Below are 233,661 nucleotides of genomic sequence, written 5' to 3'. Positions count from 1 at the left end.
GAGAAATACTAGGTCCTAAGTCCTATAAATCATAAAAATTTCAATCAGAACAGCCCTGTTGCAGGATAATGAGGTGCTGCATGCTTATGTACCAAACTGCTAGCATTATGTGAATTTCATATTCCTCTGCCACTGCTTCTAGAATTTTAGAAGGCTGGCTCTGATTGCTAGTGGTGGTACCTATCACAGATACGTAAAATAGACTGTGTCATGTAGGCTGCTGTCAGCATGGGGCACAGCAGTACAGATACCAGATTCCCAGACTCCGGAGCTGTCCCCATCACGCTATTGCAAACGCAAGGTGGGTAATTGGCACTCTGGACAGGGTGGATAGGAAGGCTCCCTTCCCCAAAAATCCTTATGTAGGGGTGCCAGCATGGCTAAGTTGGGTCAACTTCCCACTCTTGATTTTTGGGGTTCAGGTCATGATCTGAAGGCCCAAGTTGGGTTCTGTGCTTGAAACAGTCTGCTTGAGGTTCTCCCTCTCCCTCTGCCCCTCTCCCTGCTCAGGTGCTCTCAATAAAATAAAATATTAAAAAAATTGTAAGACATTAAAAATAAAACATTAAAAAAATTGTAAGACTTCCTTGAGTATTTGTTTGTATATAGCAATCACTAAATAGGATAAAAAGTCACCAGTAAGAAACCATTCCCTAGGAAAGCAGACATACTTAGGATCTTTTTCTCCCCCTTTTCTGTTCTCTTGGATACACTTCAGGGTTTTTTGGTGTTGTTAATCTGTTATGCCAGAGTGTTAAATCCGTACTACTTGTGGTCTGATAGAGGTGAAGGCCTGCACAAAGTGCTTGATATATATTCAATACACACCTCACAAACTTGAGGAAATAAGGTAATAGAGTTTGTGTTCCTTTTAGTCTGTTCAATGTAGCACTTGTTTCTAGATAATCGATAAACTTCTCAAGCGTGTGTGAGGAGCAGCGTGCTCTGACAAGCTGGCTCTCCTACACTGGGACACCAGTTTGCTATTTTTTCTAACATGTGAACCGTATCATTTTCTTTTCATGCTTATAAAGGAATCTACGTACATTAGAAAATATTTTTTTAAAAAAAAGGACAAAAAAACATGGTTGCTTCCATCACCCCAATTCCACAATTACTAATTTTCTGACATGTTTTATTTCACCCTTTTTTCTAGATACTCTTATGGTCTCAAGATAACAATGTATACGTTACTTTACATTCTGCTCTTTTTACTTGGAATGTAACCTTTTACAAGGCCATTAAAATATCCTGTAAATGTAAATTTTTCAGTGTCCCTAGTATTCCTTCAGGTAGCTACAGGCACTATATTTAATATTCTTCTCATACTGCACATGTGAGTTTGGCTTTCATTTTGGGATATATTACAAATAACTCAATACCCCATAATGGTTCATCATTAGGAATAGTTTGCCAAGGGATTTATTTATGCTTTTTGAATTCCAAAAAAAATTGATACTGTTATCCCAAATTATATAGAGTTTGGTCATTTTAACATCATGTAGAAGGTCACAAGTTCATGTCTTTTAAAGGTAAATACAAGGGCACCTAGGTACCTCAGTTGGTTAAACATCTGCCTTCAACTTAGGTCATGATTCCAGGGTCCTGGGATCAAGTCCTGCATTGAGCTCCTGCTCAGCAGGGAGTCTGCTTCTCACTCTCCCTATGCCGCTCTTCTTGCTTGTGCTCTGTCTCAAATAAATAAAATGAAGGAAGGAAGGAAGGAAGGAAGGAAGGAAGGAAGGAAGGAAGGAAGGAAGGAGAAAAAGAAAGAAAGAAAGAAAGAAGAAAGAAAGAAAGAAAGAAAGAAAGAGAAGAAAGAAAGAAAGAAAGAAAGAAAGAAAGAAAGAAAGAAAGAAAGAAAGAAAGAAAGAAAGAAAGAAGAAAGAAAGAAAGAGAAGAAAGAAAGAAAAAAGGAAGGAAGGAAGGAAAGAAGGAAGGAAGGAAGAAAGAAAGAAAGAAGAAAGAAAGAAAGAAAGAAAGAAAGAAAGAAAGAAAGAAAGAAAGAAAGAAAGAAAGAAAGAAAAAGAAAGAAAGAAAGAAAAAGAAAGAGAAAGAGAAAAAGAAAAAGAGAAAAAGAAAGGTAAGTACATTCTGGAGCATTTCGGTGTCTTAGTTAAGAAGCCAACTCTTGATTTTGGTTCAAGTCAAGATCTCAAGGTTGTGGAATCGAACCCCAAGCTGGGTTCTGCACGGGGTATGGAGTCTCTAAAGATTCTCTCTTTCTCTCCCTCTGCCCCTCCTCCCCCAAAAAGGTAAGTATATTTCATCTTTTAAAAAATATTTATTTTCCCCTTTGTAAAAATAAGAGACAAATGATTATAATAAGTAATAACAAAGCAACAACGGCCACAATCTGGAATGCTTACATGTATTAGGTATTATGATAAATAATTTACAAATATCAATTCATTTAAAGACTTAGGTATCGGGGATCCCTGGGTGGCGCAGCGGTTTGGCGCCTGCCTTTGGCCCAGGGCGCGATCCTGGAAGACCCGGGATCAAATCCCACGTCGGGCTCCCGGTGCATGGAGCCTGCTTCTCCCTCTGCCTGTGTCTCTGCCTCTCTCTCTCTCTCTGAGACTATCATAAATAAATAAAAATTTAAAAAAAAAGACTTAGGTATCAATTCATTTAAAGACTTAGAAACATAAGTACTGGTGTCCCTGGTTTTACTGAACAAAATTTAGAATTATCCTTAAGTCTATTCATTAAATGGCAGAGCTTGGAATGAATACTAATTTTGTCTGCCTACAAAGGCCACCCTTCTAATTATTTACATATAGCATCACCATTGCCTGATCTTTTTTTTTTTTTTAAGATTTTATTCATTTATTCATGAGAGACACACACACAGAGAGAGGCAGAGACACAGGCAGAGGGAGAAGCAGGCTTCATGCAGGGAGCCCGATGTGGGACTGATCCCGGGTCTCCCGGGCTGAAGGTGGCGCTAAACCGCTGTGCCACCCGGGCTGCCTGCATTGCCTGATCTTTATAGAGTTTATATATTAATGTCTGCTAAATATTTTCCTACATGTGGGTTCTAGATATCAAATTTTGACTGAGTTTTTTTTTTTCAAGATTGTATTTATTTGTTCATGAGAGAGAGGGGCATAGACATAGGCAGAGGTACAAGCAGGTTCCTTGAGGGGAGCCCCATGTGGGACTTGATCCTAAGACCCCAAGACCCCGGGACCCAAGGATGATGCCCTGAGCCAAAGGCAAACAAACACTCAACCACTGATCCACCTAGGTGTTCCTTGACTGAGTTCTTAAATGGAAGAGAGTTCAAAATGGTTCGAAGCAGTGGTTGAAGTGGGAAAAGATGTGAAGGAGGCCCAGGATAGGTCAGCTGAAAATCCAGATGCCTTCCCTTATGAATAATCCAAGTTACTGTAAACCAATGGCAGGGTCAACTTCAGGATCCTAGCGTATAATCTTTTTCCTTTGTGGATAGTGAAGGAGCATGAGATCTCTACTTTTTTTTTTTTTTTTTTTAAGATTTATTTATTTATTTATTTATTCAGAGAAAGAGAGCAAGAGGGAGAGACACAGGCAGAGGGAGAAGCAGGCTCCATGCAGGGAGCCTGACGTGGGACTCGATCCTGGGTCTACAGTATCACGCCCTGGGCTGAAGGCAGTGCTAAACCGCTGGGCCACCAGGGCTGCCCAAGATTTCTACTTTTTATAGGTCCCTTTGTTGTGGGTTCCCTTTTAGTCACATTTCTGCTCTCAGAATAATGTTACATGATCAAGAAGGTTGAGTTTGACAGAACTAAAGACTAAGGATTGGAATATCTAGGACCTTCATTCTCACTGTTGTGGAGTATCCCCTTTGCTGTTCTCGCTCATACCATTGCCCTCCTATAAATTCCCTTGCCAGACAGAGTACAGTGGATGCCCCAAAACATAAACCAGTTATCATTTATCCAGTTAAATTCTTTCAAAAGCCACCCATTGCAATTTGGATGCAATCCCAAATATTCAACATGCTCCACAAGGCCTTATGGGGTCCAGCTCCCCTCTGGAGGTCCAGATCTCAACCGTCCTCTGTCCCCGCCATCCACTAAACTCTCACCACCCACTCTTCCTTTTCCTCATATTAACTAAACCCCCTTCCAGCCTCAGGGGTTTCTGTACTGGATGTCTTCTCACCTGGCTCTCCTTCATTCAGATTAAAAAATAATAACAATAAAAATAAAAAGCTTCATTGAGATGATTCACACATCATACAATTCAACCATTTATTTTTTTTTCTTTTTTTTAAATTTTTATTTATTTATGATAGTCACACAGAGAGAGAGAGAGGGGGGCAGAGACACAGGCAGAAGGAGAAACAGGCTCCATGCACCAGGAGCCTGACATGGGATTCAATCCAGGGTCTCCCGGATCGCGCCCTGGGCCAAAGGCAGGCGCCAAACCACTGCGCCACCCAGGGATCCCAATTCAACCATTTAATGTGTGCAATTCAGTGCTTTTTTTTTTTTTAAAGTATGTTCAGAGTTGGGCTACCATCAAACCTGATTTTTAAGATGTTTTGTTTTGTTTTGTTTTTAAGACTTTATGTATTCATGAAAAACAGACAGAGAGAGAGAGGCAGAGACACAAGCAGAAGGAGAAGCAGGTTCCCCACAGGGAGCCCGATGCAGGACTCGGTCCCAGGACCTCAGGATCATGACCTGAGCCAAAAGCAGACGCTCAACCGCTGAGCCATCCAGGTGCCCCAAGGTGTTTGTGTTTATTCCGATTTTAAATCAAACGTCGTGTCCTCAGATAGGAATCCCCCACTGCCTGAGCAAATCAGCTCTCCCTGTCTCAGAGGTTTGTAGTCCTGTTACCCTCGTTGTTAGACTTAAACTTCTGAGAAATTGTTTATATGTGTACTGCCTGTTACTCCCAGCGCTTAGAAGGTATGCCCGACAGGAGCAAACACTACGTGGTGAATGAACAGTGATAATGTTTTCCTTATCGTGCCTCGCATCAGATGGAGCAGAGGTCCTCTTTGCAACAAGGTCGAAAACCTGGCATTACGAAATCCCTGCAGCTCCCGTACAACTGGACTCACAGCGGCTGCTTAGTCGAGTTACATAACCGGCAAGTGCCAGGGCTGGAACTCAGACCCACAGCTGTCTGGCCTTACGTGAGGGGACTTCTGATCAGGCCAAGGCAACTGGAACCCATAGTATAACTAAGGGATCATATGACAGGTTTCCGTTTCCAAAAACATGGATACGAGATCATCTGAGAACCCTCTGGCCACAAAACCCATAGAATGCTGAGCAAAATGTCACAAACACATCCGAGACGTAGCTGAGCCTGCAAAATACCGAAGGAAACCCTGGCAGGGCCAAAAATGAAGAGTCGGGAAACCAGAACTATGTGAAAACTTAAAGGTTCCGGGTGACACGGGGACTTCTGTCAGTCTCCATCACAAAGAGCCTTGGTATTTTGCGGCTTGCGAGGCAGAAGACAAGGGTCTCATGTGAGGTGGGGATTTGAGACTCAGATCTCCGGGGACATAGGAAGGGCTATCCTCTCGGGGACAGACTAGGCCAGAAAAATTCAGCTTCTGGCAAAGGAGGACTGAGGAAATGTTTCTGTCTTGGCCCGGGTTCTAGGCTGGGGGTGAAAAAAAACCTTCCCACTGATCGTTTTTATTTTTTTGCTTGTCTGTTCTTTTCCATGTGTTTTTGTTTTTGTTCATGAGAGACAGAGAGAGAGAGAGAGAGAGAGGCAGAGACACAGGCAGAGGGAGAAGCAGGCTCCCTGAGGGGAGCCCGGTGCAGGACTCAAACCCAGGACCCGGGATCACAATCCGAGCTGAAGGCAGACGCTCAACCACTGAGCCACCCAGGCGTCCCTTATCCCATGTTATAAGACTCATTTTATGGCCCAGACTACGATGCATCTTGGCAAATGTCTCCTGGGTACTTGTAAGGAATGAGGATCCTACAATTGCTGGGTAATGTTCTATAAATATAAGTAAAATCCAGTTAGTTGATAATTCAAGAAGTCCTCTTAGACTTTGCTGAGTTTTTTCACCTATTTGTTCTAGCAGTTATTGAAAGAGGGATGGTGAAATCTCTGGCAGTATGGTTTTATCAGCTGTCAGTTTGTCTGAAGTTCTGCCATTAGTCTCATAATCATTTTTGATTGTTATGTCACTTTGATTAACTGACCCTTTTGTCATTACGAGTATTTCTCTTCCATTCCAGTAACACCGCTTGTCGTGTTATTAAGTAACTGCTCAACCATGCCAGCTTTCTTAGGACTAGTGTTTGCATGCTTTATCTTTTTCCTTCCTTCTTTTTTTTTTTTTTTAAGACTTTATTTATTTATTCATGAGAGACAGAGAGAGGCAGAGGGAGAAGCAGGCTCCCTGCGGGGAGCCTGCTGTGGGACTCAATCCGGGTCTCCAGGATCACACCCTGGGCCGAAGGCAGTGCTAAACCGCAGAGCCACAGGGGCTGCCCCCTTCCTTCCTTCTTTTAACCCATCTGTGTTTTTATACTTACTATGCATCTCTTAAAGGAGTGGATCATTCTGTGGTCACTCGGCTCTTACTTTTTATCTTGCCTGGCAATTTCTGTCTTCTAATTGGAGCATTTGGTCTACTTTCATTTAATGTAATCATTGATATGATTGGATTTGAGTCTATATCTTGCTTTTTATTTTCTATTTGTTCCATCTGTTCTTTGATCTTTTCTCTTTTCGGACTTCTGAACTAATTTTTTTTAGTATTTTGTCACTTCATATTTTCTTTTGGCTTATCAGCTAATACTTATTTTACTTACTTGTAGTGGTTGCTCCAAAGCTTACAACATATACCTTTCTCTTTATTGTCTACTTTCAAATATTAGCATTTTTTTTTCACTTATAATGTAGGAAGCTTACAATATGCTTCCATTCTCTCCCATCCTATCATTTGTACTATGGTCACATATCTTCGATGTGTTTCCAACCCCACAAGACACGTATCATTTTTGTTCTAAACAGTCAAGTAAAAACTTGAGAAAGAGATCTATTTATCTGCATATTTAATATTTCCAGCACTATTTCAATTTTTTAAAGATTTTATTTATTTATTCATGAGAGACAGAGAGAGAGAGAGAGAGAGGCAGAGACACAGGCAGAGGGAGAAGCAGGCTCCATGCAGGGAGCTCAATGTGGGACTCGATCCTGGGTCTCCAGGATCCAGCCCTAGGCTGAAGGCGGCGCTAAACAGCTGAGCCACCCGGGGCTACCCTATTTCAATTTTTTTTTAATGATTTCACCCTTCCATCATTTTCCCTCAACCTGAAGAATGTCCTGGAACAAAGTCTTTAGGTACCAAACTCCTGACAATAAATTCCTTCTGCTTTCTTTGTCTAAATATGTCCTTATTTTGCATTGAAGACTTGTTTTTGCCAGATACAGAAGTCTGTGTTGACTTCCTTTTTTCTTTCAACATTGTAAAGATTCTGTTGTCCTCTTCCTTTCATTGTGTCTGATGAGAAATTAGAAATAATCCTCTTAGTGGTTCTCTTGTATATAGTGTATTTTTATCATCAGACTATTTTTTTTTTTTTACATTTTTTCTTTAGTACTAGTGTTGAGAAATTTTATTATGGTTTTCCCCAATTTTAACTACTGTCAAATATCACAGCCAGGGTAATGACATTGATACAGTCAAGACACAGGACATTTCTACCACCACAAGGAGTCCTCATTTTGCTCTTTACAGCCACTCCCCTTCCCTCCCATTCCCACCCCTCCTTAGCCTCTGACAACCACTCATCTACTCTCCATGTCTGTAGTTTTGTCACTTCAAGAACATTATACCAATGGAATCAAACAGTATATAACTTTGGGGGAACTGGTTCTTTTTGCTCAGTGTATTTCTCTGGAGATTCATTCAGGTTGCTGATTCTATCAAGAATTTTTTCCTATCTATTCCATGACATGGACATACCATAGTTTATTTCAGCCTTCACCCACTGATAGATATCTGGGCTGTTTCCTATTTATTATGATTATGAGTAAAACTATTATAAATATTTATGTACAGGCTTTGTGTGAACATAAGCTTTCATTCTCTGGGATAAATGCCTAGAAGTGAGATTGCTGACTAACAGAGCATTGTATAGAATGTTCTTTTTTTTTTTTTTAAGGAACCACCAAACTATTCACAGTGGCTGTACCATTTTACATTCATGCCAGCAATGAGTCATCTCATTCCTCCACATCCTTGTAGTATTTGGTGTGGCCACTATTTTTTATTCTAGCCATATATCCATCTGTCAGAGTGGCTAGGATAAAAAATAATATATTTTTTATTCTATAAAAATAATATATTTTTTATTCTATAAAAATAATATATTTTTTATTCTATATATCCTATATATTCTAAATAAAAAATTATTCCTCATGGCTAATAATGTTGAACATCTTTTCAGGTGCTTATTTATCATCTGTATATCCTCTATGGTAAATGTCTTTTCATATCTTATGCCCCTATTTTAAATGGATTATTTTATTTTGATTTTACTCTTGGATTTTGGGAATTTTTTATATATTCTAGATACTTCTTTGGCAGATATGTGATTTGCAAGTATTTTCTCCCAAGCTTGTCTTTTTATCTTCTTCTAAGGTCTTTTATGGCAAAAAGAGTTTGATTTTGATGATACCCAGCTGATCAGTCTTTGCTTTATAAAAAATTATGCTTGTTGGTGTCAAATCTAAAAATTCTTTGCCTATCCATAGAACCCAAAGACTTTCTCATATATTTTTCTCTGGAAGTTTTATGGTTTTGCATTTTACATTTTATAATTATCTGTGATGATTTTGAGTTAATTCTTATATAGGTGTGAAGATTAGGTTAAAGTTTATGTGATGATCTGCAAGTAAATCAACTACCTAGTAGAACAAAACTCAGCATTCTATTAAGGATGCTAGCCAAATTGAGACACTCAATAAAGAGAAATACTGAATAGTTCTATAATCATTATAGAAATTTAATAAGAAAAAATCACCCCCCAAGTAACCACAGGTGGTGTTATAGACAAGTTTTAAATCTTCAAGAAACAGGGGCAGCCCGGTTGGCTCAGCAGTTTTGTGCCTGCATTCAGCCCGGGGTGGTCCTGGACACCCGGGATCGGGTCCCATGTCAGGCTCCCTGCGTGGAGCCTGCTTCTCCCTCTGCCTGTGTCTCTGCCTCTCTCTCTCTCTCTCTCTCTCTCAATAACAAATAAATAAAATATTAAAAAAATAAATCTTCAAGAAACAGAGAATCCCAATATTATACATACTTTAACACAGAAAAATAACCTTGATATGAGGCCAGTATGAGAACGATCAGTAATTATTCTGCCTTATGTATGAATATAGATTCAATTATTATGTCCAATCCAACAAAGTATCAAATAATTCATGATCAATTTGGATGTATTCTAGGAATACAAAGATAGTTTAATATTAGAAAATATTTTTATAAAATTAATAGAACTGTATTAGTTTCCTATCACATCTATAACAATTCACCATAAGCTCAGTGACTTATATGATACAAATTTGTTATCATACTCTTGACGTCACTGGGCCCCACTGGGCTAAAATCAAGGTGTCAGCAAGGCTATATTCCCTCCTTCTGGAGACAGAAGAGGAGAACCTTTTTTTTTTTGCCATTTGCAGCTTCTAGACGTCACCGATATTCTTTGGGTTGTGCCTTCCATTTCCATCTTTGAAGCTAGAAAAGATAGGTTTTTCTCACATCACATAATTCTGACCTCTTCTTCCACTTTAAAAGGCACACCAGGTGTTGATTTTAAGGTCAGTTGATTAGCAACTCTAATTCTATCTACAACTTTAATTCCCTTTTGCCATGTAAAGCAACAGACATATTCACAGGTTCCAGGAATTAGTACATGGACATTTTTGAGGGTGGCTATTATGCTCCCCACCACAAATGTGTAAGGAAATAAAAATTGTATTATCACAATAAACTCAGAAAAGATGTTTTCCAGAAATCTGAGCTTTATTCTTCATGACCATCTAGGAACAGAAAGAAACTTCTTTACTTTTTTTAAGATTTTATTTATTTAGGGATGCCTGGGTGGCTCAGCGGTTGAACGTCTGTCTTTGGCTCAGGCCATGATCCCAGGGTCCTAGGATCAAGTCCCACATTGGGATCCCTGCAGGGAGCCTGCTTCCTGCTTCATGCCCTGAGCCAAAGGCTGACGCTCAACCGCTGAGCCACCCTGGCGTCCTGAAAGAAAATTCTTTAACCTGATTATCTACCAGAAACCTCTAGCAAAAAACACAGTGAATTATAAAAGCATTTCTTCAAAATCAGAAAGAAGACAAGAATGTCTGCTGTACTGCTTCTGGTTATTGTTGGAGTGGAGGTCTTGGCAGGCATAGGCAAATTGGGAAAAGATCAAGGAAAATATAAGGTATAAATAATTTAAGGGACTCTACAGGTAAATTATTAGAATGAATAAGAGAGACTGATATCCATAAATTGCATTTCTACGCACTAGTAATCAATCACTAGGAAAGGAAATATTGAAAGATATCTGAAAATAAATCTAAAACATATTTGTAAAATCTTTATGGATGAAATTATGAACTATGAGTAAAAATATGTTGAATAAGGACCATATGGAAAGCACAGGAAGATCTAATTAAATGTATAGGCTGACTTGATATGATAACTATGTAAAATTTCCACCAGTAGTTCTATAAATTTGAGCAATTACAGTCAAGATCCTTCTGTGGTGTGTGTGTGTGTGTGTGTGTGTGTGTGTGTGTGTGTAACAGACAAGCTGATTCTATAAAGCTTATTGTAAAATGTATATGGAAGTACTAGGGGTGCCTGGGTGGCTCAGTCGTTTAAATGTCTGCCGTGGGCTCAGGTTATGATCGCAGAGTCCTGGGATTGAGCCCCACATCCAGCTCCCTACTCCGCAGGAAGTCTGCTTCTCCCTCTGCCTGCTACTCCTCCTGCTTATGCTCTCTTTCTCTGTGTCAAATAAATAAATAAAATCTTTAAAAAAAAAAAAGAATAAGAAGTACAGAGGGTTACAAATAGTAAGAACTTCTGATTAAAAAGTTTGAATGCATTTGATATGGGGGCTTGCCGCATCTGATGTAAACCTGTATTATAAAGCCTTAGTAATTAATACAAAATGAAATCGTGCAAATATAAAGCGGACCGTGGAATAAATAGCAAGCCTGGAGAAAGATCTCTGCTCTTCTTACCTTCTTCATTCATTTAAATTCAGGTTATAAGTATGTATTGAGCAGGTAATTAGTGCCAGGTCCTGATACAGATACCCGAGGATACAATGGTGAACAGAACAAACAGTCCTTATCCTCATGGGATACATAGTCTTGTGGAGACAAATCATTAAGAAGTAGTAACTACCATGACGAGGTTACAGAACAGGAAAGTACAGGTACATTGGGAAGATGTAAAAGGACACCTGTAATGGATCGTGATGGAGGAAGTCCTCCCTGTGTTAGGAAAGAGAAGTAGAAGTCAAAGAGGGGAGGGGGGTGTGTTTCTTCCATAAAGAACAAAATGTACAGGGGAAACCAAGGCTTATTCATGGAATTCACAGAAATCTAGTTGGGTTGGAGTAGAAAGATACCAGGGACACTGACCTCTTAAAATTAATTGCTTTGCTTTCAAAGAGACCTCTTCCCCAGTTACATGTCCTATACTTTACCAAAAAAAGAAAAAAAAAGTGCGCCTCTCACCTATTCTGAATCTTAAAATCCTACCTTACTCCAGGTGTGTAAGTAAGAATACCTTGGACCTGGAACCTGGACAAAGGAACGATTTGAAATACTGATAGGGTTATTAAGAAGGTGAATGGGAAACTAATTGATTAAAAAATACTTGATGATGTTATTTAATTTATTTATGTCTTTAATGGTAATGGTTTTAATTATTTACTTTCAAAGAAATTGAAGGAGGATCAAGCAACTTGTTAGTTGGTGGATCATTACAAATAATCTTTTTTTAATAAAGATTTTATTTATTTATTTGAGGGAAAGAGCAGAGTGAGAGCCCTTGAGGAGCGTTGATGGGCCTGCTGAAAAACTCCGAAGGCTAAAAGAGCTTTCTGATACAACTCAGGTATTGTCTCAGAAAAATCAAGGGACACCTGGGTGGCTCAGCGGTTGAGCATCTGCCTTTGGCTCAGGTCATGATCCTGGAGTCCTGGGATGGAGTCCCACATCGGGTTCCCTGCAGGGACCCTGCTTCTCCCTCTGTGTATGTCTCTGCCTCTCTCTGTGTCTCTCATGAATAAATAAATAAACTCTTAAAAAAAAAAAAGCCAATCTGCAGTAAAATGCAATTCTTGTTCACTGATCCCTGCGCCCTCCCTAGTGCCCTGGCCTCATCTTGCCATGCTGCATTGTCTGCCCGTCCAAATTCTACCACATAGGGAGGCCTATCATTCCTTCTTCCACCTTGCCATGATATTTCATGATATACTCTCAACCTGAGGGTTTTGTAGTGGAAAAAAAAAACATAGAAATCCCAAGAGAGGAGCGATGTCACCTTCCCCAGTGACAACTTGACTCTGTTTAAATTGTACGGAAACAGAAACCCAACCTGCTGGGGAGGCGCCTATAAACCTGCCCAAATGACCTCTTTCCCCATCATCTTTGGCAAATGGAGAACAGTTATGGGAACATTTAGACATAATCCATAAATGGCTCCAAAGGAACCACATCATTGGTCCTATGGTATGTTCTATGGATCTCTGGTCCTCTGAGAAAGGAGAATTTTCTGAGAATGATTGTGTTCTTAGCTTGAGCTCACTCAGAACAGCCACAAATGCACCTTGGCTGTGTCTTCACTCATCTACTGATTCAGTAGGTCATTTGAATAATGGGGCCAAAAAGTGAGGTATGATTTTTTTTTTTTAATAATTCTCAAAGTACTGCCAAGAAAGAAGTTACTTCTTTGGCTCCAAGCTGTGTCTCAAAAGAAGTAATCCCCCCTTTTGCAAAGGAGGGAGCGGGGACCCTGTGAGGTGAAGTCACTGCTGGGTTCTGCTCTAGGGTCAGAGCCAGCCTAGGCTTCCAAGTCCCCTACACCCCAGGTCAGCTCTGAGTCCCCCACAGCGCCCCAAGCTGCTTCAATCTCTCCCTCCAAGCCTCAGCCTCTGCATCTCTAAAAGGAAATCGTAATCCTGGCTTTGTCTACCACAGAGGCCCCTTGGAGAGAGCCAATGAGAGGAGATGGCTCGAGACAGGCCACGCCAAGGGTGGGAGTGGTAATCTGACCTGGGATGGAGACCCCCTTTGCTCTGGTGGCCCCCAAGGCTGCCCTTGAGCCACATGAAAGGCCCGCATTTCCTCAGCCATTGTCTGCATTTATGGATGAATTCCTGTGGCGGTCACCCAGCCCGGGCCTCTTGTTGACAGCAATGACAGCAATGACGCATGGCTCCCCGGGGTGGGGTCAGCATAAGAGGAGAGATTGAGCGTTCTGGGCTGGGAGGAAAAGATTTGTTTGTTTCCAGAGAGCTTGATGGCCAGGCTTGGGGCCAGGGCTTCTACGCACATCTGAGGGAGGGGGAGACCCGCTCATTGCAAGAGGCTGCGGAGAACGACAGCATGGGACAGAGTCCGGGGGCGCCAGCAAGAGCGCTCAGGCCTCCCCAGTCCCACCCCCCATGCTGGCCTCGGCTCACCGTTTCCTAAGTGGGCCTGTGATGCAGAGAAAAGAGAGCGGGCTCAGGATACTTAGATTCGAGTCCCTGTGATCATTCAGTGACATTGTCCTTCTCAGTAAAACGGGGATATTTCTTTATCTGCATACCGTCCCTGAGCTTGAGCGAGTCAGTTCAGACCAAACCCGGTGTGGGTGTGTGTGGGTGTGTGTGTGTGCGTGTGCGTGTGCATGTGACAGAGAGCCAGTGACAGGGACTGAGAGAATGAGAAAGAAAACCTTTCAAAGTATAACATCCTACATAGGGTCTTACCTTGAAAGCCGACATCGTTGTCTGAGCTTTGGAAGACCAGGGGACTGAGATGGCTATAATGGGATATCTTCCTCCCAAGGACCTCAGATCTCAGCAGAGATCTTGCCCAGGTTGTCCTTCTCATACCCTGGGACCCCCTTTTTATGAAGGTATTGAGAGAGGCAGAGGTAAGAGCAGGGGGACTGGGAAAGACTAGAAGCTCAGCCTTCTCACCGCCTCCAGACAGCAGCCAAGGAGACACACAATGAAGGGACACTTGGATGGAGCCCAGGTGTGGCCACGCAACAGCTCTCGGTGCAGGTGGACTGGGTGGTGGGTGGGGCACTGGAGCTCGCCCCACGTACCAGGTGCTGGGTACTCAACACCCCATCAACAATTTCTGAGGAATATAAATTGTCTTCCTCAGAACAAGCATGTTTTTCAGTCTTATCAAATGGGATGTGACATGAACCAGAACTCCACACTGTAGCGGAAAAAAAAAAAAAATCAAGCTTATTTTCTAAAGCTTGAATCAAACCAATTATTTTTTCCCCCTTAAGTTCAAAGGAAAGCTCGGTGATGGCTTCTTGCTAATCCCCAACATCCACTAATAAATCCATTCCAAGAGGAATCAACTTTGTTATTTTTTTCTGTAACTAATAATAGGAGGGAAGAAAAATCCAAAGGTCAATATATCATTTGAACTGAGTGGATTTAGTCAAAGGCTGGGGTCATGTCATGTAAGAAAAAAATAATACTCCCAATTAGGATTGCACCAGAGGTTCTGAAAAAAGGAAAAGCCACCAGAAAGCCTCCAGCCTACTCTGGAACATCTCACACCATTCACTCCTCTGCAGGGAAGAAAAAAGTAAATGGCAGCTCTCAGGGTCCTCAGCTTTGGGCCCAGATAGGCCGGTGCATTCGAGCAGCAGCACACAGGCCAAGCGGAACGAGGGAACACCAGACAGCACCCATATTCACCCCTTCAGGGACCTCTGAGTGGACCAGAGGGGGCTGGGGAGTCCTGTTTGTCTTGGGTCATTTGTGGCAACACCTCAACTGCTTTTGTCACTGACGTCATCCTTCGGCCATCAGCTGGGAGACAGCAAAGGCTAGAAGTGAGGAAGATTCTGGTATTTGTTGCCAGGTGGGGACACCTTTGATGCTCAGCATCAGGGCCACTCCTCTGATTTCAGCCTCAGCAGCAATGGAGCACATTCTTGGGGGGCCCAGACTCACCTTTTGCAGGCAGCACATTACCTTAAGAGGGCACAGGGCACCTTTCTGCTTTCTGCCCATGATCTTCTGGGATGCCTGGCAGGGAGCCCTCCTGACCTGATCTGTGGGCAGGGGGAGTTGATGCTGTTCGCCCCCAACCAAGGCGGGTGGTGGATGGTGGGAGCTGTTTGGTACATGTCCTGCCTTCCATCCCTCAGGGGACAATGTTGGGGGCCCCTCTGTGCAAAGAGCTTCTGGAAGGAACTAGCAGAATTGAACCCCTGCTGCTCACAGCAAAACCCTGATAACACCCCCCCCCCCCTTATATTGGCCTTTCTTGTTTCCCTGGGTCGCTCATCCTCTTCCCTCACTCCTGCTTCCTCGGGTCACCTCCCAGATATAACCTACTGTGTCCAAATCTGCGTCACAGGCTAGGAAAGCAAACTACGATAGCAGTTAAGACTTCATCTTCTGGAACTATGAAAAACCCATGTTTCTTGTGAGGTGAGAGCCCTAGCCTTTCTGGGAAACCCCAAGATGTGCATACGTATCCAGCCCATCCATCCTACAGTCACCTGTCACCCCTCCCTTTGGCCCCCACCCAGCCTCTTCCCTCCCCAGGGCCTCTACGCCCTACCCTGCCTCTACGCTCTTTGCCCAAGAGTGGACACCACCATCCCCTGGTTCCTCAAAGCACAGTTCACACCAAGGCGCTGTGCTCTACAAAACATGTTGAGATCTTGAGGCTTTGAGGAGGGAATTCAATAGCAGAAAACAAATATTTGAAACTGGTGTCCAGAGCCTCACCATTCAGGAGGCTCTTCCGCACTTACTGACCACCTTTCTCAGCAAGGCGCTGTGGTGGGCTGGCTTCGCTCCCTCAGAGGGGAGCCCTGCAGCACCCCCCATTTCTCCCCAGGAGCCCAGAGGGAGGAGGAGCGCTCCTCCTCCCAGTGGAGACCCAGGGTTGTGGATGGGAGCAGTGGGCTCCTTCAGGGGTGCATCCCCTCTTTACCCCTCACAGCCTGGGTCTGACGATCCCATGAGTCCCAATTCCCCCAAACATGGCTCTTCCCCCTTAGATAAGACCAGGGAATGCCGCGCCATGCTGAGTTCAGTTCTTTCTAGAGCCTCTCCTCCAGCACAAGGGAGAGACCAGAAGTTGATGTGTGTGTTGGGCAAGGGGCTGCTGGACAGGAAACCCTCTGATCTTGTAATCTGTTGTGAGAAAATATTTAAAACCCAAAGATACAGCACCTTCACTTCTTCCACATTTAGGGGAAAAACAGTCAGTCTACCAGGGCAAGATCTTGTCGAGAGACACCAATTCTGCGAACACCTCTCAAAGGTGAGCCTCTGTGTCTACGTTTCTTCACTGGTTCATCCTAAGAACAGTTGGTGGGGGCTCAGTTTCCATCTGTAAGATGAAGAACCAAAGTGCTCCCTCCTAGAGCAAAGGGTGGGTCTGGCCCAAGGACTAATGCTACCCTCCTCACCTCAGCTCACAGAAACTGTTGCTTGCCCCCAAAATGGTAGAGGCCACACTTCCATACACACCTTCCTCCTCTGGCAGCACAAAGAAACCACCGGGAGATTTGAGTATGTCATCTGTCCTCAGTCTATGTCTCACAAAAGTGGAGAAGCTGCCTGTTGCCAACTGCTCCCAAGGTTTGGCCTGGATGCCCCAGCGTTCACTCTGGGGCCCTCAGAGGCCCCAGATCCTGGGCTGGATCTCAGAGACCCCAGATCCTGGGCTGGATCTTGCGACCCATGCTAGGCCACCCCAGACAGGGTTTTTAGGAATCAGGGTATGCTGAGTTAGGTCGGCCCAGTCTTCCTTCATGACCTCGGAATACCAGGCCCGCACTTGAGATGGGCCATATTCCTCCTAGAGGGGCGTCACGCTGGGGGCTTGTTCTGGTTCTGTAGCCTGACCTACTTTTTCTCATTTGCTTCTCCAGTTTCTACTTGCATGATATTAAAGGACACCATGGATGTGAATACACACTAAAACTCTCAATTCTTTTAAGGGGTAACAATAACTGTGATTCGAATAGATAGTATTTTCTTATCTTTCACTAGTGTGGGTCTGAGATCACAAAGAGCTGAAAAGTTCTGTTGAGTGCTCAGTCTGTGCTTTATCTTGCTTCCATGTGGGAGAAGTGCAAGAGTGAACCCACCTCTTGGTCAAAGGGGGCTCAGAGAATAAACGGTCTGCATGGCCTCTGCACTCAGAGAAAATCTGGAATTGCATTCAAAGCCGATCATGCAGGTGGATATGTGTTTAGCAGACAAAGGGGTGGGAAGGGGCCTTATGGAGAGGGCATGATATGTACAGAGACCAGGAGGGCCAAAGGCACTTGACCTGGTCAGGAAACAACATGCACATAGTAGGAGTCCAAATGGAGAGCCAAGGATGGCTAGGGAGGTGGGTGTGCATGGACAGCCCCGGGTGCTCTTGCAGAGGACAGTGGCAAGTCTTTCTCAGAAAGCACCACCACCATGGTGCCATGCTGGGGCCAGAGAGGTGGAAATGCCAGGGAAGGGGCTGCAGACTCTCCAATAGCACAGAGGTGGGCAGAAATGTAGGGTCAACGAGAAGTAGGGAGTCTGGAGTCAACTGGAAAGCTCATGTCTTCCTTAAAACTCAGAGTGGCCAGACAGAGCTCCCTGTAACAAGTGACTCCTTCTATCACTGACCCTGACATCTGGCCCATCAATGGCACAGCTGCTTTAGTGATCCTTGGGCACCTTCATAAGCTGTCACAAATGGTTATAGCCTGTCCCCAGTTGGAGATGACAGGCGAGTCTCTCGGGGCTGGTGGAGCGGTGTGAATGTTTGTGTTTCACTGGGATGTGATCAATACAAACTGGATCAATGAGACCTGAGAAAGTCAATGACTGGGTTGGGGGGTAGGCGGGGGGAGACATGTGTCCCCATGGCCTCTTAGGCCATTTGGCTTGATGTCCCTGGCAGCTGCTGAATTCCAAAGACAACTCCAGAAGTTGTGATTTGGAATCAAGTTTCTTAATACTTAAAGGCAGCAGGGCTGGATGCTTGGCCCAGAGAAGAGAGAACCCAAGGTTGGAGTGGGGGTTGTTGGGATAGCGGAGAAAGACTTGCATCCCTTGACTTGCAATGCTCCAATATCTGCAGCATTGTTGTATAGAAGGAGCGAGCCACCTTTCTTCGTGTGGCTCCAAGGGCTAGACCCAGGGCCAGCAGCTTGACCAAAGGATTCCCTAACAACTCCCACCTTTTCTGAAGGTGGAACTGGTTGCCTTTGCAAGAAGGAAGCACTCTGTCCTAGGAGGCATACAAGCATATGTTAAATGGCCACTGCTAAGGGATGATATAGTGGAGAAGAAATGCTACTTTTGGATGAACTCTGGCACCGCCTCCGTCCTAGAAATCTTGTGATTTATCTTGTGATGTTCAACTGACCTGCTTTATTTGGAGATCTTGGTGTTGTTTTAGAAAATTTGCAGCAACTTCAGAATACTCTTTCTACTCTCAAAATGGGACTTGGGGCCATCAGCTCATGAAATACAATGAGTGGAAGGAGACCTGCAGAACCACAGCCCTTCAAAGAAGAAGGTAGCAGGGAGTCGTTGACAACATTTGTGGTCCCCGAAGGGCCAAAGTGCAAGCTGGGCTTCTGAGAAGCAGGAAAGAGAAAGGGCAGATAGGGCACAGAGTCTGGAACTAATGTCAAATGGCTGAGTCACCAAGCTAATTTCAATGTCAGAAGGTTAACAACAACAACAACAACAAAATTAAAAATAAAAAGAAAAGCAGACAATGGATAAAGAATGAAAGCTTTGCAAAGACCCCAACAGGAGAAGTGGGGAAAATGTAATGACACATTGATATGTGGCTCCTCTGTGGCAGCAAACCCATCCTGCCCCTGGCCTGCCCTGCCCATTTGAGTCTTGCCTGGTCACTGGCAGCCCCCCCACCCCAGGACACAATTAGATGGGCAGACGGCTGACCATTTGCTCAAAATTGTCTACTTTGCTCCTGGTTATGATATCCCTAAGTTTACCACTCGTCTGTCCTTTCAGTAAGGACACAGATGTCAGACAGGAGTGAACACTGACAATCATTTTACCCATTATACAGATGGAAAAGCTGAGACCTGAAGAGTAGACCCTGTGCCAAGTGCACAGGAGGATTGAATCCATTCATCTTCCTTCCTGAATTCACAGAGAAAGAAGTTCTGCTAAAGGTCGAGCTTGGGGGCACCTGGGGGCTCAGTGGTTGAGCGTCTGCCTTCCGCTTAGGATGTGATCTCAGGGTCCTGGGATCAAGTCCCGCATTGGGCTCCTCGCAGGGAGCCTGCTTCTCCCTCTGCCTGTGTCTCTGCCTCTCTCTCTCTGTGTCTCTCATGAATAAATAAACAAAATCTTTAAAAAATAAAAAAAAGAAATAAAGGTCAAGCTTGTGTTTCTGCTTTAAGGGACAATCTCTCTGGGACTCCCTACAAGAGTCTCTCCAATGCAGTAACAGGCTTTTGAGGAACAGAGGTCCCTCCTTTTCCACAAACTGACACTTTTTTGTTGACAGAGTTTGAGGTTTAGAGATACGCTAGGAGCAGCCAAAATCTGTGCTCTGCCCTGTTCACAGAACCATCCAAAGAGCGAACCACCCTTGGGTGCCCGAGGGGCCTGCCGTCTTCGAAGCTGATCCAGTTTGTCCCTCTTTGAAGGGCAGAGAAGGGACCCCAACATGGTTTGCCAGCAGGGCAAGGTGGACAGTTTTCCGGGCCAGGGCAGTCATGTCTCTAAAGAACTAGCGAGAGCACATCCACTTACTCTCCAAGTGACTCTTTGCGTTTTCTCAGAATCAGAAAATGTCCCCAGACCGTGCTTTCCCGCCGGTCCTCCTCCTCCTGCCTGGGAGGGCCTCAGCCGTTCTTCCTCACAGACCCTCATCCCTCCTGGTGACTCCAGAACCTCCGGACACTCTGCACACACCAGCCAGACTCTTTAAATACATCCTCCCTCGTGTCCTCCTCCACGCAGCCTTCCCGATGGCTTCCTCAGGACGCACCATCCTCCTCACAGTGGCAACAGGTGCCTTAAAATCAGGCCATTTCCTGCCCACTGGCCCCTTCTCCCACCGTCTCCTTCCCTCCTGCCCTTCCTGCTGTTCGGCCTGTTCCACCTGCACGAGCTTTCTCTGCCTCAGTTTCTTCCCTCTGCTCTCTGGAGGGCTGAGGCCATCTCATCCTCCAGTCTCTCAAGTTGCGAGGCCCCAGAGAGGCTTCCGTGAGTGCTGCCCAGCCCAGAGCACCCCCTCCCAGGCTTTCTGAGTTACCCCACACCCTGGTGTGGCTCTTCAAGCACTTCTCAATATCTCTTGCTGTCTTATTCAGGTGCTTGTTTATTTGTTTCAGACTTTACCCTCTCTTTGAGTTTAAGCAGGGGCCTCACTGTCTTGTTTACTACTATGGTCCTGTGTAGAGCACCGTCCTTGACACACAGCAGTTCCTCAGGAAGGGAGGAGGGAGGAAGGGGGGAAGGGAGGTGGGGAGAAGAAAAATAGAAAGGATGGCAGGAAGGAGGAACTCCCCTGTATCTACATACTCTAATCTGGAGGGTGACACAGAGGAAACCATCTACAATACAAAAAAGCAACCTACGGGATGGGAGAAGGTATTTACAAATGACATCTCTGGTAAGGGGTAGTATCTAACATATATAAGGAATGGATACAACTCAACACCAAAAACGTAAATAATCCAATATAAAAAGGGCAGAAGACATGAACAGATATTTTCCCAAAGAAGACATCCAGATGGCCAACAGACACATAAAAAGATGCTCAACATCACTTATCATCAGGGAAATGCAAATCAAAACCACAATGAGATATCACTTCACACCTGTCAGAATGGCTAAAACCGACAACACAAGTAATACCAAGTATTGGCAAGGATGCGGAGAAAGGGGAACCCTGGTGCACTGCTGGTAGGAATGCAAACTGGTGCAGCTGTTACGGAAGAAAGTATGAAGGTTCCTCTGTAAATTAAAAAATAGGGGATCCCTGGGTGGCGCAGTGGTTTGGCGCCTGCATTTGGCCCAGGGCGCGATCCTGGGGACCCGGGGTCGAATCCCATGTCGGGCTCCCAGTGCATGGAGCCTGCTTCTCCCTCTGCCTATGTCTCTGCCTCTCTCTCTCACTGTGTGCCTATCATAAATAAAAAATAAAAATAAATAAATAAGTAAATAAAATAAAAAATAGAATTACCGTATGATCCAGCAATCCCACTACTGAGTACTTACACAATGATTATGAAACACTAATTTGGAAGATACAGGCACCCGTACGTATGTTTATAGCAGCATTATGTACAATAGCCAAGATATGAAAGCAGCCCAAGTGTCCAGCAACTGACGAATGGATAAAGAAAGGTGCTACATATATACAATGGAATATAACTTAGCCATCAAAAAGAATGAAATCTTGCCATTTGCAACATGAATGGAGCTAGAGAGTGTTCTGCTAAGTGAAATTAGTCAGTCCAGAGAAAGACAAACACCCGATGATTTCACTCATAAGTGGAATTCAAGAAACAAACAAAGAAAAAGGACACCAGAAAAAAAACCAAAGAAACCCAGACTCTTAACTACAGAGAACAAACTGATGGTTACCAGGGGGGAGTTGGGGGGGGGGGCAGGTGAAACAGGTGATGGGGGTTGAGTCCATTTATCATGATGAACACTCAGCAACGTATGGAAGTGTTAAATCACTATATTCTATACCTGCAACTAATACAACACTGTATATTAACTAATTGGAATTTTTTTTAAAAAAAAGAGTTTACTGTGGGCTCGAAGGCATTCCATGCAGCAATATTTAGGGGGAAGTGGAGAGTCCCCACGCCTCATGCTCCAAGTAGCCCACTAGGTTGCCCAGGGGTAGGACAGGCAGGAGCCGGGGGAGGCCAGCGTAGCTGACCAGAGACAGATGGAAGAGGCAAGAAGTCCCTGCCCTCACGGGTTAGCAGGGAGACTCCTGATGACAGCATCTGCTATTTTATGAACACAGGACTAACGTCGCCCCCCGCTAACGACCTAGAATCGAGGGAAGTGTGGTGGGGTGCAAACGCTTAGGCCAGAGAGGGGAGCCGCTTCTCTTCTTCAGCCGCTGAGCTCCCTGGAGATAAGCCTCGGGTCTCCGGCAGGTGGACAAATGCAGCGGCCGCTGGAGAGCTGGCCTCGGGGGCGCCGCGCACGCAGCCGTGCCGTGCTCAGTGACAGCATGGGAGGGGAGCGGGAGCTTGTGCGGGCTGCTGGGCGGACCTGACCTCTGCTGGTCCGGGGGCAGGACTCTTGTGGGTGGACACAAGCTTCCCAAAAGCAGCCGGCCAGCCACCCACAGAGAAATGTCCTCTAATCAAGGGTGATGACACTGGCCAGCCTGCCTCGAGGGATGGGGGCGGCACAAGCACCCACCCCGGGGGGCTGGGAGGTAGGGGATGGTGAGGACGGTGCTCGGGGGTCCCTGCCAAACCTCAGATTCTAGGACGCTCAGACTGGGTCCATTTGCTGCTAATGCCCCAGCGGACTCTCAAAATCATCAGGAGGGTGTTCAGCTTGTCAGGAAAAAGTCAATTCCCTGGGGCTCTTACTTATAACTTTGTTTGCAGATAGCGAGCCTTTTCCGTCCAGCTCCTCATCCCGATCCTTTCTGCCGGTAACAATCACATTATTTAATTTAGACGAGTGAAGTTACCTTAGATCAATTATACTTATTTTTCCCGTGTAATTTCTAAAGCTTAATCTCTCCATTCAGGCCCAGCCTGGGGGACAGGTTGTCTAGCAGAGTCCTAAACAATTTCAGCCCTTAATTCAATTGTACTTTTACCGCAGCCCCAGCAGCGAGCATAATTCTTTTATCCCTAAAATGTCTCATTAGCAATAATCTAATAGCACATATTAAAATATAGGTCACCGAGGTGGGCTGCCAAGTGGAAGACTTGTCATAACTTTGAAGGCTGGACAGCTGACTTGTCCCCACAACACCATACCACCCCCATCCCAGGCTTCATGTTCAAACAATTCAATGAAAACAGTTTACTTTCTGCAGTTCAAAGTTAAGCACTAACCTTGGCTCGGAAATAGAGTCGCTATCTGTTGCTGCGGGGCTGGGTGGAGGGAGATGTTTCTTGCCAACCTGACATAGTGGAAAAGATCCCTGGCCTCCAGCATTTGGGGTGCAGGCCTTTGTCCCAGCTGAACTTGCAGAATGACCCCGGCTCTCACCCCTCTGGCCTCAGTTTTCACACCTGTAAAAGGGGAAGATAGTGGAGTCAGATTCGATGCTTTCTAAATTCTGACACCCAAGGTCCAGCTTGTCCTAGGATGCCCTTGGTGTTTTCTCCTTGAAATCAACTCACTTTTCTTAATTAAATACATTTATTTTTAAAAGGAAGCTCAAGTATCAACATGGAAACATCTCAAGAACATTTGCCAAGCAGAATGATGCCATTTGTATAAACTTGAAACATGCACAAAATGATACTTTCTATTGTTTAGATGGGCAAAAGGAGCCTATGCTATTAGAGGTCAAGGGAGTGGTTACCTTTGGGGGGAGGATGGAGGATATAAACTACGGAGAGGGGGACAAGGGGGACTTCTGGGGTGCTGGTCTGAGTGTCGACTTTATGGATGTAAGAAGTGCACTTGTGATTAGTGCACTTTCCTGTGTGTATTAAGCTTCACAGGCACATACACAAAGACTTGACCCTTGACCATCACTATGGAAGTTCCATCATTGATGGAAGCGTTACCAATAACACACAACAGTTGGTTAACACATATTTGGTATGCTATGTGAATTATGTACTGTATGCTTTCAATAAAGTAAGCTAGAGAAAAGAAAGTGTTATTAAGAAAATCCTAAGGGGCGCCTAGGTGGCTCAGTCGGTTAAGCATCTGTCTGCAGCTCAGGTCATGATCCCAGGGTCCTGGGATCCAGCCCTGCGTTGGGCTTCCTGCTCTGTGGGGAGCCTGCTTCTCCCTCTCCCTGCTGCTCATGCTCTCTCTCTCAAATAAACAAATAAAATATTTTTAGAAAGAAAGAAAGAAGAAGAAGAAAGAAAGAAAAAAGAAAGAAAGAAGAAAGAAAGAAGAAAGAAAGAAAGAAAGAAAGAAAGAAAGAAAGAAAGAAAGAAAGAAAGGGAACCCAAACCCTAAGGAAGAAAAATATATTCACAAAACTGTATTGTAAAAAATCAGCATGTAAGTGGACCTGAAATAAAAACCTGCATTGTTTGAGTGTCAGCTGTCAATATGTAATAATTTTAGGGATACACATTTATAATTTTAGGGATATATATTTATATATTTCCTTATGTATAGGAGATACATATATATTTTTGTATATATATGTATATATATTTCTCCCATATATATTTTTGTATCTGTCTGTCTGTCTGTCTACCTAGTGAAAGCATAGATTCACACTTGAGAACAATCAATGCTACGTAAGGACAGCGGTTGGCCAGGCAGAAGGGAGGAGAGAGCTACACCTGGGAAGGAGTACACACAGACTTCAATCACATCGCTAATGTTTTTGTTTCTGAAGCTAGCTAGCTGTTTGTTCTACAATGTCTGTCTTCCTACAAAAGCCTGAGATATTTCGTTTTTTCAAAAATCTTAAAGTTAAAAGTCATAAATAATGAGAGAAACTTTCTATCACCATCATATGTGGAAAACCAAAATCATTGTCATAACTAGATGGTAAATGTAAAAATAAACTGAGAAGAAAGGCCATCCTTCGATTGCACTGGACACTGTTTGGGCTGGAAGATGGTCCCCAAGCCCAGCTTCCCTCTGGTGAGATGGGGATCAGCCGTGAGACCAGGTTGGAACTTGCTTTTCAGCAGTCAAGGTTAAAGGGACTGGGAAATGTGGCCAGCCTCTCCCCCAATCTGATTCTAGGTCCCCCTAGAGCAGGACTGGTGTGGCCCTGGACCATGGACCCTCTCAGTGACTGGCTGGGCCACTCTGCTTCAGGAGAGTGTGGTGAGGCCCCTCTAAGCTCTGGCTGCCCCAGCCTCAGGGTGATCTGGAGCGTCAGAGGAGGTCCTGTTAGGAGTGGGGTAGAGGACAGGGAGAAAAAAAAGGAGTATTACTAACAAAATGAATAGCAATGATTGGTGAAATTTGGAAAACCTTGGGGAGAAGCATCGTGCCCTTGCACGGCCCCTTCCCCAGCCCCAGGACTGCCAGGAAAACTGTCAGGCAGACAGTCCCCACGCTGGGATTTGTTGCCACAACCCAGGTAGCACTCAGTCAGGCCTCTGGGGGCAGCCTTGGCCTCCCAACGCACCCCCTGAAAGCCTCCTGTGCTCCCGGGCCCTGGGCTCTGAAGCCCTGCAGCAGGTGTCCTGGGCTCCGAGGCCCTGCTCTTGGGCCACACGCAATAGAAGTACGGTCTCCCCTTCTCTCTGACGGCCTGTCCTCTGAGGCCAGCAGGTCGGCCCCGCATGAGTCACTCCCCACGCACGCACAGCGGGTGCTGGGGCAGGGCTGGGGCAGCACCAGGGCGATCGGAGCTCCAGCCCACACCTCTCCGTGGGCAGCACGCGACTGTCCCTTGGAACAAGCAGGAGTGACCCGATGCTGACCTCTCTTGGGCTCCATCAGCACCCAGATCCGGCCTGTCTGAACGTTCCTGGCCTGGCTCCGCATCTCAGCTTCCCCATCCCATGTCTCCTGCCCTCAGGTGTGCCCAGTCTGATAAACGCCCCACAGAGAGGCTGTGGGCTGTTTGGCTGTGGGAAGAGGAGCCCTGGACCATGTGTCAGGAGCCAGGGTCCAGGTTCTTGTTCTGTCACTAACCTGTGTGACTTGGGAGGCAGGGGCAGGGTGCAGGAGGCATCGAGGGGAGGGTTCTTGGAGCTGCAGGAGAAGGGGAAGTGAGCAGGACACAGCACTAAGTGGAGGAGGCTTGGACAGATGGGAAGGACAGCGATGGGGGGCGGAGAAGGAAAACAGGAGAGAGGGTGGTGTTGGGGCAGGTCCCAGAGGCAGTGGGTGCGGTGGGTGTCGGGGAGCGGGGTGGGAGGAAAGACTGGAGAAGACAGTGGCTACCAGCAGACCAGGCTGGGGTTCAGGCTGCATCAGCCACAGCCTCCAGGTCCCCAGCCACAGAGGGAACAGGGCCCTGCTGAGATGGGGAGCTAGCGTGGTGGTGGGGGGACAGTCAGGAGGTGGGGAGGATGAGGAAGGTGGGGACCGGAGATGGAGATGCTGAGCCACCAGAAAGAACAGTGAGTAAGAGTGTGTGCCCTGGAGCCAGCCCAGACCTGGGTTCAAACTCCCCTTTTCTGTCCCATCCTATCCATGCAACCATGAACAACCATGAACCATGAACCATGACATTTAACAATTGCCGGCATCAAGTCTTTAAACTGTAGAATGGGGGCGGGGGAGGGGGAGGCGGGCGTGGTAGGAGAACCTGGGTGGCTCAGTGGTTGAGCATCTGCCTTTGGCTGCCTTTGGCTCAGGTCCTGATCCTGGGTCCTGGGATCAGGTCCTACATCGGGGCCCCCACAACAAGCCTAATTCTCCCTCTGCCTGTGTCTCTGCCTCTCTCTGTGTGCCTCTCATGAATAAATAAATAAAATCTTAAAATAATAATAATGGTGAGTGTTATATGAAATAATACTTGGTACTTACAACCAATAAATGCTCAATGAAGGAAGGACTGCCAAAAATGTTGCAAGGACCCATGGGTATTTAGTACGTGCCAGACACTGCAGAGGCACTTCATCGTCATGAGGCTTTCGCGCCTTGCAACTACTCTGTGAGATAAATACTACGATAAGCCCCACTGTATATAGAAGAGAAAACGGGCACACGTCAGCCCAAGGTGACACAGCCAGTAGGCGACAGGGCCAGGATCTGAAGCCCCCACTCAGTTAGTGTGGAAGTTAGTGTCACTGTGCTGGCTTATCATATCAGGGAAGCCAGGGCTCAGCAGTCTCCTAAAAACTAGAAGGTGGGGCACCTGGGTGGCTCAGTCGGTCAGGCTCAGGTCATGATCTCAGCGTCCTGGGATCAAGCCCCACATCGGGCTGAACAGGGAGTCTGCTTGTTCTTCTGTCCCTCTCCCACTTGTGCTCTCTCTCTCTTTCTCAAATAAGTAAATAAAAATGTTGGGAAAAAAAAGAAACTAGAAGGAGACCGTGATGGTGTTTGCCATGAAGAGGGGGGAGAGAAAAATCACTACCCTGAGCCCCACTCCCTAGTTTCCCTGCCCTTGCCCCAAGACCACCTGCCCTTGCCATAAGACCACCTGTCCCTGCCCTAAGACCACCTTCTCTTGCCCCAAGACCACCCACTCTTGTCCTAAGACCATCTGCCCTTGCCCTAAGACCACCTACCCTGGGGTTAAGACCACCTGCCCTGGCATTAAGACCACCTTCTCTTGCCCTAAGACCACCCGCCCTGGTGTTAAGACCACCTTCTCTTGCCCCAAGACCACTTGCTCTTGCCTTAAGACTTACCTGCCCCTGCCATAAGACCACCGGCCCTTGCCCTAAGACCACTCAGCTTTCACCTTGGGGGTAGAGGGTATAGAAGGAGGAGGAAGCTATGCCTCGGGCAGGGGGTGCTCTTTGTGAGGTCTACAGAGTGTGGACTACTGCTTGCCCTGCCATCACTGACCACCTTCACATTCCCACCTCTGTCCCCTCGCCCATCCCACCCACCTGCTCTGGGGACTTTATGGCCTATCCTGGTACTTCCAGGTCTGTCGCCCTGAAGATGAGCATGAAGCAGCTTTTCTCCCATCCATGCCCTAGAGGGCACCCGTTCACGCCTCCCGGGAACGGACAGCTCAGCTAGGAAGTGGCTGTGTGCTTTTTGCTAAGTGCAGCCAGAGCAAAAGGAAGAAGTACCAGTTTGAGAGAAAGAAGGCACTTCGGTCAGCAAAGCAGGTGTAAATTGCTCTGGCCACGCTCAGCCTGGCACTGCGGTCATGAAACGCGACTCTGACACTGGAATTCTTTTATTTTTTTTTAAGATTTTATTTATTTATTCATGAGAGACAGAGAGGCAGAGACACAGGCAGAGGGAGAAGCAGGCTCCCTGCAGGGAGTCTGATGAGGAACTCAATCCCAGGACCCCGGGATCACACCCTGAGCTGAAGGCAGACGCTCAACCACTGAGCCACTCAGGTTCCCTGAATTCTATTTTTTTTTTTTAACAGGAATTAAACATGTTATAAACATGCAGATTCCAGGACCCCACTGCAGATCCACTGAATCCAAATTTCTGGGATAGGAGCAGTTTGCTAGACTAGTGTGATCTGCAATCTGGAAAAGTGGCAAAGAAGACAAAACCCCTAGGAAGCAGCAGTGACCTCTGGGGACATGGCTGCAGCTGGCATCACAGAGTCCTGATAAATGAGTATCTTCCACTAGTGTAATCAAAGTCCTCATCATCAGTTAGTTTATCAAACAGGCATGTTACCCCATTTTGCAGGTGAGAAAACCAAGGCTTAGGAACCAAAGTCACTCTGCATGCAAGTGGTGAAGCCAGGCTTTGAACCCACCCAACTTTTTTTTCTTTTTTAAAGATTTATTTATTTATTTATGATAGACAGAGAGAGAGAGAGGCAAAGACACAGGAGGAGGGAAAAGCAGGCTCCACGCTGGGAGCCCGACGTGGGACTCGATCCCCGGGACTCCAGGATCGCGCCCTGGGCCAAAGGCAGGTGCCAAACCACTGAGCCACCCAGGGATCCCCCCCACCCAACTTTTTAAAAAAATTTCCCATTCTGGAACACATGGGTGGCTCAGCAGTTGAGCATCTGCTTTGGCTCAGGATGTGATCCCGGAGTCCTGGGATCAAGTCCCATGTCAGGCTCCCTGCATGGAGCCTGCTTCTCCCTCTGCCTGTGTCTCTGCCTCTCTCTTTCTGTGTCTCTCATGAATGAATGAATGAATGGATGGATGAACAAATATAAATAAAAATAAAAAATTTCCCATTCCCCACTCATAATTATTATACCAACCTATATCTGCTATGCCATCCCAGTCCCAAAATGCAGAGTCCAATAACCCTATCTTAAAAATCTGGAGAACAGGGGATCCCTGGGCGGCTCAGCGGTTTAGCGCCTGCCTTTGGCCCAGGGCGCGATCCTGGAGTCCCGGGATCGAGTCCCACATCGGGCTATCAAAGGGTCAGAGGATGAGAGGGAAGGAGGTGGGAGGTTGCTGTAAGAATGGATCCATATGCATTACTGGAAAAGAGGGCATGGAGACCGGCAAGCAGTAATGTTAAGAGATTGTGGGATGGGTTTCATGTGGGAATCTGCAAATCCCCCCAAAATCTGTTTATAATGCTGTGTATAGGGTCGCCTGGGTGGCTCAGCAGTTGAGCGTCTGATTTGGCTCAGGATGTGATCCCGGGATCTGGGATGGAGTCCTGCATCAGGCTTCTCACAGGGAGCCTGCTTCTCCCTCTGCTTGTCTCTACCTCTCTCATGAATATATAAATAAAATAGTTTAAAAAATAAAAAATAAAATGCTGTGTACATTAAAGATGGGAAATACAGGGAGATATGTGCTGTGTTCCTGGACAGAAAGGGACAGAAAGACTGAATACAGTAGAAATGTCAGATGTCCCCAAACTGATCTATACATTTGGTGTAATCACAGTTGAAATTCCAATGGGATTTTTCAAGGAACCCAGTAAGCTGATTCTGAAATTTGTAAGGAAGAGCAACGCCAAGATGCTCCTTTTTTTTTTTTTTTAAAGATTTTATTTATTTCTTTATTTGAGAGAGAGAGAGAGAGAGAGCACAGGTAGGGGAGAAGGAGAAGCAGACTCTCTCACTGAGCAGGGAGCCTGATGCAGGGCTCAATCCCAGGACCCTGGCACCATGACCCAAGCCGAAGGCAGGCACTTCACCCACTAAGCCACCCAAGCATCCCGTCAAGACATTCCTGAAGAAAAAGAGCTGGAGAAACTTGCCCTATCAGATAGAAAAACACATTATAAAGGAACGCTGTTTGTTTTCCCAGCTTTATTGAGGTATAATAGACAAATAAAATTGTATACATTTAAAGTATACAATGTGTTTATTTGATATACATATACATCATGATGTGGTTACCATAATTAGATTAATTAACATTTCCATCACCTCACATAGTCACCTTTTTGTGTATGTATAGGGAGAGCAAGTTAGATCTACTCTCTTAGCAAATTTCAAATACATAATATGCTGTTGCTACTATAGTCACCATGCTGCACTTGAGATCCCCAGAACTTATTCATCCTATAACTGAAAGTCAGTACCTAGAAAGTAATGTTAGTTAAGCCATTGAAAGGCAGTATGAAGGGAAAAATTGTCAAATTTTAAATTGTAATTAAGGAAAATATCAGGTAGGGAAGGATTTCTTCAACGAAACACAAATACATAAACCAAAAGAAAAGTTAAAGTAAGGGGATATTAAATCACATTAAAATTAATAACCTTTATTCATCAACATCACCATATAGAGAAAAAAGACATAATACAACCAAGAAAAGATGTTTGCAATGTACCTAACAAATATTCATGCTCAGAATATTAAGAACTTCTGTGCATCAAGAAGAAAAGACAGACAAATCAATAGAAAATTATACAAACAAAAAATTGCACAAGCGACGTGCTACCATTTTAATAGGAGAAAAAGAAACACAACTGGCCAATACGCATGTAAAAAGATGTTCCACATCATTAGACATGCACGTTAAAGTCACATTTAAAAGAGTAGTAAAAATTTAAATAACACCAAGGGTTGGGGAAGATGTGAAGAAAATGGAAGTGAAGAAATAACTCTGCTAGGGAGTTTTCATTGGTACAACCATCTTAGAAAGTAGTTTGACATTCCTTGAAAAAGCTGAACAAACTAGCAATTTGCAAAGGATAGAAACTCTAGAAACTCTTCTATACGTGCATAGGAGTTGTCTGTACAAAAGTTTATAGGCAGAGTTGTTCAAATGTAAAATAACTGGAAATAATCCAAATGTCATTACACATACATTATTACACATACAATAGAAGGAACATAGGCAGCCATGAAAATGAGCAAACTCAGAGCGCCTGGGTGGTTTGAGCATCTGCCTTTGGCTCAGGTCATGATTCCCGGGGCCCCGGGACGGAGTCCTGCATCTGCCTATGTCTCTGCTTCTCTCTGTGTCTCTCATGAATAAATAAATTAATTAAATCTTTAAAAAAAAATGAAAGAAAGAAAATGAGTGAACTCCACCATCATGGGTGTGTCTCAAAAATATTACAGTCAAAGAAGTTATAAAAATATCTGTAGTGTGATTCCTTTTATATAAAGTTCAAAGAAGGACAAAATTTAATCATGTATTGTTAGGGAAATATTTGCAGGTGGTAAAGGAAGACAAAGAAATGACTAGCTGCTGAACACAGTGCGGTGGTGAGCAGTGGTGGGGAGCAGTGAAGGGGTACGCTGGGGGAGGGGTACACAGGGCTGGGAGGGTCCTGGGACTGGAAATGCTCGGTTTCTTTTTTTTAAGTATGTATGTATGTATGTATGTATTTATGGAGAGGCAGAGACATAGGCAGAGAGAGAAGCAGGCTCCCTGCAGAGAGCCTGATGCGGGACTGGATCCCGGGATCCTGGGATCACACCTTGAGCCAAAGGCTGACCCTGAACCACTGAGCCACCCAGGCGTCCCGAAATGCTCTATTTCTTATCCCATGGATAGGGGTTCTTATATGTTCATGTCATTAATATTATTTACACTGTAAAACTGTTCATACTTGCTTTATATACTTCTCCTGAAGTGTGATACAGTTCAACTAAATTAGAAGTGCTGTCGTGTATGTGCATATTTCTGGGAGATTCCACGTTTCATCAGATTATCTAAGGAGAGACTAGTCTTCTAACAGAGGGCAGCTGGGCATGAAGGTTTCTGGGGCTCCCTCCTGCTCTGATATTCCCCGGAAGGGCAGAGTCCATGTGCCAACCTGACAATGGCTCATCCTGGTCAGCCAATCGCAAGTCCCCTCTGGCCTGGAGATAAACGCAGACTAAGTGTGACCATAACTCACCTGTCACCGTAACTCATGTGACCACTGTAAGGCCAAAGGATGTGTTAGGGGGCTCCTGCAGAGGAGAAAGGGCCATTCTTTCCTCCCCAGAGGCTGAATCCCTTTGCCTTGGACCTCTCCTTCCCTGTCTCCCTCCCCAGCTCCTCTCCTGACCTGCCCTCTGTCTTCTCCCTGCAGTCCCCATGTTGTCATTGGACTTGCCCATGATCCCAACACCTGAAACCAGCAGAGCAAGAGTCAGGACCTGGGTGCTGACTCCCCAGCCCAGTGAGCAGTCTTTCTGCTACACCACCTGATGATCCTGTTCTCTTTTGGCCCAGCCCCTCTGTCCTTGTCTGATTCCCATGCGTCCCCACCCCCGGGGGCCATGGGGTTTGGCTTGGGTTTGTACTGGCAAGTCCACAAAAGGATGCGTTTACTCATTTGTCCATATCACCCATGGAAGTACTTTGGTTTTATTCTGAATGAGACAGGAACATGAGAGAGATAGAGAGGGACAGGATCTGAAGGCAGCTGCGTAGAGCTTAACCTTCAGAGGCAACGGGAGTATAGGGGAGGCCACTCAGAGGCTGTGGAGTAATCCGGGCTCCGATGGGGGCAGACCATTCCCCGTGGAGGCTGAGCAGAGGTAAGGCAGCTTGGACCCACAGAGCTTGTAGTCTCATTGGATGTGGAAGTATGAAAAAGAGGAGTCAAGGCCAACTCCAAGGTTTTTTGGGTTGAGAAGCTAGAAGAAAGAAGATGCCATCACCTGGAATGAGGGAGAAGCTTGTTTGTGGGGATCAGGAAGGGGAGCATAAGAATTCTCTCATGGACACAGTAGTTCCAGATGCCTTTTATCACCCGTGTAGAGACATGCAACCTGTAGTTAGAACCAGGCAGAGGATGTAAACACATACGTCAATGACAGATGGATGTGCTTTAATGTCAGTGCCTGGATGTGGCCCATTGGTGTAGGAGCTCAGCAGAGAAGAATCTAAGGCCTGAGCCCCTCTGGGTAATTTGGAAGCTCAAGGACCAAGGTGGCTCCTGTGGGACAGGTTCTGGAGGAGACAGATTTCAGCCTATGGGAGTCTTTTATTGATATTATTTTTAAATGCAGTCAGTATAAGTTGTATCAGGGACCGAAGGCCCGAAGGCAGTTCAGCTGCAAGGATGTAGGTCTAACGCTGTGGTTCAAAAAAGAAAAAAAAAGAGAGAGAGAGAGAGAGAGAGAGGAAAGAAGGAAGGAAGGGAAGGAGGGAGGGAGGGAAGAAGGGAGAAAAGGAAGGAGGGAAGGAAGGCAATCTATAGGCAAACCTCTCCTCTTCTCTGGCCTTAGTCCCTCCATCACTGCAGTGAAGGTACGTATCCTCAAGACACCCCCAGGACCCAGCCCCTTGGATTCCAAATGTCCTCCAGCCTATCCTTTGTGTGTCAGGGTCTTGGCGTCTGCCGGGAGATGTCCCCAGAGCTGGACTGACAGCACTAGCCATCACCTTGTGCCCATGGCCTGTGTCACCAAGTGCCATGGTAAGTGGAAGTGACGCCTCCCCAGAGATCAGGTTAGCTCTGATAATGCTCCAGCCGTCTGCCCACCCGCTTGCCCTCAGGCCACCTGGAAGGGCAGTATGCAGGGTACAGAGAGAAGCCACATGGCCCCATGGCTCTTGGAGTGATGGGCAGGGAGTCTGGGCCAGAAATGGAGAGAAATGCCTTCCCCTTCAGCCCAGCCTCAGCCTGGAGTTCCCACTGCTGTTCCCCAGAAGTCTCAGAAACACCAGGCGAACTCTCAGGGCCTGCTGATTGGCCCTCTGAGGGCATGCATGAATGGGGGGATGCCTCCCTCCGTCCCTGTAGCAGACACTCCTGTGCCCCTCCCACCCTGTTCCTGCCAATGCACCCCACCACCAGCTCCCTACTGCCAGTACCTAGGACTCTGCTAGAAGAAGCCTTTTCCTGGCGACTAGAGCATGCTCAGCCCACACACCAGGCAGGCTGGAAATGCTGGCAAGTTAACACCCTGGGCACAGACTAAATGGATAAATATTCCAACTTCCTTGCCCAGGAGTGGGACAACAGAGGCATGCTCTGCGCGGTCTCCCAGAGGTCCCCGGCAGGACTGAACACCAGCTGCCCACAGCTGCAACTGCTCCTTCATGTCGGCTCTGTGGGTTCCCTTTCTTGTCTGCCCTCCCGGCTCTCTACAAGCGCTTCCAGGAACTGTCTCCTAAATAAAGTGCTCAAATTCAAATCTTTGTTTCAGATTCTGCTTCTGGAGGAATCCAACGTAAACAACCGGAACCAAAGATACCAAGCCCAACCAGTGGTGGAGATCTCTTCTAGTTCTGTTTTGTACACACTTCTACAGCATGAGCTATGTGGCAGGATATATTGGGCACCGTCCTTGTCCCTAGTAGGGAAATCACACAGATAACTGTACTAGACAAATATATAAAGCAGGATAAAGAAAGTGGTGGGGAGGTGGTTATCAGGGAGGGCCTTACAGTGGAGATGACATCTGAGGTTTTGAAGGATGAATAGGAGTTCTCCAGGTAGACAAGAGGAAGATGGGAATAGCATAGTTAACAATCCAGAGGTGTAAAAAGGCACAAGGTATAAGAGATTTGATCAAACAGAGAATCTTGTCTGTACTGCTAAAGGTATTTAGATATTATCTTGAAAAGATAGGAGGATTTTAAGAAATTGTGGGTTATCTTTTTCTGATTGCATAAGCATCAAATGCTCATTGTAGACAAGTTGGAAGATAAATAGAAGTATAAAGAAGAAAATAAAATTACCTTAAATCCAGGGTTAATTAAATCACACTGGTGTGTTGTCTCTCGGGGGAGGAGAGGAGGAGGCAGAAGAGTGAGGTGATCAGACTCAAGTTTTAGAAAGAGCTCTGGTGGCTGGTGAACATCATGCGGCTGGAAAGATACTGGACGTGAGGTGGCCGGCTGGGAGGATCCTCCACGGGGATGCTGGGTGGGGGGAGGGGGGAGGCTGGGCTTCCCAGGGTGCTCAGAGGTGGGAGTCTCTGGACCAGCTGGGTGGGGCATGGGGTAAAACAGAGGAGGGAAACATGATCACTAGAGAGACTCCGAGGGTCTCTACCCGTCAATGGGTGGGGGTGACAGGGGCTGGGAGCCAGGAGACCTGGGTTCTCATTGCAACTTTGTCATTTCCACTCTGTGGGACTTCAGGCAGATCCCTTGAATCCTCAGAGCCACACTTCCCTGACCTGAAAATGGAAAGACTATTTCATTCCTACTTTCCTCATGGGCTTGTCAAGATAGTCCATGGGTCAAAGGGGACTGCCAACCTTGATGGATGAGAACCTGTGGCTCCAGGCTCTCCTGAAACTTTGGCTCAATCCTTTCCCTGACCTTCTCTGCCTCTACTCACCAGCCCCTAGGAGGCCAGGGCAGACTCACCATCCACTAATTTTCCCTCCCTCTCTACATCCTTCACAGAGGATATGTCTACTCTTCCCTCTGGCAAAAAGGCTCTTGACACCCCCATGCACCACCATGAATGCATTCAGTTTCCATACTAATTGGTGCCCTAGTATGTTCCAGGTGTTAGGAATACAGTGGTGTACAGGACAGTCAAGATCCCTGCCCTCCTGGCGCTCATATGCTACCCAAGGGGAAACATATCATAAACAGATAAATTTGTATACTGATGTAGTGAAGGGGGTAAAATAGGATGGTGTGATACAGAGAGTGGGGTGTATTTTAGACTTGAGTGGTCCAGAAGGGACCAGTGAACTAAGATCTAAACAATTCAGGCAGAGGAAGTGCAAGTGTAAAGGTCCTGGGGTGGATTTGGGCTTGGACTGTTTAAAGAACAGGAAGGTCAGCACTCCTGGGTTTGTCAAAATTCCTGTCCACCTCCCTTAAGTGTTGTCACCTCCGTGATGCCTTCTTGGATTATCCCCTCACCCCCAGTCACACACACACACACACACACACACACACACACACACATCCTTTACTTGCTGATTCAGCTCCAGCCAGTGTCCATACCCCTGCAGTTACAACCAATCCTCACCACACTGGGTTGTGAAGGACTCTCCGCACACTAGACTGGCAGCTCTTTGAGGCAGGCACTATCTCCAGGGCTCCGCTAGCCAGCACTGTTCGGGCACGTAGCGGGTGATCATTTGACAAATGAAGAAACTGGCCAGTAGAGAAGTGAATACCAGGTAAAAGAGCTCACTCCTTTACTTGTTTAAATGCTGCCTTCTCCAGCTCCCTGAAGAGCTGCCTCGTCCCTCCCGCTACCCCACTCCTCATGCCCTTACCATGCTCCACTTTCCCCTTTGCACACATCACCGTCCCACATACCACAGGCCGTGTTTATTTATCATGCTACCTGTCCCACCCACCTCCTCACACGCACAGAATGTAAACCCCACCCATCAGAGTTTGGGGTTAAGTTGTGCAGGAATGTACCCCAAGAGTCTAGACCAGTGCCTGGCACATAGCAGGCATATGTAGGCACAGATGCGCACGAGGTAAGCGAAGGCGTGGATCACGGATGGGTTTCTCGGCCTCGGCCTCGCGGAACAGGAGGCACCCCTGCAGATGCGCGCTAGCCTGCCTCTAACAGAGGAGGTCAGGGCTGGGGGGCGACCCCTCCGCCCCGCGCCCGCCGCCCGCCCGCGCGCGGTCTGCGCACCCGTAGGCTCTGGACAGAACATTCCCACTTTGTGGCTGGAGAAACTCCAGCGGGGCAGTCTAAGTGGCCCGAGGCGGATGGCAGAGCGGGTGCTGGCTCGGGTCATCTGCTCTCCCTGCTCTCTCCCGGGTCCCTCGCCGACGCCGCTCTGACCCCGGTTCCGCGGTGGGAAGTCGGAGCCGGGTGCCCCCCGGGAGCTGCGCCTGGCGCGCCGCTGCGGGCTGGAAAGGGAGCGGGCGCCGGGTCCCCGCGTCGCCCCGAGCCCGCGCGCGCCCCCGCCCCTGCCCAGCCGCGGCCGCGCTGTCAGTCCCCATTAGCGCTAACAGGCTCCAGACGGAGCGGGCCCGGCGCGGGCTTAATGCAATCGGCGCGTTACCTGGGGCGCAGGCTACATTACCAGCCCGGCCCCCGCCCGGCGCGGCCAGAAGCAGCCAGCCCGCGCCCCGCCGGCCGCCCCGCGCCTCCCGCGTCCTCGGGCCGCGCCCGAGCCCCACGCGGCGGAGCCCAGCCCCGGCCCGCGCCCCGCGCCCCGCCGCCCGCCGCGGCCAGGCGGGCACCGGGATCGCGGCGAGGCCCGACACGTGAGTGCGCCCTGCGCGCCGCGGCCCAGGTGCGCCGGGGAGGCCCCGGCCGAGGGCGCCGAGCCAGAGCCGCCGCGAGTTTGAAGTGCAGAGGGGTGAGTGTCCGGGAGGCTCCCGGGGCCGCTGCACGCGGCGCAGATCGGAGCTGGGGGCGGGGGACAGGGAGCGGCGACCGGCACCGTCTTGGTCACCGCCCTGGGCAGCGTCTCAGCCTCCGCGCGTCCCGGCCCCGCCATCTGGGGGCGAGAGGGAGCGGGCGCAGGAGCGACGCGCGGCGGGTCCCGGGCCAGACCCACGGGGCGCGGCGCGGCCGTCTCCGCCTCTCGGTTCAGTCTCCGCTCCGCGCGCCGCTACGACTGTTCCCAAATTCTTCCGACAGACGCGCTCGGGTTTGGCGATCCCCGCGCCCGCCCGTGCGCCCGGCCGCTGTGTCTCCGCGCTCCGGGGGTGTCGGGAGGCGCAGGCAGGGCGGGATGGCCCAGTGACCGCGGCTCTTCCCTCCACCCGAGCAGGACCTCGGCGTGCTCCCAGGACCGCTGCCGTTCCCCTCGCCGACCGCACCCATGCTTCTGGCGCGGATGAAGCCGCAGGTGCAGCCCGAGAACAGCGGGGCGGCCCCGGGGCCGGAGCCGCCCGGGCAAGGGCGCAAAGCCGTGGAGCTGTTGGTGGTGAAAGAGCGCAACGGCGTCCAGTGTCTCCTGGCGTCCGGAGCCGGCGACGAGCAGCCCCGGGAGACCTGGGGCAAGAAGATCGACTTCCTGCTGTCGGTGATCGGCTTCGCGGTGGACCTGGCCAACGTGTGGCGCTTCCCCTACCTCTGCTACAAGAACGGCGGCGGTGAGCCCCCCCGATGCGCCGGGGTTGGACTGGGGAGGCCACCTGCCCGCAGCGGCGGCCCGGCCGGGACAGGGGCTGGGATGGAGGAGCCGGGAGGGACGCGCCGCGGGAGAAGGGAAGCACGTGAGCGAGTCTGGAGCGCAGCAAGGGTCTGGACAGGGCTCAGGGCAGAAAGGGATTGGAATTCCCGATGGAAAGGGGGAAATGGAGGCTGGTCCCCGGGCAGTGATAGGCGCACGGGTAGAAGGACAGAATCTGAGACCCTGAAATGGGCGAGAAACCCTCATCTTTTGATGGTTTGCAGGAAGAGGTGGAGATCTGGAGAGCTCTGGAAGGGGCGCCAGAAGTGCTCAGGATGTGACAGCCAGACACAAAAGTGACCCTAACTCCAGCACCCTGAGCCTTGGGGCAGGGACCTCTGGGCCAAAAGGGGAGAGAGGATGTGGGTTCCCTGACGGACTTGGGAGGCCCTGCACTCTTGGGGACAAAGACTCTGGAACAGACACACACCAAGAGTGGCTAGTGCCAGAGGGAACTCCACTCTCGGCTTGGTGGAGGCACCAGAGTGCCCAGCCTAGGTAGGATGTCGTCATTAGGTACCAGAAGCTGGCCCGATCCTTGAAGCAGGAGGCCTGGGGGTTTGGGATGAAGGCTTTGCCTCCTGGGGTCGTGGCCACGTGGGAGAGGGGCCTGGAGGAAACTCCAGGGGAAGTAGCCAGGCTCTCTCCCCTTTCCTGAGCAGGGTGACAGATGACCTACCTGCCTGGGGTGTGAGTCTAGAGACCAACCACAGCACAGTGAAAGGGTCAGAGCCCTGGAAAAAGTGGCTTGAGGGCGGAATACAAGGTGCTAAGCCCCTAGCTCCTTCTTGAGGTCCCATAGACTCTGGGACCCAGCTGTTTGCTTCAGAATTTTCCCTGGACACTTGCTTTGGTTGAGAAATGGGAAGCATGATCCCAAGGTGACACTCTTCCGTGTGTGGTTGGCCCCGGGGAGGGAGGAAAGGCAGATTCCATGTATTTTTAGCAGATGGGGAAATGATGAATGAAAGACACACTGAGGCCCTAAGTTGCGCCACCCAGCATGTCCCCAGTTACTATCCGAGACAGTGTGTCCCTAGATAGCAGGAGGCCGTATCATTAATCAGCAGTAGTTATCAGGTTCCTCCCAGGGTGAGGCACAGTGCTAGGCTCTGCAGAGGCCACCTAGATATATTCATCACCAGGTCTGCCTGCAAGGAGCTTTAGTCACCCAAAGTGTCCCACCACCACACGCCATTTTCACGGTTTTAAGTATTCGTTGAAACTAAAAGCATCCCAGGTAGCCAATTGGACACATCGGCTAGCTGGATGTTTTGCAGCTAACCCTGGGTGCTCCCTCGGCCATTGCCACCAACTGTGAGCGCCTGCTGCATGCGTGCAAGGTGATACTCCAGGTGCTGGGGACACAGACACAGCCGATTTGTCACAGGCTCCAGTTTGTAGGCAGACTTGGCGGGAAGCTTCTCTCCTCGGAACCTGGCACATCACCCCACCCAAGTTGTTCGGTCACTTATCTCTTTGTGTATTGGTCACCCAAATAGACCGGGGCACATAGATGTGGCTTGCTCCTCCCTCTATTTCGAACACCCCAAATAAGGTCTAGGTCCTAGGAATGTGGTAGCAGGTACCCAACAGACTTCCACTGAATGTGTAAATGAATGAAATGATCCAAGCCCTCAAAGCCTTATGCCCACCCAGAGACATCGGGCACCCCAGCAGTAACTGACCAAGAGAGGGTGCTGCTGCTGGGCGGGGGGTAGTCTAGGGGTTCGAGGCCTTGGCTGTGCAGTCCCTGGTTCCAGCTCCTGCCAGTGGGACTTGGGGCGGCCTCATATGCCCCAGTGTCCTCATCCATCAAGTGGAAAGAATGGTTTTCATCTCTGAGGGTGAGGATGGGATGTCACACGAGGCTCGTGGAGAGCTGGGCATGGAGCAGGGCTCCTAGTAAAGGTAGCGGCTACTCTTTCTGAGCAACATTTTGATGATGTGGGAAATAGATGTGAGAGGTGACCGGTGCTCTAAAGGCCTGAGGAGGGGCTGTGTGAGCAAGATGGGGAGGGGGACTGTGCTTGGAGCTCAGCCCCTTGGGGTGGGAGGGGCATGGACAAGCCTCGAGAAGGTGGGAGGCATTCTTGTCGTTGGAGAATGCACACGGGATCATCTCAGAGACGAGGGGTGTGGGCTGGCCGGAGGGCAAGCCAAGTGGAGATAAGGGTGGAGAGGCAAGTCGGGGCCCAGCCCAGGAGACCTTGAATGCCAGGCTAAGGGGTGGGGAAGTTGTACCAGTGAATTTCCATTTCTGGCTCCGCTGTCCATGGTTGACACAACCTCCCCCTCCATCTCCTACTTGAAGAAGGTGGCTCCTTCTGTAAACTACTCCTCGGCCCCCTGGGGGAGCTCAGCTGGCCACTTCAGAGCTTTATCTCTGCTAAGCCCTCTGGGCTGCTCCTTCGGAGATCAATTCTTAACCTTGATTCTAAAGTCAGTCCCTGACATGGGCCAGCAGGTTGCACAGGTGGGTATCCTATAATCGTGGAAGCAGCCAGAAGACCCCAGTTTGAATCCCAGCTCCATTTCTCTGGGCATGGCCCAGCCTCTCTGTAAGCCCAAGCTTCCCGCTACAGCTAAAGATGAGCTTAGACGACCCCCAAGAGCTGTCCTTCTCTGATGGCCTAGCTCGGCACCGCACCCAGGCCGGGCCTCACCCGCCCTGTTACTTACTAGCCTGTGTACTCCTCTGGTTCCAGTTTGAACATAGTAACCTCCCAGCCTGGCTGTGCACACTGGCTCAGACTGGAGGATGTTTGGAGATGTTAGAGGTGCCAATAGTCTAGGCCCCCGGCTAATACTTTCTGAATAAATTCCTGGGAACCATCAGCCTGTCTGAACATCTTCCCATAGGCCAGCTGCTGGGACGACGCACAAGTGCAGGAGGCTGCCGACAGGGAAGGCCAGTCTTGGAAATTCCAGGGCTTTGTTCAGAACCTTCTCCAACAGAGAGACACTGCCAGGCCGTGGGGCTATTTTCAGAGTGCTAGAATCTCCCTTGCACCTGTGATCTTGGGCCTGGCCTGTGCTGGTCCCCAGGGAGGCGTGGGCAGCTCTGCTGGGTCCCCATGTCTGCCTCCCTGACAGGGAAGGGGTCTTGGCAACGGCTACTTCTGAGATGAGTCCTGTGCTGTCAGGCACGTGGTCCCTGGGTTCAGACAGACCCAGGTTGAATCTAAACCTGACACTTCCTGGAAATGTAGCCTTGGACTCATCCTCTCTGGGCCTCAGTTTTCTTGTGCAGAGAAGGAGAAAGAGTATACCTTCTGGCAGGGTGATGACATAGATGACATAAACGAAGGCCTCAAAATAGTGTCTGGTGTGTAGAAAGGGCTCAGTAAACGGACCTGTTCCTATTGTTGTTATCGTTTGATGATTTTTAACTACAGGCTAGAACCAGGAGGTCCTGAGTCTGGAGGGAACAGAACTGATTCTAGGAGGAAATTGAGGAAGGAGGGTAAGAATGGACAGCAGGCACACCGGGGAGGCCCAGAGAATCAAGAATCAAGAGCTGAGCTTTGCTCCGTGTTCTGACGGTCTAAGCTCGTCCCACTGTGCTTTGCTCACCTGGAAAATGGGAACTAACATTCCCTGCACAGGGTCCTATGAGATGGGGCTCTGGTCCCGAATAGGGCTCTTCTCCTTTCCCTAGTAAGCTGAGGGGTTTGGTACCCACAGCCCACAGGGGTGGGAGCCCTCTTGGCCAAAATATCTGGGCCTCTGGAGGCTGGATGTGAAATGGTGGCTGGTACAGAGGTCAGAGGCTTGTGAACTCAGTGCCCTCACACCCAGCTGGGCCATGGGAGGCCGTCTACAACCCTGAGTGTGCCAAGCCTGGCTCCTATTGTTCAGCTCAGTTGCAGGGGAGCCAGCCAGCTGGCGTGGCCCTCCACTGATGAGTTTGCAGGAATGAGGTGCTCGTCAGGGGCTAGAGCTGAGACTTTAATCTGGGGTCATCAGCGTGATGTGGCTCATTGCTCTAAGCTGGCCAGGAAGATCTAAAGAAGCTGGTTTCCAGCAAGATGGGTTGCCATGGGGATAAATGTTCCACCCTTTCCTGTGGTCCCAGACCCAACTGCCTAAGTCAGGATTAGGTCACAGTGCAAGTGAAGGAAGGCCCTGGGGCTTTCCTTAGCTGCATCCTCCATGTGAGTCACTGCTGGGAGCCACTGATTTCATGAGAAAGCATTTGCAACATGCCCACCATATGCCAGGAACACAGAGATGAGCAAAAGGCAATCCCCCTCCCTCAGGGAGCTCATGGTCCATGGTAGATATCCTAAAAATCAATGTCATCTTCAATTCTGTTATTGGAAGTGTTGTATCCCGAATGAGGGAGACAAGGTTCTTTTGGTTTTTGGTGGGTAGTACTTCCCTCCACAGTGTAGTTCTGAGCATCCGGAACACCCTCTTAGTTCATTTTAATGAGGCCGGGACCGAGATGGGAAACCAGAACCTTCGAGGAGCTATAGGGAGAGCCCCAGCTTCATTCATAAAAATCAGGTCAGATGCTATGAGGTTGACAGCAGAGGGAGAGTGGTTAGATGAGGAGGAGTAGCCTCAACGCTAGTTTCCCTGAATTTCACCCCCATTGCCCTCCTTAAAGGAGCCAGGGGGGTTGATCAGGAAGGGGGCATGTTTCCTCACTGGGCATGTTCTCCGGTCTCAGAGACAAAGTCAGCTCCCAGGTCAGCTGGAAGTTCCTAACCTGAATGTGTAGATCACTTGGTGTGAAACTTCCTCCTGGAGCAGCAGGAGCTTCTGCAAAGGCGTGTGTCCATGCTCCTGGCTAATCTCAGGGAGAGGCAGGAGTCAAGGGCTGCAAGACTCCACCTGGGCTGAGGTTAGGGGGATCCTGAGGCCAGGGAACAGGAGCCCATGGGGGTCCTTGAGGCCCCCAAGGAGAAGACAAGTCTTGGGGAGGGGAAAACACAAGTTGTCACTACATGGTTCCAATACCCTACCCTAGAGAGAGTCTGGGTTGACAAACTTGAATGATCTGGGCTTGGTTTATTACAAGAACTGGAGTGTTTGCCTGAAGAAATGGCCGCGTGAAGCCAGCTGTTTAGCTGGCAAAGGCTCAGAAGGGGATGCTATGCCTGACCCCTGGGGTGCAAAGCATTGCTTTGGACAAGACTGATCAGTTTTGTTCTACAGGGCTCTAAGGCCAGAAGGAAGGCAGAAAGTGGAGGCTGCGGGCAAGGGATTGAGGGAAGGGGAGAAGGGGGAAAAGCAGTGTTGGCTAGATGGAGAGGTTGGCTGCCAAGTTCAGCAGGGCCTCAGCTGACCATGGGGACCTCTGAAACTGGGATGGCCCCACACACTTGTCCCAGGTTGAGGTGAGGAGGCTGAGACTATGTCCCGTAGTCAACAGATCAGTGGATACCAGCTGCCTGGGGAAGGGGCTGTGGCCTTGGGTGAGGTGGCTCTCTTCACCTGAGGCACTTGCCAAGGGCCTGTGACAGCTGAGGACAGAGCAGTGCCAGCTGCGGGGAAGCAGGTCCGTCATTCCTGAGGGGCTCTGGACAGCACTGTGGGACCCCTTTCTAGTCATGGGCTGCCCAGAAGCCCCTCAGTTATCACAGCACACCAGGATGCAGAGGCTGTCACCCGTACTTCCCCACACTGACCAACTCTCCAGGCCCCAGCCAGGTGTCCTACAATTCAGTCCTGACACCTGTGACCTGGATTTGGCAGGCCCCACAGGTTAAGGGCTCAGTTTCCGAAGATTGCCCCCCACCTCAGATGCTCGTCACAGGTCTCCAGCTGTCACCTGTGTTTCTGACCAACTGGCTATAAACCAGGGGTTTCCATGATCCCCTCGTCAGGTTCAGAAATTGGCTATAGCAGCTCCAAGAACTCAGGGAAGCGCTTACTTACATTTTCCAGTCTGTCATGAAGGGTACGATGAAGGATACTGATGGGCAGCCAGATGAGGAGGTCATGGGGCGAGGTCTGGAGGAGTCCCATGTGGGGGGTCTCTGCCCTTGTGGGCTCTGCCATCCTCCTGGAACATGGGTGTGTTCACCAACCTAGAAGTGTTCCAAATTCTGTAGTTCAGAGATCTTTCTGGAAGCTTCGTCACGTGGGTGTACTCGATATTAGCTTCATCTCTAGCCCCTCTTTCTTTCCCAGAGGTGGGAGGCTGGGCCTGAAACTTCCAAGCTTCTAATCAAGGCCTGACCTTTCTGGTGACCAGCCCCCACCCAGGAGCTCGCTAAGAATTGCCTCATTAGAACAAAAGACACTCCTAGCACCTAGAAAATCCCAGGAGCTCTGTGTAGGACACTCCTATCACTCTCACTTGGAAAATTATAAGGATTTTTAAGGGCTCTGGGGCAGGAACCCAGAGCAGAGACCAGATATCTATATATCATATTAATGTCACTGGGTGGGTCTGCTCTGGGTCGTGCTTTATTTTTATTTTTTTTATTTTTTAGTTCTTTTTTTTTTTAAGATTGATTTGATTGATTGATTGATTGATTTATTCAGAGAGAGTGAAAGAGAGGCAGAGACACAGGCAGAGAGAGAAGCAGGCTCCATGCAGGGAGCCTGACATGGGACTCGATCCCGGGTCTCCAGGATCACACCCTGGGCTGCAGGTGGCGCTAAACCGCTGTGCCACCGGGTCTGCCCTGGGTTGTGCTTTAGGGGGCCCGTTTCTGCCCTCCTGCCCTTCTCACCAAGGCCAGGGCCAAGAGGGCCTGGCCACCCAGAACACTGCCTCCCCACACCACCCCAGGCACCGGGGCCCTGGAATTCCCTGTGCGAACACCACAGCCCCCTTCTGGGTCTTCGGGCCGCTCACCTAATTTCTTCTGCCATATGGATTGTGCTGCAGGTATGCAGGCCCTGGATCCAGGGGAGGCCAGGGGCTCGTTGTCTGCAGGGGTGTGGAGACATGCGGGTGCGAGACTCCACACGTGTGTGCAAAAGGCCTTGCATGCCGCTGGACAGCCCTGTGGTGGGGAGGAAGTACACAGGGCAAGTGGGGCTCCCCCTATGCTACCACATTGTGGTGCAAAGCTATAGGAGAGGAGGGTTCCAGAATTGAAGCTTGTAACAGAACCGTCATGAAGGTTTAGTTGTCGAGGTAAGAAGATAAGGCACATGTGATTTAAAAGGTATGGCTGATTTATTGAAAAAGGTGGCCACGTATGGCGTACTCTTGCCCCGTACTCTTGTCCCGGCCCCAGCCTTGCACCTGCTGGGAGCAGTGCTGTCTCCAAAGGAAGCTCACCCTCTCTGGCACCCTTACATCTGCTCTGCCTTTGGAGTGTTCGGAGAAGGGGCACAAATCTGGCTACCCTTGGCACTGGCCAAGATTTTCATGGAAATCTGGTGCAAGCTGTAGGCAGTGACCATCCATAGCTGAGCTACAGGCACCAAGGAAACAGCTCTGTGGGTTTTCCCTTGTTGGTATATCAGGGTGTGGCCACAAGGCACAGTTTGAGGAATCTGAGCATTAGCAGACTGGGAAGTGGGTTCCACTAAGCCTCAGGGGACTCTCTTTGCCTTCTTGCAGCCTGTTCCTGATCATACTCTCTCCACCTCACCCCAAATCCCCAGCAGGCCCAGGGCCCCACTGCCACTAGCCAAGTCCCCTCTAGGCATTCACTCCCCTTTCCTGAGCTCCACATCTGCCCTGGTGCATCCCACTCAGAACTTAGTGAGCACTGGGCTTCCTTTCCTGAGGACTTGGCTTTTGCACAGAAGACTCCAGAACCCCTCGGTGACCAGTAGGGTCACTCCGTATAGTAACGGGATTGTCAGAGTGCACCAGGCTAGAGGAGATGGGACAGATGCTTTCCTTACAAAATTCATCCAAAGGCCATTTATCAGAGCCCCTTTCACAGCTGGTAGTTCTTTTCCTCGTGTGTTTGTGTGTGTCAGGGTGCAGAAGGACCATGAGTGTGCACAAGTGTGCATCTGTGTACATGCATATGTGCTGAAGGCTCAGCAGGTATGCCCTGGAGGCATTTCTCCAGGTCTGCACACCAGCACCTGCACAACCAGAGCATTCTAGAATCAAGACGGGATCCCAGGCTGTGGCCTCTGAGGTTCTCAGCTCTCAGACCCGTGCAAGGCTGTCATGCATGAAGATACAGCTGGGCCATGGGAATGTGGTGGCTATAGGCCTTGCAGGGCATTAGCTTCCAGAAAGTTTGCAATCAGGCCTCAGTTTCTAGGACCTGCTGCCGGCCTGTTTCTAAGAGAGGCCTCCTCAGCTGACCTCAGTTGGCTGCCCCCGACATCCCTTACCGGCCCTTCAGCTCTACCCCAGCTTCCTCCAGATCATTCTGCAAGGGCACTTGGGCCAACTGTCTGCCTCAATCCCTCTTTGGCTCCATCTCCTGGGGGCCATAGCAAGTGCCACAGAGAGGGACTCAAAGAGATCCAGGTGTGACCCCCAGCTGCATACTTCCCAGTCTGGACAAGCTACTTGACCAAATCGGTGGTAATCATCTCTCAGGGACGGTTTTAGATGCATAGTTAGCATGTGGCTTGGCACATAACAGGTGCTTACTGATATCACCATCACCGGTGACCTCCATCAGCATCACCAGCCTCAGCGCCGTCCCCCCCGGGATGCTGTCCTACCGTGGACAGACGTGGGTTCAGGTGCCAGATCAGCCCTCTCTGTGTGTGAGAGGGACAGGGCTGGAGTTTGAAAGCAGATGAGGAGGGGAAGAGCGAGGTGGGTGCGTGGGCATTGCCAAGTAGTCCAGTGTGGAGCAGCGGATGGAGTATCGGACCACTGTAGGACCAACAGACTAGATGGCTAAGCTGGCTCCAGATCCCCAGTTTCCGAATATCCTCCCCTCTAAAAGACCCCGTTCAACTCATGTCCTTCATTTAGCCAGAATGTTCTGGAATCTGCAAAATATGTTGGGAATGGCTCTGGAGCTCTGGAGGCAGGCAGACCTAGGCCCGAACCCCAGTCCATTACTGGCTAGCAAGTGCTACCTCAGATGTTTCTGGATAAGGTAGCTGAGATCATAGATGTCCAGTGCCCAGTGCCTACTTGATACATAGTAGGGACTCACTTTCTGGGACTTTCCTGTGCCCACCATCTGTTGCTACAGAAGGGGAAGGGTTTCTGAGCACCGGGGCCAACCCTTCATGCTTTGTCCTTAAGAGCCCTCGGCTTCCTGAGGAGAAGCCCTGGGAGGGAAGACTGGAACTGACAGTCTGAGTAGCCGGGTGCCATGTGACTCTGCCGTAATTCTCTATAAAATCGAGATGGTCATCATCTCTGCATCTTAGAGCTGGTGTGAAGATGGAATGCGACCTTGCCTGGAAAGTGCCTGGAACAAAGCACAGGATGCTGCACTCCTCATGCTACCATTATGAAATATTTCCCAGTTTTCTGCACTTTGCTGGTGTGGGCGGGCCAGAGAGTGTTTGGTTTCCAAGGTTACGGCATCTCAGCCAAAGGCCAGAGGCGGGACGAGTGTGGATCTGGCCTGGCCACCTCCAGCTGCGTCAGGAAAAGGAGCTGGCATTTTGCTTGGGTCACGCTTGTAGCCGGGGCTGACATGGCACGTATCCCGGTGAGTCACCTTGCGGCTTCAGAGCCCGGTAAGCTCACCCGGGCTGCCGGGCAGAAGGAGACTCATCTCTGAGACTCACCCATGTCTCATCCCACCAGGAACTCTCTCGGGGATGAGTCGCTGCCCGTTGCCAGGGGCCTCCTCTAGGGCCCCCTGACTTCCCTGGTCAGAGACTTGTTCCCGGGTTTACCTACCTTCGGCTGCCTGTAGCAGGGCAGGGAGCCTGACATGTTGGAAGACCTGAATGCGAATCTTGCTTCTGTCACTTAACAGCAGCACAAGAGTTCAACTCTATTCTCTGCCCTCATTTTCCTCCAGGTGGCGTGGGGCGGGGGGGGGGGGGGCACATAGTGACCCAGTCTGGTTATGTCTCTTAGTGAAACTAAGAATCCAGTGAGATCGTGTTTAGGAAAGCCCCGCGTGACATTAAAATGAGACAAATACAAGCAAAGTTAGAAATTCAATCATACATAACTTTGGGCTCTGTCTCTCCTGCTCTCATCTCAATTTTCTGACCTATACTTGGGGTGACTGGCATTCCCCAGAGTGACAGTTCATGAAAGAAAAGGTTCTGCAGTTACATGAATTTGGTGACGACTGTACCTGTAAGCGTCCTCGTGGTGCTTCACAGTGTGTGCTCAGGTATCGAAGGCCAGAAGAATCCTGCAAGGAATAAGCCCATTCAGCTTTGATGAGCCAGATTTTACTGAACCTCATTTTATAGAACCTCATTAGCATGGGTGGTGGTTATTCTTGGTGCCACAGCAAAGATTACTACTGTGACAATTATTTGTAATCATTGTGCTGCATAATTCTATTTATTTACCACAGAGCACCCCATGGGAAGTGGCTGGGGAACAGGTGAAGAGAACCCAGAGACACTCTACGGGGGGTGTGGGGCTGGGCACAAGGCTGGGCAGGGCCCCAGGGAGTCACACTCTACCTCTGTGCCTTCCAGGTGCCTTTCTGATTCCATACACCCTGTTCCTTATCATTGCTGGGATGCCCCTGTTCTACATGGAGCTGGCTCTGGGCCAATACAACCGAGAAGGGGCAGCCACGGTGTGGAAGATCTGTCCATTCTTCAAAGGTAAAGAATGGGTCCTGGGCGGGGGTGGGGTGGGAGGGTTGGGTGTCAAAGGTTGTCCAAAAGATTTCCTTGGAGAAACTGTTCCAAAGGTGGGATCTCAGGTAGACCAGCTCTCTTGTGGGATTCACAGCTATTGGCACAGTGAAGAGCATCCACCGTTCAGAGTGACATGGAGAGCATTTGGTGTGTCAGGAGCGGCTTAGCCTAGAAAGTCTAGAAATCTGGGTACCAGTCCAGCCTCTACCACTGAACGACTGGAGGGTGTCTGTTTTCCGTATAGGAAATACTTACAGAAATGTCAGAAGTACCCAGCACACATACAACTACTCTCCCCTCACACTCCCATGGCAGACTAATCATGGTAAACTGATCATGGTAAACTGATCATGGGCCTTTCTGGGCTCAGCTAGAAACCTGTCCCACAATCCTTAATATAACAGCCATGACTGATTGACCACATCTGGGATAGGTGATGAGGCCTGCTTGCATTTGACTAGGAGCACAACTGTAGAAACTAGCCATAGCAGCTGCCATTTCTTGGCCCCTGTACATCTGTAAGGGCATGGAGGCTGATTTAGTGCCCCCCAAGCATTGGTTAGCAAACCGGGCCCAGATGGTACAGAGGGCCGTGATTCCTCTGCACCTCTTCTCAGCTGGCACATGTCTCCCGACTCTACCTTCTATGTACTCAGTCCCGTAGTAGACATGGGCTGGCACAAGAGGCTTATTAGAAGTGCATTGGTTAGGAGTTTTTAGTTTAATTTCCAGAAAGCCCATTCAAAGTGGCTTCAATGTAAAAGAGAATCGATTGGCTTATGATACAGTAAAGTCCAAGAGTTTCTGGTCAGCTTCTGGTGCAGCTTGATCCAGGTCCTTGAATAGTACCTGGACTCTCCACCTCTCTCCATCTGAAGTCAGCGTTAGCATCATCTCCAGCATATTCTACTCAGGCGCTAGCAGAACTGGCCATTAGCAAAGACAAGATGAACTCCTACCAACTTTAACAGTGACAAAATAAATCAATGATACCTTCTGTCCTCATTAAAGTTTCCAGAGAAGAGTCATTGGTTTTTACTTGAGTCATATGCCCATCTATCAACTGATCCTTGTGGCTGTGGGGAAGCAGAACTCTGACTGGCCAGGCCTGAGGCATGTGCTTACAGCTAAATCAAGGAGATAAGGGATTAACCTCACAAGCTAAGAATGCTTAAGGCTACTCCCTTAAAGCAATGCTACACAGGGGAAAAAAAAAAAAAAGTCTACTACGGGTAAAAGCCTAGAACGAGCTAGCCCAAGAGGAGCTTCCAGTATATTTAGGAAGATGAGATTGGCACATGCACGAAACAGATGGTTGAAAGTAGGGCCCAGAGAGCACACAGGGCTGAAGTACTAATCAGGGAGTTTGTTTGGGGTTCCCTGGAGGCAGGTTCTGAGACAAGGGTTTGTGTAGGGAATTATTTTGGGAGGTGATTCTAGGAAGCACTGTTAGAGGACAGAGAAGGGGAGTCAGCCAGTAAAAGGTATGTCACCGAGCCAGTTCCACCAGGGCCCAGGGGCTCATCCCACTGGGAGAGAGTATTAATGTGCCTCACTGTTATTCTGCCCAAGGGGTCAGGGACCTGGGATACTTACACCCTAGTGTCTCCATATACTCTAGTGCTTACACTCTGGTTGCTCCCTGGGAGCATTAAGGTCCTGGCACTTCTGGCCTGCCTGATAGGTGGGCCAAGGGGCTCCAGTGGCAAGAGAGAGCACTCAGGCAAAGGGATGGTGGGTTCTCAGGACACAGAGGTGGGCTCTGACAATCTGACACAGGGTGCCTAGGGGTCTGGTCGTGCAGTGCCAGTTGGAACTGGCTCCCCGGGAGACATGGCTCTGGGACTAGGCCTGGGGAAGCCCCTGCCTGACCCCTCTCTGCCCCCACACAGGAGTTGGCTATGCTGTGATACTCATTGCCATCTATGTTGGCTTCTACTACAACGTCATCATCGCCTGGTCGCTCTACTACCTCTTCTCCTCCTTCACCCTCAAACTGCCCTGGACTGACTGTGGCCATTCCTGGAACAGCCCCAACTGCACGGATCCCAAACTCCTCAATAGCTCCGTGCTGGGCAACCACACCAAGTACTCCAAGTACAAGTTCACGCCAGCAGCAGAGTTCTATGAGTAAGTCATCAGCTCCTCGTCCTATTCACACGGGCACACCAAAACCTGTACTGGGTAGGACGTGGGCCAAAGACTAATGAAAACCACAAGAGAGGAGGGGACACCCCAGCCAGCATTTGTAGGGTGCACTGAGCAGCCACTGCAGGCCTGACCCTGGGCTAGGAGCTGAAGATACGGCCATGGACAGGGCAGTGGAGGACCTCGTGTCTGGCACAGAAGTACCACGGTGGAGAGAAATATAGGTAGGGGAGGTAAGCAGGTAGGGGAGGAAGATCACTTTAGAGAGCCAGTGGACCCTTCAGGAAATGAAACACATTTTAGGAAGCGCAAGTGCTCCTAAGGAACTGAGACCAGATAGGTATGTGGTAGAAAGGGATGATGGGGGAGAAAGGAACATTGGCTTGGGTGGTCAGGGAGGGCTTCTCTGAGGAGGTGCATGAGAACTGATGAAGCCAGCCAGGGGAGCATGTAGGGAGCTATAGCTTGAACCCAAGTGGGAACTGATCCTGATGCTGTCGCCTGACCCACCCCATGCTGCCTTCTTTCTCTGGGGCTTCCGACGGGGCAAGCAGCTGGAGCTTGTGAATGAAATTCAGGAAGCGGGAGGCAGGCCAGCTCTGTGCAGCTCGGGGGAAGTATTTGGACCACGTGTGCATGAGAGTCACTGACTGGTGGTAGAAGACAGGACATCTTTTTTGAAAAGACACTTTTTCATGATTTCAATATTGAAATCATTTCAGACACAGAAAATTCATAAAAATAACACCTAGAGCTCTTCTTGTATACCCTCCATCCACCTGGCACCTTATGTAACCATAGCACAATGATTGAAATCAGAGAATTGATGTTCATATACCGTTAAAGACCTTTTGTTGAATTCATCAATTTCCCACTCATGTTCTTTTCTGGCCCAGGATCCAGTCCAGAGTGTCGCTTGCCCTTCATCTCCAACCTGTGAGAATCCTTTGCGCTTTCCTTGGGTTTCATGACCTTGACACTTCTGAAGAGCACTGGTCAATTATTCTGTAGAATAGCCCTCAGTGTGGATGGGTTGGCTGTTTTCACCTAGATAAAATGAAGTTAGGCATTTTTGACAAGAATACTGTCCTCGGGCACCAGATCGGGGGTATGTGACGTCAGTCTCTTATTACCAAGGGTGTGAACTGTGATCACTTGGCAAAGACGGTAGCTGCCAGCTTCCTTCCGTGTGGAGAGAGCATTATTCCTTTTGTCCAAGTGTCTTCCAGGGAACCACCTGATGTTATGTAAATATCTTGTTTCTCATCATACTTTTACCCACAATTCCTGAGCATCCATCAATGACACATGCGAGGAAAGATTATTGTTATAGCATATATCTAATTGTGATTTCCTATTTCCATCATTCCTTCCAGATTAATTGATTGGAATTCTCCTGTAAGGAAGAGTTGTCCCTTTCTCCCAATTTATTTATTCATCTGATCACTCATTAACTTATTTTTTTGAGATATAATTGGCATATAACATTGTTAGTTTCAGGTGTACAGAGACTTGATACAATGATATATTGCAAAATGGTGACTACAAGAAGTTTAGTTAACATCCATCACCACACATAATGACACATTTTTTCCCCTTGTGATAACTTTTAAGATCTAGTCTCTTGGCAACCTTCAAATCTACGGTATAGTATTGGTAACTGGAGTCACTGTGCTGTACCTGGCATCCCCGGGACTTATTTATTTTATAGTTGGATCTATAGTTTGTATCTTTTGACCCCTTTACCCTGTTTGCCAACCCCCAACCCCTGACTCTGGCAACCAGCAATTTATTTTCTGTCTATGAATTTGGTTTTTTTTTTTAAATTAACATTCCCATTAAATGGGATTATATAGTATTTATCTTTCTCTGTCTGACTTATTTCACTTAGCATAATACCCTCAGGATCTGTGAATGTTGTCACACATGGCAGGATTTTCTTCTTTTTTTTTTTTTTAATTTTTATTTATTTATGATAGTCACACAGAGAGAGAGAGGGAGGCAGAGACACAGGCAGAGGGAGAAGCAGGCTCCATGCACCGGGAGCCTGATGTGGGATTCGATCCCGGGTCTCCAGGATCGCGCCCTGGGCCAAAGGCAGGCGCCAAACCGCTGCGCCACCCAGGGATCCCGATTTTCTTCTTTTTTATGGCTGAATAGTGTGTGTATTTATGCCATGGTACGTGTGTGTGTATGTGTGTGCATGTCACACTTTCTCCCCCCAGAAACACACACACACCATCATTTTTTATACATTCATGCATCCACAGATGTCTTGTTTCCGTGTCTTGGCTCTTATAAATAAGGCTGCAGTGAACATAGGGGTGCAGATATCTTTTCAAGTTAATGTTTTCACTTCCTTCAGATAAACACCCAGCAGTGGAATTGCTGGATCATAGGGTAGTTCTATTTTTAACTTTTTAAAAAAGATTTTATTTATTTATTTGACAGAGAGAGAGCGCGTGAGCGAGCATGAGTGGGGGGAGAGAGAGGGAGAAGCAGACCCATCACTGAGCAGGGAGCCCGACATGAGCTCTATCCTAGGACCCCAGGATCATGACTTGAGCATCCCCACCCACAGTGCAGGAGGGGTCCCTTTTTCCATCCTCACCAGCTCTTGTCTTATTTTTTGATGGTGGTCATCCTAACAGGTATGAGGTTATGATACCTCATACTGGTTGCGATCTACATTTCCTCATTCATTCATTTATGGCTGAACAGGCTTGTGCATGGTTATTTAATTCTGTGGTTTTAATCCAGAACCATCTACATTGATCTTGTGGTTCCCCTGGATCCTGTCATCCTCTAGTCCATCCTTTTATGTCTTCAGGTGGGTGATGGTCAGCTTGTCTTCAGCCACCTAACGAAGAATGTTTGCTCGTTGGGCTCTTGAGAATGTAGCACATACTGTCTCTATACCTCGGGTGGGAGGTGAGCCCCCCCCACCTTTAGCAATCTCGGCACAAGTGTTAGCAGATAGGCAGGAAGTCCTGTTACAAGCTGTGGGATGGGACAGGGAAATCCCATGGGGACCTCACTTTCACAGTGTCCATGGTCTGCAGGAGGGTCTGGCAAAACTGTTCTTTGAAAGACCAGATGACAAATATTTTAGGGCTTTGAGGGCCTTATGTCTCTTTCATATTCTGCTTTATTTCATTTTATCCTTTCAAAAGATAGAAGCCATTCTTAGCTCACAGGCCACAGCCTGGACTTGGCATGAGGGCCATAGTTTGCTGCCTCCTGTTCTAGAGCAAGGCTGCGCTGCAGTGATAGAAAACTTCTCCATCTGTGCGGTTTAGTGAAGGAGCCACATGTGGCCAGTGGAGCTGTTGAAACATGGCCAGTGTGAGTGAAGAGTTAAATTTTTAAATTTTATTTCTTTTTAATCAGTTTACCTTTAAAGAGCTGCATGTGGCCTGTGGTTACCACATTGGACAGTTGAGGTCCAGAGGATGAGAAAAGACAGATTCATAAAAGACGAAATGCTAGGACCATCAATCCTATGGATTCTCTGCTCCAAGGACCTGGAGTGAGTCCTGATTATCTGGAGATTGGGGTCACTTAAGGACAGTTTCCACCCTTGCCATCTCAGGGCAGTGGGGTCAAGGAGATATGGTTTGGCTAAAAGTGGCCTCTGGAAAATTTGCTGCTTCCTGAGGCTTGGGGGACTAAGGGGCTTAGGGCCCAGGATCACCCTCAATGAGCCCTCGCAGCAAATTTGCTAAGGGTCCCGGCCGTTCCTGTCTACCTCCCTCTATATGTGCTCCTTGAGACCTCCAGCAGCCATGTGCAAAACCATATAGGTTTCAGGATTTGAGGGGAGAGGGGCCATAGTTGTCATAAAATTCGAAGCACATCTGCAGCCCCCTGAGGGTGATGCACTGCTGTTCCTTGCAGTGGACATCTCTTTGCCCAGCAGCGTCATTCCTGTCCCCCTCACTATCCCATGAACAGCTTATCACTTAACCATGCGTGTCCAGCTTTCTGCTGACTTCCTGGTATGTATTACTTCAATTGAAGTCTCACCACCAGCCCCACAAGGGTTCCGTCACTCTTCGCCCAGTACCCACACAAAGGGGCTGTGAATTTTAGCTTCATTTGCAGATGAGACCATGGATTTCTGGCCCACGGCACCATGGCCAGTGCTGTGCAGAGCCCAGATTCGGGCCCAGGCAGCCCAAGGTTGCAGGACTCTCTTGCACCTGCTTCCTCTTTGCCCCTCTAAGCACCCTCTCTCCCCACCCCAGCCCCTGCCTCACCAGGCAGTGAAATCCAGAGCCTGCCGTCCTGACCTCTGGCTTGTATTGCCTTTCCGCCTTTCTAAATGGCTATTATTTACAAACATTGTCATCATCACAATTCACATTTGTCCAGCTTTGATTATATCCCAGGCATTGTGCACAGTGCCTTTGCATTCTGACCACTGTGGTCTAGAATTATTCTTGTTCTATGAATGAGGAAACAGGCACAAGCAGGAAATGACTTGTCCAGGGTCACACAGTTTAGAAGTGGCATCTGAAGTGGGTTTGAACCCAGGTGGTCTGGGTGGAAGGGCCAAGCTCCCAGCTCAGTGGAGCGATTCAGAACCACCCAGAGAGCTTTAAAACACACGGATGCCTGGACCCTACCATCCAGAGGCCCTGATTACACAGGTCTGTGTGCAGCCAGGGCACGGGGACTCCACAGCTCCCGTGGAGACCCTGGTCTCTTAGCCACTGTGCTTTCCTGTCTCGGAGCAAGATTCTCCCTGGTTCAGGCTGACATCCCAACGGTGTCCTGTAGTGGGAAATCCAGGCCCTCCTTCCCCCTTCTGACGAGCGCGGCCTCAGAAAATCCCCATGCCTTGGGAAGCTCGCAGGGCAGGAGTGAGCTTTTAGGCCTCCCTGGTTTATGAGTGTGGTTGGGACCAGGAGACAGCAAAGGAGCAAGGGCAGAGGCTGCTTCTGATACATGTTGTAGGCTCCACACTCGCCCCTTCACCATCTCGTGCTAAAGGAGAAGACATGACTCTTCTTTTTGCTCTTGGCAACCCTTGTCCTTGTAAATTAAAATGGAAAATGATAGTGCCTGTTGTCTCTGGTCTAGTCATTATTTGGTTCCTCCGCTGGCGCCTAACTGGCCAGCAGGTCTGCCCCAGCGGGGACGCCCAGCAGGAGAGAGTGGCCAGTTGGGTGTGGAGACCCAGCCCCACAGTCCCCCAGGCCCAGCCGTGAGCAGAATGTGGTGGAGGAAGATGACTTTCTCCTTGCGGGCCAGGGCTTGGGGCATGCGGTGGGGAGCAGCCCCCCTCCCCCGGGGGGGGGGGATTACTCCTATCTCACAGATAAGAAGGTGGCAGGTCAGGTTTTAGGGAAGTGGCGGAGCAGGGATCCCAGCCCCGGTGGTCTGGGCCAAGGCTCCCACCTCCACACCCCAGGCTTTCCTGTCTTCCTCCCCCACCCACTCGGGATGGGACGAGTGTGCGGGAGTCTCTGCAGGTGGATAGAAGCCCTTCTTATGCCCCTCTTTCTCACCTTAAGCTGGCTTTTGTGTGCTTCTGTGTCACTAAGTCAGGAGCTGCCACTGGATTTTTTTTTAATGGCACTTTTTTTTTTAATGGCACCCTTTTATCTAAACGTTTCTGCTTTAAAAGAGTCACCCCAGCTCAGTCTGGGGAGCCAGCAAGTAGGACTCTCAGTGCCAACCCGGAGGAGTCTAGGTCCTTTTTTCTCCTTCCCCAGAGCCTGCTGGCCAATTTTGTTGCCATCTTGTACTCATTTAGGCTGATAGATTGGAAACCTCATCCAAGGGAACAAAACCAGTCTCCCCAGGCCCCAGGCCTGAAGCCAAGGAGCCGGCAGCTGAAAAGAAAGCATGATGCTCTGTAACTTTATCTGTAAAAGGGCCCCATTGGTGAACATGTTCGGGAGACGGAAAACCTCTCCCCCCTGCCTGTCCCTGATGGGGCAGAGAGGTCCCCCTCCAGCCCAGCACTAACCCTCTGGGTTCAAATGTGAAGCAACAAATAGCCCGCTTGGCCCACAGACTTCGGAAAGCCTGGACCGTATACTTACAATGATTCATTTTCGCTAAACGGCTGGAAAAGTATAACAAATCCAAGTTACTGGTACTAGCCCTGAAGCTTGGCCTGCTGGGGAGAGGCTGGGTTCACATTTCTTTTCCCAGGAATCAGCTCAGGAGTCTGACCTTTTCACTGGCAAGAAGTATCTAGACCAGCCCTGAAAGCCTGAATGTGGACATCACATGAACCGTGGGGGCCTTTCAACTGTCCGGCTGGACACTGGTGTCATTTTAGCATGTTTCAGGCCAAGTACAGTTGGTCCAGTGCCTTTCTTCATCATTTTAATAGTCAAGTTGGCCAAATGGTTAGCAACACCACTCAACACTCAGCCCATGATACAATGAAGAAGCCAGAATTAAGAGGCAGATGGGTTCAGCACCTGATTCTGGTTCTCTATCTTTTTGAATTTGCCTACCCTCTCTTCTTCTTTGTTTTCTCTTCCCTTCAGCTGTTTCTCCCCTTCCCCCTCCATCTCCCCCACTTCCCCCAACCATCTTCCGGCCTCCCTCCATCTCTTTGTCTCTCTCAAGGCATAAGAGAGGAGCCTAAGTGAGGGCATCATTTTGAGTTGAGACTAAACCAGGCAGACAAATTGGGCCAGGAAGTGCATTCTAGATGGAAAGGAACAGAAAGTTCCAAGGCCTAGCGCAATAGGTGCTTCATATGACGGAGAAACGACAGTGGTTGGCCATGGCCAGGAGCCCAAGGCAGGATGTGGTGAGACGGGGGATGCCTCGGGCAGGGGACAGCTAGGAAGGGCCTCAGGTTCTGGAAGGCTTATGTTTTTGTCCTTTAGATTGGGATTTCGTAACCTCCACCCCTTTAGTGCCGCAGGTTGGGAAATTCTCTGCTGGGGGCAGGGCAGTCCTGTGCACTGGGGATGTTTAGTAACATCTCTGGCCTCTGCCCACGAGATACAAGCAGTATCTCCCTCACTCCAGATGTCACAGCCCAGACATTGCCAAACATCCCTGGGGAGGCAGGGGGCAAAACTTCCCCCATCAAGAAACACTGAGGTGATGAGGAGCCTTTGAGGACCCAGGGGTGGGAGAGCGACATATTAGAAGGGCACGACAGACAGATGGATGGCTCTACAGCAGCGCAGCCTGGAGTGCAGCGGGGGAGTGGGGAGAGGGGGAGACTTCTCTACCAGCCCTGGGGGGGAGGGGGGCGGGGGGGGGAGGAGAGTGTGGGTCTGGCCTGGGACAGGCTGAAAGGGCGGGGGCGTCGGTAGGTAGAGATCAGGAAGCAGGGTTAGGAGGGGCCAGGCACGGAAACTGATTGCATGGGGAAGCTGATGCAGGGTGAGTAGTTAAAGCCACATCTGGCCTGGGGGCCGCAGGGCTGGGAGCCGTCCGGGGAGGGGTACGTGGGCCTTTGTGGGCCGCACAGCTCTGCCCATTCACTCACACTTGCTCACCTGCTGACACACGTGTCCGTCCACACCCCCTCCTGTCCGTCTCCCTCCCCCCTCCTCCTGCCACACCTGTGCACTTCCTCTTAGCTCACCTGCTCTCGGGCACCCAGCAGAGATGGCACCCACCACCCCTCAGGGGAGCCTGCCAGCTGACTCCCTGGGGCTAACTCCCTCGGACATTTTGGGGGCACTCCTTAGTTCCTTTGCTGCTCCTTGAAGGCTAGGACGAGATTGTGATAGTTACGATGACCATTTGTGGAGCATTTCTTGAGTTCTAGGCATGGTCTTGCGTTCTGTGATTTCATCCTCATGAAAGCATCATATTGAGAAGGGAGAGGGCCCAAGGTGGAGAATATTTGCACCAGCTTCTGTGCACCCCCCCCCCCAAACCCTGCAGGAGATCCTTGTGGCCGGAGCCAGCACCTGCTTGTCCACAGCCTGGCCCCCAACACTGCCTGGCTCACCGCAGATGCACAGAACGAGTTTGCACAATCAGTGAAAGGATGCAGGCCGCCCGTCGCTGGTGGCAGGGCCAGGGCGGGAGCCCAGGTCTGTCCGACCCCAGTTAGGGCCCGTGGTCTTCTATTTGCCTTCATGTTCTTGCAAATAATAGACATGACAATCTGAAAGGGTGAATACCTGAATGCGTGAGTTCGTGCGCAAGGTCAGTGGTGGCCTCCACAAGTGCAATCACCTGCCCAAGGATAAGATAACCAGGTTTCCAGACTCAGGGTACAGTTTTCCCCACAAGTGCAGCATCTCCCACTGTCATATGCCATCTGCCTCTGATTCTGTGGGCTCCTCTGACACCCAGGCATACAAAATTTTCCAAGCCCACATTTTATGAGCCTCTCTGAGCCTTTTTTCTTTCCCCTTAGGCACAGAAAGCCAATATTATTTTGCCGGGAAAGCAAAGACAATTTCTGGAAGACTCAAGCTTGCTCTAAAGAAAACCTGTAATTTAGGCAGAACCTCTTGTTCGAAGGGTCTCAGCCTTGGCTGCCCAGTAGAATCGCCTGGGGAATTGAAAAGACGCTGGCGCTCTGCATGGGTTCTGAGTTCATTGGTTGAGAGTAGGGCCCAGACATCCGTAATTGTTAAAAAGATCTCCACGTAATTCAAATGTGCAGGTTCAGAAGCTGATAGGGCTCCAAGTTACATTCTCCATACCTCGTATTTCTCTTTTGGGGGGAGTGGGTAAGTGAGGAAGAGGAGGGAAGGGAGGAGGGTTGGTAGGGGGAGAGACTGATACAGATAGGCAGGGAGACGACTGACTACCCCCCAGTTTATCCACTGTAGGTGTGCAAACTTTTGCCATTAGTGATGTCCATCTTTTGAGTTAAAGCCCTCCTCTAGGAAAGGACAATATATATTAAACTACTTTAGCCTTTAACAGTAGTGTACATTTATCAATCAGCTGCTCTCTGAACAGACCTCTGGCTGAGAGCAAAGTGCTATAGGATGAGACACAGGGAAGTTAAGTTTCTTCGTTGGGGGGAGTGGATGGTCGCCCTGGACAGTGTGAGGAACGTGAACGGAAGGCTGAGGACCTCTCCAGGTTGGGGAAGAAGCTGCTGAGAGAAGTGAGGGCATGAGAAGCTGAACCTCTGTGCTCCCTGGTTCCTCATGAGCGGGCCCTGGGGTCTCATTTTTTAGAAAATGGATTATTGAATTTAGCAAGAAAGGGTGTGAACAGGTGTTTCTGATCCAACACTCTGCTCTGAGCTAACAGGCCTGGATGTCAGGCCTGGGCTTATAACTGGGACCCAGAAATGGCTCATTCACCTCCTCACCCTGAGAGAGCCTTACATGCAGCCAGCCCTCACGTGGTAGGAGCAGGGATGGGTTGGGAAATGAGACAAGAGCCACAGGAACTGGAAGGATTGAAAGATCCATGCCAAGAGTAATCATGGAGGCCTCCCAGAGGAGGTGACATTGGAGCAGGGCCTTGAATGGTGTTGGTAGTTTTCTGGCATCTGAGTGTAGGGTGCAGTGGAGGATGGGCAGGGACCAGTTCTGGGTGCCCTTGAAGTTCTCTCAGTTCCCAACACTATCCTTTTAATGCTGTGTCTGGTGCTAGAGTATAAGCCCGCCATGCAAGGCACTGTGTACAAGAGTCCCCAGTGTATAGCTGAGGCCCTGGATGAGCCTGCTCCCAGTGGGCCCTCCCTGACAGATGAATGACCTGGGTGCGGGGGGGGGGGGGCACCTTACCAAGCTGTCCTCTCTTCTGCGGAAACAGTTCGGCTTTCTTTGTCTTGCAAGGATGCTGAATTGTGAGAGGGTCCTCCCGCCCCTGGGATCTGGTCTACTATCTTAGCAGTTGGTCTTAATCGACCTTTGGTTAAATTCTAAGGTCTTTGATTAGATTAGTAGCAGCTGGTCATTTTGTGTGCAATTCTATTTACTCCTTCTTCACTGTAGATTGTAGGAGAGACCCCAGTAGTCTTAAACCTCATTTTATTCTTTTTGTCTTCCTTACTTTAAAATACCCCACTTTTTTTTTTAAGATTTTATTTATTTATTCATGAGAGACACAGAGAGAGAGGCAGAGACACAGGCAGAGGAAGAAACAGGCTCCCTGCAGGGAGCCTGATGTGGGACTCCATCTCAGGACCCCAGGATCATGACCTGAGCCAAAGGCAGATGCTCAGCAGCTGAGCCGCCCAGGTGCCCCTAAAATACCCCACTTTTTATTGAAGGATACCATATTAGAAAGAAGTGCATATCCCTAAGGGAAATGTCAGGAATGTCACAAACTGAATGCAGCCATGTTACCAGCACCCAGATCAAGAAACATAACCAGTATCCCAGAAGTCCCTATGGTATCCCCTCCTATTCAGCAACCCCGTCCCCACCTAGGATGTACCTGCACTTCCTGACTTCCAACTCCTTAGATTAGTTTTGCCTTTTGTAGTTTAAATGAGTGTAATTAGACAGAATTAGACTTTGGCTTTGGTTTTGACTTCTTTCTCAAAGTATTTTGTGTGAGATGTCTATTCATAGAGAACTAGTTGCTTTATGATATTCCATTTTATGAATATATCATAATTTATCCATTCTACTGTTAATGGATATTGGAGTAACTTTCAGTTTGAGGCTATTGTTATTAATGCTACTTTGAACATTCTAGAACATGTGTCTTGATGAACATATGTACACATTTCTATTGAGTAAATACCCAGGAATGGAATTGCTAGGACACAGGGTATGCATACCTTTAGCTTTAGTGGATATTACCAAATAGAAGAAACATTTATTCTCATCTTAGTCCCTAGACAGGGATCTATAAACTCAGCAACATGAAAGTTTGGGATTAGATAATTCCTTTTTGTTGTTAAAGATTTTATTTATTTGGAGCATGTGGGTGGCTCAGTCAGTTAAGCATCTGCCTTCGGCCCAGGTCATGATGCCAGGTTCCTGGGATGGAGCCCTGCATTGGGCTCCCTGCTCAGCAGGGAGTCTGCTTCTCCCTCTCCCTCGATGCTCCTCCCTGCTCTCACTCTCACTCTCACTCTCAACTTGAGATTGAGAGAGAGAGAGCATGGGAGAGAGCACAAGCAGGGGGAGGACCAGGAGCTGGGGGAGGGGAAGAAGCAGACTCATCACTGAGCAGAGAGTCAGAAGGGGGGGCTGACCCTGGGACCATGACCTGAACCAAAGGCAGACACAAAGGCAGAGACAGAGAGGCAGGCTCCTCATACAGAGCCTGATGTGGCCTCTGATCCCAGGACCCCAGGATCATGACCTGAGCTGGAGGCAGATGCTCAACCACTGAGCCACCCAGGTTCCCCAGGACTGGATAATTCTTTATTGCTAGAGGCAGTCCTGTGCACTGCAGGATGTTAAGGCCATCCTGTACATTGTAGGATGTCCCCAGTCACGATCTTCTAGCACGGCCTCCTCCCTAACTCATGACCATCAAAGGTGTCTCCACACCTTGCTAAATGTCCCAGTGTCCCCCTGAGGGCGGGGACGTCAAAACTGCCCCATCACTCCTATTGAGAACCGCTGCGCTGCTGTGAGTGCTCTCAGGGCCAGGACTTTTCCTGTTATTTTACCACCATCTCCCCAGGACCAGGCATGCAGGTAGCACTCAAGAGATTTTTGTTACATTGAAAATTTTTGTTAAAAAACAGATGTGAGCGGGAAGACTTGCCAGACAGATGATTTGCAGGCCCAGGCCAGGCCAGTCCCCGGCACAGGCTATGACTATGCGGAACAGGCCCAAACAATGCAGGGCACTGGCCGGGGCAGCCCAAAGCTGGTTTCCAGCAGTTTGCACCTTCGGGGAGGCCTGTGGGCCAAGGCCTTGGTCATCCTGTCTGACGACATTGTCTCCCTGGTCCCCTCTCCTCTCCTCCGGGCAGGCGTGGCGTCCTGCACCTTCATGAGAGCAGCGGGATCCATGACATCGGCCTGCCCCAGTGGCAGCTCCTGCTCTGTCTGATGGTCGTCGTGGTCATCCTGTTTTTTAGCCTCTGGAAAGGAGTGAAGACATCAGGAAAGGTAATCTTTGTTTCTATTTAAGTTGGGAAGTTGGCCTAAAAAAAAGATTTTTTTTTTTCTAGCTGTAACTAGGTAGTTGGCAAAAAGCAAATGTGGAAGTGGAAGTAGAGAGCTGGGGTTTGCACACTCCCCAGCTCTGCCACTGGCTAAGTGGGAGACCTTCCCTAAGCCCAAGTCTCCCAGCAGTAGGGTGGAGGTGTGCATCAGGGCTCCATGCTTTTCCACCAAAGCTCCCAGGGATTGGGACACCCCAAGTGTCTCAGGCAAAAACCTAAAGCAACCTATTCTTGTGTATTGGATAAATCATGAATTCTGGCCTAGAACTTGATGCAAATTTGCATCCTTCTCTGGAATATAACCATCTCCTTCACTATGAAACCAGTGTACTTCATCCAGCAGAGTGGTGAGTGCCTGCAAAGAAAGGTCTAGGTTTCCTGGGAAGAGGGCTATGGGGAGGGGGCCGGGGACATAAGAGGGCCACCAGAGTCTGCATTCTAACCTGTGTGACGCTTCCCCACCCCTGTATGGAGCCCCTCATCTCATGGCCCATGTTGATTCTGAGCCTGGGGAACATCATGAGAACAACCGCATTTGGACCCTATGGGGTCCATGTGGAGCTTGACTGGTCCTAAAGAAGCTATCATTGAGAAATGCTCCTTGTATTGTGATCAGCTACTGCTGCATAACAAAACACCCCAATGACTACCCCAAAGATGTAGTCATTTAAAATAACCATTTTGTTCTCGTGATGGTGTGGGTTGACTGGGACCAGATAGGTGGGTCCTCTGCTCCTTGTGCTGTTGCCAGGCTCCATATCTGGGGGCATGGCTGAGCTGGAATGTCCAAGATGGCACACACTCATGGATGGTGGTGAGTACTGGCTGGGAGCCCAGCTGGAGCTGTCAAGCGGAGCGTCTTGGGTAGTTTCCACAAAACCTCTCCAAGTGGCTTGGGCTTCTCACAGCATGGCGGCTGAGTTCCAAGAGCAAGTTCCAAGCAGACAAGCCCCAGTGTGCAAGTAGCTCTTCCAGTCTCTGCTTGCATCATGCTTGCTGTTGGCCCAGTGGCCAAGATAAATCTTATGGCGAAGCCCAGAATCAGTGTGGGAGGAGACTCACACAGCTGTGGGTTCACTGGGGGTCATGAGGCCAACAGTCTACCATAATCAAGTAAGTGTGAATTTGTAAGGAGCTTCATTAGACAAGTGATTTGGCAAGTGGCATGCGTCAGGGGAATGTCTGGTATTCCTAGAGTCCGTGGGTATGCCAGTGAGAGCAAAGACAGTGACAGGGAACCAGCAGCCAGTGGGGATGAAATCAGTCAAGAAAGGCTTGAAGTGGAACTTCCTAACAGCATGGTGGAGACACAGAGTGTACCCCAAGGAGGAGCCAAATAAAATGCAGACCAGGGCTGCAAGAAATTCTGTGATAGGGCAAAACCAGGCTAGGACCCCTACCATTCTAGCACCTGGTATAGAGTAGGTCTTAGTAAGTATTTATTGAAGCATTCATGAGGAAAGGAAGGAAGGTAGGAAGAAAGGGAAAAGGGTGGGTGGATAAATAAGTTGGGGAGCCTCACTGAGTGTTCCTTCAAATTCAGTACAACTTATTAAGCATTTATGGACATTTATGGACGCACCTGCGACATGCCAGGCTTGATACTAGTATTAGTGACTAAAGAATAAAGACCAATTCCTTCTCCAATTGCGTATCTTCTTATATGTATTACAGACAGGCATAGGTCAACCCGTGTTGCTAGTTTCTTGAGTCTTCATCCAGAGACATGTGTGTCCTTCTCTAAATAAACAGTAATGGTCACAAACTGTACAACATACTATTCTAGGTCTTGATTTTTTTTTTTTTAATTTTTGACTTTAAGATCCTTTCATATCAGGGAGTCAGGTTACATTTTAACTGAAATACAAACTGTATTTTGCACCAGCCCTTGAATCAATTTAGCGGATCGCGACAATTTTCTAAGAAGGAAATGGACTGGAATGCATTGTGCATGGTAAAGGAGCAGCTGGCTTTCGGAGTTTGGATTTTAGCTATAGCCATCCGCACGTGTGTGTGTGTGTGTGTGTGTGTGTGTGTGTGTATTTTGTGTCGATCTACAAGTTGTTTGTTAACATGAGTTGTCATGGTGAAAAAAAGTGAGAGATCCTGCATTAGAATTAGCTCTTTAAACCAAAGACCATGGAGAAGGTGGCATTTGGCCTAGGTCTCTAAGGACAGGAACAGATAGGGATGCGGAGAGGGAGGGGGTTTTCAGCGGAAGGTTTTCAGCGTCAGTGAAGCCACTGAGGTGCCGGAGCCCCAGGCCAGCCTCGTCCAGCCCCTCAGCTCCTCTCCTGGGTCTCAGGAGCACGGCTCTCTTGGCCTCTGCAGGCAGCAGAATTGCAGACATCTGAGCTTTACTACTCTCCTGGCGTGGGCGCGAGGCCACCGCAGCTCCTGATGTTGCATTCCAAGATTAAGTGCCCTAGAGCCATTGCCAGGGCGGGTACAACCGGCCCCAGCTAGTGTAGCACTTGGTCCGATGGAGCAGGAGTGGCTGATGGGAGATTGATGGGAAGAAGGAGCAGAGCTGAGCATGCTCAGTTCCTCTGTGCAAAGGCACCTTCAAGGAGTCATGCCCCCCCTTCGGCCCCTAGGGGAACCCCACCCCCCACCAGGTGGAAACTTGTCAAACTGAAGCCACAGCCCACATTTTCCATAAATCCCCCCAAACCAAAGCCACAGCCCACATTTTACGTAAATCCTCCCCCAGCATTCTGCTGGCGGCTGAGCAGGAAAGGGCCCCTGGCTGTCCATGGGGGAGGGAGCTTTCCAGAATAGGGAGCTTCACTCAGGACATTCCTGTGCCCGGTCTTTAATTGTTTTTATAAACTGGCTCAGGAGAAAATCAAGAACACTGCTGATTTCTGGCCAGACTACATCTGGAACAGGACGGAGCTTTTCTTAGCAGGCTTCCACAGCCGCAGAGCAGCCTGAAATGAATTGCGAATGTTCACACTTCCCGGCTTGGCAAATGAGGGCTCTGTGCCCGGGAGGAGATGTGACTCCATTCCACGGTGGCAGCAGGGATGGTGGGGGGCGGGGCACAGTCTGAATCAAGGTAAGGGGTGACCCCACATCACGCACTCTGACCTTGCCCATTGACCATCTCAGGGTAAAGGGCAGAGGTTGGAGTGGGGAGTTAGCCTCCAGGGAGTCAGTTAGGGAGCATGCGTGCTGCTGCTTGCAATTCTAGAGTCCTGCATGCCTCTCCCATCTCCCGAGTCTTTGGCTGAACTGGCTTTTAGATCATCAGCCTAGTCACCGAGCCCCTAAATGTCAGACAGAAGGCACACAGAGGCCATCTACGCCAACCAGCTCATACACATGGGGAGGCCGAGGCCTGGAGGGGGACAGGGTGTCACCAAAGTCTCTGGCATGGCTAGGACTTGACCTTGACTCCCAAATACACAGGGAAGTGAGTGATTAAGAACATGGCTTTGTGACCAGAGCACCTGGGTTGGAGTCCAGGCACCACTGTTTCCTGCTGGGTGACCTTGGAATTAATGCTGCTCCCTACGGAGGGCAGTTAGTCATCGTGCCAACCTCCAGGGTCATTGGGAAGATGAACAGGAGGTCCTTGGTCCAGGGCTGGCAGATGGAAATTGCTCAATACATGATCCTTGTCCTGCCTTTGTGTCCTTCCTCAGCACCCCTTCCAATGCTCTGTCCCCACCCCAGAGGTTTGCAGACTCTGCTGAGGAGGCTCAGCGCAGCTCTGGGGGGAGTGGCGGGCCCAGGCTCCTACCTGCTCTGCCTGAATTTTCAGAAGCCTTGGGCTCTCCTATGCCTGGAGATAAACCAAGACAACAGAACTGGCTAGAGATGGCCACCACGTTCCGCCACTGCACTGCCAGGCTGCCGGCTGTTTGGGGGACGGTAAAAGACAGAGCACCTCTCAGATTCTGGCAAGAGTGGTAGGGTTGGGGAAAAAGCCGGACCAATTAAAAAAAATGAGTTTTAGAATTTTTAAATAGAAAGGTCATTTTGTTGTTTGTGAGTTTCAACACCTAGTTCTTCTACCCAAGTCTTCCCACTAATGGTTCAATACAAGCTGGTCCTGCCTTGCCTTAGCTACTTAATTGAGCCCATTATTGGAACCATCGGTGGGTCCAGTTAGTGACTTAATTGGACCCATTGCTCAAATGCAAATGATATTTTTATAGTGAAGAACATCATTTGCATGGGAGTGATGAATATGCTAAAATATTTACAGATCAGCATTTTCTTAATGTAACATCAGTACAAGCCCTCACCCCATAAATCTTGTATATTTTCATTATTTGTGCAAATGTCCTTAAAACCCAGTTCAGAAGATGACACATTCTGAATCATTAGAGGCTAAATCAGTGCAGTTTTGTACTGATAAAGCACAGACATTTATCATCCCTGTGTTAGAGTAGACCTTCGTGGTGACCCCGCGCAGTGCTTCTCAACCTTTAATGCAAGTAAGAATCACATGGAGGGAGGGCTTGTCAAAACTCAAGAATGCTGGGTCTCTCCTTGACAGTCTGATTCCACAGCGTGGGAATTTGCAATTTTGACAAGCTCCTTAGGGGTGCTCATGTCTCTGGTCCATGGGCCTCACCTTGCTCTAGGCAATCTTGTGCCTAATGCCTGGATCTCTGGCAATATTTGCACTTTCAATGATGGGGGCCTCACCATCTCCGCATCTCTCCTGGAAGCTCATTCTCTCTTTAGAGAGCTCTGTTCACTGGAAAGTTCTTCCTTTTATAGAGCGAAGATTTTCTTCATTGTGATTATCAGCTGTTGGTTTGAGCGTGGTACCCTAGAGCCAAACAAATCCTAGCCCTGATCCGTAGAAACACAAGGTGGATGAGAAGTTGGATTGAGGTGATAGAAAGCAGTGGCCTCCCTTGGGGACTGAGGACATTTGGCTAAACAACGGGCTGCTCTTCACTCTTTTCACGTCCTGCTCAAAGATGGACTAAGTCTGGCTTTTTGTGGCCAGAGATGCACTGCAAGTTAAAATTTTGAGAGCAGAGAAGCCTAGGGTGGAGATGACAAGAGCCCAAGTGTCCCTTCCCTTTGCCCAGTTTGCATACTGGGCACACGTCAGTAGGAGCTAGTGGTTGTCCAAGGATCCAGGGAGCCTTCCTTTTTGCACAAGATTTTAGGCAGCTGAACTCACTTCCACTAGCAATTCTGAGAACTTTCCATAAGACTCAGATGATTTTCCTTTCAATACATGTGCAAGGACAGGACAAGCTCCTCTTTCTTTTTTTTTTTTTTAAGATTTTATTTATTTATTCATGCGAGATACACAGAGAGAGGCAGAGACATAGGCAGAAGGAGAAGCAGGCTCCTCTCAGGGACCCCGATGTGGGACTTGGTCCTAGGACTAGGATCATGCCCTGAGCTAAAGGCAGATGCTCAACCTCTGAGCCACCCAGGAGTCTCCAGGTTCCCCTTTCCCTGGTGCAGTCAGGGTCAGCTCCATCATGCCCTGATGTTCATTGTGTCCTCATATGTTCCAAATTAAATCCACGTTAGAATCTCAGACAGGACCAGTGAGTGCTGCTTGCAGTCCCCCTGGGAGATTCCTTGGAGTCAGAGCTGAGGATGTTTTTTGATGGTGGAGTATGGTCTCACCTGGCCTGCTGGGCCAACCATTGGGCCTGCAGCTGTTGACATGAGTTTTAGGGGAACACAGGTTAGGGCTCAATACAAAGATATGTGAAGGCTCCTCCTGTGCCTGTCACTAAGCACTCGTTTGTCCCAGTTTGGGAGAATAAATCCAGGATTGATGTGAGGTCAACCAGTTGCAATGGCTCCACTTTCCAAGTCATGTTTTCCTTCTTATTTGTTTTTGGCAATTTGTCCTCCTGTTCCTGCACTTCTGAAAGAAAACAGAGAGCTAAAGCCTGTATCCACAAAGACTACCCCTCAAAATAGAATGAAGGAATGATGGAGGAACAACTGGATACCATGAAGCAGAGGAGTCTGATGCCTCTTCTGATTCCCTGAGAAGACATGACCAACTATTGAGACGTTTAATTACTCCCTGACTCATTTGCTCATTCATTCACTTGCTCATTCTTTCATTTGTTCCTGGACTAACTGACCCTCAGAATTAACACTGACTCACTCATCTGTCTACCCATCCATGTGCTCAACAGTGTACTTACCTACCATCCATCTACCATTTAACTATGTATCCAACCATCCAATCATCCATCCATCCAATCATTTATCTATACAACTGTCCAATCACCCATCCAATCATTCCTCCATTTAACTGTCCACTGATCTGTCCATCCATCCATCCATCCATCCATCCATCCATCCGCCCATCCATCCATCCAGTCATTCATCTATACAACTGTCCAAGCATCTATCCATCCAGTCACTTATTTATACAGCTGTTCAATCATCCATCCATCCATCCACACATCCAATCATTCATCTATGCAACTGTCCAGTCATCCATCCCTCTATCCAACAAATGCTTCTTAAGCACTCATGTATGCCATGTGCTAGAAATACAAGTTTGAAAAATGTAGGGATTTTGTGTCCAAAGAGCCCCTGGTCTAATGGGAAAGACAGACAAAGAGGATAAATCCCAGTCTTCAATGTAAGCATGGAAAACAGAACTTGGTTTTTCATATTTCATTTTTTGTGTTGAGCCCACATCTTTCTATACCAGTAAAGAACTCTACCCCTAGTCATGTTTCAGGCTTCCATATTCCCCCCAGAGATATGTAAAGATTCTAAGGGCTGCATAGTGCCAGGACTTTGGGAAGAAGGACCCTCTGGCCCTTAAATCATGTGCTTTCTTTTGTTTTAGCGGAGTCTTCTTGGGTCTGGCTAACACAGCCCTGAGCAAATTCTTTTGCTGGGGGCACTGTCTTCTTTCTGCAAGGCTCTCCATGGCTGCATCTGCCTATTGCAGTGATTTTTAACCTTGACTGCACATTTACATCACCCGGGCGATGTCGTGGACTGGAGCTTTCAAAACATACTGAAGTGCAGGCCCCACTCCAGACCAATTAAATCAGAAATCCCAAGAATAAGATCTGAACTTTGACATTTTAAACTACAACTTTCTTCAGAGTATTCTAATGTGTAGTCGGGGGTGAGAAGGGACAGCGAGGAAGCCCATACAACCTTCCCCTCTCCCTACTTTTCGTCTCTATTTTTCCAGCTTGGGCAAAGGGGTGAGAGAAATGTCACTTTTTAGTCTAGGGATAATCTCTTTCTATATGGGGTTCTGGATGAGACAGTTTGTCTTTGTCCAAAATCTGACCCAAGATAAAGAACAGCCAGAGATTCTGCTTTCTGCCCAGCCACACCCCTTCTTGGACAATGAACCCCTTCTTGGCCAATGAGTTGGGAGGATGTGTTTGAATGAAGGTAGATGGAGAGAGGCGGGAAGGACAGACTGGAGGGAATGCGGCAGTGGGGAGCATAACGGTGGGTGCTTGCCTGGGGCCACTTGAAGGGGTCAGTAGAGGCAACTCCTAGAGGAGGAGGTGCTGGGTGCTGTGAGAACCTAGTCTTTGTCCTGGCTGCAGGGCCGCCTCCACGTGCGGCTCTCCCGCCTGGTTCCGAGCTGCTGGAGGGCATGGCCCTGCCTGGAGATGGAGCTTGTGGCCCATGCACCGTGTGGCCCGTGCACCTTCCCAGGCGGGGGCCGGACCCACAGCAAGCCTGTCCACCGCCAGGTTGTGTGGATCACAGCCACGCTGCCCTACCTTGTGCTGTTTGTGCTCCTGGTCCACGGCATCACGCTGCCCGGCGCCTCCAACGGCATCAACGCCTACCTGCACATCGACTTCTACCGCCTAAAAGAGGCCACGGTCAGTGCCCAGGGATCACCCACGCTCGGGCCGGGGTTGGGGCGGGTTCTCGGGGCAGTGGTAGGAAATCTGGTCCCAGCTCTGATGCAAATTTGCGGCGCCGCCTGGGATGGTGGACGGGGCTACAGCTTCTCCATCTGACTGATGCCCGTTTGATTTGCACCTGACGGTCTCCCAGCTCTGATGGCCCGGGACGCTGTGGCTCCGTGGTGTCCTTGACAGACCCCTCTTTCCAAGGGGAGCAATACCCTGTCCTAGTCCTGACACCTGCCATGGCCTCCTAGTCCCCACTGAGTCACCCCAGCCTAATTCTACGCTCTAGTCCTCGCCCTGCCCTCTGCTGCCATCTCACGGTGTTGGCAGAAGCAGCCGCCTCCACAGAGGGCTCTGGGCCCTGCTGATTCCCTCCAGGCTGCCACAGCCTCCTCCACTCACTGTCCTGCCCAGAGACATGAACTAAATGAAGATGGGATGATGTGGAGTGCAGGGGGATGAGGTTGGGATCAGAGACAGTGTCGGAGGTACCCAGGGCCTTGAGCATCTTCCAGCCATGGCCGAGATCATCTCTGCCTCCTCCCTGAAGCCTGTGTCAGTGACAGCACCTCAGCACTTCCCTTCACTATTCCGAAAGGCTTCTTTTTCTTTTTTCAAAGATTTTGTTTATGTGAGAGAGAGAGAGCGAGCGCACACAAGCAGGGAGGGGGCAGAGGGAGAGAGAAGCAGACTCACCACTGAGCAGGGAGCCAGATGTGGGGCTCGATTCCAGGACCCCAGGATCATGACCTGAGCCAAGGGCAGATGCTTAACTGAGTCCCCCAAGTGCCCCCCAAAGGCTTCTTCACACTCTCTGAAACCACAGTAATCCTGGCAGGCGGGAGCAACATAGGAGGGGCACGTCTCAGTACACACCTCCCATAGCTACAATGTCCCAACACACCAGTGTTACAGTCCAATGACCAAGAGGGAAACCCATTTCCTTAGTAACCGTCAGAAAGATAACGGAGCCTAAGACTCGAACCAGTCTTGTAAATCCTGAAACAAGTCAGAGTTCTGTTTGTTTGGCACCTGTTCAAATATCCTGTCTTTCTGATGAGTAGAAACGGAGCCTGCATACCATCTCCGGGAGCAGACCTATCCTCCTCCATCGGATTGCTTCTCTGGGTCCAGCCTCTGCTTTAGAGTAGGGGAAGCCTAGGATAACATGGTGACAGAAAACTTGCAAGTCCAAGTTGCGTGGGCCTCTCTGTCCCAGTGGGCTGGGTGTAATTACCCCCACTGTGCAGACAGGTGAGATTGGCCAGGGCTAGAAACTGGCGGGAGTAGGGGTGGGAAGGGTACCCAGATCTCCGGGCTTCCAGCCATGTGCTTTCATCACCCAGTAGTTGGAATAAGTAACCCCAGCATCCCACCTTCCCCGAGGAGTCAGCGCTGGCTGTGGGCTGGTTGAAGCTGCTGGAAATCCTTGTCCCTTTCCTGAGGATGCTGTCTGTGCAAACCCTGAGATGGTCAGACCCTTTGCCCTCACTCCATCCACGTTCTAGCCTAGAACTGTGAGTTTAGTCATTTTCTTTGAAAATCTGGGCATCAAATGACCCAGTGAGTTCCTCCAGGTTGAGCTCGTTCATGGCCACCAGAGCCAGGAGCTGCTGGAGAGGCCGTGGTCTTCTCTCCACCGTAGCTTCACGCAGGCTTCTGGGGAGGAGTTGCGTGGCTGCCCATCGCTGGTTCAGACCTCACTTCCTTGGGTCTCAGACACCCCCCGGGGCTCCCCAGCCTTCCTGGAGCAGCCTTCCCCACTCTCTAGGAAGCAGGGGGTGATGGCTCTTGGCCCATTTCAGGTATGGATCGATGCAGCAACCCAGATATTTTTTTCCTTGGGGGCTGGATTTGGAGTCCTGATTGCATTTGCCAGTTACAACAAATTTGACAACAACTGCTACAGGTAAGATCCTGGCCAGGGCTCCGGAAAGCCTTAGATCCTGGGCACTGACCCCTGCAGGGATGGGAGGGAAGATTCTGGTCTGTGGACAAATGAACTCTTCTAGGGACCTTCCATGAACTCCAGAGGGGGTGTTCTGTGCACTCTGGCGTGGCCTGTGGGGGTCCTAAGGAGGGCCTCCCAGTCCAGGACACCTCTTAGACACTCAAGGTGAGAGGCTGGGAAGGTTGAGGCTACTAATGCTGGGAGGTCATGGGGACAGGGAGTTGACACAGAGGAGCACTGTGTGGCTCTCAAGAGCAGACAGCATTGTCTGTCTGTCCATCTGATGCCCAGACAGGCAAGGGCTGGTCACGCGAGAGGTGAGGGCCTGGCAGGAGCAGAAGTAAAACCGCAGGGCAGACTGGGAAGTCCACCCGGGCGGCAGAGTCAGAAGACCACATCCCGGCCCGGGTCTAGCTCAGCCTCTGACTCTGCCTCCCGAGGGCTCCGCGCTGCGAGGGCTCTGCACAGGAGCATGTGTTGGATCCGCTCCCGTCACTCTGTCGAGGGCTTGAGACGGAATCACACCACCCTCTGGCATGGGACAGAGTGAGTGGGATGAGCGCATGCCCGGGGGTCAGGCTGGAGGCCGGCCCGGGAAGTGGGGGATCAGCCTCTGCAGGAGATCGGCAAGAGCAGGGAGAGGAGGTGGAGTGGAACCTTGGAGGACAGTTGGGATTGTGATGGGTGGCCACAGAGCAGACGGCGTGCACGGTGGGGACAAGCCCGAGAGGAGCCAGCGAGGTGGGATGTCTGTGGGCCAGTGAGTTACTGGTCTGGGTTGTTCCAAGACTGCGTGCTGGGGAGTCACGCACAGGAAGGAAGCCCGGAAGGAAGGTTGGGTCGTCTCGACAAAGCTCTTGAAGGCCTGGGTGAGAAGCTGAGAAGCAGCAGGGAGCTGCGGACAGTTTTGCTGAAGGAGGAGGCTGGTCATGTGGTTCCCCAACAAGAGTTTGATACCGGCCTCTGGTCTCAGAGTGACCCCTGGGAGCTGTCAGTCTGTTCCCTGCACCTGCAGGTCCTGAGCCAGTGGGGCGCTGGGGTCCCCGTGGCGGCAGGGAAACTGATGAAATGGTGGCATTGGAAGCAGCGGTCCCATAGACAGTGCGGGGCTGGGGGAGCCGGGTGGGGGTGTCGGGGGACTTAAGCAAATGGTGCCTTCTCTCCCCCAGGGACGCCCTGCTCACCAGCACCATCAACTGTGTCACCAGCTTCATCTCCGGGTTCGCGATCTTCTCCATCCTCGGCTACATGGCCCATGAGCACAAGGTCAACATCGAGGATGTGGCCACTGAAGGTGGGTGGGCAGAGCCACCCGCCGACGGGAGAGGGGCCAAGAGAGCCGGGAAGGGGCTTTCCCGAGGCCGTGGGAGCACGAGGGCTGGACCTGGAGGCTTCCACGCTGTCCGCTTTCTCTGAGGCCGTCGGTGGCCGTTCCAGGCCGGCCTGGCTCCTGCATGTGCCACAGAACCTTCCCCCCGTCAGGCTAGCGGGCCGGACTATGGAGCCCCTGTGCTGAGCCCCTGGCATGCCTGCTTGCGTTCTCACGGTGCTGTGAGGCACGTGTGAGTCAACTCACTTTAAAGGTGAGAAAGCTGAGACTCAGGCCCCGTGAGTTGTCCCAGGTCACCCAGCCAGTGAGCCATGGTGCTAGCATTCAGGCCCTGAGCCATCCGACTCTGGACTCTGCCCTTCCCTCCTGTTGCTCCTATTCTTATGGCCACGGAGAAGCTGAGGCCTGGGAGGAACTCATATGGAGATCTGAGGACCACAGGCTTTTGAGAGTTAGAGGCTCCCCGAGGGTGTACGGGGTGCAGGGCTTGCAGCCCATAGCCTACAGCTGTCTGAGTGAAGCCCAGCTCTCAGGCCTGGCTGCTGGAGGTGAGCCTCCTTGGGACCTAAGAAACTAGGAGCTGGAGCAGCCGGTGGCACCTGTCATCCACAAACCCTTGGTCTGCCCCAGGTGACTGACCAAATATTGTGGAGTCGGCTGGGCTGATTGGGCCTCGGCTACTCTTCTGCCACCCGCATCTCAGACCCGAGGAGCCCGTCACTGACAGGTCCTCGGTGCTTCTTACAGGAGCTGGTCTGGTTTTCATCTTGTACCCAGAAGCCATTTCCACCCTGTCAGGATCCACGTTCTGGGCGGTCGTGTTCTTCATCATGCTCCTGGCTCTGGGGATTGACAGCTCAGTGAGTGACCCTGCTCAGGAGACCACGCCACACACACTGAGGGAGGGAGGCAGGGTGGGGGTGAGGTGGGCACACACTGGGCCTGACCCTCTTCACCCCACCCCACTGACTACTCGGCCTGAAGTTCCCACCTGATTCCTAGTTTCCAAGAAGCCCTAATTAAATACAAGATAGTGAGTCCTCATTCACAAAAGCAAGACTTAGATCAAGGCCGAGAACCCATAAAATCTCCAATGGCATCAAGAAATCCATACCAGAAGCTTCCATCAGATGAGCCAGCCCAGTGCCCTCCTCTCACACCTAGGGAAACTGAGTGCAGAGAGGGCGTGGGTGGAACTTTTCTCGCACCAAGCACTGTTTCCATTAGAGTTCATCACCAGCCACCAACGAAAACACTTGGCGTCTCATTGGTTTCTTAGAACCTTTTATTGTACCCACACGCAAGAGTAGATTTCCTGGCCTCTCTGTGTCTGTGCCCATCTTTGGTAAGTTTGCAAGAAGTCTTGGGGTAGCGCTGGCGAATGAGGGTCCTCTTACGCCTCTTCCTTTCGTCGGCCCATCTGCCAGGAGCAGTGTGTTGAGTAGGATTGTGAGGCCTCTTCCAGGCTCATAGGAAGGAACACTGAATGTGGGTAACATGGTGTGCGGAGGGTAGAGGAGACGCGTAGAGGTGGCATGCGTGCTTCCTGTCTGCCATCCCAGGCGTGCGGTGTCACTTAAGTAAGCACATGACTGTTACTCACCGGTGACCCTTTCAGACTGGCCTTTGAGATGCCCTTGCTTGACAGTTGGAAAGGCAGCCAGAAATCCTTGTCAGACACTGCTGCCTAAAGTTCCAGGAAGCCTTTTACTTATATGCAAATAGATTACAGGGGTGAGTGGTTTGGCATTTTACCCTCCCCCCGCCCCACACACCCTCCTGGGCTCATCAGTCCCCCTCTCAGGTCAGGCAGGGCCTGGGGCAGGAGACAGGGACCTGCTGATCAGAGGGAGACAAGGGTTGCCTCTCCAGCCTCCTTCACATAGTTTCTGAGTTCCAAGTTGGGTTGAGAGCAAGGCAGAGTGGGGTGAAGAGGGGGAGGAGGGCGAGGCTGCCACCAGGGTGCCTGAGTCCCCCTGCCCCCCAAGGCTTCGGGAGGTCGGAAGGAGCCTGGGACCTGAGACTCAGGTGTGGACAGCCCCTCATACCTGCTCCTCACTCTGCCTGGCTCCGTCCAGATGGGAGGCATGGAGGCCGTCATCACCGGCCTGGCGGACGATTTCCAGGTCCTGAAGAGACACCGGAAGCTCTTCACATTTGGTGTCACCTTTGGGACCTTCCTCCTGGCCCTGTTCTGCATAACCAAGGTGAGGGGGCCTGGGCTCTGGGTCACCTGGAGCTCCTGGGGCTGCAGTTCAATCCAATGCAGCCAGGAATTCCCAGTCTTGGGGCTAGGGAGGGGGTCAGGGTGAGTTCAGGGGAGACCACGACGTGATGGTGGGACCTGGCAACCTCAGCCCTGCAGCCTGACCACCCCCCTAACCCCCGGCTACACCCAGGCGTCCTCAGTCTCCCAGCTCTGAGCCTGAAGAATTCCAGGCAACTCTTCCCAACTGCTGATCTGTTTGAGGGGCAGCAGAAGCCCCTGTGAAAGCCAGCTCACTTGTTACTGGCGGAAATACCCAGCCTCAGACCTTTGCTACAATGCAAATATGTAACATCAAGACAATACCCCCACAACCCTGTCACCCGCCTTCTCGGACAGGGTTCTGAGCCAGTGGGACAGTGGACAGGTGAGTCGGGATGGATGTGACAGTCGGTGGCCATTTCTGGCCCGCACGGCCTCAGGCTCTGTGTCCCCATGCCCAGGGTGGGATGTACGTGCTGACCCTGCTGGACACCTTTGCGGCGGGGACCTCCATTCTGTTTGCTGTGCTCATGGAAGCCATCGGAGTCTCCTGGTTCTATGGTACGTGGGGGGCCCGGAGCGCGTGGAAGAGCCTCAGTCACCACCTGGAGATGCGAAGGGGCTGTCCATTTCCAGGGGTGCCACTGCTGATTCCAGAGCAGAGCAAGTGGCTTCTTGGATTCAGCTCTCCCACCCCCCAGCTCATCTTTGCATTTTAACAGGAAGCTGCAGAAACCTCCAGGGCACCCAGTGCCAGCTTTTAGGGAGCAACGCCCAGGAAGCTGCTGCTCCCCAAGCCGTGCAATCCCTTCTAGAATAGGGTTGCCACACTTAGCAAATAGAAGACAAGACACCCAGTTAACCTTGAATTTCAGATAAACAAAGAGTAATTGTTTTAGGGTGAGCGCGTCCCAACTATGGGATGCACAACTAAAATTGTTTTCGTTGTCTCTCTGAAATTCAGCCGTAACCGGGTGTCTCGAATTTTCTCTGGCAGCCTTATTCTGGAGGTGAATGGGGAGCACGTGTCACAAATTGTCACATGCGTCCCAACTGTTCCTTTCTTTCCCCCACGGGTCACACCAAAGAGTTAATCAGTGTGAGGCTGGACTCTTCTGTCAGAGAAAGGGCAGGCCAAGAGCCGTGCACGCTGCGGTCACTGTTCTAAGCGACCCGGAGCCAGGCTGCCCGGCTCTGTTACCTGGGCATGTCCTCCCGCTCCCGGGGCACTGCTCTCCCTCTGGAAAAATAAATCGGAGTGGCACATAAAAGGCAATACGGTGTATTTTTTAAAATCTTTAATTGAAGTATAGCTGACCCAGAGGGTCGCGTTAGTTTCAGGTGTGCGACGCAGTGATTGGACACCCCGTACGTCCCTCGGCGCTCGCCACGCCGGTGGTGTTACCATCTGTCACTCAACGGCTTTCCCGCAGTGTCAGTCTTCTCTTCCCAGGCCCCACGACTGACTTATTTAGAAGCTGGAAGCGTGTGCCCCCTCATCTCCTTTATCTGTCACTGGTGCCCCCCCACCCAGCTCCCCTCTGGCCACCACCAGTTCATTCCATGCAGTGAAGCCTCTGGTTTTTTGTTTGTCTCTTTTTTGCTTTGTTCCCTCGTTTTGTGGTTTAGATTCCACCTGTGAGTGAGGTCACGCGGCGTCCCCTGTCTGTGACTGACCCACTCCACGTAGGGGCGTCCTCCACCTAGGCCCGGCTGTGTCCTCCGCGCCCGCCGGGTGGCCGGGCCCGGGTCTCCTAAGTGCCGGGGAGCCGGGGTCTTGCCCCACACCCCACCCCCTCCAGGGGCCTGGCCCTCACGGAGGGCAGCACAGGCGGCCCCTGGGGCTCTTCGGGGCAGGGGGTGGGCCGTGTGACCGGCCTGCCCCGTGTCCCCTGTGTGCCCAGGTGTGGACAGGTTCAGCAACGACATCCAGCAGATGATGGGCTTCAAGCCGGGCCTCTACTGGAGACTGTGCTGGAAGTTTGTCAGCCCCGCCTTCCTCCTGGTGTGTACCGGTGGCCGTGGGGGCTGGGTCTGGGCTGGGGACACGGGCATCTCTGCTTCTTAGGGAGGAGGTTCCGGGACTCAGAGCCCCCAACCCCGGTCACGCCCGCGGGTGCTCCCAGCCGGGAGGCTTCCACGTGGCCGGGTCTCAGGGGGCCGGGTCCCCAGGGGGCTGTGCGCGCCACCCCTCGGCCGGCTCCACGGTCGCCTTCTCATTGCTCTTGTGTCCTTGTTGTCATCATTTGCTTCTTGCTCTCTTCCTCCTTCTCCACCTCCTTTTCTCTGTTCCCGCCTCCCTTCTTTGCTGCCTTTTCTGTGCTCCCTGCGCCCACGGCCTCGCCTCCCGGGCTCCCGCCGCTTCCCGTCGCCTCTCCCCATCCCGGTCTCTCCTCCCTCCGTCCTTCCTCTGTCCCCGCAGTTTGTGGTGGTGGTGAGTGTCATCAACTTCAAGCCGCTCAACTACGACGACTACGTCTTCCCGCTCTGGGCCAACTGGGTCGGGTGGGGCATCGCGCTCTCCTCCATGGTGCTGGTCCCCGCCTACGGCATCTACAAGTTCTTCAGCATTCGGGGCTCCCTTCGGGAGGTGAGCTCAGGGCAGGGACTGGGAGAGCGGCCATCGCCAGTCCCCCGGTGACATGAGAGAGGGTGGACACCCCGACGCGGACCCCAGAGCCCCCCCCCCCCGTGTTCTCACGCGTAGCAGTACGGACCTGGGGAAGAAGAAGGGAGCGCTTGGCAAGGTGCCCGCCGAAGACGGGGTTCACCGCCTGCCCCCTGCTGTCAGGTTCTGTGTCACAGGAGCATATGGCCTCCTGCGTCCCTGCCATTGTATTTACATGAGGAGGGGCCACTCACCCCTCGAGCCCCCTTCTGAGGTTTGTCGGGTCCCGCATGTCCCCATCTCCCAGTCTGAGCTGAGCTGGCGGTGGCCTGGCCATCTCGGCTTCTTGCCCGCCTCCTTCCTGAACCTGACGCCTTCCAGCCTGGACCAGAGATTTCCAAAATACATCTTCTTCTTTTACTTGTGTGCACGTACACGGAGAAGGGTTTAGGAAAGAGTGCCTTTGCTCTGAAACCATGTCTGTCCTATTTGGTTTTCTAAAAATGCCCTTTCTTTTATAAATATTCGTGCCAGTCTTCGCCTCGCGTCCTTACTTTGCAAGGTGAAGCGTCCACTCCCCCACCGCCATGCCCTCACCTCCCAGCTCCTTGCTGCCAGGCTGCTGGGCACTAGATGGAGCCCCCAGAGCTCACATTCTAACCAGGGGACGGGCAGACAAATGAGGACGTCAGGAAGCCAGCCGGCCAGGGCCAGGGACTGAGGGAAGAGGGTCCGGGCGGGCTGTGTCTGCCCCTCCCCCAGTGCCTTGTGACCTGTTCCTGCCCTTGAGCCTCTGGGCCACCAGGGGGACCTGTGTTCTGCGAGCTCATCCTGGAGGTGGGAACCAGCATCTGCCTTGAGCTTTTCCTTTTTCACACTCCGGGAGGGCTTCCCACCGGGCCAGGATGTGTCATTGATCCAAAAGCATTCCCTGAGTCCCCGCCGTGGGAGGCCTGCCCGACCCCCTGTACCCCCACTGCGCTCCCAGCTTGTCCTCTGCAGCATCAGTCCCGACCGTGGTTTCGGAATTGCCCGTGTGTTTCCGTGGCCCAGGGCCAGCCCTTCCGAGGCACCGTGGGCTCCCCCAGAGCAGAGGCCGCGTGCGGCTCCCTGGCTTCTGGGGCCCCAGGGCCTCACCTAGCGTCTGACCGCAGTAGTTGGCCCGATAAACCTTGACTGGGTAGTTGACTCAAAGGGGACGCACCTGCGCCACAGACAGGGCCAGGACGTGTCTCGTACGGACCTCACACGCTGTTCATGCGGGACTTCAGGGCCAAAGAGCAGGTGGCCTTTATCCGGGGGTGGCTGCTGGGCTGCCCCTGGGCCTGGCTGAGACCTCCTCCCTGTCCATCTTCTCACAGAGGCTGGCCTATGGCATCACCCCGGAGAACGAGCATCACCTGGTGGCGCAGAGGGACGTCAGGCAGTTCCAGGTAGGTGGCGGCCGGGGCGTTCTGCGGAGGGGGCTGCGGCACGGGCCCTCCCTGCTGCCCGCCGTGTGCTGGCCGCACACCCACCCGCCACAAACCCCGGCAGCTGTGGGCCGAGCCTCGGGGGTGTGGTGCCAGGAAGGGGGGGCTGTCTTCTGCTTCCACCAGCTTCTGCCTGCCCCCCTGCTCCTTGGTCCTGGGAACCAAATGCCGGATCTTTCCTAAGCTGTATTCTCCCTCCGAGTGGCCGTCGCACCAGGCTGGGGATCTCTTATCTTGAAGGAGGAGCGGCAGGTGCATCAGTAACACGTTGACCTAAGCCCTTCTCCCTTAAAGTCCTTGGGGCTGGGAAGTGGGGGAGGGTCCTGGTGAGCCCCCTGTTTCAGACTTGCCGTGTGACATTAGGAGGCTGCTTCGCCCTTTCTGGGCCTAAGTGACAGTCAGGTAACCAGCCTGCGTGTTCCCGGGGGACTTTGGAGCGAGTGGGTGTGTCCCCCGCCAGTCCCGTGCTCCTGGCTGCCCTTCCCGGCGGGCCCCTGGTCCTCTGGGTCCCCGGCCGCCCCGGCCCTGCCGTAAAGGCCTGTCGTCTTGGTCCGCAGCTGCAGCACTGGCTGGCCATCTGACCCGGCCCGAGGAGGAGGCTGCTGTGCCCACGCCCAGGTCCAAGGCTTCGCTACCACCCCGGACACAGCCTTGGCAATCCTCTCCTGAAAGATGTTCTTTCCGTCCTTCTTCCTCTTTCCCAGTTGCAAATGGTTCAGTGACCTGGTTTTTATTCACCTTCTGTTCATCTGGCCTGGGGGCTTTGGGTTTCGATTGGAAAAGCCTCGAGGGAGAAGAGGAGGGGAGGGAACAGGATGAAGGACTTCTGCAAAACCTCTTTTGTTTTGAGAAGGTCTCGCGCAGCCTGGGATCTGGCCCAAGCTGAGCCCCAGGCTCGGGAGCGTTGCCCACCACGTTTGCTTGCACTTTGGGTCACAGGAGAAATCCTGTCCGCCAGGTCAGAGAAGGGATGTTCCCTTTGGTCAGATGCCATAGAACCAAACACAGACAAAAAGCCCAGCTGGGTCTAAGGCAGGGGATCCTCTTTCCCTTGCCACCCAGTCAACGCTGTGGATCTGAACGTTGGTCAGGGAGCTTGGGTTGGTTTGTCCCCATCAGGGGCCTGTGGACAGGTGCTTTGGGGGATCGTGAGCAGAAACCTTCATAGTTAGTTTTCACTCTGGCTAAGCTGAGTCTGACGTGTGTGTGTTCTGGAACATTCTTCCAGCTTCTGGTGGTCAGATGGTCCAGAGCCATGGATGTCACGAGGCAAAAATGTAGATGAGCCCCAGTGAGCAGGTTCTGCAGATACTTCTGAGCTCAGAGAGGCCACATGGGGGTCTTGCTCTGTCGGGCACACAGGGCCCAGAAACCCATATGTGGCTTCTGAGACCATCTGGGGGACTTGGGACAGGAAGTCAGCAGAGCCAGAAGTGTGTCTCTACCATGGAATTTTCTGCCATCCTCACAGGGCCAGGCGGATGCCCAAGGGCACCCTGACAGGCTCTTTGTTTATTTGTTGTCCACAGACACCTGCAAAGCCTCCCCTGGGGGATCCCACCCAGCAGGGTCCCCGGCTCTCACGTGATGGGGGGTTGGCCCTGAAAACTCTCTTTGTGTCTCTTCGTGATCTGGACTTGGCATCTGAGGGCAGAGTGGAGCCAAGTACATAGCAACCGGGTCATTCAAGTCAAGGGGAGAATATTCTGAGTTGATGGAGCAGGTGGGTGGTTTTAGAGAATTTCCGGCTTGACTTCTGCTACACTTCGCGCCTGGCGCCCTCTGGTGGTGGTAGTGGTTCGTTTCAGCTCATTCAGAGTACGGATTCGGAGTTTGGAGGCATCTGTTTGGGGTTTCTGTTTGGGGTTTGAATCTCTTATGCCCTCGCTAGACATCGAGATTCAGAGGTTCTTGTTGTGACTGTGGAAGCCCCTGTTGAAGACTCTTGGACCATAAATAAATAAAGAGGCCATTCATCCTGGGAGTGTAGGCAGACACACATCTGGAAGGTGCTTTGCGTAAGGCTGGGGTGTCCCTGAGCCCATCAATCAATCGTCCAGTTTGCAGAAGAGGGTTATGTGGGGGCCATCTGGGGCAGGGAGACGGTTTTCTCTCTGAAGGTCTTGAGATTTCCCTGCTAAGTCTGTGTCCTTGGGTTTTCTTCTTTTCTTTTCTTTTCTTTCTTTCTTTCTTTCTTTCTTTCTTTCTTTCTTTCTTTCTTTCTCTTTCTTTCTTTCTTCTTTCTTTCTTTCTTTCTTTCTTTTTCTTTCTTTCTTTTTCTTTCTTTCTTTTTTTTTTTGAGAAAAGAGGAAAAATCAGAAGACTTTTGATCTTTTCATGTAAAAAGGCCAGCTCAAAGTCTAAGGCAGTCCAGGTGGCAGGGGTCTTGGACCACTATGGAAGGCGGGACGTGGGAGTGAGTGGAGCATCCCACAGAGTGGAGCATCCCACAGAGTGGAACATCCCACAGAGTGGAACAGTAAGGTGGGAGTTTGGGAGGCAAGGGTAGGGTGACCCATCATGCGTGCGGCCTGGTCCCCTAAGTGACTTTGAATCCTCCTGTGCAGGGCAACTGCTCTCTTGGTGTTACAGCTGGTTTTCCACAAAGTGTTTTCATCCCTGTCTCCTCCCATCTTCTCAGTGAGGACAGCAGGGCCGGTCTCTGCCCCCATTTCCCAGATGGGAACACCAAGGCCCAGCATTTCGGGCACTCTTGGTCAAGCTTTCTCAGCTACCAAGGGGTCAGTCAGACCCACAAGTCAGATCCCCTGCCTCTCAGCCCAGAGCCCTCTGAAATCCCCTGCACACTATGGTTTACACCACCCAGGGCTGTCGTTAAAATTAAAACCCCCAGTCAAGCGGCCAGGGAGGGTTTCTTAGCAAAAGAACAATGTGTGGGAGGAAGGGAAGAGGGGAGAGGATGTCATTTGTTCTCAGCTAGCTGGTTGCCAGAGGAAACCATGTAGCTGCCCCCTTTTTGATGAACGCGATCGCTCTGGGGAACAGCAGGGTGTGCAAGCTGAGTCTAGCTGGCTGAAATGAGGGTGAACAGAAAAACCTGTAAATATATCAGAGTTGGGACACACTACAGAGAGAACCTGCAGTTTTCTCTTTGCCACCTGCCCGCGGCCTTTCTGCTGCCAGACATTTGTCCCAAGGGTGAATCGGAGATGTGGTGCTAGCTGACCCAACACCAAACCAACGCAATGGTGCTGCTTGTGGCGGGAGTTGGCTCCTGAGCCTGGAGTGAGGGAGGGTCTGGTCCCAAGCCCAGGACTCCCCCTGCGGGGGTAGGACCCAGGAAGCCCTTGGAAGTTCTCATGGAGGTGCTGGCAGACACTCTGGGCTCACCTTCCACCCACACTTAATGGAGGGGAGTATGTCCTTTATCCTAAGTAATGTTTGGCTTCTTTTTTGTGGCCTTTTTTTTGATAGCAGAGGTGACCCGACACGAGGGTGCTCCTGTGTACTGTATATGACCACTTTTGCATTATATCAGATTTTTAAAGGATTATTATTTTCCATGAAATGTACAATATCTGTTTAAGACCACCGCCGTTAGCATCTACTCAATGTCTAGTGCCTCCGTGTCCACCTGTTAGTGGGTCTTCCTTCTAGATGCAAATGAGACAAAGGAGAAAGGGGGAGCTGCTAACTCTTGCCAAACGTCCTGCTGAATACAAGTCCCCGAAGCTGCCTTAATTCTCAGGCGGCGGCCCCGCCCATGGGGTCAGCGGCCTCTGGGGCCTCTGGGCGTAGGACCAGTGATGCGGCCCTGTGATGGAGACCGGGGCATTCTTACCAAAGAAGTCATTTCTTAGCAGAGAAGCCCGCTGAGCTCGTTTCATGTGTTTATTTCCTTTGAAAGCCGTGGGATGGAGAAGAACAGAGAGAGGTGTGGTGCAGTAGACCCAGCACAGCGTTCAGAGCTGCTCGGGTCTGGATCTGCAGCTGCCCAGCCGGGCTCCTGGGGAGGGGAGAGCTTTGTCTCTCGGGGCTTCAGGGCTCTTTGTCTGCACAAGCAAGGGTTGGATCAGATAATCAAAGGTCCCAACCGGCTAAAAAAAATTCTTGTCTCCATGACAATGTTCTTGTGCTAAATTTACAGTGAGGGAAGCACATCGTTTATTGTAGGACTTTCCAGAATGATCTGGTGACCAACAATCTGTTGAGTAGAGAAATGCCAGATTTCTGACCTCCAAAATTTAGATTTTTCTGGACATTTCAGTAGTTCTTCCTTCTCCGATATGTTTTCAACTGATGCCAGAAACACTTGGTATTAAAAAAAAAATCCAACCCTTTTGTTTTGAGGATTTTGAGGGTGACATGTCATGCCCTTGTGAGTCCCAGGATCCATAGCTGTGCGGGTGTCAGCATAGTTACCGCTGCAATGTCAGAAGCCACCAAGACACTGGTGAATGTGAAGTTGCTTTTAGGGTACCTGCCCTCATCCCTCTGTTTCTCCACTTCTGTGTAAATAAGGATTGTTCCAGGGGTGCCCTCTCTGTGTCACAGACTGTTCCAATGTCATGCAGGTTTCTATGTCTGGTGTGGATTTATTTTAAAAGCTGTTCTCTTCGTGGAAAAATAAGTGTACAGAATAATAAAAGATATTTCCTGTGCCATGTATCTGGTAGTGGGTTCTTTCTGTCATGGAGGTAAAATGCTATGAATTATGTAAGGCCAAGAGGTGTGTCTGTGATCGGCCTCCAGCTAGTAAAGAAGAGCTTCTGGTCATAGTGGTCCACCTCTCACCCAAATAACTCTTTGTATAACCCATGGAACAGGAGGCTGGAGGGGTTAAACCTATAATCCCAGCTCCCAGAGTCACATATATTTTTATTTTTATTTAACTATTTTTTGAAATGCAAGCTACTAAAATAGCTACATTGGTTTTATTTCCGAAGATGTGTTTTTATTTAAATAGAAAATGGATACCAAGTAACACCAAGTTAGGTATCCAGCTTTGCTTTTGCATTTCTAGGACTGAATTTCAAGGGGATCAGAACCTTCAATTGAATTACATTCAGTGCACAATCTTTTATATCATGTGTGCATTTTTCTAGGGAGAGAAGGATACATTAATGCATAGGTCCTTGTTGCTAAGTACTATTGTTACTTTTAATAATCATTGTTATTAGTTTCTATTTTTGATTATTATTATTGACAAAAAAGCAACCCAATCTAGGTCTCCAAATATGTAAAGGCTGTCAGGAAATGGGTGGTGAACCCCTGGGCTGAATTGAAACCCTTAATAGGAAGTCCAAGAAGAGAGCTTAGAAGATTAGACCAGAACAGAGAATGGGCTGGAAGTGGTAGGCTTCCCATCACTGGAGATTTGCAAGCAGATGGCAGACAGTGTGTCTTGGGTAGGTTAAGGAGAGGACTCGGTGTCCCACAGGGGTGGGGGAGAAGTTGCACAACCTCTAACGTCCCTTCCATGGAGCTGCTTTTTGGAGCGTCACGAGCCCAGCCTCGTGCAGCAGCACTGGGACAGGCAAACACACGCCCGCCCGCCGAGGAGCTTGGGTGGGGAGTGATTTGGCCTGTCCGGTTGCAGTTGGGGAGACATCCCGGGGAGGGTATTAGGATTCTGATCATTTTGTTTTAACTCCAGAATCAGGGTTAGCGTTTATTATAATGAATCAAACAAAAAGCAGCCACGTTTCTAGCCTTCCCTTTGTGCGTGCTGACATTTAGTGAGTAAGTGGCCCTGCGGGGGTAGTGGAGGGAGGTTGGGCCAGAAGCAGAAAGGGCAGCTCTGCTGGGGACGATGGGGCACCTGGCAACCCTGGCTGCCACCCTGTGCCCTAGGCTGACAAGTGTGGCAGGGGAAGCCTCACAGGTGAGCTTCGCTTTTGGCAACCAGTAGGCTTTTCAGTTTTTCCCCAATTTAATCACACCCCTGTCCTACTTCCAGAGAGACAGTTCCATTTCTGTCCCCTTCCAAAGGCACTGATGTGTGTGAGGCACTCCCTTTGGGCCTCAAGTTGTTCATCTGTACAATGGGTTGGGAGTTATTAAAACTATTTATGAATGGACTTCAAAAAATTTCGGAACCTTTTGGAATTAAATGCAAATTTTGTCTGATGGGTTTGTGTCTACTCCTCCGGGAGAGAGAATGCATACGTTCATCAGATTCTCAGATGGTTCCGACTCACGAAGATATTTATCTATTACCGTTGGGGGCCTCTCTCTCCCCTGGTGAGATGCAGTATCTTTCTCTGTCTCCAGCCCCAGCCAAACCAGGATGACAGCAGAGCTTATTTCTAAAGTCAGTCACCTCATTCATGTTGAGTTTTCATTTATTCATCCCACATCTAACATGTCCTTTGTCTTCCCAATAGTGACCCCGTGAGGTAGGTGGTGACAAGCACAATGTGCCCACTGAGCAGATGGGGAAATTAAGGGCTTGGGGCTGACAGGTGACCCACTCAGGGACACACAGCCACTGAAGGACAAGTGCTTGCTCTCCGCATTGTGGGATGTCCTCTGGAAATGAGGTGGGGAGATAAGTCCTGGCAGGTTCCCTGAGCTGTGGGAAAGGACAGTGGGGCCATGATGACTTGGATTTCAAGGGAGGATGTGTTGCAAGAGGAGACTGGGCAGTTGATTTTGTCACATAGCCTCCAGCGGAGTAGTTAAGGTGGTGTGGATGGGTCACTGTTGTTAGGAGTCAGGCTATGGAAAAGTTTCAGAGCCCCCTTGGGATCAGCTACTCTGATGTTATGACTGAGTCACATTAGCAAAGTCAACATGAAACGCTGGTTTCCCCATCAATAGAATGAAAGAGTTGGATTAGGGATATTCTAATTAGGTGAGAATATCGATTTTGATGCTATAGTCTCCAGGAGCTGTCACAGTGCTGATGGACTAATTCACACTAAGATGTGAATGACTACTTTTCTAGGCAGACACTAATAGACAGAGGTGTTTGTTGCTGCCTTTCATTCATCTTACAGATTCCATGCAGCGGTCAGCATTTTCTGTAAAGGCCTCTGACAACTATTCACCTCTGCTATTATAGCATGAAAGTAGCTTTATTTATGAAACAGGCCAGTGGCTGGATTTGGCCTGTGGTTTGTGGTTTGCTCCAATCTGGTGGGGCTTGGGGTCAGACTAGCCCTGGGTTTGAATCCCCCTCTTACCACCTCCTGCCATGGAATCCTGGACACAGTTAAATACCTAAGGCTTCCTTGTCTCTGAAGGCAGAATAAGCCTGCATGAGAGTCATCAAGAGGGTCAGATGAGACATTGTGCCCTTACAAGCAACCTCCCTGAAGCCGCGGTGGCTGCCTCCAAACCCTGGTTGCATCACTCTGTAGTGTGAAAACTTGAGCAAGTTTCTCTAGCTTCCCTCTGCTTCAGTTTATCATTTCTGCATGAGAGTGACAGTAGTGACACCCGATGGGGCCGTGGGGAGGGCTGAATGTTAATATTGTGTCCAGAATGGTGCCTCTCTGCAGTTCGTTGTTTTGTGTCTGGTGCACGTCAGCCCCGTGATGAAAGTCCACCTCCTCCCTGTCCCCATCTCTGCCCATTTCAAAGGCAGAGCAGCCATTGCTGTGTTTTTCTGCAGCCAAAACAGTGTCTCTGTTCCTCTGTCCCCTCCTTCAGATGGTGCCACTAAGGTTTGAATTGGGATCTGGGGCACCAAGTGCCCCTGGACCCCAGTGCCTGTGACCACCCGGGCAGAAAGTTCAAGCTTCAGGAAATACCAGGGCCCACAAGCCTTGCCAGGCAGCAGCCAACCTTCTGTAGGACCTGCCTGCCCTACAAGCCTCTGCTGTCAGCCCCCATTAGGCCGCTGGCATGGGAGGGGCTCCCCCAGTTGGGCATCAACTCAGCCAGGCCTCGACCTCAGCTCCAACCCAGGAGAGGAACAGCGAAGTGTGGTGACCAGAGACTCCTGGAAGAGCTGGTGGCTAAGTGGCCTCTGTCCTGCTTATCAGCTCCCGGCTCTGCTGGCCTCAGGCCTGGGAGGGGCTGAGCTGGGCCAGACCAGCGGGGCACAAAGGTAAGGGTTTGGGCTGCAGGAAATCAAGGAAGACCATCTCCGTCCCCAGAGAAGACCCAAGCAAAGTCCATTGCCTGGACGTACCCAGAAGCCACAAAGGGATTGTTTCTGCAGCAGAGAATGTCTTCATATGAGGGACCACCCCCATCCCCCCCCCCCGCCGCCCGTAGCTTCAGGCTCCAGTCCAGAGGGCTAACTGAGGAATGGAAGACTCAGAGTCAGAAGAGCAGGGGCCTGAAGCAAGCCCAGCCCCTGACCTCAGTAAGTCTGGTGCAGACTTGAAGGCCATGGTCAGCCCAACATCTACCTGCTGACCACCTGAGCATATTCCCAGGTCCCTGCTAAATTTCCGTTCTTGCATCACAGCCCCCCAGCCTCCCCCTGGTAAAGGCCATTGCACCCTGACCCCCATCTCCAGCCACACATGGTGATAATACCCTACGGATGGAGAAGAGTGAGGAGGTGGGGTTATTCCCGCCCGAGGCACTCCCACTTCACAGGTAAGGAGGGAGAAGGCAACTCTGACATTTCACATGAGCCACAGAGTCAGATCAGGGAGCATCAGAGCCAAGATCAGAATTGTTAGCAAGCCTGTTTCACGTATGGAGCCCCCACCAGAGGCTCGGAATTGGAAGGGAAACGTGGCACGAGGAGTCCCTGCCTTTGCTAAAGAGAGAATGGGGCCCTTCCAGGCTCCCAGCCAAGGATTCCCCAGGGGGACCGAGCTCTTAGGAGCAGACGTTTAATTGGCCGACGCATTGGCTTATCCGGTGCCAGTTACGGTTCCAAGTGCTTTGCAAATTTCATCTCCTCTCGTTCTCCTGATGAGACCATGAGGTGGTAAATATTATCCCCCATTTACAAATGGGAGAAACTGAGACACAAAGCGTTGAAATTACTCACCAGTTGGTGAGGCTGGGGTCGGAACCCAGGGAGTCTGTGTTCTTAGCCACTCTGATATGCCATCGTCCCTGGTCCCTGGCCATACGTAACACGGTCCAGCTGGTAGGGGTATGGGTGCCCAACTAGTTCCAGCAGGCTCTTCATTACAATCTGTAGTCTGTGCGCACATATATAACTTATATACACGTTACATCTGTATATATACACACAAACGTACTCAAATATGTATGCATTTAAATGTATGCAGATTTAAGTGCCTACAGTGTGCAGGGAGCAAATGGCTTGCACTAGGTCACTGCCACAAGAGTTTATCTTGAACAGAGGTTTCCCGTCTCCCAGAAAAGATACCTATGCTGGCTTTCTCCAAACACACCCCAACCCCACGCTGTCTGGTTCTTTATGCCAGATACAGGTTCCACTCGGGCTCCCTATCCACATCCTCTGTAGGTTAGGATGACAAGTGTAACAGGAATCTAATGATGGTCCCTTAACAGATGAGGTTTCCTCATTCTCTTGTCACAAGTAGGCAGTGGTCAGGGAGAGGGGTGTTCCTCCGCGAGAAGAGGAGAAGTGTCTTTGGTCTCAGGGAAGAACTTTAGTGAGGGTCTCTGCCTGGACATGCCCAGAAGCCTGGGATGGCTCTGGGGACACTTGAGAAAGTCATCAAGGATTTGGACTACTTCTCGCTTTCTGTTCTTCCATCCATAGCACGTGGTTCTCATGCTCATGGAGGAAAAAATCAAAAGGCCAATCCACATGCAGACCTCTTGCCCGCCTCTCAGGCAGGAAGGGGGACAGAGAAAGGACGAAAGGCAGAGGCCAGCTGGGCCTGCGGCTCTTGACTCTGGGGAAGAGCAGGTCTCCTGGGCCCCTGCCCAGATGCCTGCCTCCGTGTCACCGGCCTGACCCACGTATCATGGCAACTTGTAGCGGACAGGGTGTCTGGAATTTGTAGCTGGGCACAGTGCTGCCCCGGACAAAATCGGGGATCTCTCGGGAGGAGGACAAAGAGGATATGGGGAGAACACTGGTCACTGCCTCCTGCCCCGTGGCTTCTTCTGCCTGGATCCCATCGTCTGCTGAGAACGGCGGGGACCCTTGTGGGGGAGGCGCAGCCCGGCCTGAGCAGCCACAGATGAGGCTCCTCGTCCTGTGGGCCGAGATCACTCTTTGCAGGGGGTGGGGGGGCGGTACTCGAGGCTCAGGTCTTGCAGGGCGAGGACAGCCAGACCTGGAGCTGGCGTCCGGAGGCCCCTGGAAGCTGGCTGAGCGGCCGGTAACGTAGACTGTGGGCGCTGTGGGCGCTGTGGCCGCCAGGTGGCACAACGTGCACTCCTGCTGCAGCGCGGGGGAGGGGGAGCCGGGAGGACTGGGGTCTTTGTTTTCTGCACCCTCCTCAGAGCCTGTGTGAACCCTCCACACTTCCCTGAACTAGAGTGAAAAGTAATTCTGATCTGGATGAAAAGATCCATTTGGTTTGTTTTGTTATATCTTGGGTGGATTTATTTACTCTTTCATCCAGCCATCTGTCCATCCAGCCATTGATGAGAACCATACCTGGTCCTAGTATGTACCAGAAAGGATCTGGAGTGGACAAAGAAGGAACAGCCCTGTCACTGAGAAACTGGGTCTGATGGAGGACGCAGATGGTATGCTTATAAGGAAACATATATAGAGCACCTACTGCATGCTTATTTGGTGTTTCCCCCAGTGCCTTCAAGGCACATCCAGACTCTTCCCTCATTTCATCCCCACTCTCTGCTCCAGTCACCCTATACTAGCTGCAGATGTGTCCCCAAAGACACCCCATGCCCCTGGGCCTCATCCCTGGGCCTTTCCCCATCTCTCTGAAACTGGCTGACTCTTGGCTGTCCTTCCTGATGTCACCCCTAAAAAGTAGCCTTTCCTAACCTGTCCTCTCACTGAGCTTAACCACAGTTTGTTGAAATGATCTTTCAGGGGAGTGGCAACCTTAGGGACAGAAGGCAGCAACCATGTCTATCTATCTCTCCAGAGTCTAGATGAGTTTCTGGCACACGGTTGGCCCTCGGTAGATGGCTGGGTTTACAGACATGAGTGAGACGCGGTCATCTCAAAACATGGCAGAGAAATCATGCACAGATCCCCACCCTGGGAGATCAGGGAGGGGTGCCCACCACAGGTGATACTTGAGCTGAGTCAGGAGGAAAATTCTAGGTCACAAGAAGAGCAACAGTGGCAGCACAGATGCATGACGGACCACAGGGAGTACGAGGATCTGAAGGATCTGAAAAAATTCACAGTGGAAATTTCCAAGTGCAAGAGCTGTAAGGAAAAGCAAAATCCAGATGATGAGGGCCCTCCCAAGCTCGGGTAGGGACATGGAACTTTTTTCAGAGGACGATGAGGAGCCATTAAAAAGTTTTAGATCGGCAGAGTGATATGATCATACTTGGATGTCACATAGTGTATCTGGAAGTGATTGCTGTGTAACAAACTACCCTGAAACTCAAAACGACAGCCATGTACTTGGCTGAGGGGCCTGTAGACCACCGGGGAGTTCTGCAGCTGTGGCCGGTCCCAGCTGACCTTGACCGGGCTCACCCAGGTGCCTGCAGCTGCGGGTCAGCGGGAGGCCGGCTGGTCGGCTGGTCTCAGACAGCCCCTCCTGGGATGGATCCCCACCGTTTGGTGTCTCGTTCCCAGCAGCTGGCCTGGGCTTGTTCACGTGGCCGTCACGGGGGTTCAGGAGAGTACATGCACACGTGCAGGGCCTCCCGAGGCACAGCATCGCTTCTGCCATATTTTATTGCCAAAGCAAGCGAAGAGGCCAGCCCAGACTCTTAATGAGTGGAGCTGCAAGATCAGAGGGCCGCGGCTACGTCCGTAGCAAGGTGCCAACAAGGGTGGCCATCCAGATGGCTCCCTGGCCCCCTAGCGTGGGGAGTAAGGGGAGGGAGACTAGTTCACCAGCCCAGGTGACAGGCAAAGGACAGGTCCTGCAGGGAAGCGCTACGTGGGTGAAGTCTCCTGAGTGCTCCTGAGGTGCCCGGAACTGGGGGAGTTCTGTGGAACTCCTGGGCCGAGGGATAGTCAATCTCAGTTTGAGGAAGGATTACGACTTGGGGAGCTGCTCCCCAAGCCGCCCTGCACGGTTAGGACTCCGAGGCTGCAGGAGACCCGGAATGCCGCCCCTGGAAGCGTCGCAGCGTCAGCTCAGGCATGGCCGCCACTCGGGGACATTCTGGGGACATTCTGGGCTTCTGCCGGGGGACAGGGTCCTGAAGCAGGGGGATGATGCGGGAGTGATGCGGGCCCTGCAGGCAGAGGGCAGCCGGGGCATCAGTGGGGCAGCGAGCCCGCGCCAGAGGCCGGGACCAGCCCAGGACAGGATTTGCCAACTGTCGCCTTCAGGAGGGAAGGGTTGCTTGGCGGGCTCAGTTCCAGAGCCAGACTGCTAAGGTTTACACCCCAGCTCTGTCGCCAGAGCGGGCTTCACACGTGTGAGACCTGGAGCTCCCGGCTCACGGTCGCTTTAATGCTCTGCAGTCGCCGTCTGGAAATTCTTTAAAAAAAAAAAAAAAACTTTATTTATTTATTCATGAGAGGGAGGCAAAGACACAGGCAGAGGGAGAAGCAGGCTCCATGCAGGAAGCCCGGCGTGGGACTTGATCCCAGGTCTCCAGGATCACGCCCTGGGTTGAAGGCAGCGCTAAACTGCTGAGCCACCGGGGCTGCCCGCCATCTGGAAATTCTTAATAATGTTTTCAAATAAAGGTAATTTTTATTTTGCGCAGCGAATTATGTACATAGTCCTGTTGGCCACTTATGCATTGAGTTTTCTTGAGCCTCGTGTTCACTTTTCATGGGATTGATAGCAAGGATTCACCTCCCAGGGTTGCTGTGCAGATTATTTGGGTATGAAAGGTACTTTATGATGAAGACACATAATAAATATTCAATAACTTTTAGCTGCTGTTATTATAGGAATCAAAGGTATAATCTACGGATGACGGAAGGCCGATGCCCACTCTGACCTTGGGAAGTTCTATCTGACCACCATCTATCACTCTGCCCACCTAGTCTCCTCCCGTGGGAAGGCCTACATTTTTTGCAATCTCCAGGAGCCTAGCAACACTCCTTTACTCTCTTGCTTATGCATTCAAGCCTCCGTCCATGCACATATTCAGCACACACACTGTGTAGTGCCCAGGAGTCCCAGAGACCTCTAGAAAGGGTCCCCACCTTCAGGGACTCATGGAGCAGCTCAGTGGTTCTCAATGCTGGCTGCACATCAGCTAAACATAGGGAGCTTTAAAAAAAAAAAAATCCTGATGCCCAGGCCCTTCCCTTGACCAAAGGAATGATAATCAGGACAGGGCCTGGGCAATAGTATTATCAAAAAGCTGCTCAGGGGATGCCTGGATGGCTCAGTGGTTGAGCGTCTGCCTTTGGCTCGGGTCGTGATCCCAGGGTCCTGGGATCGAGTCCCACATTGAGTTTCTCATGGGGAGCCTGCTTCTTTCTCTGCCTGTGTCTCTGCCTCTCTCTCTCTCTGTGTCTCTCATGAATAAATAAAATATTTAAAAAAATAAAAATAAAAAATACTGCTTAGGTAATTCTAATGGGCAGCCAGCCCAGATGGGCTAATGAGAAATCCTGAAGTGGTCTAGGCTACAGACGGGGCCCAGCCAAGTTGCTAGAAGAGACAGCCTTAAGGAGGGGTCCGGGAGGATGCTGCGTATGTTGAAGAAAAATTAAGGGCCCATGGGAGCGTCAGTAAGGGCCACTTAACAGTGCCAGAGGGTCACCATGGCACCTCCCCTCTTTGACACTGCAAGTGTGTACATAGACTGTGCCACCTCCATCTCTTCAGGTAGCTCCACATGGAGGAGAGGGACACTGCACTCTGGCCACCCCACGTTCTGTTGTTGGAAGATATTGAGGGCCCAGAGACATGGAGCAGCTGCAGAGCAACCCCTGGCAGGTCTCAGGGTGGAGCCAGACCCCATCAGAGGCACCCTCCAGACAATGGCACCCACCCTATTCATCCTTCTTTCTCTGAGCCCAAGACACACACTGACTTGATCCAAAAGAACATTTATTCCCCAAATTGAAGCCACAATTCCCTCTCCCAGACCTCTTCCCTCCTCCACCAGACCATCCCAACCTCCACAGTAAGATCCCTCTTTGGCTCATAGACACCCTCTGTAGAATACCCCTGTCTGGCTCCCCAGGCCCCGAGGCCAGGCAGCCGCCCATTCACAGCTCGACGTGCTCTGTGGGACTCAGCTTTTCTGCTGCCCGCTTGGCCAGGAGCTCAGTCCAGAAAGCCATTTCCTTGCTTTTCAGCTTCTGGGCTGGCTGAGTGGGGATTCCAATCTGCAGGTACCCTTCCTTCTGGTCGTAGGCGGGCCAAGAGGGCAGCCCTTCCCCATTGGGGTTCCTGGGAACAGAATCAAGTGAGGATTACCCAAAGCTACTGTGGCGTCCCAACAACACACCGAGATTTGCAGGACCCCTTGGTTTCATTTCCACCAGGAGGCTCGTCCACCTCCAGAGGCCAGGAGCTCACCAAATCCTAGGCAGCCTGTCTGCTGTCAGAGAACTCTCATTGTCAGGTCATAGGGCCAACACGCCCAGCCCTCCCCACCCCTGTTCCATCTTTGCCACCAGGCTCACCCGCTCCGAGCGAAGTTGGCCCATAGTTTCATCATCATCTTGCTGAGTCTTATCTCCTCTTCTGAGGCACCCCCTGTCAGGAGGGAGAAAAAAGCCTTTGCAACTCAAAGCATAGTTTATGGTCAGCTGCACTGGACAGCTTGTTGGAAATTCAGACTCTGAGCCCTTACTACAGATGGACTGCATCAAAAACCCACATTTCAGGAAGATCTAGGTAAGCTGTGTGCACTTCAAGCCTGGGAGTTACTGAGGGAAGACTCAGGAGAGGGCCACAGTCAGTCCCTAAGCTGGCCACCTTTGTCATCTGTGCCTGCACATCCCACACTCCCTTCACCTACTGAGGTCCCAGCACCACCCCCAGTGTCCACCACAGCAACCCCACCTCAGGATTACCCCCTTCTGGGCCTTTCCTCAATCTCCTTAACCTACCCACATTTTCACAGAATCTGAAAACTGGCCAACGTGCAACGGCCCTACGGAGTCAGTCACCCGAGCGGTTAATGCCAAGGCACTGGTATGTCGCAAACAGCCCTGAGGCGGGTCACACACTAGTCATCTGTAACTGCTGCTAGTTAAGACACTGGAGACAGTTGTTAAAGGTCTTCTTTAAAAGTATTCTATTATTAAATATATTGAGTTTAGAAACATGAGTTTTAGGTTAGGTGGATGGCTGGATAGACAGACACACACATGCAATTCAGCCCTGATTCAAAGTCAACACCAATTCTAACCTTCCTCTTGCTCACATTCAGATACGCTCTTGTGAGTGGGGGCGGTGGCATTCCAGCCCTTGAACAGGGCACTGTGGGTGACCTGCCATGTGTCTTATCCATATCCGGGCCTGAATTCTTAGAGACAGGACGAATGGGGGCACATGGCTCTACCTTCTCTATCATGCATGTCTGAGCCAGAGAAAGATTGGAAATCTTTGTAGTTCAGCTCTACTCTGGTGTAGCTGGGTAAGATCTAGAGAGAAAGGGGAACTTGCCCGAGCCCACCAAACAGAGACCTGGACCTGGACCTTCTAACTCCAAGTGTGTAGTCACCAAATGGCCATCACCTTTTAAAAATGGGGCCCCGAAGACTGAGAAGAGCTCATCCCCGTGGTCCCCAACCACGGTCTGGGGTTTCATGTCCGATGAGAAGCTTGGATGATACTGGAACTCATACATGTAGGTGGGGGCTCCGGCATCTGGGAAGACAGTTCACACATAGTTCATTTCACAAGACGCACACCTGGATGGCACCAGGTCTGTCCTCTCAGCACCCGGGGACAGGAAGCCACACCCGGGTCCTGGGTATGCAACAACAGCAACATTAATAGTGGCTGCCCCCTGTCAGAGCCGACTGTGCACTGGTGTGACCCTGCAGGAAACCCCTGGCTACCAGCATAGCAGAGAAATAGAGCTCTGGGAAAGGTCCGTGATTGGCTCCAAGATGCACAATTGGTGAAGGTGAAAATGGCTTTGAGCCAGGTATTGAGTGAATTAATGAATGAAGGTAGAATGAATGAAATATTGAAATCAGTGGGGGTGAGGAGTGTAAATCCATTCAAAATGATTATCACTGGGGCACCTGGGTGGCCAGTGGCTTCGGATCAGGGTGTGATCCTGGGGTTCTGGGATCGAATCCCGCATCGGCCTCCCTGCGGGGAGCCTGCTTCTCCCTCTGCTGTGTCTCTGCCTCTCTCTTTGCGTCTCTCATGAATAAATAAATAAAATCTTTTTAAAAAATGGCTATCATTGTAGGGGCATTGGGTCAATACACACAGACACTGTTGCCTACCGATGTGTTCACACACAACAGCTATATACACACTGTTTACTCTGCTGCATTTCACTGGAAACAGGCTGGGTTTGATTCTGCAGCCCCAATGGGAACCTTCTGTTCTGCTCAGTTTGGACAGTTTCCGTGTTTTTCTCATCCAATTTCTAGGCAAGAGTGAAGTAAACCTGAGTTGCTGGTCTGACAGCTCTGATATTTAAATACAGACATAGGGAAAGGGGCACAATCGGGCTCTTGTATCTGGGGAAACCTCAGAAACCTTGTATCTGGTAAAACTCAGCATTTTCTATTTCTCCATTGCCTTGTGTCTTGCTTCCTGTTGGGCCCTGGGTGGTGGCAGCAGAAAGAAGGGTTCTCTGAGGGAGGATAAAGGTGGCTTTCTCTTGCTCCCCAGCCCCCGCTCTCAGAACCCCCTCTCCAAGCCCCCAAAAGGTGGCAGTTTTCCTACAGATGGCTTCATCCAGAGCTGTCCACCCGCTCCTTCGAGGCTAAGTTGGGGGCCACCAGCCCCGGGAGCTCAGCGCTTTACATGGACCCTAAAATCCACAGGGGAGTGAGTCTGATGGGGGAAAAGTCAGGCCCCCAGTCAGGCTGAAGGAGAAATTGTACTGCTTTCTACCCCCCTTGAGTACAGTAACAAACTTAGAGTGCAGAAAAAAAAAGGGTGAACAAAAAGATCACTTAGGGACGTCAGGGTGGCTCAGCGGTTGAACGTCTGCCTTTGGCCCAGGGCGTGATCCTGGGGTCCTGGGATCGAGTCCCACATTGGGCCCCTTGAAGGGAGCCTGCTTCTCTGTCTGCCTATGTCTCTCTGCCTCTCTCTGTGTCTCTCATGAATAAATAAATAAAATCTTTAAAAAATCACTTATGATCCCACCACTCGAGGGCACCTCTGTTAATATATTAGCATATATCCCTTCTATGCATAGAACAATGGGATTATGTTATATATATATATGTCATTTTGAAATATACTACAGTCATTTCTCCATATCATTAAATATCTGTCCAAAAATGACTGAACAATATATGGCATCCCCTCATGAGGATGCAGAATAATTTATTGAATCACCTCCCTCACCCCTGTCAATGCGCCCTTGATTTAGTAAGAGATGTCTGGAAGAAGCAACATTTCTGTGGGTCTGCAAGCCACCTGTTAACAGCTGCCTCAAGGCCAAGCAGAACCCTCTGAGAGAAGGGGCTGTAACTTAGCCTCCATCACTCAGAAGTTTTAGGTAGGAGCTCCTCAATCGCAGAGGGAAAACTTTTCATGAAGGAGAGAACTTTGGGCAGCATGCCACACAAAAGATTTTCCTTTTTTTTTACTGTTTACCTAAAACCATAGAGGTATATCAAATTCCTACAAGCACAACACAAGTTTCCAAAGGAACGTAGGGCACAGATTAGGATAACAGGAATATGGTAGAAGCAGAGAGGACAGAGTTAATAAACGAAGCATGCCATTGAAAACATGGGGATGGTCTTTTTTCTTTTTTTCAAGAAAAAGCTTATGAAATAAGTAGCATTATCTTCATTTTAAAATCTGAGCTTCCAAGTGAGAGAATTAAGAAATCCCACTCATACACTAGAAAGCAATTTCACAACATGTGTCAAGGATTTTGAAATGCTCTTACGGCTCCCCCTGGGAATTTCACCTCTAATAACGAATCCTAAGAAAATTTTTAGAGACCTGGTTAAAAATTTATGCACATAAGGCTGAGCATCATGTTTTTTCTCGCATTAAAATACGAGCAACGAGACTAAATATCCAATAGGACAGGAATACTAAATTTTGATGCATCATTCTGTGAAATAGTGGATGTTTTTTGAAGACTTTTCATTGATACAGGACAAAGGCTTACAAAATAGTGTTTTATGAACAAACACATGATTTAAAATTAATTTCTAAGTTATATATAAGACATGGAAAGATTATTCAAAGAAGTATGTCAAAAACTTATAGCAGATGTTTATAGGTGAAGAATTCAGAGTAGTATCTGATTTTTTCTTCACATGTTTCCATATAATATTCCAGGGTAGGATATTAATTTTATATTCAGAAAAATCCTTTCTTATCAAAAAGAGAGTGAGACAAATATAAAACGAAAGAATAACATTGATGAAATCTGTGTAGTCCTGGCAAAAGATTCGGATACCAGATGAAACAACACAAGTCCAGCATGGCTGGGACCAGCAAGTGACATAGAATAAGATACCATAAATCAGACAGGTATCCAGAGGCAAGAGACCAAGTTTATGAAAGAGCAGATTTGACCCCAGGTGGCTGGCCCCTGGCTGAAGTGTTTCATCAGGACCTTGGGAGGAGGAAGCAGCACCAGTACCTCACTCTACTGATGCTTGGGGACAGAGTAGGTCAGCTCTAGCTGCTTTTTGTCATGCATAGAAAGTCCTGAAAACCCTTCCAAGGGTTTTAGAGAGAGAGGGGTCTGTACCAAGAACCATTTCCTGGCTTGCAGACTAGGTGAAGGAAGGGTCCCATTAGGACCTCAAAAAGATACCCAGAAAAGGATGCATCCTCATCCTCTAGATGAGCTAATCCATCCCTGACCTCACTCCACATACACAGCCTTGGATCAATGTGGGACGGTCCTGTGGTAGACCCACCACATACCAGGATGCCAGAAGCCAGCTGTAGACATGGATACTCTTGAGAACACCTGCCACCACACCTCCCACTGCTCAAGTTTTTTGTCTTTTTGGTTTTGGACAAGCCTAATTCTATGCTTGGTTTCAGTCTACCCCCAGCTCCACTAGTTAACAAACAAGCTTGCCCCTGGCTCTGATCTTGGAAACCTTCCAAGACATGTCTTCTAAGACTTGCCCACTGGCCCCACAGACCACAGGAACCTCGGGGAGGAGCCCCAGTGGTGGATGCTCTGGGTCCTTCCCTCATCACATATCCAGCATCTGGGCACGCCAGCCTGACTTCTACCTCTGCTGTTCGTAGCTCCCTGCCTGAGGTCTTTGGCCACTAACTGGCCATTCTGCCCATGTGTGCAGCAAGTCAGAGCTTAACAGCCCTTGGGAACAGGCTTCAACCCATGACTCCTGGGAGTGGGAGGCTAAATACCCCAGTTCCCTTGCCCCTCACATGGAATAATCCCGAGACATGACTGGAGATGTGACAGCTGCAGGTGTCCACAGAGGATACCAGCTTCCTAGGCAGCTCTGGTTGGCTCCCTTCTCCTCTCTGTGCCACTTCTCCATTTCTCTACTGGTGTGTTCCGGGGTCATCTCCCAAACGAGCTGCTTGCATTCAAATGCTCTTCTCAGAGTTGGCTTCTGGTAGACCCAAAGTAAGACAGAGTGCCCACCCCAGACCATATGGATCTGGCCCTGGAGGCCTGACCTTTTGTGGTTTCCACATATGTGTCTATGCTGAGAAGTGGGCAGGACAGACAGGAGAAGCTGGTGAGGTCGGTGTCCCTCTCCTGTCCAACCTCTGAGACTCACCTCTGTGGTGACGGGCTACAGTCACGGATGGGACACCAAACACCACATCTCCTAACATGTCCAAGAACAGGGCTTTCTTTTTGACAGGGTCATCTGTTCCTCCTAAATACTTCTCACTAGCCAGTGGAGTCAGTTCCTCAGGGATGTTCTGAAATGGAGCAGAAGTAAAAGTGACCCTCGCCCCCTGCCCCCGTGAATGATGCTGCTTCTAAAGCCAAAGAATGGCTTGCACGAATGAGGGAATCTCTTCAGCCCTATGCCACCACCCACACCCTGGGTGGTGAGGTGGAAAAGACAGAAAAATTGGACCAGAGCCCTCCATCCTTGGGCTTCGCTCTGCCAATTAATTGCTCAGTTGTTTGGGGCAAGTCTCTGGCCTTCTTTGGGTCTCAGGTAGTTGCTGTGGTTCCCTAGACTCTTACAGCAATGGGGTAGGACTTCCACAAGAGTGACGAGGCCGTCTTCTGGTCCAGCTTGTCTTCAGAGAGTGGGTAACCCATCATCTGTTAGGACAACAGTGACACAATTGTCAATCATCAAGAAGTAGCAGAAAGAAGCAAACTTACCAACCAATCAGACCAATGCAGGCTAACAGTCACTTTGTTATGACTTTGACGGCATGAGTCCTCGACAAATTGGGTAAAATCAATGAAATAAATGGGATTATTACATCCAGAAACTCAAGCAGTGCAAAAAGAATAAAGTCAATGTGAAGAGAAGCTGTCCCAGGCCTTTGCACTGTGTGTGTGTGTGTGTGTGTGTGTGTGTGTGTGTGTGTGTCTATCTCTAGGCAAGAATCCCCACCCTGGACATGGAGACATACAGGAAAGGTTTAAGCCTGGCTAGTGTTGAAGCAGAGAGCTCTGGGGCAAAGAACACAGACCTTACAAATACCCCCACCTGACTGTCTTATATGACCAAGGAAGTCCCAGATCCCATATGGCTTTGGTCCATCAATGACCTCTGAAATACTGTGAAGTGAGAATGGCAAGACTCTGCACATAATGCTCCATCCAAACCTCCACATTACAGGACTTGACCAAACTCTAGCTTGGTTGCCAGCAGCTTAAGGTTTTGTCCCTAGGATGGATGGAGAAGATGTCCCAGAGTCCCTTAAAATGCTTGCCTGAGAAAGCTCCTGGCCACCAGGGGAATTTACTGCTGATTCTGGCCAAAACCTGGTAATAGGTTGATAGGTCCCCAGCCCCATCTTAGAGCAGTTACTTTAGAAAGCTTGCAATTACAAATCCTTCGCTGCCCTTTGAGATGTAAATCTACCAGCCAAAACTGTTTCCTCCAGGACTTGAGAGCCCCCTTTTGAAATGCAGTCATTCAGCCGGTAAGTCCCCTCTCTCTCCTAGTCTCTGTGGGCGTGGAGAGCCCTGACTGGTGGGCACCTTGCTGCAACCTGCACCACTGTCTCCTGTCTTAGAGACAAAAATTTGTTTCTAGATAAATGCCATTTAACAAACCGAAGTGGCCTAGCCACGTGGACAAGCTCCCCACCCCGTCACACCCCGTACTGCCTTCCCCTCAGCACTGTCCAGGCCTTTGACTAGGGCTCCAGTCTTTGTTGTAGGGATTTGAGTTCAGTTCACACTGGTGTCTTCTCCCTGATGCAGAAGTAGAAGTGAATAAGACCCTGAAAGCAGAGATGGGGGTGACGTGATAGGTGAGGGAGGAGAGCCTAAGGGGCCCCCACATTCTCACCATTGGAAGAAGCCAGCCAAACTCCTGCTTGTTGATTCCGATGATGTAGGGAACAGAGTTGAATTTCTTTTCAGCCAGAATCTCTTGGGGCATCTTTGGCAGCAGCACTCCATCAACCACCGTAGGCAGGAAAGGATAGCTCTGGGGAGGAGGGCGTCAGGTGTCTGTCTGCGCTTCCCCTCCCGAGGCCAAACCCACATCTCCCTCCCAACCTGTCTGAGCAGGAAGCCAGCAGCCCAGACTTACATGGCCATGGCTGGTGGCAATAGAACCCAGGCTCCTTAACAAAGGGCCCAAGTGCATGTGACCCAGAGGGCAGAACGTGGACTCCAGAACTGGCAGTGGTAAGATGATGGGGACAAAACTCATTCAAATTGAAATATACATACATAGGGGCTCCTGGGGGGCTCAGCGGGTTAAGCATCTGACTCTTAATTTCGGTTTAGGTCATGATCTCAGGGTCATGACATCAAGCCCCGAGTTGGGCTCCACACTAGGCACGGAATCTGCTTAAGATGCTCTCTCTCTCTCTCCCTCTGCCCCTCCCCACCAACCCCCTCTCGCTCATGCTCTTTCTCTCTCTCCAAAAAGAAAAACGAAATATATGTATACATATGTACATATTTTCACATATTTATATGCATATATACATTAAATTTATTAAATATAAATAGATTAAATTTACAGATATATAAAACATATATGTGTATATATTTTAGTATTGAAATTTATAAACATATACATTTTATGTAAGTTTAATAGAAATACATAAAATATATAAAATATGTGTATACCTATTTTTTTAAGATTTTATTTATTTATTCATAAGAGACACAGAGAGAGAGAGAGAGGCAGAGACACAGGCAGAGGGAGAAGCAGGTTCCCTGTGGAAAACCCAATGCAAGACTCAATCCTTGGGCTCCACACTCAGTATGGAGTCTGCTTGTCCTTCTTCCTCTGCTCCTCCCCCCACATCCCCGTGCTCTCTCCCTCTCTTTCTATCTCTAAAATAAATAAACAAATAAAATCTTTGAACCTAAGCTGCTACAGATAAACAGTGCTTCAAGGAGGTAGTGAGCTCCCCATCACTCAAGGTGCTTACGCAGAGACCTGACTTCCTATTAGAGACGAAAGGCAGGACTAAAAGCATCAAGGATGGGCTCACATTGCACTGAAAAACATCTTCATTTTAGGTGCTACCTTTGCTGAAAATTACTCACATGGGCCTGGATTCGATGGCACCAGACTCTCATGACAGCACTCAGGAAGCTGGTTATAGTTAGATTGCGTACTTGGCTACGATAGCTATTAAGAGCATCAGTTTGGGAGCTAGACTGTCTGGACTTGAATCCTGGCTCTGCCACCTACTAGCTGGTCATTCAGGACAATTTCACCTGTTTGAGCTTTAGCTTTGTCATCTGTAAGATGAGTTGTTATGGGGATTAAGTGCCAGGACTCACAGGACGCTCAGCACACCACCCGGCACCCAGAGGTAGCTCAGTACCCCTTAGATGTACTCATTGGCAGTGCTATGCAGCCCTCCCATAGGCACCAGCTCCATGAGCCATGTTTCCAGTTCCACACACCATGTGCCTTATTCCCCGCCACCAGATAAGGACAGGTGGAATGGGACGAATCCCAGGCTTTGAGACCTGTGGCTCCGGACACTTGCTCTGCAAGGGCCACTGAATGACAGGCCATTCCTGGCAGCCACAGGAGAAGCTCTGCCAAGCGATTGTGACTCAGCGGAACAGGGATGCAAAGCCACAGCCAGTGTGGGCCTGGCCTAGGAGGGTTAGGCGGTGCAGCACATGCTCTGCACAATGCCTGGCACATAGCACCACACCGATATGTTCTGGAGGAATAATCCTGTAGGAGGGAGGGCATTTGTTATGTAAGGAAGGTCAGTCTTTTAAGGAGGTGATATGCCCTGACCTGTGTTTCCAAGGGTCAGCCCGGCAGGGCAGCATCGTGGGGCAAGGGTGCAGAGGAAAAGTAGAGGTGGAAGACGGTTGGAGTCCAGGAGAGAGGCAGCGGGGGCCCCGATCCGATCAGGCTGACCGGCACCATCGCTGCCTTCCACGGTGCTTGCGAGGGGCTGCCCCGTGTGGACCTTGGGCGCCGCCAGGCTGAAGTCCAAACCCCAGGGGCATGCTCACCCCCCTTTGTCTCTTCTGCCCCACATTCTGTCCATTAGCAAATCCTGTCAGCCACAACTTTAAAATTATCTGGATTCTGGCCCCGTTTTTCCACCCCCTCTGCGATGGGCCTCCCAGCCCGGCTCCTGGTTCCGGCCCAGCCCGGGCTTCAGCTCCCGCGGCAACCACAAAGCCCTTTGGTAAACTCACAGTCAACGCACTCCCCTGCTCAAAACCCTCTCAAGACCCCATCTCCACCACCCCTAGTTCGTTTCCCAGAGTTAGGAGTCTCTCATGTTCTGGTAGAAAGGGAGGAGGGCGGGGGGTGGGGGTGCCTGGGTGACGGGCACCGAGGGGGGCACTTGACGGGATGAGCACTGGGGGTTATGCTCTATGTTGGCAAATTGAACACCAATAAAAAATAAATTTATATAAAAAAAAAGACTTCCCATCTCACTTGAAATCAAAATCCGAGTCCTTGAAAGGAAGCACCCTCAGCTCTCTTTCCTCTTTGGCTGTTCTCCCCCGGCTTCCTCCCCGCCCGCCACCCCGGCCTCCTGGCCCAGGACCCTGGGAGCTGCTGGGCCCTCTGCCGGGAACACTCTTCCTCCGGGGTTCCTGACAGTTGCCTCCCGCCCCACTGCCAGAACTCGGCCCCAGGGTCCCCTAGCTGGGGCCATCCCCTGCCCCCCGCGTGCCCACCCGAACCACCGCAGTTCCTCACCTTCCCATCCTCCGTAGGGGGACCGTCGCCCAACACGGCAAACCTTGTTACTGAGCCCTCCTTTCACTCCGAGGGGCAGGGGATTAGATTGGTTTTGCCTGTTTTACTGCTATTTCCCCAGCTCCTGGATCAGGGCCCCCCCACAGGGAATTCTAATAAAATCTCGCTGAATGAATCTCAGGGAATCCTGACAACACGTCCTAAGGGAGGTGCCCGTGGGCCCAGGAGAGCCGGGAGCTCAGGACTGGCAGCCGCGGCGAGATAACGGCTCAGAACCTGTGGAGGTGCTGGAAGGCAGGAGGGGAGGAAGAAGGTGGTGGGGAGGCTCCCGGAGTTCCGGGGGGTGGCGGGGAAGGCGGTGTTCTCAGGTCTGAGGTTCTCGGTCCCTTCTGGAGGGCCCTGCCAACAGCGTGGCTGGCACAGCTAATCGGCTCTGCAGGCTCCTGGGAAAGACCTAGCTCCTCAAGGAAGACCCCTGAAGAAACTCGTCGCCCAGCTACCTCTACCACCCCAGAGTGGAAGTTTCTAGCCCAGTCCTTTCCCGAGGGGCATTTTTGGGAGTGGGAAATGTAAACAAGGAGTAGGGGGCAGGCTGGGCCCAGGGGACACAGAGTTGATAACTGGGAGCACTGGACCGGGAGTCAGGGGAATCTGCTCCAGTCCAGCATCTGGTCCACCTGCTGTGTTATCCAGGCAAGTCGCTGGCCCTCTCTGGGCCTTGGCAATGTAGACACAAGGAGTCACCATGAGCCACGGGGGAGGATTCTTTTCATTCATATTTAACTGGAGCATAAATCATACATCAAGACTTAAAACCTGTAATCAAGAAACCAAAAAGCCTTACCTCTCTGGGGTCTCCAAATAAATCAAGAGTGAAAAATTTCTGTGAAGACAAAGACAGAGGGTGTGCATGAGAAGGCTTCCAGGGACAAAAGCCGATCTTTGTGAACAGTGCGCCAAAGGTGTCATGTTCTCCCTCCCGGTGCCAGCCTGGCTGGGCAGAGAGGAAGTGGGCAGGATACTGGCTCCCCCGGGTAGAGGTACAGGTGTAGGTGTGGGTTGGGGGAGGGGACTGCTGGAGAGGCCATCTGTCTGCTGTTCCTGCCTGCCCTGCCCTCCACCCATTTCCCCCTCATGTTCCCCTGGCAACACTACCCCAGTCATCCTTTGGGGCGCCTCCCTCTTCGCCACTCTTGCCCCACAAATCCAGGCATCTATAAATGACCGGGGGTGCCCCATCTCCCTGATCACAGAAATTAGTTCAGGTATGGGCACGTACCCATGTCAGTCCAATAGACTTTACCCCAAAACTTTTGCTGGAATTATTGTGAATGGTGTCTAAACAGATACAGTATAAGTCTAGATGCTATCGCTGTCTTTAGCCTCCCCAGGGAACAAACTTGCCTGACAGTGAAGCCAATACTGAGAGAGAAAAAAAAAAAAAGCTGAAGGATAGAGCAGATATATTCTTAATAATGTCATATGTGCATCTGGATCCAGCCATGCCTGAAGCCATGTACTCCTGAACTATAGTTTTCAGTTAGTTACCTGAAGATTTTGTTATAACACTATTCTTTTTCCACTCAAGGTACTTTGAGATGAATTTCCTCATCCTGCATCAGAAAGTCCTGACTTACACAAGCTTACTTATTGGTCACTCAGTGCTGTATGCTGGCAGACCTATTAGCTACAGGGTAACATTACAATCAGTGTAATCTCAGCAAATATGCAATGAAGAGAAGCACAGAGTGAGGTGAATTTCAGTGAGCTTGTCAGCTCACTATTCCCTCTTGGGGGAAGGGTGTGAATGTGACCTCGGGAATACCCCTCTCTCCTGGGGAGACTCCTGGACCCCTGGGCCAGGCCTCTGGCACTAGACTCTACTGTCTGATCTGATTCCAATGTAGCCTTGCAGCTTGCATCTTGGTTTCTCAGGCTCAAATAAGGTGATCAGTGCATCCAAAGAATGCCTTACCAGTCAGAGGTGTGTGTGTGTGTGTGTGTGTGTGTGTGTGTGTGTCTGTGTACCTATGTGTTTGTGTGTGTTTTGGGAGAGTGGATAATCATGGAAACACTCTACAGGATCTCAGAAAAATCTCACAAGGATATCATGGGCTCTTATGTTCTCTGGGTTTTTTTTTCTAACTTGCCAACTCTCCCTTATAAGCTGGGTCCTCTGAAGCCAATGGAGAATTGCTAAAATAAGCCTGCTTCTTCCCAGGAATCAGAGACGGTTGTGTTTTTATTCTTTGAATAAAGAATATTCCCCCACAGTGGGAATAGTTCCTATTGTGCCTTCCTTTAAAAAAAGATTTATTTATTTATTTATTCATGAGAGACACAGAGAGAGAGAGGCAGAGACACAGGCAGAGGGAGAAACAGGTTCCTCACAGGGAGCCCAATGTAAGACTCAATCCCGGGACCCCAGGATCATGACCTGAGCCAAAGGCAGATGCTCAATTGCTGAGCCACCCAGGTGTCCCATCTTATTGTGCCTTCCTGCTGTATTCTCTGCATGTCCTCATGATGACACACTGTCATAGCCATCCATCCAGTCCTCAAATGTCACCTCCTCTGTGAAGCATCCTTGCTGACTATTATGAGCATTTCCTCCCTCTATACTTCCATCACCCTTAACCCATGAAGTATATGAATGTCTTTCTCCTTGGATAGCTCCTTGTCAGCAGAGACTATATCTGATTAATGTCTGCATCACCCACCCAGTTATCACCATTCACCTAAAATGGATGGATGGAGGGATGGACAGATGGATAGATAGGCAGATGGATGGAGGAATGGCTAGATGATGGATGGAGCTGGTCAATAAACAGAATGTAAATGAACTGGATGGATTGGTAGATAAATGAATAATAACTAGCAGACTAGGTGATGGATGGGTCATTGATTCTGGATGGTTGAATGATGGAGTGAAGCTGTATGGTGGTTGGATGAGACATAGATGATTGAAATGAATGAAAGTTATGGATGGATTGATATTAAATGGATGAAAGAATATTGATGAATTGGATAGACTGGTAGATGAATAGATGGATATTAAGATGATGAATAGATTGATGGATGAATGGTGGTTGGATGGAAGGATAGATGGATGGGTGGGTGGATGTATGGTTATCCATACACAAAAGCACAATTGAGGCAGAGTCTCAAAAAAGTTAGAAAACTGAGCCTCCCCTGGGTTATAATTGAGGTAGTTTCTAAATTAAGCAAGATACATTGTGACAACCTTTCTTAAACTCTTTGTTCTTAATATCCCATCCTCAAAATTCAGAACAGTAGTTACCTCTGGGAATATGTGATACTTAATTTCTTAAAAATACATTTAGAAACAAGAATGGAAAAATAGTAAGTTTTGATTGAGGTGAGAGATTATTTTACCATTTGTTCATTATATTGTTTTTCGACTTTGCAAGTGTTTGAGATACTTCGTAATAACAAAGAAAAAAAGAAATTCCCATTCAGATCCAGAAGCTGATACTGTTCCCTGGTGGCCAGACACTGTCCCAGGTAGTTTTTGCAGGGCAGAGGCAAGGGGAAAGTTGAAATACTGAAGACTATCTGGGTGGGGGGCTTGTGTGTCATTCGAATGAATACACCTACCAACTTCAGTGAAACCTCCAAGAGCTCATCTTCCGTCTTCTGGCGCAGGCAATGAACAAGGACAGCCGACGTGGTGCTTTTACACCCAGCAAAGACAGCAATTTGCTGCAGAGATCACAAGCAACGGCAGATCTCAAGAGCCATGTCCCTTCCCTCAATCAATAAAGAGGTGTTCTTCCCCAACCTTCATTTCCAAAGGCTGCGGGGGAGGGGGGGAGCGGAAAATACTCTAGACCAGCAGGTGACAGTTCTGAGTCCCACTCATGCCAATTAAACAAGCTCTGTCTCTGTTACCTTATGTCTGTTAAAATGGGCAGAAGGATCTCAGAACGGAGCGTCTAAAGGGAGGAACACAGAGTGGGGCTTAAGGGCGTGGAATCCAGAATCACACTGCCCGGATTCAAATTTCTTTTCAGGAAGCCGTTCATGATAACCTCACCCTGCACGGTAGATGAGGGGCTCCTTTTGGATTGCATTATGACATCAGATACCTCTGCTTACTGCTCTTGTCAGTTGAAATTTTATCATCTGTGTGATTACACAATCACTAATCTGTCTTCTCTGATAGAATGCGAACTTCATGAGGCTGCCTGATGTCTGACTGTATCAAAATTATGTGATGAATAAATGAATGAGTTCCCCAGGAACCCACCCCAACCCCGAGGCACTTAAGGAAGAGCCACTCCAGGCTCACGTGCTGCAAATGGGTTCATCAGAACTCAGATCCTGAGAGAGACAAGACCCAGTGGCGGTCCACTGCCTACTGTGCGGCCTGGCACCCGCCCTGGCACACTTTGGGAAGAGTGCTCAGCGGACAGCGTGCTGCACTGGCAGCCCAGAGTCCTGTGTTTGAGTTCCCAGCTCTGCCCTGATCACTCAGTGACCTTGGCAAGCTGCTTCCACTGTCTGCCCAGGTTGCTCAGTGGTAAAACTGGGAGGCTGGCTGAGGTGTCTCCTTGCCCTTCCACACAACTGTTCTGACGTCTGTGATTCCTAGAGGATGCCAGGCAGATCCCTTGGCCAGAAAGGCATCTGAAGATTCCAGGAGAGCAGGGCAAAGGGTGTGGAGGTGGTCCAGCATGAGACCTACCTGAGCTGTGTCCTTCATGTCTTTCTTAACCAAGGCAGCAGTGAGGGCCACACCACTCTCAGAGATGGCCCGATGGAAGAGGTTCTTGGCCAGAGGAGATAGCACCTGGCAGGAGAGTGGATCGGAAGAGAGTTTATGCTCATGAGGAGGGGATCTTCAAGAGCTACTTCATCCTTAGCTCTGCCCCACCCGTTCCCCTGAAGACTCTGGCATTCAGCGAACACGACAGGTCTTCGCCTGGCCTGGCCTGTTCCCAGGCTGACACTGGGGCTCAGCTTCTCCCAGAGAATCTGAGCTGGGAGCCAGCAGGACAGTGAGGGAAGGACAGGAATTGTGCAGCATGCGCTGATTCTAACATCAGAAGCATTGAAAGACAGCGTGGTAACTCCTAGCAACACTCTGAAGACACAGCTCTGATTCCCCATTTCCATTATTTGGGATTTATTCTAAGAAGAGAGATCATGGAGGCACACAATGATTTCCAAGAATGCTCATAACGTTTATAAGATAATTGGAAATAACTCAAGGTTCCAATATTATGAGATTGAGAGAATAAACGATTTTTCATTTTTACTGTGGAAGGCTATTCAAATCTATACCATGGAATCCCATGGAACATCTAACAAAATGATATTAATGGAACAGTACTTAATGTTTAGGGAAATGTTTCTGTTATAGAATATGCATGTGAAGGAAGGTTTTTGTTTAAAAATCTTAAGAGGGGGACACCTGGGTGGCGCAGTGGTTGAGCAACTGCCTTTAGCTCAGGGTGTGATCCCAGGTCCGGGGATCAAGTCCTGCATCGGCCTCCCCACAAGGAGCCTGCTTCTCCCTCTGCCTGTGTCTCTGCCTCTCTTTCTGTGTCTCTCATGAATAAATAAATTCTTTTTTTAAAAAAAATCTTAAGATAGGTAGGCAGATGATAGATCAGTAGATGGCTAGATATGTGAAAAAGAACTAGAAAGATAAGTCCCAAGATGTCTGTGGTGAGCTTCCCTGGGTAATGCTTTTTTTTTTTTTTTTTCTTCTTTGGACTCATCTATACTTTTCCTTTTCCTCCACTTAATAAAATATAAAAACATTTCCCTCTGAATATTCAATAAGGAAACTGATACATATGTCAAAAAATACAGTCATAGCTGACCCTCTGCTCAACAGTGAGGGAGCTGGAGGGTATTTAGGGCTCCTAACACTTTCTCATCTGGTTCCCATCCCTACTTCCCTCAGTAGCCCCCCCACATCCCCACTCCCCCAACACCAGGACCCCAGGAGCTCCAGGTGCCTACACCGCTGTGCCATCCTCCCTGATCCCCCCAGCTTGGCTCCACCTCTCAGTCCCAGAGGTGGCTGTCCTCGTGGGAGGCCCCGACCTGTTGTTGGTGCTCCCACCCCCTGACATGCAGACCTGGCTTCTGGCTGAACAGTGGCACTTTGTCTAACTCTTGCTCAGAATCTATACCCACCTCTACTTGCCAGGAGAAGTGAAGTGAGTCCCAATGTTAACATGAGTAGGAAGGTGAGAGAGAGAGAGAGGGAGAGACTGCTCTACCACGTAAGAGGAGGAGTATCACTGCTGTAGCTGTGGCCAGAGATTCTTAAGGCCCAGGATGCTAGCCTGGGCTCTGAGCCTCCTGGGGGCCAAGGAGAGTTTCACCATGAGCCCTCCACCAACTGATCCTGTGCAGAGTAAGGGTAGCCCTGAATCCAGGCCTTGTATGTAAAGGTGCTAATTGATCAAAAGGCTCCCAGGGGTCCCAGGAGCAGCTATATCAGGGCTGGGAACACTTACAAGAACGGACACGCTTTCACCTCCCGCCGACTCTCCGAAGATGGTCACAGAACCTGGATTCCCTCCAAAGTTGGCAATGTTCTCCTGAACCCAGCGAAGTGCAGCCAACTGGTCCAAGTGACCCCAGTTTCCGCGGCCATGTTCATCCCCTGTGCTGTAAGAATGGGGCAGTGGTGCGAACACAGATTTCATGGCATAGGTGAAGCTGAGGGCTCTCAGTGAGCCTTCTAGAAAAAGGCCAGCCTTCCACAAGAGTCTTCTTCTGTCTTCCATTCCTGTAGCACTGTTCTGTTGTAGGGTTCTAGATTTACTCGCCTATTTACTGAACATATGTTTTGTGCAAAACACTGTTCTAAGGACTAGGGGTACATCTGAGAACAAAATAGGCAAAATCTCTGACTATACAAAGCCCACACTACAGATCACAAACAAACAGATAAATAACATCAGGTAGTGAAAGTACTTCCAGGAAAAATAAAATGGGGTAAGGGAAAAGACAGAGGTGGAGCAGTGGGGTCCTATTTCAGATCACATGACCAAGAAAGGTCTCTTTGAGGGAAGCGTGGCACTTGAAAAGAATGAATGAATGAATGAATGAATTCATTGAATGAATGGGCACATGAGCCTTACAAAATATCCAAAGAAGGAAATTCCAGGCTGAAGGAACAGGCAGTACAATGCCCTGGGGTCTGGTGGATAGAAGTGTAGGACATGCAGCTAAAAGACTCTGTGGGCCTTGGTAAGAGCTTTGATGGCATCGTCAATAATGTGGGAAGCCATTTCAGGGCAATGACAAAATTCCATTTATGTCTTAAATGATCACTCTGGCTATTGTGTGGATCAGACATAGCATCAAAGTAGCAGGTTATAAAAGTAGGTGGTTATTACAACCCTCTAGGAGAGAGACACAGAGGGCTTTGATTAGGGGGCATAAGGGAGGAGGTGAGAGTGGTTGGATTCTGAATATATTTCAAAGGTCGAACCAAGAGGATCTGCTGATCCTGACTGGATGTGAGGAGTGAGAAAAAAAGAAGTCAAGGCTGACCACGAGCTTTCTATCTCACGCAGGTAGAAGTGGGGTGTGGTGTTGCCAGCAGCCAAGAGGAGGTGCTGTGGGCAAAGTAGGAAAGTGTCAGGGAAGGAACAGTGGGAGTCAAGGGTCAAGTTGTCCCCGTGGAGTGAGGTACCCTTCTGAGGTGGCAACAGATGCAAGGTGGTAGTTAGCGAGGTACATCTGGGTTTCAAAGGAGACACAGGGGCTGATAAGGGAGCTCCTAGTGTGGCTCTTGATGTCACCCAGGGAACCAGTGGAGACGGGCAGAGAGATGTACACAGAGGCTGGAGGACCATGTGTGAGGAATCACATGTGGATGTCCCCAAGGTTGGCCCAAACGCTGTTGGGTCACCAGTGACCTCGGCCAGAATACAGCAGGATGTTTGGAGCTGAACCCTGACCAGGGTGGGCAGGGGGTAGATGGGGAGGAGGAGTGGCAGGAAGAGCTAACGTAGCAGTGTTATTGTAATGGGGAGCAGAGACAGCCCACAAGTGGGAGAGAAGAGGGGTCTCAATGAAGGTGATATACCCTGGGGATATGACTCACCTGAGATAATCCTCCCCTGGGTAAGAAGCCCACCCCTCCCCCAGCCCACCCAGCACCCAATCTCAGGGTCGGAGGTGCAGTGGCCAGTGAATTCAGGAGAGGCTCACGGTACCTGTGTCCGGTGGGAACACTGGTTCCTGCCCCAAGGACACTCGCTGGGGAAGCCTCTTTGCCTTCACCCATGGGTGTGCCAAATTCCCAAAAGGAAATGGGATGAGTGGGCCTGACATGCCTCCCAGGAGGGTTGTCTGCTGGGGTCAGGTGCTCTGCCAATCTTCAGCTCCAGGCACCTGTTCCTTTACCCACAAGGATGCACTGAGCTTGTGCCTCAAGGATGCTCCTTCCTTCCTTTCCTGCCAGGTAAGACACGTAAGCCTCTAAGGGCTGTACTGCAGCTAACTGCTTCTACAGAGGTGTGTGATGTGCTGGGACAGCCCAAGGGGGAAAAAAGAGGAGTATCTCAGAGGGGTGACATCTGGGTGGGGCCTTGCAGAATGAATAGAAGCTTGTCATCTAAAACAGGCATTCCAGTTGGAGGGAACAGCACCTATGAAAAACTCAGAAGTAAGTGGCCCAGTGTGGCTAGGGGACGAGAAGGTAAGTAGAGCCCAATTACAAAGGGACTTGGGACCAATATATCCCAATTTACTAGGGACCCTGGCAAAGATCTCTCTGAGGGCTGACATGGCTAGAGCTGAACACCTAGTACCCTTGCTTTGGGGGCCAGTGTGCAGTGAGGGCTGTCCAGAATCTTACCTGAAGAATCCCCAGATGCCCAGGCGGTACTGAATTGTCACCACCACCACGTTTTCGTGGGCAGAGAGGGCCAGCCCATCATAGGTTGATGCCCCGCCCACCACCAGACCCCCTCCGTGGATCCACACCATCACCTGGACAAGAAGGAAGCAACCGAGCCCGTTAGAGGAAGCAGCACCAGGCAGGACCTCAGGAGGTTGTCTGGTTTCGTTGCCCACCTCTTGACAGTGAATCAAGGAGGTCATTACCGGAAGTGCACCAGTCCCCAGCAAAGTTGGAGCAGGCAACTGTTCTCCCCAGTACCCCCAAGTGGGGCGCAGGCCACTACCCCACCCAGTACATCCTGGCTACCCCTGTGTCCCCAGCCCTGGTGCCACCAGGCTCTTCACACCGCAGAGCATCGTCATGGGAACAGTCATGGTGTGTCATCTTGTTCCCAACACTGTCATAGCTCTCATGCCCGGACCCCTCCCTTGGGCTTACTCTGCCCGCCAGAGCCCTGTACTTCAGCTTCATCTTAGTTATGTCTTGTGTGGTGAATTAAACTGCTCTCAGGCCCCCAACGGGATCTGTTTTGAGTATGCCTTCCATCTGCCTCCTCTGCATCCCCAAATCCCACCCATCCAAAGCCCAGCCTAAAATCCACCTCCTCCAGTAAGTCTTCAATCATTTGACTAATGTGATCTGAGGACCTACTCTATGTCGGGGACAGTGGTAAGAATTGAGGGTGAGGGTAGATAGAGCTATTCATCATGCTTGGCTCTGGCATTGTAAGAGCTCAAAGAGCCAGGAAAGAATTTGTAACACAAACTATGTGCCAAGTACATTCCATGAGGGAGGGACTAATACTGTACCCTTAACAGATAAGAAAACTGAGGCACTTAACCTGCCTGAGGTCACATAGCTAATAAACAGCAGAAGCAGACTTGGACCCACATGGTCTGGCCCTGGAGCCCACCTGTTGAGCCACCCAGCACGCTGCAGCCGTTGGCCATGGTGCAGTGGGCCTGCTGCTAGGATAGGAGTAAGATCCTCCCTTTGACTCTAACTAATGCTTCAGGAGTGCTTGCCCTGCGCACTTGCCAGCAGAGACAAAGCCTGATATGCATCACTGAATACTCCTAGGTGATTAGCCTGTTCTAAGGAAGCAGGGCCAGGTCCCATCTCATTGAGCCAAGCATGTGCAGTGCTAACTTCTGCTCACAAGTTCACAGGTGCCCTTCCCCACAGGTGTGCTTCTGGAAGCTGGCTGGGTGCTAACAACCCCACACCTCTCCACCCCAAGGATCACCTCCTTTTCCAGATCTCCTCCAAGCCCCAGCCTGGGTCTGGAGTTGCCCCCATCTCTGGGCCTCCTTTATTCTAGAAATGCTGACTCACTGTGTCATCAGCCGTGCCAAAGGCCATTAAGGAAGGAATACAATAAAATCCCAGATATTTGGCCAGAGGCAAAAGGATGCATTGCCTGGATCGCCCGGGTTCTTCGCCCAACACCTCTCAGGGACCCTGGAACTTTCTTAGAGAAGTGTCTTAATGTGCTGAGGAAAGGGCTCCCACAGGCTCACTTCCTAGTCTGTGTCCAAGAGCACTGGTGTGAATTCAGAAGGCCTATGCTCTGGTCCTGCCCATCCCACCGTTTGATCTCAACACCCCCGTCCCTGCCTTTCTGGGCCTCAGGCCTTCTACCTGTACAGGAAAGATTGGCTTATCTCTGAGAGTAATCATTCTGGTCCTTCTATCAGCAAAAAAAAAAAAAAAAAAAACAATTTGGAAAAGCTACAGTACGCATGGCAGAAGTATAGCTACTTCCCTCCAGAGCCCCTACGTCTGCCACTAGGGGAAACTGAGGTACGGAAAGCTTGCATTTCTTGTGGTCACGAGGTCTGGCTGTGGTGGGTTAGGAAGCCCTGGGGTCCCCAGAACAGCTCCCACCCAAGCTGCCTTCCCCCTCTTACAGTCGACACCAGAAGACTGGAACCTTCTGCTTACCGGCAGCCTGCTGTTCTTTGTCAAGTCAGCGGGAGTGTAAATATTGAGGTAAAGGCAGTCTTCAGAAAACTTGAGAGGAATGTTGTCCTTTCTGTTGGTAAAGAGTTCTGAGAGCACCTGACTTCCCACTGCGTCCTGGGAGCACCTGGGCAGGGGAGGGCAAGGAAGTTCTGAGCTGCACTCAGAGCTGAGCAAGATGTCTCCTGGCAGGTTGAGGCTACTAAATAGAGTTTTTCCTACCAGGCTGGAGACGCTGGGATGGTGAGGAGGCTTCCCGGGTGGGGGGTGGGGGTGGAGGCCCCTGAGGCTCACTCAAGTATCCTGGGACTGTGTGTAGTAAGAAGGCTTAGTACCTGGCCCCTTCCTAGAGTCTTTGAGATAACCTGGGTCAAGGACAGGAGGCTGTCCCCACACCGACCACCTGGGAGTGGACCATTTCCTATACACCCAGATGCATCCCAGCTGGGTTCCAGGTAAACAGGTCTTCCACCAGGTAAGCATGTTCTAGTCCATGGCAGCCTTTTGTAATCCCTGAGAAGTCACTCAAATGGCAGACCTTTAGGACCCACAGCAGGTCAGGGATGAAATACATATGGGGCAATCTCAGGAGAACTGTGTTCTAGTCCTGCCTCACTTGCAAATCGTCTGGCTGACCTTGGGCGAATTTGTTGCCTGCTTTGGCTTCAGCCTGCCAGGTCTATGTGAGGGAAGTGATTTCCAGAAGGATCTTGAAGTCCTGAGTACTGACATGCTAAAAATCTATCCATCCCAGGCAAGCACTATTCGTTTCCTTGATAAGGGATCTTAAAGATCCAGCACAGATTAAAACTGGTAAGATTTATGACCCTCCCAGCATGTCAGGTGCTGTAAGTGCTGTAAGTGCTCTTTATATACTAACTCACTTAATCCTCCCATGGCAAGCCCCCTAACACAGAGTCTATTATTTTCCCCATTTTACAGTTGAGGACACTGAGGCACAGAGAGTTTAGAGGACATACCCAAGGTCACACAGTCAGAAAGATCTGTACTATGTAGTACATGATATTTCTAAGGACATTCTAAAGAACATTTCCAGATCTCAAGGTACCAGAATGTGGATATCACTGGCCCCATTGTGTTCAATGAGGCCACTGAATCACTCTGCTGCCAAGTGGCAAAATCAGAGCCCCCAAAAATGACTTCTTAATTTTCATCCTAAGGGACCTTTCCCCTGATCACCAGAGCAAGGAGCCAAACATTCATAAAAAAAGAAAATCAAATGTCAAAAAAGGGAAAAAGAGTTCAAGGTCACTAGTGTTCAAATAAATGCAGAACAAATAGGAAAGTTATATATAATTATAATGAAAATAATAATTACTATTGTTTTGCCTATCCAATAGCCAAAAGGCATTTTTTTTCAAATAACCCCAAGCATTGCCAAAGGTCTGGCAAGTGGAGGTTTTCATATATCAATGGAAGGAGTGTTGCTGGAACGTTTCTGGAAGGAAATGTAAGCAGAAGGTGCATACTCTTTTACTCAGAAATGTCATTTCTTCAAACTTATCCGAAAATATTCATGAGTGTGCATGAAGATTTAGCTGCGGGATATTCATTAGAGTGCTACTTATACTATCAAAAACATCAAGAACAATTTAATGATCCCAAACAAGAGACCAAGATTATGATCCAAGACCCACTGTAATTCAGCTATTACAAGTTCAGCTACAGTATTTAATGACATAGAAGGATGTTCCTAATATATTTGTAAATGAGCAAAATAGGCATCCAAACTATCTGTATCATGTGATGCAATATTGTGATTTACAATAAATGTATATCTTGCTTCCAACCCATTTTGGGCACAGGCTCCCTAAAACCCTTAGTGTTTCCTTTGTGAAGGAAACAATAAAGATATCTTTATTATGTTAATAAGGGGACTTCTGATCACTGTTAAGACTAGGGGCTGGTTGCCAGATGAACTACCCAGTGATTAGAGGGTTGGACTTGGCAGTTCTTTCTCCCTGACCTCTGGGGAGCAGGGGTGGGGCTGGAGGTTGAATGGTGGCCAATGGCCACTGGTTTCATCAGTCATGGCTACATAACAAAGCCTCCTTAAAAAAACACACAGGACAGAGTTCAAAGAGCTTCCAAGTTGGTGAACCAAATAAAGCTTCCACAGCCACTACACTGGACCCCCAACTCTAGAAGGACAGTAGCTTCTTTATTCAGGACCTCCCCGCCATGGATCTCTTCATCTGGCTATTGATTCATATCCCCTGATAACCTTTGTAATGAACTGGTAATGTAGTGAATTAACCAGTTTCCTGAATTCTGTGACCACTCTTGCCAACTGATGGAACCCAAGGAGGGAGTCATAGGAACTTATGATTTATAGCCAAGGTCACAAGATGGCAACTTGGACTCGTGATTGATATCAAAAGCAGAGAACAGTCTTGTGGGTGAGTCCTTGACCTGTGGGATCTGACACTATCTCCAGGCAGAACAGTGTAAGAATTAGTTGAATTATAGGAGAAGCAGCTGGTGTTGAATAATTATTTCTTGGTGTGTGGGGAAAAACCCACACATTGGAATTGAGTGCAGAATCTTACGGATTCTATTTTTAAGGGAGAAAATATGCCACAGATAAAAGACTGGAAGAACAGAACCTAAAATATGATTAGCGGTTCTCTCTCTGGGTGGAGGAATTGTATGTGATTTTCATTTTCTTACTTTTACTGACCTGTACTTCCTTTTCTGTAATAGGTAGGTATTACAATGGCAATCAGGAAATAAAAAGAGCAAATATTATTTTTTAAAACAAAAGAAAGGAAGGGAGGGAGGGAGGAAGAAGAGAAGAAAGGAAGGCAGCAAAGAGCAGGACCTGGGAAATTTCCAGAATGCCCTTGCTGAGGTGAATAAGGTCGGAATGGATACATGGAGGCATCTGAGGTGCCAGGGGAGGCATCTGTGGGCATCTTTGCCTAGTCTGGTCATGGTAATTGGGACACACCAACCTTTGCTCTGCTCCATGATTAGGTACTTAGACACACTTGGGAGTTGAGAACTTTTTCGGATCAACTCCCCAAAGCATTCTCCACCCACACACGCCTACTCCACCCCTGTTCCCCAGCTTTGGCAAAGTTCTAGGCAGGAGAATAAACAGAATCATTAATCTGATCTTCCTCACTTGCTTGATTTCTTTTTTGTCCCCAAGGCACATATTGCATAATTTATTCATTGATTTGTGGGTTTTTTTGTTGGTCATCTATCCTCCCCCACCCCCGCTGGAATGCAAGCTCCATGAAGGTAAGGATACTTTTCTGCTCAATCATGGATCCTAGGAAACCTAGAATGTGCTCAATAAGGAGGACATTTTGTTGAATAACAAGCTCTAGACTGCTGTGAGTTCTGGAAGGTTTTTCAAGATTTACAACAGCTTGGGGATTTCAGAACAAAGCCACTCAGCACTTTGCCTTGGCTCCTTCCTGCCTCACGTTGAGGCCCACTGAAAGATGCCAACTTACATAGGAGGGTATGAGGTGGTATTCTTCACGAAGTTCCATGGCTCTGCAGCCTGTGGTGGAGCAAACCTCAGTGGTCCAAGAGGAGGCTTGGCAAAAGGGACTCCCAGGAAGACGGCCACAGGCTGTGCAAATCCTTCTAAGCTGACATACTTGCCCAGGACTTTGCCTTGCACAGTGTCCACCACAGGTGGCAAGGACGGGTACCCTGTGGGACATCCAGAGTTAAGAGGACACATCAGCCGCAAGAGGTCTGACCTGGTCTCCAAGTGGTTCTTCTTGCTTTAAGCTTGTGACCTTGAATTAGTCACCTAAACCCTTGAGGCCTCAGTTTATTCCATGTAAAGAGATGAGGTTAACTGTCATTCCTTACTTGGCATGATCTAGGGGAGCAAATTGGAATTGGAGGTAGAACTGCATCAGGTAAAAAAGAAATGCAAGAAGAAGAGCTGCTGAGAGGAATAAACCATTTGGTTGCCACTCCTAGGAGCCTCTGGAAACAATTATCCATTGGGACCTGGGCACTGAGGTGCATGTTGGCTGAAAGCATGAACAGAAGGCAGTCTCTTCTCTCAGGATCTCTGACCCTTGTATGGAGTATGATTCACAAACATACACGACCCTACATGGGGGAAGGAAAGGGCCAGCAACCTGAGAGAGGTACCAGGAAAGTCCCACAGGGATCAGAAGAGGCAGGGATGTCTTCAAATTGGTGGCATCTCCCACTGGCAGTGGGAGAGGTTGTACCAAACAGCAGGAGATAGAAGAGGGGATGATAAACAAATAATCCAATCAAGAAATGGGCAGAAGACATGAATAGGCATTTCTCCAAAGAAGACTTACAAATGACCAACAGACACAAGAAAAAATGCTCCACATCACTTGCCATCAGGGAAATACAAATCAAAACCACAGTGAGATACCACTTTACACCGGTGAGAATGGCTAAAATTAACAAGACAGGAAACATCAAATGTTGGCAAGGATGTGGAGAAAGGGGAACCCTCATACACTGTTGGTGGGAATGGGAAAACAGTGTGGAAGTTCCTCAAGAAGTTAAAAATAGAGCTACCCTATAACCCAGCAATTGCACTACTGGGTATTTACCCCAAAGATATATATGTATGAAACAACAGGACACCTGCACCCCAATGTTCATAGCAGCAATGTCCACAAAAGCCAAACTGTGGAAGGAGCCTCGATGTCCATCAACAGATGATGGATGAAGAAGATGTGGTCTATGTATACAATGGAACATTCCTCAGCCATCAGAAAGGACAAATACCTACCATTTACATCGATGTGGATGGAACTGGAGGGCATTATACTGAGTGAAATAAGTCAGTCAGAGAAGGACAATCATCATATGGTTTCACTCATATGTGGAATATGAGAAATAGTACAGAGAACCATAACGGAAGGAGGGAATCTGAATAGGAAGAAATTAGAGAGGAAGACAAACCATGAGAGATTCTTAACTCTGGGAAACATGCTGAGGTCTGCTGGAGGGGAGGTGGGGGGATGGGGTAACTGGGTGATGGGCATCAAGGAGGGCATGTGATGTGATGAGCACTGGGGGTTATAGGCAACTGATGAATTATTGAACAGTACATCTGAAACTAATGAAGCACTATATGTTGGCTAATTGAATTTAAATTAACAAAAGAAAAAGTAAAAAAAAAAAAAAAGAGAGAGAGAGAGAGAGGGATAAAGGTGCAAAGCAGAGCAGAGGCTAGGCTCTGAGGGCAAAATGCAAGGCTGGCCCAAGGAAGAACACAGGGCCCATTCAAGCCAGAGGGAGTCCATGGGGATGTGAGAAAGGATCAGGCCTGGGAGGCCTCAGTACCAGGCTAAGGTTTGGGGCTTTAGTGGGTAAATGAGCAGCAATGAACAGTTCTGGAATATGAGAGAGTGACACCCATCATCTGGCAGGGGATTCTCCTGGTGGCTATGAGCAGGGTTGTCCAAAGGGGAGAGAGACCTGGGGTCAGATTCCTACCTCTTCCATCCTTGTGGGGCAGGCAACTCTTCCCCACTGAGCTGCCCCTGTCTCCCTGCCACTCCCACCCCAGTCCTGGTTCCACCTGTTGTGATCTGCCTCAACTTGCATGTGCAAGTGGCCACTCAGACTCTTGATCTTGGCCCCTCAACAGCCTCCATGTGTAAGTTCCCTCATCTGGAATGATTTATAGCATGGTATCCTTCTAGTCACTCCCTTTTAGACACAGACTAAAGGTCACCCTCTCCCTCAAAGAGTGTGGGCAGAGCATGAAAGGGTAATCCAGATTAGGTTTTACAGAAGAATATCCATTGGTAACCTGCAAGAGAGACAAAGTGGACAGAAGCCCAACGGGCAACGCTGAGGAAGTGGGTGGATGGAAGTAAGAGGTATAACAGTTATGGCAAGAGGAGCAGTTAGCAAACATGTTGTGTTACATAAGTACACATTAAGATTTACAGTATATTGCATAAGTATACTTGTAAGATTTATAGGCTGAGCACCTTCTAAGTGCCAGATGTACATTCTGGTTCAATTAAATTCACCTTCACAACATGCCCATTTGATAAGAAGGCAGGAAATGGAGATATAACCCATATGGGCTTTCTAAAGCTGGAAATGGGATGGCCTTGCCGGGAGGTAAGCAGCAGTAAGGAAACAAGCCACTCCTAATTCGGTTCTTGCTCTGTCCTTGAGTTCAGTACCAGGTTTCTGATAGTGTTACTATTAGAATGTAGGTCAAGTGCAGATGGGGCTTGGGTCCCCACGGTTCTGATGCTCATAGCCCTGGCTCTCCATTCATGTGCCACAGACAGATTCCAGAGCATGATTTTCCAGCAGACCTTAGGCAAAGACATTTCCCTCTCTGAGTCTGTTCCCCTGCCTATAAACTGGCATAGAAGCATTCTGAGGTCCTTACACTCTTGTAGTAATTATGTGTCTTAGTTTGTGGATGCTGATGCTTGACATCTAGAGCCTTGCTGACAGCCCCTCTCAGAGTTAGCCAACCCTAGTGAAAGAAATCAACCTCCTTTCCAGCAAGCAGAGCCGGTACCCCAATCACCTTCTTTAAAAATCTTCCTCGGATACCCCAAGCCACTACCATCCTGCCCTCATCGCTCCAAGGCCAGGTACCTGGCAACGATGGGCAGCCTCTGTGCCTGAGAACTCACTGAAATTGGTTAGTTTGCCAATTCTAAACCTGACCTGCTTATCCTGTCTCACCTCTTCCTTCCCCTGGCAACCATGATAAGGGCTCTTCAACAAAATTCCTCCTCCCTTCTCCTCTTCCCTCTGACCCACCCTGATCTTGCACGTCAGGGTGCAAGATGGTGGTGGGCATGCCTCCTCCTCCTGGCAAGTTATGGCAGCTGGCTCCTGATCTGTTGGGCTTGTCATACTTCAAGTTTTCTACTACTGCACTACACTTTAAAACAACTCCTTGGGCAGCCTGGGTGGTTCAATGGTTTAGCGCCGCCTTCAGCCCAGGGCATGATCCTGGAGACCTGGGATTCAGTCCTACGTCGGGTTCCCAGCATGGAGCCTCCTTCTTCCTCTGCCTGTGTCTCTGCCTCTCTCCTCCCTCTCTTTCTCTCTCTCTCTCTCTCATGAATAAACAAATAAAACCTTAAAAAACACAACTCCTTTATTTATGAATCTTTTGTTTGTACTCTCCATACCAGGCACTCTTTAGAAACAACCTTTTTATCCTCACAGCAGCCCAATGACATAGCTACTGCCATCATTCCCGTGTTGGGGGTTGGGGGGCCAAGACACAGAAAAGTAACACTTGGTGCCTGAGGACAGCCAGCTAGTAAGTGCTGAGCTGCGATTCAAACCTACACACTCTAGATCCACTCAGTCCACACAGGTCCTCTGCCTGCCGTCTGCAGGTTGAGCATTCCTATGAAACATTTCCTAAGCTGAAATGGCACAAAGCAAAGACTATCTATCCTAGTCTTTCTGCATGTTGCATGAAGCCACTTCACTTTTAGGAAAGACTTACATTAGTACTTGTTATCGTAGCCCAAAGAAATCCAAGGAAGATTTTCGTTTTTCCATTAGTATGCTAATGTAGGTCTTCCCTAAAGGTAGAGTGACCTGATGCAACTTGCAGAAAGCCTGGGATACTACTATTAATATTCTCCTAGGCCACTGTCCATGATCTAGCCATACACAGATGAATAATTAAGAAGAAAATACACCGAGCCCTCTGGAACCCCTCATCCGGGAGGCATGAGATTAGCTCTTTGCCCTCCTGCATGGGATGGGTGAAGTCCAAAGGGCACGGGCTGCTGCAGAACCAGACCTGCCATTACCCTTCCCCTCCCAGCCTTTCCCCCACCTTGTGCCCCAACAAGTATTTACAAATGTGCCCTGCTATTTATTTATTTCAGGAAGACTTACCCCAAGCCATGGAAGTGGCGAGGGAGGTCAGGACCAGATCGAAGAGCCACATCGTGGTGAGATTGCAGCTCCAAGGCGTCAAGCAGCCCACATCACTTAAAGAGTCAGTGCAGGTCCCACCCCTCTGCCCTGCTGCTCTGGACCGCTGCAGGGCCTCTAGGACACGCCCACGCAGAGTTTACCCTCTTTCATCCAAACAGGCCTGAGTCTCTGATTACAGATAGCCACAGACCTGTCCAGCAGCCTGTTACATAAGGGTTTCTCCCTTGCAGGACTCTAACCTTAGGGCACTGTGAATTTCCCAAGGCAGGCAGGAGCAGACAGGTGCTTTTAGAGAGGGAGAGGCTTTGGTCCAAGGTTCTCAGAACAAGCTTGAAAACTTCTAGAGCAATTGCCAGTCCCGTAGCTGCTCAGCAGGGGAACTCAGGACAAACGTATCTTTGCTGCTTGGGCTACTTTTCCATAATATCTCAAGTTTGGAAGCACCTTGAATTCATCAGTTCTCCCCCCTCCTTTTTAAAAAAACAGATTTATTTATTTATTTGGAAGGGGAGAGTGTGGGGGATGGGAGGCAGAGGGAGAGAATCTTCAAGCAGACTCTCTGCCCAGGGCAGAGCCTCACGTGGGGCTTGATCCCATGACCCATGAGATCACGAACTGAGCCAAAATCAAGAGTTGGACGCTTAGCCGAGACGCCCAGGTGCCCCATCTGGTTTCCCTTTTGATGTCTAAATTAACTTTACAATATTTATGCCAAGTGACTCAACCTCCTGTCACATACCTCCAGGTTCAGGGAATGCATTATTCCTCCAGGCAGGGATCTTTGGATAGAATGTTTTTACAGTGAATGAACCCTATGTCTCCACAGTCCCTGATTCTAATCATCCATCCATCCTTCCATTTATTTATTATTCCATTCATTCTCCATTTACCAAATGTGGGACACTAGGCTAGGTGGTATGGGTACAGAGATGAATGCAAGTGATATTCCTTCTCCTCAAGGGGAGCTCACCATGAAGTGGGTAAGACATATGGTGTGTGTTTGGTAGGCTGCTGCACAGGGTGAAAGAACCAAAACAGGGATGCAAAGTGCCCTAGGTATATCTGGGAGAGTGTCGTGTATCTGCTGAGGGCACAAGGCAGATGTTCAAAGCCTGTTTCATAGAATCATTAAATGTCCAACAAAAGGGAATTCTTCAAATGAAGTTTGGTACAGCTGGCTAAGGAAATACTGTGCACTCAGACTAGTGATTCACGCCCCATTTACTGACAAGGATGGACAGTCATGATTTCTTATGAAGGGGGAAAAACAGGTTATAAAATACTTGAGGTTGCTTTAGGATACAATTTTGTGGTTCCTCAAAATTGAAACATAGAATTACTATATTCCCAGTAATTCCACTCTAGGTATATCTACCCAAGATAACTGAGAACACATCCATTCAAAAACAAGACCCAAAGAGCAGCATTATTCCTAATACCCCCAAAGGGGGAACAATCCAAATGACCATCCACTGGTGAATGGATAAATAAAACGTGATCTCTCCACACAATGAAATATTATTCAACCATAGAAAGAAACGAAGTATGGATCTTTGCTACAACATGAGTGAACTTGAAAAACCATATACTAATGAGAGAAGCCACAAACAAGAAGGGCCATGGATTATATGATTCTATTTATATGAAAAGTTCAGCATAAGCAAATGCATGGAGACAAAAAGATTAAAGGTTGCTCAGGGCAGAGGACAGGGCATGCGAAATGACTAATAACAAGTAGGAGGCTGCTTTGTGGATTGATGAGATGTTCTGGGTTTAGACTGCAGTGATGATTACACAACTATGTGAATATACTTTAAAAAAAAACACTGAATCGTAGACCTTAAAAAAGGTAAATTTTATGGCATGTGCATTATCTTTTTTTTTTTTAAGATTTTATTCTTTTTTTATTTTAGAGGGAGGGAGAAGAAACAAGGGGAAGGGAGAGGGAAAGCAGACTCTGCCCTGAGCTCAGAGCCTGACACCAGGCTCCTTCCCAGGACTATGAGATCATGACCTGAGCTAAAACCAAGAGTTGGATGCTAAACCCACTGAGCCACCCCAACGTCCCATGAATTATCTTTCAATAAAATAAAGAAATACTTAACAACCCAGTCATGTATAATATCCCATTTTAGTAAAAGCATACCTTTGTGTAGAAAAAGTCCTGTAAGGTTATACATCTAATTTGTATTACAGCAGCCATTTCCTGGCTCTTGTGTTGTGTTTTTACTTATTTATATTGGCCACTTCTAGTCATCCAGGCATTTGTGTGACAAATAGTCATTGAGGGCTCACTGTGTGGCAAACAAGATGCTGAGTGCTTTGCATGCAGTACCTCACTTGGTTCTCAAAGGGACCCTGTGAATTGATACTATTAATTTCTTGGCACTCGGCCAGGCAAGAGACATCAAGTATTGGGAGAACTGGAGATTGAGCAAAAACTGTGTAATGTTCTTAGACACTCTGCTGTGCTGTCAAAACCTTGTTGACAGAATGACTTTGTTGGTTTCTTAAGCACATGTTTGATTCACCTGTGGGTGAGTTCCTGTGGTTTCTCTCTCCTGGTAACTTCTCTACCTCCACCCTTCAAAGCTCCCACGCTTCCCTGCTGACCCCTGCTGGACCCTCAGGTTGCCTGGAAGGATGGGTGGAAACAGGAGTGCTAGGGTTCTTGAGCCAGGTAGGGATTGGGCAGCAGAGGTGCTTGCTGCTAGCTCAGTCTTCATGGTACCCCTCTCCCAGGGAAGATGGACTTTCTGCTGAGAAGTCATTGTCCAGCCTGGAATCACACACCCCAATCCTCCTGCATTTAGCTGAAGACATGAGATGTGTTCTTGTCAATGGAGAGGAAGCAGATGTGGAACAGGGTTACAGGCTGGTGCAGTCAAGAGGTGGCTGTGCCTTCTCTATGTTTGCACTACTTTCCCGGTGTCACTTGGCAAGCCTGCTCTTGTCCAGACCAGATCAATATTGACATCTGAAAGAACTGGACAACCAGCAGCCAAAAAGTACATGACACCATTCAAAAAACTTCATGGGTTCTTGGCCAAGGCCATAGGTTATAGCTAAAATGAAACATCTGGCCACCCAAATTCAAAAAATTATGTTAATTTGCACTCATTCTAGCCATTGCGGCAGGCCAGTGAGGGGAGCACTGTGACAGAGGTGAGGACTTTGTGACAGCATTAGAGTCAGTCCCCAGGGGTGACTATTTCCATGATGATTGACCTAGGCTGGGGTTCCTCCTTTTCATCCAGAAAAGAAACATGAATCATAAAGACCACCCTAAGAAAGAGGACCCCTATCTCTATCCACATGAGACAACTGGCTTGTCTTCCTAAGCAGACAACAAGACTGTTTCAAATCCCTTAGCACAACACACACATACACACACGCACACGCACACACACACACACATTTAGGCATAACCATTATACCTTTTTCCCTGACCAGCTCATCTTTGCAGCCTGGGAATATAGCCTTGGTTCTCAGCCTTAAAAAATAAAACAAAACAAAACTGTAGGGTGTCTTGGTAAAATATAAAGGTAGGGATTGATTATTCTCTCAATCCCACTGTTTAATCACATGTCTGCTTGTGACATTAGCCAGTTCGGCAAACAGAGGCAGCCACTCCCAGACCTTGCCATGTCTGGCTGCAGCCTGGAAGCCCATTCCTGACTCATGATGATTCTGCAGAGTAATGGGTGGAGCTTACAAAGCCTCACACCAGACCTCAGTTTTGCTTAATGTGTATGATCTCCTTGCATCTTATTAGCTCTGTAAATAATATAGCTCTTCTTCTTCAGTGGGAATTATTGCTTTTTCCCCTGGGAAACTCTCTAAGGTTTCTCATGTGGAGATAGATGTTCTGAGGAGTAAAATCCTAGAAACTGGCCTTAACTCTCAAGCCAGATCTTAGGGGAGAAGACACCTCTGAAGCCTCCAAATTATCCCCCAAACCTCTCCAACAAATTATGCAACAGACGCATGGAGAGTACCTACTAAAATAAGCACACAAAGAAATATGAGCCCATGTCCTAGGATTGACAGAGGCAGAGGACCTGTGGGAAATTTTGACCTGTGGGTGGCTTCTGGAAGGGAGTGCTTCACTAGCCATGGGTCATTCCAAAAGGCACAAACAACTGGAGATGTTTCGTCTCCAACTGTTAACACTCATGCCATCTCCATCAAGCAATCACACGGGATTGCCTAATTAGCTTCTGCAGAGTAAGAGTATATGGTGAGAGTAGGGTAAACTATGGTTGCAAATAGTCCCAGAATTTCAGTGGCTTATTTTGGCTTTTGTAGAGGAATATGGTTCTGTTCAGTGAACAAGGTAGCTGTCCTTCAGTGATCTGACCAAGGTGTCAGGAAAAGTTTTCTGTAAAGGACCAAATAGTAAATACTTTAGGCTTTGTGAGTCATATGGTCTGTGTGGAAACCGCTCAATCTGATGTTGTAGCAAAAGCAGCCATAGATAACACCTAGGCAAATGGACATGGCTGTGTTTCAATAAAATTTTATTTGAAAGACAAGTGGCAGGCAAAATTTGGCCCAAGGGCCAGTTTGCCAACTCCTGATCATGGCAGCTTTACCACTTTTAACTCATAATTTCTAATGTTGTCATGGGTGCCAATTCTTATCAGTTGGAATTAAGAGAAGCACAGAGGAATGAACAGGGGGGTTGGGCCAGGCCTGGATGTGGCACTCCTCATCTCTACTCACATTCCATTGGAAAGAATGTAGCCGCATGGCTAATCTAATTGCAAGGAAGACCAGGAAATCTGGTCTGGTTGTGTGCATAGGAAGCTTGGACAGATTTTAATGGCAATTCCTGCCACAGATAATAATATCCACTAAATCACAAACTTGATACTAGAGATATTTTTCCAACATATAGCAAAATAAATACATAACCATTATGTAATGCTTTAAAGTTTATTTGTGCACCATCTAAAGTCATCTTACGTAAACTGCAGGAATAAGTTACTATACTTTGGTAAACAATGAGTGTCTGTAGTTCTTTTATTTAAATTGTAATAGCCTGATTGTAAACCTAGTCCCTGCTTGCTCAAGCTACTCTATAAAAGTCTCCTTCAGCCTCTTAAGAATAAAGAAGGAAAAAGGGTGAATCAGAAAGACACATAAAAATGGAGGCCCTGGAAAGTTAAGATTGAATTATATTCTGGGAAGGGTCCAGCAAACTCAAATTGTTTTTATAGATTGTGTTATAGACATCTGGGTGCTACAGTGACCTTGAATGAGAAAAGTGTTTTGTGTGTTTTCTTACTCAGAGCACTGTTAAGAGTTTATGTCTATGAATCCCCAAACCACCCATGACTTCTGATTATGCAGGGCATTAAGAGATGAACAGGATTTGCAGCAACAAAGAGGAGAGAATGTTAGCACTGGTACAAGATAGTTCTGGAGACTTCTTGAGGAGGTCATTTGGTCCAGAAAGGCAAATGGAGGACAGAAGGCTTAAGTGGCAAGCTAAGGAGAGCTGGCTTTCATGCTGGACAATTCAAAGTCTTTAATCCTGGGAGTGACAAGAGGAAAAGGGTGTTTCTGAAAGTAGAATCTGGCAGAAGCAGGCAAGCCACTGGAGAGGTCAAGAGGGTGCCTCTTAAATATTCACTGGGAGGTGGGAGGTGAGTTCTCCTCTCCAGAGAAGGCTAAATTCTCTGCATGAGAAAGCTTGCCCACTGGGTTCCCATAGGCCTCAGCCAAGAATAACGATAGCAGCATCTCCAAAATGCTGGACTGCACAATGGTTTGCCCAAATCCCAGGATCTACCAAGGCTGGCCCTCGGTTCTCACTTTAGAAGGTCCTGGGGGTCATGAAATCTTCAGAATGCCTAGTGAGCTCGTTGGCAGCTGGGGGTAGGGAGATGTAACCCCAACCCCAAGTCACTGTCTGCCCTGTGCCTCCTTGTATTTCTATGGAAGCAAGTCAGACATCGGGGGTGGAGGTGTGTGGTGGAGGAAAGGGCCCAGGGACCCAGGTCCCAAGGGCCTTTCAGGCTACACACATGTAAAGTGTCATTTCAACATGTTCCGGTAAATGCAAACATCGAGACATGTAAATTAAAATCACACACTCAGATGGCCACCATCAAAGTGGCAGGGACTTCTGCCACTGTTAAGCTTAATGGTTGTGCCAAATATTGACAAGAGTATGGAAAAACAAGAATGATTGCCATGAGTGAGAAACTTGGTTCAAGCTTTCTTGGGGACAATTTGGCAGAAACCATCCAAACACTCCAAAGGGGCGACTCCACTGTCCAAACTAGTCTCTAACCAGGAATAATTCTGAATGAGCCCAAAGATGTATACCTCAGATGGTCCACCTCCGTGATGCTGACAGTAGTAAAAACTATGAAACAATCTGAGGTCACCAGCTATAGTGACCGGCTGGATAAGTTATCAAGTATCCCTACTATGGAATGCTACGTAGCTGTGGACAAACATATATTGATGACATCATCATTTTAGAAGCAAGAATGTGGACAGAGGAGTGACAACTGCTTTTAGAACAGAGAAAGGGAAAATCTATGCATGAGGGGGGAACCCTCCCACCCCAAGCCAGACTAATACATTCAAAGTTGAGGCAGTAGAAAACCCTCTGGATCTAGAGCTACTGGGTATCTATGAAAGCAGGGGTACAGATAGCCCCTAATTATGCAAATTATGGGAGTCCAGCTCTCCCCTCTTCCTATCCCCAGACCAAAGTTCTCATATGTGCTCTGCCTCTGCTAGTTCCAGAATTGATGGCATCTGGGGAATCCAATCACTTGATTACAACAGAAGATCATAAGAGCCTTGGCAACATCAACATAGTGTGGCTTCTGTCCAGAGACTTCAGTGTCAAAAGGAAGATGTTCCCTGAGGATCAAAAAACCTTTGATGAAGCCAATGCCTGGTCACCTAACTAGTGGCCTGGATGGTGGTCAGAGTTGTCCCTGCACTTCTATTACTAACTGACCATCAATGGTCCATAGGAATGCAATTTTGTAAATCAATTGTTGCATTATAGCAAAGCTAAGAAAGGGAATATACAGTAATGAATAAGGATAAATGTGGAAGAACCTTTTAGAAAAATACCAAGTATGACAACAATATGGAACAGCTGGAAATTTCTTACTCTGTTGGTAGGAGGGCAAGTCTGCACGACCACTTTGGAAAACTTTTTGGAGTGCCTACTAAAGCTGACATACAAAACCCTGGTGACCCAGCAAAGTCACTCCTAGGTAAATATCCAAGAGAAGTGCACGTATGTAGTCATTAAAAGACATGTTCTAAAATATTCACGGCAACTTTTTCCATAATAACTGGACACTGAAAACTCTCCAAATGCCCAATACCAGTAGAATGGATAGACTCTGGCATATAGTCACACAAATAATGACTATACAGCAGCAATAAAAACCTACAACCACAGGGACGCCTGGGTGGCTCAGTGGTTGAGCATCTGCCTTTAGCTCAGGGTGTCATCTCGGGTCCAGGGATTGAATCCCTCTTTGGGCTTTCCATGGGGAGCCTGCTTCCATGTCTCTGCCTCTCTCTGTATCTCTCATGAATAAATATTTTTTAAAAAACAAAACAAAACCTGTAACCACATACTATGTGAATAAATGTCATACACGATGTGAGAATACACCCCCTCCCATCTCTGCCCATCTGTTACCTGCAGCCAGGACCACGGAGCAGGGAGTTGGGCTTTGGGGTTGGCCAGAAAGGTCTGGAGTCTAAAGGGCCCTTGAAGGAAGAGGAACAGGGAGGCACCAGGGAGGGACCCCACCACTTTTCCGCCCATTTCGGGTGGGCTCCTCAGATCTTGATGAGAAAGTACAAAAGTTAGGAAAGAAAAAACCTGCTAGTTCCAACCTCTGCTCTGTCTGTTGAGTGTATTCATTGAAGTCAGACTTTTCAGGTTATAATTTAGAATTTTCCCTTTTCCAAGTGCCACAGAAAAAAAGGAATAATGATAAATAGAATTGTTTATAATGTAACTATTTTGTTTGGTCTTCTTTACCTTCCAAGTTGTGCAGTATCACATCACCAGCACCTCAGGAGCCTCGGAGGGGAGGAAAGCAATTTTTCCCCTTTTATAATGCTGCCCTCTGCTGCACGTTAGGGAGTTCACAGGCAAAGATTTGGTTTGTCTCCAGAGTTGTGTTCGATTTGATTTGACTTAGTGATTCAGGTCCAAGATTGTACGTGGGGGTGGGGGGTGGGAGATTTTCTATAAAAAAATAAGTTAATTTACAATAAGAAAGTAATTAACTATTTTCTGTTTCTATAGTGGTGGGCTGTGTAGCTGATGAGAAGGAAGTGAAGAGACTCTTTGGGGAAGTGAATTTGTAGAACATAAGAGCAATTTAGGGGCACCTGGGTGGCTCAGTCAATGAAGCACCTGCCTTCGGCTCAGGTCATGATCTCAGGGTCCTGGGATTGATCCCCACGTCGGGCTCTCTGCTCAGTAGGGAGTCTGCTTCTCCCTCTCCTTCTCTGCTCTTTCTCTCATCTGCTTACTCTCTTTCTCTCTCAAATAAATAAACAAAATCTTTTAAAAAACAAAAAGAAGAGAAATTTTAAAAGGGCATGGCCTGTGATGGGTCCATCTTCTGCAGATCCGAATGCCAGGAATAATTTTTAAAAGTAAAAGTACTCCATTCTCAAAGCTGCTTATCAAATTATATCCATAAATGTTCCAGGAGCAGGCCACTGGCTAGAAATGGTGATATCCACATCAGACAGATATGAAAGCTGATTCTTTGATGATCCTCTAGCGACTTGAAACACATACTACCCACCACACTGTGACTACTCAGCAGTTCTTAATCAAGGGTGTGCATCTAATGCCCAAAAAGTGAAAATATATGTTTCCAGGTTCCATCTAAGAAGTTTCAGGTTTGGCTGGACTGGGGAGTGGCTTGGGCATTGGAATTTTGGAAAAACCTTCCGGGTGATTCTTCTAACTTACACTTCTGATAGGAAACCCTGAATTAAATGGGAAAAAAACCCAGGATGCCAAGTGGCATTTACATTTCAACTTTAACTCAGTACAACATCTGGTGGCATGTGGACAGGAATAAAGAGGAAAGAGGGCCCTGTATCTGGATGAGTTAGAAATATGCTCCCTCTTGCAAGACACCTACCAAAATTAGAACCATATTTGAAGATGCCGAGACTGTGTACAGTATATAAATAAGTGTAATGTCATTTAATATGATAGTATTTTAAAAAATGAGTTGAGTGGTGTTTTCTAGCTGTGAGTAGAGCCAAATATCAATGTAGAAATTAGCCTTCTGCAGCTGCAGAGGCAACTGAATTTCCAGCTTGCTTGTGTCTGGCTTGGTTCCTCTTCCTAGAACTAGAAAATGCCCCAAGTATTATTGATTCAACCCCTTCCACAACCACCTAAGCCAGAGACAATCCAACAGATTTGGACCATATGCTGAGGGAGGCAGGCAGCATGGCAGAAAGAGTCCTGCTCTGGAAAGACAAGAGACCCGAGGCCTGGCTTTGACTTACTGCTAATCACTGAGTGATCTTGGGTGAATTCCTTCACCTCTCCATAGATTTCTATAAAATGAGAGGCTGGGGTCCAAACCTGAACATCTTCAGGGGTTGGGTAATATCAATAAGTGAAATGGACCAAGCACAAGACAAAGGGGAATAGTGAGGACTGTGAAAAGTTGAGAGCTTATGTCTTTGCAAAGGGTGGCCACAACTCAGTTCCTGCAGGTGGTTCCATCGGGGTCACTGAGAACAGTTGTGTAGGTTGTGCACTGCACAAGGGCACTAGTTTAGAGATGTACTGTTCATATCATAGATGTAGATACTTATCAATGATGATGATGATTTCCTGGAAGATGGCTGGGTTTTGAAGAAAGGATACCTTCTAATTTGCACAAAGGTGTGTATGGACTGTCAGAAGCCCTGGATACCATATGGAAATGAAGCACCAATGTTGCCAGGTTTCTTCTCCCCCTCACCCTTTCTCCTCTTTTCCTTTTCCTTCTTCTCTGGAGGGGCTGGAAATATGGCTTTTAAAGTGAAATTCCCCTAATTTCATATTAACTGAAAATTAATTTCAAAATGTTGTTGACATCGTAGGCTAAACAAAACATTTCTGGGGGCCAAACTGAGCCCAGGAATCCGAGATCTCTGACCCAGAGAACTCTACACTACTGACATTTCAGAAACTCTCCTATTCTATGCACCTCACATGTAATCCTGAGGCAATCACAAAGAAAAATTAATTACCCTAGTAAATTACATGGATAGAATAGGGATTATGTAGTTATACTATGAATTAAATTAAATATTAAATTATATTAACTATATTAACATATTAAATATAAATTATAAATTAATATGTAAATATATTGAATATTAAATTAAACATTAAATTATAATATGATACAAAAAGTAAAAGTGCATCTTTTGAATATTGGTATGTCCAGCATTCTCCCTATCATCTGGTTGACTTTAATTTGTCCTTTCTTCAGAGAGAACTTTCTAAGACTCGCACCTAAATTAGGTCCCCCTTTTACACTTTCATGAAACACTTCGCTCTCCCTTAGTGAGCTTATCAAATTTGTGTGAATATTCCCTTGTGTGAATGTTTGCTTGCTGTCTCTGCCTACCACTGGTGGACAGCGTGTCTTGTTCACCTCTGTAGCCCCAGTGGGGATATGCCTGATAAACACCAGGCACCCAGTGTGGTTTACTGAAGGATGGATTGGTCTCCACCCCATCAGGCAAACTTTTTCTCCTTGATGTTCTCCTGACCTGACTTTGCTACCAGGGGTCTTGACCTTGGGGGATCTCTGGTTTCCACTGCTGAGGAGGAGGCTCTCTGGCCTCCTCACCCCTCCTCCCATACATACGTCTTGAGCTGGAGAAAAGACCCAGTTCAAACCATTGATGTTCAGGACATCCATGCTTCACTGTGGCTGAAACCTGCCTGGATTGGGAGTTGGAGCACTCATATTTCCGGTAACACACACCGGCAGTGATAGGAAGTCCACCTCGTCTTGGATGCTGGGGGCTAGGGGAGAGTTTTGAGCACAGAATTAAACTCTGCTCCCCTGTACATATTTTACATTCTGATTTTGTTTCCTCTTAGTAACAAGATCATTATGATGCCAACCTATAGGCCAGCTCTCCTGCAGGTTTATTGAAGCAATCTGGTGGCATTCCAAGGCAAGCAGCATTATTTGATATTGAAAAGAAGTCCCCTAAGGATCATCCCCACGTCCATAAAACATCAGTAAAAGCCACAAAGTAGCTAAACATAAAAATGGAGCTAATGATTGCAGGGGAAACTGCAGAAGGAAAACCAAATCACCGAGAATTTCTCAAGGAGCAGAGGAGAATAAGAAAGGCAGGAGCACAGAAAGGGAGAGTAAGGGGACAGGAGGACCAGGGGGTGCTGTGGACATGGACATTATCAGGGGGAGAGTATCTGACCAAAACTCCACCTCCTGCTCCTTCAGTTTCTGTCCCACGCTTATGTTCAAATCCAGCTTCAGGTACTGCTCGCTCTGACTGTAGGCCGGCCACAGTGGCAGGCCTTCCCCATTAGGGTCCCTGGAAGTGAGGGCAGAGGGTGGGGTGAGATTTCCATCCTCAGACACCTGACTATGGGGGAGGAGGCCGGCTGGGGGCGGGTCGGGGTGGGGGTGGGGGCTCACTTACCCAGTCCGAGCAAAGTTGGCCCAGTACCTCATCATCTTCCTGCTCAGCAATTTCTCCTCCTCTGTGGCTCCTTCTGAAGGAGACAATGGCAAACTCTGGCTCTCACACGGATTCACCAGAAGGCCAAGGTGACTGAGATCTGCTGAATCACCTTCACATCTCCCCACTGGATCCTCTCACCAGCCCACCAATCAATGCATTCGTTTTGCATCTGCACATACTGAGGCCCAGAGCAGCCACGGCTCACCCAAGGAATGGTGGCTTCCAATGGCGCAGGAGGCTGTGCTCTTCCAGCTTGAAGCTGTGAAGCTGCAAGTTCCCTGGGGACAGAGACCACCTCCCCTTCCCTTTCCACTACTTCTCCATCAAATAATCAATTATTATGTTTCTCTCTTTGAGAAAGTAATATTTGCTCAAAGTACAAAATCCAAAATACAGGAAGGATAATCTAATGACAATGAGTTTCTCTCCCATCTCTTTCCCCCGACACCCAGTTACCAGCCTCAGAGGCAACCATGGCTACCAGCTTCTTGAGTGTCCTCCAAAGGCCAGCTAGACATGTACAAGGGTTTAAGTGGACACCTTTTTTATACATTCAGTATCATATGAACACATGTTCTGCATCTTTTTCTTTCTACTGAAATCATATCCAGGGGATAGTTCCACCCTGTCGCCTATTAACCTTCCATTATTGCCATTTATTGTTATATATGAATATATAATTCTTGCATCCAGTACGCTGTTGCTGGATCTTTACATCGTTTTCAACCTTTTCCTGGTAAAAGCAATGCTTCGGTGTGTGCCTATACTTTTGCCTGGGTGTAAGTATAATTGCAGAAAAAGATTCTAGAAGTTGGTTGGATTGCTCGAGAAAACACTATCTGCACTTTAAATATGGTAGAGTCCAAAGATACAGAAGCAATGAAACGCCGGGACACCTGCACCCCGATGTTTCTAGCAGCAATGTCCACAATAGCCAAACTGTGGAAGGAGCCTCGGTGTCCAACGAAAGATGAATGGATAAAGAAGATGTGGTTTATGTATACATGGAATATTACTCAGCCATTAGAAATGACAAATACCCACCATTTGCTTCAACGTGGATGGCACTGGAGGGTATTATGCTGAGTGAAGTAAGCCAGTCAGAAAAGGACAAACATTATATGGTCTCATTCATTTGGGGAATATAAAAAATAGTGAAAGGGAATAAAGGGGAAAGGAGAAAAAATGAGTGGGAAATATCAGAAAGGGAAACAGAACAGGAGAGACTCCTAACTCTGGGAAATGAACTAGGGGTGGTGGAAGGGGAGGTGGGGGGGGTGGGGATGACTGGGTGACGGGCACTGAGGGGGGCACTTGACGGGATGAGCACTGGGTGTTATTCTATATGTTGGCAAATTGAACACCAATAAAAAATAAATTTATAAAAAAATAAAATAAAATAAATATGGTAGAGTTTTACATTAATATATCAGGTTGTCTGTCTCCCCACACCTACACAAATGCATTATGTAAAATGTATTGCTCTTCCCAACATTGATAGATGAAAAAGGCTCACTCAAAGTTACTGTGCAATCTTCTTGTTATGGGTGAGGTTAAGTGGACTTTCATGCTTAAAAATCACTCATGTCTCCTTTTCCAGAAACTGCCTATTTGTATCTGTTAGTCAGTTTTCGACGGGATTGTTCTTTTCCCACTGATTTCAGGAGCTCTTTGGATGTTAAGGAATTTAACATTTGACACACACGTAGTTCACTTTCTCCCGTTTGGAGAGTCCTGTGCCCGTCCCACAGTATGAGCTCAGTGATGGCTGCTGCGTAATAGTAACAGTGACATTATTAAGCACTTATTGTGTGCCTTAGGAGAATTGTTTCACTTACTCATTGTGATAACCTAAGAGGTAGTCGTTGTGTTATTATCTGCATTATAAGGATGGGAATTATAATTAATTATAATAATTATAAGTGACATAACAAATAAACCTCAGCACACAAACGTACTTATGCAAAGGCTCTGTCCTTGCCGAGGCGCCAGCATGAAGTGGTCAAGAGCCGGTATTGTGCAATTCTTTAATAATTTTAGTGCTATCTATAGCGTGTAGTTCCTATAATTTTTTTTCCCTATGGATAACCTCATCTGATTGGCTTCTTATTTTAGGCTCTGAATAGGTTGTAAATTCAAGAATCAATGAGCTAACCTCGCCAGTAGCAGTTCACAAGCATCTACATTAGATCACCTGGGTCTAGAGCCCTTTGGGCTGGAATTATGAAAAACGTGTTTTGTTTTGTTTTGTTTTTCTTTTCAAAGTCCTGGGTGGTAGCCTCATCGACAGTTCTGGAAAGGGCAGGGAGGGTGAGACCAGTGATGAGAGAGAAGCAAGAAAGTGGTTCTAATTTAATTTAAAAAATTAGATTGCCTGAGTGTCCCCCAAATGTCCACCCCTTTAGGCTTTAGTACAAAGAGAAACACTCATCAAGCAGATGCTGGCAACTCCTTTTCACCTTGGTTTCTAAAAATAAGAGTGGGGGCATTTTCCAAGGAAAGGTTGTGTCTGTAAACCATAGATTAAATTCTAACCACCTCTGGGCTCTTGCATATTGTGGGATGGGAGAGGGACTTCGTGCTGACAACAGGCGAGTCCCGTCTTCTCCCCAGCTCATCCCAAGCTCGAGTCCCTGCACCAGCAGAAGTCCCCGTAGCCCATTCCTTACCGAACATGACAATGTTGCCTTTCAGGAAGGCACCTCCAAAGACAAAGCGGATTTCATCAGAGTGATCGGCTTTGACAAAAGCTGGCCTCGTGTCCTTTAAGCACTCAGGTGGGTGTTGAAACTCGTAGAAGTAGACAGGTGCACCAGCATCTGCACAGAGGTAGGAGAGGGCCTGTGGCCAGTGCGAAATTCAAGGGAGCGGGGTGGGGTGGGGGGGCTGGCCCCACATCCCTACCCAGCTGGCCCTCCATACCCGTGGGTGGGATGGCGCAGAGATAATAGTGACTTGGAATGTGCCAACTTCCCTTTTCCTTATCAGAGGCTAGAACTTCCTGGCACAGCAGCCCTTGCACCCCGGGTGACAAGAGTTTACTACCCCTCAGGGTAGTCTAAGGTGGCACTAGTTCTTTCCTTCTCTAAAAGCCTTTCTTGCTGAACAAAGATCTACCTCCCTGTGCCTTCCTCTTACTGATTCTGGTTCAATTGTCCAGAGGCAAACCACATGAAGTTATTCCCTGCTTCCAACATCCCTTCACCTGTCTTCTGCTAAAGGTCTTTGCTTTGTAATCCCACCTCCCCCCACTGCCCACCTTCCCTACATCATCAATTTTTCTCTACTGGACCACCGCTGTCAGTAGCCAACATGCTTACAAAGTCTCCCGTTAATGCACGCGCGCGCGCACACACACACACACACACACACACACAGGCACACACAGGCACACATACTGTTGGTCTCAGCTTCCCCTCTGCTTACTGGCTTATCTCTCTAAATCCCTTCTAACAAGACCCTACAATACTCATTATCTCTGCTCCCTCTCCTCATGCTCTCCCTCTCTCCCTCTCTTTTAAAGATTTTCTTTATTTATTTGAGAGAGAGAGAGAGGGAGATAACAAGCAGGGAGAGCAGGGAGGCAGAGGGAGAGGGAGAACCAAGTTCCCTATTGAGCAGGGAACCCGACACGGGGCTCCATCCCAGGACTCTGGGATCATGACCTGAGCAGAAGGCAGATGCTTAACTGACTAAGCCACCCAGGCATCTCCCTCTCGCTTTCTCTCTTAATTGAAGTATCATTTATGAACAATAAAAAAGTATAGATTTTAATTATACGGTTTGGTGAGTTTTTACAAAGGTATACACATTCCTGTAACCACCATGCCAAGGTGTACAGAGCATTTCTATCACCCTGGGTGTGTCTTTGTAGTCACTCTACCAGGAGACATGAGTGTTTTTATTGATTGTCATCACAGATTAATTTTGCCTGTCCTTGACCTCCCCATAAATGAAACACAATATATATTTTTTTTGTGTGTCTGGCTTCTTTTTCCTCTGTGTAATGTTTTTGAGATTCATCCATGTTATTTCGTGTATTAGTTGCTGATTTCTTTTTATCACCAAGTAGTATGCTATTGTATGAATACACCACAATTTATTTACCCACTAACCTGGTGATAGACTTTTGGGTTCTTTTTAGTTTGGTGCTATTATAATTAAAGCCACTGTGGATATCCATAAATAAGTCATTTGTAAGGACATATGCTTTCACTTCTCTTCAGTAAATACCTAAAAGTAGAATGGTCGAGTAACAGGGGAGGTGTGCATTTAATTTTATAAGAAACCAGGAGTTTCCCAGAATGGTTGCACCAGTTTACATACCCTCCAGTAGTACATGATTCTGAATATTCCACATCCTTGGCAGTACTTCTGGTTTGTGTTTTCAATATTAGCCATCCCAGTAGGTGTAAATGGTTTCCTCATTTGGGGTTTATTTTGCATTTCCCTGATGACTAACAATGTTGAGTACCTTTTCATGTGCCAAAAGGCTTTCATATATCCTGTTTTGTGAAGTGTCCTTTCAAGCCTTTTATCCGTTTGCAATTGGATTGTATTTTCATTATTGAATTGTAAGAGTTCTCACATGCTGGATATGTATTTTTTGTCAGATACTTATGTTGTGAATATTTGCTTCCAGTCCGTGGCCTGCCTTCTCATTTTCATAGCAGCATTGGTTTTATTTGTTTGTTTTAGGTAAAATACACATAACACAAAATTCACCACTTTAACCATTTGTAAGTACGTAAATCAGTCGCTTTTAGTACATTCAGAATGTTGTACAACCATCTATCTAGACCCAGAACATTTTCAGCACCCCAAACAGAAACTGTGTGGGGAATGACTTATGCAGTCATTCTCCATTTACCCTTCCTTCCTGCCCTTTGGAGACTGCTTTCTGACTGTAGATTTGCCTCTTCTGGACAATTCATATAAATGGAATTACACATGTAGCCTTTTGTATCTGGCTTCTCTCACTCAGCATAACGTTTTCATGGTCCAATCGTGTTGTAGCACACATCAGTATTTTATTTCTTCCTATGGTCAGATGATAACTCATTGTATGGATTCACCACATTTTGTTTATCCATTCATCAGCTGATGGGCTTTTGAATTGTTCCCACTTTTTGGCCTCCCTAAATAAGGCTGCTATAACCATTCATGTATAATTTTTGCTTGAGCATCTGGTTTTCAATTATCTTGGGTATATTCTTAGGAGTGGAATTGCTGGGTTACATGGCAATTTTTAATTTTTTGAGGAATAGCCAAACCATTTCCCACATTAAATGTACCATTTAGCATTCCCATCTGTAGTATATGAGATTTCCAGTTTCTCCACATTTTCAATAACATTGTTATTTTCTGTTGTTTGTTCTTTTATTATAGCCATTTTAGTGGGTATGAAGTGGTATGTAACCGTAGTTTTGATTTGCATTTTCCTGATGGCTAGTAATGTTAATCACCTTTTCCTGTGCTTAATAGTCATTTGTATATCCACTCAATCCTTTGCCCATTTTTGAATTGAGTTGTTTGGCTTTTTGTTGAGTTAGAAGGTCCTTTACATATTCCAAATAATAGACTCTTATCATATATATGATTTGCAAATATTTTCTCCTATTCTGTGGGTTGTCTTTCACTTTCTTGATATTGCCCTTTGATGCACAATAATTTTTCATTGTAATGAAGTCCAATTTATCTGTTTTTTTTTTCGTGTATCTAAGAATTTGTTGTCACTTCCAACCTATTTGTATCTTTAGTTCTAAAGTGAGTCTCTTATAGACAGCATACAGTTGGACTGTTTTTACAATCCATTCATTCTGTAATTGCTGCCTTTTGAGAGAATCCATTTATGTTTAGTGTAATTATTGATTATGCAGCACTTATTTCTGTCATTTTAGTATTTGTTCCCCATATGTCTTATATCTTTTTTATTCTTCAATTCTTCCATTATTGTCTTCTTTTGTGTTAGATAATATTTTCTAGTGTACCATTTTGATTCCCTTCTTGTTTCTTTTACTATATATATTTTTAGTTACTTTCCAAGTGGTTGCCCTGGGGATTACAATTAACATCCTAATTTAAAATAATCTATTTCAAATTAATACCAACTTTGTTTCAATAGTACGCAAAAACTTTCCTCCTTTATAGTTTGTGCCTTTATGTTGTTATTGTCACAAATTGCATCTTGATGCACTGTATGTGAAAACATGGATTTATAATTATTATTTTGTTGTCTTTTAAGTCATATAGAAAAACAAAGAGACATTAGAGAACCAAAAATAAATTAATATTAACTTCTATAAGTAAACATAAGTAATATGAGTACCTGTAGTGGAGTTTTTTCTTCTTGTGGATTTGAGATACTGTCTAGTGTCCTTTTGCTTCAGCCTTAAGGACTGAAGCATCTCTGGTCAGATAGGTTTACTAGTGACAAACTCTCTCAACTTTTGTTTATTTGGGAATGTTGTGATTAATCCTTCATTTTTAAATATATGGAAATCTGGTTGGCAGGCTTTCCTCCTTATTCCCCCCCGCCCCCCGCCACGCTTTGAATATGTCATTCTATTGTCTCTGGCCTCTGTGGTTTCTGTTGAGAAGTTGGCTGTTAATCTTATTGAAGCTACTTTGTACATGATTAGTTGATTCACTTTTACTGCTTTTAGGAATTTCTCTGTTTTTGGTGTTTGACTGATTATATGTCTCTGTGTGAATCTCTTTGAATGTCTCCTACTTGGGATTCACTGAAATTCATGGACATGAATATTTACATCTTTCATCAAATTTGAGACATTTTGATCATTATTTATTTAAATATTATTTTTACCTCTTTTTTTCTCTTCTCTCTTTCTAGAAGTCCTAGCATGCATATCTTGGGATGTTGATGGTGTTCCACAGGTCTCTTGGGTTCTGTTTATTTTTCTACATTCCTTTTTCTTTCTGATCCTCACACTGAGTAATCTCCATGAATTTATGTTCAAGTTCTCTGTTTCTTTCTTCTCTATGCTCAAATCTGCCATTGAGTCCCTCTAGTGAATTTTCCATTCCAGATGTTGTATTTTGCAATGTCAGAATGTTTATTTGGTCCTTTTTATAATTTTATAAATTCTCTATTGCTTCTCTATGTGGTGAAACATCATTCTTATGGTTTCCTTTAATTTTTTATATGTGGTTTCCTTTAGCTATTTGAGTATATTTAATAGTCGGTTTAAAGTCATTAGTAAATCCAATGTCTGAGGTTCTTCAGAGACAGTTTCTATTAATTTCTTCTTTTCCTGTCTGTGGGCCATGCTTTCCCATCTCTTGGCATGCCTTGTTGAAAACTGGAGATTGTGAATATTATAATGTGGCAACTCTGAACAACAGATTCTATCCCTTTTCTGTGGTTTATTGTTACTGCTTGCTCTGGTAGCTGTCATCTATTTGTTTAGAAATGTTTTTGTACTAATTTTGACTATTTTTGGTCATGTGTGGCCACTGAAGTCTTTCTCCTATTATCTTAGTGGTCAACCAATAATTTTATGGGTCAGCTGAGATTTTCATAAATGTCTAAAACAAACAAACAAACAAAATCCCCCAATCTTTGAAGATGGGCATTATGGTTGGAGCATGCCCTCAACACTCAGTCAGACAGTTTACAACTCTTACTTAGTTTCCACCTTCTGTTTGAACAGAGCCTTCAGGTCAGCCAGATTTAAGAGCTTAGGGCATCTCAGGCCTTTTCTGAGCATGCTCCCCACTCTGGACATACACAATGCCTTCTAAATTCCCAGTGATATGAGGGAGATATTCAAATCTTTATTCCCAGAGCATTATATAGCCCAGCTTTTCCTCCCAAGTATTGTCTTTTGTTTATTTCAACTGTTATTCCTTTCCTCTGGTGGCAGCAGCAAATGCATTTACTTTTTCTTAAATTTCTTTAGAGAGAGAGCATACATGTGTGCACATGTGAGCAGGGGTAGGGAGGGATAGAGGAGACAGACATAAAGAATCTTAAACAGGCTCCATGCTCAGTGAAGAACCCGATACAGGGGTTAATCTCATCACCCTGCAATCATGACCTGACCTGAAATCAAGAATTGGACTCTTAACCAACTGAGCCACCCAGGTGCCCCAGCAGATGCACTTCCCTTTAAATGTTTATGAAAAATGCCCTCCAGGCAGTGCCTAATCCTTGAGATACTTCTGGGTTAGGTGAAATAAAAGCAAATCCTTTGAGCCTAGTTGTTTAGGGAACCTCTAGATAGATCAAAGCAAATAACCATAATTCTTTGAGTATAAAGTCCTTTTTTCTCCCTCCAGTACTAGGAGTCTATACTATAAATGTGGGTTGCTGTCTTTAAGGCCATTGCCTAGCTGGTAGCAGGAAATGGTGCAGAGCAACTTAAAATGCCACACTTTCTCACTGAGACTCGAGGATCTATATCTTGATTAAATGTTTACTTGTTTGCTGTAAACCCTTGATTTATTTCCAGAATTCTGGAAACTGATTCTAACAGTACTTACCAGCTTCTTCACTGCTTTTGTGGTGGAACAGATTTTTGGAGTTCCTTCCTCCACCATTTTTGCTAACATTGTTAACAATGTTTTTTTGATGAGCTATATATATATATATATATAATATATATATGATATATATATATATTAATTTTGCCTAAGTACAATTTTAGCTTTTACATTTGGATCTACAACTCATTTCACATTGATTTTTTTAGTATAGTGTGAGTTAGGGGTTGAGGTTCACTTTTTCTACATAAATATCAAGTTATCCCCGCTCTGTTTGTTGAACAGAATTTCCTTTCTCCACTGAATTATTTCAGCATCTCTGTCAAAAACTGGCTATTCTCTGGACTCTCCACTCTGTTCTATTTGTCTGTCTTTCAGCCAATACCAGACTTTCTTAATTACTGTATCTCAAAAATAAGACTCGAAATCAGATGACCTGTAAGTCCCCTAGCTTTGTTATTCTTCTTCAAAATTGTTTTGGCTATCCTCGCATTTCCATGTAAATTTTTAAAACCAATTCGCTCATTTCTCCAAAACCACTGCTGAGATTTTAAGATTGGGATTGTATTCTCAGATCGGTTTGCGCATTTTCTCTTGAATCCATTTTAGCCAGGCTTTTACTTACATCACTCTTACCACAATTGTTCCTGTCAAGGTCACCAGTGACATTTGTGTTCCCAAATTCAAGAGTCACTTCTTGGTCCTCATTCCCTTGTCACCTTTGTAGACCTTATGATATAGAGTCCCACAGCACCCTACAACTGCTATCCGTTGCTCTGTTTTATTTCACGTATATTACCATCTAATACATATAGATTCTATCTTTACTTAATTTGGGATTGATCTCCCCAACTAGATTGTGAGTTTCATGATGGCAGGGTCTTTGTTTTGTTCACTGCTGTATCTCTAGAGCTCTAGAGCCCAGAAGACTGTCAGACACATAGTGGGCTCTCTTGATAAAAAATTGTGGAAATAGGAGGAAAGGGGAATGGAAGAGACAGAAAGAGATAGAGAGGAGAGGGAGGAGGAAGGAAGACAAGGTTTGTGTCCCCACAAGTAATACTCTCTTCTGATTGCCCCACTATTCCTTATAGCTAAAATGCTTGGGAAGACACTTCTAAAGAGAAAGGAATCTGGGAAACTAGGCCCCCCCTTCCCCAAATTATGGGGAGGCGGGAATTTTCTGCCTGGCCCTGGAGAAGAAACAGAAACATCAGAACGAATCAAAATCCCTGAACTCTGAAAGGCACAGGAATTGCAAAGGTCAGCATGCAGGGTTGTATCCCATGCATCCTCGGGAACTCCCTCTCACTGAAGGAAAGTAGGGTGGAGCAGGTGGCCAGTGGTCAGGCAATAAGACTTGCTGCAGCCACTGGCCTTGCTGGACTGTGACCCTGCTGTGGGGTGGGGGATTGGGGTGCTAAGAGACTCACCTCTGTGATATCGAGCTGTGACCACCCCAGGGACCACAAAGAACACATCTCCAAGCAAGTCCAGAAAACTATCTCGAATCTCAACTGGGGAGTGCTTGTTGTAGAAGTATTGATCAGCCACAAGATATAAGTACTGGTTGGGGATGTGCTGTAAAAAAAATCATGGTCATAGGAGATTGAGGTCAACAATAGCCAACACATTGAACATTTGCTTGGGTGGGCATGATTCTGGGGTCTTTACATGCATTGTCTCATGTAACCCACACAGTGACCCTATGGCACAGGTACCAAAATTAACCCCATTTCACAGATGAGGGAACTGAGACTTTGAGAGGGTAAGTGGTTGTCCAAACTGGTGCAACCATGATTCTTGTGCAAGTCTACCTGCACCTGAATCACAGTGTGCATGTCTCTCTGAGATGTTTCAAAACAGTCATCCCTGGGCAGCACTGGCTACATGGTTTGTGGGGTGCAGAGCAAAGTCAACACGTGAGGCCTCGTGTCCAAAAATTATACCAATTTCAAGATGGTGACAACATAACATTCAACCAGGTGTGGGACTTTTCTCAGCATGGACCTTTGTGACTATACAGGTCGCATACCCATAAGGCCAGCCCTGCTTCTGGAAGCAGGACTGCCTTGAGTTCTCTGCTGTTTGATTTGAGCTCGTTGGTCTCTTGCTGGAGTTCCCTCATCTATAATAAGCGGGCGGTTCAGAGGATTACATGAGATATGAAGAAAGAAACATGCTGTCTGGCATAGAGTCCAGTCCTGTCAGTCCCCCTGAGGCCTGAGGCCCACTGCCAGATCCCTAAACAGGGCATTCCCTGCTTTTCTAATCCGGCTCTGGGCTGCCTCCCGGGCTTCAATCCCTCTACTTGCCCAAGCACAAATGCTGGATGGTGCAAAGTAAACTTCATGAAGATTCAGAATCTGCCACATTGGGGATGTTCTTGGGGATCTGGGAAATGCTGGGATCAGTTATGGCACCTCTACCATCACCCCCTCAACCCCAGCAACATGAAAACAGGCTCAGCCCTGCAGAAGTTTCTTTGGAATTTGGAGACAGTATAGAGCACACCAGGGAATGCTGCTCAGACTCATTCATCGGGTCCCTCTGAAGGCTAAGTGTTTTTAATCAGACCTAGAGAAACTCCAGGCTCTGGGGCAAGTGCTCCTGACTTGGATCGTATGACCAGCAGACCCCTAGGTACTCGAGGTGTCCAAGGCTCTGTGGAGCCTCTGAAGAGCCCCATGGGACACTCACAAGGCAGACTCCTGGGATTCGAGAGCAAGGCTATGCCTTCTGCATCAGAGAACAACTCTGCCACCTAGGAGAAACTATATGCCTTTCCAGTCCTCCTGCATCTTCCTGCAAATCCTACTTTCCATTCCTGGGACCTGCCTTAAGACAACTTCTCCTCTTGAAATGCCCTCTGTTCAGATGTTTCCCTTTCTTAAGGCCCAGATCAATCACCTCCTTCTCCATGAGGCCATCTCCAATCCAGCCTGAGAGGTTCCACTGTCTGACTTATACTGCAAATATCTCCCAAACCTTAGTCTCAATTCTCATCACTAGACAGCAGAGACCCATCAAACATCCCCTATAGGCCTGAGGGATCCCCTGCCTGCAGTCTGGCTCACTTTGTGTCCAGAAGGCTCTTTCCAAAATGGGAATCGATTCATGTCACTCTTCTGTTCCCAGCCCCTGAGATGAACTTCATATTCCTTTCAGGGCATGTAATAGCTGTGAGCATCCTCCTATGCTGCAGCCAACCCCTGCAGTTGACCTCACCACACTCCTAACTGGTCATCCTCAGTCCTCAGGCTCCCCTGGTCCCTGTTCCTCCATGAGTCAGACAAACCTAACTCATTCTTCAAGACCCTCCTCCCTGAAGGAGCCATCTGCTCCCTCCCATGGGTACCACAGGGCCGTGGACATTCTTCTGCTCTGGTTTGTTTGACAGTATACTGAACTGCTCTCTCCTTCCACCCCACGATCTTCAGGTTCTGTAAGCATATAGGGAGTGCCTGCTTCTCATTGTAGCTCAATGCCTAGGGAAGTACTGGGACGTGTGGGCTCTCAACAAACATCCATTCAATGAATAAGTGAATGAAAGGAACATGGCACAGAGTTCACACTGGATAAATGTTTATGGCAAGAAGGAGGGAAGAAGCAAAAGGAATCCATCCCTACATCTAGTGTATGGCTTAAGACCTAATACTGATATATCTGTATAGTGAGTGAATGAATAAATGATTGAGTAATGGTCCTTGGTCTTGCTAGAACCTAATACAGTGCCTGGCTGGCATATAGTGAATATGGGTCTCTAGTCCCTAGTGTGTTTCAGAATTTAGAACTTCTTAGACTGTAGATAGATAATTCAGTACTGAGGCTGCATAGGTCACATGCTCTGGGGGTGGCCACACCAGACCCTACTTTACCATGTTCGCAGAGAAGTACATGAGTAGTGGGATGAATGAAGTGATTGGGAACAGTAAGGACCAATGACCACATATGGGCTAGGGCAGATGTGGCTGCCCTGTGGGCTGATTTTCAGAACTTCTTGGATTTTGATATTGTGAATAAGGGATTGCAGAACTCTACTTAGCAAAGATTCACTGAATGAGTGAACGGGGAATATCTACAGCCCCAGTCCCTACTCCAGAGTGTGACCCAAGGAGGTTTGTTAGACAGATGACTCTCTGAAAAAAATCACAGTTGCCCATGCTCACTTACCAGGACTCGGTGGATCAAGTGCAGGGCGAGAGACTTGTTGGAGCCTCCAAGGATCTCCGGAAACTCTTTCTGTGGAGAGATATAGGGCATCCCCTGTGAGCACCTTAGTTCACCAGAAGGGAAAGCAGTCTCTATGAGGGCCCAAGCGCCTGCCTTTGAGAAGAGAGTTGGGGGCAATAGGAGTAGCTTCAGTGGGTTGGTGAAGCAATGATGTTTCTTCTTCCCACACTTGCTAAAATGCAACCACTCCCTGCCATACCTGTGGTTTTGTGGGGTCCGAGGGGCTGCTCTGTGGAAAGGCCATGTTATGAGCTCACATGCCTCCATCACATTCCCGAATTGAAGGTAGGTTTTTGTCAAGAAGTGATTAAATGAAAAAGAGGACATTAGCTGGGCCCTCATCCAATCTGACTGGTGGCCTTCTATGAAGAGGAAATTCTGACACACAGAGGAACACCGGGGATGCACGCACAGAGAAAAGACAACGTGGGGACACAGAGAGAAGGTGGCCACGTGCAAGCCTTCAAAGAGAGGCCAGAACACCTTGAAACTAGTGATTTACTCTCTCTTTCTAGAGATCTTTGCAACCAGGGCCTCTGAGATGCCAGCAGTTTGCCAACAGCCAGCGAGGTGGCAAGGCTGGGGTTAAGAAACACTGCTCTGCTTGGTACAGGGTGTCTCTTAGTAAGAGCTACGGGTAACTATTTGCTAACTGACCCCTCCCTGGCCAGTACTACAGCTTAAAAATATGAGAGGGTAGAAATTCTCTTCACTTGTCAAATGAATTTCCCCTTGACATTTTCTGCTGAGAATCTTGGGATAATAAATTGCTAGGGTAAATATTTAAACATCTCTGTCTCTTGGAATCTGAGGGAAACTCCAGAGTCATTCAATTTGCTCACAAGTATATTTCAACTACCAAGAACCTCCCTATATGTTCAGGAGCTGAGATTTGTTTTTGGAGGATTACCCTTGGTCTCCAACGACCAGCAGTGGATGTCATTGCAAGGTCACATGAAATAACAGCACTGATCCAAGCACTTGAGCTAAGCATACCCGGGCAAAAAATCCCATTGTGCCACTTGAATGATTCCAACATCTAACATTTACTGAGCACTAACTATATGCCAAGCTATTTGTTGTTTTTTTTTTTATGCCAACCTATTTGATGTGTATTTGTGAAGCAGGTAGTAAGATCAGCCCTATTTCACAGATTAAGGAATAAAAGGTTCAGAGAGGTTGGGCAGTTCACTTAAGGTCACGCAGCAGGCTAACAGAGAATGCAACATTTGATGAGAGAGTCTAAATGCATGAAAAAAAATTCTACACCACGGTTTCCTCCCCCAGCTGGGAGGCTTTGGAAAGGAACTTTAGCTTTTCTGAGGCTAAATTCCTTTAACTGAAAGGATTAATAATGCCCGTTTGCAAGCTGTTGCATCAATGGCATACACTTGACACCCAGAAGCACCGAAGGGCCTTACTCTTAAGTAAGTCACAATCTGTGACTCAGTTGCCTCATTTACAACATGAGGAGAAAGATCCCTGCTCCCACTTCCCCCAAAAACATTGCTCTGTAGGTCAAATTCAGCATGCCAGAATGTGCCTTTGACAGCCCGGGGACCTCAGCATTATGGTTCCAAACAGCACAAACTAGTCTTGATCCCTGACAAACCTCTGTATTTCATTACCTCATCTCCCTCAGCTTAAAAAGAGGAGGTTGGTCTCTATAATTGAGCCATGGTGATATTATGAATTTGAGCAACCCACCCTTCTGAGAACAGATGAAAAGTTTATTTCAAATCAGGAGGGTCTTCTGAAATGGTAGAGTCAAGGAATCCTGGCTCCTTCTCAGCATTTGGCCTGAGCACAAACAATCCCTCCTCAGAGGACCTTTCCAGAGGAGCCTTCTCCTCCCTGAAGGCTGTCTCTTACCAGTTTATGTCCTTCTTAGTACTTGCCCCTTCCTGAAACCATCTATTCAACCTCGCACTTAGTCTGCTCTCCCCAGTAGTATGTGAGCGGGCACAAAGCTGGAGCCCTGTGTCTTGTTTACTCATGAACGGTGTTTGCAAGAGTGTAGAGTATGTGGTAAACATTCCGTTCATGCTTGTTGAGTGAATAAAGCGATTCAGTAAGTTTGCAACTTGGACAAGCCTAGGGAGCCCTCTTGGAAGTCAAAATGCCAGAAGTGAGGCTGGACATGAAAATGTAAAGGCCTGAAATTTTCCAAACCTGCATGAATTTCATCTTCAAAGTCGTAACTGTACTAATTTGAGACAATCATTCATAATGTTTTGAACAAAGCTCAAAAGGACCCCATCCTCTCTTACCTTTTTATAGGGTTGTTTCTTTCCCCATAAACCTTATATGAGGAGCAGGGTGGACACTGGCTATGGCTGCCCCAATCCTCAGTTACCCCCCTTCAGTAAGAAGAAAGGGCATCCCTGTGTCCTTGGATGCTGGGCTCCCTCACAGCGCTTGGCGGCCTGGATGGGAGAACTCAGCTTGGAAGCACGCAGCTGCCTTGGTGCTGACAGAGGGGCAGGAAGGACAGCTGGGATTCTTACCATGGGCAGCAGGAAGCCACACTCGTGGTTATTGACTCCGATGACAGAAGGAATTGAATTAAATGTTTTCTCAGTCAATAGGTCTAGAGGCTCATCAGGAAAGAAAAAACCATCAACCACTCGAGTGAAAGACTTGGTTTTCTGAAATAAGGAAGAGAAAAATCAGTATCTGTTTCTGTTCACAAAATCTGCTGGCCCTGAACCCCTAGCCCAGCAGAGCCAACACGCTCCAGCAGTGGTCAAACTGCATTACGAAAGGAAAAATAAGCCACATCTGGCCTCTCCCAAGGCACGAATACTGCCTGGCCAGCCCTGCCACTTACTTGGGGTAAAGGGACTCAGCTTCCTGCCTTAGATTCCTTATCTGCTAAATGAGGATAATAATAATTGGTATCTAACTAAGAAGAGCAGTAGCTTACAACAGTGATTCTTGAGGTATGGGTCCTGGACCAGCAGGATCAGCATATCACCTGGGAATTGTTAGAAATAAATTCTCAGGCCCCAGCCCAGGCCTACTGAATTTGAAACTCTGGGGGTGCAGCCCAGCCAACTTGTTTTGACAAGCCCTCCAGGTGATTCTGAAGCAAGCTCAATTTTGAGAACCACTGGCCAAATGCTATGGGCATTGTGGTGAACTGAGTGGTGGGGGAATAGGGGTGGCCAGAGTAGTGGGGGCTGGTGTGAGCATCTTCCTGAGACGTCCTCCTTAGCATTGTGCCTTCGATCTGGCTGGATATTTCTTGCGTCTCAGGAAGCAACACCTGGCTCTGTCCATGGTTTTTTTCGGGTCTCTTTTTAGGAGCAGGGGTGGAAGGGAACACACAGAAGACCTCTGACACTACATTGGGTCAAAGACTTTGTAACCAGCTCCCAGACTTCAGCACAGCTCACAGCAAACCCTTCATCCATGTCAAATAACTCTTTAACAAATGTTGGAATCTGACCGATAACGACCTCGTGCTTCCAAGGACCATTGGAAGCTCTCAAGATTGGAAGGGATGTAAAAGCTCATTTGGTCCAATGAATCATCTAGTGACTGAAATTTGTCAGCAGTCGTCTTGACTCTGCTTGTATACTTACAGAGGTGGGTGTCTCACTACCTTCTAATGAGCTGGCCCTTTTGCAGACAACTGAATTTTTAGAAAATCCTTGGTTATACCAAACCAAAATGGCTTCCTAACAGAATTCCCACTCTTTTAACATTGAATTTAGCTTCTGGCAGCATGTGGAACAGGCCCTTCTTCCCAGTGACTTAGAGATGATCTTTGTATTTTCCTGGACCTTCACTAGGCTAAGCAGCACCCCTGGCCCATCAAGTCCCTTAAATTACCTATCAGGGTTCTATAGGTTCGACCCTGTGTTTTTACAGCCATGACAATGAATCCCAACCTCCATCTTTCCAAGTCCCAGATCAAAGTAAGTGAAGAGAGTGGTGGGATTTGTCTACCACTCATTCAAAGCACCACCCTGCCCCAAACCCTCCTGCCCCTCTTCACCTTGTTGATGTCCAACAACTCCTCCGAGGATTTTGCCCTCAGGCACTGCAGCAGAGCTACGGAGTCTGATACATTGCAACCACATATACGTGCAATCACCTGCAACTATTTCCAGAGAAGGACTGAGTCAGAGCACAGCACTGAAAGCCGCCAAAAAAAAAAAAGAAAGAAAAAGAAAATTTGAAAGAATCCTTGATCCAGCCATAGGCTGGTTCTTTACATATGAAGGCTGCTGCCCCTTCCCACTCCCACATATGTGTAACAGGAGGTACATATTAAGGATAGGCTGGCACTGGACCTCTTTGCTCTCCTGCCTGACCCTCCTTGCCATCTGTAGCAACTGCCAGAACTGAAGTAGTAGGTCAGCCTGTGGCTCTGGAATAAAGTCAAGCTTCCTGGTCATGGAGACACCAGTCCTAGGTTGTTGGCTCCATTAACACTGGGCCCCACTGAGCCCAGAAGCCCAACTCAGGAGCCCCAAGAGTGAGGAGCACCTTTGTAAGCATGACTTAACTGTCAGGTAAGGCATGGCTCTAGCTCAGTCTTAGCTTGTCAGCTCTGGTAAGCCCCAGCTTCACTGCAGGCTAGAATACTCCAAACATCTTTGCCTGTCTCCCACCAATTCCACTCATCCCCACCTCCTCTGAGATGTCCTTTCATGAACTCCTTCCTCTGATTTCCAGGCACCTCAAGGATTCCCACCTTCTTTTCCTAGCCTTTCCCTAAACACTGTCTTGCCTGGCCATTGAACTTTCCTTGGGAGCTTATCCCTTGAAGCTCTGGTCCTTAAGTGTCCGGGAGTCATGAATGCTCTGGGAATCCAATAAAAGCTACAAAGCATCTCCCTGTAAGAACTCACAAACCCACAGAATCCGCATACAACCGTAGGAACCCGAGGACCACGTCCCAGACTTTTCATGGACTCCAGGTTAAAAAGCCTTGTCATCAAAAGATGATGGTCTTCTCAAGTCAGTGTGGCCTGTCTCCATTTATAAACCCACAGGTCCTAACATAGCTGGGAAGACAAGGGATACTCAATATATGTGTACTAAATAAATTAGTATGTGTGCAAACCAGAAGATGATATATGGTATTCTCCAAATCAATATTCTCGTTGCATTGCAGGTATCTTCACAATATTATAGCTCTATGTCTCTGCTCTTGGTGTACACTGTTATTATCTATAAGGTGTTTAGGCACTTAAATGTCCCACTTAAATGTACAGTCCCCAGGAGATGGCTCCACAGCCCTGTGCTAATATTCATTGACTGAATCAGCTCATTTGTTAACTCATTCATTCAGCAAACATTGGCAGTCACCTACTAGACACTAGGCACTATGCTAGGACATGAAAGATCTAAAGACCTTGGTCTCCAGGTCCTCACTGTCTGGTAGAGCACTAAAACAAGATGACAGATGACAAAAGTCTGGGGTACATGTCTCACCGCCCCCTCACAGTCTCATGCCAGGTAACATGAATCGGTTACAGTGTTCTTTCCTATTGAACTGGAAACAGCCTCAGACTCTTTCTTAACATAGTGTTCTAGGTGGAATGGAGTATGTACAGGAGATGAGCTGCATATGACACAGGGGACTGAGTTATATATCTCAGGTGAAGGATAGTGAATAAGAGGTAAGAACTATCACACACTCATGTACACACACACACATATTCACGCTCACCAGCATATTTCATTTAACACCTACTTCTTATTGAACCAGGCCTTCCACAGAGCACTAAGATCCACCTTGGCCAGCACCGGATTCTTTGGCCTCAGGCAATGCAGCAGGGCCAGAGTCTGACACATTGCAATGGCTAAGCACATGGTCTATCGACACCTGACCACATTCTCCCCTGGCCAAGTAGAGGAAGCTAGCAAGGTGTTAACAATGTACCTACATCTTCATTCCTCTCATCATCGGGGGCCCGCAGGAAAGGGATGATGGCCACCCCACTCTCCATGATGGCTTTGTGGAATAAGCCACTGGCCATGGGGGACAGTACCTGGAAAGAGAACATAGGAGGCCAGGAAAAGTTATGCAGCGGACCCCACCCATCCACCACACACACCACCCATCCTTCCTTAAAGAAACCTTCCCAGGAAGTCTCCTTAAAAGCTCTCTGCTTATTTAAAAAAAAAAAAAAAAAAAAAAAGCCCTGGTTTGGGGATTCAAGGACTAGCCATGAAGTTTTGGGCAAGTTATTTAATTTCTTGAGCCCTAGGCTCCTCAGGAACTTTGAGGTCAAACATTCTAGTGTGTGAATACTAGCTCCTTTACTTCCTAGCTGGAGAACCTCAGGAAGGTTGCGCTCTATTTCTGAGCATCAATTTACTCCCTGTAAAACTGGAAAGTAAAAAGGAGCCCATGTCACAGAATTGTTGTGTAGAGCAGAAGTAACAAATATAGAAGGCTTTGTACAATGTCTGGTCAAATAGCACACACTCAGGCATTGGTGGCTGTTATCATACATGTAAAACTTGAGTTACTATAATTCATCTTATTGAGTTATTTTGAAGATATTAAAATATCTTATATATTGTCAAGTGCTATACAGCAGAAGCTCTCTTAACCCACTTCTGTGATTAATGGATTAGCTGAGGCCCAGGAGATGCCAACCATTCAGAGCCAGTGGGCTATTCTCTAGCCCACTACGTGTTTCTATTCCCACCAGTTTCTGGCCATGAGTCAGGTGCACTTGCTTTCAAACTTGTTTTGTCAGTTACACTTGCTATTGTGATGAGCTACTCAATGAAATATCATGGGAACCAATGAAGTATGCGTGTAAAAAGAAAAACAAAATTATGCTTGGGGAAAGAAACTTTTGATAAAAGCAAGTAGCTGAAAAATACGGTTGTATTAGGACACCTGGGTGGCTCAGTGGTTGAGCGTCTGCCTTTGGCTCAGGCTCCCAGGGTCCTAGGATCGAGTCTTGCATCAGGCTCTCCACAGAGCCTGCTTCTCCCTCTGCCTGTGTCTCTGCCTCTCTCTATGTCTCTCATGAATAAATAAATAAAATCGTTAAAAAGACAGCTGTATTAATTAATTTGGTGTGAACGAGGTAAGAATAAAATATGGGGGGGGGTGCAGCAGAGCATTCCATGAGTGCACCACATTCACAGACTACAATGCAGGCACCTTCAGTTCATGCTTGCTGTAAAGAAGCTAAAGCTGCTATTAGAGGACAATGAGTCGGGTGGGTGGTGTATGCCAGAGAGCCCACATTGGACCTCCAGGCCAACCCTCAAACCACTGAGGGAGAAATGTACACTTTATGTTGGAAGCTGAAATAAAATGTTAGATGTTTTAGCTGAATTTTTCTATTAAATAAGTAATTATCAGTCCTGATAATTAGATAACAGGGCTTCTACCCTAAAAATATAAGAGAGTTTTTCTGTTTTTCTTCAAATTATTACTTACTATGTGATCTTGGGCAGTTTATTTAAACTCTTCCCGATGATGGCTTTCGTCCCCGAAATGAGACTGAGCCCCTAACTCACAATGTGAGGCTTGCGGGAGATGTGTATACAAGTGTTTGTTCAACATGAAAACGCCAATCAGCTGCAAGTGATTCATGGTCCTCGTTTTTGTGAGCTCCCCCACTGAGGTTGGTTCAAGCCCCCAAAGAGAAGAACTCACAAGGCCGGAAACACTTATGGCTCCTGCTGACTCGCCAAAGATGGTCACAGAGTGTGGGTCCCCCCCGAAGAACTCGATATTCTCCTGGACCCAGGTTAAGGCAGCCAACTGGTCCAGGAAGGCCCAGTTCCCCGGAGCGTGCTGGTCCCCTGTGCTGGGGCAAGAGGCAGGATGAGAATACTCAATGGCCTTCTATCTGTTTCCCGAAGCTCGAGGAACTCGAGGGGGAGGACGTGCGTGGGTGTCAGGGCATCACCACTCCTGCTGGCGGTGAAGGGTGGAAGGTCGGAGGCACAGGGCATTGAGGAGAACTGGGCTTGTTTCTCATCCTCCTGGGATTTGTTTTTGTTTTTGTATGTGACAGTCTGATGAAAGTTACGTATCCCAGAAAAAGGCACAGTCTTGCACGTGCAATTTGAGGGTATTCAGAGGCTGCCCTGAATCCATGGATTCCAGAGAGTCAGTCTGCACCAAGGAGCAAGGCCTCCTGGGTCCAGAGGTTCCAGTGAATGACTCCGTGAGTAACAATGCTAATAACAGTGCAGTGCCAGCATCGTGCGTGACACTGTCCTAAAGACTTTAAGGTCAATGCTCCTGTGATCTTTCCAGCCTGTGAGGTAGGTGGTGCTGATTTTTCTCCTTTACTCCTCTGGGTCCTCTCTGCACCCTTTTCTGCCCTCTCCCAAAAGGCTGACACCTTTGAAGTGCATCACCCAGGCTTCCAGCCGTGGGCAGTCAGTGGGAGCCACTGGCCCAGGGCTTGGAGGGTGGGCTACTGAGAGACCAGGAAGTTTATTCCACTGCCCCAGGCACCCTCCCTGCTGGGAAGTGCCTTGGCAATGGCTTTGTTTCCCCTCCAAGAAATCTATGAGCATGCCCTAAGGATACTGCCCAACACACGGTCCTGTCACAGACAGGAAACTGAGGCACAGAGAAGTTAAACCTCTTGCCCAAGAGCTAAAAAGTTTCAGGGCTGGAAGTCAAACCCAACCAGTCTGGCCCCAGAGTCCAAGCCCCTAACCATGCCTGCAAGTAGTGGCCCCTGCAGAATAGCATCTTTCCCAGGTAGGCAGACATTAATGGGGAAAGTAAGACAAAATAAGTAAGAATCAAAGAAATATCCCATGTGGTGCACAGCATATGTGAGTAGCCCTGGGACCACATTCTACTCTGCTCCATCCACCCGCCCCACATGGCTCCTCAGGCTGCTTCCCTGCACCTGTCCACGATGCCTGCTTCTCTCCCAACTGCCTCATGTCTGCCCAGGAGCCACGGCCTGCCGATTCCACCTCCATCCCATTGTGGCTTTCACCTTGTTTCCTATTCCTCCATTTCTATTTATCCAGATTCACAATCTGATCACTTACGGTCTGGGTGACCTTGGGCAAGTCACTTAACCGGCTTCCCATCAATGTCTCATGTCTAAAACACGGCTGGTGCCTGCTTCGCATGTGGTTGTGAAGACTGACCGTGCAGGCACACCGTAAGGCTGTGTAGGTGTTAGGGATCGCTCTGGTTATTCAACTACCACCCTGCTTTATCCCCGTGGCCGGCATCAAGACTGTGCAGTAGCCTCCTGACCAGACTTCTCCGCTGCAGCCCGGGCAGCCCCAGTCCAGCCTCCAGCTGCTCTGGAGTGACCTTCCTGATACACTGCCCTGAGAAGGGCACCGCTTGGTCCCTCAGCCTCCATTCATGACCTGGCACTCAGGGCCTTTCCACACCCATCTCCTGCCATATCCTCACCTCCCTGCCTACTAGAACCTGTATTTTATGAACAGTTTTTGGAAACCTTTCTAGCAGACAAATCTTATGCAGAGTGCCAATGAACCGAGCAGCTGAAAGTGTAATCTCTCTATCTCCTCTCCACCCTCCCTACCTCCACTGAGGCCCCAGAGCCCCAGTCCAGTGCCACAGGCCCAAAGCACAGCTTGCAAGTGTTGTCCCAGGCCTGCCCACATGTAGATTCATTTCCTTCCAATGTCCTAGCTTTTGCTCTGGTGGCGCCTTTGCTAAGTATACTCTTCTCCAACCTCTCCTCTCAACCCCAACCTCGTTTTGGAGGTGCAATTAGAATGCCGCCATTCTCATGAAGCCTCCCTGATTGCTTACAGCTCCCTTCTCTGTGTGTACAGCCCCACTGCCTTGCACCCTCAGAGCATTAATCACATCCTGCCCAGTAGCATGGACACTTGTGTGCCTGTATTATCTCCCCCATAACACTGCTCCTCTTGGCTCACACTGCCCTGGGCCAGGGCTCAGGGTCTGCTATGTTCTAAGTAGGACAATAGAAGTTGTCAAGCTCTGCTCTGAGAGCTCTGGGAAGTTGCCTCCCCCACCCCACCCTCCCACCCCCGCTGTGTTTCCACTTTTCAACTGCAAGATGGGAATAACAACAATACGTTTCTTATAGGATTACTCTGGGGGCGGGTTGAAAATAACATATGGCAAGTGCACAGCACCATGCCTGGCTCCTAGTGAGTGCCTGTTCCATGTTGGATATTACCACAGAGAGGGAAGCCAGCACAATGGAGTGATTACTTTCAGGTGAGCATCCAAGAAGCCTTGACATGGGGCCCTATAACTGCTCACCCATCCTGCTCCCTCAAATTCCAGAGCACACCTCAGGGCTACATTTCTCCACCTCCCTGATGGTTGGGTGTGGCCATGTGACTGAGCTCTGCCAATGACATATGAATAAGAATGTTGAACACCACCTTCAGGCTGACCCAGAAAGACCTCCTTTTCATGATCTCTGTAGTTTGTCCATCTGCTGGCCAAATGCAGAGGGTTAGGTCCCTTAAGAGGGGCAGAGCCACAAGATGGAAAGAGCCCGGGTCCCTGATTGACCATGGAGAAAGATCTCTGTAAGTCAGGATCACTCAACTGGACCTTATTTGAGTGAGAAAGGGATTTTTGTTTTAAGCCACCAAGACTTAGGTATTTATCTGTTACAGCTGCAAAAATTACCTAACTCATTTGGGTCATATTTGTTCAATGTCACTGAAGGCTCATTCCTGCTTAGGCGGCTAGGCACTGAATCCCCTATGGCTGTTGCACAGCTGTGCCTTGAGGACTCAGAGTGTCAATCACTTGGGGACACTCACTTGAAGAAACCAAATATTCCTAGCCGGTACTGGGTTGTCACAATCAGCACATCCTCATAGGCAGCCAGGGCGGACCCATCGAAGATGGAGGCTGAGCCAGTCTCAAAGGCACCTCCAGGGAACCACACCATGACCTGCAGAGGGGAAAGGAACTTTCCAGTCAATGTGCCAGCCACTCACATCCCCTCCCCATGCATTCTGAGACCTTCTTTCTTGAGGGAAATATAAGTGTCTCACTTTCTTTACTAAGTAGTATCAGAGGTTTTGTCTTTTGAAGAAAGCCCAGGAATAGGCATATGGGGTCTGGCATCTGAGTGTCTGGGTTTGATTCCCAGCTCTGCCACTGGTGAGCTGTGTTGGGTAGATTACTTAACCTCTCTGAGGCTCGTTTTTCTCATCTGTAAGATGTGAAGAATGAAGGTATCATACTTATGGGTTAGCATGAGATTTAAAGAAGATCCCACATCTAAAGTTCTTAGAACAATTTCGAGTGCTCAGAAAGTATTAACTAAATATCCCTGAACTTGTGACCCACAGGAAGTTGGAAATCATTGTAAGCCATGCAGGAAAGCGCTTTGGCTGTTTTAACTTAACTCTATCCCCTACCTACAGAGAGAAGAGAAGTGAGGAGAGATAAAAGGGAAGAGAAGTATGAAAACTTTACTATATTGATTAAAGAAATTGGGACTGGGGAACATAAAATACTCACATGGTACTATCAGGATTGATATACTTATTTAAAAATTCTTTCCATTCTCTCTTTTTTGAAAGATTTATTTTAGTGAGACAGAGTGTGTGTGGGTGGGGAGGGGCAGAGTGAGAGAGAGTCCTAAGTCTGAGCATGGAGCCCAATTTCACAGCCCTGAGATCATGACCTGAGCAGAAACCAGGAGTCTGATGCTTAACCCACTGTGCCACCCAAGGGCCCCTCCCTTCTCTTTTTTTAAGGCCATATTAGGGACTACAACACTTGGGGCAGGAAAAGAGGATAAAGCCACTGAGAAAAAAGAAGGACCAGACAAAGCACTGGACCTGCCACTTACTGTTGTGTACAATGTGAATGAGTCATGTAATCCCTGTGCCTCATCTTCTTAATCTGTACTTTGGGTCCAATAATCCTTACCCACCTGTGCCTGGCACATAGTCAGTGCTCAATATATATTGCTACGATCCAACAGTTTCCCATTGCAGTGGCACATGGGAAAGAGGATAACGGGAGGGTGTAGTTAAAAATTAGCACCTTTCCCATTTTCTTATACAGAGATATTTTACATTCTTTTTTTTTTTTAATTTTTATTTATTTATGATAGTCACACAGAGAGAGAGAGAGGCAGAGACATAGGCAGAGGGAGAAGCAGGCTCCATGCACTGGGAGCCTGACGTGGGATTTGATCCCGGGTCTCCAGGATCGCGCCCTGGGCCAAAGGCAGGCGCCAAACCGCTGCGCCACCCAGGGATCCCCGATATTTTACATTCTTAAATGAAATACTGAATATTATTACCTGTCCTCATTGCCAACAGAAAAAAATGGAGGATGAAATTATCCTCTCTAGAAAAGGACTTCCCCAACAAACAAGCAAACAGAAAATCAGGGTCCTTTTAAGCAGTGTCTTTCTACAGGTTTACAGACCATTAAATAGTCAACAGAAGGGAAAAACAAAACAAAATAAAAATCAAAGGTCAAGTCACTGCCAACAAAAAAGCAATCAGGAAGGAAGATAAAGTGAATCTGTCATTAGCTAACTTTTTTGAAGAGTTATTGATGCGTCCCTTTTACCCAACAGGGTGTAGGTTTGATTCTAGACACGCAGCTACTCTGCCTGGGTCCCAGGGCAACAACCTGCAAGCTGGAGTCCCTGGCCTGGCAGGCAGCCTTACGGGGAGCTTGGAGCCGGTGTTCGCGTGGGCTGGTGCGTAGATGTTAAGGTACAGGCAGTCTTCGGACACTTCCAAATTGGGGTAATGCACCTTGAGAAAGTGTTGATCTGAGAGCAGCCACACTGAGTTCTGGAGGCACCTTGGAGGAAGGAAAATGAGATCTTAAGAGTTGCTGTCAGCAAAGTTGCCTGGGAGGGGCTGGGTCTTGTGATTGCAGGGAGGTCTGGTGGTCTCCTGTGTCTGAGCAGAGGAGGCATACGGGAGCTATTGGTACAAAGTCTAATCATCTCCCCAGCCCCTGCCATATGGCACGAAGAAACAAACTATAATCCTTTTGGATCTGGTTTTTGGGTAGGAAAGTACGTTGTGCAGAATAATTACACCATTAACTTCCAGCACCCACTCATGCCTACAGCCACTACCCCAATCCAGACATACACATAAAGATTCAAAATGGCTCAGCAATTCCCCAAACTAGGGCACTCAAGACTCTGGGCTGCATATCAAGAGCTTTGTTCTAGCAGCTCTCTTTTCTGCCCCCCACAAGGACATTCCTGGGCCTTTCCACGAGGAGCCAGTGGAGGTAGATGTGCAGGGAGATTCCTGTATCCAAGGCTTTGCTCAAGCTCGTCCCTATGCCCAGACTGCTGTCTCCTCATATCTGTTTGCTCATGTTCTTCCCTTTCTTTCAGATCTACTCCAGGTCCCACCTCCTCCAAGAAGCCTCCTGAGATTTCTCCAGTTAGACTGCAGCTCTTTAGAAACACCTACATATTTTGTGTTCTTTCCTAGAAGTTCTCCTAGGCTTGTACATGAGTTACCATCTTCCCCAACTCAAATGTGAGCAACTAAAAGCTGTTTTAGTCACCTCGGTACCTCAGAGCCCCTAGCACTGAGCCTGTGACACAATAAGATTGAGACTAACATATGTGATTCCTAACATACTAAGTGCTCAATTACTGTTATTTTTTTTAATAGAAGAGTTTACAGCTTACACAGTGGGAAACCATCAGTGCAAATCTACCCCCTGACAAGTGCTTATACCTTTTTGCCCCTATGTATGTAGTTTGTATGTAGTTATGCAAGCCTTCACTGCTTTCAGCAAAGCCCCCAAGGTTAGACTAGGTGGTTCCTTCTCAATAAGGTTGCCCTTGTCACTCTGTATCTTAATTTTTGTTATTATGTATGCCCCTGCAACCCCCACCAGCCTATAGGTTCCTTCAGGGCAGCTGTGACCAGCCCATTATGTGTCCCCCAGGGCCTCACAGAGAGGCAGTGACTGAGTTGGTTCTCCATGGAAACTAGTTGAATGAATGCATGAAGGAAGGAACAGAGGAGTTTCAGCCTAGTGTTCTTGCTCCCTGGGCCACAGGGGGTCTGCTTCTCTGGCTTAGGGAGCTTCCTGGCACCAGGGTACTCCTTCTGCCTGGGACCCCAAAGCTAAGAACCAAGAACCAGTGTGGCCCAACCTGAGGACTTCACAGAATCTGAGCATCAGAAGATTCTTGGGGATTTTCAAGTCTCACCTCCCAACCTACGTTCAAGTCCTCAACATGATTCATCCACCTCAGCTTGGAAATTTGCAGTGACTGGGAGCCCCTGACCCAGGACACATGGGAGGGTGGGGGTGACACGGAAACACCTAGACAAAGATGCAGTCAGTCCATCTAACAGTTGTTCCCAAATCTGATGGGCCCTCAAATCCCTAGTCACCTTTCAGTGAACCCAGTTTCCTGGGCCCAGCTCTGGAGATTCTGACTCAGGAAGTCCAAGAAGGGAGCCCAAGGAATGTGCATGCTCTGAACACCACCACGGGGATCCCGCCTGTCAGCCAGCTGGGGAGCCATGCTATTACAGAAGCCTCGTCTACTTCCGCAGTCCTCTTCTTCCTCCTCCTTGGGGCCCCCACCTTGCCCAGGGAGCTGCATGACTTTGATTCCCCCTCAGTGCTCTGCCCCCACGCCCAGATCACATTGCACCATGGGACCGAACCTGCTCTTACAATTTAGGATAGGACGTGGCATCTCGTGAGTCATTCCAGAGCAATGCAGGCTTGGGTCTCTTAAATCGCAGGGGTCCTAGAGGGGGCGCAGCAAAGGGGATCCCGAGGAACACGTTCACAGGCATGGTGCTTCCCAGCACAGTGGCTTGCTTGCCCCGGACCCATCCCAGCCTGGTGCTCCTCACCGGTGCATCAGCAGCTGGCCCTGAGGGAACACACAGGGAGGAATCAGGGGCTGGCTAGGTAGAGAATTAGAATGAGCCCAACTAGGGGCTCCCCTCAGTGGGGGCACTCTTTCTTGGCCCAGAGGCTGGGCAATAGGAAGTATCTAGACTACCTGTCAAGGAATCCTTGCCCACTGCTTCCTTTAAGGTTGCCTTAGAAGCCACCCGCATCAGAGCACCGACTTAGTTTCTCCTAGGAGCATAGCATCAAGGCACAAAATCTTCCGTGGTCATCCTGGGGAACAAGTAACTCCCCCCCCCACACACACTCTGCAGCATGGATTTCCTTTACTCTAGAACTGATCGATGCCAGGCTCTGCAGATCCTAGGATCCCAGAGTCATCTGGCCTGGAGTCATTTTCACACCTACCAGCACATTTGCTGGCATGTCTGTGCATACCCTATACGACTATTAGCTTTTTAATTTTTCTTACAATAAAATTTAAATAAACTTTAAAAATCTTATCTAGAGGAATCCTTAGCAATAACATCTATGGAATTGTGCTTTTGAAGAGTTAGGTATATCTTTTTGAATACACATGAAAATATACATCAATGAAAATAAAAAGTTCTCATGTAGATCCCACCCGACATCAGCTCATCCACCTCTAGGGCTATGAGAATGACATTTTGGGAAACCGAGAGTGCAAGCTTCTCATTTTCAACATAGAATATGGAGTGTCGAGAAGGTCACTGCCCAGCTATTTACTTAGTAGGACTCAGCTGTCTTGGTGCTACCTGCTGTAATATCATTTTACTAGTGTAAGTCCTGTGCAGGAAGGCAGTAGTACAAAGCATGGGCTCCGTCCTATGCCCCTCCCCAGGGCTTGGGACAGAGGGCTCTCCAGGCTCTGACAAGGTGTGAGCAACCCACAGACAGAAGCGGGGTCTTCTGTGCTCTACCCACACCCACAAAGGAGACTCTGGAGGGTTGGCTTTCCGTAACACCAGGATATTGGTCAGGTGCCCTGAGGTTACTACGTGGCCTTTCACGAGCCTTCAGACCCCTGAGAAATATGTTTGCACTAATGGAAAATCCTTCAAGGTAAGGAAATCCCCCTACCCCATCTTCTGAGGGCCCTCCTCTCCCACTGGGTGTCTCACCCTCGGTGGCAGCTGCAAGGACCCAAACAGCCCAGATCAGAGTCTGGCCCAGATGCCCCCACTCCCCGCTCATCCGACTGGCCTGCCTGAACTCCCTGAACATCCACGGCCGCAGCTGGCCTCAGAGAGCTTCGGTCAGGGGCAAGAAAGGGCTTCCTGTTAGCAGACAAATGGTGAGCAGGCAGGCACAGGACACAGGGCTGGTGAAGAAAGGCATCGGACCAAGATTTTTGGAGGAATTGGCCAAGCAAGACTTTCCTGTTCTGATTTACATAAGGAGAAGCTGATGATTAACTTGTGGGCTGGGGAAGGATAATGTGGTAGGCTCTGGGCGTGAGGGCTGGAACAAATAGAAGGGACATTTGGGATCAGGTAAGTCAAAGACCTAAACTCCAATGCCTGGAGGGGCCAGGAAGGCAGCAAAGAAGCAGTGGATGAAGCTGGTTGGGAGAGCTCAACAGGCTGTGGTGGGGACTGTGGAACACAGGACAGCACATGCCCTGTTTTAAAGGGGCAATGACTTCTCAACTCCAGTACACATTTGCCTTATGACAATGTAGATACACCAAACAAGAAGTCAGTGATCTCTCTCCATTTTTATATGTGGCTTCAATTTTTAAAAATCATGATATGAGCCCAATGCACTATTTCCACTGGCTTGAGTTGTTTGCAGTTCTGATCTAGACCTAGCCCCCTCGTGTAAATATTAAGAGACAAGTCCAAAGAGGTGAAGTAACTATACACAGTTCTGTTGGAGCCTGTCCTTAGCACTCTGGTGGATCATAGAAGATCCACCACAGGACCCAGGAGCATCACCATCCTGCTTCCAGCAGGGTCCGCATCGCCCTGGGGGTAAGGGGTGAGGCTTTCCAAGTGCTTGGGGCCAGGTGGGTAGAATCAGAATTATCTGGGATACCTGAAATTGTGTCCTTCAGGTCTGTCTCCCTGGAGACATGGGGGCAGGACTTGAGCAACATCAATGGTGGACTTGCAAAGCATCAATCTAATGCACAGGTTTCCCAAAGTAGTCACCACCTGAGAGAGGCAGGGTTGTCACGAGTAGGTATTATGTGCCTGCTGGATACAGAAGTCTGCACAACAGGTAGGGAAAGGCTTCCTAAAGGTCAGAGCAAGGGGATGCTGGATGTATTTTGCTAAAAGCAGTGCTCTGTAAATCTTTGGATTAGAGGTCTTCCAGTAAATATCCTTCTCCCCAACTCCAGGGCCCTTTCTGATGTGTACCAACAGTGCCAGGAATAATGGAAATAGGACTTGGGTGGAGTCCTTCCTGCAGGTTTGATTCTTAATTCAGCAAAAATCACTTCTGGTTCAAATGGAGCCTTGAAAACACCTTGAACTGCCCCCTGAAACCTAGTGAGCAGCTGTGGACAGCAGTCCCTAGGTATGACGATGAGGAGTAAGGGAAAAAGTGATTGCCTATATCAGAAGTCTAGATGTTCAGACTGCCCACCTTTGAGGTGACCACGAATCCCAGGAGATGAATGGGGGATGGGGTGGGAATTTCTAAAATATTTGCAGCATGCCCTGCAGACTTTCCTGGTATAGGTTAAATATTGAGCATACCAAAATCCCAATGCATGTGAATAGACATGTTGGGGTGCTGCTAGGTTCAAGTAGTTACTGCTTTTTCAACATCAAAGCCTTAGCTGGGGTCTGGGTCATAGAGTAGGTGGTCAGTGGTATTTGCTAGATTGGAATCTGACCCTTGCTTATTAAGACTCACCCATGGTTCTTTAAAAGGCCATCAAAACAAAGGCAACTTGTTTTCCTGCCTTTCCCAGCAGGCCATTCCTGGCATGGCTGCCCATGGCATGCTCTTGCCCATGGCCTTGAGACCATGGATCTATCGAGATAGATCCAGGTTCTATCTCGATTCTTCCTCAGAATCAAGGGTGTCCCTGAACAAATCCTTTCTTTCCTCTGGGCCTCTGTTCCCATCTTCTGATGATACCTGTGCAGACATTTTAAGATTATAAATTCCAGAGACCCAAGCATGAATGAAGTTTCCAGAACTGCCGATGGGGCCAGAAGAACTCAGAGCAGGGTGGAGAATCAGACAAGTTTCCGAGAAGAGAGAGAAGGTTGCTGGCAGGGCAAGTAAGTGGCCCTGAAGGCACAAGCTTTGCCAGCTCAAAATGGCATCATCATGGGCCCTGCCAACCAATGTCTGCAATCTCTATTTTGTCTACAACCTTGAGACCTAGACTGTCTCTCCACTCTGGCCATCCTTAGTTGCCACCAGAAAGTTTCTCCCTGCCCTATAACTCTATCAGAAACAATACGAATTCTGTACACCATTAACTCATTCAACGTTGTTTAACATGCCTTCACATGTACTCTTCTTGTTTATTCCCCTCCCCCATATGTGCCAATGTTTTCTTCAGCTTCTTTTAAGGCCCAATTCAACAGCCACCTCTTCCAACAACCATACCGAGATTCTCCTGAACTCCTTAGAACTTGGCTTTTCTGGTCCCCCCTTGCTTCCTAATTAGCTGTGAATATGATTGCCTTCCTCCTCGACACTAAAGGTCTTTTCCATGTATGTATCTACCACAGTTTCTTCTGTGGGTCCTGCTGTTTCCCTAAACCCAGCCATTGACCTTGTAGCTTCACTGTTTGGTGGTGAAGCTACATTCCCACTACTACTCTGATTGTCAACTTACTCGAAATTTTTCTTTAAATTGACCTTTAAAAAACACTGTCTATGATCAAGAAATTTTTATATATCAAATGCAATGGAGGTAGTGTTTTGAAAAGAGTAAACCTCTTGTCTATACTGCAAAAATCCTCCCCCCACCTCTAGCAACCATTAGAGTAAAGCTGTAGGGTATGGTATAGAGGACCCCAAAATAGGACAGAGTGGAGAATCTGCCCTCTCCTGCACCATGGATCTTGGAAAGGAAAAGGGAACAGCAGTAGAGAATCGGGGAGTGATACAAAGTGAACTGAATCCCCCTCTTAGACTGAAGTCCCAAAGTAGGAGGTATGCTAGACAGAGGAGCTGAAGGCAGCCGTGGTTCTCCAGGAGGAGACTGCCACAGGGGTCCCCCAAATCCCTAAACCAGCCTGTGGCAGTCACAACCATGTGGAAGGGGGTTGGGCAAGAGAGATCTCAGGTGATGCTCCTGTTTAACCTGAATCAGCTATTCCTTAGGAAGGCCACAAACATGGCCTTGAAGAGAATTCAGAAGTAATTGGGACTATGGTTGGGAGCTGAATAGGAAGGAGGTCAGGGGACCCACAGAGGTGCTTCCTGGGCTTGAGGACAAAGTGGAACCACAACTTGACTTGGGTGAAGCATGGTGCTGACTGCTGGACAGAGCCAAAGTGGGGGCACTGAGTCCCCAAGGAAAGATCCATGGGCTTTGACCAAGGCAACAGGATAGACCATGAGCTCATCATGTTAGAATTGATCATCCTCCCAGGAACCCAGTGCACAGGGAAGTTGCTGCAGACAGCCCAACAATGCTAGGAACTTTGCAAGTGAGTCTAGGTTCCCACTACCCTTCTACTGATAAGGTCATATACGCTTCCTCCAATTCATGCACCCAGACATCATCTTGGAGAGGACGGGAAGTAAATCTGAGAGGCTGTGCATTTATTTGAAAAAGCTTATGTTACTTAAAGAGACTTTAAATTATTGAATAGGGCTGAGTTTACCAGAGGAGCTCCATGTAAATATCATCCATTAACCATGGCAGTGGAGTAGGGTGGGGGAAGTGTTCTCTCCTGGTTAAAAAGAAAAATTAGTAAGTGTTATAGATACATATAAGAAACACACTATGGCCAGACTGGGTCTACCTTTTCTACAAACTGAGCCCTGAAAGAGAACTGTGGAGGGTGTGACTTCTAAGTGCTTATCTGGTATTTGCTCTTCAAGGTGCCACTTCTGCTTATCTCAGGTGTCCCCTAATGGACAGACTCCCAACTCTGGGAAACTGACATGGCAGGAAATAATGATACTAGCTTTCATTCACTGACTGCTTTGTAGGTATCACAGCCTGGACTAAACGTTTTGCAGCCATTACCTTATTTAATGCCATTATTTTTATTTTGCAGAGGAGGACACTCTGCAAGGTAGGATGAATCGTCAGATACCACAGAGCTGAGGAGCCAGCACATCTGGGACTTGAGCCCAGACTTCTGCCTCCAAGCTGCAGTCTTTGCCATTTTGGGAGAAGGAGCGGGAATGAGGAGCAACAGGAAGGTCAGGGAGCATGGGCTGACTTCTGCAGTTTTTGGGCCATTAAAGATCATCTAATCTTCTAGGAAGCTGAGGAACCACCTGACATCACCTCCTTGGACCTTGCTGTTCCCATCAGTAGTGCAGACCAGTGGCCTGGAGGGCCCCCAAGATACAGATGAGGTCTCTGTGATGAGCTCTCTCTGTTCTCTGAGACTGCTCTGCTGAAACCCTGAGGGAGAAATCAGAATGAGAGAGGACCTCAATCTGAGGCTTGGCTTTGGCTTAGAACATAGGCTTATCTACCCTGCTGCCATTGGCCTCAGGGTGGAGACTGGCCTGCAGGTGGACAGAACAAAGGGAGGATGCTCTGGGGAAGGGTTCAGGTAACCAGGAAATGCCCCTCTACCCCAACAGGGGTCCAGAGCTGGGCACCCTAGAGCTTCCTTCCAATGACCTTTCTTCAAACCCACCTCACTCTGCTGTTCAACTCAAACACTTCAACAGGATGTTTAGATCTTTTCCCATCCTGCTCCATCCTGCCTTGCCAGATGGATGCCTCACTGAACTCCGTTGGTGCACCCACATCACTGCACCCCCATCACTGTGCTCCCATCACTGAAACCCCATCCTTCTAGCCCCATTGCCGCACACCTATAACTGAGCTCCCATCACTGCACCCCATCCCTAAAGCCCCTTACTGAACTCCCGTCATTATATCCCATCCCTCTAGCCACATCACTACACCCTCATCACTGTGTTCCCATCACTGCACTCCATCACTGCACCCCAACTACATCCAGTCTTTGTTAATTACATTTTCCTTTCCTGGAATGTTTTGCCTTGACTTCTTCACCTGGTAAAACTCTACTGGTCTTTCAAGATTGCACAGAAATACCATCTCCTTCATGCAGACCTACTTATTCTCAGGTGCTAGAATCATTTTCTCCTTTTCTCCTATGCACTTTGTTGATGTTTCTTTTTTTTTTAAGATTTTATTTATTTATTCTTGAGAGAGAGAAGGAGAGACAGAGCCAGAGACACAGGCAGAGGGAGAAGCAGGCTCCATGCACTGGGAGCCCGAAGTGGGATTCGATCCCGGGCCTCCAGGACCGCGCCCTGGGCCAAAGGCAGGCGCCAAACCGCTGCGCCACCCAGGGATCCCGTTGATGTTTCTATTATACTATTTACAATGTTCCATCCCAGTTCGATGGCTGGTTTAGTCACAAATGATGGTGATGGTAATGACCATGTTGACGTTGCTTGTCTCCTGGTCACAGAATCTCAGCCCATTTCTGCTTTACATCACAGTGGCAGTGGACAGTTCTGTGCAGGCTCAGCCTCACCTTGCACTGACTGCACACCACCTGAAGCATGGGTAGGCCACATGACTTTCTGTTGTCTGACCCAGGGCCTTCTCCCCAACACAAATATCCCCTGAGACTTTGTTTAAGCAAGATTGAATTAGAGTAACACAGGAGTAATCCTCAAGAAAGGGAGCATGAGACCTGGGAGATACACGCTCCAGCTTCTGGAGGCATTCTATGTGCTGCTCAGGAGGCAGAAGATTCTAAAAAAATTGTTGCTTACAGTAGCAGTCTCAGTAATACCACCTATCTTGTCTTTTCTCCCTCCTCTCCCTGCCCCAAGCCCTGCTCTCAGGGAAACAATCTAAATGAGTGAGCACCAGAAGGAGACCTAGAAAGTAGACTGCCAGCAGAATTCCATAACTGGATCACTCACTATTCAGACAGGATCACATGGCAAAGATTCTCAGGGGTGGGCTGGGATGTGGTCCAGCTGGAGGGGCACCAGTGAAATATGCCTTAACCCCAGCCTCTCTAAGGTATAGATGGTAACTATAAGGGCTATGGTGTTGGCTGGAGTTCATTAACTGCCTTGGAAACCTTGAAAAAAAAAATGACAATCAGCTATCAACACAGAGTGAAAATTAGAAGGCTTCCTGGCAGCTTTTAAAGATAACTTTATCTCCTTGAACCACAGTGAGATGAGACCCAAGATTTAACAATGAGTCAGAGAGCTCCAGAGGAGGTTGAATGTGTAGCCGTGGAAGAGTTCTTTATGCTAAAGTCAGCCCCTAGGTAAGATGATTAGGACCCAGAGACATGGGATGGAGACATTTGGATGGATGCATTTGAGAACCATGGAAACTCAGATTCTCCTAAACTCTCCAAACTAGTAGGGGCTGCCCTCTTCTACTTACTAGAGGAGAGCAGACTTGATTTGGGATGTGTATCTCTCACGAAAATGGTTTTCCTCATCGAGGTCACCCTATTTCATACAATACCCCTGGTCAGTCATGAGAGCCAGGTTTCAGCATAGCTGGAGCAAGGAAATATAGTTCCTTCTCCAGGAGGAAATGGCTTTCTCACTGAATTAATTGAATAACATGGCCAATATGTCCTGGCAGCAACTGAGAAAAACGTGTGGGAGTGAATCCTGAGGGCAGTGGACCTGAGGGGTGGGGCAGAAGATAAGATTGGGTAGGAGAGAATTTATTAACACAAGAGTACATTCCCATGATTCAGGATTTATTGTCCTGAAAGAATGCCTTGAGCTGTCCTAATATGCTGCAGGGATGGTTCCTTGAAGCTTGAACACAATGACAACTTACAGTAAATGAGATGGAGATATTAGAATTGCCATGGCCGAGTACTGATAAAGGGATCAGAAGTTTCAGGAAGTGGGTCTATTAGAGTGACTTTGTTTCCTAGAATGAGGGAACTCAAAACCTAGTGATGTTTACTAGGAGCACCCATGGGCTCTCTTTACTAGAGCAGTGAGGAATGCACCAGTGTAGAGGATACCTGCATCTTTGAGAAGCCCAATGGTGACAATTCTTGGTAAGTTGGGGTTGACAGTAGGCAATGCTACCATGAAAATGGGCTTTGTTCAGATTCAGCCAATGTGAATGAATCTGGACTAGCAGAAGCCAGGTAGTGTTCCTTAAGAACCAGAGATAAGGTGGGAATAACTCCCTCCTTGGGCAGCAAAGACAGAGTGGCAATCAGGGCACCTTGTCCCACTGAAATCTAGGACAGTGACTAACAGACCATGCTATTCCTAGAAGTAAGATAGGTAGGCAGCCAACTTGAGTATTGCTTCACTTGTAAAACCAGAAAAAGTCAAGAGCTGGTGAGCAGAAGTTTCATGTCAGCCAAAACAATGAAAAATCACAATGACTTACCAGATGTTTCCAGATCTAAACCACTTCTCAAACTTATTGAGGCCACTGATTAGAGGATACTGGGTCCTCTTAAAGAAGAACTATGCAATGCCACTACAAATATATGTATATTTGCATATATGTGTGTGTGTGTGTATATATATATATAATATATATATAATAATCATTCCCTCAAACCTTCCCTAAAGGACTTTGTAGCTAGGACCTGTCTAATCACGGGAAATTCCAGATGCATGCTCATTTGGTGCCCATTGTTTAGCATTTCTTCTCAACAAGGACCCACTAACACTCTAGGAGATGCTTCTCAAAGGGCATGTAATTCTCCATTTTCTGCTGCAGTTAGCAAGGACTTACTCCAGAATTCCAGGGACCTATATCATGATTCTCCCACTGGAGTTTGCCATAAACTCCACACTGCATCTTTTCCCATCTCTGACATTTCCAATATCATAGGGCCTGCCAGATCCTATCACTCAGACAGCAGGGATGAGTGCTCCACAGTGCCACTTCCTCTCCAGACCCCACTCAGACCTGGCAGCCTTTCATGTCACCTGGTACTTGGGCCAGCTGAATATCATGTACAAATATCCTTATCAACTAGACAGTGATTGAGGGGTCACATTTAAAAAGTCACGATATATAAACACTCGGGAAAAGAATATGACATTGAATGGAGGTTTAATCCCTTCTATAGCCTGCAAGTAGCAGGGTTGATAGAATGAAAGAATGGAAATTTAAAGCAGTAAATGAAATTACTAACAGGTAAACCACATTTGTCAGATGGACTAATGTGGCTTTAATACATTTAAATAATCAACCAGTAGGTCCTGTTGCCCCATATACCAGACTGGGGACTCATGCTCAGATGCCCAACAGTGACAGGGAATAGCCATTGCCCTGGCTTTCACCAAGAATCAATGTGCTATGCTGCTGAGAACATCAAGCCCCTTCATGCCTGAGAAAGGTGTCATCTACTAGAACTTACAATGGGACATCCCACTAGGATGGGCTAGTTACTTCAAACTCCTGGGTGAGGGGCAACTACTCCATCTCCACTGGGATCCTATTCTCCTGATGCAAACCAGACCTGTTGAAAGCACTAGGCCTGTAGCAGAACACACACTACTGAGAGGGGAGGGAGTCCTGATCTGGCCTATTCTGCCCCGAGTCCATCTCCTCATGCCTGACAGTGCTGCCCCCACTAGCCAACATGTATGGTACGGGCATCCAGGTAAAGTGAGCAAGTTCTGTTTTCCACTGGTATGATCATTTGGCCACCATCTTTGTTTTCTCCATTGGTCTAAAAGACATTATAACATACATAAATGTCCCTACTAAATTCATCCAACAAATCCTAAATGATAGCCAGCCAAACATTTCCTTACCCAACACTGAAATGTCTCTCATAAGAAAAATTGCCTTGCGGTATCTGGATGGATCAGTCAGTTGAGCATCTGACTCTTGATTTCGGCTCAGGTTGTGACCTTAGGGTCAAGAGATCAAGCCCTGCCTCAGGCTCTGTGCTCAGTGGGGAATCTGCTTGAGTTTCTCTCTCCCTCTCCCTCTGCCCCTTCCCCAACTCATGTGCACACATTCTTTCTAAAAATATATAAATAAATAAATCTTTAAAAAAAGAAAAATAAAAGCTATTCTGTAAGATAGGATGGCCTTGGATATTATTACTGCCTCCCAAGGAGACACCTGTGCTATTATCCAAATAAAATGTTATCCGTTCATACCTGATGAGTCTGCTAATGTATCATCTTTATTAAATTATGTGAGGACACAAGTGAATGCCCTGAGCAATCAACCTCCAGTCTAGAGGACTTAATAAATCAGTGGTTTGGCTGGATCATGGGCTGTTAGAGGAAAAAATTGATATTTATGTTGGAAATTATCTTGATCTGTGTTTTCTCTTGCATGTACTTCTATTGCTGCTGTAGTATCTGCCTCCAGTGCAGCCAGAGAGCCACCAAACGAATAGCTTCCATGCTAGTGAAACCCCTTGATGACCGCCTAGGGCACACCGAGGAAGAGGTTTGTGTGTAAGAGTGTGAGAGCCTGTCACAAGGGGTGGAACATTAGTGGAGGTCATTGAGAAGATGTGACCACCAGATGACCCAGGAACTGGACCTGGACAAACAAGAGGCTCCTCGCTTTCTCCCCCGACTTTGAAATGTACATTCTCCCCACCAGTCCCACAGTGGGAGCCATTTTAAAGGATGGAGCCCAGAGGGAATGAGGTGTTGTGGAGACCATCCGGATGGCATATACATATAAATTTGCAAGATTCTGGTGAAGGGTTGCTGAGACCTACTCATTTTGTGGCTGCCCAACACAAGCCTTACAAGTAAGTAAGTTCCCTTGTTTACTAAACCTGCCACCCCCCAATATGGAGTAGCCTGCCTCTTTCTTCCGTCTTCCCTTGCCTTCTGAGTACAGGAGGCAGCTTGTAACCCAACACCAACTAGACCTAACAGACATGTGCAGCATGCTGCGTCCAATAACAGCAAAAGATACATTCTTCTCCAGTGCACAAGGGATATTCTCCAAGGCATACCATATGTTGGACCACAAAACAAGTCTCAATAGATTTTTAAAAGCTTGAAATCATATAAAGCATCTCTCCTATCCCAGGGGAATGAAAGCAGAAATCAATGGCAATAGAAAATTCAGAAAATCCACAAATATGTGAAATTTAAACAAGACGCTTAGACAACCAACAAGTCAAAGAAGAAATCATGAAGGAATTAAAAAATACTTTGAGATGTTCTATGAAAGTATACACTCTTGACTTAAAAAAAATTACTCTGAGATGAATGAAATCAAGATACAACATAGCACAACTGATTTGGTGCTATGAGAACAGTGCTATAAATGCATTAAAAAAGAAGAAAGATCTCAAATAAATAATCTAAACTTCCACTTTAAGGGACTCAATAAAGAAGAGCAGACTCATTCTAAAGTAAGTGGAAGCAAGGAAGCAAGAAATGTCAGAATGTAGATAAAGCAGAGAATAGAAAAACAAGAGAATCAATGAAAACAAAAGCTGGTTCTTGAAAAGATTAACAAAAAAGAAAACAAAACTAAACTTTTTTCCAGATTGAACAAAACAAAAAGAGAAAAGGTTCAAAATACTAAGGTCAGTAATTAAAGTGGAAACATTACTTTCAACCTTATGGTATGTTTTTCAGGCTAAAATGACATGATAAATCAAATATAATTCAAATGTACCATAGGGCTCTAAGATACACGGAAGTAAAATCTATGACATGGGAGGAGCAGGTAAAGGGGATTCTATCATATTTAGTTCCCTATACTACGAAGCCAAAAAATGCAATAGCAGAGACCAAAAAAGAGAATCATGGGAAATTTTCAATTAATCTAAAAGAAAATAAGAAAGAAGAGACCATAAAGAGTACAAAAGAGGAGCGCCTAAGTGCCTCAGTTGGCTGAGTGTCCAACTTTTGATTTTGGCCTGGGTCTTGATATCAGGGTTGTGAGATTGAGCCCTGTGTCATGCCCCATGTTGGACCCTGCGCTGGGCATGGAGCCCACTTCAGATTCTCTCCTTCTACCTCTGGCTCTCCCCCCTCGCCTTCTCTAAAAACAAAATAAAACAAACTACAAAAGAACTGTCGGAAAGAAATACAAAACTAATAGCCAGATGATAAACTTCAGCCTACCTGTTTTAGTAAACACATTTAATAAAAATAGATTGAATGCTACAAGTTAAGACAGAGATTGTCAATGAGTTCAGTATAGTAGATTTCAAGATAAGAAATATTATCAGAGACAAACAGGAGCATTTTTTAGTAACAAAAAGAAAATACAGTGATCAGAAAGATAAAATAGTACTAATTGTGATATGTCTAACAACGATCCTCAAGACACATAAAAAAATATCGAACTATAAGAAGAAATGGAAAACGTTACAATCATGGTTAGACATTTTAATACATCTTTGTTCTTTTCCCAGAGTTAAAAGTCTCTCATGGTTTGTCTCCCTCTCTAATTTTTCCCACTCAGTCCCCCTCCTTTCCCTTATGATCCCTTTCACTAACAAAGGGTTGCAGAAGGGGAGGTGGGTGGGGGGATGTGGTAACTGGGTGAAGGGCACTGAGGAGGGCACTTGATGGAATGAGCACTGGGTGTTATACTATATGTTGGCAAATCAAACTTCAATAAAAACAAATATATAAAAAAAGAAGTTTTAATACAGGTATCTCCATTTAGCTAATTGAATAAGCAGAAAAAAATCAATAAAGATAGAAACTTAAACAATATTAATAATCAATTTGATCCTATTGATATATGCTAGACTAACAACTGAAAATTACACATTCTTTTCAGATGCACATAGAATATTTACTAACAGAGACCATATTTTGGGCCCTAAAGCAAGTTTTAATAAATTTTAAAGTATTAAAATAATTAAAATAAGTATATTCCCTGATAATGCACAATGCAGAAGTTGATAATTAGAAAAATTCCAAACACTTGGAAATCAAGCAGCACTCTTTCACATAATAAGGTAAATTAGACAGTGGAGTTCAGAGACTGGTGGACTTTTAGATATCATAAGTGGATTGACATCATCTGTGGAAGCATGCTCACTCAGGTGAGACTGCTATTGACCAGTCGCCCCTCAGAAGTGTGTTTATTGAACTCAATTTGTCCCTGGTGGCTGATTTTCAAAAGCGAGCAGATAATGATGATTTGTAGTTTGGAAAAGCATGTTCACTGAAGCAAGTTGTCATTGATCAATTGAATAAGTTTAAAGCTAGTTCTAGTGGCTACTTGTTACCATAGCTACAGAACAATCAGTCTATCAAGTCTGTGAGAACATATTTCTTTTCAATATGAAAAATCAATCTTTTCTACTATCAGAAAATTAGAAAATAAAATTATAATAGCATAAAAATATTACATACTAAGTGATATACTTAACAGGAGATCTAAAAGACCTCTGACTTAAAACTACAAAACACTGCTAAGAGGAATACATAAATAAATGAGGAGATAAACCATGCTCATGGATCCAAGGACAGTCAGTATTATCAAGACATCATTTCAACCCGAATTGATCTATAGAGTAAATTCAACCCAAACAAAAACTCCAGTAGGCCTTTTTTTTTAAAATAAATTGAAAAAGCTGATTCTAAAATGTAAAACCTTGAAAAAATTCTGGAGGACTACCAGACATCAAGACTTACTATAAAAGTAACTTGACCCCTACCTCATCATACACAGAAATTAATTTAGGACATATCAAAACCTAGATGTGAAAACATAAAACATTTTTATAATATTAGAATAGGCAAAGATTTCTGAGAGGATACAAAAGGCACTAATCAGAAAAGAAAAAAATAAATTGGACTTCATTAAAATTTAAAATGTCTACTTGTTGAGAGTCACCATTAAGAACACAAAAAGACAAGACACAGACTGAATGAAAACATTCACAATACATACATCTGACAAAGGAATCATATCTGGAATAAGTAAGAATTCCCATACCTCAACAATAAAAAGAAAAATAACTTAATTAAGAATTGGCAAAAAAGAGTTGGGGGGTGGACAAAATGGATGAAGCAGGTCAAAAGGCACAAATTTCCAGTTATAAAATAAATAAGTCCCAGGGATGTAATGTACAGCACGGTGCCGTAGTTAACCATACATATTGCATATCTGAAAGATACCAATAGGGTAAATCTTAAAAATTCTCATCACAAGAAAAAAATTTTGTAACTATGGGTGGTGATGGATGGTATCTCAACTTACCATGGTGATCACTTCACAGTGTGTACAAACTGAATCATTATGTTGTGCACCTGAAACTATGTTAATAGTTAATAGTAATAGATATGTTAATCATGCTTCAATTATTTAAAAACGAGCAAAAGATTTGAGCAGGCATTTTATAAAAGAACCAAGTAGTAAAGAAGCACATGAAAGGGTGTTCCATATCATTAGCCATCAGGGTAATGTGGGTAACAACACAGTGAGTACCATGATACACCCACCAAAAGGGCTAAAAGATGATTAATTTGAAGCAACCCGGCAGATAGCCACTTATTTCATTTTTCACCCTTGCATTCCTGGCTGTTGATCAATGGCTTCAGGTCTCTTCATCAGGGAGCTCTCTGCTCCTAGCCCCGTCCTTCCCACGGCCCTCGGGGCAGTTCATACCCTATCCTCTCTCCTTGAACTTAAAACTGTAATATCTAATCCAGGGCTATATCAAGGAAAAAAAGAGTATTTCAACCCCTATCAGGAGGGGGAAAGGAGCCAGAATGAGTTCTGGAAAATTGTTTCAGGAAAGGCTCAAATTTGTCCAAACCTAACTACATCTATATCCTTGGTATTGACTCTTCTACACTGACGCTGACCTTGGTCATGTGACTTGCTTTGGGCAATGAAACAACAGCAAATGCATGCAAAGAATTGTAATGTCCTTGTACAACGGGCTTGGCTTCTCTTGGTGCCCTTTGAAGCCTGCGATTACCATGTGTGAACCAGTCTGGCTAGCCTGCTGTATGATGGGAATCAGGGAGTCAGACCCAGTGCCCCCACTGCTCCAGCTGACAGCCATCCAACCCATACAGGCAGGGTTTCCTAGCTGAATGGCAGCAGACCACAGATGTATAAGTGATTCTAGCTAAAGCCAACAGAACTGCCTGAGTAAGCCCAGCCCAAATTGCTGACCCACAGAAACTTGAGCTGAATAGATGGTTATTTTTTAAGCCACTATGTACTGGGATGGTTTGTTGCACAGCAATGTATAACTGAGACATAAGTTGGTATGTAGATGTTAGATGCTGCCTAAAAAAAAAAAAAAAAACCTAAAATTCTTAAGACAGAACGTTGTATCTTTAGTGTGCTCTTAGCTGCTGCTGATAAGATAGAAAGCATGTAGCAAGGCAGAAAAAGAATAGACGCCTGGCAAACATTTCAGTTCCACACTATTGTTTCTCGAAGGCCATGTTCCAGGGGAGGCAGAGAAGAGTGGAGGAGAGCGGAGAGGAGCAACCCATGAGTCCAGAACAGAGGGGATCTGCATCATGCTCCTGGCTGGAGAGGGGGTGAGTCCTGCATCCCAAGTCAGAATGGTAACATGTACCTAAGCACAAGACCGTATAAACCATCATACAGATGGCCAAGTCCTCCTCCCTAATTGTAACCCACAAAGGGCATGGATCTTCTGAGCCTGTACTACCACTGGATGATAGATGTGGGACCCTATATGGACCAATTATTGAGAAATTGGTGGCCCTCCAAATCTCTTGCCCCTAGCCCATGCCACGGCACTGACATCCAGGGATTACGACCCAATCTCCAGAACTGGGGAGGGCATTAGGGAACCCAGAAAAAAGTTAAGTTAAGCTTTCCCACCACATGGAGTGAGAGGTCTGCATCCTAACTTAGCATTATTAACAATCAAGAATATTATACTTTTATTCTAAGTTTGGGGAAGTTACATTATCACACACCCCTTTGCTCCCTATGATTGTCTTGGGAGTCAAGCTTTAAAAGTTCAACTCCCGTGGATGGAACTGGAGGGTATTATGCTGAGTGAAGTAAGTCAGTCGGAGAAGGACAAACATTATATGTTCTCATTCATTTGGGGAATATAAATAATAGTGAAAGGGAATATAAGGGAAGGGAGAAGAAATGTGTGGGAAATATCAGAAAGGGAGACAGAACGTAAAGACTGCTAACTCTGGGAAACAAACTAGGGGTGGTAGAAGGGGAGGAGGGCGGGGGGTGGGAGTGAATGGGTGACGGGCACTGGGCGTTATTCTGTATGTTGGTAAATTGAACACCAATAAAAAATAAATTTAAATAAATAAATAAATATTCAAGTAAAAAAATAAAATAAAAGTTCAACTCCTTCCTTGCAATTGGAGGAAATACTTAAGTTAATTATGGGTAATATTGATATGACATAATTATTATGTAATATTTACTGTTCCATTATTATTATCATGACTTCCACTGTGCTAAGTGCTTTACATACGTTACTTTGTTTATTCTTCCTATGGCTGTATAAAGGGGTATTATTACTATTCCATTTTATAGATGAGAGAATTAAAGATTAGGGGAACTAAGTATTTAATTCATTCCCCAACTTCTAAGTCTGTTTTATCTACTCCCCTACACTGAAAATTTGTCTTTGGAAGCAGCAATCATGGCTGCACAGATGCCAAGAGAATTACAAGTAGGAGGGGTCCAGAGATGACCAAAGCCAGCCTGCTCATCAAAGCGATGGGGATGCCAAGAGTTAGAGGGGGCCGGGCTCACACCAGGACCACGGATCCTGACTCCTGACCACTCTTTTCTGCATGGAAGGTAGAGGATTCTCACTTTCCTGCCCCAGGGTGCTGACCTGACAATGTGCAAACACTGTGTACCAAAAGGGTGACATGCACTGTCTCATTTCATCCTCATGACAACTCTGGGAGATAGGGTTTATCCTCATTTTAAATGCAACAAAACTGCAGTTTCAAAAAGTTATTATCTTATCCAAGGTCCTGGATGCCTGAATGGCAGAGTCAGCATTTGAAAGTAAAACTATTAGAGAAGTCTGTTTTTTAACTCCTGATCTGCCTGCCTGGGGACCGGTGATCATCCCAGGAAATGAATTTACAAGGGGAGATTTCGTTAGTTGGGATCATTCCCACATGCCTACACTAGCCTCCACCTCTCCGGGCCTCACCTGCTCATGTGTGTGCCAAGAGCCCTCATTCTGCTCTTCTCAGGACTGCTAAGTGTTCCACCAGTCTAGGCCCATGCCAAGAGTATCTAACCGCTGGGGGCCATTCCCTGCTGTCCTCAATGGGAAACAAACTACTTTGTCTGGAGGTATGGGAGGGAAGAGCCAAGAAGCAGTGGGGAGGAGGGGGTTAGAGGTCATGATCTATTCATTGGTCTGACCAAAAGGCTAAAACACCTCCAGGGCTGGGAGCGGAGGGAGAGGGGTTTTCTGGAAGGGGAAGAAATGATCCTGGGACCCTCTAAGTGACCCAGGTTAGAAGGGGGCCAAGATGAAGGTTTGCTTTGTTTTACTCAGGAGATGTGGGTCAATACCCAAATGGAAGGGATGGGTCCTGGAGTGAGCCTGCTGTGATGGTTAATTTTATGTGTCAATTTGAAGGGATGAGAGGATGCCCAGATAGCTAGTAAGACATTATTTCTGAGTGTGTCTGTGAGGGTGTTTCTGAAAGAGATTAGCATTTTAATTAGTAGACTGTGTAAAAAGATTGCCCTCACCAGCGTGGGTGGGCATCATCCAATCTGTTGAGGGCCTGAATAGAACAAAAAAGTGGAGGCAGGGCAAATTTGCTTTTTGCTGGAGCTGAGGCATGTATCTTCTCCTGCCCTCCCAGCCTTTGGACTCAGATTGGGACTGAAACCACCGGCTGCCCTAGTTCTGAGGCCTGTGGACCTATATTGAATTACACCACAGACTTTCCTAGTTTTCCAGCTTGCAGACAGCAGATCATGGCCTTCTAGGCCTCCATAACCTATAATCATCCTCCTCTTATATATATATCTCTCTCTATATATACACTATTGGTTCTGTTCTTCTGGAGAATCCTAACTAGTACATCTACCTTCAAGTAGAGAAGGATCAAGGATGTGTCTGGATGTGAAGATGCATTCCCCAAACCCCCTCACGTTCCTGTTGGAAGAAGCTTGACAGAGCATCTCTTCCAAGCCTCTAAATGTATAATAGGGAAACCAAGATCCTACATGGGGCAGATATTTCCATGTTTCCTTTTTGCTTAAGAGGTACTTATAGATAGATGCCAAGTTGTCTTTACCATCAGGGTTTAGAAAACTAATTTACCATGCATAGGAGCATTCGTTATTAATAGTCAAAAACTGGGACCAACTCAAATGCTCAGCATTCATAAAATAAATGTATTAGTAGGATAAATAAATGTTATACAGCAATGAAAAAGAATGAAGCACTATAGGCCCTAAAATGAATGACTCTCCCAATGTCAAACTAAAAAAGCCAGACACAGGGGTGTCTGGGTAGCTCAGTTGGTTAAATGTCAGACTCTTGATTTTGGCTCAGGTCATGATCTCAGGGTTGTGGAATCGAGCCTCATGTAGGGCTCTGTGCTCAGAGCAGAGTCTGCTTGAGATTCTCTCTCTCCCTCTCCCTTTGTTCCTCTCCCACTTGTGCACACATGCTCTCTCTAAATAAATAAATAAAATATTTTTTAAAAGCCAGGCACAAAAGGATATATTAACTGCATAAGTCCCATAATAAAGTTCAAAAATAGTCAGTATAATGTATGACGACAAAGTCAGAATACTGGTGTGATGGGTAATCTCTACAAGTGGTGTTCTGGGGTTCTGGGAAATGCTCTGTATTTTGATCTGTGTGGTGTGTCTGCATGAGCAAAGATTTTTTTTTTTTTTTTTTTGTGAGCAAAGATTTGTAAAGATTTGATTCGTACACTAAGGATTTGTGCACTTTTCTATATGCATGTTACACATTATACTTAAATAAAAAGGTAAAAGCAGTGAATATTCCTTGAGTGCATGCATGTGAAATCATGTGTAGGTGCATCCAGAAACTCTGAAAGGCAGGCCACAAGATGTCAAGAGTGGGAAGATCTCTGAGACAAAAGTTTGAGTCATTTTTACTGTTCTCATACTTTTCTGTATTGTTTGAAACTATATTTATTATGAGCATGTACTATTTTTATAATCAGAAAAAAATGGTGATTTTTATTTGGGGAAAGACATAAAGTAAAATAAAAGCAAATAACCCTTAAGAGTAAAGAAGGGAGGCTCCAAATAAAAGTATCATGCCACCTCATAAACCCTCAGTAAATACCTGCAGAAGGGATGGATGTATGACCCTGCAAGGTTGTGTCACTAAACCAGGCAATTGAAGTCTAATGAGCAGAAGTGCTTTGAAGATTCATTTCCTGTTATGGAAGAAAGGGTTTGTCCTCATAAAAGGTATATCCCTGGGGATGCACTTAGAACCCAGGAATATCTGCCCCAGTCTGGCCAGTTCTCTGTCACCATGAGAGAGGCTGGGGGCTTCTTGGGATGACAGCCTGACCAGGGAGACTGATGCCAGCATCAAAATCTTCACAGGAATCACACACTCACGATTGTTTCCTGAAGCGATGTGTGCCTGGCACTGTGTAGGTATTTAAATAGGTAATCTAAATTTATTCTTCTCAATCATCATGTAAAAGAAGTCTTGATGGCTGCATTTTGCAGATGAGGAAGCAGAGGTTCATCCAAGGTCCCCCAGCTGGTGTGATAGAACGAAGTAGAGGCTGAGATGAAGGTCCTGTTGTAAGGGCTTTAGAGGCACGGCATATGACTCAGCATGGATCCAAATACACCATAGATTTGTTTCCTGCCAAGCCCCAAGCCTGAGCAAGCACATCAAGTGCCTGGCCTGCCTTTCTGGACTTCCTCATGCTCAAGTACCTGCCCTAGGTCCTAATGCCAACATCTCAAAGAGTCTCCATCCCTGAGTCTGCAGAAGGGAAGGGCAACTCTGTTTGGTGGAAGAGAATAGATAGGTCCTTTCCAGAACACATAACAAGAGTCAAGAGCATGTTCTCTCATTGTTGTTATGATGGAAGGCTTCCTGGAGAAGGTGTTCAAATGAAGATTCTTAAGAAAAGCAACTTGTACTGTTACACATCCTTCCAAAATGGAAGCTGAGTGCACCAAGGATGCTGCTGGCTATTCCTTCAGAGCCCAATCCTCTGCCTTTCCAATGAAAAATCTGACCTAGAAAGAGGATCCTGGATTCATCTGGGAGTTTTGAGCTGAGAGATACTCTGGACTCTAACAGTTTTTAAACTTTGTCTCCTAAAACAGTGGTGTGTCAGAAGAGCCTCTGGAGCTACAGAGAATGTATCTGGGTAACACTCCTTCTCACTTGCCTTCAAAGGAGACTCTCACCTCTTAATTATTTTGTTAGATTAAAACATTGGGTCTCAATCAGGAGCAATTTTGCCCCCTTCCAGGAAACATTTGGAAATGTCTAAAGACATTTTTGATTGTCAAAACCTGAGGAGTGCTACTGGCATCCAGTGAGCAAGGGCCAAGAATGCTACTGACCACTCTATTCAAGACAACCTCCCATAATTATCCACCCCCAAGGTCAAGAGTGCCAAGGTTAAGAAATGCTGGGATAGGAGTGCCTGGGTGGCTTAGTCAGTTAAGCATTCAACTCTTGATTTTGGTTCAGGTCATCGCAGGGTTGTGAAGTCAAGCACTGCATCAAGCTCCATGCTAGGTGTGGAGCCTGCTTAAGATTCTCTCACTCTACACCTCTTCCTCCTCTTAAAAAAAAAAAATAGTAAACTCTGGGATAAGCCATATGATACACTTGACATTTTTGACCTACAAAAGCAGTGGTTTTACATGATTCATATTGAGTTTCTATAGCTTTCAATTCAAAAGAGGTTTCTAAAGTAGTCTTAAACATTATAAACCATATCAAATCCAAATCTCCTGTTGTTGAAGATAGTCTGAATGTGGCTCAGAGGGGATAAGGGGATTTCTCAAGGTCACACCTAGTAATGAACATGGATCCAGATCTGACCATGGGCTCCCTTAGCCTCTGTTAACCCTACCTGTCAGCACAGGAACCTGACCCCCCCACTGCAGGACAACCGCAGAAAATGGCTTCTTCCCTATGTGCTGCTCTAATGCTCTGCCCCAGGAGAAATTGTTTCTGAGAGGGCTGCTTCCCACCAAAAACTTGGAAAGACATTCATCCAGAACTCAAAAGAAAATCTGTTTGCCTAAGAAGAAAGAAAAGGGGAACAAAAAGAACCTTATCCCCAAACAGCCAAGCAAAGTGAGGCCAGCTGCAGGGAATTAAGTGAGATTAATACCCGCTCACGTTGATGAAGAGAGAAAAGGCGGACGAGAAGCACATTGAGAATGACAAGGCTTTTCCTCTCAAGGAATAATAAGCTTTGCTTCAGATGGACAGGGAGTCTTTCACTTGGAAAGAATGAGCCCAGTGCCATCCCATAATAAAGCCTTTGCAGAGGCCTATAGGAGTGCAAGAGAACGTGTCCTCCAGGAAAAATGCGATTGTGATGCCACAGTAGCCTCCAGCAGAGCTCTGCTTGTCAGAGCTGGAAAGAATCTTGGAGATGGTCCGAGGGAAGCAGATTTGGGGTGAGGAGTAAGAGTGAAACAGCCAAAAGCCAGGGGAGTTGTATGGCAGCTTCCATGCCAACTTGAATTTAACCTGCACATGCTTGTTGTGATACTAGGACACTTAAGCCCCCATCCACCCAATGCCTTGCCCAAGTTTTGTTGACTTTTCTAAAAAGTGCATCTAGGGAGCACTCATCTCATCTCATGTCCTCATGGTATGATGGGGAAACTGAGGCACAGAGAGGTGAGGGGTTTGCCTGAGTTAGGGGAAGAGCAGCTTGCATCACCCCTACCCAAGCTAGGGTTCTTTCTCAGACAGAAGAGAAATAAAGTCAGCAAGTAAATACTGGTAGGCATCCTGTTCAACATTTTTGGTTTGCTATAAAAAAAAAAAACAGCTACAATATAAAGTCAAAATAAAACCCTACAAACACAAAATATACCCTAAACTACCCACCATAAAGTTTGGGACACAGATTCCCTATCCTCAGTGACGAAGGAGGAAGACTTCCCCTTACGAAATGCATTGACCCTCAGGTATAGCCTCTCCAGATTTCCTATTTATCAAGGCCTCAATTATTTCCCCCTGGTGCACTGGGCATCTGAAACAAGGACCGAAACCACCTACTAAGACTTGGGTTGCCTCATCTTCCCTCTGAAGGTTTCCATGGCAAACACTTCCACCTTCCATTTTATACCTAGGATGTAAGCCAACCCAAGGGCTCTTGAAAATGTTTTTTCTGACCCTGCTAGTGCTGACCCTTTTTCCCTCTTATAAATCAGTGGATTTTATTTTAATTTTAAGGTTTACAGTTAAATAGCAGCTGTTCCAGGATTTTCTGTCAGCACGTGGCTTCAGCAGCCGGCCGCAGCCGAAACTCCTCATCCTTGTTCCTTTCAACAGGGAATGATAGAAGCCTTGGCAAGGACTGTAATGAGGAACAGAAGAGTTCACTCTCAAATGAGGCCCTTCCCCTTTGATCTTGGCCTTTTTGATTGTGCCTTTGGCTGCTAAACACTGCTTTGATCCTTTGCCTGCCAAAAGCCACCAAAGATTTTCCACATCCTCTGCTCCCTTTAGAATGAAACAGAAACTATGCCACCTGGCAAGTCAGGACAGCCAGTGGTAGGGAATGAGAAACATGAACATCCACTTTCTAACAGTGACTGGACATTTGGGGAGGCTATGATCTATGAGTCATGAAATGGATGGTAGAAATTTTCTTACATGCTGCTTTCTATCCGGTTTGGCCAAGCCCCCAGGAGGGCTGTCCTCCACCCTCAGGCATAAAGAGATGGTATAACTTCTTCACTGACCATTAGGATGGACCTCTTAAGGACCTGCCCATAGAAGACATGAAGCAAATGAAAGAAGAGATCACTATGGTTTCTTCTGACCAACATCCTGTGAAATCATTGTCTATTTGAACCTTCCCAATAAGATATTCACAATGATGTAGGGTTGTCAGAGACAGCATCCACAGCTGTCAGAGTCCTTGGTCCAGCTCAGTTCAAAAGGGACTCAGAGAATGCAAAAGTGTGGTCCCTGCCAGTTACGACCCTATGCCCCTGGGTTTATATAAAAACATGAAGACTATCATCCAAATTCCCATCTCCATCTGTTACCTGAATTGTCTGTCACTATTAGTGATCTCTTCTTTACAACACAAATACCTTGGAGGAGCATAAGGGGTGGTGAAGCTCAAGGCTCTCAGATGAGGGGGTTGAGTTTTTCATTTTTGGACAAGAAGAGTCTGGGTCAATAAAGAAGTAGTGAAGGGAGAGGGGAAATGAAAGAGGAAAGATGGAAGAAGGAGGAAGCTATAAAAACTAACTCTGCTTCTTTCACAATTCTGACAAAAGGTCAGTCTGGGAGAAGCCATTTTACTCGTTCTAGTCATCAGTCTTAAACAAGACCCCTTTGAATATAGATCACTAGGCTGGACCTATTTTAAAGATATGCAGAGAGAGAGAGAGAGATAATAAAGTTATGCAGACCTGCTCTACTCCCAGACCTGAAACAAGCAGCAAGTTCAAATCCTGAAGACTAAGAGGGATAAGGAACTCTTCATGCAAGGTAGGAGGCCACAGCCAGGCTCCCAATCCTGTATCTGAGCTAGGGAAAGCTGTTCTTCCTGCCTAGGACTGTGGCCCATTGTAAGCTAGTTGTCTGAAATGAGTCTGGACAGGCACAGAAACCCTGGCAACATGGACTTCTCTAAGTTATTTACTGGTTCAGTCACTTAAGTTTTTAATATTCATATAGAAAAAGACCTCACACACACACACACACACACACACACCAACATAAAGCCTGAATCTGAAGATCAAGAGAACTGAATGGAAGCAATACACACACACACACACACACACGATCAGAGGGTGATAAGCACAGAGAGAAAAAAGAAAACAAAAGCTCTCATGAAAAATGTGAACTCACAAAACAGTATCATGAAAAGGTAGCCAAGAAACAAGAGAATTTATATTGACAGAGGAAGGAAAAAGGAAAAACAAGAAAATACTAACAAACAAAAGGCAGTAAAAGGAGAAAAAAAAAGCAGGTAAGGTAGGAAATAACAAGATTATTAAAATAAAACCAAATATACTGGTAATTACAATAGACATAAATGGCTTAAACTCACTTATTAAAAGTTGGAAGTCATTAAAAAATGCTAACTCTGGGAAACGAACTAGGGGTGGTAGAAGGGGAGGAGGGCGGGGGGTGGGAGTGAATGGGTGACGGGCACTGGGTGTTATTCTGTATGTTAGTAAATTGAACACCAATAAAAAAAAAATTAAAAAAAAAATGTTAGTGACATATATGTCTACATATACATTACAATGGAATATTATTCAGCCATGAGAGAGGAGGATATCTTGTCTATTTGCAACAACATGGATAGACCTTGAGACATTATATAGATGAGTTAAATCAGAGAAAGACAAATATTGTATGAAATCACTTATTTTTGGAATCTAAAAAAGTTGAACTTATAAAAAATAGAGCAAGGGGTGCCTAGGTGGCTCAGTTGGTTAAGAAGCTGTCTTCAGCTCAGGTCATGATCCCAGGGTCCTGGGATTGAGCCCCATTTTGGGCTCCCTGCTCAGTGAGGTGTATGCCTCTCCCTCTCCCTCTACCCCTTGCTCATTCTCTCTCTCATTCTCTTTCTAGCTCTATCTCCCAATAGATAAATAAAATATTTTTTTAAAAAAACATAAAACAAAATGGTGGTTGTTAGCAGCTGGAAGGGTTGGAAGATAAGACTGATGTTGTTTAATGGCACAAACTTGCAGTGAATAATAAATAAGCTATAGAGATCTAATTCATAGTACAATGAATGGAGACAAAAATATTGTACAATTATCAAACTTTCTAAGAGACTAAAACTTAATTATCCCAACCACTAAAAAGGAAAGATAATTATGTAACATGACAGAGATCATACATATTGCTACAATACAATCATATAACAATATATAAATGTATCAAATTAACACATTGTACCTCTTAAATTTACCCATTATATGTAAAATACATTCAGTTTTTAAAAGTTGGAGGTCACCAGGTTGAACTTAAATCTACTATACATAGTTTACAAAGAAACATTCCTGAAATAAAATAAGAAGAGGGTTGAAGATGAAAATATAGAAAAATATATTTCGCCCCTCTCTTCCTCGGCACCGCCTGCGGAGGTGGCAGCTATCGATTGCTGTGCATCATGGCTGCCCTCAGACTTCTGGTGAGGCCCAAGATCGTTAAAAAAAGGACCAAGAAGTTCATCTGGCACCAGTCAGACCGATATGTCAAAATTAAGTGCAACTGGCGGAAACCCAGAGGCATTGACAATAGGGTACGCAGAAGATTCAAGGGCCAGATCTTGATGCCCAACATTGGTTACGGAAGCAACAAGAAAACAAAGCACATGCTGCCCAGTGGCTTCTGGAAGTTCCTAGTCCACAACGTCAAGGAGCTTGAAGTGCTGCTGATGTGCAACAAATCTTATTGTGCAAAGATTGCTCGCAATGTATCCTCCAAGAACCGCAAAGCCATTGTGGAAAGAGCAGCCCAGCTGGCCATCAGAGTCACCATTCCCAATGCCAGGCTGCGTAGTGAAGAAAATGAATAGACAGCTTATGTGCATGTCATATTTGTGTTAATAAAACCATAAAACTACCATATATATATACATATATTTCATAATACTAAAATCAGACAAAATGGAATTTAAGTTGAAAAATATGAGTAAGGATAAGGATGGACACTATGACTAAAAAAATCCACTAAGAATTTACAATCAAGAATTTGTAGGCATCCACTAACAAGCTTCAAAATGTATACAGCATAACCTGACAGAAAAATAAGGGAGAAAACAACTTGTTGACTGACAGAAAAAATATAATGAAGTTGAGAAAGTCTATACTCATAGCGAGATAATTTGAACAACATAGCACTGCTAAATAAGGAGTCCAGACTAATACTTGGTCACCCCAGAGAGCAACTTATAATGGCTGAAACTGAGGTAAATAAAACACTGAGGAACAGAAGCCTTCTGGACTTTAGTTTCTCTGTGGAGATGAAAGACTTGATGAAAATCCAGTCCAACTCACTGTGGCTTCATTGGAATTTGGGGCCAAAGCCCAGGTGAACAATCAAATCTGTGTTTGTTCTCTGTGACTCTCTCTCTCACTAGACATGCCAGGGAAGCACTGGGATGACGGAAGGTCTAAACTGAATTGAGGTAGAGCCAGCCAGTTCTTGATGGCAGAGGGGGAAGAGAATTTATGAGCTTCATAAAAAATATCAGAAGGCCAAGAGAAAACGGGTAACACACCAACCTCACATTCACTTTGAGATTCTAGTCCTCCATTCCTCAGCTTCTCAGGGTAAAATCACTACCACCATCACCAGCAGCAGCTATGGGTGATTACATAGGCACTGTGTTAAGTGTGTTATATGCATGGCCATTATTGATCTTCACAAAAAAACATTTCAAGTAGGAGTTGTTTTTTTTCTTTTTATCACTATCCTCATTATACAGAAAAGAAGCTGAGGCTCAGAAAAATTCAGTGACTTGTCTATAGTAACAGCTAATAAATGACAGACTTGGGACTGAACCCAGGTTGGTATGACTGCTCTTAACCATTACTTGATCTGTTTTTTTGGCTAGTGAACTGAAAACATTCACGTAGCACATAATAATTGCAATAGATCCCTCTTCCTTCAAATCTGAGGTCAGGTGTCCCCTTGCCTGCAGGTAGAAGTCGGCACTCATGTTTCTAGTTCCTACTTTCCCACAGACCACTCTAAAGTCAAGTTGTCTTTCCTGGATCCCCAAATCTTACCATTATGTTTGACCAAGGAGACCATCAGGATATTTTATTAGATTGAGTTGAACAGATTGGCAAAAAGAAGCTGAGTTTTACCACACTCGAGCACCAACCATGTAAACAGCCACTTGGCCACTTGAATGTTAAGTTTTAGAAACTTTTTTTGGCAAACAGGTGGCTAGATGAGCCAGTGGCCCAGGACAAGTCCTTCTTCCTGCAGCATGGTGCTCCCAGGCCCTTCCAGGCCTCCATGGCACAGGCAACTTCCTCTGCAGACAAATCATGGATGGTTCCGAAGGTGGTGGTGTCACGTGAGGAAAGTTTCATGGTTAGGTCTTCTAATGCCCTGTTTTCCTTTTCTCCAGAATACCTTAGCACCTTACAAAAGATCTATACATTTTATTTTATTTTATTATTTTTATTTTATTTATTTTTTTAAAGATTTATTTATTTATGATAGACATAGAGAGAGAGAGAGGCAGAGACACAGGAGGAGGGAGAGGCAGGCTCCATGCCGGTAGCCCGATGCGGGACTCGATCCCGGGACTCCAGGATCGTGCCCTGGGCCAAAGGCAGGCGCTAAACCGCTGAGCCACCCAGGGATCCCTATACATTTTATTTTAAACATGATTCTTCCTCCCATGCCCAGATCAAGCCCCTATGGCTCCAGGAAAGCTTCTCTAAGCTGGTTATTCTGTGTTCTGCGAGGTTTGAAATGTAGATAGGTTTGGAACTTCACATCTAGCTGCTGTTGCAAAACCCTTGTGATTACAAAACCATACCTCCAATAAAGAACAAAGAATACAATGATTAATTAAGAAGTGGGAGGAAAGGAAAGTTTTTATTTATTAATCGCCTGGGAAATCTTCTGATGTTTTAACTGCACTATCTCATTCAATCATTGCAACACATTTCCAAGAAGTATTATTGACTCCATGTTACCTATGAGAACACTGAAACTCAGAGAAGCTAAGCCCCTCATGAAGTTCACAGGGAGAGACAGTGACTGGCAGGATTTGAATTCAGGTCTGTCTGCCTCTACAGGCCTGTAATCTCAAATGATACAGGCAGTATGTTCTACAGACTCAGTTAGAGATGGTCAGTACTTGGCGACCCTCTGAGTACCACACCCTCCCTCGGCACCAGAAAAATGCTTCAGCTTAAACAAGAAAGCATCTTACTGAGATCCCCTGTTTCCTGGTGAGAGCATTTGAGGAGAGGGATGTTGATTGATGCGGGTTGTAATAATGCTTATTTGTCTGCAATTACTCCTTGAATCCCAGCCAACATGGGCCATACTGAGCTGCAGCTGTACAAGATGTGTCTGGATTCTCCCACACAGCATAGAGTCAGGAACAGGGTGGTCAGGAAAGGAGCTGAGTGGGGGCAGAAAGACATCTCTATTCAATGAATATTTATTGCAGCCCTGTTCCACACCAGACCTGGACAGGGAAGGGAGAAGGAAGGCATGAACTTGAACAAAAATACAGTTCCTTTATATGTCAATGAAACGTTTACTTACAAAATGCAAATGTGTGTGTATATATATATATATATATATATATATATATACACATATATATATATATATCCTGTTTTCCTTTTCTCCAGAATACCTTAGCCCGTTACAAAAGATCTATACATTTTATTTTAAACATGATTCTTCCTCCCATGCCCAGATCAAGCCCTGTGTGTGTGTGTGTGTGTGTGTGTATACATACATATGGGTGGTTTCTTCCTCTGAGGGAAATAACAAGAACATGAACAAAAAACAGCAGCATGATGTGATCGACACTATAATCAGGGTGTGCTGGGGGAGCTTAGAGAAAGGAGGCTGGGGAAGATTTTCCAGAAGGGGTGACTTTTAAGCTAAGGTCTTGCAAGCTAGGTTTTGTGTGGCTGTCCATCAAATGGATGAGAAGCCGAGAAGTGGAAAGGCAGTCCAGGCATGAGGGAAAGGCTGGGGACATAAGTGTGCATGGTATGCAAGAAGATGCAGTGCTCAGGCACCTGGGTGGCTCAGTCAGTTAAGCATCTGCCTTTGGCTCAGGTCATGATCCCCAGGTCCTGGGATTAGGCCAGTCATCAAGCTCCCTGCTTAGTGAGGAGCCTGCTTCTCCATCTCCCTCTGCCCCCCGCCCAACTTCATGCTCTCTCTTTCAAATAAAAATAATTTTTTTTAATCTAAAAAAAAAAATGTTCCAGCGTCTGGTATACCCATTGTCCTGCCACATGCTGGCTTAGAGACCTTGGGCCAGTTCCTTTCTCTGTGCCTTTGTTGCCTCTTTTGTGGTTTGTGAGATGGAGACACTAGTTCCTGCCCATTGGGTTGTCATAAAGATTAAATGTTGCTATATGTTTAATGCTTAAAAGAGTTCCTTGCACATACAGATACTCAATAAAATCTAGTTAACTTTAGTTTTGTTATTAACATGATGATGGTGATGACGATGATGATGGGACAGTAATGAGAAATGAGGCCAGAGTCAAGTTACTGAGAGCTGCAAATGCTTTAGGAAGGAATGGAGAGTTTCATTCTCTTGTTCCAGAATGAAAGTGCAGCAGACAGAAGACCTTTAGACTTTCAGCACCAAGTGATTACACACCTGTTACTCTCAGAGAACCCCACCCCCACCCCGCTGCAGCCCCCATAGCTTTGACAAAGATACTCCTCTGGGATATGGCAAGGTCAGCTCAATCATCCCAGGGATTCTTAGAGCAGGGAGGAAAGATGAGCCCAACCTGGCAGGACAAGGCCCTCTTGCCATCCAGCCCCTGTCACTGCCCCTCATGTACCTGCTGTGTGGGACTTGTGAGGACATCTCCAGGCCTGCTGGGATTTGAGACACATCACAATCCACAAGGAACTGTCCATCTTCCTTCCTACTGCCCCACTCACTGGGTCCCTCCATCTCCACTCACCCCAGAAAGCTCCTGAGACATGGATATGAATATTCCCATCACATGAAGTCTTCCTAGGCCATCACAGGTCTGGTGCTGACCAAATGACCTCCTGTCTGGCCTTGGCATTGGATAACCATCCTTCCCCTGCCCTGCCTGGTTCTTTGCTAATTTGCTCCCTCCCTCAGCAGCCCCCCATGCACCCCTGGAATTAGCTTAACTCTCCTGCTCTGGTCCCTACTCCTTTGCAGCACGAAGCCTCTGCTTTCTTCACTCCTCCCCCTGAGCACTTGAGCTTCTCATCCTGTTTTTTGGCTCATCCTGTCAAATGGGTCAGCATCCCACTAACATTTCTTGTTCATAACACCCTCTTTAATTCCTATAGTCCACACTGAGCTTTCTTTACTTGGTTCTAGGATATTCAGATGGGCCCCAACCTCTCCCCCACCCAGTTTAGTCCATCTTACGTCTCGTATTTGTCATAAGTACCTTGAACTGTAGGTCTGATTCTCCAGAGACAGGGTGCCCCCACGGAGTCCTCTCTACTTCCCCGCCTGCACTGGGCACAGGGAATTAGCCCTAGCTACAGAGGGACCCCCTCCACATTCCCCTCTGTGCTGAAGGCTATACCCATTCTTCCTTTCTCTCCATTCCACACGTATTTCCCAAAGAGAACAAAGAAAGCTGCTAGTATTTTCTCAAAGAAAACAAAACACAAAGGGAATCTAGGATAGGGGCAAAAATGTTCCATATTTACAGACATGAGTTATGGAGAGTGGTGGGATTTTGGACAAGCTGGCAAGGGTGATTTTCAGTTACCTGGGTTTGGGTCAAAGCTTTACAGCTCAGTCGCCTCTCAGGGACACTGCCCTCCGCCCTTCCTCCCAGTCTTGGGGATGACTGGGGCCCAAGGAGTCCCAATCTTTCCTATTTGTCTTCAATCCATGGGAGTAGGTGTGGAGGGCTGGGGAAATAATATAGAGAATGAAGGTGATGTAGATGTAATGATTTTAACCCACTCCTCACAGTCATCACCAAAACCAACCCATGCCTAGAGGTTAAAATAAAACCAAAAGTAAAGCAGGAATGACTGCAGTTAGATACCAGGAGGAACTGGCAGACCGGTGTGGTAGAGGTGGCAGAGAAGAGCTGTGGGTATCCAAAGGACAGGGAAAGGCAACCTCAAGCCAGCAGCTGTGGACTGAGGATGCACATGTGCCTGGAGCCAGAGGAACCGATGTGATAATCTCTTGAGTTCTGTTCTAGTTCTGAGCGTCCATGAATAAATAAAAGGGACCTAAAGGTGGAGCAAATGGCCTCAGGTGGCTGGTAGCAGATGTGAGGCCTGCAGCCCAGCCTATTTCTATGTCAGCTGCAGCTGCCTGCCAGAGAGTGAAGAAATCTGGATTCAGGTTCCTCTGATGACCTTGGGAGTTCATTAACTTCCCTGGATTCAGTGTCATCATCCTTAAAATGAGGAGGCTAGACCAGATGACCTCCAAGGTACCCCCAGCTCTGCCTTCTGAGACTGAGTGTTCACACGATGTTGAGACTGTTGGACACACTGCCAACATGAGTGCCAGCCCAGGCTGGTCATCCAGCCCCAGTGCACCACAGGACACTCACCCCTGCTTCCTCGTTGCTAGGCCTCAGGGAACCAACATGCCACTTGGACATTAGTGACACCAAGGGTGCCATGAGGGGCACCAGCGTCCCCACCTTAGGACACAGGGAACAAGGGCAATGTGCCCTTGGCTGGACTCGCTCCACCAAGCCACTTCCAGCTAAGAGGCATCCTGCAGCCCACTGCTGAAATGCACAATGCAGCTAAATCCAGCACCAACTGGCCTGAGACCACCGTTCGAGACGTGAGCCAGGTGCCTGCTTGCTGCGCACCTCACAGGGGAGCTGCCCATGGCTCAGCCAGGATGGCCTCTACCCCATCTCTCCCAGTCCTCTCCGGCAGATAAAGCTCAGCTTCAGTTCACCTCTGCCAAGAAGACCTCTCCGACCATGCTGATCCACACTCATCTGCCCTTCTCTGAGGGCCTACGTCATTTACTCTCCAAGCCCCAGCAGTGCCATGTGATGCATGCTCTGTTGAGACACTTCTGCTCCTTCGCATTAACCTTGTTTCCCAACCATGACGTAACCTCCACGAATGTCGCATGGAGTCTAGGAGCTTGGAGAGATTACATAAAACCGAAACTTCCTAATATGCATAGCATTTGGAAATTGGATTGGTTAGGGTAAAAGTTGAGCTGCAAAAAAAAAAAAAAAAAAAAAAAAAAAAAATCCTCAATATATGGCCTGGAGAACACAGAAGTTTATTTCATTGTGCAGAACCATGGCTGCTGCTGCTGCCGTGTGCACATCCGCTCAGATCTCGTCACCATGCGCGTGCCCACCAGCCTGGCTTCTACAGCCAGCACTTGCACCTCTGGCAGAGGCCTGCCCCTGGGCTGCCGACATTTCACTCAGCCCACGAGCACATGGAAGACTGGACGTGCCTGGGAATCCATGGTCCCCAGGGACCCATGGGTGTGGGGTATGCACCGCCCAGTTCTCTCCCCTCGGCTAGCTCTGAAGGTCATGCTCTGTTCTATTCTACAGTTTCCCCCATGGAATTAAGCACCCCCCCCACCCCAACCACTGTGGCGGCTGGCCTTTATTGACCGCTTTCCCTTCCTTTGGTCACTTCCCCACTCACCTGCCAGCACTCTTGTCCTCCCCCCAGCAAGCCATATGTACTCAGTCCTCTTCTTAGAACGGGGACCCAGGTTCCTTTCATTTTGGTGCTCTGCCCTGCTCCTCTACCCCCAAGCAGATCATCCTGCTCTGCAGGGTCAAAGTGGTGTTATGAGCCTATCCATGCCCTGGCTTCCAGAAAGGAAAGGAGACAGGACATCTTCTAAGGGAGCAGAGGCAGAAATTGAAGCCATCCTTTGCTTTCACATGTCCTTGTGGAGAACTTAGCTGCAAGGGAGGCTGGAAGTGTGCCCAGCATGCATGAAGTATTAACACAGATGAGGGGAAATTATTGCAGCAGATGCTTTACAGGCTCTGCTGCAAAATGGAATCTCCCTACCCATTTGCTGGGCTCCAGACTGAAGGTGCCCCGTGGCACAGTGTCCATGAATGCCCACAATGCAGAATGAGACTGTTACTGCTCTAGTTCACAGATTGAGACGAGACTGAGAAGTCTGGCATCTTAGCTAAGTCACACGTGAGCTGGAAGGGGCAAAGTCGGGTTCTGAACCCACATCTGGCTCGTAGGTTTTTCTACTCTGTGGTTGTTCTGCTTTTTAATCCCTGTACGTGAATTGTAATCTGGTTCAGTATCCTTACTTTGAAGGTAACAAAACTGGCCAGAGAAGGGCAGGGACTCATCCCAAATTCCCCAGAGAGCAAAAACCTGGGGCTTCTGGCCACCAGTTGGCTCCTTCATCCATGGATCCTACTCTGGGCTGACAACCTCCAAACAGTTCCTGTTCTGACTCAGACTAGTGCCTACAGGGCTGCTGGGAAGAGGGATATGTGTTCCCCTGGACTCACTGAGACCAGAGCCCAGCTCTACATCACAATAGCATCTAAGTTTCTAAATAGAAAATCTACCAATTCAAGGTGGCAGTGATGGCCCGATGTCTCTTGTTACCCATACAGCATCCCCTGTGCTCAGCCCATAGGCCTTGAAATAGCTCCCTGGCCTCTCCCAGAAGGCAAGGAGCGGTTATTCCCTTGGGCCTGGCTGTTCGCACACAGGAATTAGACAGTGGAGATGGATGTGGCCACCAGGGTCCCCAGATCCTCCATGAAGTCATCCCCTTGCTGTCGTCAGTGTCAGTTGCCTAGCAACAGCCTTTGGCAGATGGTGGCACTGAGAGCATGCCAATCTCTTCCACAGCTAAAAATACATTCCGACGACAACGGGTCTATTTTAAAAGATACAATGCGCTCCCAATGTCTTCCTTGAATGTGAGGAACTGTGCTGTGCTGGGTCTCTCTGAGCTTCTGATTTCGTCTGACAGGGTAGAAGGGAGCATTCGAGGAAAAGAACCCAGGGCCAGGCACCACGGGGTGCTTAGAAAATTGTCATGGAGGAGGAGGAAGGAGAGGAAGAAGAGAAGAGCTAAGAAATAATGAGCTGGGAATTAAATATAGTCGGCAGCACATCCTCTTATTTGGCCATATTTTTTTTTATCTACACAAGAGGGTGGGGTTAGGAAGCAAAAATCATAGAATCACAGAAGCCTAGAGCTGGAAGGGACCCAATCTCATTTCCCGGTTGGGAAAGCAAAGACCCTGAGAGCTTGAGATGAAAAGAGCTGGCTCTTTGTCCTCGCTCAGGGTACGAGGGCGGGGGTTCCAGGTGAGGGCATGAGGCCTTGGACCCTCTACCTCCTCCTGTGTTTCTTTTTGTTTTTTAAGATTGTATTCCTTCATTTTAGAGAGAGAGAGAGAGAGAGAACAGGGAGAGGGGCAGAGGGAGAGGCACTCCACATTGAGTACAGAGCCCGATTGTGGGGCTTGATCCCACGACCCCGATATCATGACCTGAGCCAAAACCATGAGACGAATGCTTGACCTACTGAGCATCCCAGGTGCCCTTCTTTCATTTCTATGAGCAAGTTGACCACAAGACACCTCACCAGTTTAGTTTCCTGTCACTCACCATTACCTGCAGCTTTCTCTAGTACAGAGCAGAGATTCTAGTCGTGCATGCATTTAGCCACTCATGTAGCTGACAAATATTTATTAACCACCTACAGCCACACTGTGGCAAGCCTTGGAGATACAGCAAGAGACAAAAACAGATGGTCCCCACATTCTATTGCTCGTGGTCCAACAGGTGAGGTGGGCACTAAGCAGGTAAGCATTGGGTGCCACATAGTACACACACCGAAGCCAGATCCAGGTCACAGGCCTGCTAACCAGCTCTGTAACCAAAGAATATCCCTTAGCAGGGCTGCAAAATAAAATCCAGGAGGCCTACTTACATTTGAATTTCAGATGAACTACAATGCCTTTTTTAAAATAGAAGTATAACCCCAGTATTGCATTATCTGAGGTTCAAATGTAACTGGGCCTCCTATATTTTTATTTGCTACATCTGATAGCCTTACACTTAACATCACCATTGTTTGGTTTCCTCATCTATAAAATGAGAAAAATAGTATCTACTTGTAGGGGTTATTTTGTGGATTAAATGGGGAAAAAAAAGTGTATATCTGAGACTGGCAGGTAAGTCTTCTCCTCTCCCATAAGACTTGCCTGGGGCTTTGCCCTGGCTGGTATGTTAGCCCTCCTCCCCCTTGGGTCTGGGTGGGGGTAGCCCTGCTCTGTCCTAAGGCTGAGTCCGGGGAGGAGGGAAATCTGCAGGTTGACACCTGGGTTGCCCAAGGAACTAGGAACCAACCCCACTTTGCTTGGAGTGGTGGTCACGATCAGCAACTCTCCATTAGTTTGGGGTGCTTGTTCAAAAATATAGATGCCAGTGTTCCCCACAAGATTTAATGAATCATAAAGTCTAGGGAGGAACCCGCCTTCTATTTTTTTTATTTTTAAAATTTTATTTATTTGAGAGAGAGAGACAGAGAGCTCTAGAGAGAGCAAGCATGAGTTGGGGGTAAGGACAGAGGGAGAAGCAGGCTCCCCACTGAGCAGGGAGCCTGACTTGGGGCTTGATCTCAGGATCCCAGGATTGTGACCTGAGCCAAAGGCTTTAACCAAATGCTTTAACTCACTGAGCTACCCAGGCACCACAAGAAGATGCCTTTTAAGCAAAATCTCTGGTAACTCCCTGGACTCGGTAGTTTGAGAACCACTGGCTGGCACATGGTAAGGGACTGCTGTTCCTGCCTGCATTGCCCTGTGGGATCCTGCACTGGATCTTGGAACTGAAAAAGTACATTAGTGGGAAACTGAGTGAAACCTGAAGAAACATCAGTAGTGCATTAATGGTATCATCATAGCCACATTAATTTCTTCGTCCTGATCATTGTACCATGGTTACATAAGGTGGTAACATTAGAGAGAATGCAGTGAAGGATATATGGGAACTCTTTGTACTATCATCACAACTCTTTTGTAAATCTCGAATTATTTCCAAGATAAAAAAAAAAAAAAAAAAAAGCTTATTTTGGCTCAAAGCCTGCCCTGTGCCTTTCCCCAGCAAGATGGTACAACAGAGGGCCCAGCCCAGGGACTGCCTGGACTCTGGTTAAGAAGCAAGTGCAGGATTGGATTGTTTGTTTCTGTGGTGTTGAGTTTAATAAGTTCTTTATAGATCTTGGAAACTAGCCCTTTATCTGATACGTCATTTGCAAATATCTTCTCCCATTCTGTAGGTTGTCTTTTAGTTTTGTTGACTGTATCCTTTGCTGTACAAAAGCTTCCTATCTTGATGAAGTCCCAATAGTTCATTTTTGCTTTTGTTTCTTTTGCCTTCATGGATGCATCTTGCAAGAAGTTACTGTGGCCGAGTTCAAAAAGGGTGTTGCCTGTGTTCTCCTCTAGGATTTTGATATGGGCAAAAGACATGAAGAGAAATCTCACAGACAAAGACATAGACATGGCCAACACACACATGAGAAAATGCTGTGCATCACTTGCCATCAGGGAAATACAAATCAAAACCACAATGAGATACCACCTCACACCAGTGAGAATGGGGAAAATCAACAAGGCAGGAAACCACAAATGTTGGAGAGGATGCGGAGAAAAGGGAACCCTCTTACACTCTTGGTGGGAGTGTGAACTGGTGCAGCCACTCTGGAAAACTGTGTGGAGGTTCCTCAAAGAGTTAAAAATAGACCTGCCCTACGATCCAGCAATTGCACTGCTGGGGATTTACCCCAAAGATACAGATGCAATGAAACGCCGGGACACCTGCACCCCGATGTTTATTAGCAGCGATGTCCACTGTAGCCAAACTGTGGAAGGAGCCTCGGTGTCCATCGAAAGATGAATGGATAAAGACGATGTGGTTTATGTATACAATGGAATATTACTCAGCCATTAGAAACGACAAATACCCACCATTTGCTTTGACATGGATGGACCTGGAGGGTATTATGCTGAGTGAAATAAGTCAATCGGAGAAGGACAAACATTATATGGTCTCATTCATTTGGGGAATATAAATAATAGTGAAAGGGGATAGAAGGGAAGGGAGAAGAAATGGGTAGGAAATATCAGAAAGGGAGACAGAACATGAAGACTCCTAACTCTAGGAAATGAACTAGGGGTGGTGGAAGGGGAGGAGGGCGGGGGGTGGGGGTGACTGGGTGACGGGCACTGATGGGGGCACTTGATGGGATGAGCACTGGGTGTTATTCTGTATGTTGGCAAATTGAACACCAATAAAAAATAAATTTATTATTAAAAAAAAAAAAGAAGCAAGTGCAGGTAGCTGAGAGCCTCCCCATCCCCCACCCAAAACACAAGGTTCTGGGGAAGCACTGCTTCTCTTTCCTGCCACTCACACTGGGGCTTAAATGTCAACCTCAATGAATTACATTTTAATCTATGTTATCAACCTGGCCAAGGCCCTAATTGGATGCCAGGCACACCCGCTGAAGGGCATGCATAATTCATCAGCTGGGAGGCCACGAAACCTTTCATCATGGGCCAGGGAAGGAGGAGGGAGAGGAGAGAGAACGGGGCAGGGGTATGAGCCAGAAAAAGAGGGCAAGCAGGTAGGTTGGAGGAGAGGCAAGAGAAGGGACCTGGAATAATCTTCACAATCTTTAAGTGTAACGACTTAAAGAGCAGTCTCTAAGCCTCTGCTCCAGGACCCCTTCTTCCAGGAAGTCTTCGTTTGCTGCTCCACTTCCCCTCCCTTCCCCCCTACCGCATGGCAAGCTCCAGGCCCTCCTTCCCTAACTCTCCTGTAGCACAGGACAGACCTCCTGGGGCAATGTCAAACTGGATGACATTTCACTCCTGCCTGGCAGCTTCTGCACACAGTGAGGGTCTGTCAAGTGACTTTTCTACTTCAGGCCATACAAAAAAACGCTCTTAACGAATGAATGCTTGTACCTGAGCTCCCCGGCTCTGCCACCAAACTTGCTGTTGTTCCTCAAAGCCACCCCCCGTTCTGCCCAACCTCTGTTATCTTCTTCTGCCCACCATCTCCCAAAGCCAAGACCCCACAGGGAAGCAAGCACAGTTATAGTGGAACTGGAAGGGGAGTCCCTATCTCCTTGGTCATGTCTCATGCTACATGGCCAGGCACAAAATGTCCCTCACCTTCCTCAGGCCCCTCCTCATGGGCTCCCACACCACTCAAAATGCCTTGTCCAGGCAACCAACCAAATTCATGTGGGCTTTGACCACTTCTCTGTCTTTACTTTGACTGACCTGCAGCAACACTGAACTCCGCCTGCTTCTTGGCACATGACGTTGTCTTGACTCTCGACACCACACCCTTCTGCTTTTCCTCCTCCCACCTTAGCCACTTGGCATCTGCTTGTTTTGCTGAATCTCTCAGCTTTGCGAGACTGTTAAATGGTAAGGAGCCCCAAGGCTCACTCCTCAGACCTCTGCTCTTCTCTGATTATTGTTTCTATTTAATGTTATTCAATTCCATGGCTTTAAGTGCCATCAAACACTATTGATTCCCAACAAACACATCCATGCTTAACCTCTCCTTCAAGCTTCAAGCATAAATATCCACTTTGGATGTCTATAGTTATCTATGACTATATAACAAGCCACCCTCATATGTGGCAGTTTAAAACAATAAACATGTATTATCTCATGGTTTCTGTGAGTCAAGAATCTGGATGCCATTTATCTGGGTGCCTCTGGCTAAGGTTCTCAAGCTGCCAGCTGAGGCTGTATTCTCATCAGAAGGTGTGATGAGGGAGGGTCTGCTTCCAAGCTCACTCGCATGGCTGTTCCATGGGAGTGTCTCCATAACATGGCAGCTACCTTGTCTCAGAGAAACTGCAGGAGGACAAGGAAGAGTACTCACTGCAGAAGCAATGGTCGTTTTGTAACCTGATCTCAGAAGTGACATTCCTCCACCTTTGCCCAATTCTGTTTTCTAGAAGTGAGTCACTAAATCCAGCCTACCTTAAGGGGAGATCACACAGGGCATAAAAGCAGGATGCACGGATCACTGAGGGCCATCTTAAACAGGCATCTCCATTTAATCATGTCCATGAAAGAACTCCTAATATTACCCACCTCAACTTGCTACTCTCCACATTTTCTCCATCTTAGTAGCGAGTCTAAAAGCATCAAAAAGGAGTGTACTATCAACTTGGATAAGTGGAATTACATCTCCCAGAATCTCCCTATTGCATGATTCTGGGATAGAGTTGGCCAAAGTGGGATTGGCACAGGATTTGGAAGAAGGAAGTGAAGCATCAGCCATTATTCTTGAAAGATCATGCAGTCATTTATGCTTCTGGGCAGACACAGAGGTACCTGGGACCTTGCAGCTTGCCCTGACTCTCCTCTGCTCTGTGTCTAGCTTACCTTCCCAACTGCTGACCAACAGCTACCCCAGGCCCACCTCCAGCTGTGTGGCTGCAGACCCAGAAAGGTGGTAGGTACACAGAGGCAACAACACCCCAGAGCCCACTCCATGAGCTCCCCTCATGGCCTCACCTTGTTGGCTGGATGTGCTTGATTTCTTAAATGGCTCTACTGCTCCAACCTCCCTGCCTATGCAGGGGCTTCAGGACTGTTACTGGCTCTTTCTCTAACCCTCCAATTCACCCTTCCCATTGTAAACTACCCCAGCTTCTCCCATCATAAGAAATGAATTCCCGTAATGAAAACTTTCTCCATAGTGCTGCCTCCTTTTTTACCACAATTGAAGTATCACCTGCTCAGAGAGGGCTTTCCTGAATTCACCACCCTGTCCATGTTCTAATCCCCCAGACCATTAGATTCTGAATGAGATAATTCTTAATCAACTTTACCTCCTTACCCCCTCCCATCTACTGCACAATACTCTGTAATTGTGCTACCCTGGATAATTTTAACATCGGTCCTGCACAATGGGCATATTCATGCTTACTTTTTTGATGAAGAAATGAATGCACAAAGAAGTGAAGTGATTTTTCATTAATTCACAGAGCAAGCAGTGAAACAGTTGGTAAGAGGGGGCATCAGAACCCTGCACTGTTTGACTTCTGGTCCATTCTCTTCATTACCTACAGTGTCTCCCCAACCCTGAGGCTGGCTTTGGGAGAGTTTCTCAACATCTCATTCTCAATGTCTTCATCACAAAGATTGATTGTGAGCATTGAGATTACCTAGAAAATTCTAAATACTATGACTTGCCCACCCTGACAGATCTCAAAAACCATCTCCCCTGGGGTGGATCACCAGAATGGAATTGAGGACACTCAAGATTCTTTTAAGTAGAGGATCCATGGGTTCTCTCCAAGACTGTGACAGATTTCATCCTTGATCCTGGGCAGTACCCTGAGGAGGCATCTTTCTACCCCACTCCTCTCTCAGCTCATGGTCTCATGTGGGCTGTGGTGGCCCATCTCTCAACCCCACACAAAATCAGTAACAGAAGGGCCTAGGCTGCCAACCAAGTCTGCAGCTAGGCAGTGTTTATCAAAGAGGCCTGCTGCCTGGGAGGCATGGCCTCTTCATGGCCTTTGCTATTTTCCACAACTAGATCCTGTGTTCCCCTGCAGTAGGGCTGGGCTGTGTCAGGCCCTCAAGGAGCTTTACTTGGAGCTTTCTGAGGATTGCAACTAGGAAGTCATGAAATTAGAGAAACAGACTTGTAATCCAGCAGGTCAAAGGGCTGCAGAGAAGCCACTGTCACTATGATTAGCTCCATTCCTATTGCCTGCTGGGTGAAGCCCAACATCCTTGCCTACTGCCCAGGACTCTCTGGGGGTCTCTCTCCAGCCAAGACTCTCTGTGCAATTGCTCCCTCTCCCTGGAAGATGCAGGCCCTTTTGCTGCTTTGACTTTTAGCTCAGAGCACTGCCTCTTCCAGGTGACCTCTCCTTACCTCTTTAGCTGGCTAATATCCTTGCCCAATGGTCAAGGTCAAAACCAACCAACTATTAACCACATACAGATTAAACAACACTTGTGATTTTTATTTTTTAGGATTTAGAAAAATATTACTTTTTCATCAATTTATACATTCCAAAAATGTTTTACCATCTGTTGTTCATCTATCAAAAGTTATTAAGTGGGTTGAACATAAATCAGCTCCACTGTAGAGTTGTGGAAATAACCATACCTGACACATTTTGAGCTCTTCTTTGTTGCCTAGTGGTGTGCCAAGCACTTTCTGTGAGTTAAATACACTGACTTCTTTCAAAAGCCTTGAGCTATTATCCTATTCTCCAGAAGAGAAAACTGAGGCTCAGAGATATTCAAAACATACCTGCTTGTTGCCCCTCAACATATAAGTAGCAAAGCCAGGATTTGAATTCTGGTCCCCATCTCCAGTCAATTGCTAAACTGTGCCCAGTCACAAAGGAGAGCCCAGGGAAATGGAGAAGCTTGTCCTGCTTCTCCATACAAATGCTTCCCAAATTTTAATATGCATGCAAATGAATCACCTGGGGTTCTAGTTAAAAAAATATTAAAATCAAGATTTTGATTCTGCAGGTTTGGGGAGGCGCCCAAGATTCTGCATCTCTAACAAGCCCCTAATTGATGCTAACACTGCTGATCCAACAATCATACTTTGAGTGGTGAGGCTTTATACCAAACTGTACCTGGGAAGCGCCTGTCACCCTCTCTGTCATATGGGATCCCCCTGGGTAGGTAAGTTCTTGCATTAAGCATAGACCACTCTTGCCATTGCAAGGAACAGAAAACCCAATTCAAACACTGGTTTAAGACAAAAGAGGAATATATTGATTCATGTAGCTGAGAGGTCCTGGTTTCAGGCAAGGCTATATCTAGATGCTCTGCTGATGTATCAGGACCTGGTTTCTCATAACTGCTCAGTCTTGCACTTCATGTTGGCTTCATTCCCAGGCTCTGCATAGTGATACAAAGGCTTCCAGAGGAATGAAGACACAGTGCAATGGCCTTGACAAGCTGAAGCTGTTTCCCATATGGGAGGCTCCAAGTGTCTCATCACCCCACACCTGACCTCGGTGTCTTTAAAGTCTGAACTGGCTACTGATGCCAAGGGCCACTAGGTAGATTTGCTAAGGAGCATGTAGAGGTGGACTGGCCATACCCTGATGTGTAGGACCTTCTCATAATCCCTGGGTTATTCTAGTCTTCCTCGACTGTGGCAGGGTGAATTATGGGTCCCAATTCTTCACTCTCCTGTAGCTGTGTTATATATCCACATCTTTGTCATAGCTTCCAGTGGGTGAGATGATTTGGGGATTGTGATTTGGGGATTAGCCACATGACTGTTTTGGCCAATGGACATTTGAAAATGTAAAGTGAAAAGCAAGAGGTTGCTTGCCCAGTTTCACTTATTGTCTTGTGCCATGGTGATCATGGAGCAGAATACATATCCTGAGCATGTACCTAGTGGTTAGTGGCCCATGGAAGATAAGAGGCATATGGAATGAGACTGTCCTCAATCTGCAGCCTAGAGCCTGGGACCCATTCTAGCCCAGCTGAGCAGCAGCTGACCTGCAAGACTGTGAGCAAGAGAATAAATAACTGCTGCATTAATGCACTGAGACTGAATTTGGGTTGGTTTGTTACACAGCATCACCAGGGGAGTAGCTAATACACCAGCTTAATAATTCACTCTCAGGAATGGGACAATAAATTCTTCTCCTTTTGAGCTCCCCATGCAGTACTTAATATACACTCAGGTATATGAACCAACGGGACTCCTCCAGCCTAATTTCTCAGTATGACAGATAGGGAAACTGAGGCTCAGAGAAATGAGGAATTTGTTTAAGATTACACTGAGGAGGTAGCCCAGCAGGCAGAGCACTGCCTTCTGACTTCTGAGCCAGTGCTTTTCCCCTATCCCCTCTTATTTACTTTTCATAGCCTAAAACAACATTCTCCTGACCTGCACCATCTTGACAAGCATGGCCTTGAGACTCAGAGGTCCCACTTGACTCTGACCTTACATCATGGGATGACCTTTGAAGGTCCATGCACTCAAGGCTCTATATGGATGCCCAAGGTCTGCTTCCCAGCCACAGCCTACAGGACCACAGAGGGAGATTGTGTTCATGGTCTAGGCACAATCTGAGACATCAGTGATACAAGCAGATGCACACATCCATGAGGTCTCAGGGTCTATGGCTGGTGGGTTCACACAGACCACATGAAAAAAGTCACAGCTGGGACCAGGGCTCACATGTGCTGTAATTGAGGACAAGAATGTATCAGAGTAGGACTGGAATGAAGCAGATAGGGGTCCATCAGTTCCTGGGGACAACCTGGGATCAACCCCAAGGCAAGGCCAAGTCCAACCATAAGGTACTTCCTACTTTCTGAGAAAATGGTTCCCCAGCAGCCTTGCTGAGGGAAGTGGGCGCTTGGCTCACAAGCCTGGTTGGCAGGCATACAGCGCAGATGGGTTGCTGACAGCATCCCCCTCTTGCCCCCTCCTCAGAATATTCTGAAGGGGGAGTGAGCAGCAGGCCTGCCCGCACATCTCCTCCCGCCCTTCACACAATCTGGCAGCATCTCTCATGTGTGCCCCGCTTCCACTGATCTCTCCCATTTGTGCTGGCCCCACAGACCTCCACCCCTATCTAGCTGAGTTATCACCTCAAAACCAGGGCCATGATGAGGGGGAGGTGAGGCACAAAATTTACGAAGGCACCAAAATTACTCAGCAATCAAGATAAATAATATTTCTGTGCAATATTTTTAAAAAGCAAAATTAATGCAAAAAAATCCATGATCAGCAAATATCAAAAATTTATGCAAAGACAGCCTTGGAGAGGGTGAGATTTGGGTTGAGGCAAATAAGGCCATGTCCTACAAGCACAGGGTTACATGTCTTCATTTAAAAATTCTAGCATGGGGCACCTCGGTGGCTCAGTTGGTTAAGTGTCTGACTCTTGATGTTGGTCAGATCATGATCTCAGGGTCCTGAAATCAAGCCTCAAGTTGGGGTCTGCACTCAGTGGGGAATCTGCTTGAGATTCTCTCTCTTCCTCTGCCCTCCCCCTATTCGTGCACACACACTCTCTCTCTCTCAAATAAACAAAAAATAAATCTTTAAAAAATATTTGGTATTTCATTCATAGAGGATTTTTTGCATTACTTAAAAAATTTTAAATATTGCATTAAAATATTATTTATTCTTTTTAAATATATGTATATATTAGAGAGAGACAGAGCCAGTGAGTAGGGGGAGGGAGGGACAGACTGAGCCACGCAGATGCCCCTTATTTATTTTAATTAATGATTTTTGGCCCCCACTAAATTCATCATCCAAGGTAAGCACCTTAGTTTCCTCATCCAGATCCTAGTCCTACAAATTGTGGTCCTGTCACCCACCCTCTTCAGTCCTAGCAATGGCTCCCCAATATTGCCAATATACAGGGAAAACTCTATATGTGCCTTCTAAGTCCTCGTGGTTGGATCTCTGCCCACTTCTCCATCCTAACCACTGGTAGTCAGCTAGAACACACCCATATGGCCATAAGGGTTGTGAAAATATTGGAATACTTCCTAATACCAAACACCAACACCCCACTCCAAGGGTCTCCTGTCATCCTAGCTACTCTCTCAGGATGTCAGAACTCCCCACAATCCAGGAACCAAAGGACCAATGGCCAACCAACTTGGTATCCCTAGATCCTGCCCAAGCAATATTCTCAGTAGCCACCTGTCTGGTCTCTTCCTATGTCATGCTTAATGAACTTAGGGGAGACAATTATTCAAATTAGAGTTCCCTCCTCACACTATCCGCACATAAATTCCAGCCAAAAAAAAGATATAATATAATACACATTTAAATATACACTTAAACAGGGGCAGCCCCGATGGTGCAGAGGTTTAGCGCCACCTGCAGCCCGGGGCGTGATCCTGGAGACCCTGGATCAAGTCCCACGTCCGGCTCCCTGCATGGAGCCTGCTTCTCCCTCTGCCTGTGTCTCTGCCTCTCTCTCTGTCTCTATGAATAAATAAATAAAAATCTTTAAAAAAATATATACACTTAAACAAAAACCAAATAAACCAAGACCCTAAAGACTTTTGCAAGTAGATTTAGGAAATTTTCAAAATCATGGAATAGGAAAAGGCTTCCTGAGCAAAATACAATGCCAGATTGGAAAACTAGGAGAAAATATTTGCAAGAAATAACAGACAATACCCATAAAATGTAAAGACCTCCCGTCGATCAATAAAATTACAAAGAACCCAAAAGAAAAATTGACAAAGCATATGAATGAACAATACACAGAAGAGGAAATAAGAACAGTCAATAAACATATGCAAAGTTGTTTAATTTTGCTAGAACTCAAGGAATATGATTAAAATAATAATGAGGCCATTGTAATTCAGTCCCCCAAAATATGAGAGATTATGAATATTTAGCATTGGTAAAGATGTAGTGAAAGAGGTACTCTGTTGTTGGGAGTAAAAGTGATTTAAAAAAATTTTTGAAGGGATAATTTCTCAATATTTAAGGGTTTTAGAGGAGGATGGAGCACTGGCTGTGTTCTTATTCTGTCTGTAAATGCCATTAGCCCAGGAGATGAAGCAAGGCCATGGTCACTAATGTGGATACCCCATAAAGAAAAGATCAGAGAGCCATGGAGAAGAGAAACCTGTGAAGCCAATAGGTAGTAAATGCAAAGCCTTTAAATCAGAGGTTCTCCAACTCACCATGATGCCCAAAATGAGTTAGTTCAAGCCTACAAGACACTTGAGGTCAGTCAATGGCTGCCTGCTGCTTCTAGGTCAAGTCCCAGCTCCTTAGCATGACATACCAGGCCTTTTATGAACCAGTTTATGTTCCCCCTTTCCCTTCATTTCCTACTACTCCAACTCATATTCCACATTATAGCCATTTTCAGAGTAAGCACACCATATTCCACCTTGGTGATCCTTCATGCATGCCACCTCCACTCCCTAAAATGGCTTTTCCTTATTCTTCGTCAGACTGGTAGCCCCTAGTCCTTCGGAGCCTATCTCAGGCATTCCTTCTTCCAGGAAGCCCTTCCAGATTCCCCTCAGATTGAGTTAGAAGCCTGTTCTTTGCAACCCTGTCACACACTGTATCCCACCCTCTCACTCACAGCTCTTAGTGGCTTGCTTCCCTACTCAGCCATGAGATTCTGGAGGACAGAGACCTGGACCTGGGCACCTCTGATCTCTGATGATGAATCATAAGATGGTGATGGAGCATCTACCACTTGTCAAACATGTATCAGACCCAGGTGGTACAGTGGTGAATATGGGTCCCTGTTCTTGTATAGCTTACTCCAAGTGGGAGAGACAGAGTAGATGTGTTAATTAACTCATTAAAGGATGGATTGTTATTAGTGTTTGAAATAAACAGAGAATAACAGGGAGAACATGTGGGTGGTTGTAGGTAGAGTCATCAGGGAGGCCTCTCTGAGGACGTGACACATATGGTGAGACCTGAAGGGTGAGGAGCCATCTGTGAGATGAGCCAGGTAGAAGAAATGATGAGGACAAAGGCCCTGCTATGGGAATCACATTTTGACTGGAAGACAAGTGCTACCATAATGGGATAGCATTGAAGAGCTTGACTTTTTTAAAAGATTTATTTATTTATTTGAAAGATACACCACACATGTGAGCAGGGCAGTGGTGAGGGAAGTAGAGGGAGAGGGAGAGAGATAATCTTTAGCAGGCTTCACACTCAGCATGGAGCCTGACACAGGGCTCAGTCTCAGGACCTTGAGATCATGACCTGAGCTGAAATCAAGAGTCAGATGCTTAACTGACTGAACCACCCAGGCATCCCAAAGAGCTCTGATTTTTTTTTTTAAGATCTCATTTATTTATTCATGAGAGATACACAGAGAGAGGCAGAGACACAGGCAGAAGGAGAAGCAGGCTCCATGTGAGGATCCTGATGCAGGACTCAATCCCAGGACCCCGGGATCACGCCCTGAGCCAAAGGCAGAAGCTCAACCACTGAGCCACCCAGGTGCCCCAAGAGCTCTGACTTTTAATCCCTCCAGCTTCTATGTGAGAAATGGTCTTAGGGGTTGCAAAAGTAGAAGCAGTGACATTAATTAGTTGGCAATTCCACTAAGTACAGTAAGTACAGTATAGTACATGATGAGTACAGTACAGTAATGTACAGTACAGTAATGATGATGGATGCTCAGGTAGAAGTAGAGAAGTAAAATTGTATTAGGAAAAGACCCGAAGTATCAGGGGTTAATTAACACTCAACATGTGTATAGTTTATTTCTTGCCCACATAAAAGTCCAGTGTGGATTGGGCAGCCCTTGTCTTGGAGTGCTGCCATCTGGAACACATGGCCTCCACGGTACCATGTCGAGGAAAGAGAAGGTTCAAAGAAGGCACACTGGTTCTTTACTGCCTTGGCCAGGGAGCCCCCTACGTCACCTCTGTTCACAATTCATTGGACAGAACCAGTCATATGACTCCATCAACAAAATGGGAAATATAGGGGAGGGGAGGGCATGAGATACCAAATGAGCACTTTGTGGACCACAGAAATGGATTTACTTTTGGAGACAGAAGTGGTCTGACTTGATAGATCAGGTGCAGATGTTGGAGGTGGGGGTGGGGAGGCAGTGGGAAGAACCAGGGATGATTTCCAGGTTGGCAACTAGGTGTAGAATTATCATATCCAAAACAAAATGGCTCTTCCCCTCCCATGAACCTGCTTCTTCCTCTATCTTAGTTGTTGGCAAGTCCATTTCTGGTTGCCCAGCTCAAAAATTTTGGTGTCTTTCTTGTATTGTACACTTTAAGTGGGTGGATTATAGGGTATATTTTATTGCAATATAGCTGAGAGACAGAGAGAAAGAGGTGGATGGATAGACAGACAGACAGACATATCCAGAATCTGATCACTTCCCTCACCTTCACTGCTGCTACTCTGGCCCAAGCGCCTACCATCTCTCACCATGGCAACATGGTGGCCAGAGTGATTCCATTATAATATAAAACAGATTAAGTTATTGTTCTGCTAAAAGCCCTGCAAAAGCTCTGTCTCGGCATTAAAGCCACATTCCTTACAATGGCCTGCAAAGTCTAATGTACTCTGGCCTTCTTCACTCTTGGCCTGAACTCCTCCCATGGTTCTTTTCACATACTCCTGGTCAGCCACATCAGTCTCCATACCATTCCTCAAATGCACCAGATATGTTCTCACCTCAGTGCCTTTGCATTTGCTGTTCCCTCAGCCTGGTCTGTGGTGCCCCAGATATCTGCATGGCTTACTCCTTCATCCCCTCCTCCATTCTTTGCCCAAATTTTACCTTCATAGTAAGGCCTCACTGACTGTCCCAGTGAAAACTGTAACCCTCCCCTAGTAGATTTAATCTTTTACTCTCTTCAATATTTTTCATGGTATTTGTCTAACATGCTATCCAATCAACTTATTTGTTATATCTACTGTTTATTGTTCTGCCTCCTCCAACTAAAATGGAAACTTCAAGAAGAAAGGGATCACTATTTTGTCCTCTGATATATTCCAAGCATTTAGTGGATGCTACACAAATACTTGTTGACTAAATGAATAATATGTGAAATGTGTCACCAGCTGGGATGGAGAAAACTCTCACCCACAGTAGGTGCTCCATAAACATTTGTTAATTACATATTGGCACAAGATTGAGCCACAGGCCAGACTTAGAAATGCATTGTACAACATGAGCCTAAGGACAAAATGAGACCACAGAAAGTGATAAGCACAGTGACTGAGTATACTAGAGTCTCAGTAAGTATTCATTTAGGACAACTTTGCTTCACGAATTCTGTTCCCCATTATGGAATACCATCCCTTCTCCTTTATATATGCTAATTCCATCCATCCTTCAAGACCCAGTCAAGAACCATCTAGCTTACTCTCTCCCAGCTCTGAATTCTATTTTTTTTTTTAAACTCAGGCAACCTCAGTTTCTCTCTGGGTAGATGTCTGTGTATAACTGCTTTGTCAGTGCACCTTTCCATGAACTCTCCTGGTAATCTGCTTCGATGATGAATGCCTTTTTTGGCATATTCTCCGTTCTGCTCACAATCCACCTAGTCCTCCTGGGACCATCTGAACTATGAGACAGGTGTGTCTGTCAACACTCTCATCAAAAGTTATCAGGAATAGAATTTAATAAACAGGAAGCAACATATAAAAACATTGAGTCAGAGAAATGACACACTAAGGCTGAAATTGCCTTCGCTGCCAAAATTCCAATCCGTAGATGGGTCCTTCACGGTCGCCGAAGAAGAGAGCCCACTCCTCCCAACTTCAGTTTAGCATTCTCTGATGTGGCACCTCAACTCTCAGACCTCCCCCAGGCCTCTGCCATCTCCAGTCTCCCCAGGACCCCAGGAGCTGTGCTGTTGTTTCTGGGCCATCCTCAGCAGCATTCCTGACTTACTGTGATATTCTGAAATCTATTTTTCCATGCCTCAAAGAATCAGTGGAAGTAGAGTAAGAAAAGAGAGACCTGGTGTTTACCCTTCACAACGCCATCTTGGCAGCTCTACTAACCAACATCTTCCCTTTCTTAGTGTGTCTGTTTGGAGTGCTTCCTGGAGAATTCATTTGAGAATCCACTGGGCTTTTTCTGCCCAATCAGATAACTCCCCAGTGCCAGCCTTCCTGGTGATGATGCAATGATGTGAAAGCAGCCATAAGCTAGAAAGCCAGGTTGTTCTAGGGTGTCTCTATATGGTTGGGTCCACCTATACATTGTGTTCCTCTAGCTGATCCCTAAGTCTTAGGGACAGGCCTGAGAGTCTTCCCTTCATGTCTCTCTCTCTCTGACTTTCAGTAGCAGGTGTTCCTTCAGTCCTGGCTGATCACTGAGTGACACCAATTCACATCAGACAGTTAGCTCCTTCAAGGGAGGCATGCCCTTTGAGGATAGGCTCCCAACAGCCAGAATAAGGTTTTTATCTTAGATGAGGTATTACTGAAGTTAAGGAACACTTTAATGAAGAAAATATTTTTTGAGCATGTATTATATATAAATTATGATACCTTAACTTTTACTGAGTGTTTCCTATGTACAGGGTACTCCCCCATATGCTTCATACGTATTTATACATATTAAACAATTTAATTCTCAAAACAACTCTAATAAGGGAGCACTGTTACTATATTTATTTTATAGGTGAGGAAAGTGAAGCACAATGATATTAAGTCCAGCAGCACATGGCATACATGGGAGACCAGGCATACACAGGAGTGGCAGAGTAAGATTTATGCCATAAGTGGAGAGGCTAAGTACCTCGCTGGAATTCCCTTATGTGCCTTGCCTACCTCAAAAATGTTATGCATCCTTCAAGATCCAGCTCAGGATCTGTGCTTTCTGGTAAAGCCTTCTCTATCTTTACCGCCCATCCCCCCAGCAGAAATAGCCACCTCCTTTGATGATCCGTCTTGCCTGGGACACAACATTGGCCCAGCCTGATCACCCAGTGTGACAATGGCTTCCACACCTGTCCCCTTCACTGGGCTGTGAACTCCTGGAGAGCAGAGGCAGACAGTGCTCTCAGGGCCTTCCCAGCACAGAGCATGGCCCAGAATAAGTGCTCAATAACCCCCAGCTGAATGACACAGGGGTAAATCAGGATTACTTGAAGGCCTTCATCCTGAAGTGACATGTGTCACTTCTACTCACATTTCATTTCCTCAAGCAAGTTACATGCTTCTGGTGTACTTTCCACACCTCAGGCCCTGCCTGGTAAACAGACCGCCATGGGGACCCCCAGATGGATCAGCTGATAGACGGCTAGAAGGTAACCAAGCCAAGTCAACGTATCCACACCTTGGGAACCTCCCAACAAGGGGAACTTCTGGAAAAGCACTACAAGCTCATGGTCTCCATGGTTCTAAGGCTGCATAATCCTGAAAACCAAGCTGGGCTCATTGACATGCCAAAAATATTATCTACCCCATTGCTTGGGAGCCTGATGAATCAGCAGGTACAGCAAGCCACTACAGAAAAACAGATAATAGTCCTCTCGCATCTTTAAAAAGTCTGTCTTTTTTCCACCCTCATACATTTTTTTTCCTTCTTGAATATTGAGTCTCAGGGGTAAATAAGCTATGTCATCTCCAAATACGCAGAAATTTAGATTCCATGGGAGTGAAAGAAAGGAGGGGCAAACGATCTTTTCCCTTTTGTCACAGGAAGCTACAGCACACCACAAAAGAAAGATGGGCTTCTGATTATTAAAAATAAACTCTGGCTCACAGCCTGCCTTGCACATTAATCTTGCCAACAGATGCAGACTTACACACACACTCTCTGGCTCCATGCTGAGACCCAGCTTCTGTGGCCAGTTTTCATGCTGAGATTCTCTAAGGACAACCATTTCTGTTTGGACAACTATGAAATCAGCTATTTGCTTGCTCAAGGAAGGGAATGCTATCCTAGGGCTGAAGCGGACAATGAGTGTAGAATCTTGACTAAAGAACTGAAGAGGTTTGAAAGGAAACTTAAGATATGTATTGAGGCTCTTCTAGTATTAAGTGACAGAAACACTAACTGATATTGATTAATGCAGAGAAGGTAACTTTTCCCCCTTTGGCTCATATACCTGATAAGTCTGCATACTAGCAAATGTGGAGCTGCATACTAGCTTCAGGAATGGTTAATGATCTAGGTGACTGAGCAAACTCATTGAGAGTTTATCTCTCTCCCTTTCTATATGCTCTTTCACTCTCAGGCAAACACTTCCCAAACTTGGCAAGATTATCTCCTAGCAGTTAACTCCAGTGGAAAGAGATTCTGATTCCCACTGGTTTCAAAAGAAGTCTCAGAAATAACTCTTCTTGCCTAATTTGAGCTACATATTCATTCCTCAACCGATCATTGTAGCCTTAGGATAGAAAACATTAACTGGCCGGAAAAGGGCACTTGGAACTGAGAATGAGCCACCCCGCCCTTCTCACATGATGAACTGAGAGTGCAAAAGGGTAGTTCACCCCCCCCCCCCGGCACACACACACACACAAAATGTCAGTCTTAAACCCTAGAAAGAATGCATGGGGCACTCTGAGAATGCTGTAAAATAAGTAATAACAGGTGGACAGGGGAATAAGACCAGAATTCAAAGTACCAGGGATATCTTTCCTCACTCTGGTACCCCTGGATCTGAACACAATACAGCCTAAAGCCCTCAAGTGGGCATCAGCATGAACAGAAAGCTCTAGGAGAGGCTCCTGGATTCTAGCTCAGGGAATAAGAAAGAAACACAGATGAACTGGACACTACCAACAACAAATTAGCTCTTGCTAATATTACCGATTTCTTGTCTTTCCCAAACAGAAGCAGCATACACACCCCTTTCAAGTGCACCTTAAACATTTACCAAGATAGACCCTATCCTTGATCATAAAATAAACTTTAACAAATTCAGAATAATTGAAATCATACAAAGTATATCCTCAAACAATAACAGAATTAAGTTAGAAATCAATGAGATAAAGAGAAGAGGAAAACCTCAAACACTAGCTTATTAAACATACTTCCAAATAACTCATGAATTCAAAAATAAGTCACAAAGGAAATTAGAAAATATTTGAACTGAATGAAAATGAAACCAATGTATCAAAATGTGTGGGATGCATCTAAAGCAGTCCTCAGAGGGAAATTTATAGTACAGAAAGTCCTCAACTTATAATGGTTTGACCTTTGATTTTTTGACTTTACGATTGTGGGAAAGAGATATGCATTCAATAGAAACTGTACTTCAAATTCTGAATTTTGATCTTTTCCCAGGCTGGCAATACTCCCTTATGAGCCACAACTCTCAGTAAGCCACATGAGGGTGGAAACTGATACACTTATAAATAATCATTCTGTACCCATACAACAATTCTGTTTTTCATTTTCAGCACAGTAGTCAATAAATTACATGAACTATTCAACACTTTGTTATAAAATAGGCTTTGTATGAGATCATTTTACCCAACTATAGGCTAATGTAAATGCTCTGTGCACATTGAAGGTGGGCTAGGCTAAGCTATGATGTTTGGTAAGTTAGATGTATTAAATGCATTTCAACTTATGATATTTTCAACTTACAATAGGTTTAATGGGACATAACCCCATTGTAAGCCAAGGAAGATCTATATTAAGTACATATATTAGTAAAGAAGAAATGTCTCAAATAGGAGTTTAAACTTCCACAAGAAACAAGCAAAAGAAGAACAAAATAAAACCAAAGCAATCAGAAGAAAGAAAACAAGGGCACCTGAGTGTCTCAGTCAGTTGGGCATCTGCCTTCAGCTTAAGTCATGATCCCAGGGTCCTCGGATTGAGCCCTGTGTCAGGCTCCCTGTTCAGTGGGGAGCCTGCTTCTCCTTCTCTCTCTGCCCCTCCTCCACCCTGATCATTCTCTCTCTCTCTCTCTCTCTCTCTCAGTAAATAAATAAAATTTTTAAAAGAAAAAGGAGAGAGAAAACAACAAAGATAATGCAGAGTGAATAAAACTGAAAACAGAAAGGTAAAAGAGAAAATGTATCAAGCCAAAAGTTATTCTTCCCTTCAGTAATCAATAAAACTGAAATGTGTATAAGAAGACTCACAAAAAAAAGAGAAAAGACACAAATTATTATCAAAAATGAAAGAGGGGGCAGTCCTGGTGGCACAGCGGTTTAGCACTGCCTGCAGCCCAGGGTGTGATCCTGGAGACCCGGGATCAAGTCCCAGGTGGGGCTCCCCGCATGGAGCCTGCTTCTCCCTCTGCCTGTGTCTCTGCCTCTCTCTCTCTCTCTCTCTCTGTGTATATCTCTCATGAATAAATAAATAAATAAAATATTTTAAAAAAATGAAAGAGGAAATATCACCACATACCCTGTAGTCATTAAAAGAATAATAAGGAAATACTACAAACACATCAATACATATAAATTCCACAACTTAGATGAACCTGAACAATCCCTATAAAAACACAAACAACCAAAAATCACTTAAGATGAAAAAGACAACCTAAGTAGTCCTATAAATATTTTTTAAAATGAGTCTGGAGTTTCAAATCTTCCAAGAATGAAATTTCCCCATTTGCTTCGATGTGCATGGAACTGGAGGGTATTAGGCTGAGTGAAATAAGTCAGTTGGAAAAGGCCAATCATCATATGGTTTCATTCATATGCAGAATATAAGAAATAGTGAAAGGGACTATAAGGAAAGGAGGGAAACTGAGTGGGGAAAAATTAGAGAGGAAGACAAACCATGAGAGATTCCCTACTCTGGGAAACAAACAAAGGGTTGCATAAGGGAAGGAGGGTGGGGAGATGGGGTGACCATCTCTGTCCAAAGAGATTTCAAGGCACTGAGGAGGGCACTTGATGGGATGAGCAGTGGGTGTTATACTACATGTTGGCAAATTAAATCTACATAAAAAAATTTCCTGGCCCAGTGGTCTCACTGACAAATTCTACAAAATAAAGAAGAAATAACACTAATTCTATACAATCTAGTCCAGAAAAAATGAAGTGAAGGGAAGAAACATATTTCCCATTCATCTTATGAAGCCAGCAATACCCTGAGACCAAGAACTTACAAATATAATAAGAGAAAGAAAATTACTAATATCTATCATGAACATAGAAGCACAATTTCTCGACAAAATAGTGGCCACCAAATCCCACCAATTCTATATAAAAAAGAATAAAACACACAACCAAGTTTGATTTAAAGCAGAAATACAAAGCTGGTTAGATATTAGAAAATCCATCAATGTGATCACCATATTCAAACTTTAAAAGGAAAAAAACCCACATGATTATATTAATTAATATGGAAAAAGTATTTGGCAAAATTCAACACCAATTTATGATGAAAACTCTCAGTGAAATTGAAATAAAAGGAATCTTCTCCAATGTAATAATAAAGAATATCTATAAAAAAACCTACAGCTATCATTATGCTTGATGGTGAAGGACTGCACACTTTCCACTTAGATTGGGAACAAAGGCATGGATGCCCATCAGTATGACTATAGTCAAAAAGTCTGACAATCCCAAAGGAAGAGTCTATGAACTAATTGGAACTCTGAAGTACTACTGTTGGGTATGTGAAGTGGTACCACTATTTTAGATATCCACGTGGCAACTTCTTTTTTTTGTTTTGTTTTGTTTTTGTTTGTTTGTTTTTTCCACGTGGCAACTTCTAATAAAGGTAAACAATTAACATATGCTCCAACATTCCACTCCCATTTCAACAGAAATGTATACATAGGTGCACTTAAAATATGTACAAGACTGAATCATTGCAGGTGTAATCATAATATCCCCAAACCAGAAATAACTCAAATATCTTCAACAGGAAAAGAGATACACAGTGGTATGCCCATACAACTAGAATACTATTTAGCAGTGAAGGAAAAAAACAACTCAGATGAAACTTGAAAACATTATCATGGGCAAAAGAAGCCAGCCACAAAAGAGTACATACTGTGCAATTTCATCCATACCAAGTTCTAGAACAGGTACAACTAAACTAAGATGATAGAATCACAACAGTAGTTGCCTGAGGGAAAGGTTGTCTGGAAATAGGCCCAAGGGAACTTTCTGGGGTAATGTAAATGGTTTCTATCTTGTTTTGGGTAATCTGTTCACAGCTGATTACAACTATCCAAGCTCACAGAACTGAACACTTTAAGACTTGAGCATTTATTTTTTAAAATATTTTATTTTTTATTTGAGAGAGAGAGTATGCAAGCAGAGAGGAGAGTGGGGGACCGGAGAGGGAGAGAATCTCAAGAAGACTCCATGTTGACTGTGGAGCCAGACATGGCACTTGATCTCACCCCCCTGACATTAGGAACTGAGCCAAAACCAAGAGTCAGACACTTACCCAACTGAGCATTCAGGTGCCCCAAGACTTACACATTTCTATTTTACCTCAATTTAGTACAAAGAGAAGAAACTTTTGATGAATATCACACTTGACTTTCTGTAAAACATTTTCTCTCTCTCTGCCTATGCCTCTGCCTCTCTCTCACTCTGTGTCTCTCATGAATAAATAAAATCTTTTAAAAAAATTTTCACACCCATCCCCCTGTTCCCTCCATTTGATTTTCTCAGCATCCCTGGGAGGTAGGAAGATTGGACTATATTATGAATGAGGAAATAGAGAGAGGAGCAGAGTGAGAGAGAAAAACCACACAGCCTCTGCCAGAGCAAGGACCAGAGCCCAGGTGTTGAGACTCCACAGCCAGTGCTCCTTACATATGCCTCGGCTTTCAATCTGTGTTGTCCGATACCCTCAGGCATTGCAGAGATGCCCGGGACAGGGTGACTGCGGGCTTCCACAACTCTCTCCACTTTTATCCCCTCCACATACTCCAATCCTACCTATGATTTCATGTGAAAAGTCTGAGAACTGCTGATGTTACAGTGCTAAAACAAATGTAAATGTCCAGGGGCTCCTCTCTTCCTCTGCACCCTTTGTGGTAGGACATGCAAGACACTGGAGTCTGATTTTCACTCTGGGCCAAAACAGTTAAATCTGCCTGGAATGGTGCAGGTTCCAGGTACCAGCTATCACATCAGAGGATGTAAAACAGAAAGAGCAGCTGGGGAGGAAGTCCTTAACCGTAGTTCTGCCACTTTGTGATGCTAGCCTAGTCACTCTTGCTCTCTGTGTCTTGCTTCCCCATCTTTGAGAGAAGGGACTTGGACTAGAGAAGATCCAGGTCCTTCACGAGGTTCTAGAGCTGGAGGGGTAGTATTCCTCTTTTTTCAAAACCTCCCATATGAACACTGTCAACCCAGATATCCTCTGGAGGATGCTCATTCTGGAGAAAATTCTCACAAGTCATTGAAATGAAGACACACACCCCCACTTCCCACTGCCCCGTGTAAATAAGCCCCCAAGATCTCCAAGATGAATCATCTTCTATTCCCCTGTCCAAAGAGATTTCAAGGAATCTGACAGCCTCTGTGTGTCACTTTTGGGCCAAGATATTGGACTCATGAAGACCTGGGTCCTAGTCTTAGTTCCATTAATGGCTGACCTGCAGCTCCTCAGAAAGACCCCTCCTCTGCAGGGACTGTTGCCTCATCCATAAAATGGGGCAAACGGTCTTTGCCTGCTTCTCTGGATTGTTGCAGAGATAATGAAGTAAAAAGTATGGACATGCTTTGAGCAGAATAAAGCTCTCTAAGAAGATAAGAGGCTCTTATCTTCAGGGGAGAAGTATCTTTTATTTAAATCCTTGTCATCCAGAACCAACCTTTCTTTCCCGTTGCCGGTGAAGTGCCACTCGCACCACTAGATGGCGGTAGCTGTCACTTGCAGATTCAGAAAGAAGGGTGTGGGAGAGCCAGGGGGCCGCCTGCTTTAAGAAAACTAGGCCAAAGCCGGCTCGTTACATCACTTCTAATGGAAGCAGCCAGTTCAGTCTGGATTTTTCTCTATTGCAGGCAACAATGCAAGGAAACTTCCTGGCTCCAGCGCTTTTCAGTGCTAATTATTTGGCCTGAGATCAGTTTTTATCTCCCAGGAATTGGCTCTGGAGCCCCTGCACCACCTCCTGGGAGGATAGGACTTTCTCTCCTAAGGCCTCTGGACCCCTCTCTCCAACTGCCCCCATGCCCCAGCCTCAAGCATGCTCAAAGTGCATTTCTTGTCCTGCCTTTTATCTCAATTGAGTTCATCAAGCACTTCTGTTTACTTGCACCAGGGGCCATACTGTGACCTGAGCCCTGCCCTCAGGGGCAAGAACTACAGACTGCTTGATTGAGCTCAGATCTGCCCCTCACCTGCTATATACATGATTTGAGCAAGGCATTCTAACTCTGTGTTCTTCGTTTTCCTTATTTATAAAACAGGATTAATTTTTTTTTTAATTTTTATTTATTTATGATAGGCACACAGTGAGAGAGAGAGAGGCAGAGACACAGGCAGAGGGAGAAGCAGGCTCCATGCACCTGGAGCCCGACGTGGGATTCGATCCCGGGTCTCCAGGATCGCGCCCTGGGCCAAAGGCAGGCGCCAAACCGCTGCGCCACCCAGGGATCCCCAGGATTAATTTTTTAAAAAATTTTATTAAATGAGTTAATGTGAGTTATTATGGCACTTGGAATAGGCTCTGGCACTTTGTAGACAATAATAATTATTTATTGAGCGCCTATGATGTATAGGTACATTATCTCATTTAATGACCATACCAATGGCTCAGAGAAGTTAAACAATATGCCCAAGGTTGCACAGCAGTCAGAAGTAAATGTAGGATTTGAACTGGGTTCTGTCTCCATGACCCCTGCCTTCCACTGCTCTTAGAGAAAATGAGCAGCAAAAGGCAGAGAATCAAAAGACTAGCAAAACTACAGACCACACTGTCAGTCCCAGAGTGGCTGCAAATCAACCATCCTAAATCATGCCCTTTGGGTCTCAGAGATCTTGTCCTAGATCAACTATAGCACCCACTGCGCCTTTGGGATCTGAGGCAAGACCCTTCCCGGAGCTCAACTTACTCATTTACGAAACAGGGCATCTTGATAGATCATGATTCATGCTTAGTTGTCAAAATCACCTGGGGGTCCTTCTTAAAAGTAGGGATATTTGGAGCCCATTTCTGGGCTGCTAAAATAAAATCTCCAGGGGAGGGATCTGGACATCTGTATTTTTAACAAGTGACTCATGATTCTCAGGACCAGAAAAGTTAGCAAAACATCCTAGGTCCAGATGATCTTAGAAGTTCTCCCAGTTCTGTCCATCTTGATCCTACTGCTATTCAACCGGAGGCTCCTGATCTGCCCCCCTACAGATACCTCCATTAACACCACAGACCCTGTCCCTGTGCCTTACAGTCCAACTCCCCGAGCATCTCCCCACTCCACATGGATTTGTTCTCTTCTTCCTTCCTGTAAGGCACTGGGCTTCTCAAGGGAGCTGAAGCTGTATAAATAATAAATGAAATTTACAATAGCATTTGGATTCACTTAAGCACTAGAAACATAGTTGCTGTAGTCTCCTGAAAACTCATCCTTTGAATGGGTAAGAAGAAAAAAAGTAGCCTCTCCACTGACTTTCCTAATAAGCAAATCAGGATATTTTGACAAGACTTGCCTCTAAATGTCCACAGTGTCCATTTGGAAGGCATAATCTCCACTGCCAGGACAGCAGTGCCCTGCTGCCCCACTTTGAAATACCCAGGAGAGCTAGGTCAGACTACCTGTCAGGCCATAGGCAGAGTTACTAGCCCTGTGGCCTGGAAGGAGGTCTTGAGGAAGGAATGGGAAAGAAGCCCCAAGGCACAAAGCCAATACCAGACTCATCATACTGGCTTCTCCTATAAACCCTCTTCATCCTTGCTCTTCCTGTTTGCTGAGTCATCAAATGGTACAAGTGAGCAATTTTGGCTGCCCTCATTCCCTTCTTTCTGCTACAGTTCCTTTCTCAGTTCCCACAAACCAGTGACCCCACTGACTTGAAACAGACATGAAATTCTTACTGTTGGCCATGTCTGGGTTGAGGGAATGTTTCCTGGAAGACTGAGTACCCTGCGCTGGATTTTGTTAAGACTGGTATTAGTCAGCTATTGCCACAATAGTGCCATGTAACAAAGCAACCCACCACTCAGTGATTTCAACAATGATTTATGCTCATTCATGTGTGTATGTGTTGGCTAGGGCACCTCTGCTGAGATTCCCTTAGTTGATCATGGTTCAGCTGGGTTTGATTCAGGTCTGCTCTAGATATCCCTCAATACTTCCTGGACCACTGGGCTAGCCAGCACATGTTTCTGTAATGTTGTTGGAAGAAGCTCACAAAGACAAGTCCATAGCCCAAGCTTATTTCAAACCACTGATGGTGCCACATTTGCCCACCTCCCAATTGACCAGAGCAAAAGGCAAGGACATATACTTTGCCCAACATGAGGCCAAAACAAGTCCCAGAACACATGTGGTGGGGGAGGGCAGGAAGGTTAAAATGAAAGAAAAAAAGGAGTCAATCACCCCGGAGCTAATCCCTCAGGTGGGATGACACAGAGAGGGATCCTGGAGAAGCTAGAGCCAGGCTTCATGTTTAATTCACTCAAGCAATAGAAGCATGGCTGTAGTAATATCTCCATAGGGAGGGGGCAGGTAGGGAAGTAGAAAATGTAAATCAGAAGAAAATAAGGGGCACCTGGGTGGCTCAGTATTTGAGAGTGCCTTTGGCTCAGGTCAGGATCTCAGGATCTTGGGATCGAGTTCTGCATAGGGCTCCCACCTCTGCCTGTCTGTCTGTCTGTCTGTCTCTCTCTCTCTCTTTCTGTGTGTGTGTGTGTGTCTCATGAATAAATAAATAAAATAAAATAAAAAGAAAAGTAATAAAACATCAAACAATATCTCCAACTACACAGCACATACCTATTTGCCTGGACCCCAACTTTATTAATGCCCCCTCTCCTCATCTCCAAGTGAGAAAAAAATCACACAAGAGGAACCTGACCTCTTCTTTGCCACAGCTGGTTGTTTTCTTTAAATAAATCACAGCTTTAGAGGAGATCAGACTGGGAAGGGACTCTGGATGACCCTCTTACCCTGCCCCTTCAGCTTTCAGAGAGGAAAAAGGGCTTATGGAAGGCCATTAGGTCATGAAGCAGCAAAACCAGGAGTGTGATTTGTGCTTATGCAGCTTTTCCACTTCAGATATATCCAAACAGCTGGGTAATCAAGATTTAATTATTCTGTGCCAAGCACCGTTGTAGGTGTTGGGAATAAAGAACACCTCTCATGAAGCTTCCATTCTATTGAGGGAAGGGATAGACAATAAATAAGTAAACAGGTGAATTAATCATATGGCAATAGGTGCTATGAGAAAAATAAGCAGGACAAGCAGGATAGTTAGGGTAAGTTTGGTCTGTATAGTGGTGGTCAAGAAAGTCTCACAGAAAAGATGACATTTAATCAGTGCTCTGGTCTGATTATTTGTGTGCCCCGCCATCTCCCCATCACCACCAAACTCCGATGTTGAAATCCTAATCCTCCAAGTGATGGTATTAGGAGGTGGGGCCTTTGGGAGTACTTGGAGGCCTCACAGAGCTGCCTCACCCTTCTGCCATGTAAGGAAGATAAGTCTCCGACCTGAAAGAGGGCACTCACTTGAGTGGCCTGGCACCCTGATCTCAGACTCCCAGCCTCCACAACTGTGACAAATTAATTTCTGTTGCTTATGAGCTACCCAGTCTGCGGTGTTCTGCGACAGCAGCCTGAACAGACTAAGACAATCAGGGAGGTGAAAGAAGTAATCAGGGAGCCATGAAAAAAAAGAAATATATCTGGCCATTCCAGCAGAGGAAACTGCAAGTGCAAAGGCCCTGAGTCAGGGACAGGGCTGGCATGGAGCCGGGCGAGCAAGAGAAGTGTGGCTGAAGGGAGCAGCAAGATGGTGTGGGGGTAGGGCCAGATCATAAAAGGTCTTGAGGCTGTGACAATGAATTTTGTGTGTCAATTTGGCTGGGCTAAGGAATACCCAGATAGCTGGCAAAACACTATGTCTGAGTGTGTCTGTGAAGGTGTCTCTGGAAAAGATTAGCATTTGATTCAGTAGACTGTGGGTGGACATCATATAATGCATGGAGGGCCCAAACAGAACAACATGAAATAAGGGTGAATTTTTTTCTCTCTCTTCTTGAGCTGGGATGGCCATCTTCTCCTGCTTTCAGACAATGAAGTTCCTGAGATATCGAAGTTCCTGGTTCTCAGGCCTTTGGGACTTAATATCAGTGGTCCCCTGGTCCTCAGGCCTTCAGCCTTGGACTAAATCTTACCATAGGCTTTCCTCATTCTTCAGCTTGCATATGGCAGATTATGGACCCCTTAGCCTCCATAACCAAATGAGCCAATTCCTATAATAAATCTCCTCCTTATATGCCCATCTGGATCTATCTGGATCCTATTGATTCTGTTTCTCTGGTGAAGCCTGGCAGGGACGATGAAAGAACTTACGGTTTTGTTTCAAATGAAACAAAAAGCTTTAGAAAGCTTTGAGTCAGGAAACACATGATTGGACTTTGATTTAAAAGATCCTTTCAGGGGGCACTTGGGTGGCTCAGTCGGTTAAGCATCTCTCTTCAGCTCAGGTTGTGATCCCCAGGTCCTGGGATCAAGCCCCACATTGGGCTCCCAGCTCAGCAGGGGGCCTGCTTCTCCCTCTCTCTGCCCCTCCCCCTGCTTATGCGCTCTCTCTTTCTGTCTCTCTCTCTTCTAGAAAAACAAAAACAAAAAAGATCCCTTTGGGTGTTGTGTTGAGAACTAATTGCAGAAGCAAAGGACAGAGGTTCAAGCTCACATCCGGAGGCAACTGAAGCAATCCAAAGTAGAAGTGGCTTGGCATCCCAGGTGGTAAGGAAGAGTCAGATTTGGGTTCAGATGCAGTGGTAAAGCTGAGAGAATTCCCTGATGGGCTGTGCATGTGGTGGTAGAGGTCAAGGTCAGAAAAGAACCCCAGGTTTTCATCTTGAGCAACTGGAAAGATATAGTCACCATTTTCTGCACCGGGGCAAGTTGTAGAAAGAACAGGTCTGGGAGTTAAATCAGGCATGCTTCCAAGGCAGTTGCTTCCTTGGCTTTCTGATTGCCCGTGTTTTTCCTGTTACAACTCATCTACCTAAGCCCAGGGCAGGTTAAAGGGCTTCTATAGCCAAACATCAGCTTTTCTCTGATAGATGTAGTAATTTCCAGTAAATTCTTGGTCCTTGGTTGGAATCCCCAGGAAGCAGACTCTGATATGAAGTTTAGCATGCAGGACGTTTATTAGAGTGCCACTGAGATCAACACCCATGGGATGAAGGGAAGAGATAGACTTGACACAGAGAGACACTAAGCTGCGATGCAGTTATCAGTGGAAGTGCGGGGAGTTCTGAAAATGAGATGATCCTTCAGAACTGCCTGAGTTGGGGCAAGAAGGCTGGGCGACAGGGCTGCTAGCTTCCCTAGCAAAGATGTGACCTGAGGCAAAGTCACTCTCTTTATCTGAGGCAATCCCTAAAGGGCTGACAGCCGACATCTGACATCTGTATTCCAGAGATGTGGCCGGCAGCTAGGGAAATAGGTTCTTTATTCTGGAAGAGGAATCTGGGTGGTACAGCACAATGTCTACCACATTTCCTCATTCCAGATGCAAGGAAGGCTAGCATCTTCAAGTCCAGTCCTTCCCCAATGCTTATAATTCACGGCTAGCCAGCAAATGGAAGCCCTGTCCGATTTCAGAGGTTTTCCAGCCAGAGATGAGGCAGGAAAACATGCAAACAATGGAAACAAACACTGAGGGAATTCGTGGTGGAAAGACACCGCTGTGGCCCCAGACTCTGTCAATGCAGCTATCAGCTAGACCCAGAGAGTGAACCCAACCCTGGTTAAATCTAGCCACACAACTCACCTTCACCTTTGGAATCTTGATTTAAAACACTAGACTTCAACATATAAAAAGCTCAGGAGAGGGGCGCTTGGGTGGCTCAGTGAGTTAAGCATCTGACTCTTGATCTCAGCTCAAATCTCCATCTCAGGGTCAAGCCCTCCATTGGGCTCCATGCTGAGTGTGCAGCCCACTTTTAAAAATTAATTAATTTATTAATTGAAATTAAAAGCTCAGGAGATCGTTAACTACTGTAAACTATGCAGAGTCTCTACATTCTCCTTCTAACCCTAGACCCCTAGAAAAAACAGTAAAGAAATAATAACAATAATAGTAGCTGATGACTATATAAATAAAATATAAATAAATAACACATAATAATAATAAGAAAGAAAAATAAAAATTCATAAATGTTGGAACAGAAGAAGAGGTGCCACCAATGGACCAAAAATGATCAAAAACCTCTGAAAGGAGTAAGGCAGAGAGGGAAGATTGAAGAGGAAAACCACATTCCAGTTGTATGAAGGAAAGAAGTGCTGCAAATGAGTAGAGGAAGCAGCTCTGCGGGCACAGGAAGTCAGCAGGAGGCCCAAAGCTAATTGATAGGGTGACTGGTCCTGAAAACAATCAACTCACAAAAGAAAATACCAAATTTAACCATCTGAGGAGCTAAATTTAAGATGAAGAACTAAATTGATGATCACAGCTTTGTAGTACAACTTGAAACCGGGCATTGTGATGCCCCTGGCTCCGGTTTTCTTTTTCAATATTCCCCTATTTGGGGACTTTTCTGATTCCACACAAATCTTAAGATGATTTGTTTCAACTCTCTGAAGAAAGTCCATGGTATTTTGATAGGGATTGCAAGGAATGTGTAAATTGCCCTGGGTAGCATAGACATTTTCACAATATTAATTCTTCTAATCCATGAGCATGAAATATTTTTCCATCTCTTTGTGTCTTCCTCAATTTCTTTCAGAAGTGTTCTGTAGTTTTTAGGGTATAGATACTTTACCTCTTTGGTTAGGTTTATTCCTAGGTATCTTATGTTTTGGGGTTCAATTGTAAATGGGATTTATTCCTTAATTTCTCTTTATTCAGTCTCATTGTTAGTATATAGAAATGCCGCTGACTTCTGGGCATTGATTTTGTATCCTGCAACATTGCCAAATTGCTGTATGAGTTCTAGCAATCTTGGGGTGGAGGCTTTTGGGTTTTCTATGTCTGTGAAGAGGGAGAGTTTGACTTCTTCTTTGCCAATTTGAATGCCTTTTATTTCTTTTTGTTGTCTGATTGCTTCTAGTACTATGTTAAATAGCAGTGGTGAGAGTGGACATCCCTGCAGTGTTCCTGATATTAGGGGAAAGGCTGTCAGTGTTTCCCATTGAGAGTGATATTTGCTGTCGGCTTTTCATAGATGGCTTTTAAGATGCTGAAGAATGTTCCCTCTATCCCTACACTCTGAAGAGTTTTGATTAGGAATGGATGCTGTATTTTGTCAAATGCTTTCTCTGCATCTATTGAGAGGATCATATGGTTCTTGTTTTTTCTCTTGTTGATGTGATCTATCATGCAGTCTCTTCAATATATGGTGTTGGGAAAATTGGACAGCCACATGCAGAAGAATGAAACTAGAGTATTCTCTTACACCATACACAAAGATAAACTCAAAATGGATGAAAGATCTAAATGTGAGACAAGAATCCATCAAAATCCTAGAGGAGAACACAGGCAACACCTTTTTTGAACTTGGTCATAGCAACTTCTTGCAAGATACCATCTATGAAGGCAAGGGAAACAAAAACAAAAATGAACTATTGGGACTTAATCAAGATGAAAAGCTTCTGCATAGCAAAGGAAACAGTCCACAAAACTTAAAGACAACCTACAGAATGGGGAAGATATTTGAAAATGACCTATCAGATAAAGGGCTAGTATCCAAGATCTATAAAGAACTTATTAAACTCAACAGCAAAGAAACAAACAATCCAATCATGAAATGGGCAAAAGACATGAAGAGAAATCTCACAGAGGAAGACATAGACATGGCCAACAAGCACATGAGAAAATGCCCTGCATCACTGGCCATTAGGGAAATACAAATCAAAACCACAATGAGATACTTCTGAGATACTACCTCACACCAGTGAGAATGGGGAAAATTAACAAGGCAGCAAACCACAAATGTTGGAGAGGATGCAGAGAAAGGGGAACCCTCTTGCACTGTTGGTGGGAATGTGAACTGGTACAGCCACTCTGGAAAACTATGTGGAGGTTCCTCAAAGAGTTAAAAATAGAACTGCCCTATGACCCAGCAATTGCACTGCTGGGGATTTACCCCAAAGATACAGACACAGTGAAACGCTGGGACACCTGCACCCCGATGTTTATAGCAGCAATGTCCACAATAGCCAAACTGTGGAAGGAGCCTCGGTGTCCATCGAAAGATGAATGGATAAAGAAGATGTGGTCTATGTATACAATGGAATATTACTCAGCCATTAGAAATGACGAATACCCACCATTTGCTTCAACGTGGATAGAACTGGAGGGTATTATGCTGAGTGAAGTAAGACAATCGGAGAAGGACAAACATTATATGGTTTCACTCATACAAGGAATATAAAAAAATAGTGAAAGGGATTATAGGGGAAAGGAGAGAAAATGAGTGGGAAATATCAGTGAGGGAGACAGAACATGAGAGACTCCTAACTCTGGGAAACAACAAAGGGTAGTGGAAGGGGAGGGGGGAGGGAGGATGGGGTGACTGGGTGATGGGCACTGAGGGGGGCACTTGACGGGATGAGCAGTGGGTGTTATACTATATGTTGGCAAATTGAACTCCAATAATAAAATATACAAAAAAAAAAAAAAAAAAGAACTAAATTGAACAACCTGAAGAACTAAAACCCATGGGAAGAATCAACAGAACAAATAAAAACGTAGGAAAGTCTAATTAGTATTTTCATGTGGGGCTATTGTATACATACAAGATAATCAACTAGACGTCTTAGAAATGACCAATTTGTATATTGAAATAAAACCTTTGGGGATCCCTGTGGGGCTCAGCGGTTGAGCGTCTGCCTTCGGTCCAGGGTGTGATCCTGGAGTCCCGGGATCAAGTCCCACATTGGGCTCTCTGCATGGAGCCTGCTTCTCCCTCTGCCTGGGTCTCTGCCTCTCTCTCTCAGTCTGTGTCTCTCATGAATAAATAAATAAAATATTATTTAAAAAATGAAATAAAAACTTCAATATATGGGCTGAGTATCAGAAGAGATACAACTAAAGAGCAATTAGTAAACTAGTTTGAACCAAGGACTTCCCCAAGAGCAAGGCACAGAAAGCAACAGAGATGAAATAGAGGGAAAAAGTCAAAGGAAATGGAGAATGAATCAAACAGTGACAAAAAATCCATCTAATAGGAGTCTAGAAAGAAGGAATAGTAAGAATAGAAAAGAAATACTCAAGTAAGATGTGGGGGAAAACTCCTGAAAAAAAAAAAAATGACAGTCTCCAGATTTAAAAAGTCCATCAAGTGCTGAGCAAGTTAAATTTAAAAAGATCTACTTTTAGGTATCATGTGGAAAATTTTACAAAGAAGAAGAGAAAATTCCTCCATACAGAAAGAACTAATTCCTTGCAAAGAAATGAGAATCAAGTATCATCAAAATTCATACTGGGATCATTGAAGGCTACAGGCAAACAGAGCAATAATAATTTCAGATATCTGAAGTAATTTATTTTTAATCTAGAATTTGATGCCCAGGAAAACTATCTTTGAAGTAAAAGGGGAGGTAAAACAAAGATAACATCAAACATGCCAGAAACCATTCTTAAGACAGGATTGAACTGTATAAAATGAAAACAGGAATCAAAAAGAAAAACATGGGCTATACGAAGTAATGTTAAGCAAAAAAACCTAAAGAAATTAAGATTTTACTAGCTGAAATACATGATTATATTTAAACAAAAGCATTAATATATTTTTAAAGATTTTATTCATTTATTCATGAGAGACACAGAGAGAGAGAGGCAGAAACACAGGTAGAGGGAGAAGCAGGCTCCATGCTGGGAGCCCTATGTGGGACTCTATCCCAGGATCACGACTGAGCCAAAGGCAGACGCTCAACCACTGAGCAACCCACGTGCCCCCAAATCATTAATATTTTGTAACTAAAATCCCAAATCATATTAACATGGCAAGTGTTGGGAAGGAGAAAGGAAGGAGTGTAAGAAAAATCAAGCAGTGAAAAAAGTAAGAGGTTTTAGTTTTTTCTCTGGGAGGATGTAGGTAGTGATTAATTTCCAGATGTCAGTATGTCTCTTAAAAATGCGCTGATCTATTACAATTGATTGGAAGTATAGAAATAAAATGAATAATTTCAAACCATTAGAGAAGAAAAAAATAACAAAAACTCATTCAATATATCCTCTCCCCAACCCCAGAAAAAAATTAAAAATAAAAAAATAAAGGGGAAAAATAGCAAGAACTTATGATAAGTAAAAAAGCAAAATAATAATAATAAAGACACCTGTAAATCCACTATATTAGTAATATCAATAAGTATGAATGGTTTAAATCCTTATTAAGATGAAAGGAACTCTTAAATTAGATCTAAAAAGCAAAAGCCCTATATATTCTGCTTCTAACCTACACAAAAGCAAAATGATAAATGAAGGTTAAAAATAAAAGAATGGCAATGGCTATACCATGTAAATACTAATAAAAACAATGTAGGCAGAGTAGTAATTGTGGGACCCAGGAAATTTAACAAAAATCCCCTACCCCTGGACAAGCAGAGCAGGACTAACTCCATTTTGTGCTACACCTGCCACCTCCTGTATGACCCCCACATGACCTGCTTATTGCTTAAGGCGCTGCCCCACCCTAGTCAAACCGCTGGGTACACCCTTACCAGAAATCGGCTCATAACAATGTAACCCCACTTTGTGCCCACCAAAACTGCGTGCCAATTCCTACCAGAGTGATAGGCCAGTTCAAATGGTCACTATAGGGTAAATTGTGATTCAATTGGCCACCTGCGTGTGGTCCGACATGACTGTGCAACTTTCTGCGTATGTTACAATCCCATTGGCCACTGGCCCCTATAAAGCTGCTATGCCTCTTGGCCTCGGGGTCCAAGTCCGCTGTGGGTATACTTGGACCCAAGCTGGGCTTGTAAATAAACCCTCGTGTGTCGGCTCCTTGGTGGTTTCTCGGATTCCCAATCTTGGGCACAACAGTAATAATACCAAACAAAATAAAAATCAGGGCAAAGAACAATGAAAGGGATTGGGATAAGAGACATTTCATGTAGATAAACTATAAGTTCTCTAGAAAAGACATATCAGCCATAAACTTTTAGGTACTCATAACATAGCTCCAATACATAAAGCAAAAACTAAAAGATGAACAAGGAGAAGTGGTAATCCACAATCACGATAAGAGACTTCGTAATTTAGCTTTAGAGATCACCAGATCAAGTAGCCATAGATCAAGTACAAATAGAGAGGATCTGAATAACATATATACTTTAATTTTAAAGTGTGACTTAATAGATATAGGTGTTAATAAAAAAAATGGCTCATTATTTTCTGTCACACGTGGAACATTAAAAAAAATAACTTAGGTCATAAAAGAAACCTCAATCACCTAACAAAGAGGTCAAACAGATTACTTCTATGCCTAAATGCATTAAAATTCAAAATTAATAAAAAAGAAATGGCCAAAAAGTCCTATGTATCTGAAAGTGTTTAACATCTTTTAAATACTACTTAGGTTAAAAGGAAAATTAATATTGCTACTTAGAAATTAATAGCAAGGAGAGTCCATATGCAAAAATCTGAGGCATATAAGAGAAAAAACATTAAAAGCAAAGTAAGCTTTTCAAGATAAAATAAAAACCATGAAATTTCAGGAAAATATTAATAAAGACAAAATGCAAAAGTTAATAAACTAGGAAACAAACCAATAGTGCAGATTAATAAAACTAAAAGTTGGTTCTTTGAGAAGATCAGTAAACTAGAATAACCTATGGCAAGACTGAGAGACTGGAGGTAGGTTAGGAAAGAGAGGCAGAAACATACAATGTTAAGAATGAGAAATGAGAAGAATAGACAACACATATTCTAAAGTAAAGAGAATTTTATATCAAAGCTTTTGAATACCTAGATGGATTGGATAGTTTTCTGGGGAACAATAAATCACAATAACTGGCTCAAAAAGAAGAAAATTGGGAAAGGCTATCATAGGAGAAATTGAAATAGTCATTAAAGCTTTTACCCTGCTAAGATACACAAAGTGAAAAAGTTTACAGTCTTGAATGTTCTACCAGGAAATCCAAAATTCCACCCAATAGATACTCCAGGGCTACCCAACACATACTCCAGAAACTACCCAACTCATTTTATGTGGCTAACATAACCCAGTTCCAAAACTGGACAAAGAAAACACAGACAAAAGGAAAAAAAACATAAACCAATTGTGGGACCCAGGAAATTTAACAAAAATCCCCTACCCCTGGACAAGCAGAGCAGGACTGACTCCATTTTGTGCTACACCTGCCACCTCCTGTATGACCCCCACATAACCTGCTATTGCTTAAGGCACTGCCCCACCCTAGTCAAGCCGGTGGGCACACCCTTACCAGAAATCGGCTCATAACAATGTAATCCTGCTTTATGCCCGCCACAACTGCGCGCCAATTCTGACCAAAGTAATAGGCCAGCTCAAATGGATACTATAGGGTAAGATGTAATTCAATTGGTCACCTGCGTGTGGACCGACATGACTGTGCAGCTTTCTGCCTATCCCATTGGCCACTGGCCCCTATAAAGCTGCTACGCCTCTTAGTCTCGGCGTCCAAGTCCCTGCTCCGCTATGTCGGGTATACTTGGACCCAAGCTCGAGCTTGTAAATAAACCCTCATGTGTTTGCATCGGTGTGTTTGCATCGGTGTCGGCTCCTTGGTGGTTTCTCGGATTCGCAATCTTGGGCACAA

The 233,661-nt window shown here is 47.0% G+C and overlaps 4 protein-coding genes and 1 long non-coding RNA gene across 6 annotated transcripts; 2 read left to right on the top strand and 3 right to left on the bottom strand.

Annotated features, from left to right (window-relative positions):
- The first annotated feature begins 37,843 nt into the window (after window positions 1-37,843).
- SLC6A2 (solute carrier family 6 member 2) lies at window positions 37,844-85,408 on the top strand. The gene is made up of 14 exons (XM_072827024.1): window positions 37,844-38,357; window positions 48,959-49,090; window positions 51,019-51,256; window positions 63,123-63,261; window positions 71,003-71,137; window positions 72,976-73,079; window positions 74,291-74,415; window positions 75,199-75,311; window positions 76,530-76,658; window positions 77,161-77,260; window positions 78,604-78,704; window positions 79,122-79,289; window positions 80,669-80,740; window positions 81,337-85,408. Exons 1-14 carry the CDS (start codon window positions 38,084-38,086, stop codon window positions 81,358-81,360), a joined length of 1,854 nt encoding a protein of 617 aa, XP_072683125.1. The 5' UTR covers window positions 37,844-38,083; the 3' UTR covers window positions 81,361-85,408.
- Window positions 85,409-94,762: 9,354 nt separating this feature from the next.
- Window positions 94,763-124,163, bottom strand: CES1 (carboxylesterase 1). Its single transcript, XM_072827022.1, has 14 exons — window positions 123,940-124,163; window positions 119,538-119,742; window positions 116,035-116,179; window positions 114,046-114,179; window positions 111,689-111,842; window positions 109,900-110,004; window positions 108,810-108,914; window positions 106,036-106,074; window positions 102,330-102,470; window positions 101,042-101,122; window positions 100,620-100,767; window positions 96,421-96,552; window positions 95,361-95,433; window positions 94,763-95,124 (listed from the first exon to the last, which is right to left on the bottom strand). Exons 1-14 carry the CDS (start codon window positions 123,989-123,991, stop codon window positions 94,941-94,943), a joined length of 1,698 nt encoding a protein of 565 aa, XP_072683123.1. The 5' UTR covers window positions 123,992-124,163; the 3' UTR covers window positions 94,763-94,940.
- Window positions 124,164-135,143: 10,980 nt separating this feature from the next.
- CES5A (carboxylesterase 5A) lies at window positions 135,144-164,692 on the bottom strand. Of its 2 annotated transcripts, XM_072827020.1 has the most exons (13): window positions 164,428-164,689; window positions 163,100-163,304; window positions 161,098-161,236; window positions 159,220-159,353; window positions 156,113-156,266; window positions 154,374-154,478; window positions 152,474-152,578; window positions 150,978-151,118; window positions 148,411-148,479; window positions 145,671-145,818; window positions 138,402-138,551; window positions 135,691-135,763; window positions 135,144-135,582 (listed from the first exon to the last, which is right to left on the bottom strand). In XM_072827020.1, the coding sequence occupies exons 1-13, from the start codon at window positions 164,528-164,530 to the stop codon at window positions 135,351-135,353; spliced, it is 1,758 nt and encodes a 585-aa protein (XP_072683121.1). In that variant the 5' UTR covers window positions 164,531-164,689; the 3' UTR covers window positions 135,144-135,350. The 2 variants fall into 2 exon arrangements, with proteins under 2 accessions (XP_072683121.1, XP_072683122.1); XM_072827021.1 differs by lacking the exons at window positions 156,113-156,266; window positions 159,220-159,353 and having other exon boundaries at window positions 164,428-164,692.
- A 3,376-nt stretch (window positions 164,693-168,068) lies between these two features.
- On the bottom strand, window positions 168,069-203,408 carry LOC140633010 (uncharacterized). The gene is made up of 3 exons (XR_012030638.1): window positions 203,272-203,408; window positions 168,734-168,863; window positions 168,069-168,177 (listed from the first exon to the last, which is right to left on the bottom strand). It is a non-coding gene; the product is annotated as an uncharacterized lncRNA (long non-coding RNA).
- On the top strand, window positions 188,718-189,168 carry LOC140633009 (large ribosomal subunit protein eL32-like). The gene has a single exon (XM_072825117.1). It carries the CDS (start codon window positions 188,729-188,731, stop codon window positions 189,134-189,136), a length of 408 nt encoding a protein of 135 aa, XP_072681218.1. The 5' UTR covers window positions 188,718-188,728; the 3' UTR covers window positions 189,137-189,168.
- Window positions 203,409-233,661: the final 30,253 nt, after the last annotated feature.

Source organism: Canis lupus, chromosome 5, assembly GCF_048164855.1.
Source record: "Canis lupus baileyi chromosome 5, mCanLup2.hap1, whole genome shotgun sequence".
Lineage (NCBI taxonomy): Eukaryota > Metazoa > Chordata > Mammalia > Carnivora > Canidae > Canis > Canis lupus.
The sequence above is the reverse complement of the archived record's forward strand: the minus strand, read 5'-3'. Positions and strand labels throughout refer to the sequence as shown.

Excerpts from the sequence above, each read along its gene's own strand:
- SLC6A2 (XM_072827024.1), top strand. The coding sequence starts at position 38,084 with ATGCTTCTGGCGCGGATGAAGCCGCAGGTGCAGCCCGAGAACAGCGGG. Across the intron at positions 51,257-63,122 it reads CCAGCAGCAGAGTTCTATGA|GCGTGGCGTCCTGCACCTTC; the intron begins GTAAGTCATCAG and ends TCCTCCGGGCAG. Across the intron at positions 78,705-79,121 it reads TCAGCCCCGCCTTCCTCCTG|TTTGTGGTGGTGGTGAGTGT; the intron begins GTGTGTACCGGT and ends CTGTCCCCGCAG.
- CES1 (XM_072827022.1), bottom strand. The coding sequence starts at position 123,991 with ATGTGGCTCTTCGATCTGGTCCTGACCTCCCTCGCCACTTCCATGGCT. Across the intron at positions 116,180-119,537 it reads ACCACCTCATACCCTCCTAT|GTGCTCCCAGGACGCAGTGG; the intron begins GTAAGTTGGCAT and ends TCCCCTGCCCAG. Across the intron at positions 106,075-108,809 it reads TGGAGGTTTCACTGAAGTTG|AAATTTTTCACTCTTGATTT; the intron begins GTAGGTGTATTC and ends TTGTCTTCACAG.
- CES5A (XM_072827020.1), bottom strand. The coding sequence starts at position 164,530 with ATGTTCAGGGAGTTCAGGCAGGCCAGTCGGATGAGCGGGGAGTGGGGG. Across the intron at positions 159,354-161,097 it reads ACACCGGCTCCAAGCTCCCC|GTCATGGTGTGGTTCCCTGG; the intron begins GTAAGGCTGCCT and ends TCCCCTCTGCAG. Across the intron at positions 138,552-145,670 it reads CACAGCTCGATATCACAGAG|ATGCTGGTGCACCTGTCTAC; the intron begins GTGAGTCTCTTA and ends ACCTCTGTGCAG.
- LOC140633009 (XM_072825117.1), top strand. The coding sequence starts at position 188,729 with ATGGCTGCCCTCAGACTTCTGGTGAGGCCCAAGATCGTTAAAAAAAGG.